At 40.4% G+C, this 213,011-nt stretch overlaps 1 protein-coding gene and 1 long non-coding RNA gene across 7 annotated transcripts; one reads left to right on the top strand and one right to left on the bottom strand.

Moving 5' to 3' along the window:
• Positions 1–7,501: 7,501 nt before the first annotated feature.
• VLDLR (very low density lipoprotein receptor) lies at positions 7,502–38,747 on the bottom strand. Of its 2 annotated transcripts, XM_012737349.3 has the most exons (19): positions 38,506–38,715; positions 26,234–26,353; positions 21,750–21,872; positions 20,239–20,361; positions 18,063–18,434; positions 17,836–17,958; positions 17,626–17,748; positions 17,083–17,202; positions 16,852–16,977; positions 16,195–16,366; positions 15,462–15,680; positions 14,494–14,612; positions 13,750–13,889; positions 13,271–13,412; positions 11,061–11,207; positions 10,180–10,263; positions 9,774–9,854; positions 8,870–9,039; positions 7,502–8,159 (listed from the first exon to the last, which is right to left on the bottom strand). In XM_012737349.3, the coding sequence occupies exons 1-19, from the start codon at positions 38,585–38,587 to the stop codon at positions 8,124–8,126; spliced, it is 2,622 nt and encodes an 873-aa protein (XP_012592803.1). In that variant the 5' UTR covers positions 38,588–38,715; the 3' UTR covers positions 7,502–8,123. The 2 variants fall into 2 exon arrangements, with proteins under 2 accessions (XP_012592803.1, XP_012592781.1); XM_012737327.3 differs by lacking the exon at positions 10,180–10,263 and having other exon boundaries at positions 38,506–38,747.
• Positions 38,742–170,962, top strand: LOC105856005 (uncharacterized). Of its 5 annotated transcripts, XR_012922091.1 has the most exons (8): positions 38,742–38,962; positions 86,177–86,260; positions 105,327–105,756; positions 106,058–106,197; positions 106,655–106,855; positions 108,427–108,522; positions 108,867–109,053; positions 153,302–170,962. It is a non-coding gene; the product is annotated as an uncharacterized LOC105856005 (long non-coding RNA). The 5 variants fall into 5 exon arrangements; XR_012922093.1 differs by lacking the exon at positions 106,058–106,197; XR_012922094.1 differs by having other exon boundaries at positions 105,327–106,197; positions 106,655–106,827.
• The last annotated feature ends 42,049 nt before the right edge of the window (positions 170,963–213,011 follow it).

Here is a 213,011-nt window from a genome sequence, read left to right as displayed (position 1 = left end):
TTCTAAACAAAGCAGCCAGTGTGAGCCTTTTAAAATCAGAGGTCATTCCATTGCCCCAAGCCCTCTAAAATTGTCCCATCATGAAAAAGAAAATCCTGAGCCCCAACATGGCCCGTGAAATCTACATCACTCATCCTTGCTCCCTTCTCTCCTCCTATTCTGCCTCTGCTACCAGCTAGGAGGCCTCCTTGCTTTTCCTTAGATCAGAGGTCCTCAATCTACGCACGGCCTGTGGGCCACTTGCGGCCCGCCAGGTGTTTTTGCCCCTGTCCTGCTTAGCAGCCGACTCATCCGGGGCCCACACTGCGCATGTGTGGAATGTGCACCGCACTCTCCAACGGCCCTCCAACGGTCTGAGGGACAGTGAACTGGCCCCATGTTTAAAAAGTTTGAGGACCCCTGCCTTAGATGAATCAAGCACACGCCTGCCTTAGAACTCATGTCTTGGCTGTGCCCCCAGTGATTCCTCCAGGGCTTCTGCCTCATCTAAAATAGCACATGCTATTGTCCTCTGTTCCTTGTCCTATCTATCGTCACAGCTTGTATCACTGCCTGACTCCTGGCTAGGATGAGCACGGTGAAGGATGGGGCCTTGGCCAGCCATGTTCTCACTGGCTCCACAGACTCCAGGACCGTGTCTGGCTCACAGGAGGTGCTGACCGAGTGAGTGAAGTGAAGACCCACAGAGCGCGTGGGTCTGTGTGGAGAGAGGCCTTCTGACGGGGCGAATCCACATGATCTTCCTCAGTTTCATTACAAATTCAAGAAATGTTTGCCCTTCCCCCTAGCTAATGTTCAACCTAGGATGTGTCAATTATAGAACTGTTCTGGAACCTTTCAGAAACTGGTTACTTGTGAGTCCCCTGCAGTCCGAGGAGGAATGCCAATTGCTCTCTGGTTATCTAAAACCATCCTCCAGCATTTAAAAATCCTTTTTAGGCAACCACGGGGCTATGTGTTTGGGGTGAGGCCAAAAGGCAAATTTGCCTTCAACTTTAAAGAACTAATCCTCAGTAAATCTTGCGTGTAGATGGGAAAATTTAAGAAAACATAAACGACGACTAAAGGTTTAAAATGTACTCTCTGCCCTCAGCTAGTAGGCAAGAACTGTGTTTGGACACTCTAGCATTAAATGTTCAGACTTGAAATTTAGCATTCTCCAACATTTCCTAGATGACAGGCCAATGACATTTGCTGAGCCTGATAAATCCGAACAGTGTGCTGTGCTTTGTTGAGGGGTGTAAAGTTTACCTGTCTTCTCCCGCTGATTAAAAAGACTTTTCTGAATAATTGGTCACCTGTGCTCTCTAATCAGCAGAGGGTCACACATGATGTTCTCTGCAAAGCTAACAGGTGCAGGACCATTAATCTTCTTGACTTTTTTGGAATAAAAAAAAAAATCTTCAAATGCTAGCTTTTTAAAGGGACATTTAACAAGAACACTTGCAAGTGAGACTTTAATACAACAGTGCAGATAAAAAATCAGATCCCAAATGGACATAAAGGATTTTAACTTTTTAAAAAATATATAAATTGTCATTTTTTTTGGTGCGAGTATATATGTTGCCTTTCTTACGAAAACCCTATGAAGGTAGGTGGTGTGATTTTTCAGGAGAGGAAAGAAACTGGCTTGGATTGTAAGCAACGTGCCAGTGGCCATAGCTGATTAAGTAGTGGAAGAACATGCAAACTTCTGTCTCACTGCAAAGCTGGTGAGATTGACATCTCTAGCAAAACACAGTATCTCACTCATTAAGGATTCACTGTTGAAGATTTTTGACAGTTTCTCTTTCAATTTACTTATTTTACTTTTTTCTCCCACTATTCTTTTAGATCCTCCAAGTCAATTTCAAGGTTTAGCACCCAATGTAAGTCAAACAACTGGGGGGTGGGGCACTGCTTGGGAAAGTTTCAGTTGGAATATTTCTAAGGCTTACAAAGATTATTAGCCTTACCCCAAGTGAATTTCAACACAGCCCATGTAAGATCTGATGAAGGAATAGCATAAAAATGATTTTACCTGCTTGTCAAGGCCTGTCTTGGACTGCCACCCTGGGGCACCCTCCTTGTAGCCAGATAGTGCCTGTTCTCAGTCACCCACAGGGAAGGAGCTCTGGGCTAACCTAACATTCCTGGGTAATAGCAGCTTTGACTTTTGCTCCTTTCATGGGCAGGTTAGAAAGGGACAGTTTGAGAAGGTGACATACTATGTGCCTATGGTGAGGCACTAATTGTCCTTCTAAGAATGGCAGGAAAGGAGATATCTCTCTTACAGCCTGAAGAGTCCAGACCTCAGTGGCCCTTATGTTTCTCAGAAAGGGGTGACAGTCACCTTCAATGAGTCAGTTGAGAGAAGGAGAAAAATTTGAGTAAAAGCTTTTAAACATCTCTAGAAAAAGGAAAGACCCACAATAATTATCTCAAAAATAAACTTTTATTTAAGTTCAATGTACAGTTCATTAATAAAAGAAAAATGTTTATCTACAGGTCAGCAGGACTAGATGTGTCCCAACATGTGCCTTTAGAATTTTCAAGATGCCGAGCATAATTTGGTTGTACGCACTGGACTCCCAAGGTATTACATGTTCTTAAATCACACTTTAGTATCAAGTGACATTTAAAGGGGGCAATATAGTTTTGTCAAAGCCAGTCGTGTTGTTTAAAAATTCATTTCCCCTTGTGCATGTGTATAAGTTGAGAAATATGCAGGTTTCAGGCACAGATTCCAGAATACCTAAGATCCAATCCTAGAGTTACAGCACCCTCATTCAATGGGCAAGCCACAGTTCTTCCTATCGTCTTGGCCATGTCTCTCCCTATATGAGAGCCTTGAAACCTAAGATTTATTATGTTACAGCTTATTTACCCCCCCCCCCATATCTTATACACAGGAATGATGTTGCCTGTCTATAAGTTCTTTTAGGGAATCTTTATCTTTGCAGTTGAATAAGCTACTGCTACTTCACTTGGATGGCCAAGAAAAATAATTTTGGAATGTCTAGCATCGTGAAGGCATGACACATAAGTAGCAGTTATTCTGTGCTGCCCCGATGTAGCAGTGCTAGAGGTATACTTCCCGCACACAGCCATAATGGGCATCTGAGACACCTGAGAAACTGCCAAAGCGTCCTAAAATTGGTAGTAAAGGGAACTCTGGCAAAGATGCAACATGACATCCCGCTTAAGCTTTATACAGTCCTGCATCCTCTTCTGAGAGGAGATGGCAGTAAGCACAGAGCATTTGGAATCGCACATTGTTTGCAGCCTCAGATTTTACACGTGTAAAATGGAGATAATACTTACCTATTAGGGTTGTTGTGAAGATCAAATTAAAGATTTGAGAGCACTTATTTAGCACAAAAGCAAGCATATGGTTAAGTACTTAAGGAAGATTTAAAGTGCTTTGGCAGCCGTCCAAAGACTATGTAGGCCCCCAAATATTTGTTTCCATGTCCTAGGCAGTAAAGTCAAAAGATTGAGGCAGAAACATACCAGCTGTGTTTCTAAGGTTTAAACCCTGTAATCCCTTAAGCCTCCTTAACTATATAAGGTGCTATCATGTCCTAAATTTCAGACTTAGATCTCATTAGACAGGTGTAGTGAACACTTTGGTCAGGATCTAACCCATGTTATGGGGAGCAAAGGTACCCATAACTCTCACCGACAAAGTCACTTACCAGATCCTAGACTGTGCTACAACAAACAGAGACCTAGCACTGACAGTGACATTCAGTAGTGACGTCTGCCGTGCGCCCACCAATTGCCACTGTGCCGAGCTCTTGGTGTGCGTTTCACTGGACACTCACCATGTCCCAGTGAGACAGGCCCTATCACCTCCACTTTACAGAGGCAATTAGTAACTTGCCTGGGGTCCCACATATAAGACTGACACTGTGCTGTCAACTCCACTGCTTCTGAACAGAACCACCTTGCCACTCATGACTTTTCCTTAAGCACAGTTAAGGGAAAAAATACATCTTTGATATGTCACAGGGTAACTTGCAGAGCACAAACTCCCTACCCTCAGCCTGTCTTACTCCTGCCTCAGTGTCTATGGATGGAGGGAGATTTATAGGAGGACTCTGGTGGTCCCACTTCATTCCTGTTTCTCAGACCAGGCTCAAAAATGCTAAGCAGATGCTGGAGACACGATAGAGAGATGGGACACTACTTTTATCAGTTTGTTACTAGCTTATCTATAGATCTCCAAATTTCTGGGACCTTGCTGCTAACTTGTATTCAGCTTTTCATGTGTGACAGTAGATATGCATGAGATATATACAGAGATGACTGATTATGCTTCACATGTAACTATTCTGAACTGAAAATCTCCCATGATGGATTTGAGAAAAATAAGTCCAAAAATGCCATTGTTTCATCTTCAAATTGATTCCCTCTACATTTAAAGTAGTACCCTGAAGATTTTTTTCTCTACTTTTATGTATTCCTGAACTCTCGCAGTTTAGGTCCATGATATGGCTGAAACATGGACAGTCTCAACTGTCGCAAAGAATCAGGCTAAAACCATTATAAAACTGAAGGGCTCGAATTTAGGGATCAAGATTAGCAGATTGTATTCTTTGTTCTTGGACTTAGGTCAGAAAAAATGTACCTGCTGTTTTCAAGTCTCATCGCCATTAAAAGCTAGGAGTGTAGCTTTTGTTTGGGTTCAAAATTAATAAACTGTGTCACTAGGTAAGAATTCTAAGAAATTATTCCAGTTAGACTGTAAGAGTAAGCCTATATATAGAATCTTTTGGTTTGGGGTGAAGATAATTGGAAGGTAGACTTTAAGCAGGTCTCTCATCTCTATAGTGCTCTTAACTGAAGAGTTAGTGCTTTAAATGCACTTATATACTATAGTTTTGCTATTTAAAGCCCAGCTTCTCATTTTTGAGGAGAAGGGCTGACTTCTAAGGATATAAGCAAGTACCAAAGTTGAAGCCTCGATTTTTTGCCTTGTGTTCATCAAGAACCAAAGACTCAGAAACACCACCAAGGCTTTGGAATATATGTAAGAATGTTTTAAGGGAGCTGGTTGAACTTTTTTACCTTTGCCAAATACATACCTTGTAGAAGCCACTTAAATATTTGAACTCAGGGACTTGGCTGGATTTCTTTACCAGACACCACAAATCTGTTTATTCATGTAGCATCAATCCTTGTGGCAATTCCTAAAGTCTCTGGAGGGGCCACTTTGTCACTTTGTGTGACAGGCTCATCTAAGTCCAAACATACTCCTTTAGTATTTGATAAGCTTCACATTTTACCTCTTAATTAATTCTCTCCTCCTACATTAAACTCTAGAGACAGCAAACACACCAACACGTTTCACGTAGGATTCTTTAAGTCCTTGTTTGGATGATAAAGCCGAGGGCTCTAGTCCCTCATGAGCTGTAATTACATGCTAAATTGACGAGCAGTCACTTACCGTGTAACTATTCTGATCTCAATAGAAATACTTTTCTTCAAATGCGTTCATACCTCTTAACTACAGCAAGTTGTACCACGGTTTTTACTAGAGATGACAAGGTAAAAAAAAAATGAGATGCTTTAGATTCTTTTTTTTTTTTTTTGAGACAGAGTCTCACTTTGTTGCCCAGGCTAGAGTGAGTGCCATGGCGTCAGCCTGGCTCACAGCAACCTCAAACTCCTGGGCTCAAGCAATCCTTCTGCCTCAGCCTCCCAAGTAGCTGGGACTACAGGCATGCGCCACCATGCCTGGCTAATTTTTTCTATATATATTAGTTGGCCAATTAATTTCTTTCTATTTATAGTAGAGACGAGGTCTCGCTCTTGCTCAGGTTGGTTTCGAACTCCTGAGCTCAAACAATCCGCCCGCCTCGGCCTCCCAGAGAGCTAGGATTACAGGCGTGAGCCACCGCGCCCAGCCTGCTTTAGATTCTTTGAGGGTTGGAAACTGGTACCCAGAATCTGAAAAGAACACTCTCAGGACTGCAAAAAGATGGAGGAGAATAATGCTTTATTGTAAAAACTGACTTTGGGCCTTATAGTTGATTAATACTGTATAATCCTTGCAATGGGAAAAAAACACTGATATCAAACTTTAAGCTTCTAAATGAGCATTTGGTATTAATTTTTTAAAAAATTATTTTTTTTTTTGTCCCAGAGCAGGGTCAAAGCACCAGCCAAACAAATGGCCTTCCGAGTTTGATGATTACTAACCTACTTACCGAATAGGCCCCTGGCCGCATCCTGTTCAGTGTGCAGACCGCGTACAGGAAGACAGCTGGAGGGCAGACAGCCCACCTTAACGCCGGCAGCCTTTTCCTTCCCCAGGCTTAACCCCATGCCTCCCATCGAGAAAAAGGTCCAAGCCTCTCTCTTCTGTTTCACTCATTTGACCAAAATCACAAAGAGGGGAAGGTCCATTAAACAAGATGATAGAATCAACTTCCCCTTCATCTGGATTAGTGGTTTCCTTGCCTAAGCCACAAGCAAGATGTTAACTGCCTTATATTCCATATGCAAGTGAAACGAGTCAGCCACTGGTCCATGCAGCTGCTCAAAAACATCTCTTCATCCTCTTGCTGCTGTGTCGGTGAGTTATTTAAGCCCAGAGGAATCGCTGTACCTTCTGCAGTGAATGCCCCGCGCCTCACTTTGGACATAGAACACGCACTCATTGCTTCAAGCCTTGTGTCTCCCTTTGCTTCCAGGCTTCCTGAGACTTTACAGAAAGAAAGGGCCACCTAGTAGAAAACTGACCCAACTCCTCGTGCTACTTTTTATTCTACACAAAATCCTTATCTGTTCTTTATACCATACGTTCCCCAAATCATCCATTGTTAAGAATCTGTCCTATCCCTGCCAGACTAAAAATTCGGGAGATGTTATAATTCTCCATAAAGTCACATTAGAACAGTGGCTTTAAAATTTTAGTTTACATCAGTATCAGCTGAAGGGCTTAAGAAAACAGATTCCTCAGCCTCTCTGCTCCCGGGGTTTCTGATTCAGTAGGTCTAGGTTGGGACCTGAGAACTTGCATGTCTAATAAGTTCCCAGGTGAAGTGGATGCTGCTGTTCCTGGGACCACAGTGAGAACTCTGCCTTAGAATGCTCAAGAACGGCATCGCTCATCCTCACGGTAAGACAGTCTAGGCCTTTATAAGAAGCAAGCCCTTTCCTACGCCTTAGAAGGCACTTGACCTATACAGAATGACAAAACATGGAAAACAGACTTAAATATGAAGCAGAATTCATAGAAATCTTAGCACATACCTCTAAGATCAGGAAACAAGTTAACGAGAAAAGGGACTATCCTCTAAGCAAGAGGAATTCTAGGTATAGACTAAGCTAGCTTCTTTTACAAAATGAGAAATATTGGGGAAACAAATGTTAAATGGGACTTCATTTTTTTAGTAAGAGAAACTAGCCCAATTATAGGTGTATCAAGAACTGTAGGTCACATATATAGTTAGAACACTTGATACTATCCAGGCTGTTTATGGGAGTTCATCCTAGAGGAATAGGCACAAACCATGGTTAAGCTGCTTGGTTTAATTTTTTAGCACTTGGAAAAAAAAATGTACAGTAGTTTGAACACTCAGTCTTTGCAAACCTCCATTGAGGTCAAAGATTTCATTTATAAGTACAAAATTAGTTTACAAATTTTTTTTTTTGGCAATTTCATCTTAGTAACCCGTTTTATCCTATTGCCATTGTCCCAACTATTGAAAAAGTTTACAATAATTTACATAGAAATATTTCAAAGTGCTTAAGAATAGTGATTGTTCTCTGGGATATTTACAGAGGGCCTATACAATGTATGTACAGGTGGTATACACTATAGCACAAGTTTTGTTGCTGGAATATGGCTTTCTAGGGAAAGTGCATATTTGGCCAGAGGTGGCAATACTGTTTAAAAATTCAAGGGTTATAGATACTTGGTAACCACATCCAAAGCTGAAGTAGAATGTGGACAAGAATATTTACAAAAGTAACATAAAAACAGTCAAGTACACAAGCTTGATCCACGCAAAGATTTCTTGATGTTCTTCCAGACGGGAGGAAGAAAGACTTCAGCTGCTGGTTCGGTTACCATTCTGACAATGGGGTATATTATGGATTTAGACCTCAAAGGTCGAGACTTGTCTCAGAAGTCAAGCTAGATCATCATCTGTGCTTACAACTGATATCTGTGGAAAGGAAAAATATGAAATGAGCTTGGCGATCACTCATTGGTGGCAACTCTAGTCTCTAAGATGGACCTTGCATTTTAGTTGGCATTCAAAGACCCTAATGCACGCATAAGGAAAGTCAGATACAAAACAATATTAAGTTCATGCATTTAACTTGAATTCAACTATACCTGCTTGGTAGAGAGAGAAAACAGTGTGACTAATTCCGTCTAAGACTTATGATCATTAAGTAGAATAGAGAAAAACATGAAAGATACAAGTGTACCCTGGATTGCCCACTATTCCATGCTTTTCCAGAGAGCTTGAAAGGTGGGATGAGATGTTTTTCTTCATTTAGGGACTCTTACTAAATACACTGACTTTAAGCCAACTCCCCTGTATGTGATTCCCTACTTATAATATAATTTCATTTTTAGTATCCAGTAGGCAATGGATTTAACAGTTCAAAAGGAAGCTACTTGGTTCATGGTAATATTTACATGTCATTTCCATGACCCATTTGCCATTCTGTCTGATGCTGAGCAAATGACTGATTTATATTCTAACAGGCTAGACTATTTAATGTCCAGGTAGTAGATGAAGTGTTTGGTGACCCCATGATCCTAATGGCTCTTCCTAGCCCAGGTAGCTCTACCTCCAGTTAGTGGTCTCCTTTCCAGAAAGTCTCACTCCAGGTCACGGTGCGCAAAGACACAAAGCGGACTTACTGCTGGGTATGTGTGTCCGACAGAAGCACTGTGTCTGCCGATGTCTATTGAGAGGTCCTCTTCAGTGGTTTTCAAGTACACAGGATTGTCAAAGTTCATGCTTTTCATGTTCTTGTGTTGCCAATTCCGCCACATCAAGTAGCCACCGACTGCTGCCATCACTAAGAGCACTGAGAAAAGTTAGAGGGTAAGTGACATAGGTCTAGTAAAAGGTGATGATCAGGATTCCATGGTAATTGACACTAATAAAAATTTCATGTTCTATCATCCTATGCATGGGAGCTGGGCTAGCCACAGCCATCCAGGCAAGTGTAGAGTCCTGGGCCCCACCCCAGGCCCACTGAATTAAAATTTCAGAAATTTCTGGTGAGCCACTCAGGTGGTCCTAGTGTGTTAGCTAAGCTTGAAATCTAACTTAAGACAGAAGCCATTACAGCAAAGTCCCTCAGAATTTGGATGTCTGATAATAGCTTTAAAGGAACTTTCCCCTAGGTTTAAAGAATCTTAACTACTTTTAATCTATTCTCTGCAAATCCTACAACTCTTCAGGAAAGCATTTAAGCATCTCCTCTGTATGAAGCCATTACACATATTTCAAAAGGGAATAGACCAGTACACTAAAGGGACTCTTTATTGGTTTTGACTTGGCTTTATTAGCCTGACTTATTCCCTTTTATAAACACCTTTCATGTAATTGAAGCTTTATCACTGCCAGTTATTGTGCGAAGGATACATCCAAAGAGGAAAGCATACACGTTAACTTAGTGCGCTGTGTAGGGGATGAAAAGAATGTAATTCAGACTCTCAAGTGCTATGACAGTGTAAGGGGTGGCTGGTGAACAAGAATTGCCCATCTGGCATCTAAGAAGTTTATCAAATCGAGATGTGTAGGGAATCTACTTACAGAGAGGAAGAATGGCCCAGGCAGCAGAAGTCCCCTTTGGGGGAACGCTGACCTCGGATACTGCTGTGGTCACGTTGATCCCTACAGAGGAATAAAAAGATCTGAATTCACCCAGCAGGTGGAGAACTTCACACCTTTGCACCCAATATTGATGTTCAGGATGCACTACAATTGTATACCAAAAACAACTGTGGCTTAGAAGTATTTGAGTCACATGCTAAAATAGTCATGTCACTGACAGGTTTCTAACAGAAACCTTAATAGGTCAGGCTAAGACTTTCAGGTTACCCATCAGGGGCAGAACTAATAATAGCTGAAGGCTGCATTAATTATTATATTTAAGCAGTAGATACAAAAAGTGTGGCTGTTAGTTGAGATTAACCGTTTGCAGTACTGAACCCAATACCTCCAGGAGCTAGTCCACTAGTTGGTGAAATTTCTGTTGTGTTGGTATCTTTTGTCTCACTGTAAGTCACAGTAGTTGCAGTACCTGAATTATAAAAACCAAGCACCTGGTTAATCCCAACCTTCCAGAGTGGCTGTTTAGTCCAGACAAACCACTGCTGAACTAAGTTGTATGGCTGACATTTATTGAAACCTTAAAATCTGTACCCCCATAATATGCTGGGGAAAAAAAAAAACAGCAGTCTTCATACAAAAATAGAGATAACGTAAAACTCGGGCCAGAACAGATGGACAGCCAACTTAATGACCCCTCTAAACAATATCCCAGTCTCCTGGGAGCCATAAGAAATGTTCTCAAGATGTTCTGGGACATATGGTTCCAGACTGTCTTGCAACTACTTTCTCAATAAACTGAGCTGGTCCCTGCCATGACCCAAATTAAGCTAATAAAAGCCATATGAGTTCCTAGATCACAACAAGCAAGTTTAATTTGCTACTTAATCAAAAGCTAAGGACAGAAGGCTAAAATGCAAATTTGGTTCAACTGTGAGCTCAAATTAGTGTCTTCAGCTGAGGTTTCCCATAGCCGTGGCCTGCCTTAAGCATGATTTCAGTTTTTCCTTGGAGGAAAACATGAAGACTTTGTGGTGTTATGGGACTAATTGGTAATGAGGTATTTGGACACTTAAGTCAACTATAAACTATATACAATGTTTAAATAGGTTAAAAGTCACTTCTGAAGAACTAACACGAACACCTGGCATGCAGCAGGTATGTTCACAGATGTATTCAAAGGATTAGTTAAAAGCCAGGCCAGTTTTTGTAGCTAATGTCTTATATCATATTGCCTGTTGCATGTGGGTGAAATGCAAAAAGCCTTACTTTGGCACTCTCGGCCGTTTTCCTCGAGATTGTACCCATTGGGACAGGAACAGGTATATTTTGGAGAGTGGTCGTTAATCTGTGGTGCCGGCAGGCATAGGTATTCACATCCTCCATTCTCCATGTCTTCTTCACACCAATTTTTACCTAGTCAGGGAAAAAAAAGTCCTTTAAAATAGGTATTCCAGAGCCCCCTGCTACGAGCCCTCATCTCCAAGGAGCTTAAACTTCTGTCAAATCTTCAAGTGAGAGCAATATCCGTGAAGAACAGGTATGGGCCACGTGCTCTAAGGATACCAGATTCGAAGGGGCTTTTTAGAGGTAGAACATAAAAGTTCTATCTTCGACAGAAGGGTGCCAAAGGAGGAAGTGGGGGAGGGAGGTGAGGAACCAGGATTGGCTCTCACTATGGTCCAAGGCTCAGAGGAAGGAGAACCAAGCATGTTCTGGCTTTGTCTTGACTTGTTCCTATAAAGTAGAAGGGAACTCGGCTATAGGGAGGTTTGAAGGTTGCACTTAAGCAGGACCAGCCAGGTGTTTTGAGCAGTAGGCAATATAACCAGATGTGTCAGAGGGGAAGGTGGGCATTATGATAGACAACTACAAGCCAACAAGAGATGCCTGAAACGGCTCTGAGGAGTAGGATGGAAGGCTCTAACACCTTGACTTTGGACTTTCAGCCTCCAGAACTGTGAAACAATAAATTTCTGTTGTTTAAGGTACTCAGTTTGTGGTACTTTGCTAGGGCAACTCTAGCAAACTAACAGTAGAGAAAGTTTGTGGAACAGAAGTTGCTTTGGGAGCTAGTGCAAATAGTCTTAGCAAGAGACTAAGGGGGCATAGAAGAAACAGAAATGAAAGCTGACACTGGGGGTTGGGGAAAGGTAGGAACTGAGGTTATGGAGCTAATTCACTAAGATGCCAGAAATAAGAGATGAAACACCAAATATGAAGTGTTTGAGGTAAGGTACCCGAGGGCAAAAGTTCCATTCTAAAGAAAGCTGAGTTGCCAAAGAGCCACTGCCACTCAACAGGCTCTGTGTCACGCTGCTTCCCTTAGAAGTGGGGGTTAACTAAGGAGTGCAACTATTAGAATTCTAGAGGAAAACATTGGAAATACCCTTCTAGACACTGCCCTAGGCAAAGAATTTATGAAGACCCCCAAGGCAGTCACAGCATCAACAAAAATAAATAAATGGGACCTGATCAAATTTAAAAGCTTCTGCACAGCCAAAGAAACTGTCACAAGAGCAAACAGACAACTTACAGAATGGGAGAAAATTTTCGCAAGCTACACATCTGATAAAGGGCTGATAACAATCTATTTAGAACTCAGGAAAATCAGCAAGAAAAAAACAACCCTATCAAAAAGTGGGTGACAGAATAATGGCCAACAAACATGAAAAAATGCTCAACATCTCTAATCATCAGGGAAATGCAAATCAAAACCATAATGAGATATCACTTATCTCCAGTGAGAATGGCCTTTATCAAAAATTCCCAAAATAATGTTGGTGTGGATGCAGAGAAATACGAACACTCCTACACTGCTGGTGGGACTGCAATCTAGTGCAACCTCTGTGCAAAGCAATATGGAGATACCTTAAAGAGCTACAAGTTGATTTACCATTTGATCCAGCAATCCCATTACTGGGCATCTACCCAAAAGAACAAAAGACATTCTATAAAAAAGACATCTGCACTTGAATGTTTATGGCAGCACAATTCACAATTGCAAAGATGTGGAAACAACCCAAATGCCCATCAATACATGAGTGGATTAATAAAACGTCGTATATGTATACCATGGGGTACTACTCAGCTATAAGAAACAATGGTGATATAGCACCTCTTGTATTTTCCTGGATAGAGATGGAACCCATTCTACTGAGTGAAGCACAAGAATAGAAAAATAAGCACCACATGTACTCACCAGCAAATTGGTTTCACTGATCAACACTTCAGTGGACATATAGGAATAACTTTTATCAGGCGTCGGGCAGATGGGAGGCGGGGAGGGGATGGATATATACATACATACTGAGAGCAATGCGCACCATCTAGGGGATGGACACGCTTGAAGCTCTGACTCTGGGGGGAAGGCAACATACATAACCTAAACATTTGTACCCCCATAATATGCTGAAATAAAAAAGGAAAGAAAAAAAATAGAGAAGTGGGGATTAAGGACTGTACTTTCCCCACAGTACCTGATGGCTGTATAAGTTCATGATAGACGATGATGTCTTGAGCATCATTAAGGTTGTTGACCAGGGTGGCCAGCTCCGATCCAGTGAATTTATTGGCGCCATAGACTGCTTCATTTTCCCCATCTATCCAGTAGACACGATCCTAAAACAGAACCCCCCAGAGTCAGCATGTATGCCCAGGATTAACACAAGTCATTATCTAACTAAGGTCATCATTATTTATTGGCCACTTAATGGACCAAGTTTATTGAATGCTGATCTAGGAAGGACATCGGATATAAAACTACAAAAGAAGCAAGTTCAGGTTTTTTGAAGTGCTTTGAAGAATTAGTGTCTAATTTGTACCAGGTTTTAAGACAAAGCAGTTCCTCAAGTCATGCTCCTCTGTTCTTCCCTCCTTCTCTCTACACCTCGTTCTTTTCCCCAAAGTGCTGTGGTTACTCACAGGTATACACTTAGATGTGAGGCACACATCTTACCTCGAAAATTGTTAGTGCAAGAGGATGAGCTAGGAACTCCATAGACTTCAGTACTATCCTTCGATCTTGGCCATTCAGGTCCACGCTGGATAACATGTGCAGCTTAGAATCAAGCCAATAGAGACGGCTTTTTATAAGGTCTAGGTAGGAAAAGAACTGTCACTGTATGATAAGCCATTACTGCTCTGGCTTCCATTTAAAATATCTGATGAATTCAATATTCTAATTTCATGGTTCCTTTTCCAGAAGGGTTTCTTAACAGGGGTCCCACAAACCTTCTGAAGCAGCATGCAGAATCTGTACCTGCATTCATTTCTGGGGTCTAAAGGGGTGCCTAAGATTCTCATGGCAACTGACTGAAGAAATGTCCCTCACATTACAGAAAACATTAAAAGAGGCTACCATTTGTTGTTCTCCCCCAAAGAGCCAGAAGAAAACTCTTGTAAGCTTGCAATTCAGGAAATGCTAAGGCACCTGTGCTCAGAATATTTGGTCAGTATGGCAGTCCCCAAGATTCACTGAATTCATATCACATATTTCAGGTCCAATGGACAACAAACACATAATTGTGGAGCATGAAATTTAAGTCTACAATTCCACTTGTGTTATTCCATTCTCATCCCAAATTCCTCCCATAGAAGGAACCAGAGAATCATCTGCTGCAGCCCGGAATTAACTGTGGAGGTAAGTTACAACACTATGAAGACAGTCGCATTGGTAGTCGAGAAGGAAGGACATACATACCAAGTGTAATCCCATTAGGCCACTGGATGTCTACTGTCACCAGTGGACGTCTATCAAATCCATTCATTCCTGCTTTTTCTATTTTCGCTGGCTCACCCCAGTCGGACCAGTAAACAAAGCTGGAAAGAATTAAATCAGAAAAAATCCTTAAAGGTTTAGAAGGAATGCAACTTGTAGCTTGAAACAAATGTTTAAGGAGTGAACAGAAAACTCAAGAGATTTATTCTCTAGAGACAAATAGTAACACTGGAAGGTCTAAATTACGGGTAAATAAAATTTAACACTAAAACAATCTGCAAGCTCATTGTTGACTGTAATAATAATCTATATCCATCTGACATTTAAATTTTACTCACAAGGTTATATTTCTTTTTTAAAAGGCCAATTCTTTCTGAGGAGTGAAAGATGACTATCCCTTTAAATTTTATAGTAGGGGCTGGCTGATTGTGTTCTAACGAGGCTTCAATGGGGGCCAACTACGATCACTACAGCGTTAGTTAACTTCCTAAGCTGCCTGTTATTTGATGGCAATTGAGGGAAAACACCTCAGGTAAGTATTTCAACTGGACGTTCAGACAACTTGCACTTTTAGATGCAATGTGGTTACCAAAATCCCTGCAATGTTTGATCAGAGCTAACGCAGACAAAAATTAAAAATCACTTGCATATCACTGGCAAAAGGTTCAGATACAGCTTTTGGTATACACCAAATAAAAAATGTTATTTTGTGAATGTCACCCCGCAGTCAGCTGTACAGGAGTCAGGGGAGACCTGTCATATAGACGAGGCCATCCCAGGGTTGTTCAACAGTGGCCCCACTGACATCTTGAACCAGAAATTTCTTGGTAGTGGGGGGCTGATATATCTTGGGATTTTATTCAATAGTACCAATTCAGGTATGAGGAAAGTTCCTGACCTACGCCGATAACATACAAAAGGCTACGTGATGGAAAACAGAGAGTACAAACCCAGACAACGGGTCCACGGCTATGGAGGCAGGCTCACGCAAGTCAGAGTTAAACAGGAACTTCCTCTTGGTTCCGTCTAGGGTAGCTACTGAAATAGTCTTAGAAGCCGCATCAGTCCAGTAGATGGTCTTGTACACCCAATCAACAGCAATGGCTGCAGGATTATAGACATTGTCGATCATTTTAACATGTCTACCAACCTTGTCATCAATTGAGGCACTGAAACAGAATAGGTCACAAGAAATTTAAGAGGTTGACACCATTAATTAGAGCCTGGACAAGGGACTTTCTGCTTACTGATGATAATAATTGTGTAAGTTATCTAGTTGCTGATATGCTTTCTATACACAAGAACAATAAAATTCTAAGTGAAGCTGTTTGTTTCATTAGCCATCATCTGAGTTTCTATAGTTTGCATTAAGAAAAGGCTGCACTACCATTTCTATTTGTACCAACAATGTACAGCTCTCAGTTAACTATAGGGAAAGAAAATATTAGAAATTAAGATATCATATGATACAGTCTTACAGCTATAACCATCTATTACTTCATACACATTGTTAGTGTCTAATTAGGAATTGATAACAATTTAATAAAGAATTAGTGTTAGATTTAATGTTCCCAGGTAATTAGATGCCAGATGGGGGCTAGAGCCAGAAGCTCCTTCAAACCTTCCCACAGGCCCAGTGACAATGACTTATGTCAAGACACCAAGAATGGAACTGAAAGTTACCTGAAGATGGCCTTTTGGCTTAAATCAGCCCAGAAGAGTTTCTGAGCAGCAATGTCAGCATCGAGAGCCACGGTGTTTCTTAGCTGTTCAACTAGTTGGATATATTCTTTCCTCTCTAACCCAATCTTCCTGATGTCTCTTCGATTAGTGAAGATTAGACTGGGCTCTTTGCCTGCAAGACAGAAGTCGAGTTTACTTAGTTTTGCTGTAAGAAGGCAAGGTCCTTCTAAGTCACCTCCTCTGAACAGAGGAGCACTTAAACAGTAAAGGTACTGCTGAACACCTTAGTAGTACCTGTCCCGGAGTTCCTGCCCCTGGGACCTGTGAGCACCTCCCACCGTTTAGGGAGGCAGTCCTGGGGTTACAGCATTCAACGATAGGGCGGCTGACAAAGAAGTTAACTTATTTGAATTGCACTCAAGTTGTGGAAGCGGAAAGTAAGCAAACCTGGTCATGGTATCGTATGCAAAAGGAATGCCCAAGGCAGATGTTTAGGGGGAAGATTTGCTATTTAACCTACGCTACTGCACTGAGTTTAGTAGCATTGCTCTCAAGGACTACTTCCTATTTAGTTTGACTACTGTAGTCACTGGCTGTACCTTTCATAAGCACTTACTCATAAAGGTACCAGAGCAACACCAGTCCAAGTCCATTTACCTACTGCCTTGCACACGCCAGTGGCAAGATCCATTTGATAGCCACGACTACATTCACACTTGTAACCGCCTTTTAAGTTGATACAAATTTGGCTGCAGATTCCTGGATTTTGGCATTCGTCAATATCTAGGAGGGAAATTAGAATTAGTCTTGCTGTTCCTACACCTTACCAGATGTACACACTGCCCTCTCCCCTCACCCGCAGGGCCCCGGCTCTCTTCTTCCACTCACCTCCACAGGTTTTCCTATCTATCAGCTCAAACCCAGCTGCACAGTCGCACTCGTAGCCTATAACTAGGTCTTTGCAGATATGGGAACATCCACCGTTATTGACCAAGCATTCGTTTATATCTGGAATAAAAACGTAGCAAAGTCACTTGACAACCTATTCTCAATTGGTATTTGTCTTTCACATTTAAATCTCGGGCTTATTTGTGATAACTTATCTAGTTGGCCTGGTCAAACCCTGATTAGACCTAATCCTGTTTTATAGATCTGTGTTGGAAGGTAGATGGTCTCCTCGGCAAGTTACCAGTTGGCCACCAGCATGTAGTCAAGTTTCTCTCTTGTTGATCGGTTATCTTAAAAGAGCTTAAACCATGAACTCTTTTGTCACTGCCTGGGCTTTTACGTCATAAAATTTTTTTAATTCTGTAATTGAACTTCAGTTCATTAAAAAGTTTCACCAGGCAACATGCAGGGTCGGGATGGCACTAGCTACGTCGGATCGTGTGAACCTTCCCCGCTCTGTACTCAAGCAACCCCTTCACTTACGACACTCTTTCAGGGGCTCGTCGCTCCAGTCCCTGCAGTCCTGCTCCTGGTTGCATACTTTGCTGATATCTATACATTCCCCGCTTCTGCACTTGAACTTCCCAGGGCCTAGGCACTGGTTGACTACAAAGAGAAACACAGAAGAGAAGTTCCATTGGTGGGTTCTGACCCGGGCAACCTCTAGCCCGGCCACCCAGGAGAGCCCCTTACCGTTTTTGCAGTTGACTTCATCAGAACCATCCACACAGTCCCGGATGCCATTACACTGCCTGCTGCCGTGGATGCAGCTACCGTCCTCACATTCGAATTGGTCGGGTCGGCAGGTCCGAGACGCTACAAAGGGAGGGAACACCCCGTTGGAACGACGCCAGCCAAACTGTCCCCGCTGACCCGCGGAAGAGAGCTGGACATGCCACGCCGACCAGAGAGCTACTTACGACAGTTGACCTCATCGCTGCCGTCCTTGCAGTCGGGGTCCCCGTCGCATCGCCACTTCTTGTGGATGCACTCGCCAGAGCCGCACTGGATCTCGCTGGCGGGGCACCTGGTGTGTGTCACGGGCTGGCGGCCACACTGCTCCAGGGACTCATCCGACTGGTCTGAGCAGTCCGCGTCGTCGTCGCACACCCAGCTGATGGGGATGCAGGAGGACGTGCTGCACTGGAACTCGTGGGCACCGCAGGTGGGCGGGGCACAGTCCAGCTCGTCGCTGCCATCGCTGCAGTCATCCTGGCCATTGCACACGAAGTTCTTGGAGATGCAGCGGCCGCTGGAGCAAGTGAACTCATCAGGGCTACATGTTATGTTGCCTGGCGAGAGAGAGAGCATGCCCACTGAAAGTGCATCAGGACCGGCCCTTTTAAGACTGTTGTCCCAAAGTCTAATATGTGGATCTCTGATCATTAATCCCAGCTTCCTAGCTTAACTTAAAAGCTAACGTGGAGTTAAATCAAGAACAAGTTCCTGAAATATGAGGAAACAGTCTCGTCGTATAAAAACAATGCAGGCACACTATGAATAAGAACAGAAATAAAGGATCGAGAAAACAGCTGAAGACTAGAAATAAATTTGAGATGAGAATCACAATTGACTCTACAGGGACAGTGATCAATAAATGTAATAGGGGATGTCATTTTGGAAGGCAGAAGACTGAGTTATCCTTGAATCAACATACTGCTTGTCAGGCCAGATCGCACCACTGGCTGAGAATACCACGCAGTATGGAAACAGGCAAGGTCATGCTCACATCGAGCTTTAAGACATCACCACGAAGAAGTGAACCACATACCACCATACATGGTTCCTTCTCTTCTGGTCTTTTAAATGAGGATCAGGAATAACGCGTCTGCAACACTCAATTTTTAAAAGTCACTGCCAGGGCTAGAATCACGATAAGCTACTCATACTAGCCAGTTTGTATGTTGACTTAAATTCCTGCCAAACATATTAAGGTCACAATTTGGTGGTAATTAGAATAGAGACCACGACTCTCTTGGGAAGCCAAATCTAGATTTATGAGGGAAACACTTGGCAGCTCCGGGGCTTACCAATACATAAAGTTCAAATCTAGGATCGAACACTAAAACTCATTGGACTAGGTGCAGTGGTATTGACCTCAGAAGGTGACTTTTACACACAATACTAGTGTTTCAACTGTAAGTGCCCTGAGCTCCTTGTATACTACTACATTGCGAAGCTTGCACGTGTCAGACCAGGGAGCTGTAGGTTGTAGAGCAGGCGTCCTCAAACTACGGCGCGCGGCCCTCCCGGTGTTTTTGCTGCCGCTGCCTGTCCTGCTTAGCAGCCAACTCATCCTGGGACCACAGTGCACACTCTCCAGTGGTCTGAGGGACAGTGAACTGGCCCCCCGTTTAAAAAGTTTGAGGACCCCTGTTGTAGAGGCTCTATAAAAGGGGCGGTAGCTTGAAAGAAGATTCAAAGCAATGTTTGCTCAACCTAGAGATTTTCCCAGGGCCTCACCTTTGACATGTAGTATTTTATTATAGATTTTCCAAGACCAGAAACATGTAAGAATAGGAAATGGAGTTAGCTTTCAGAGATAAGAACCATAACGAGAGACAAAGGTATCACAAATTGGGTAGACTTTTCTTTGGGTATCTGCGAGCAAGACGTTAATTCGTGCTTCTGTGCCAGTGTAACTTTTGGAAAGGTTATGGGAGAATCTAATTTGGAAGCAAAGAAATGCTTGTATGATACTCAAGGAATTTATTCCAATAAGCCAATCTAGTTTAGACCCACGAACGTGTTCGAGAGCCTGCTCACCTTCCAGTTTTATTGAACCAAAGTGAGTAAAGGGCCTAACAAAGTCCACACGATTGCGGCTTCACTGAGCTACTTTTAAATAGAACGCCTCGAATGACTTACCTTATTTCTATTTGCCTAAAAGAAACACCAAGTGATGGCCAATTCCCACGTGAATGTCTTTCAGAGTTTTAGGGCAGTTAATGAAGGACAAGGAATTGAGCAGATAGTGAAGTCACTGAAAAGTGAGTCGATGTAAGTGCATCTTCATGCTTGGGTTAGCTTCCCCTACCCACCCTTCCTTGAGGAAAAGGGTCTTTGGGGTACGCCACTCAACACTGATCTTCTTACCACAGTTTTCTTCATCTTCTCCACTGTCACAATCATTTTCACCATCACATCTCCAGGACACTGGGATGCACTGAGTGGAACGGGCGCCACAGCTGATTTCATTTATGCGGCATGTTCTCATATCTGTTGGCGATATACAGTCTCAAAAGAGCCTCAAAACGGATCAACGCAAAGCTGCTGCTCCTGCGCTGGCTGCCTGGAGGTGGGAACACCTGCAACTCAGGGCCTGGCACACTGGTGACAGCGAACGTACTAGCTGAAGCCCGGGGAGTTTTTTCGCCAGCTCCACTCCTCAGAAGCCACGCCAGCCTCTGCTACACGGTGGCACATTTGAGGGCCTTGACCATGTCACTCTCTCAAGGTCCCAGGGTGTGCTTGGCTCTGGCTTTTGTTTTATTTGGCATGGTCAAGTTTACCGGCCAGCCCGCTCCTAGATCACTACTTATCTCTCGGATATCAGGTGGGCACGCTCACACAGCGCCACCTAATTCCAACTTCATTCAAGGCCAGATGGTCGAACACTTACGAAATCTTCCATTGCCTAGATTTCTTCACAAGCCTCCTTCACAATCTCCTCTAGATCTACATTTTGCAAAGTAGGGGCATACCCTGATTCTTTACCAGTTTGTCCTCCACCAAAACTTGGGGCTGAATCTTTATAGAATGTCTTTAATGTACTGGCCTTGACCAATAGTATAATTACTCCCCTCACTTCTTGTCCAGAAAATTGAAAGTAACACCCTTATCTTCCTTTCTGTTTGATTTTCTTTTATAATCACATTTCAGACCTAAACTTTGTTTACATTAGTCCTTTTTCAGTGTGTCAGCAGGCCTCCCTCAAAATGAACTCCAAGACTCTCTTTACCTGGACATTGAAATAATCTCAATTTATATGATCCAAAACCATTATCCTCTATGGTTGCAGACTTTTGCCCGAGTATCAGCCTAAGAACACAGGTATATATTTGCATACCTCAGAAGTTTCTCTTATTTAAAAACAAGCTGTAAGATCACTGCTTCAGTAACTATAGGTTGCGTGTTTGTTGAAAGTCACTATATCACCAAACACTAGCTACTTTACCCCTTCAGTAATAGATTTTTTAATAATACGAGAAGCTGTGCATCTAAAAGCTTCTACTTGGTCTATGGGGAACCTCACATCTTGACTTAGCTTCCAGGACCAATGTACCATCTGCTCAGATTCATTATTATCAAACATTTGAAATCTATGCACCTAGTCAAGGAGTTCTTAATCAAATCTGCTGGCTTCAGTGTTTTGTATTCAACAGTGAAGCTACCCAAGAGAATGTCAGTCTTGTTAGACCAGGGATTTTATTCTTTAAAGGAGACTGATCAACTGTTAATAACTTGACTGACCTTGGAGTCAATTGGCCTAAAACTTTAAGGCAGGCAAAGAAAAATGAACACCGAGTAGCAGGTTAAGCTGTACTTAGAATTATGAGACGCAGGACAGCCTGGAAAAGGTCAAGTCCAAAGCAAGTCACACTCACGGCACTGTTCTGGGCTTTCGTCGGAACCGTCTTCACAGTCAGGATCCCCATCACACTGCCATCGGTTGGGAACACACTGGCCGTTGTTGCACACGAAGTCAGACTCGGCACATGTCTTCTTCACTACAAAAGTGTATTCGAAGGGTTAAAGTTGAAGTCACTTACCCAAGAGCCCTATCTTCGCAGGAGGACTAAAGCTGCATTTTTGGCACGTGTGGCTCTAAAAATAAAGCTCGGTCACAGTTGGCGCTCAATCGCCAACGTCCAGGAGAACTTTACAAAAATCATTCTGTTTTTTAGAGGAGGAAGGTGCTCATTTGAGAGACGTGGAGAATACCGAAGTCAGGGTAAGACGAAGGTTGCCCATTATCTTACAACCCATAGATACACCTACCTTCCTGCCTGTGTTAGAACGTTGAGATGAAGTAACACTTGCATTCTCTTCATGTGTTATTTTCTAAGCCATTTAGCTACTTCATAAGTTTAACGACCGAACGTTCCGTTTTGTGACTGGATCATATAGTACAACTGTTTGCTATGGTCTGAATATTTGTGTCTCCCCAAAATTTGTGTCTCGCAATCCCAACCCCCAATGTGGATGGTATTAAGAGGTGGGGCCTTTGGGAGGTAATTACATCACAAGGGTGGAGCCCTCGTGAATGGGATTAGTGCCCTTATAAAAAAAAAAAAAGGAGAGCTTGCTTTCTGTCCTCTCTGTTCTCCACCACATGAGGACACAGTGAGCAGACGGCCCTCTGCAAACCAGAAAGAGAGCCCTCACCAGACATCATATCTACTGGCACCTTGATCTTAGACTTCCCAGCCTCCAGAACTATGAGAAATAAATTTCTGTTGTTTAAACCACCCAGTCTATGGTATTTTTGTTATAGCAGTCTGAACCAAGACACTGTTCTAGTGGCATGTCTTAGCAATATATGTAGATAGAAGGCCAAGCCCCAGTACCGAATATTGTCACCCCTACTCGTTTTCTGGGGCAAAGGAACTTATCTAGTAGGAAGGAGAGAAAACTCAAACAGTATATATAACAAGAGAGGTCATATTTAGAATTCAAGCAGCAAAAATTTTAGCCTTTCTAGCCAAGGGGTAGGCTAACATCAATCAGTTAAAAGTTATTGAAGCTGCCAGTGCTAATATCCATAACTTACTGCTAGTGTTAAAAAAGCCTAAGGCAAGGTATCTTCTCAGGGCAGGCCATCTCCCCTGTATTTAGGGTTACCATGCAATTTTTTGTCCAAATAGGGACAGTCTCAATAGAAAGGGGACACTGCTAATTATACAAAGATGATAAGCATAAATCAGGACTGTCCTAAGCAAACCAGAAGTTTGGTCACCTTACACCTAAAGGAATCTGAGAGTAGGAAAAGTCTTGATAAAATAGCCACATAGTATACCCTAGGTTTATCCTTGTCAGACTATATTCTTCCTATGTGCCTATACTTTCTACCTGAATTTCCATTTTAAAACATTCCTCTCTAACAATTATTCTGTGATGGAAAATCAGCTAAAAGTCTGCAATTTGCTGAAAATTTGAAAGGGACTTCATCAAGTCAAGGGTTTAAGCTTAGCCTAGCTAAAACTCTCAGAGGTTAGAGATTAACCTTGGACCACTCTGGTTTAGCCTTAGATATTTTAAAGTGGGGAGATAGTGATTATAGTTAATTTCTAGAACTCAAGATAGGTTGACAAATTATTATGATCCAAAAATGTTATTCATCTCCTTGAATTGAATAGCCGAGGAAACAAGAAAGGTCATGTCAGCTCTTAGATTCACACCTGTTTCTGAAATCACCAAAATACTCAAATCCCAGTGCTAATGAATTAAGTGCTATCTAAGGCCCATTCTCCTGAGCATGGAGGAAGAGGCCAGAGAATCTGCAAGGGGTTAATTCAATCTGTGATATTCTTCAGAAGTTACAACAAAAGGAGTAGGGAAATGGTTATAAAGAGACCAGATGATTTTAAGAAGAAAATGTCATGAGAATATGAAAGGCTGTCTGTAACAAAGCGAGCAAAAGATAAATAGGGACAAATTGCCATAGAGTTCTCTCTCTTCCCTCTGTTCAGACTAGGAGAGCAAAGAAAGGATATTTGAGATGAGGCCTGAGAGAGGGATAGATATTTAGATGTGACACAGAGGAAGAGAATTAGCAGTTACATACTTAGAGTATTTTAAGTTACTGATTAATCCTCTCGGACTGACAAAAAAGAATGCGTTAATGGGACCAATGGAATTACATCTAAGGCCACGCTGACTCAATATGCTACTAGTAGTTGGCATGTCTGAAATAAAGAGCGCTGCTGAAAATTATAGCCAGAGATTAGACAGGAAAAGTAGGAGGTGGCTTTGAAAATTTTAAGTAATTGGACAGCTTTTCTCTTCCATAAAGGAACATCTCCAAGTAATCGTTCAGAGCTTGCCTGAGTCAAGCTTCTACTTTCCTCCTCTACTTTCACACCTGGAAGGCAGAGACAAATTCCGGCTAAGAATATATTTAACTTTTCCCACCTCAAATAATCTCAATTAAATATACATCTACCTCCTTCCCTCTTCCAAACCCTCCTACCATGTGGCTAGTAGAGGGTATTTATAAAAGACTATTTTAGGAAAAGCCAGTGATTATGCCCTAAGATGACCCAGGTCAGTTCCTACTGATTTAGTCAGAGAGTAAAAGAAGACCTTAACAACATAAAGAGAACAATCATTTTTTAAGGAAAAGCAATGGGTTTTGCCAAATATGTGGTTCAGAATAGGGGAAAAATTGCTACTTACACCAAGAGAACAGTTGACAAGAGTGAGGACCTTCAAGGGAGATATTTAGTGAGGAAATTAAATTACCTAGGTAACCTAGAAATAGCATGGAACTCAATGTCTTGTGGCGTAGATTAACATCTTAGAGTTAAAATGCTGGAATGTTAAAATGTTGGAAAAATTTAACATTTAAAATGTTGGAAAAATTTAACATTATATAATGTTGGAAAAGTATTACACAAGACAACTCTTCTTGGTCCTCAGACTGGATATAAGTTTCTTCCCTGAGACTGCAGAATGGACTTTCTATACTTCCAAAGAGGCTATTGATCTGCATATTGGCATGAAAACACTTGTGACATTGCTCAGAGACATCAAGAATAGGACAATGTTTGCCATGATATTCACTCTATGGTATCTCAGTAATGATGCATGGAGAAGCAGTGAAGGCCATAACAAGATGGCAGTTGATGAAACCTACATTTAGCTTCTACTTTTCTTCTGTATTTCTAGTTTGCATAGTGAACATCTTCATATAGCATTTTTTTTTTTTTTGGAGATAAAGTCTCGCTCCGTTGCCCGGGCTAGAGTGCTGTGGCATTAGCCTAGCTCACAGCAACCTCAAACTCCTAGGCTGAAGCAATCCTTCTGCCTCAGCCTCCTGAGTAGCTGGGACTACAGGCATGTGCTACCATGCCTGACTAATTTTTTCTATATATTTTTAGTTGGCCAATTAATTTCTTTCTATTTTTTAGTAGAGACGGGGTCTTCTCTTGCTCAGGCTGGTCTCAAACTCTTGACCTCGAGTGATCCTCCTGTCTCAGCCTCCCCAGTGCTAGGATTACGGGCGTGAGCCACTGTGCCTGGCCCTTCATATAACATCTTTTAAAAGGTAAATAAAAACACTAGCACCAATAGTCACATACAACATTGTTTCAGGATTTTTACAACATCAAACAAAGGGACCATAAAGCAAAATACAGCATGTATTCAAGGTACCTAATGTGAGCTTGACATGTACTTCTCAGCTGTTCTGGCTTGACATGAGACATGCATACATAGGCATTTCTCACAATGATCTTTTCATAGATGCTGATTGATGGGTATGATGTTATATCCCCATTCTCTTGGGGAGAGAATGTCTTCCGCACTGCTAATGCTTTAGCATTAGCCACTATTGTAGGCAGAGAATTAAAAAAGAACCCTTATCTGATCTTTAATCTGTGCTGGCTTGTAGTTTCTATGTTAGGGGTTAATTAACCCCCTGAAACTTTATGGGATTTCCTCATGTCCATGACTTTTTCTTTCTTTTCTGGGATCAGAGCCATTTGAGAATTGGAAGAAAAAAAAAAAGTCGCTTCTAAGCAATCTTATATCTGCCTTTATTTTTGGTCCTCTTCTCCCTTCCCCCAGCCTCCTTATACCACGTTTGCCCGATCAAAGCTATACTGAGTCCTGTCATTTAAAAGGAAATCCACCCTGTCTTCAACACTCCATACTCAAGTTGATAACCCCATGTTAAATATTCAATTATATTCATTTAGACAGGGAAGTTCAGATTGTTTGGACTTTGGTTCAAAGCAATTGTTAGGAGTGGATTTTATTTTCAAAATCTCAATACATTTGTAGAAACTTAAGACAGCATCATCCGATTTTAATAAAATGCGTAAGTCCAAATGAGATGGCAAGTGGGATCATTGAACTCTTTACTTACCACAGTTCTTCTCGTCACTGCCATCAACACAGTCTTCGTCCCCATCACATTTCCACAACAGAGTAATACAGCGGCCGTTCGTGCACTGGAATTGGGAGGGTTCGCATTTGGCTTTTCTCCCTAGAATCAGAAGGGAACACTAAGCAAAACGATGACAGACGGGTGGTAAGTTAGAGATGCAAGTTACCCAAAACCCACGGACAGGGGCTCTCTGGGGATAGCTGCAGCCTCAGCAGGCTGCGACATGCTAGGGGCCAGAGCTGGGTGGGTCTGGGGCAGTGACTGACTTCTTGGCTGGGCGCATGCTGAGCCAAAACACTAGATCGCTCAGCCTCTCTTGCGGTGGGGCACAGCCAAGGGGCTAAGTTCTGGCTAACGAAACGGAAATGGTATATACGGCTTTTACGAAACATTAAAAGGACAGAGGATCCATTTTCCTTCCCTTTATTCCTTTCTGTTTCCTAAAAACTGGGCATGGGGGCTGGAAGAGTGATCTTGGGCAAATGGAGACAGACCAAAACAGAAGGAACCTGGATTGTCCAGACACCGCAAGGGACATCACATCTGCACCCTGGGCTCATTTCTCTCATTTGTGTAAGCCATTTGTGTGGCTACAGTCACACAGCCAAATCCTGATCCTTTAATGGCATTTCTTGCCCACATCCATACTATGATAATTCATGAATAATGTTCCTATTGTAGGCAAAGTAAAGGAGATTTAGAAAGGGCAGCAAGAAGAGGGTAAAAACAGAGGTTTAATATATGGTTCCTCATCTTAGAAATTGAGGTCTAATTGCAAAAAGCACATGTTTACAAAACAGCTCCAAGATAAGATAAAAGTAACAAGAAAGTATAGTTAAGAGGCAAAGGCAGAGCATTTCTCATTTAGTGATGAGAGAAAAGGAAAATGAGGTAGTGCCATAGACCTGGATTCTATTTCTCTGAACCTCATTTTTCCTATGCCGAATGTACCAATATTTAATTTACATAATGGCATGAACTAAGACTTGTTAAGTAAGGTACTTAGTTTTTTGCCTGGCATGGGACAACTAATATGCAGGTGATTCCTATCATTAGCAGTTCTGTCCTTTTGGAGGATGCACTCTCTAAAAAAGGTTACAGATCTGGTCACTTAAAGCAAATATGCTGCAAATATTTGAGAAAACCAGTGGAATCATATAGTCCATGCAAATTACTTAAGAGAGGTTTCCAAGCAGAAAGCCTTCCGATTTCCTGCCACCTTTCAGCATTTGCAGCTGTGGCATGCTGGCGTAAGAACTGATACTACAGCGACAAGCACAGACTGGAACGCTTGTGTTATGCACACAATACTCTAGTTGGTCTCCTTAGTGTCAGCTACTCCCTGCTGTCTGGGAGCATTCTGTGCTTTGTGACTAATTCGCTGGGCGATCAAAATTTGGCCCAAGTCAAGATTACGTATGGGTGTAGTTACATTCTTACATATTAAATATATTGTTTAAAAAAACTGTGTTCTTTAAAGACTCTGTTCTTAAGAGTCTAGTTAAAGCAGGACCCAGCTACAAAGCAGTATGGCTGAATGACACTTCTTACCTACATTTCATAATACTTATCCATTCCACTTACCAATATTTTATTGGTTGTATGATACTAGGGATTTAGAAGGGGAACAAGAGGAGGGAAGAGATTGTTGTCAGGAAGCATCACCTGTTCATTTTGATGCTGCTAAAGTCAGTACGAGGTACCTAGCTGCTTCCCCCCCACCCCCCACCCCATTACCACTGGATTCTCAATATAGTTTCTATATTCTCACTGCTAGGGGGACATGTTCTAGGGGCTATTTGCTGTAGTTTTATAACTTTACTACTTTTGAGGATGGTGAGAGTGGTAAGAATCTTCTTTTTGAGTACTTCACTAGAAAAAGAACAATTTGTAGTCAGAGAACATAGGTAGGTATAAATATACTTGGGGAAAAAGAGGTTTCAGTTAGGATACAGTAAAGGCTGAAAGGCTCTGAATTTTTTTTTTTTAATGTTTTAGTTACCAAAAGTTGTTAAGTCAAAACAAGATAAAAACATTGATATCTACAGAGTCAAAACAGGAAACTTGTAATCGGACTTGGATGGGGACCTAAACATAGATGTCCAAAGATGGTTTTTCACTTCAGGGTTAGGTACCCGAAAGAAGACCTCCTTCAAAATGAGTTTAGAAGCTGCAGATTTCATAAACATCCAAACTGGCCTGGGACGAAATACGGGCATACAGCTTCCTGAGGCTGATATTTAGTCCACTGTCACCTTGAAGAGGGTCTCTGGATTTAGCTGTAGCATACAAGCCATCCACAGTCATAAATTGTATTAAAATCCTGGCAACTCTGCCTCGAGAGTCCATACTGAGTAGGCTCAGGACAGATACAGCAATTTCTACTAAGAAAATATCCTAAGACAGGCCGGGCGCAGTGGCTCTCGCCTGTAATCCTAGCTCTCTGGGAGGCCGAGGCGGGAGGATTGCTCAAGGTCAGGAGTTCGAAACCAGCCTGAGCAAGAGTGAGACCCCATCTCTACTATAAATAGAAAGAAATTAATTGGCCAACTAATATATACAGAAAAAAATTAGCCGGGCATGGTGGCGCAAGCCTGTAGTCCCAGCTACTCAGGAGGCTGAGGCAGGAGGATTGCTTGAGCCCAGGAGTGTGAGGTTGCTGTGAGCTAGGCTGACGCCATGGCACTCACTCTAGCCTGGGCAACAAAGTGAGACTCTGTCTCAAAAAAAGAAAAAAAAAAAAAAAAAAAAAAAAAAAGAAAAAGAAAATATCCTAAGATAAAAAGGAGTTTCATTTTTACTTTTTCTTATCCCTGATATTTCCACCTCACCGAAGCTTCTGCCCGATTGTCATAAAGCTGTGTTTTGCCAGCACAGGCTCAGACACTCCATCAGAGAAGCCACTAGCGTTAGGAGTACAACGAACTGCTGAAACATCCCGCTTGCTGAAAAGAGCGAGATGGGGTGGGGGTGGGAAGGGAAGCTGGCTTTATAAAGGACCCTTTAAAGAGAGGCAAATAAAGACCTTAAGCTTTATGGCTATTCCTCTTAGTTTCCTAAGCACTTTGTTTTGAGAGATTGCTACTGGGCAGAACACGCTCCCTCGTTTTGTTTAATTCTCTGCTCTCTGCAAAGGAGAACTCAGACACTAAATCGAATGCTGAGCGCCCAGTCATCTGATCGCAACACTTTAAGTTTTCTGTTCAAGTTTTAAAAAGGTTCTGCCTTTCCACCTCTAGTGCTCAACCGGGACAGCTGCTATACACTGCTCCAGAACGGAGAGCACCAAATGAGTTAAGGAGCTTTTGGTTCCCGAAGCTCTGGGGATTACAGGATTGTGAACCTGTAGTCTATTTCCATCCATGAAAGTTAAGTCTCGGGTTTGGTATTATACTTTCATAAAGCGAACAAGTTGAGCTTGAAATCATCTACACCTGAGGTTCTTTTAATTCTTAGATTAAAGCTGAAGCCGATAACACCTCAAAAAATAACCTTGGAAGGAGAAGCGGTAGTTACTTATCCCAGGGTCTGCCTGCTCAGAAAGATGAGAAATTGGGGTAAAATGCAATTTTTAACAGGTAGCCTCAAAGCCATGGGATTTCACATGAATGGCTAATGGCCAGAGGGGTGGGTGAAGTGGGGGAAAAGGCCACAACAGCAGGGGCCCTGTGTGTTCTACCTGTCTCAACCAAGAAGGCTTTCTTTCGAACATTAGATTTCTGTGTAAGAATTAGAAAAGGGTTCTATTGCTTTAAAAGAAACGAAGCTGTCTAGCTTTCCTTCTAGCTGTGATATTTAGAATGAATACTTCTGCTCCTTTGGGTCAAGGGGTTGGAAGTCACTTGTGCCTACTCACTTATGTGGCTATATAAATTTGTAATGAACGAATTCCCAAAGTGTCGAAGAATTATTCGCTTTTACTGTCACTTATAGAGATGGAATCAGACTACGCAAACTTACGTCAAGGCGCCCATGTCCCAGGAGCCTTGCTTACCTAAATTGTTAACGTTGCTACCCAGACATGTTGGCAGTTCACTGGCTCCAAGAAACTCAGGGTTTTTAATGCATATGGAAGTCAGCCTGCTGTTGTCTAATTGTCCCTGCAAGGGTTAATACGGGAGAACAATACGTAAGCTTCAGTGAAAAAAACTGCACAGACCTTACAGCACATACCGAGCCTTCAAGATGGGCTACACATTTCCCTGCGGGGCTCTGAGCAGCGCCGTGGCAGGAGCGCTCCAACATGCATGCCCAGAAATAGAGAGACGGTGTCGCTGAGTATCAGGCTCAGAGTGTAAACTTCAACCTGCAGCACAGAGGGGCCCATGCTGCCACACTGCTGGGGCCACCAGGACCAAGCACTTACACCTCTCGTGCCCTTCCTCAACGCTTGAGCATACAGGTGCTATCATCTGCTGGAATTTCTTCCATCTGTTTGCTTTGGCACCTCTGGTGCCACCAAGGGCATTTATTTTTAGTCTAGTTCACTTCTACTGCCTGCCACTTTAATGCCTATCTTTCTATTCATAGGCTAAAACTCCTTTTAGGACAAGCAGATTTCTGAGTCAGCAAAGAAGTTTTCCTAGGAGGAAGGCGGTTCATAAGAGGCAAAGTACCGCAACGTAGGTGCCAAGGGAGAGGTTCTGAGCTGTCAAGCATAAAGGTTATGTTCTGGCCTTAAAGTCAGCCTCCGAAGCGCTGTAAGAACCAGTCTGGGGGCCACTAAATGCTGTTAAATAGGTAGGTTGATTCTTCTGATCACTGACATAAGTGCAGTTGACAACTGTCAGTTTTTCCCTTTATATTGGATTGAGACGATCTTAAAAATCATGGATAAATAAGTAGATGTTTTTTGTGGTTGGCCCAGCATTGTCCTAAGACTTCATGTCTCTTAACTTTTAAAATTCTCAATCCTCTATGGTTGGCACTATTATTCACCTTTTATGGATTAGGAAACCTGTTCAGAGAAGGGAAGTACAGTAACTTGCCCAAGATCATTACCCTGGGCAGAGCTAGGATTTGAACCCAGGCACTCTGGCTCCAGATACTGTGCTACTGAGCAATCAGATAAAGTAGAGGGCCCAACTCAGGACTATGTGTTTCTAGAATATTCTGTTGACTTTGAATTTAGGTAAGGAGCCAGCTTCAATTAATCCAATTAAGTAGGTGTTTTTATTTGTCAAGACAAACTCTCATAATACAGCCTTATTGTTGAGACAGAGCCTTGAGCTTCCCCCTTCCTCATTCTAATTAAAAAAAAAAAATGCTGCTGGGATTTCCTCAGTGGGTCTTCTTCCAGAAGGGCTATGGCTCTTAGTTTTCTTGTCTAGGGCACACTGGTCAAGTCAGAGCAAAGGCCCTCCACCTGATATACTTGGAAGTTGGCTTCTGTGGGTGGCAAACTAAGTCAGTTGTCCTCAAGTTCTAGGTATGCATCAGAATTCCCTCAAAGGCTTATTAAAACCCACCATGCTGGGGCCTGGCCCAGAGATACTGATTCAGTAAGTTTAGGGTGGGCCTAAGTTTGCATTTCTAAGGAGTTAATTTTGACACTGCTAGTTTTAGACCATACTTTGAGAATCACTGCACTAAGGTTAAGAATCCATAATTCTACCCATAATGGAAGTGGCTATTTTCAGAGTGTTACGACATACTATCAAACATTAACCTCCATGTGCCCTCATGCATATCCCTGGATGGGCATAGGAAATAAATGCCAATCTCTTACAACAGACATGATGGTGACAACCTGAGCAAAGCCCTTGAGCCCACTATGTAGGTAAAATTTATTTGGATGCCTATATAGGCATGTACGATAAAGAGGTTCTTCTAAATCTGTCTTCCCTTTCCTGTGTACTCTGTCTTTGACTGGTCCATCACTTACTCTAAATCAGTAGTCCAAAAGTGAGCCCAGAGTGGCCACTACCCTGACATTTGGCCATCAAGCTCCTCATTTGGCCATTCAAGTCCTCATCTTTCACTTACTCTAAATGTAAGTCTCTTGTTTATTTGCCTCCAGGCTGCCCCATTCTCTGCCCAAACCAAGATGGTGATTCATTCAAGCAACCTAGAATGGTCAGAATTGCCTAGGATGGGGTCACTTCCTGGTTTCCCACTGTCTCCAGGATTGAGTGTAAATTCCCTACCAATTTTCCTTAGACTTCTCCCTGTCTGCGGCCACCACCATCTACTCAGGTTATACTGGCTTAGATAACAACTCCAACGGGACGCCCTCACCTCCCTCCCCATGCCTTTGCCCTCCTGTGTGGCTGCTTCGTCTGGGGGTTTGCTCATGTTACCCCTGTTCACTTACCCAACAGGAGGACCTCGGTGCCTTTTTTGGCAGAGGTAGGCATGGTCTGGCTACTTTCTCCTTGTCCCTGTCACACAGCCATTATGCACTGTAATGCATTTAGCTACCGGTTTCCACCTTGAGACACAGAGATCCCCTAAGGCAAGGCTGCAATTTATTCTTTGTCATTCAGGACCTGGGGACTGACCTCCAAAGATTCTCTGAGCACTAGTTAGTAGTCTTGCATGTATGAGTTGCTGTATTGGTTCACTAATAAAGCTGATCTGAACTAGAGACTTTTGTCAAAACATTCTTCCCAGCTTTTCTGAAATTGAAACTAAGTGTGACCAGTTGTTTTACTAGCTAGAACACTTTGAAAGACTGTAAAAGGCTCTTGTTCCCTATGCCTATGGGGGTATGTTCACCTCATATTTATAGCACTTTTTCATTTAAAAACAGCGCGTCTTTCCACTCTTGTCCATCAGAATGAGTGTGTCAGTGTGGGTATGTTGGCCTCATTTCCATGTCAGTAGAGCAGTTCTGACAGCAGCGGCTAACTGGTAAGGTTAAGAGTTTGATACGTCAGACCCAGATTTCACTTCTGACATGTTTTAATGCTCTTTGGTAATGTTGGCAGCAACCCATGGTTGCTTGAATCACATCACTTTTGTAAGATCATCTGCAGAGATGGAAATAGTTTCTGGCTTTGCCATATGAAAGTCTAAATTCTTGGTGATTTTAGGAAAGCTTCATAAGCTATAACCCATGTTGCAAGTGAGAACTCCAGCAATCTTCAGCTGCTATCTGCCTCCTTTATGATTAAGTCTTAAACACTAGATCTGCTCACTCCTGCTCAGAGCTTCTATTCCAGGCTGTCTTTGGATTATTGATTTCCCAGTTTGGCTGCCCCACTAGATTAAATGCCATGAAGGAAGGGACCAATGCTATGGTCACTGTGTCCCTCATGCCTGGTGCCATATGGTAGGTGCTCAGGAGAGGTACTTTAAGTGGTTTCAAGCAGATGTACAAAGATGACTGGCTGCAATCTGCAACCTACATAGTTAACCTATGGATCCATTCGTAACTCAGATCTTGGGAAGGCTTTCTTAAGAAAATGAAAGATAAGAGGCAGTCTAAAATAGGAACCCTGTTTACTCACAGTATTTGGGGGTAATACTGAGTTATAACAAGTGAAGTAACTTGCAAACACTGTCTATTAACAAGGCTTTATCTCATCTCCCTTACCTGGCTACTAGCCAGCGGCTCCCACCCAGATACCCTGAGGTGGCAAAATCAGCCACAACCCAGAAGGCCTTTTTTTTTTTTTTGAGACAGAGTCTCCCTCTGTTGCTCAAGCTAGAGTGAGTGCCGTGGCGTCTGCCTAGCTCACAGCAACCTCAAACTCCTGGGCTCAAGCGATCCTCCTGTCTCAGCCTCCCAAGTAGCTGGGACTACAGGCATGCACCACCATTTCTATAATTACTCTCACAGCACCTAGCAGCCACTGTTTTTCTTAATTTACAGCCTCAAAAATAACTAATAGGCCCAAGTTTTCATAGGAGCTTCATGCAAAGGGACAAGTGCTAAACTTAAGGCATGGGTTGAATATTATTAATGCAAAAATCCAAAATGAAATTTTAATGAAAATTTCCAAAATACAAAACTTTTTGAATGCTGACATGACGACACAAGTAGAACATTCCACATTTGAGCTCATGTGGTGGGTCACAGTCAAAATGCAATCAAAACATAGTCAAAACTTTGTTTCATGCATAAAATTATTACAAATATTGTATAAAATTACCTTCATGCTATGTTTATAAAGTATATGTGAAATATAAATAAATATCAAATATTGTATAAAATTACCTTCATGCTATGTTTATAAAGTATATGTGAAATATAAATAAATATCATGTTTAGACTTGGATCCCATCCCCAAGATACTGCATTATGTATATGTAAGTATTCCAAACCTGAAAAAAAATCCCAAATCCACAAAACATGTCTGGATCAATAATTTTGGATAAGGGATACTCAACCTATATCTCCTGCCATCTCGTTTGGTTCCTGTAGTACAGTTAGCATGTCTAAGTGGTATTTACAATGTTTAGAGTTTATGTTGCAAGACAACGAAGAACTTAGCGAAGAGACGCTGATGTAGATTGGAAAGTGCACAGAGTAAAATTGAGTTGATTTTCACTTACAAAGTCAGATGCTTTTCAACCTTGTCATATTCTGCCCCTTGTCCTTAGAAAAGCCATCAGTCCTCAGATGTGGACTAAATGTGGACTTCCTGTTAAGTCTTAGCCAAAAACTCTTCAGCTAGGGGAAACATTATCCCTGGACCACTTACTTCTGCTCAGCAAGTACATCTTACCCACAGCCTCAGCAGAAGGTATTTTTGGACTGTTTGCTTTGAAAGTAGTCTGTCATGCTGTGGTGTCACTATTTTCTTGAGATTAATTTATAAGGGAAAAAGCTAAGCAATTTTGAATGTATCAACTAACCATGTGGAGGGCAGCTGTGTCAGCCCACCATGAGCAGCTCTCCTAAGGCAGGCACCTTTACGATGAGCATCATTATAGACCTTATCATAGCCTTTTAACACACTGAATCTCTTACAGGCTAGTATGTGAAGCTGGCTTTCCAAAGGAAGGTCAGTATCCAAGGTGAATGTAACCATGACTTGAAGTCATGTAGGCAACTGCCTCAATTTAATCACTATGCGCTCTACTGAAAAGAAAAACTTTACATTCTGTGGGAAATAGAAAATGGTCTGGATATTTAATCTGAATTATCTGTATTCTTAGGCTGTGTGCCAAGTCTTCTGGATTTTGGATCAAAACCTGAAGCCATATGGCTGGCTACTAACTGTTCCCTTGACCTTATGGCCATGTTTTATTCTAGGAGTTCCTGTTAAGTCTTAGTTTGATATCCCCCCTGGAACAGAAGGGGCTTGTAACTACTTTTCACCTCTTCCAGAATTGTAATAAAACTACTCAAGTGAAGACAAGCTTATGATTACTCAATTTCACAAAAAGTAGAAACACCTGGATCAGGTCTTCACTTCTTCTGAGCATGGAGGCTGTCACCTTTGCTAGCAATGTTTAGCATTTGAATATACAGTTTGTACTGAAATTTTAACATGTTTCAGCTCTATCGAACTTGACCTTTGTACATGCTTTAGGTACCTGGGGATGCAGGTAATAAAAGCAAAGAATCAAAAGGCCACATGAAATGGGCAAGAGGGTGATTTAGGGAACAAAAGCCCTCCAACACTTCAAGAAGCTGCCATTGCCAATGAGGGCTTGTCTGGTGACCTTCCTTTAAAGGGTTCTTGTTAACATGCTCAGTTTTTGATAAGGATTACCATCATCATCCCTTCCTTTGGTGTTATCTGGATAAGTCAGGTTTATTTTCCCCTTGTCTTCCAGTTTCCTACCTCCAGATCTATTGGTACTACCGCTAACGCCAACCCACTCCCAACAGGACAAGTTTCTTTCTACTCTTTTGCTAGTTGCTAGCTATATCTGATTAGCTCTCACAAAACCCTAGTTCTTCTAGACTCTGACATTAAAGGATATATGGCAGCCCAGATCTTAATCTCGACTACCTAGGCTGGAGGAAAATGTCCAAGAACCCTCAGGTCTTTTACAATCAGGTATACTAACTCCTCTTGTTAGCCTTAAGTTCCTTGTCAGAGTCTGGGTGCACACTTGCTCTATCTTACAGTTTTGGACCAGCACCATGTGAGGGTGGAAAGAGTAAGTGTAAAAGTTCCGGGCCAGAAAGTCAGTCCACATGCCCTGTGACTCTGAACGTAAGACAGAAGCCAGGCTTAAGAGAGCAGCCAGGCTCAGTTGGCTTAGAGTTAATATCTGCTTCAGCCAACTCCACATTTCCTCCAGTTCCTAAAGAACTGCCTCCTTGCCTTTGAAGAATCTGCATGGGCTTCTCTGTCTTCCACTGTTCAGGGCACGTCACATATTTCACACGTGACAAAGGGGAGCAAACAAAGAAGATCCTCACCTGCCTGATACAAGCTGAACACAGGGCTTTGGCTAACTCATCTCAACAGTTTAGGTGCATTCCTAGCATTCTACAGGGTAAAGTTAACCTCGAATGGAAAGTTATTATACCTTGAATTCCAAGACTATGAAAGGACATGCAGCAAAAATGAAACTTTTCTCCCACCTCGCTAGATAATCATCAGTTTATGATCTGCCTCTGTTTTGCAAATGTCCCAAAAAGCATAATGCGAGTCACGGCACTGTCTGGACAAATCGCTTACTAAGTTAGTATTACTCGTGTCCATTAATGATTAATGCTAGCGTCTGAAAACTCTTGTAAAGCAGGGCTTTCCTAGCCTCTCGGGCTTGTTCAACATCGGATCCCGTCTTCACTGCACACGCTCGTCTTCTCCCAAGAGCCCAGGCAGGAGAAGGCATTTTAGACAACAGCCCGTTGGAGCCTGTCGGGTCTTTTACTTTCCCTTGAAGATAACACTTCTCAGGCTGCTAAACGACGAGCCCGCGGGGCCACGTGACCGAGCTGGACGTGATCGGACCGCCAGCCAATCGCAGAGGGCAGAAAGGCCAGTCCCAGCTTCGCACGCTCCGGACGGTCGGAACTAAAGGGCAGGGAGCACTGCACTCGCAGGCTTAAAAAGCCCAAGTATTGCCCGAGAGGCTTCTTGACCACATACTTGAAAGTTTGCTCTCTCCCGAGGAGACACGTGACTGGAGGCAGGCGGGCCTCCCGAGCCACCGGGCGACAGGAGCTGGGGACTGTCGGAGTATTTAGGGCTGGGGCAGCCTCCCGTCCCAGGTCCCTCGAGCTGGCAAGCGAGCCCCTAGGTGTCACGTCTTGAGATCACTTTTGGGACCCGCCAGCATTCTGAGCGAACCCTCTTAGCAGGGCTTCCAGCCGCCAGCCTGGGAAAGTTCCGGGCTCGCAGCGGGAGAGTGGCTGCAGACGGGTCGGGCCCCCAGGCCCAGCGCGGCGCGCCCCGGGGCCTCGACCAGCGTCCCCGCCGCCCTCCCCGGCGAGACCCAGCCGCGCGCCCGCTCTCGCGCTGCTCCTTTGATCTATTGTTTAGAATGAAGGCTAATTACACTCGCTAGATTAGGACTCAGTTCCTCCCGAGGAAACGTCACGGGGACAGGGATCGGCAAACTAACCTGGTTAAGTCTGCGTTCCGCTCCCCTCCCGGTTCAGCCACGCGGGAGACCCGAGCGGTGTCCGAGTGTGGCCGGGGGTGGGAAAGAGCGGGGGGGGGGAGAAGCGCTCAGGAGGGGAGTCCCGTTTAAAGCCACACTCCTCCCCTCACCTGCACGCCGGACAGACAGGCCGGCGCCCCGGGAGTCGCAGTCCGGGAGCGCAGGCTGCGCACTTCTCCCGGCTCCGCGGAGCCTCCCGGCTGCCGCCCACCGAACGTGCGCCCGCTCACGGCCGCGGGAGGACCGCCCGCCCCGGCCCGCACCTGGCGCCCCGCGTCCCCGAGGCGCCCACCGTCCGCTCCCAGCCTCCCCGAGACCCGAGGGGCGCGCCCCGGGCCGCCGCGCACGTCTCGGCCCTCTGCCTGCTTCCCAACGCTCCGCCCGGCAGAGGCGGCAGAACCATTGTTCCACGGCTCGGAGCTCACATTCCCCAGTCACTGTCAACGGGGAGAAAGAACGAGGCAAAGCAGTGGCTTTGGGGGAAGGGGTGTGAGGGAATGAAGACTAGTTCAGGTGAGGCTTTAGGACACCCCGAACCTCACTGTCCCCCAAGCCCGCTCCCTTTAGCCTCGGCGCTGACAGCTCAGAGGCGCCACCAGGGTGGGGAGGGGAAGGCGGCGAGGAGAGCGGAGAGGCGCCTTCGAGGAGGGGGGTGGGCAAAAGGAGACCCGCGCCTCGGGTCCCCGGTAGCCCCGGCTGGGCCCGGGTGCCCCGCGGAGGGGCGCGTCCTCACTCACCGGTTCCGGTGGCGCCGCTCTCCCGGGGCGCCCAGCACAGCGCGAGCAGCAGCCAGAGCGCCCAGCGCGCGGACGTGCCCATGGTGCCCGCCTGGATGGTGCCGCCGCCGCTCGCTCCGCACAACAAGTTACCAGCCCTTCGGAAAGGAGGAAGGAGGTGGGGGCGGGGAGGGGGAAGGGGGAGAAGGAGGGGGAAGGAGTCGGGGGGGAAGGGAGCGGGGAAGAAGAGAGCACCCCCTCCCCTACAACTTGCTCAATCTCCTCCCCACCAGCCAACCCACCACCCACCACCCCGGGCTGCAGCAGCGGTGCAAGCCGAGCCTGCGGGCAGAAAATAATGCAGGCGCTGCAGAGGAGAGGAGAGGAGAGGGGGGGTGGGGAGCGAGAGCAGAGGAGAAGACAGAAGCGAGAGGAGCCGGCTGCGGAGCACCCAGACTGGCGGCGGCTGGAGCTCGGGGTGAGCAGCCGGGAGGGGGAAGGAGGGGGAGTGGTCAGCTGGGGGGTGGGGGGAGCGCGGCGGCTCCAGCCCTCCTTCCCCTCTACGCGCTCTTCTTTCTCGCGCCGGGCAGCCTGGTGCCTGCGCCGGGGGTGTGCGAGTGTGAGCGTGCGTGAGTGGCAGTGGCCGTCGCCGTCGCCGCCACCCGGACTGCTCCAGGGGCCCGGCAGCTCCGCGCGTCCGCCCGAGGCGCACGGGGGCCCGGGGCGGCCGCTGGTTGGCTCACGCACCGCCCTCGCCTCCAATCCCCGGTGCCTGTCCTAATTTCCTGATCCAGGGAACCTGCCGCCGCGGCAGCTGTGCGCTCCCTACAGTCATTACTGTACCCTCCCGGCAGCGCCAACAGTAAATGCAGCCGCAGCAGTTAGCGCTGATGCAACTATCGCGGCTGTTGCCACCGCCTCCCCACTAACGGGGCTCGCAGCTGGGGGGCACTTGCAGCTCCCGGGCAACAAGCATCTCTCTACCACCCTCTCCTGCGCCCCTAAGAGAGGCTGGTAGGTAGCATCTTCCTCGGGCCTCCTTGCTCCACCCAGAAAGTGATGAAGAGGAGGGGATACAAACGTTTGGGCTGCTCTGATGTGGGGTTCGGGATGCCTGTCTCAATCGCACGCTGAGATGCCATTTTGCTAAAAATTAAATGTGTCTTTAAGTGAAAGAGAGTGTGTGTGTGTGTGTGAGAGAGAGAAAGAGAGAGAGAGAGAGAGAGAGAGAACCGTGGTTGTGGCTTGTCCTCTTAATAGAACAAGACTAAAATAACCCAGTCTGGGATGAGGAGTAGGGAAATTGCTAGCGCAGCTTTGCATTTTCTCATCAACGATTATAGTTAATTGCTAATTGCACAAAATGATAGTTTGAGGGCCTGTAATTAAAAGCTTAACCTTTTCTTGTTTGGGAGTGGGGAACCCGGTAAGTTGATTTTCCTTGATATACTTTGTAACGTTCAATTACAAGACTTAAAGTAAAAAGGAAGCAAAGGCAAGACTCCTAGAAAGGGTTGGTCTTGTCTTGTGCCTGACAGTTCCTGAGCCTATAATTTGCTTTGTATGGACTTCAGTTTTCTTGCACACTTAGCCCGGGTGGAAGTGCATTGTCTGCTGTGGTCTGTTGAGCATCTAACCAGAGTGGGAGGGTACACTGAGCTATTTCACATTATTAAAGGATATTATATATATATAATATATAAGTTTTTATCTTGAATGAGTCACACTTGCCATATTTCAACAGTATCGTGTTCTGACTCTATTGGTGATCTGAGGAGTGGTGGGCACTGCCAAGCTACATCCTCCTGGGCATTTGTCAAGGCTAGCCATCAGATGGGATGTTTTTTAGGAACTTACTATACCCGGGAGAGAGGAGAGAGAATTCTGAGTCAGCATACATTGTGGTGGGGCCAGAGGATATCCAGATTGTGACTGCTAAATGTGAAGGGGCTTAACCCTTAAGCATGGATGGGGGTTCTGAGTGCTATTATGTGGGTGATACAAACTGCAGCAGACACACACATACAGTGAAACAACTGCAATTTGTTTTATGACACTTAGTAGTGAAGATGCATGCCGGTGTTAGTCACCTAATAGTCATTGAGAGGTGATGGTAAAAGATGCACGATCATCAATGTTCTTGGGGTTCTGAAAGTACATCCGATGAGCTGTGTCATTTTACAGAAGAAGGGGATGGATGGAATTAGTATGTAAAGGTATAGCAGCAATAAACAGCTATGTGGCTAGATTTTAATATTTTACTCAGAGATAAATGTACACTACAAGCTAAACATTGATATGGTATAATAAGACTTATCTTTGGCAAACATGTGTTGTGATTTCTGTTTCTCCTCCAAAGGATATAAATAAACTGTTAGTGAACTTAGCTGCAGCTCAGTGTTCAATCCTGTAGTTTTTTTGTTGAATCTGAAGGAAGCATAACTTTTGGTTCCACCTCTGATTGGCTGTTAACTTGGGAAAAATCACTGTGCCTCTCTGTGCCTGCCTTCTGACCTATACAATAAACACAAAACCAACCTATGTAATGTCAGATTGCTCTGTGGCCTCAAGGACTAGTTAGCTCTCTGCAACGTGTTGATTATTAGAAGAAACAGATCAAAAGGAAGAGTATATTTGATTAAGATAGAAAGTAACCAATAGCTAAAAAGATTCATTGATCATAAGTGGATATCGATGTGGCTGAATTAACTGGGCTCTGAGAGGTTGACACAACTGGATCCCAGATGCCTTCAGGTAAAGGCATACATGGTCTCATTCGCTCCCACAGCCCACTACATTCATGTATGTGTTGAAGCAACACTCGTTGAGCATCTCTGGGTAGCAGGCATTGTGCAAGGTGGTAGGCACGTAGAGCCGAGGAAGCCCAGCCTCTGGTGGCGGGGACAGATAAGTGGGCAATTACAGTACCCCATATACAGCACTGATCAAAAGTTGCCCAAGATGCTGTAAGATTATAGACAAGGAGCAGCTAATTTGGCTATGAGATAAGGGTATCAGCAATGGCTTGCCAGAGAGTTTGTGTCAGAGCTGAATACACTCATCAGTTTTACCAACTAATCTGAATTCTTCCTTCTTCTGGGCCTATGGTAGGATTGCACTTCCTGGCCCCCTTATCGTTGGGTGGGGTTGAAAGACTAACCTTGGCTAATTGTTTGTGAGCCTAAGATACAGGGTGCCACTTCCAGACTGAAGTATTTAATTGCAAGTGTGAGACCCTCTCTTTTTTGTGTGCATGGTGATAAGAAATGTTCGAGAGGTGGCTGCTTCATCAGCCCAGGTCTCTGAACGACTAGATTCTTTCAGAGCTGTTCGTCTGAGTAGTTCCCTGCTGCCTACGTGTCTCTGGCAACAGTCCAGTAGAGTAGAGATAACAAACTATGGTCCACAGGCCAAATCTAGCCAGTAGCCTGCAAATAGGAATGGTTTTTCTATTTTTAAAGGGTTATATATAAAATACAAAGAAGGGATCATGCAACAGAGACTAGATGCTGCTCACAAAGGCTAAAATATTTACCATCTGGCCCTTTTAAGAAAAAACTTGCCAACCCCTGATTTAAGCAAATGAGAAATAAATCTCTGTTGTCTTCATCTACTGAGGTTTTGTTACCTCAGCATAACCTGGTATTAACCTGACTGATATACTGGGTGAAGAGGGCAGGGGGACCATGGTGAACAGAGGCAAAGGAGCGGCATGTGTTCAAGGTATCGCAAAGGGTTCAGGATGGTTCAAGGGTGGAATTCAGGTGAACTAATGGTGGGAAGGAAGGCTGAAGAAGAAAGGCAGGTGTCCCTACAACATGTAGATTGATGAACTAATATAATTTGGGGAAGAATGATCTACTAGCTTACTCCAAAATCATTTCACCGATCCTCTCTTGCTCAACATTTTTATCAATAATTTGCCTGACAAATAAAAAAAAACACAAGTTATCAAATTTTCAAATAACCAAACAAAATTATTTTGTAACTGTCTGGAGGTCATTTGCCAAAATATGTCAATGCCTTTTACAATTTTATTCTTTCACTCACGGTTTCACTTCCTCAGAAAATAATCTTGAATGCTTGCAAAGACCTAACTACATACATGTTAATTCTAACAAAATATTTAGGAAAATGTGAATGTCGAACAATAGAAGACCATTAAATAAACTGTGGTACATTTGCATTTGATCACTGTATCTCCAGTGGCTAGCACAGTGCTATGCACTTTGTGGGTGTTTAAAAAAAACCTCAAAATTTGAATGAAGTAAGGAAAAAAATCAAACTAAAGAATAAAAAAAGGCAGGCAAGGACTTGGTTAAGTGGAGCCTTGGCTGTCATGCTAACACTGCTTTGGATTTTGTCCTATGAACCATGGCGAGCACTTGTGACAGATTTTGATCTGAGGCCTGACATTCAGTTTCTTTTAGAAAGATCATTCTGACAATGGTATGAAAAGTGGCTTATTTGGGAGGGGGTGGGGTAGACTAAGACTACAGAAAGAAAAAATTAGTTAGATGCCGTGGTAGTGAGGGAGTACATTAAAGAAAGGAGAGAAGCTACTAATTGCATAGCCAGAAACATTCATATAATTCTTTCGTGAGATTTCTCTCCTCAGTCCTTTGGCTTTATCTCTTTGAACAGTGTTTTCCAAACATGCATAATCTACATGAGTCGCTGGTGATGTCTGCTGAAAGTACAGATTCCCCGGACCCTCCCTTGGGGATCCTGATGCAGTAGGTCTAGGGTAGAGCCCAGGAATCTGCATGTAACCCTATTTCACTTGATTATTAAGATCAGTTATGATTATGAAACTGTTTTGGAGAATGCCTTCTTTAAGGAGGTGTTAATTGCGAAGCTGTTTTTCTTCTGTCAAATGTATGTAAATGTATTTATCCAATTTCTCCTAAGGGAGTAGGTTAGGGCCCCTAGAAAATGCTAAGGTTGATGCTTGCTATTTTCTTCTTTCTGAAAGAAAATTTATTTAGAGCAAGGGTCCTCAAACTTTTTAAACAGGGGCCAGTTCACTGTCCCTCAGACCGTTGGAGGGCTGTTGGAGAGTGCAGTGCATATTCCACACATGCGCACTGTGGGCCGGGGACCAGTCGGCTGCTAAGCAGGACAGGCACCCGGCTGGGGGGATAAATAAATGTCCTCAGTGGGCCACATGTGGCCTGTGGGCCGTAGTTTGAGGACGCCTGATTTAGGCTAATAAGTAGGGGCATCAGAAGTAATCTGCAAACCGCTTGCGAGTTGCACTGATCATTGTGTGTTCTACCCAACAGCCTCAGCATAGAAAAGTGAGACGTGAAATGAGCTATCCCCCTCTGGAGCGTTTTGATGGTAACCTCCCAGGCCTCCATTCCTTCATTTTCTAATTGTGTGACAGCTCAGAGGAATGAATAGGATCCACCCCCTTCTAGGCTCCATAGGGAAGACCTGATGTTGTAAATTAGTCGGTCTTACATTTTAGCTTCTATCAGAATCATCTGGAAAGCTTGTTAAAGCACAGATTGCTGGACCCCACCCCTAGAGTTTCTGATTCAGTAGGTCTGGGGTTTCTGATTCAGTAAGGCCTGAGAGTTTGCATTTTTAACAAGTTCCAGGTGATGTTGATGCCACTGGTCAGGGAACACACTTTGAGAACCACTGTTCTAAAACTACTGGCATAACTCTTCTCCTCAACCACTATGATTGGTTGAGGGGCCTCCACCTGTCAATGTATGGCTGCCTTCTGGCCACTCCAACTGGTGCTAGGCACGTGTCTCAAGCTAGTCCAGTTGTAGTGAGGCTCAGGACTTTTGCTTAGAGCTTGTGCTTGGTTAGAAAGGTCCTGTCTTCTAAGTAATGTGATAAGTGGACACTAGGCCAGACCGCTCTTGCCATTTTACCTCCATGAAGGAAGCCAACGTGAAGAGGAAACCAACTCATGGGGAAGAGGAGACTGAAGGAATTGGAAACAGCACCCAGACTTGTGAGCCCAATCCCAGGTCAGCTTGTCCTGAAAGCTGCTATTCTATGGGACTTCTCACTTCTCTGAGCCAATAAATTCCCTTTGTTGCTTAAGTCAGTTTAGATTGAGCTTTCTTTTACTTGCTACCTAACTGATAGAGGCGCTTACTGCAAAGCAATGGGCAACTCTCCACGTGTGGCCACTAGTGGAGAACACGTGCCCAAGCCCTCCTGAAGGGTATTAGCAGAGGAATACAGGCATTAATTATTAGGGAGGCCTGTCCTCAACAACTGCTTTCTTGTGCGTCCTGGCCAAATCAACTCCCCACCCCCACCTCAACCTCAAATCAAATGTCGAGTGTAGGCTTATTATAAATGAACCCTGATTACCATCTAGTAAGAACAAAGTTTTTGAAATGCAAAGGCCAAAGATGATTTTGCAGACTGCTTTTGAATAATTTCATAAAGTAAAACAATGGCCATATGTGGTCAAAATGGCATATGGCTGGAGAGAACTCCTAAATGGATCGAGTATGAAACCGGACTTGTGGTTGGTTCTCAACTGGGAGCAATTTTGCTGCACCCTCCAACCCCCCCAGTGCACATTTGCCAATGTCTTGAGACATTTCTAATCGCCATGCCTGGGGGGGAAGTATTACACCACTGGCATTTAGTGGGTAGAGGCCAGGGGTGCTGCTGAACATCCTCCAGGGAACGGGACAGTCTCTGCAACCATGAGTCATCCAGTCCAAAATGCCAGTGGTGCCACAGCTGAGACGTCCTGGGCTAGACTTATGAGAAGTTAGATGACTCTGTAATGCATGAGCTTTTTATATGGGGCAAGGTAGAGAGACATTATTTAGAACTTGGGTGGCCTAATAGAAAGTTGTCCATCTCAGTACAAAGAAAGGACAAACTAGGTTTTGTTTAGTCAATGACAGATGTGAATGCCCTGTCAAAGGAGGCCATGGGTAGATTTACAGAGCTGGGAGAGATGTAAAGTAAATCACAAGTACTTTACATTTTAAGTTGAAGTAGGTAAATATAGGATGATATAGGGCTGTATTGTGAGCTCATTAGTGTCCTTTATTTTGCAAAGTGTTGGGTTTTGTTTGTTTTTTTGTTTTGTTCATGTGGGAATGAGGTGCTGGGCCACTTACTTTCTGGAAACTGACAATTAATTCTTATGATTCTGGCTCCAAATTTGATTGTTCTCATTTGTCATAAATGCAATTTACAGGAGGTTTTTGGAATATAGTGCATAGCATTTAAAACACTCTTACAATGGGAGTTTCTATAGAAATGAGGGAATTGTGGCTCCTACTGAGCTAGCTAAGCATAGATTACTCATTAGGACATAAGAATTTTAATCTGCAAATTATGAGTCATGCAGCAAGTTCTTTAAGTGTGTACTATTTCACCATGATAATTCCATTTTTGAATTTTTAGGAATTTTGTAGAAGTGGATAGTTGACGTAGCTAACGTTTTCTTACTTGATCATGTGTGAGATTTAAATTTATATTATCCTGCTGCTCATGCTCCTTGAAGGGCTGTGGTTTCTGAATAAATATGCCTCCTTCCAGGCTAGCTCTCTGGGAGGGTTTTGTCCTAACATCTCATTGTTTTAGAAACACATCTATGAGGAGTTCTAATGCTGATAACAGCCCTGTTTGCAGAGTGGAGGGAAGGCCTGGTTTTGAGCCTGCTGTTAGTGTCACATGGTAGATTTTAAAACTGCAAGTAATTCAGAATTGTTGGAGGACAGAATGGCTTACAGTGGGAGGAGATGCCAGAGAGGTACGCAAGTTCTGTTAAGGAAGGTATTTGTATATTTGAATTTTTATCCCAAAAGCATTTAGCAAGCCATTGAAGTTTTGTTCTTTTTCTTTTTCTTTCTTTTTTTTTTAGACACAGGGTCTTGCTCTGTTGCCCACACTGGAGTGCAGTGACCTGTTCATAGCATATCATAACCTCAAATTACTGGGCTCAAGCCCTCAGCTTCCCAGGTAGCTGGGATTATAGGCGCATGCCACCACACCTGGCTGTTTTAATAATATTTCTTATTTTTTGTAGAGATGAGGTCCCGCTATGCTGCCCAGGCTGGCTGTGAACTGCTGACCTCAGGTGATCCTCTTGCCTTGGCCTCCCAAAGGGCAGGAATTACAAGCATAGGCCACCACACCTGAACCACTGAAGGATATTGATCAAGAGATGACGGGAGTAGATATGGGCATTTACAAATATGACTATCCTGAGAAGGTGGTTGGATCCAGAGGGTACCCATGTGTTACCCGAAAGCCTTTGTGCAATGAATAAATGCATTCAGGCAGTGTTGGTTAATGGTTAGGAGAGTGGGTGCTGGAGCCAGCCTTCCTGGGTTCAAAGCTTAGCTCTGGCACTTGCTAGCCATAAAACCCCAGGCAAATTATTTAACCTATCTTTATACCTCTGCTTTTTCACCTGAAAAATAGGGATAACAAAAGCTCCCACTTATGAGGATTCAATGTATTCACACAAATAGAGGACTTAGAACAGTGCCTGGCATGTAATACATACATGCTCAGTAATTGTTCCCTGCTATTGTTGATGATAATGACATTTATCATTGTTGTGATGATGATGATCAGTAGCTCCAATTTAAAAGAGGCAAAAACATTTCAGGTGTGGGCCCAGGATTTAAGCGATGTAAGGCTGTGTTTCTCTACCCTAACTACACACTAAAACCTGGAGAGCTTTGAAGATTATCAACCCCAGAACTGCTCCACTCCAGGCCAATTGAATAACAGTGTCCAGGAGTGGAGTCTGGGTGTGAGCATTTTTAATCATCCCTGGTGAGTCTGATGTGCATTCTGATAGTCAATCACTTGTTGTCAAGCCTGAAGCTCTGGACCCCAGATAGTGTAGAAGGAAAGCCCTGTAGTAAGGTCTGAATGAGTCTGCACCCTTAGGGGACAGGGACGTTGTGGTGGCTGTTGCAGAAGAAACGAATGCAATTCCTCTGCTTGTGTTCTGGAACAGACTCCCAGTCCTCGCTTTGCACATCCTGCTCCTGGCCCAGTATCTCACATGCAGCTAGATTTTTCAGCTGTAAGAGAGCCAAGGACCATGGGAGGTCAGAAGCTGGGCACAGCCAGACCAATCTCATGCCCTTACAAATCAATCTAGCAACAAGGTCTTGTTGAGCACCTTCTGTGGGACCAGCAGCATGCCAAGTGACTGGAGGGCAGCAACCAGATAGTGATGTGGCTGCTCTTGGGGAGTGAGTCCTTATTGTTTTGTTTGCCTTTTCTGCGGGAGCCAAAACTTAGGCTTGTTTAAGTGGTAATTGACAGTCCTTTCTTCTAAGGAAGTTACTCTTGGATTTGCTGCCAATAGGAAGTGTATTATTTCTTAGAGCACTATAGCATTCATTTATCGAGTGCCCACTCAATTATGAGGCATGACAGAGTTTGCCATCTAAAAGAGGAAAGACCACTTAATGATTCCTAGAGTCAGAAGTCTGGAATAAATGGATAGACAGATCAAAGAGTTAAGGAGCTTCCATTGTAATTGGAGAAGCTCTTTTAGCAGGAGCTGGGTCTTCCACTGCTGAAATCTTAAAGGAGCCCTGAATGAGTTGTGTGGGAGAGAAAATATGTTTTTGAACATAAAGGAGTAGTGATTTTCAGCTGTTCGTCTCATAGGATAACAAGGTGCAGGCTGTGGTTGTTTTGCTAAACCACGGTGGGAGCAGATTTAAGACCTGGTAGATTCTAATACTATTTCCCTCCACCCCAGGAGAAATTGAACTCTCTTAGAAGGCATGTTTATGACAGTAATTTTTAGGTCTCATTGTTTTTATGAATGACAATCCTTGCATGTGAGGGAAATAAAAAGCTTCACCCTCTGGGAGAGGTTTCCTTGTAAATTTGAAAGATGGTTCATGGTTATTGAACCCAAATTGAAAGACAATTGATGGTTAATGATCCCAATGAGACCTCGTTCAAAAATTGACTTGGATTTGCTTTGGGAAGAAGATAATGGGAGGCCATTTGGAAGAACAGATCAGAGATCTCACTGTCGATAGAGATGGAAGGGGGAATATTGGGATTGGGATGGGGAATCTTGGGGAATGAGACATACCTGAGACTGTTACTGACTCTAATATTTGCCTTTTACATTCTTAGCCATAACACCACAATATCACCAATATCCTTCTTTGCAATCAAAACTTACGTCTTTCCTTCTAAAAGAAGTATCTAGAAAGCAAAAATTATGGTTGAAATACTTGTAGGGCCTACTGTGTTTGTGGAATTGAATTGGAATATGCGAAGAGATCTTTTAATCAGTTCCCTGGGTGAACTCCAAGAGAATACCTTCCAGGGAATACTCATTCCAAGGAGTGTGGATCACTGTTTAGTTTTCTTTCTTTACATTTCTTCCTTCCTCCCTTTGTCAGGAACTTCCAGAAACAACAGAGAGGAGATGGAGAGAAAGTTGGCTGGCATAAAGACTGCTCAGATACTCAACAAAAAAATCTATGAAGGTCATAGAAGATCTCTTCTTCCCTTTGTAGTGACTTCATAGACCTTGCCTGGCTAGAGAGGCAGATTTCTAAATGTGATACAACAACAACAAAAAAATGATCGCTATGTCTTACATAGTGTGAGAAGAATGCCTTTCTTCTGAGTAGGTTCAAAGAACTCTGCAAACATGACATCAGTGCTCCCTGGGAGGAGGCTGTGGACTGAATCTGAGGAGAATGATCCCTTTCAGCAGTTTGGAGAAACTCAAGCACAGATCAGTGTCCCCACTGAGTTTATGTGAAGTGTCCCTTGATTGAGTTCTAAGCCTCACATGCAGAACAATGGCATTAATACTTACTGTAGCTAGATGAAGTCTAAGTGAGAGCTCTTGATGAATGCTATGTCTCATGCTTTAAAAAGGCACACTGTACATTTTTACAATTTCTTATTCTTTTCTCTCAAATGGCTACTTTTAGAATTGGCCTTCATCTAGCATCTGTTTGTGGAGCAAGGCAAAAATAAAATGAGAACAAAACAAGAGATACCAAGTAGTGTCTGTGTTATCATGACTTAGCACCAAATTGGATCATCAAAACTTGGAGTCTTAGAGGATTCCATGAAAGGGGAAATAAAAACATCCTTTTCCTCTCTGTTGTTTTGATTAGGATCTTGTAGCAAGTGCAGTGGTTAGAAATTCTAATCACTTGAAAGAAGTTTTAATAAATTGAAGGAAAAATGAAGCAATAGTTATAATGTACAATAGTTATAACTCCTTAGAAAGTCTTTGCAAAGACATTTTAATCACATCCACTAAAGTTGCTTATTTTCTCCTATTTTAATTCCTACCCCCTCCACCAAGTCCTGCCCTGCCTTCTCTTTGGTTTTCTTAAAGACTCTCAAGAGGCCTTGCCCATGGAAGAAAGTTTATAGGATAAAAAGAGAAATAGAACTGTGCCTTGTATACCTAATATCATTTCCTCAAATCAAGTTCATTTCAGGAGACAATTCGCTGGAGGAATTATCGGAAATATTGCAACAAGGATTATTTGGAAATTGAAGGTGAAAACAGGAACTATTTATCAGCTCAAATTGTCTTCCCATTTCCTCTGCTTTATGAACTGTCTTCAGTTTATTTCTACTAATAGATGTAATATGCTGCAAGATAGAGTAGCTCCTTTATTGAAATCTTTTTCTTCTTTTTCCATAATTTTTCTTTTATTTTAAACTTTATTGTTAATATTTTTGACTGACAAATCATAATTATATACATTGATGGAGCACAAGGTGATGTTTTGATATATGTACATAATGTGGCATGTTTAAATAAAGGTAATTAATATATCTATCACCTTACCTATCATGTTTTATGGTGAGACATTTAAAATTTACTGTTAGTTATTTTGAAATATACAGTACATTATTATTGACTGTGGTCACCCTGTTGTGCATGGATCTCAAAACCTATTCCTCCTGTCTATCTGAAACTTTGTTCCCTTTGCTCAGTAACTCCCTGTTATCTCCCTTGCTACCTCCCCCAGCCTCTGGTAATCATCAGAATCTTTATTTTCTTAATCACCAAAGTATCTCTGGTAGGAAATGTTACTGGCTATTAAAACCTTGCTCAGCTATAAACACTTGTCGTGTCTCTAGACTTGGCAGTGTGCACGTTTGAGATTACAACCAAAGCAGCAAGTTGACTGTGGCTCTCATGTGGGCTATCAGGATTTGGGGAGGGCTCTTTGTATTTTTCTCCCCAAATAATTCCCTAGTTAATTTTTTTAAAAAAATCTTCTTGGGGGTATGGTGGAAATCTTTGATTTATTTGAATTAAGTAAGAGACTGTGATGTTTTGTGGCATCTATTTAAAATTTCACTGCCAAATTCATCTTCTCAGCTTTTCTTGTTGTACACATTATTCTTGCTGAGAAATTTTCAGTGTCTTTCCTTCTGGAAGCTAAATAAATTTCTTAGTGTGGGCACTTGGAACCCCCTGCCCTTACCTATCTCTGTGAGCTTATCTCTTTTCCTGCCCAGAAATGCCTGCTGCAGTTGTATGTTTTCTTAAACTTACCTTTGATCTTGAACTCTAGTATCAGGGGGGAGTGGGTCTGTGAAATTTTTGTCACTGTATGCATGTAATCATATTCAGTAAGGTTGGGGATTACAGAAACTTTACTATTTATTTGCCATATAACTTTGCCTTGCTTTCATTATTTTTAAGGTTTCCTTCAACTGCATTGACATTCCTGTGATGTTTGAGAGCACAACCATGGAGCCCCACAGCGTGCACACACCTAAAGGGCCTTTTAAGTGACTAATGAGGGTAATCTGCACCCAGCCTGTACTTACTGTGCCTTCTATAACCCACTGAAATTCCTGCTGGAGCCAGAACTCACACCTGAAATGTTTAAAGCCTTGATAAAGTTGTGTCCTTTGGACCACATAGCAGGAACCTCTCATAGAAGTGACACTTTCTACTGGCATCCCCTAACAGAGAGTCTTGGGTCAGGTATAGGAGGCACCTATCTTGTACTAAAGTTGTTTCATGGAAAGAAGTTAACAGGAAGGTTCCACTGTGTGTAATTTTAACCACTGAATGTGATTCCGTGGTACTTGTTCATTGGTATGGATAATGGAGAACAGGCACCAGTCTTACCAGATGAACTCTAATGGGTAAGTGTGTGGTGCACCATGTCTGTCCCATGCGTGCAGCCTGGAGATGCTCCCCATGGAAGTAGCATGGGCCAGGGCTCCAGGCCTCAGAAGCCCAAAGCCACTCTCCCTTACAGAGCTGCATGTGGCTCTCAGATCTGGATCGGGGTTAGCTCTGAGAGGTGCTCAAGAGGGCTATTTTGCCAGAGCTGCCCTCAGAGGGGTTCTGAGCCACCTTCAGAGGAGACTGACGAGATGCCCAGTGTCTGATAAGGGAAAGGAAGCATGGTCCTTGTCAAAGCAACATGGGATTCCTGAGCTCAAAGAGACCTTAGCTCTCCTATTGTGATGAGGAAGACATACTGAACAGTGGTGCTCTTGAGATTTCTGGCTTTTCCCCAGGCTCTGTAGGACCTTGGAGTTCAGGACTGAAGGGGCTAATAAGCTTGTGGCGGTTGATAATTCCAACATGAAATTTGTAGCCCCCTAGATAAGATTTTAAATTGCCCAGGCATTCCCATTAATAAGCAGCTGAGCAAGTGTTTTAATAACAGGTGGGATTTTGTGTGTGAGTGTGTGTGAGTTGTGTATGTATGGTAGAAGGATTTCTGGCTATAATGGTTATAAAATGCTATCTTAATCATAAGCAATATCCTCTCTGCTTGTCTAGAGGGTGACTCTAGTTACCTTGCTTAACAAAGAAAATGTAGATCTTCTAAGTGGTGTAGTAGAAGGGGCTTGTTTGACTCAGAGATGGGTTTGCAAAATTTTGCATCTCATTACTTTAATATGGTATGAACTGTGCTGGCATTCAGATTCAAAAGCTGAGGTTTTTCATCCAGACTCTGCCATTCACAAGCTCTGTATCCTTGATAGAGTCCCTTACCCCTCTGAACCTCACTTTCTTCAACTGAGGAAAGGAGGTAATCCTTGCCCTACCTCTTGCCTCTACAGCATTTCTTTTGGCTCCAAATAGAGAATGGATATATAAGCAATTGTCAATGGTTTTGGGAGAGTGTCCAGTGATGTTTTTGCTATGACAACATGTTGAGATTCAGAATTTACAATTGTAGCAAACAGATGGGGATAGAGGTAAATACATTTGCATAAGTACTCCAGTGGCCCTCCTGGGAAGGAAGGGACCAAAAATCTTTCCATCCCTCTCCTTATAATTTCAGGTTACAGAAACCTTCAGGGTGGGCTGGGTGATCCAGTACCTTAGGAGTATAAAAATGTCTCTGTATTATAATACAGAGCACGGGGATAGAAAGAGTGGGGCTGGGTGTTAGCAATGGCATTTGATCTTGCCTTATTCCAAAAAGCAAAGGATTCTGCCTTGAACAGATGGCTCGGGCATGTGAATCTAAGAAGATGGCAGGTGGGAGCCCAAGTCACTTGGCATGGGGCACCCTCTGCTTAGATAACACTGAGCGGAGAACCCTTCTCCTTTTTACCTGAAGATCCGTGTCACCTAGTTAGGGGTTTGCAGTCTGTTTGGTGGGAAAATAGAGTGATTCTCAACACTATGTTGCCTCTTCTTATAAGAAATATCTTGAAATGCCTTTTCCCTGTTCTGAAATGAAAATCAAACATAAGCTGTACATATATATATATATATATATATATCTTTACCAAAAAATAAAAATAATGTCCTGAATATAATATAAAGGAAACATGAATGAAAAATAATTTGTAATAAAGAAATATGACCCAATCATACCAGAAGACGACATACAGGAGTAAGATATTGCACACGTATTAATGGAATATCTGTGAATGTGGCAGTCCCACATGCCAAATGATACAGGCGTCGTGAATTGCAGACTGTCATGTCACAAGTAGTGTAGCTGTTGATGACATGATTTTCTGAATTGGTAAGCTACAGTTGGTTATGTTCCAAGGAAAATAAATAATAATCATCCCTTTACTGGACATAATAGTTATCTTCCTGGTAAATTCAGTTATATTAAAACTGTAAAAAGTAATTTGTGCTCATATATGAAACAAAATCAGGACCTTCGCTCAGATAATTATAAATAGGGGGGATACCCTTAATGCCTAGTGGAACATCTTTGCATATGAGTCATGTAGACCATTTCTCTTGATGTGTAGGATGTGTCACCTGCTTTGCAGGATGTCTAGAATCCTGGCTCTGCCCACTAAAAGCCAGCAACACACCTTCAGTCATTGTGACAACTAAGCTGTGCCTTCCTGTTTCCAAGACACGCTCTGGGGGTACTAACATGGTCATTAAGAAATACTGGGGTAGAGGCTCAGTCTCACCCAAACTGTTCTGGACGTAGCTGGAGGTGACCATGCCTTCCAGTGAAGGAAGCCAATGGAAAACCTTTTTGAACATCATGGGACGCTAGATTTCTGGCCTAATTTTGTTTTCTAAAGCAACTATCTTCTGTTGGAAGCTATTATGGTTGTCTGGGCATGTCTGAGCTCCGGCTCCAGGGTCTAACTGGGAGAAAGCAGGACTTACAGACCCTTTGCCCATGAGAAAGTACCTGAGACTTCTTAGATCTATTGGAGTGGCCAAGCCTTGGAAAGAGAATTGAAACTTTTTGCTTTTCTGGACAAATAGAGTCCCAATCATGTGATGTTTAAGAGTATATATTTGGAAGCTGGATAGATCTGGGTTTCTGTTGTCTACACCATTCTGGAGCTGGGAAGGGCAAGATCAAGGCACCAGCAGATTCAGTGTCCGGTGAGGGCCTGTTTCTCATAGATTGTGTCCTCTGTGTGTCCTCTGTGTGTCCTCACATGGCAGAAGGAGCAGATAAGCTCCCTTGGGCCCTAATCTGGATGGCCACCTTCTAATGTCATCACTTTGGTGATTAGGGTTCAGCATATGAATTTTGGGGGATACAAGCATTCACACCACAGCACCTACCTTGAAGGCTGGTGGTATAGGATAATGAGATCTTTCGTAAAGAGCTTTATATGGTTTCAAGCACATGGTAAGGACTTACTCCATTTAATTGTTGTCACTTACTGGAATACAGTCATCTGAGGATACACAGAACAACCCTGTGACAAGGTACAGCTCTAGTTCAGCAAAAAAGGATGGGAGTTTTTCTAGAAAGTAATTTGGGGAGAAAATAAGCCAGCTGTGGGTCATATTGCATGGGATGTTTTAAACATGAAAGCAAACATCTTCTCTCTGACCGTTAATGCTTAAGAGTATTTGCTCTTAATACTTTATATGGAGGTCCAGGGGATCTCCAGCTTAGGCAGTACGATGATCACACAACAACCTTTATACAAAAGGAGGTCTATGCAAGCTCTGCCATGGAACTACAAATTCGCTGTGTCATGTTGACTTGTCCCCAGCTAAGCAGAGTTAGAACCTACTACTGCTCTGTGTGGAAGGGCCCTGGAATAAAAATCCATTTGATTCTTCTTGGTCTCCATTCATTTCCTAAAAGATGACTAGGAATGTGTCCTTATGCTGATGCAAAACAAGCCACTAGGCACTCTCATGCACACACATTTTCCTGGGACAAACCATAGAGGAAAAACTGTATGAATGTATTTAATGAAAACAGTTTGCCAGCTTAGAACTTCTTAAAAAGATCCAGTTTTCTTATGGAAAACAGCCCAGGATTCTTAGAGAAAATACTGAGGGTTGGAGAAGTAACTTTCTTTTCCTTTATCAGTGCAATTTTGCCAAAGAAGGTGCTGTGCTGGGTGTTGTTTTCATTGAACATTGAAAGGAAGTTCTTATCATACACCTCCATCATTCCATGGGCAATTATAAAACACTGTTTCCTTTATAACAGTAAGGCAAGTGCTTTTCTTATGACTGTCTTATTTCATAAATGTGTTAAGACAATTAAAAAAATAAGAATGCAAAATAAATGACCAAGGGGAAAGAGAAATATGGCAACATTAGGTATAGAATATGCGTGCCTGTGTAATAAAAATTTGGCTCTGGGCTTCCCAGTGACCAGGGCAAAGAGGAAAATTCCATTTGGTTACATGATTTGAAGAAATCAAGTTTCTTAGGAGGAGCTCAATTGTCCCTGGCACTGAGAACAGAAGTATGTTTTCTCACAGTTACTCATAAAAAGGATACTTTGAGCTCTGATGACCAAGTTCCTCAATGCCCCACCGTGACTAGCACTGAATTGTGCAGGACAGCTTTGGATAGCGTCCCTCATTGTGGGCATTTTGCCAAAGTATAATTCTATGAAGGAAAAGAAATAACCTCCAGGCAATCTTCCATTTACGTGATTCGTTTTCAACTGAACTTTTGTAAACTATTGAGCCACTCAGAGTTAGAGGTCATCTCCGATGAGCACCTGGAATGTAGTTCTTCTCAGCAGATTCGAGAGTGTACAGCCACAGGCTTGAAACGTCCGCTGAGCTGGGCAGAGATGGAATTCCATTATAAATGTAAAAAGGGAGCCCACAGGTGCGGGGGCCTGAAGAGAAGGCCACCCACCTCTACACGTAGAGAGGCAAGTGCCTCAAAGAGAATGTAGAAAACTTGGGGGGGAAGAGAGAATAAAAAAAAATGAATCTTAATTTTATCACCTTAAGATGACTGCTATTCAGTTTTGTATATTTCCTTTTTTTTACTCCTTATAGGTAATGTTAACACAATCAGAATATGCATACAATTTTATATCATTTCTCCCTCTACTAAGCAACATATAGTAAGTTATTATGTTTTATATTATTGGGGTGTGTGAGGTGCTGTGATATAATTCTAATTGAGGCTTCAGGCCTTCCATACAGTGCGTTACATACCCTCATGCCATGAGTAAGTGACGCTTTAGGAAAATTAGGAAAAGAGACTGTTTCAATGGATCAGGACTCAATAAAAGGAACAGAGGGGTTTTGGGAGGTGAGACCTGAGTGTGGGGAGAACTTGAGAAGGGGAAATGACTATGAAAATGTAACCGCCTCTTGGGGCGCCCCATTGAATGTGGGATTGGGGATTTGATTTCATGTGAATTCAAGATGGAACAAATACGCCTCCTGCAATTTTTAAAAAATATAATATGTGTGAGGTCTGCCCTTTCATAAAAAGAGGAAAAACTAGAGCACTAATTGGGTCACCATGATATGGTGGTACTATTTGGCAAATTTTTTCTCTTTTAAAAGTAACTTTCCAGAAATCACTTTGTTTCTATGGTCAAGAACTTTCTTTTTTCCCCCAGGGGGAGGAGAGGAGCATAAGTAATCTATTATTTGTAGAGGGAAACACAAGTGTTTATATTCAAATTAGTCCCTACATACAAACACTTCTTAAAAATCTACTGCTGTCTTTGTTAAATGTTGTATTCCTCCCTCCCAGAAATAAAATGTTTCTGATGCTTCAATACAACCACAAATTCACTGAAGGCATGTCTTGAATGACCTCTAGGTTCTGATATTCCTTTTTTTTTTTTTTTTTTGACCTTTTATCGATTTGTTTGTCCCTTTATTGTATTGCTTTGAAATGTGTCACTTGTTCCTTTGTTACTTTGAATTATCTTCTGTTCCAGAAGGGATGGGTAGATGCATTTTCTCAAATCGTGGTAGTTTTCTGCCGGCCAGGTGCTATGGTAAAACTCTACCTTCTCCGGGGACTGAAGTGTGTCTGTCACATGAGGAGGCTAATCTTTTTTCTCTTTTGTCATATGTGGCTTATAGAAGCCAGCCCCACTGTGTATGATGGCTTTGTTCTGTGACAGCCTTGGAAAGTATTGCGAGGGAACCTGTCAGTAGGTTGTCTCAGACGATCCCTTTCTGTAGTAAGAGATTATTTCTTTGGAAAAACGTAACCAAATGCAACTTTAACCATCTGAAATCTTCCCTTCCCTATAAACAAATGTAAGTATCTGAAAAGACACAATGAAATTAGAAACTTCCAAATGATTTAATTAAACAGCTGGGATTAATGAGAGGATGTCTTCTGCCGGCAGTTGTGAAGCCTCCTTTATTACCCAGTATTCAGTTAATGAAAGGAAACAATCAATACATATTTGGAATTTTTTCTTCTTCTGTCCAACACTGCAGATTTTATAAGCTGCTAGTTTTACTACTGGATGTTAAAGTCTTATAAGGAGTAAAAAAAAAAAAAACCCTTTCTTTCTCATGTCAAAAGGGAATGGATTTTTGTGTTTCTGGCATGACAGGTAGGCCACCACCAGGTGGTATGTTCGTTTACTGCCCTTACTTGGATTTCAGAAAATGCAAATGCAGTATATGTATCCCATCATATGAAAAAAGTCAATTTCCTACCAGAATTTAACTGAAAAGTGAATTATTTTTTGCCCCCATTGGCTTCTAGTTTGAAGCCAGAGAAACACTTCCATGGTGGGCTATGTGAAGAATTTCAGGTGTCTGATGGGAGGTTAGATGGGGACCAGGGGTTCAAGATGCTGAAGGTCCCTGGAATTTGGGGAACATCAGTGGAATTTACCTGCTGACTATAATTCTTTTATCTCCTTCGGAGACTCTGGGTAGTGCTATTTCTAGAAGGACTTCTCTAGGCCTTTCCCTGGATCCTAAGGATTTCTGTGTCTGTATTTATAGCTTCTAGAACTTTGTCTTCACTCATCCCTTAGTGTGGGCACTTACGGGCTCTGAGAGAGCTGGGTTTCTGTGTCACTTTACTGTGGGGATCACTAATAGCCTCAGAGGGCCTTTCAACATGGAAGTTCCCTCCCTCCCTCCCTCTCATTTTCCCCCTATTCCTACCCTTCTCTCTTCCATCCTCCCTCATTCTCCCTCAGTCTCATCATTTTTCTTGTTTTTATTTTGATATGTTAAAACAATATAGCAAAACCATGCAAAATTTGTAATTAACATTTTAACCCCCTACTTAATTTTTTTAAATAAAACATAACAAACACAATTAAAATCCTTTTTGATGTTCAGGCCCCATTCTTTTCCTCTTGCTCTTTTTAGAAGTAACCCCTATCAAGTGGCTCATGAGGCTAAAAAAGCCACCTGGTGGCCCCTCTCTGTCTGCCCAACTGTGTCACCGGGAGCTTCCCAGAAGGCTGTCCCGTGGCTTTGTTGGGTCATTAGTTCATTAAGTGTTGAGGGGAGCTGTGTGCTAAATGGGGGTTGTGGATTGCCCAGAAACTAATTTAATAAGCATCCACTCTCACCCAAGTTGTATGGAAATATAAGCAGATTCGTTTTGCCATGGGGTAAACTTGTAAGGCAGAATCAAATATTGGAGACTTTAGCATATTAGTGACTGCTCCTAATTCTCCTTTCCCTTCCAAGAAATCTGATTTGGGTCTTCAACATTTCTGTTCTCATTCTTTATTGTTCTCTTTGTTTTTTATGTATATCCATGTCTACATTTCTAGCCCTGCCCTCAGGGTTGTTTGTTGATTCTCTGGCTGTGTGATGGTTTGACTTTGTTGCTCTTAAATCCACACCATCCCCAAGCTCTGCTTCATTTAGTTAAAGGAACTAATCAATGAGCTCTAATATAGTCTCCTCATCCTAACTCATCAGGGCAAGATGGAAGGTAGATAGGGGCTGGTTAGCCACCGGGATAAAATTTGACTTTACCTCTAGATCGTCATAGCTTTATTCCATTACTGACAATTCTCAGGTCCTTGGGGGTAAGCTTAGGGCACCCAGGAAACAAGACACCAAATCTTAGCAGTGCCAGGGAGTCTGAAGCCTGAGATGTCAACATCAACTCTAATGGGTGACCTATTGCCTACCACGACAGATCTTAGCAGGAGTGATGTTGAAATTGGCCACAGTTCCAAGGTCTCTCCTTCCAAGGTCTTTTCTTGATGTTGAGCCTGGGACCTGAAGTTCTTGCTTTCCACGGCTCCAGGAATCATTGACAGTGACTCCGAGAATGAGGCTGATGATGCTGGCTGTATGTGGGGTACCCCCTCTAGTCCTGGCTAGACTGGCTCCACCACCTTCATTATATGTGCAGTGGTTAATTTCAAGCTTCTTTATGAACTGCTTGTTGTTTTGCTGCATCTAGCCTTTCTTCCTTCAGCTTCTTTCCATTATTTTTTTCTTCTCTCTTTGCCTTAACTTACAGATCTGCCTGACTTTCTCTCCTATGCTATATCCCGTTAACTTGTCCTCTTAGCTAGTGAGTTGTAGTGACACATAAATGGGGAAATGGAAAATATTGATCAGTCTTGTTTAAAGCCTGACAAAATTTTCATCATCCCCTCTCACTTTCATCAAATATCACGGAAATAATATGGTGGGTAATAGACTTCAACAGGCATCTGAAATTCAGGACTTACGCTGTAGATGGTATTTGCTCTGGGGGAAAAAAATCTTGATTCAGGGTATAAGAAGATGATACTACTAAAGAACAACCCTCTATTTTTACATATTCCATTTGTAGCTGTCATTGGTCTTATAACCCCCCTAGTGATTAAACTTGTGGTCTGGGAGGAAGAGTTGTTGGCCCACTGTTTGTGCTGTTTGAGCCATCTCTATTCAAGGTTAAGTCACACTGTTTGAAGACCCTCTTACCTGTCCCTTTTTCATGACTTTTAAGGAAATCAAACTTAAAACATGAAACAAAGCAAGATCAAAATGAAAATGTTCCTCATCCTCCTAGAATCTAGAAGATGCTCAAAGTCTAGATTTCCAGCCAGACTGCTCAGTGCGTGCCTCTTCCTGGCAGCAGCAAGAATATTGGGTCAGATGTCACTGGAGCATCTGTCTGGATGCTAATGCTAGCTCCAGCGTTCATCAGCTGGGGGACCTTTGGTAAGTCATTTAATCCCTTTGGTCCTCAGGGTTTTTGTGTGTGTGTAAAATAGGGATTGATGAAACAAACCAATCTTAGGTTGTTGTGGTAGGCAGAGGTAGTATGTGAAAAATGCTTAGCAAAGAGGTTGGCATAGATTTGGCGTTCAGGTGTGGCTGACTCACAATTAATGTTCTAACACTACCTCCTCTCCTTCTCCCCCTTACCTTCCTCCTCCTCCTTTCTGACAAAGCCCTGTTACCCAGCTTCCTGGGTTTGATCTTAGCTTCACCCATTCTTGCTGTGTCACTTAAGACAAAACCTTCCATCTTGCCGAGGTTGTTTCTGCATCTGGGAATTGATGACGATGCTAATGATATACCCAAGTTCATTTACAGTTGTAACACAGTGCCTGAAGCATAGTGAAATATTCAATAATAAATATTGAATAATTGTTTATTATAACATGATCATCACTGTTTTCTCAAGGATCAAAGTCTTGAATCCCTGCTAAATTTCTGGGGTGCTGGCAGAGTTGAGATGGAGGCAGGGTAAACTATTTATAGTTTAGATGATCAGTCAGTGGCTTTTCTGGGAAGACAGTATTGTCTTGATTTGGTCATTTTAATTTAAGTGAAATTGCAGGTCATCTCTAGGTCCCTTTCATTCTAGCGCAGTCCCCATCTGCCCCCTACTGCCCTGGGATGATGACGGTATGATGAGAGGCCCCTTCATGGGAGCTGCTTTTGAATGGGCTGTGGGGAGGGGAGCTGCTGGGTGGCCTGCAAGGTGGCCAGTGGGTTCTCTTTCTGGACTCCTTCCCCTCCCCCACTCCTCTCCCTCCAACATGTAAACAGACCAGAGGGGGAATGGCCTCTTGGGGTGTTGCCAGCCAGCCCCTTTGCTAATTTAGTGGGAATTAACTGATGATTGTTTGAAAGCAAAAGCAGAATCTGGGGTTGCCGCTGGGGAAAAGCCAGCAGGGAGAGCAGGTGAGAGGTGCCCAGAGACAAACTGCCTGTCTTATAGGTTTTACGGAGCTCATTTACATTTAGCTCCTTTACTAGGCCTCCTTGGGATACAATCTACAGCCCGTTGTCTTTGCCCTTAACAATTGTAGACTCTCTAATCACACTGGCTCTTAGTCTGGCTCCTTTCATGCACTAATTAGGCTGAGCCTGATCCATACAAGCTGTAGTATTTCTCTGTGTGTCCGTTGGTAACTACCCACCCCTTCCCTCTAGCGTATTCAAGCTTCATGACTTGAATAGTCCTTCCAAAAGGCTGATAAGCGAATAGCAGGAGGCTGTCACCCTACCGAGAAGGCAGCCTGGTCAGGTCTGTTTCCTAACTGCTACCTAAGCCAACTTATCATGGAAGTGGAGGCTTTCCTCTTCCATCTTTTTCTGTAGCATAGTGACTCAAACTGGACTCTTGTCCATTCCCAACAGAGTCCATGTACATTTTGCTGAGATGCTTTAAATTAGAGGGTTATATAAGTCATTACCTCAAGTCATCAAAACAGCAATTAACTCAATAACCATGACATGAAGCCAGCTGTTTCCCCAGGGAATGTAAAATTGGAAACCAGTGCTGCAGTGTGCTTGGCTCAGCCAGGAGCTTGCATGAAGCAAAACTAAATATTGCAAGTGTAAATGCTGTAATTATTACAGTTCAGAGGGGAAATAAACTAGCTCTCTTTTTGGGGGGAAGATTACTGGGCCAAATGGAAATGAAAGAGGAGAGAAAGAAGAAAGTATGCAGGTCTGGGAGAATATCTTTACAAAAGAATATCTACAACTTTCCAATATTGTTTATTATATCATGGATTATTTAGTATATTTAACATATTAAGAAACATTTTTGGTTAAATTTCTCCTAGAAGGTTAACATCTTTGATAGCAATAACAATGAAAATTGGATTAATTTTGTTATATACTGACCGTGGACAATTGTATTCTTTTGAAAATACATTTTTGGAGACAAAATTATATTTTACATAAAATAAAAGAGCTAATTTCATAAAGGAGCTATGGAAGCTTTAAAAAAATATATTTTGAGTACTTCCTCCCTAACTGACTAACCTGATCATTTAATAATAAAAACCTACATTTTTCTTCAAACTGGAAGTCCTTATCCTGAGTTAACATGGCAGCAATCAGACTAGGGTTTTCTAAATAAGTGGGGGACCCACAAATGCTACAACCAAAGGCTTTGGAAATAAACATTTGTTTTCTGATTGTGAAATTGACATGTGTGTATAGATTATTTGAAAATTATATAAAAGTATAAAAATGGATATTACCAATATGTAATTCTACTGTGAGACTGCTGTTAATACTTTGCTGTTAATGTACTTTAATGTACTTGCTTTTTTTTTGTATGTGTATTTTTTTTTTTGAGACAGAGTCTCGCTCTGTTGCTAAGGCTAGAGTGTCATGTCATCAGCCTAACTTACAGCAACCTCAAACTCCTGGGCTCAAGCAATCCTTCTGACTCAGCCTCCCGAGTAGCTGGGACTACAGGTATGCGCCACCATGCCCGGCTAATTTTTTCTATATATTTTAGTTGGCCAATTAATTTCTTTCTATTTATAGTAGAGACAGTGTCTTGCTCTTGCTCAGGCTGGTTTCGAACTCCTGACCTTGAGTAATCTGCCCACCTCGGCCTCCCAGAGTGCTAGGATTACAGGCGTGAGCCACTGTGCCTGGCTGTATGTGTATATTTTTCATATAATTTGAATCATACCATAATATATTCACATGTATCCTTATTTTATATAAACTTCATTAGTGGCTCCTCATTTTTGAATTTTTTTGAAACTATTTTACACAAATACATCAGGCTATTTAATTGTACTGTTGTTATTGGATATTTGTACTAATAAGTGATGTTGAAGTGAGTGTTTCAGAATCTTAATCAGTGATTCTCTGCCCATTTCCTTAGAATATAGTCTTAGAAAGGGAATCAATTTGTTTAGGCATATGAGATAGTGCCAAATGCCATTTTAGACAGGTGATGCTACTTTTCACTCATTAGTGTTTATGTGTGCTCCAATGTCACTGCATCTTCAATGCCATTGGCTGTTATTTTTTCATCCAGTGGTTCTCACCTCTGGCTTTGCTTTGGAATCAACACAGGAGCAGCAAACAAATAAACAAGCCTATGCCTAGGCTCTACCCCAAATCAGTTAAATCAGATTTTCTGAGGAGTTGGGGGACCAAGGCATTTGTAACTTGGAAGGCTCCCAAATAAGTCTAATTGATAGAAAAGGGTCAGAACTACTTTGCTAATTAATTAGGTCAATGAAAAATATTCTACTTCAATACCCTTTTGGTACCAAAACAACTGGATTTTCATAACTCTTGGAAAAAAAATGAGACCATTCCTGAACCCAAATAGAATTCCCCCACACCTTATCATCTTACCAACTAGTTTTTAGAAAAGCTTTGCAGAACCTTTTCTACTTCTTTTGTATTTCCTCTAAGTTTTTATATCTGAAATTCTTTGGGAAGTAGTGAATTTCAGTTTTCTTGCCTTTCTCATCACTATTCAATTGATTATCAAATATTTCATTTATTTAGGCATTTTCAACACGAGACCATGCATTGTCAAATGCAAGGGTTTCTTCTGTGTCTTAGTTGGCATTATTTTCCCCACATCTTATTTGTTGTTTGGTAGATCAAAATACTAAAGAAGACTATAAAAGGATGCAACTTTGGCCTGCCAGTTTTGATGAAGGTTCCAGTGAAGTTCCAGGCTTGTTCCCCGTCCTGTTTTTGATTGAGTTAGTCCAGGGAGGTTCCTTCTGCTCATCCGTTTTGTGTAAGATGATGTATATTGTTCTGCTCTTTCTTGAAATATTTTCCTGTGTGTGTCAAATAAGGAACAGGACTGTTTCCTTCTCTCCTCTCGTGATATGACCTCACAATCTGTGCCAGATATTCACTATGAGATCTCCCTAAAGGTTCTCATGTCTTCACTTCTATCTTGCCCTTAGGCCCACACCTTACTCTTCCCAAGAGGGAGGAGAACTCCCTTGGCAACTCTCCAAATCCTCCCCATACTCTCTGGCAGCCAAGAGGCATGATATGACAAAAATCTGTCCAATTAAATGTAAACTGAATTCTGCTGAGGGCTTTGGGGAACAGGTTCGTGTTCTAAATAAAGGCACAGTCATATGGGAACCCCCTTCTCTAACTTCTAGTCTTGAATTCAAGTGTGATACCTGAACTTTGGTAGTCATCTTGCAACCATGAGGCGACAGAGTTGAGAGAAAGATGAAGAGAATGGTGGAGACCCAGGCTCTCCCATCTTTGAGCCGCTGAACTAACACCATTACCCACATGTAGACTTCTTACATGTAGAAAGCACACCCTTGAGTCAGTGTTAGATGGGTTTTCTGTTTCTTCCAGCTGAAAGCATTCCTGTTTCACTCGAATATTAGTCAGTATCACATTTAGACATTGTGTGTCGCTTGCTGTTTCCTATTTGTTCCATGTAAATGCTGAATTATGAACACCAGGACTGCTCCTAAATGGGATGAGGGCCAGCCACTTTATCTTCTTTGTCTTTTCCCTGTGTCAGTGGTCAGACTTGGACCAGAACTGGGCTAACAACTGGGGAAAGCCATTGCTTCTTGTTGTCTGTCTCTGATTATGTTTCTGCCTTACTATGTTAGTAGGTCAACGTGCTTCAGCCTAAAGATATTTAGGCTTAATTCAAATAGAAGCAAGTGGGGGAGGGGCGATTGTCTATCACAACTTCTCTAAGCTTTGCATGGGGGGCCCCCAAACACACATAGGTATGGTTATTTTCTTCCTGTCTGCCACTGTTTCTTATGGATTTATTTCCTTTAAATCTTGGGAAGGTAGGGAGATTGGTATCTAAGGCAGTCTTTCAGGATCTCTTGCCATCTAAATACCATTATACTACTCTGATTTTGACACAATTTCTCTCACCTGTAATGATTGAAACAGTTTCGGTAATGAATATAATTTGAGGTTACATATATTTATTCTGTGCTGCCAACTGTTATGCCAGTGTCTTAATTGGCTTTGTTACAGTGAGCTTGAAGACTTGGGTATATAAAACAATTAAAATCTTTTGCCATTTTGCATCAATCACTGAAGCATCATAAATTTTTGATAGGCTATGTGATGCACATATTTACTGAACACAAGTAGTTAGATTTATGTGCATTCGACTGAGGGTTGGCCAAGAAAATGCAAATATGTTAGAGGCTAACGAGAAATGTATCAAATGTTCAGTCATTGCTACCATAGCTAAGTGTCGAATCAAATTGGAAAATAAAGGTAAATGTAACGTCTTACCTCTGTATAATCATCACAAGCTTTACCTATTTCAAAGGTTTAGCTGAAAGATTTTTAGAGGTTTTTTTTTTATTTCAGCATATTATGGGGGAACAAATGTTTAGGTTATGTGTGTTGCCTTTCCCCCCTTCCTCCTGTGAGTCAGAGCTTCAAGCGTGTCCGTCCCCCATATGGTGTGCATCACACTCATTATGTATGTATATACCCATCCCCTTCCCCCTCCCATCTGCCCGACACCCGATAAATGTTGTTCCTATATGTGCACTTAGGTATTGATCAGTGAAACCAATTTGCTGGTGAGTACATGTGGTGCTTATTTTTCCATTCTTGGGATACTTCACTTAGTAGAATGGGTTCCAGCTCTATTCAGGAAAATACAAGAGGTGCTATATCACCATTGTTTCTTATAGCTATACCACATTTATTAATCCACTCATGTATTGATAGGCACTTGGGTTGTTTCATATTGTTTTTTAGATGTTCACTATTTGTTTCTTTTAAGATATGTAAGAATTTATAGAACTTCATCAGTATTTTGCCACTACATATTGCTTTAGTCATCTTAAATATGTGGAAGTATAAGGAAAAAATGTGTAATTACAATTCAGGGCTTGAACAAAAATGCTGAAATAAAGACATGGTTTATTTGTAACCAAGAATCACCAAGTTCATCTTCTTTTTTTCAGATGTAGCATGTACTGGACCATGAAAGCAGTTATGAAAAAGAGCTTTCTTTGGAGCCTAACTCATATTATTTGCTCACTGGAGCATACTCTTTATATAGTTTTGTCACCATGATTCTAGCTCCCTCTTACTGGAACAGAGCTTGATCATGAAAAGAATGGAGCCATAAAGAATGCTATTTCCTAGCAGAGTGCCCAGGAAAAGGTTGGAAAGGAAAACTCAGGTAGATCCTTTGCAAACTGACACATGAGATCACATAGTAAACTTTTCCAAAGACGGCTCTTACTAATAAAGGTCTTTACTTTTAATTCACGTATTCACTGTCAGTTTCTTTTGTGGCCAGATAACTGGGTGTAAACTTCAGCCTAACACCTTGATTTTAACACGTTGACTGCCATGTGAGTTGTATTTAACTCACACTAGTTTTGAGCCTGGTGCCTCGTGAAGCAAAACCCTGCAGTTGGTTCATGAAAATCTTACTTGTTGATGTTCTTATTGTTACAATTAATACTGGCAATTTAATTCTAAAAACGTGGATTGTGTTGCATATAACTCACACACAGAAAACAATAAAAATAACAAATTAGAAAGGATCGTTTTGTTTTCATAAAACAAAATGGCCCCAGGGAAAAAAATTTGTTTCTAGTTTGGCAGTCAATATGTTAAATATATCAGCGATATTTGGGGTCTACCCTGGTCCCCAGGCCTATTAGTATGTTCTAGGCATGTTTCCAGGTGGGAACTGGATCAGTTCTCTGCAAGATCAGGGTGCGAGTAAAGGATGATATGTTGCTTTCATGACTCTTCACATCCTTCTAGAGATGTTTTGACTTCTTCATATCACTCAGAGGCATAGCCATAAAAAAAAATCAGACATCATTCTAGAAACCAGGTGCCAAATCTTGAGATCCCCCAACCTTAAGCTGGGCAGCAGCAATGCTCACCTGTAGAGGGATGGTGTTCTTTCCTGCTGACACCATCATCATTGACGAGTCTTCTCCATGCTCTTGGGAAGTAGACAAGTAATAGTTATCTTACTTTTTTACAGATGAAGGAACTGGCAAGGGAATTAAATTTCTCCATTTTGGCAGCTGTTTTCGTTAGACCCCGTCCTGTGTTTTCATTCAGGCTCCGGGTCTTTGCTCTGTTGTTGGCTCAACCAGCCCCATCACCTGGTTGAGCTGTGAGCTCAAGCCCTCTCTTCCCAGCCTCTCCTTGTTAATTACCAGCACAGACAACCTCCAGCGTGGTAAGACTCAATAAAACCCTCACAGGCCTCAAGCAATGAGGAAAAGAAGTAAAAAAAAAAAAAAAAAAAGTCTGCCATGGAAGCTAATTGTGTGCTTTTAATTAATTGCTCCAATTAGTCTTCCTCTTTTCAGTTATGCTACTCTATAACAATGTCAGCTGGGATGCTTCTGGAAGTGGAAATTGCTGTAATGGTCAGGTACTTGTCAATTAAAACTCTTACTGTGTGCAGTTAGCCTCTCTTCCTGTTTTCATGGCAACCCTGGAGAGTGTGACAAGTGGCGCGGATACGGCCTTACCACTACTGCAGTGAATGGTGCCAGTCCATTTCCACTCATGTAATTTTGAGAGCATACAAATTTGATTATAGAGAACAGCAAATTATCTAAGATAGTGCGATTAATGGTCCTTTACATTTGGGATAATGTTAAAAGAGCTAGTCTTTTCCCTTTGTTTATTAAATTTTGACAAATGAATAATACAAAGAGTGGATGGTGGGTACTTAAGGGCTTGGAGAAAAATGGCTTTCAGACATCTCAGTTAAACACTTTAGAAGCATGTTTAACATATTATTGATATGATTTTTTGTGGTTAGCATATTATCCATTCATTACAGCCAGGCTTCATTAGGATCATAAATAAGAAGGTGAAGTTAGGCTAGCTTTAATTACAAACCTGGGATTCCTGAAACTTCTTTTCTTCAAATATTCAGATTTTTCCTTCTGTAGTCTAAAATTTTTGCAATACAATAAAGCTTGCTTTCAAATAGAGCTAGGGCAGTATGAGAGATAGGTACGATTATTGAATAATCAGAATTCTTTCTACCACAATCTGTTTTTTAAAGTTGTGAATTATTATAAACATACAGAATAGTACATAAAACATATAAATATCTAGTTCAATAAGTTACTGCAAAATCAACTCCAGGTCAAGAAGGAAAACATTGACAGCATCCCAGAAGTCCTTCTTTTATATCTTCCCAATCACTCCTTCCTCTTCTGAAAAGGCAAATACTTTAAAGAAATCATTCCATTAACATCTGGCTTTTATTTTTATGTTTTGAGAAGATGACTGTTGGTATCATTGCTTCTTTGGAAGCAATTTAATTAATTAAATAGATAATTTAAACATATCTTTAAAGTTATTCCTTATTGTGGTTGGAGTTCACAGAATTTCTTGAACCCAAGATTTGTTGTTTTCCATTACATTGAAAAATTTTCAGCTATTGTTTCTTCAACTGTTCCTTTAGTCTCATTCTTTCTCTCTTTTCTCTCTTGGATTTCGTAAGTACCTTAGATCTTCTCATTATTTTCTCTATCCTCTCACCCTCTTTTAAAAATATTTTACAACTTTTTGTCTCTTTATGCTTCAATTTGAGGGTTTTTTTTTTCTGATCTTGTCTACTAGTTCTAGTTTATTAAATCTCTCTTCAGCTGTATGTAAATTGCTCTAAACTGATGTATTGATGTCTTAATTTTGTTTATTGTATTTTTTAATTGTAGAATTTTGACTTAGTCCTTTTCTTTATTTTTTTTTTTTGTTTTTTTTGTTTTTTTTTACTTCTAAGTTCAGGTGAATTAGTCCTTTTCTAATCTGATATGTTCTTTAAAAATTATTTCTATTTTGAGCTGGATTTCTTTTATTTCCTTGGAAGAGTATACATAGTTTTGTTTTCATGTTGTCTAGGTTTCATTGCTATTCATGCCATTCCAATGATGTCAGAGAGATGATATGGTATTTCTCCAGGCAATGCTATTCAGTGTGTTCTTTATGAGACAATAAAAAAAGAGCCAACTAAGATTGTCTTTGGATTGGTTCAGAGACTTTTTTCTTTTTTCTTATGCAAAGGCAATATATGCAACCTTAACATTTGTACCCCCATAATATGCTGGCAAAAAATAAATAATAATAATTTAAAAAATTATGACATATACTGAAGTATAGAGAAAAGTATATGAACCCACAAAAGCCCCATCACCCAGTTTCGACAATTATCAATATTTAGCAACCATAGTTATTTTAAAGCCCATGCCAGATAAGTCCAATATCTGGATCCACTGTGGGTCTATTTCCATTATATGTTGTTTCTGTTGTCTCTTATTCTTGTCTTCTTGCTATTCATTTATTAAATTTTGGAAATTGTATTGAAAAATCATTTGTATAATTTGTTGCCTGTGATTATTTCTTCCTACAGGGAAGATTTATGTCTTCTCCTCAGTGTCCATCAGCTCTTGCCTCTGAAATCACCATAATCCAATTTCAGGGATGAAGATGATTCAAAGCTGAGCTGAAATTCCTGCAAGAGCCAGTCTACTTCTGGTTCTCCACTGTAGGGTGCTTCTTACCAAGCCCAAGAATCCAACATTTGTGACTTTATCCCTGTAAGACTGCCAAAAGTGCTACTTACCCTTTTGGCTGCCTCTTCCTGAATTGGTAATTGACCCCATAGGAAAAACTCAAAACATTGGATCTTTACTATCATGCCAGCTCACCAATGCCATGGAGCAGAATGTGTGTGTGTGTGTGTGTGTGTGTATGTGTGAGTGTACATGTGTGTATTTTAGCTTCAGCAAGAGAATTGGTTCAAATCTCCTGATCTACAATTGCTAGGACCAAAAGCCTATTATACACATTTCTGAAATAGTTTCTCATTCTTCAGTCTTTAATACCAATTTTAAAGGGAAAGTCGAATTTTAATATACAATGATTATATGGAGGTTCATTGATTCCTGTGTCTACCAGTGAGAATTTATTGACCACCATTTCTGTAAACTGCTTGTTTATTTTCATATCTATCCCTTGTTCCTTTTCTTCTCTGATGTATATCACCAATAGAGGCTTTCTTGCTCTTTGGTTTCCAAAAGGAAGCACTAGTAGAAAGTTGTAGGGCAAGAGTAGGGAAGAGAAGTCAAGGTATTCTCACCTCTATTGTGACCATGACAGTAGCTCTATCTCCTGTGTGACCCCGATTCTCACCGGAAGGCCCTGCCTTCTGAGTTGTGGTGACCCCATTCTTCCCATTATCTTCCTCACCCCTAAGAGTGAAAGAGGCTTTCTACTGTTGCTGACTTATGGATTGCTGTGCTCCATTTGGCTTCTCAACTCTTCTATCAGTGTGGAATACTTTCCTTCTAAATTCTCACTATTTTAGAGACCTAATACAGTTACTTTGTCTATAGGGTTTTGGTATAGTATGAAGTGTCCAATACATAGTCTTCATCCTCAGGGAGGGTACTATCATGATGAGAAATAAAAGGCATCTGTGTATGAAGAAATTACAGGTGACTACATGTTAAGTGTCAAACTTAATTATTTAAATGAGAAGGTTAAAATAACTGCATAAAGGGAGTTACTGAAATCCCCATGACCTTTTGGTGGAGGTCAGCTGCTATAAAGAATGTTTGGGGCCGGGCGCGGTGGCTCACGCCTGTAATCCTAGCACTTTGGGAGGCCGAGGCGGGCGGATTGCTCAAGGTCAGGAGTTCGAAACCAGCCTGAGCGAGACCCCGTCTCTACCAAAAATAGAAATAAATTAATTGACCAACTAAAAATATATATACAAAAAATTAGCCGGGCATGGTGGCGCATGCCTGTAGTCCCAGCTACTCGGGAGGCTGAGGCAGTAGGATCGCTGAGCCCCGGAGATTGAGGTTGCTGTGAGCCAGGCTGATGCCACGGCACTCACTCTAGCCTGGGCAACAAAGTGAGACTCTGTCTCAAAAAAAAAAAAAAAAAAAAAAAAAAGAATGTTTGGTAGAACAGAATAGAAAATACTCCAGGTAGAAGATAGGATCAAAGAATTGAAATAAGAAATTTCTGGACTTTTGTTCAGAATCTCCATGTAAAAGTAGCCTTTTAAATTATTTCTAATTTAAATTACTGGCATAGATGAGAGTAACTTGGTGATTCCTACACATGCTTTGGAAAATCTTTAAACTTTTAAAAACCTTTAAAATTGTTTGATGTGGTGGCATTTTCAATCTGACTCAACACATTTGGTCTTTCTGGGCCATAAGCTTGAGCTTCACTAGAAATTACCCTGTCATTCATTGTAAACAAGCTGTTTTTAGGTGCTGCTCACAGACAACTGTGCAATGAATAAGTACCTGTTTTTCCAGTGAATAAGGGTGTGTGATGGGGGGTGTATGATGAGATGTTCTTTCTAAGCTAAGATGTCACTATTCTTTTGGTTGGACTGAGGTATCTGCAATAAGTTAGGAAATAGAAAATATACGGTGATATCAATAACTTGGATGTAGATTGTTACTCTGAAGCTAATTTTTATTGTGTTGCCAAGCCGTGCTCAAGCCCAAGGCTATAGGATCAGTATGCCTCTCAGTTTGGTATATGTTGTCTTCATACAGTCAGTGGAAAGAGCATTGAATTTGGAGACAGATCTGAGTTGGAGACCTCTCTGTGATCCTTTTTAGCTGTTTGATCTTGAGCAAAGAAGAGTTTTGCCTTCCTCATCTATAAATTAGGAAGAATACTACAATTTCTCTTAGAAGGCTATTGTATTAAGAATAACTTAGGTGAGAGTGCTTAGTAAACTGTCTCACAAATGCAGCTATTTCTTGCACAGATATCTGTTAGCTGCCCTGCTGTGTCTAAGCTACTATGCTTGGCCAGGTTATAAAATTTGCTGGAGGGAGGGACAGTAGACACCTAACTGCACTACATAGGAACCTTGTGCTTATAAGACAGATACAGGAGAGTCATTTCTTTCTTGCTTTTTATTTATTTATTTTTTTTTTATTTTTGATTGCCACTCCTAAAGCTCTGGCACCAGGCCCATAGATTATTTGTATTCATTATATATATTACCCACATGACGTGCTTGGCTCTGCTCCAAAGGTGGAAGTTGAAATCAGTAAATGGTCTCTTTATTTGCTTTATAACTAAGCTCCATTTCCTCTCCTCTTTCACATCCTGGAATACTCATAATATATACGTGGCATAAAATGTACATGAAATAAGTCATTACTCACAAAGTACATTTTCTTTTGTCTCTTCAGGGCCCTATTAGCAATTGATAATCTTAAAATTTCATCTCCTAAGCAGGCTTCCCATCAGGTATTCTTTGACCCCATTCTATTAAGCATCCTACTCACTCATTGTTAAGTTATCTTCTAAAAATCATAGCAAAAGAGCTCTGGTAGATCCCCACAAGCTTCTAGCTTTCCCTACCTAGGATAAATATTAAAACCGGTCAGGAGTTACATTATTTACTCTAAGAACAATAGTCTTTTGCAGTTTATGCTTATCTTGTCACCCCAGCACAGTAATAATATGTTTGGTGTGAACTGCATACTAATTACTTTTATTATTCTAGAGGTTTCATTAGCAACTGTCCTCCCTTGCTCCCAAATACACTCAAACTCTGAGGAAGGGCTAGCATTTAAAAATACCACCTTAACTCTATCCGTGAAGACAAAATAAATGCTAGCACCTGCATTTTCTGTTTGTTTTCCTCCCCCAATCTTTCAACTATTCACAAGAAAAATGCTAAAAGTCAGAATATCATCATGATTTCTCAAAGGGAATTCTTTTCTCTTTGAATTGGAAAAGGCTTTAAGATTCTTCTTTGAACTCAGATGTGAGGGATAATTGAATGCTTTTCCCTTTTTCCTTAAATTCAAAAACTAACCCCCCCCCCCAAAAAAAACCAATTATGGCTTGCATTGTTAATTTTGTTAAACAGTTTTTAGTTATTAGCAGCCTAGAAAACAAATGTAAATACTGAACTTACAATCGCCAAAATTTAACTTGGAGTTTGAAAGTAGGTGATGAAGATACCTGAGCAGTCAAAATAAATGAAATAGCACCCATGGATCACATTCAGATGTTCAAACAAAATTCGATCGAGCAGTTCACAGGAGATTAGAAGCGATGAATCAGAAATGGAAATATGGTTGCCCTGTGTCTAGTCAGCTCAGGCTGCTATAACAAAATATTGTAGACTGGGTGACTTAAATGACAGAAATTTATTTCTCACAGTTCTGGAGGTTAGAAGTCCAAGATCAAGGTGCTGGTCTATTCAGGTTCCTGGTGAGGGCTCTCTTCTCATCTTGCAGATGGCCCCCTTCTTGAATGGTCTTTCCTCAGTGTGTGCACATGGAGAGAGAGCAAGAGCAAGCTCTCGCATGTCTCTTCCTATAAGGGCACTAATCCCATCATGAGGGCCTCACCCTCATGACCTCATCTAACCCTGATTGTCCTCCAAAAGCCCCACTTCCAAATACCAGCACATTGGGTTAGGGTTTCAGCATATGAATTTTGGGGGGGGGGGACACACAGTTCTGCCCATAGCACTTCACAAAGTCAGATATACCAACAGCAGTCAAAAGGGAGAGTAGGCTGGGTGCAGTGGCTCATGGCTGTAATCCTAGCACTCTGGGAGGCCAAGGCGGGCGGATCATTTGAGCTCTAGGAGTTTGAGACCAGCCTGAGCAAGAATAAGACCCCATCTTTACTAAAAATAGAAAGAAATTAGCTGGCTAACTAAAAATATATAGAAAAATTAGCCAGGCATGGTGGTATATGCCTGTAGTCCCAGCTTACTCGGGGAAGCTGAGGCAGAAAGATTGCTTGAACCTAGGAGTTGGAGGTTGCTGTGAGGTAGGCTAATGCCATGGCACTCTAGCTGGGGCAACAGAGCAAGAGTCTGTCTCAAAAAAAAGGGAGGTGGGTAGAGTAGTTGCTTACTATGGAGGGACTAAAGAAAAACTATCATATTTTGTCATGGAGAGTGGCCATTTAGTTCAGGGACATGTCCCTCCATGAAAGTCAGTGGTTCCTGAGGGCATCATGATTACTGATGTTCATAGTCATGGTTCTGAGTCACTAGGAGCTATCTTCAGAGTCCTTTGCTTAAGAGGGCAAGGAAGAGTGTGATCTATTTTAGAATTATTTTTGTCAATGTACCTAAAGTAGTGGCAAAACTGCACGTTGCAATCATTTGAAATATCCATTTGAACGGTTCCAAAACTTGATAAATTTTATGCATTAACAAGCAATAAGTATTTTCTATGATCAGTCAACAGGATACCATTTTCAAAGAACAATTTTCTTTTCAACTGAATTACACAAAGGCTAACAAAATTTAATGTTGGCATTTCAGTCATTGAAAACAATCCATTAAGTTCTTCACTACCTAGCCCTAAGGTTGAAAAAATTTATTATAGTGTTTTCTTATCCAAACACATCTATGCATGACAAGTGTTATTGCCCTTTAATTTAAAGGTGATAAGTAATACAGAGCAGGCTTCAGTAGAAGAGAGGACCTATGTTTGATCACAATTCTTTCACCTGAGCCAAGGAACAATGATTTCTCAATTTGTTGACTTCCCTCTTGTTAATAGCCATTTGCTGGACTCTTGTGATGGCAATAGCCAGATTTCCTTTATTACTGCCTGCCATGCTTACCAAACAATCAGCATCCATCTCCACAATAAGGCTTATCTTGCCAAGGGTCCAGAATACTTGAAGTCAATTGGCTGTAATTCCCTAAATCAATCCCTACAATAGAGACAGCCCTGCCAATGGAGCCATAATAATTGAAATCGCTTGGCAAACACTCCCATACTCTGGATGGCATTTGGAAAGGTGCAGTCAGCTTCTGCCTCTATAATTTTCTTTTCATGTTATGTTTCTGCATCTAGGAAACCCCCATTTGGCTGACATATCCCCTCTGTAGCTATGTTAAAACTTTTGAGGCCTCATTTCATCTTGTTGGCAGTGCTACCAGGCTGTTTTAGTAAGGCGACACTGCAGATCTTGGTTATGAGCCATTGTGTCCCGGTTTTAGAGTTTATGCCTGGGTGTAATCTGACTTCTTTAGTTCTGAGGTAGGACTCCCAGATCAACATGTACTGAGTAACACTATGTACCATGTGCTTTATCTCATATCTGCATCTAATCTATTAGCAAATTCTAGTGGCTCCACCTAAAAAATAAATCCTGACCCCATCTGCTTCTCTCTACCACATGTGGCCTTTTGGAACCTTGAGTGTGGCCTTTTGGCTGAATCCAAACTTCACAGATTGGATTTGGTTGAGGGGCCGCACTTGGGTATCTGGAGGGCCACATGTGGCCTCGAAGCTGCAGGTTCCCCACCCCTGAATGGGGAACCACCTTGCTGGGCTCCCTACTTCCAGTCTTGTCTATTGGTCTTTTTCAACAGAGCAGCCAGAGTGCTCCCCTAAAACTCACATATGCTCATATCACTCTTCTGCTCAAATCATCCAACTACTTCCTATGAGAGAATAAAATCCAAATGTCCGTTCCTTAGCTACAAAGCCCTGAGGGATATATATATATATAGGGCCACGTGATTGACCTCATCTCCCTTTGCCCTCCTCATTTATTTGATCATTCATTTATTGTCCATCCTCCCTACCCCCACTAACATGTAAGTCCCACCAGTGATGTTCACAGCTATATTCCTAGATCCTAGAACTGTGCCTGGCACTTAATATGCCCTTAATAAATATGTGTTGACTAATGGTTGGAATTAATCTTTATTTAATCCTCATAGCACTTCTTTAAGGCTGTGGTCCCCAAACCCTGGGCTTGGGACCAGTACTGGTCCGTGGCCTGTTAGAAACCGGACTGCACAGCAGGAGTGAGCAGCAGGAGAGTGAGTGAAGCTTACTCTGTATTTAGAGCCACTCCCCATCACTCACAGCACTGCCTGCGCTGCGCCTCCTGTTAGATCAGTGGTGGCATTAGATTCTCATTGGAGTGTGAACCCTACTGTAAACTGTTTTGATTTGATAAACTGAAAAAGCAGTAACTTGCTTGGGGGATGCAGCTACTGTGGAGCTGAGATTCGAACTTTGGTCCTTATGATCTGAAGTTCAGTGTACATCATATCACACTTTTAACTCCATCTAACGGCATGGAGCTGTAGGGCAATGTTAGTGAGTGCTTGGGGGTGGCACTCTAGGACTTGCCCATTGATGTTCAAAAACAGGACAGAATTATTAGGTTATAGCTGATTTGAAAGCTGATAATGAAATTTATCAAGAAGCTAAGCTGTGGCCCATCCACGTATCAACCAATCAAGATTCCTCAGTCTCAGCCAGGTGCGGTGGCTCATACCTATAATCCTAGCGCTCTGGGAGGCTGAGGCAGTAGAATTGCTTGAGCTCAGGAGTTTGAGACCAGCCTCAGCATGAGTAAGACCCCCGTCTCTACCAAAAAATAGAAAAAAATGAACTGGGTGTGGTGGCGCGAGCCTGTAGTCCCAGCTGCTGGGGAGGCTGAGGCAGGAGGATCGCTTGAGCCCAGGAGTTTGAGGTTGCAGTGAGCTGTGATGATGCTACTGTACTCTAGCCAAGGTGACAGAGCAAGAGTAATACTCAATCTAAAAAATAAAAAGATTATTCAGTCTCAATGTGTAGGATAAGTTTCTGTTTTCTTTACGTTCTGTTCTGAATGAATAGGTAGGAAGCTTGCTGATTCGTCACTGTGCTGTAGTTGTTATTGCTTGTTTCCCACCCCGTTCCAGATAAGTAACCAGGTCATAAGAAGGACTAGAGTATATGTAGTCTGGGCCCAGGGCCAGAAGGCAGGAAGTTAACCAAATCAGAACCATGCATTCAAGGATCAGAGTTAAATATCAGCCACAGGTCAGATACAGACTGCTAGACATTACATTTTCAAGATTTTCAGCAACAGGTTCTTCTTATCAGTGGATTACTGGCTCATCACAGGAACGCCTGGATGGTATTAGACAAGAAGAACACTGAAGATTAACCAAGTTTTATTTTTGCCTCTTACTGCTGCCTCTTTGGCCAGGGCAAAGGCAGGGTTGGATGCCAGGCTGTGTGGCTGGTGTGCGTGACTCCTGAACACACTTTCCCAGCAATGGGGCGTCAAGACGGCTCCGTGAGTCACTGCTAGTGTATGTTCCAGTGGAGTTCATCCCTGAAGGGACAGTGTCATCTCGCAGGTCGATGCCATTTGGCTTTTGTTTGTGTGTAGATAATATTCTACAGACTTCTCTTATTTTAACTGAAATGGCTGCAAGTGCAAATCTGTTGACACACCAGGAATAACTAGTTCTACATAAATATGTTTTTAAAAGTTAAAGGTGCAATGGGCCCGACATAAGTCAGCATATGGTAATACTGCATAGGGGTCAAATATGATTCTGGAACATGAATATAGGAAGCTGGCATGAGGTGCTTTGTCCTGCATATATCATTTTAGCCATATATCTTTAAAACAACCATTATAAGCCAGGTAACGTAGCACCTGCTGGCAATACCCAGATTCAAGACCCAGCCAGTTCTCGAGGAGCTCAGGATCTAACAGCTTTTCTTAGGCCACTGTTAGGTTCTTGTTTTCCTGTATCTTTTAGCTTTGAAGAATTCTAAAAGGGGATATAAAATTTGGGGATAAAGGAAAATTTATCTCAAGAAAATTGAGAACTGAGAATGAAAATTAATTAGTCTGAAGGTAGCTTATGTATTAGTTAGAGGAAAGATAGAACACGTCTCATAGTTTGTCTTCTTTCACACGTGAAGAGGGGTCCTAAGTATGCAGTCAGAGAAAGGAATCAAGATAGAACAGATGCAAAGATATGCCCTTTCTGACCTTAAAGCTGTGAAAATATTTACATATATGTTGTGTATATCTTACATGTGTATGCATGTGTATTTGTGTTCCCCCAAAATTTGTATGTTGAATTTGTAAGTCCTAGTACCTTAGAATGTGACTATATTTGGAGGACAGGACCTTTAAAGAGATAATTAAATTAAATGAGGTCATTAAGGGAGGCCCTAATCCAATAGGATTGGTGTCCTTTTAAGAATATGAGATCAGGACACAGATACAAAGGGGAAACCGTGAGAAGACAGAGAAGATGGCCATCTATAAGCCAAAGACAGAGGCCTCAGAAGAAACCAGCCCCCATAATACCTTGACCAAAGACTTCTAGCCACCAGGGCTGTGAGAAAATAAATTTCTCTTGTTTAAAGCCACCTAGCCTATGGTACTTTGTTATGGCAACCATAGCAAACTAATATATACGCACATACATAATTATAAAGACTCTTGTCTAAAAGATTTTAAGAACCCAGAAACTGCACATTTGTGTTACGGCTAGTTTAGAAAGAAATATCCTCAGGTGCTGGGTCATGCTGTGCTTGCTAAGCTCAATGATAGGAAGAAGAAATATTCTGGCTGAATGCTCTCGCTACATATCTGTGAAGAGCTTTATGTACCTACTAGTTTATTCACTCAGTGAACATTTTTTAAGTTCCTGCTATGTACTAGGTATTGAATCGATGCAGGAGAGACAAGAATGATTAGCACAAGAATTTGTCCTTAAGAAACGAGCTATAAATGGCGACTGCTACAGTGTGAAAAGTCTGACACATGTGAATAGAGTGCCTAACCTAGCAGGACGGTTGTTCCAGGTTTGTATTTCCACCATCACTGGACTATACTCGGTCGTTGCCTTGTTTATTTCCTCTATTTTAAAGTCCTCTTTATTATTATTGACCTTCTTCAGTTCTTTCCTCTTTTTCTAAATGACTAACCGTTGGATATCAACACAGGATTTGTAGTAGCTCAGTTAGGCTCCCAGGAAGTCATTCAGAGAACACGTTGCAGTAAATAAGACTTTGTCTTAACTCTGACCTGGAGTGTTATCATCTGTCTGACTCAATTCCAGAAGAGAGAACCACCTCCCGTGACCTCTTTCCCTGTGTTTCAGGCCATAAATAGGTGCTGGGTGCCTGCCAAGCTGGGTTACTGTGGTTCACGAGGGACTGTCAGTTCCTTACAAACATTACACAGCTGCGAAATTACTATGCCACCCAAGGTGACTCATAAATCTGCCCCTCTTAAAACAGGAACATTAGAAATGTCACCTGCGAGCTATCACCGTAATGCAATTAGGAGCTCTAGCTCTCAGCTGACTGCCCAGAAGAGTCCTTAGAGGAGCTGAACGGGAAATCTGGGGAACCTAACACTGTAATTTACACTAGGCAAGTACTGGGAAGCAGAGTAGGACTTTTGGATATTTTTAATCTAGGATTGTGATGAAATATAAATGATGATTAGGATCTATGTGTTATTATTTAGGGTTTCCCCAGAGAAGCAGAACCAATGGGATAGCTATACATCTATATCTATACACACAGAGAGAGTTATTTGAGCTAAAGAATCTGCTCACATGATTATGGGGCCTGGCAAGTCCAAAATGTGCAGGCCAGGCCAGCAGACTGGAAGCTAAGGCAGGGTTTCTATGTTGCAGTCTCAAAGCAGAATTCCTTCTTCTGTGGGAAACCTGAGTCTTGGCTCTTACTGCCCTCAACTGACTGAATAAGACCCCCCCACATTATGGAGAGTAATCTGCTTTACTTAAAATCTATGCTTTACTTAAAATCTTAATTGCACCTACAAAATAACTTCTCAGCAATATCTAGACTGGTGTTTAACCAAACAATGGGGAACTGTAGCCTGGCCAAATGGACATATAAAATTAACTATCATGCTACTTATAACTAGAAGAAGTAATCTGAATTCTTTGTCATGTTATTGGGAGATAAGAATTAGTGAGGGTAATCTGTCACCACAAAAATCTTCTAAATCTCATATTCCTCTCTTTGAATGTCTTAGTCTTGGGGTTGGGGTCTCTGCTTCACAAGGCCAGCAAGTCCATTTTGGGTAGTTCTCATAGTTGACAAATTCTTGCTTGAATTTATTTAACCTCAATCCTTCTCCCTACAACGTTCATACCTTAAGTGTAGTTCTACCTTCTGGGGCAACAATGGAGCAGGGCGAAGATCAGTTCATCTTAAATAATGTCCCGAAGTATGTTCTGTGGGATATAGATTTGTGTGATTTTCAGCTTGGGCGTGGGGGATAGAGAAAGTTCTGTGGTCAAATAAATGTGAGAAACATTGCTTTCAAGCTCTTGCTTTGGAAGATTTATCAGAATTCATATTAGAGTCTTTGAAATCTTACAGCAAAGAAACCAACTAAACTAAACTTTAACTTAGCATCTCTCAGACATCAGACCTTGGAAAATCCCTTTTCTTCTTTTCAATATCATCCTACAGAATAGAAATAAAAAATTTCTGCCCAAGACTCTCTGAAACCATCAATGCCCAGCCTTTAGTGTAGATGCTCTGTTCCTCTGGTCCCTTTGCACCTTGGATGTTGTAGCCGTTATCTGTATTGTAGGAAAAACCACCCCAGTCTTCAATAGCTTAAAATAATAGTCATTTATTATTTCCCCCAAGTCTACTATTCACTGGGTGATTCTGCTGTCTGGAATGGTCTTGATTGATCTTAGCTGGGCTTATTTATGCAACTGCTGTCAGCTGGTGAGTAGGCTGGGGGCTGGCTGGCTGTGCCTGGCCTTAGCTGGCATGACTCGGCCTGATTCTATATGCCTCTCACATTCTTCTAGCAGGCTAGCCTAGAATATTCTCAGTGTGGTGGCAGGGATCGAGGGAGAAAATGGAAACATGCAGGCAAGCACGTTTCCAAGTTTCTGCTTGCATCAAGTTTGCTAAAATTTTGTAGGCAAAAGCAAGTTACTTGGGCAAGCTCGGAGTTGGGAGTGGTGTGTCACTACAAAGTTATAGGGCAAAGGGAGAGGAAATGGGGGTGGCTATTAATTGAGGCCATTGGTTATTGTCATCTAATACAGTTGTCAAATGCAAATTTGAGAAGTGGTGCCAGAATGGCTGCATCAGAATTAACAGAGCAAGCATAGTAAAATGCAGGTCCTTAGCTCTCCACCCCTCAGAGATGCTCAAGGTAGGGTCGGTTACCCACAGATGAGGAGCCAGGTGTAGAAACCCTTATCTCTTCTGTTAAACACTGCTAATTAATCTCTTACTATGATAAATTCCACAAAAGATATAGAAAGAGGTTTAAGATGAAGGTGTTGGTTCTGCTTCCCATGGAGTTTCCAGTCTCAGGCAAATAAGGCTGATGTGTGATACGATAAATGGCAACGGGTCAGCTCTTAATCCCATCGCTGCCTGACTCTTCCCTGGCCTAAAATCTTCCCTGGCTCATGGGATCCCTGCAGTTAGATCATTTTCTCAAACTGTGACTGACACATTTTATTCTGGGCGAGCCATGCCCTCTGTCAAGGTAGGCAGCCATGGAAGAGGGACAGAGCCCAAGATAGTGCTAATTTACCCAGAATTAAAAGGGGCTGGAATAGATGATTCCCACCACAAAGAGCCAGGATGCCAGAGGCTGATGGAGTAACTGTTGTAAAGGGGGTTGACTGTCAAGACTTACTAGTACCAAGCCCTATCTGCAATTATATAAAATCATATTTCCCAAATATGTATACAACTTTTTTCTCCAAAGATATTTATATATTGTTATGATTAGTAACATACAAGTATACTGAATTCACCACATCTAATTATTTGTGTGTATATGTGTATTTATGTATAATCCTAGGCAACAGTTAGTGAATGTACCACTAATAGCTTGTGGAAGTTCATAATTTTTACATTCAAAGATTGGGCACTGTGTTAGTATGCTCTGGCTACAAAATACCATAGACTGGGTGGCTTAAACAAAAAAACTCTTTTATTTTCTCACAGTTCTGGAGGCTGGAAGTCCAAGATCAATGTGCCAGGAAGGTTGATTTCTGGTGAGGTCCCTCTTCCTGGCTTGCAGATGGCTGCATTTTCCCTGGGTGTGCACAGGGAAAGAGTTCTTAGAAGGGCACCAGTCATATGGGATTCAAGCTCCGACCTGATGGTTTCATTGAACTTTAATTATCTCCTTGAAGGCCATATCTCCCAATATAGTCACCTGGGGGTTAGGACTTCAACATATGAATTTGGGGAGAACATAGTTCAGTCCTTAATAGGAATGATTGTGTTGGACTGTTGCTGAATATAAAATGCCCTCGTTCCTTGCCCCTGCCATCTGGGACCTCCTGGATTTGATCAGGCCCCAGAAGCTTCCCTCACTCATTCCTTTGATGTCTCTCAAACATTTTTGGACTGTAGCCATCCCAGGTGGCTGAGAAGATCCCTTGGCCTCCCTACTGGATGTGTTCCAATGAGATTATATAAAGCATGGGGACCCAAAATATGTGGATTGTACACTTACTTTAAAATAATAATCTTATGCATCGATTTTACATCCTAGAACACTGCAATATAAATTATTGTACAATCAAATATTATGTTCATTATTCAATATTATTGAATAATTTCAATATTCAATATTATTGTATTATGTTCATCTTAATCACATGTTGCAACTGAGAAAAGAGCAAGCAAAATTTCCTCACATCATTAATGAATGTAATGCTGCACAGGCATATGTCTTATATCTTCCTTACCAATGAGGACAAAGATGATTAATATCCAAATCGCAATGCCTTTGTGCTTCATTATAGCTATTGGAGCATTTTAGTCTCCCAAGTCTGTGTATATGTTTCACTGGAAGCTAAGAGGGCACATGTTAATGGCATAGTGGTTAAGAGTAAGGGCTCTAAAGCAGGAGTCAGCAAACTGTGGCCCATAGGCTAAATTCTGCCTAGTGCCTGTTTTTGTAAATAAAGTTTTATTGGAACATAGCCATGCCCATTTGATTATGTGGTGTCTATGGCTGCTTTGGGGCTACAACAACAGAGTTGGGTCCCTATGGCCAAGAATATTTAGTATCTGGCTCTTTACAGAAATTACTTGCTGACCTATGATCTACAGAGAAGATATATAAGTTCAAGTCCTGGCTCTGCAGTTTCCAGCTGTATGATCTTAGGCAAGCTATCTAGTTTCTCTATGCCTTAATGAGGATGATACCATTATCTGTCTGAAAGGGGTGTTAAGAGCAACAAATGAGCATGTAAAGATCTCAGCCTAGGGCTGGAACTAAACTAAACCTTCAAACAGTAGTTGTTATTAACCGAACAACCCACCACAAACTAAATCCATAATGAAGATGCTAAACTAAGGGGAATTTATAATTAAAAAGGAAAATTAACAGTAATTAAAAAATTGACCAACTCAGGCCAGCTGCAGTGGCTCATGCCTGTAAATCCAAGCATTCTGAGAGGCCAAGGCAGGAGGATCACTTGAGCTCAGGAGTTTGAGACCAGCCTGAGCAAGAGCGAGACCCCATCTCTCTTAAAAATAGAAAAATTAGCCAGGTGTAGTGGCATGTGCCTGTAGTCCAGCTACTTGAGAGACTGAGGCAGGAGGATCACTTGAGCCCAGGAGTTGGAGGTTGCAGTGAGCTATGATGATGCCACTGCACTCTAGCCTGGGTGACAGAGCAAGACTGTCAGAAAAAAAAAACAACAAAAAAACAAAAACAAACTTGACCAACTGAAATCAGTTGTGAGGTTCCTTTCTAACTACCCTTTCTAACAATTTGTAGGAATTCTATATTTATATTTGGGGCTGCCCAGTGGGAGCTTTTGAACATTGGCAAGCATTGCTTGGCACTAAGCTATATTAGGAAAATATAGAAAAAAAATCCTTATTAAAATCTGGTCATATACTAAGTTTAGATTATTAAAAATATGTTTAGTAACCCTTCATAATTCACTTAGGACTAACCAGTAAATAGCCCTTAGCTATTCCTAAAAATAGAATTAATGGAATTAAACTATATTTTAAATTCTGTTCACAGACTACCAGATTATACTTTGCAACTGTCAAATGTTTTCCTGTCTACCTATTGGGTAGGCATCTGGTTCATGGATTCACAAGAACAAATCATGGATTCAATCCATAGTTATATTGTAAACTTGATTCTGTCCTGTGGCCACTGCTATCCCTTTTACCATGGTCAGCTATGGCAGATAGGCTCCTGAAGAAGCTTAAGCAGCAGTATAAGTAGTTGGGTAAGCATGAAAATATATCCCAGTGATGAGTGGCAGGTCAGTAGCATCATGTTTTGTTAAGGGAAGTTCATAATCCAAGAGAGAAGGGCAGTGGAGGTTGCTTTTCAGCCTTCCTAGGGGTTATATGAGGTCACTGGCAATTATTTACATGAGGGTTTAGTTTTGCAATTGCTTGGGTAATACCAGAAATAGCAGTCTAAAAGAATAAACTAGATGTTTAATTAGGAGTGGGAAGTTCCTTGTCTGATCCATTGGTGGTTTGGATCCTTATCACTGTCTTCACCAGGCTCTTCAAAAAATTGTGAAATGAAATACAAATAGTCACCAACCTGTGAGCACGGCTGGAGAAGAGCCGTCAAGAATGATTTCTCAGCAGCATAGCAAGACTCACTCACTACAGTGTGCTCTAATTATGTTTTCTTTTTTAGATATTCGATAGATTTTTTTAATAGTTTTTTGGGGAGCAAGTTTCACATTCACAGCAAAATTGATGGAAGGCATGGAGATTTCTGATATGTCTTTATCCCCACACATGGATACCCTCTTCCATTAGCAACATCCTCCACCAGAGCGTCCATTTGTTATAGCCGGTGGGCCTACATTGATACACCCTGATCACCCAGAGTCCATAGGTCTCACTCTTGGGGTTCTGTGGGTTTGGAAAAATGTATAGTAACATTGTATGCACCATTATAATATTATACGGAGTAGTTTAACTGTCTTAAAAATCCTCTATGCTCCACCTATTCATCCCGCCCTCTCCCCTAACTCTTGGAAACCACTGATCTTTTTACTATCTCTATAGTTTCATATTTTCCAGAATGTCATATAGTTGGAATCACAAAGCATTAATAAGTAGTCTGTGCAGACTGGCTTCTTTTACTTAGTAATATGCATTTAAAGTTTCCTCCATGTCATTTCATGGCTTGATAGCTCATTTCTTGTTAGTGCTGAATAATATTCCATTGTACCACAGTTTATTTATCCATTCACCTACTAAGGGATATCTTTGTAGCTTCCAAGGTTGGACTGTTGTAAATAAAGCTACTATAAACATCCATGTGCATGTTTTTACGTGGACACACATTTTCAGTTCCTTTGGGTAAATGCCAAGGAGTACAATTGCTGGATCTCATGGTAAAAATATGTTTAATTTTGTAAGAAACTGCCAAACTGTCTTCCAAAGTGGCTGCACCATTTTGCATTTCCACCAGCAATGAATGAGAGAGTTCCTGTTGCTCCACATCCTTGCCCATATTTGGTGGTGTCAGTGTTCTGGATATTGGTCATTCTGTTAAGTGTGTGTATATCTTTTTGTTATTTTAATTTGCATTTCTCTGATGACATGGAATATTGAGCATCATTTCATATGCTTATTTGCCATTTGTTTATCTTCTTGGGTGAAATATTTGTTAAGGTCTTTAGAACATTTTTAAAATCAGGTACTTTTCTCTTCTTTTTGTAGATAGGGTCTTGCTCTGTTGCCCAGGCTAGAGTGCAGTGGCGTCATCACAGCTCACTGTATGATGCTGACAAACAGTGGTGAGAAAGGACATCTTACCTTGTTCCCGATCCTAGTGGGAAAGCTTCTAATTTATCACCATTAAGTATGATGTTAGCTGCAGATTTTCTGTAGATATTCTTTTTCAAGTTGAAGAAGTTCTTCTTTATTCCTAATTTACTGAGAGTTTTTATCCTGAATGGGTGTTGAATTTTGTCAAATGCTTTATCTGCATCTATTAATATTATCATGTGATTTTCCTTCCTTAGCTTCTTGATATGATGGATTACAATAACTGATTTTGGAATGTTAAACCAGCCTTGCATACCTGGGATCACTCCCGCTTGGTCATGGTGAGTAATTCTTTTTATACATTAGTGGATTTGATTTGCTAATATTTTATTGAGAATTTTTGCATTTATGTTCATGAGAGATGTTGGTCTATAGTTTTCTTGTAATGGTTTTGTCTGGTTTTTGTATTAAGGTGATACTGGCCTCAAAGAATGAGTTAGGAAGTGTTTCATCGGCTTCTGTCTTCTGAAAGAGATTATAGAGTATTGGTATATCTTCCTTAAATGTTTGGTAAAGTTCACTTGTGAATCCATCTGGGTCTGGGCTTTCTTTTTTGAAAGGTTACTAATTATTGATTCAATTTCCTTAATAGATATGGGCCTAATCAGCTTGTATGTTTCTTTTTTTTACAGATTGTGTCTTTCAAGGAATTGGTCTATTTCACCTGGGTTACAAAATTTGTGGGTGTAGAGTTATTCATAGTAGTCTCTTATGATCTTTTAAATGTTCATGATCTCATTAGTGATATCCTTTCTTTTATTTATTATATTAATTATTTGTATCCTCTTTTATTTTTCCTTAGGCTGGCTAGAGACTTATTGATCTTATTTATCTTTTTAGAGAACCAGCTTTTGGTTCTGTTGATTTTCTTTATTGGTTTTCTGAATTTTTGCTTTAATTTTTATTATTTCTTTTCTTCCACTTCCTTTGGATTTAATTTGAACTTCTTTTTCTAGTTTCCTTAGGTGAAAACTTAGATGATTGATTTTTGGGACTTTTCTAATATGTGCATGCAGTGCTATAAATTTCCTCCTAAAAACTACTTTCACTGCATCTCAATAAATGATAAATTGTGTTTTAATTTTTATTTAGGTCAAATATTTAAAATTTTTCTTGTGATCACTTTTTTGATCTTAGTGTTATTTAGAAGTATGTTGTTTAATCTCCAAGTATTTGGAGGATTTTCCAGCTATCTTTCTGCTATTGATTTCTAGTTTAATTTTATCATGGTCTGAGAGGAGACATCGTATGACTTCTGTTCTTTTAAATTTATTGAACTGTGTTTTATGGCCTAGAATGTGGTCTATCTTAGCAAATGTTCCATGTGAGATTGACAGGAGTGTACATTCTGCTGTCGCTGGATGAAGTAGTCTATAGATGCCCATTATATCCAGTTAATTGACGGTATTGTTGAGTTCAACTACACCCTTACTGATTTTGTTCCTGTTGGATCTTTCCCTTTCTGCTATAGTGGCATTGAAGTCTTCAACTATAATAATGAATTTTTCTATTTCTCCTTGAAATTTCATCAGTTTTTGTCTCACATATTTTGGCACTCTGTTGTTAGGTGCTGCATACACTTAAGGATTGATATGTCCTTTTGGAGAATTGACCTCTTTATCATTATGTAATGCCCTCTTTATCCTTAATAGCATTCTTTGTTCTGAAGTCTGCTCTGTCTGAAATTGATATAGTTAATATTGCTTTCTTTTGGTTAGCGTTTGCATGTTATATCTTTCTCTGTCCATTTACTTAATTACTTTAATCTATATATGTCTTTATATTTAAAGTGAGATCTTTTTGTAGAAAACACATTGTTGGTCCTTGTTTTTCAATCCACTCTGATAATCTTTGTCTTTCAGTTGGTACATTTAGACCATAAACATTCAAAGTGATTATTAATGGGTGTAAAAATATAGTTAGATAATTAGATAGAATAACAATATTTGATAGCACAACAAAGTGACTATACTCAACAATAAGTTAGGGTATACTTTAAAATAACTAAAAGAGTGGAATTGGAATGTTCCTAACACAAAGAAATGACAAATGCCTTAGGTGATAGATTACCCTAATTTGATTAATTTATACTGTATGCCTGTATCAAAACATCACATATATTATATAAAAATATACAACTATTATGTACCCATAATAATTTAAAAAAATAAAAAAATCCCTCCAAAGCAAACAAAAGACAGTGATTATTGACATATTGATAGTTGTATTAATATCTACAATTTATTACTATTTTTTATTTTTCTCCTTATCTTTATTCCTAGTTTTATCTTCCATACTTTTTCTGCCTTTTGTGGGTTTTAATTGAGCATTTTAAGTGATTCCATATTCTCTCCTTTCTTAGCATATCAGTTACAGTTCTTTTTTTTAAGTTTTTTTTTTAACGATTACCCTAGATTTGCTAAATGCATTGACAAACAGTCCAGGTCTACTTTCAAATAACACTATACTGCCTAATCGTAGTCTGAGTGAGTACCTTATAATAAATAATCCTACTTCTTCTCATCCATCCATTGTATCATTGGTGTCATTCATTTCACTTATACTTAAGTATATATAAGTTCATGTGTGTTTGTGTATATACACACATAAGCATAAATAAATACTCTATTGCTATTATTTTGAACAAACTATTAGCTGTTAGATCAATTGAAGATAAGAAGAAGAAGTTTTTATTTTACCTTTACTTATTCTTTCTCTGATGCTGTTCATTTCTTTATGTAGATCTAAGTTTCAAAGTATGTCAATCTCCTTCTTTCTAAAGAAGTTATTTATTTTTTTTGAGGCACCTCCATACTGTTTTCCAAAATGGCTGTACTAATTTATATTCCCACCAACAGTGTACCAGACTATCCTTGAAAATAGAATTACTGTATGATGCAGTAATCTCACTTCTGGGTTTATATCCAAAGGAATTGAAAGAGGTATTTCTGCACTCCCATGTTCATTTCAGCATTATTCACAACAGCCAAGATATGGAAGTAGCCTAAGTGTCCATCAACAGATGAATGGATTAAAAAATGTGGTATATACAGACAATAGAATACTACACAGCTTTTAAAAAGAAGGAAATTCTGTCATTTACAAAACGTGGATGGAACCTGGAGGATGTTATCCTAACTGAAATAAGCCAGGCACAGAAAGACAAATAACTACATGATCTCACTTGTATGTGAAATATAAAACAATTGCTGTGGTAGAAGCAGACAGTAAAAAAGTGATTTCCAGAGGCTGAGGGGAGTGGGAAGGATGGGAAAGGGACGATGTTGATTAAAGTGTTACAAGGTCTCAGTTAGATTGGAGGAATAAGTTCCTATTGCACTGCATGGTGATCACAGTTAGTAATAATGGATTGTGTATTTCAAAAATTGCAAAACAAATTTTTAACAGTCTCACCACACAAAAAAATGATAAGTTGGTGAGGCAATGGATACATTAACTAGCTTGACTGAATCTTTCTATGATGTATACATAGATCAAAACATTACATTTCATTTCATAAATGCATACAATTATTTGTGGATTAAAAATACATTTTTTAAAATAATTTTTTAAAAATTTTAAAAAGAACTTATTTGAACATTTCTTGCAAGGCCAGTATACTGGCAACAGATTCCCTCAATTTTTGTTTGAGAAAGTATTTATATCTCCTTCACTTTTGAAGTATAATCCCACAGGGTACAGAATTCTAGATTGGTGTCTTTTCTCTTAACAACTGAAATATTTCACTCTACTTTCTTCTTGTTTGCATGGTTTCAAAGAAAAGTCAGATGTAATTCTTACCTTTGCTTTCCTCTATAGGAAATGTCACTCTTCTCCCCCAACTTTGGCTTCTTTCAGAATTTTTTCTTGATCTTTGATTTTCTGTGATTTGAAAGTAATATGCCTACCTTAAATTTTTTTTTTTTTTTGCATTTATCCTACTTGGTGTTTTCTGAGTTTCCTAGATTTGTGGTTTGGTACTTGATATTAATTTGGGGGAAATTCTCAGTCATTATTGCTTCAAATATATTTTTTATATTCTTTTCTTTGTTCTCCATCTGGTATTCTTTTTATGTGTATGTTCCACATTATGTAGTTGTCCTGCATTTCTTGGATATTCTGTTTTTATTTTTTCCTGTCTTTTTTCTCTTTGCTTTTCAGTTTTGGAGGTTTCTGTTGAGATATCCGTATGCTCAGAGATTCTTTCTTCAGGTGTGTTGTTTACTAATGAGCCCATCAAAGATATTCTTCATTTCTGTTATGCTGTTTTTGGTCTCTAACATCTTTGTATTTCTTTCTTAGGATGTTCATCTCTCTGCTTATATTGGTCATCTATTCTTGCATGCTATCTACTTTACCATCAAAGCCCTTAGTTGTTTCAAATACTCAGTCTGATAATTTCAACATTCCTGCTGTATCTGAGTCTGATTCTGATGCTAGCCCTGTCACTTCAATTTGTGTTTTTTTGCCTTTTAGTATGCCTTGTAATTTTTTTTTTTTCTGATAGCTAGACATGGTATTCTGGATAAAATGCTATATACAGGCCTCTAGTCATGGGGGAAGGGGGAGCATTGTATAGTTCTGTGATTAGGTTTCCCCTTCTCAATGAGTCCATGTCTCTGGCCTGTGAACTTTACAAGTGCTTCTCTGACCTCCCCCCACCCCCAGCTTAGGTGAGACAGGGTGGTTGAAGAGACTGAAATCCAGTATTTCTTTTCCCTCAGGTCAGTTAGGCTCTGGTTAAATAGTTTCTCCTGATATTCCTAAGTGGTTCCTTTTCCCTTCCTCTTGCTGGAAGCATGATCGCATTTTCCTCTGATATTCACTGTGAGAACCTGGTAGAGCTCCAGGAGGTGAAACCATAAAAGTGTGGGACATCCCCCCTTCGTGGGTGTCCCTGGAGTTGTTAACTCTCACACTTATCCACACTGAGCCTCCAGCAATTCGTCAATTACAGTTTGGGTTTCCTCCTCTAGCACTGGTCCCTGTGGAGGTGTCTGCTCCTGAGTCCCTGCTCTGGCAAGTGGTGTTCTCTGTATCCAATTTTGGGGGCAGCAATTTGCCCTGTGATCTCACTTCTCTCACAGATTTAAGAAGAGTTGCTCGTTTTTCAGTTTGTTCAGCTTTCTGGTTGCTCGGTAGGAGTAGCAACTGCTAAGCTCCGTATATGTGGGGCCAGAGTCCAAAAGTCTCTGGTAGATTTTTAAAGATTATTATGGATGGTTCTTGCACAAAACACTCCACAGTAAAATCTGTTCTTTTCTTTCTTCTGATGCTTTGTTGGCAACCCCGCTTTGGCCTATGAGGATTTTGGCAGTGCTCCCTCACTTAGTTCTTCCTTTCCTGTTTCTTTATTTCTCTGGCTCTGCTTCTGCCTGGAGATCTCTCACCTTTGCTGTTCACCCTCCCTCCATTAATTTTTTTATTATTCTTCATGTCCATGAAGACACCTTGCAAACCCACCCTCGCTTCTATCAAGACCCAGTGAGAATGAGCTGTCCATACCCATCTTATTCTCTGGGTCAGAAATGACTCTAGATAAGGTATTATTGAAAAGAAAATAAGATATAAAAGAATGTATTTGCCAGTTTACAGTTCTTGTTTATCTTGTTTGGTTTATCAAACAACATATGATTTTTTGTTAGAAAAGAAATGTCTGTCTATTGTAGGAAGTTTGGCAAAAGAAAGGAATCTAATAAATAAAAACATAATTACTATAATCCCACTACTCATGGGTTACCCCTGTTAATATGTTGCTGTATTTTTTCTGTCTTTTTCATACATTTATTAAGTACACATACACTTGTACACAATTAATTTATCTATTAAAAATTTATACTAACAGTCCATACATACAGAGCATTTACTAGATACTATGCCAAGCATTTCAGGCACATTGTTTCATTTAATCTTCTCTATAGCCTTATTTGGTATGACCTATGTTTTTCCCATGCTAGAGGTGATAAAATGGGGCCCAGAGAATGAAGTTGCTTTACCAAAATAAGTAAGGATAAAAATCCAAGCAGACGAGAGTCCACAGTATTAATCCTATGCTAATTTGATCACCATATTGTTTTTATTAATATTGAGTTTTACTACTTAAATTGAATATATTAGTGATTAGAGGATCAATTCTTTAAAACCTAATGAATTATTAGCTTTTGAACAAATAATTTAATGTATATTAATTATGATTCAAAATATTTTAATTTCTTTACAGAGGACCTTTCTTGCCTACATTAAATGGGGCAGAGAATTATTACCCATGAGAAACACCAAAAACTAAACTTTGTCCTTGTTATTATCCTTGTTTCTCATTCCTTCTTTACTGGTCAAAAAAAAAATCTGATGAATTTTTCATGTGAGAAAGGAAGTAGGAGAAATCTCATGAACCCACAAAGGATTCATGTGCAATACATGAGTGGATTAATAAAATGTGGTGTATATATATATATATAGATATATAGAGATATATATCATGGAGTACTACTCAGCCACATAAAACAATGGTCATCTAGCACCTATTGTTTTATCCTGGATGGAGCTACAGCCCATTCTACTAAGTGAAAAATCACAAGAATGGAAAAACAAGCACCGCATGTGCTCACCATCAAATTGGTACTAATTGATCAACACTTATGTGTACATATGGAAGTAACATTCACTGGGGACAGGTCAGGTGGGAGAGACGAGGAGAGGATGGGCAGATCATACCTAATGGGCGTGGTACACATGATCTGGAAGGGACATGCTTATAGCTCTGACTTGGGCAGTACAAATGCAATATGTTTGTATCAAACATATTTTTTTGTTTGTACCAAACATATTTTTTATTTGTACCAAATGTTTGTACCCCCTAAAAGATTTGTAATAAAAGAAAAATTCTCCCTTCGCTGCCTCCTTCTGACACTCTGGCAGAGTAATCTTCGCACACTAATGGATACTAAATCCATTGCTTGCTTTCTCATTCTACTCTCCTAATTTCCTTCCAATGGCATTAATCATGAAATGGGCAGAAGTTATAGTTCTCAGCCAATTTAGCAATATTTGACGAAATTATAATTTCCCTTGTAGTTCAGGGAGGATTAAATATGTAAAAACATATTATTGTTTGTTCTGCATGCCACATGTTCTCAGTAGATAGTGTATATTTTTGTAATATCAGTGACTTATGTCTCTTAAAATAATACTCTACCAGAGTATTATCAGAGGTTCTACCACATCCCCATCTAAAAATATTTTTTGTGAGAAAATGTTTATCTGTGATCATTATACATGTACACTTTTATAATCTGCTTTTCCATGTAATGTTTTAGTGACTTATACATTTTAAAGAGCTGCATAATTCTTGATATCTTAGCTATATTTACATTGTTTATGAGCATATAATTTGCATCTATCTTGTGGATGAGCTGCAGAGGGAACTGTTCCAGAATTTCTTCAAACTACTGTGATTTGTTTCCTGGATTTCCTGTAAAATGTCAACACTGCTGCTTTTTACTAAGAAAGTAGAGTAAATAAGGATCCCAAAGGGTATTTTTGCAGAGCCTGATTTCAAATGCTGAATAGCAAGTTTTAATTTAGAAGCATAAGATTTTATACTGTAAGGGATATGAGATATTAAGGTAAAATTATTCATTTCAACCCCTACATTTTATGGATGAGGCAACTAAGATTATGGTTTGCCCAAGGTCCCCATGTAGAAGTGAAGTGTCCTGCCTATGAACAACCAAGTCGTCTATAATATCTTAGAGCAGAGGGCATTGATTTACTGTACTATTCCTCACAGTTTTTTGGATTTAGAGAAACTCTATGGAAGATTGAATACTAATCTATATCCATAGTCTCTGAAATGGAGTTTCTCACCTCCTCTTCCCTCCCACCTTCCACAACTTTTACAACCAGGAGTATGTAAGACCACCCAATAGTCAAAATTTTGAACTACTTTTAGACTTACAAAAAAATTGCAAAAATAATACAGAGTTTCAAATATGTCCCTGTCCCAGGATACTCCACTGTTAACATCTTACATACCATAGTATAAATATCACAACCGGGAAATTAATTGGTACAGTACAAGAAACTAAAGACTCCATTTGAACTTCACTTCGAAGCATCTCATTCATGTCTCTTTGTTCTTGTTGTTGGTCCCACTATTCCATTCAGGGTTCCATATTGCAGTTAGTTGTCATTTGTCTCTGGTCTCCTGCCATCTGCAACAGCTCCTCAGTCTTTCCTTGTGTTTCATGACTTTGACACCCTGAACAGTACTGATCCATTATTTTGCTACACATTTCTTAATTCAGGCCTATCTGGAATCTTCCCATGACCAGACTGAGGTTATACATCCCCATCAAGAGCACCACAGAATGGTGCCTCATCCTTTCAGGTGCATCAAATCATGGCATTGATGATGTCAACATGTATTATTATTGGTGATGTTGGTGTGGATCACCTGGCCAAAAAGGTCACCACTAGACTTTTCCATTATACAGTTATTTTCTTAATGGCCAAAGATGGAACAATCTGAGCAATAGAATATATAATAGTAGTACTGGATTGTAACCCATAAAATAATATAAATGTCCATGAATTCATAGTAATATAAATACATAATTCGGTTAAATAGGTATAGTCGATTCTCATTATTCATGATAGTTACATTCTATAAAGTCACTGTGAATACCGAATCAGCAAATACTGAACCATTTCTCCTAGTGGAAATACAGGTTGATGTTTCTGTGAGCCACTGGTTAACGAATCAAGACATAATCTTGCTTCATGCGTATCTCTACTTAAAAATGCATTTTGTTGATTCATTAACACTGAACTCACAGACAACATCACCATAACTCATGCCTGAGTATAGCTTTTCTAACACATATTTTCTCTGTAAGACACATCACAGCTTTATTGCATTTAGGAACACTAGACAGAACTTCAGTGTGATGCTTGGGACCATTTTAAACAGCAAAATGACTAACAAAAGGCACAAAAAATGTGAAAAATATGGCACTAGCTAGACAACAAAAAGGACACTTGTTTATAGGATGAAAGCTGAAACAAGAAGGTAGAGTGTGACCTTATTCAACCTCAGCTGGGACATGCACATTGGGTACTCAGATTTTTTTGCTGCCTGTACATATCCATGAATGACCAAGAAAGTGCCATGATTATTGATTGGGCAGTTACAAATAAATTTTAGCAAACAGGTGAATTCTCAAATACGTAATCCATGAAAATGAAGATCAATTGTTTATGGAGAAGTGGCAGCTTTTTTTTTTTTTTTGCAGTAGAATTTCAATTACTAAATGTGAAAAGAATGAGAGACATAGAAAGTTGACACCAGGCACCCTCCACAGAGATCACTGTTGCAGATGGAGCCCCCAAAGAATTCTAGACACAGTGGGCAAAGGTTTCAGGAACAAAGAGATTTGCATGGTTTCAAAGTATCTTCCCCTAAGGTATTTCTTGACTACAGGGAGAAAGATAGTAAATTTATGTTTATTTTAAATTTACAAATGCACAACTTTTTTTTTTTTTTTTTTTTTAGTATTTATCATTAGAAAATGTTGACTAACAAATAGAGATAAATAGGTAGCATATGCTCAAACTCTTGATAATAAGGGGCCTCCCTGTATTTTTTATTGCATTTTCTTATCTGGATAATTAGCTAGTGTTCAGTCAAAGCTGTTAATTTATGTGTAATGGGAGAAAAGACAAGCCACTACTTCATCAAGGGTAGACTTGGGACTCTTAAGGACCACTGCCTCTGTGAGATCATCGCAGGCAGGGGTAAGAGAGGTAAGCACTTGTTCTTTTTTATTTTTTTTTATTTCAGCATATTATGGGGGTACAGATTTTAAGGTTTCAATAAATGCACATTTCCCCCCTCCCCCCAAAAGTCTGAGTCTCCATCATGACCATCCCCCAGATGGTGCACATCTCACTCATTATGTATGTATATACCCGCCCCCCTCCCCCATCCCACCTGCCCAATACCCTATTACTGTAGCACCTATGTGTCCACTTAGGTGCTACTCAGTTAATACCAGTTTGCTGGAGAATGTATCTGGTGCTTGTTTTTCTTACCTGTTCCACTATGGCTATTTGAATAGACTATCTGTTATCTTCATATCTCCAATGACAAACACATTGACTCACACATAGTGGGCACTCAGTAAACATTAATTAGAAATAGAATGGCAGGAGATGGAATAGGACAGGATCCAAGATAAATACCCTGGGACTGTTAGGCAACCCCTGTCCATAGTTTTTCACAGATGAGTTTTTGTTCTTGCCATATTTCTGGATGCTAATGTTTATCTCCTGCCCATGATGAAAACAAGCATGTCCTTTGTGATGTTAAAAGGTACATGGAAATGAAGACAGGGCTTTTTAAGTACATTTGGTTCAAAGGACTTTTCTTATTCCACATGTCTTAGTTCAGATGTGAACTTAAGTGCCTTATTCGCGTACGTGCGTGCCTTTATCCTGATAATGGTAGTACTGTTGTCGCTAGAGGCAAAACAGATTTATGGCAGCATTTGTAGGAAATTTTATGAAGCAACTTGTCTGAAAAAGCTTCCAGTGCCAGGGTTGGTTCTGAGCATTTGTGGTTTCAGGTTGAACCCAATGTATTAGTCAGGGTAGCTAACTGATGTAACAAGAAGTTCCCGAATTCCAGAGGCTTAACATGATACTCATTTTCTTGCTCATGAACAGTGCAATGCAGGTGTTCCTGGTCCAGCATATTTCACCTGGCCAGTGTTTCAGGGTTCGGGCATCTTCCATTTAGTGGCTCTATCTTCTGCCAGGTGCTCAGAGTCCTCTCCCTTCAGCTGGTAGCTTTTTAATTAATTAATTTATTTATTATGTTAGGGTATTACGGGGGTACAAGTGTTAAGGTTACATATATTGCCCATGCCCCCACTCCCCCCTCAAGTAAGAGCTTCAAGCACGCCAGGTTCCAGAAGTGGTTTTTTGCCTTCTGCCCACACTCTCTTGGATGTAAATGGATCCCATTTCCACACCCAAATGCAAGGCATAGTGGGAACTGTTGTCCTATGTTGTGTGCCCAGGAGACAAAAAGAGACATTGTTTGGTGAACAACTAGCCAGTCTCTGTCTCCCCAACTCAGCCTGGCATCTCTCCTCTGAACTCTCATGCCAGTTGTTTTTCTTATTCTTCTTAAAAACATTTAACACTTTCTTCATTGTATTCATTCATTAAAAGCCATAAATACTATAATAGGCTCCCACAACAAACCAGTTGATGGGAATTGTAGAGAAAAATCAGGTGCAGGGCCCACACTGGAATACAATCTAGTTAAACCTTGTTTAGCTGTCATGGTATTTGGAAGTCATGAAATACTTACTTTTAATTCTATCATCCAAACAGAAAATAATATTATTGCATGACTCCTATCCCACAAAATAAGTTCTTAAGCTACTCAGGTGCCCAAGATTTTTCCCAAATAATTATTTGCTGCTCATTCAGTTATTCATATTTTGCCTTTTTATAGTCTTGCTGGAAATAAGCAGAGGCAGATATCCAAGATTTTTTAAAAATGCATAAAGAAAAAACTTTAAATTGTCTCCCTAAATTTACTATCCTTGAACATTTGGAGAAGGTTATTTATTCAGTCTTGTTAGAAAATTAGAGAATTGAGAACCACTGGTTTTGTTTTCACTTATTTATAGACATGGTCCTCCTTTCTGTTAGTGTGGAAGCAATTCAAATTTAGGGACTTTGTCCAACAAAATATTTTTTCTACTTCCTTCCACACTCAATCCTTATTCACCTAACTCACCAAATCATCTTTTACAGAAAATATTTTTAAATCTATTTATTGTGGAATATGTTGAAAATATGGGAAAAAATTAGAAATGTTCACGATCCTACTTCCCATAGATAAATCTTATTAAGATGATATATGCATTTTCAGTCTTTCTCTGTGTGTGTGACTACAGTATATGTAACCTTTTATAAAAAAGGGATCATATTAAACATACAGTTATAAATTTAAAAAATTCATTTATTAACATATCCATTCTTATATTGGTCTTTTTACTAGCATTCCATTTTGAGCTTATTAGGAATAAATAAATCAATAGATTAAAAAGCAGTGCCTATAAGAAATTGACATTTGTATATAAAATGGGATAACAGAGGAAATAATGTAGAATTGAGGAGAGTAGCTAAGGGCATTTTGGTTCTGAAACAGAGGATAGCATGGTGAGGCAGTGCTCAGACCTGGGTTTAAATTCAAAGTCAACATAACAATCATAATCATGATGTAGATTATTTTGTATGAACAAAATAGTTATATTTGGGTCAACAGTTCAAATGGACAGCAATGCTCATTCAAAGGAATGGAGATTTAGTGAACTCTAAAAATGCATTTATGTCACTTCTTTGTGATGCAAATGCAACATCAATACCCATATATCCCGGATTTACAACTTACTAACTTCAACCCATATGGCCTAGGTTTCCTTATTTGTAAATGGGCACAATACTAGTATCCACCCCATAGGGTTGTTGGGAGAATTAAATGAATTAATACATATAAAGTACCTGGTATATAATAAATGCTCGATAACTGTTAGCTATTATGAAACTGTGTATGAATTGAAAAACAGTAGCTACCATTCTCTCTATCTAAGTAGGCTTTACATCAGTAGTTCTCAACTGGGAGTGATTTCCTGCCCTAGCCCGTAGGGGACATTTGGCAATGTCAGAAGGGACATTTTTGGTTGTCCCAATGGGTGGTGATAGGGAGTTGCCACTAGCATCTCCTGGATAGAGGCCAGGGGTGCTGCTGAACATCCTATGATGCACAGGACAGCTCTCCCCTCAACACAGAATTATCCTGCCCCAAATACCAATAGCGCTGAGGACCCCTGCTTTAAAGGAATGTGTATTCTGTTGCTGTCATAGATGGAGGGGGGAATTGCTATCAAAGTCATAATTAGGAAGCAACCTCTCTGATCATCAATCTACATGTCTGAGAAAGAGGTTAATAGTACCCAATTTACCTGGTTTTTGTAGAGATTAAATGAAAGATTGTATTTATCTGTTTTGTAAACATTATGTACTGTGCAAGTATAGGTTTGTTCTAAATCTGTTTTCTTCAATCCTTTAATTTTTTTTTCATTATTGCTCCACTAAGCAGACTTTTTAGACTTTTTTTTAAATGCCTTCTCCCGTGAAATGTTAATATCACAGGTATGCTACATATCTCTTTGTGCAGTTGGATAGGTTGAGGTTTGGAGGGCCACAAATCACTGTGATAGCTAAGATATTTTTTTTTTTACTTCCCCAGAAACAATTTTTGCACCTTTGAGGAAATATTGTCACTGTTGAGAATGCACATTCTAAATAAAAGGGAGTGAATTCTAATAGTAAAAAGTGGTTTTTAAAATAATGCTTAAATTACCTATTAAACTAAATGTAGCTTAATATCCCACGTTCTGCATTGGGGATCATATGAGCAATAGCAAACAGAAATGATGCTATTGATTTAAAGTGCTACAGGCATTTAAAATGGACAGCAATGCTCATTCAAAGGAATGGAGATTTATTGAACCCTAAAAATGCAAAAATAAAGTCTGGTGGAGGCCAAAAATTGAAAGGGAGACAAAAGCGTTCTAGAGAGGCAGCTAATCTGAATGTAAGCTTATCATAAAAAGGAAACAAAAGTTTGAGGGGATAAAAGATGGAAGGGCAATTGTGCTGGATAAGGCAGCTGAAGGGAATAATGAACTTTTCTTTTTTGTAGGTCAAAGTTACTACATTAACTAGGTATCTTTTTATTGCTTTGTTTGAAAAGGAAAGATTAAACAGAACTAAATCTGCAAAGCGAGAGGCATGTCACGCACTGGAGAAAATTGGGACTGTGCAGCCTGCAGGTTAACTACCTGGTAAACAAGCCACAGTCTGGAAGGGAGCTTTGTGTTGCTGGCCTGTTTGTATCTGTTGCCTTTGTTTTTGTCCCTTACTCCTCCCAGCTTGGGTTTATAAATCCTCCGCTGAAGGCTCCTGTCTGAGTTTTCAGCCTCATCTGTTATCACAGCCTCTGCAGACACTGTTCTCATGCCAGCTCAACCTCCCGACCTCTCAGCGGTTCTTGCCAGTTCCCACTTTTTTACTTTCGCTCATAACCAATACTTCTATTTGGACTAACTTCTCAGACCTTCATTTGCTACCTTGATACCCTTTATTCCTTTTGATTCCAACTTCCCCACACTGACAATGAGGAGGTAAGAAGGAGCCTCACTTTACAGGTGCGTTTACAGTCACTGCTGGGTTTTACTTTCCTTGCAGGTAGAATTCTTTGCACTTACTTTTGTATCAAGGAGCCAAGGCTGGCCCTAGAGCATGGTTGGTGCTTACTACACCTGCAGTAAAGCAAAGGAGGTATTGTTTCCCTCCTTCTCCTTGTGGGGTGCCTGCCAGATTCACAACAATTCTCCCTTCTCTGGAAACTCAGAATTGATGTTGGCTAGTTCTTCCTTGAAATGTCACACCTGTCCACCCCAGCTATAGTTGACTATAGCTAGTAGGCTAAATCCCCATCCTTGAGACACTGAGGCACTCAGGGTCGGTCTTTGTGGCTAAACTCAGGGCATATAAACACAGGAGCTGTCATCGTGCCATCTTATGGATTGAAGACTGGAGAAAGCCAGCCTTCCAGGATGAGACTATAGCCACCATACAGAGAAGAGCAGACAGAACACGGAGAGAGAATCCTGAGGGATTCCAACCTATTCCTAAGTCTTGGTTGCATTTCTGCATTTGACTCCACGAGATAGCCTAATATGCTCATAATAAAATCCCTTTAGTGGTAAAATTGGTTCAAGTTGGTTTCAGTGATTCATAACTAAAAATCTTCCATCACTACATCAAACTTTCAGATTTCCCATTTCAGGAAAATGATGCTAGGCAGAAAAAATATGTAAGAGGGAGAGATCAAACTGACTTTAAAAATTATAAACAGAAATCAATTGGGAATCTTACAGTATTAAAAATAGATTTGGGGGGATTGATGGAGTAATGAGGAGGGGCTCTGTGCATTGTTAGTTCTGAAGAAACAGGGCATTTTTCCTTCAAGATGAAGTAGCAAAATATTATGAAGAGAGCAAAATATTAATAACAAGTGCCTAAGAACCATAGACAACAACCAACGAAAAAGCATAGGAACTCGTTAAAATGGGATACATAAGAAACGTAGAGTCATTTATTCCTCAATACTTCCTGTGGCCAGAGCCTGTGTGTTTCCCACCTGCTGGGCTCTCTGGTCTGTCTTCGTCCACCCCCACCTCAGCTGCCATGGTTTCTCCCGAGAGCTCCGGCAGTGGCCTTCCGGAAGCAGACTGCTGTCCTTGCCGTGCTGTAACTACCGTAATTTTCTAAAATTCTTAACTGATCCCGTTACCCTTTCCAGGTAAAACTTTTAGTGGCTTCCTTCACTCTTCCCTAGAATGGCCCCCAAAATGCAGCCCTTTTCCAGCTGTCTAGCCTCATCTTGTACCCCATGCCCCTCCCTGTGTTCCTAACAAGGGCTTCTCCTTGGGCCTTGCCTGGCCATGCTCGCTCTGCTGTGGGTCTTTTACACACATCGTCCCTCTCCTGGAACATTCGTTTCTGCTTCCTTTACCCAGCTTTCCTTGGCCTCTCAGACTGGACCAATAACTCCTGGTACTGCCTCTGTTCCCATCCTTTTGACCATTTGTTATTGTAGCAGCTTTGCTTTTACTCCCCCGCCCCTTGGTATTTGCTCCTCTTGTCTATTCTTCTAGAATGTGAGCTCCACAGGGCAGGAAATCTCTGCTTCAGCCTATTGTTTCTGGTCATAGCACCTAACAGAATGCCTAGCAGGGCATCCACAGATACTTGTTGAATGGATAAATGTGGGGAAAGATAACAGAAGTAAAAAGCAAGCAAACAAACGGAAAATAAGCAGCCTCCAACTTTCATATACTTTTTCAAAGATAGGGTGTATAATTCAGCTGTTTGTAGCTCATGGTTTCTCTTAGGTACCAGGCTCCTCATGAACAATACTATTAATAATGCTAAAATCCCTTTTACAAATAGGGGTATATGGTTATTGGTAAATAAAATATAATTAGTGTTAGTAGTACTCCTAGGCCAGCCCACAAAGGCCTGGTTAACCCATAGTGTCTCTAAAAAAGGGGTTTTAAGCTCTAGAAATCTACTAAGCCACTATGAGCCTTGAGAAGGACTTGGGGGATATAGAGGGAAAGAGGCTTGCGGTGACTAGCAGCTCTCAGAGCTCCACAGATGTGAGCGTCAGAGGCATGTTCTAAGGTCTGCAATTCTGGTAGTGAGCATGGGACAGGGCAGAGTGACGGTGATGAGGGGGGAGACTTGAGGACCACTTGGAGGAGCAAGGTGCTCCTGAGCCAGGTGCTATGGCTGGCAGGGGGAAGACCTTTTCCTTCTCCTCTGCCTATGTCCCTTTGAAGGTACATGCACTGAAGTAGAAAACACAACCTGCCTTGCTGGAGAAAGACCTTTCTTTCATCTCCAGGGGTCCTCGAACTTTTTAAGCACGGGGCCAGTTCACTGTCCCTCAGACCGTTGGAGAGGGCGCACTGTGGGCCCGAGATGAGTCGGCTGCTAAGCAGGACAGGCAGCTGCGGCAAAAACACCCGGTGGGCCGGATAAATGTCCTAGGTGGGACATGTGGCCCGCCGGCCATAGTTTGAGGATGCCTGAATTCTAGACTATAGAGGTAGCTCTGCCGTGGTGCAAAAATTTCTGTATAAACATCCCATGCCAAGAGGAAAAAGAAGAAAGAAAATTCCAAAAGCAGAAGGATTAGTAGAGAAGCCCCCCTGTAGCAAGAGAGGAAAAGCCTTTTGTGGAGATGGTGCCACACATTGATCACTGGAGAGACGGGTGTCTGGCCCTTAGAGCATGAAAAGGAAGGAAGGGAGAAAAGAGACAATGCAGGCTGCTTGCCTCAGTGAGGGACACAATCAGTTCTGCTATCAGTGACTCAGTTTTCTCACAAATATTCCCAGAGCATACCTCTCGAAGGGCCAGTTGCTTCTGTTAAAACTTTATAGAGAACATCAGTTTTATTTTTTATTTTTATTGAGTCAGAGTCTCGCTTTGTTGCCCAGGCTAGAGTGAGTGCCGTGGTGTCAGCCTAGCTCACAGCAACCTCAAACTCCTGGGCTCAAGCAATCCTACTGCCTCAGCCTCCCGAGTAGCTGGGACTACAGGCATGCGCCACCATGCCCGGCTAATTTTTTCTATATATATTAGTTGGCCAATTAATTTCTTTCTATTTATAGTAGAGACAGGGTCTCGCTCTTGCTCAGGCTGGTTTTGAACTCCTGACCTGGAGCAACCCACCTGCCTCGGCCTCCCAGAGAGCTAGGATTATAGGCATGAGCCACCACGCCCGGCCCAGAACATCAGTTTTATTTTAGAGAGAATAGTCTGGCTGTAAAATTAAGTAAAATGTAATATCCAACATCAACAATTCTGTTGCCATGAGTTGTTTTCATGAAATGAGAGAGTACAGAGTACTCTGAAAAAAACTTTGTTTAAAATTCCAACAGATGATTATAAATGATTATAAAAAGAGCAGATCCTGAAGTCATGCTCATGACATCAACTTTGTATAAGCAACTTAATAATACTTGAGAATGTAACCTGTTTATTGTATTTTAAAGTGAAACTGAGTATGAGGTAATTTTTTTTTCCATAATTGGATTCTTTAGGAGCATTTAGCATTCAGGCATAAGGCAAAAAACATTTCAAGAAGCAACTTCTGCCTCTGTCTCCTGGTTCCTGCCCCCACCCATACCCCTGGAATAAACATATTCTGGTATTCTGAGCACTAGATCAGTATTTCTTCACTTGAATAGTCCTATATATATATATTTTTTTTTCTTTTAGGTATACTCTATAAAGTATAATAGAAGTCTGTTATTTTTAGAGATGTTTTTGTAAAAGCATTTCAGCCACTCTCATTTTACTCTGAAAGTGATCACCTGTGTATAGTACAGTTAAGATAAGAAAATTAAAGTTATTTTTCTCAAGTGAAAAAAAGAATCCAACAAAGAGGATTGCTCGAAATTAAATTCAGCGTTCTTTCCAAAGAGTTTGGCAAATACCATCCATATAGTGAGAAGCGTAGGAATTCTGATAACACATTTTTCAAGAATTCATCTCCACCTTCCCTTTCACTCAGGAGGGGGCCTCTTAGTGTGACTATTGGATGTAACCAGTGAACCGAACACTTGAAACCAATTTGCTGGCTTGAGAAGAGGTTATTGATTCTCACAGCATGTACATACTTGGAAAATTTCATTGTTTAACTCCACATGGATGGTTCTTGCCTCGCACTACTTTAAGTTGGGCAGACCGAGTGAGGTGTGTGGACCCTCCTTGCTTTATTGAAGTCTTCAAAGGAGGTAAAAATGTTTAACAGGTCTGGATGTTGCCTTGTGTGAAAAATTCTGTATGTGCTTCTCAGAAAGTCTGGTTAGGTGAGGAATTTTATTTTATTTTTTTTAAGCATGCACTTTATTTTGAGGGAGGATGTTGAGAGAGAAATTCCCGTGCATTTTGTAGAGTACCAAGAAGACAATGGTAGTAATGGATAAAACACTACATCTTGTGCATTTGTATTATTTCTTTTTACTAAATAGTAAAAGTTCAACTGAATGATTAATATTTAACTCTTTGGGAGGGTGAAAATGAACAAAAATTCAACACATTAGAGGTCAAAATCGTTTCTGGGTGTTGTTTAAGAATATATGTAAGGTCGTGACTATTTCTCTTCAGCTGCTGGAAATGTGGACCCCACCCCACTCTGACCCCTCACCTCTCCACTTTATCTCTGTGAATATTACTATTGGCCAAAGGAAGGTTCCTTTCAGCAGAAAGTCTGCCATTTTGAACTGATTCGAGCAGCCTTGTTAACAGGCGGACATGATTCATTTTTCCTAATCACCATTCATAAGACGATCATTATGATCAAGTCTGCTGATAAATCCATAGCCACAGGGGAGGGCTTTAGTTTGTGACAAGGAAAGTTTCTCACTGCTTAATGTGGAGAAACATCTCTGCCCCTTACCTGTGCAGGTTTATGGTGGGAGACAGGCCCTATGGGCATTTATTGACTTGAACTGAAGGGTCTTTCTAATACAGAGAGTTATGTTTTAGAAATGAAAACTGCTTAGGATCTCCCCTGGGATGGGTAATTCATGGAGGAAGGAATCAAGTTAATATTTTTCTCAAACATCTGCATCTTTGGCTTTGATTTTTTTTCTTCTAAACTGACAAGTTTTCTCTCTGTTTCAGGCCCCCTGGTTGATACAGAAGACTATCATAGGAATCACAGAGGGCAACCGAAACCAAAGAAATGACTCCAGCATTTAGTCAAAGGCATGCCTGCCTCAAGGGACAAGGAGGAACAGGAACCTCAACAAACAGGGCAAGAGAGAAGCCACAAGAGGACAGGTGGCAGCATGAGAAATGTTTCATTCCCTGTTGTGGTCATTAGCATGTGGGGCTTGTGACACACAGAGCCCCAATTTAAGGATCTTGTGTTATAATTTTTCAAAGACTGTGCAGCAGGTGTACCAGCCATAGAACTAACACAAATACATTGTGATTTCTAAAGTATTATATACTTTGGAGATTAGAGGCTTGGGGATCCTTCTGCTGAGTTTCTTGAGGAAACATTCCCGAGAGTCAGCAGCAACGCTAAGGCTGAGGCAGCCTGCAAGAGGTAAGATTCGTCATCTTTGGGTAGCAGGGTCACCTTGAGATTTAGCCTCCGGCCCAGTCTAGAGCAGATCACCTGGAACTGAAATTTTTAAACACAAGAATAGGGAGTATAGTAATTACCATGAAGGACAATGTGGACTAATGTCTCTCTTTGCTCAAGAGATGAAGTGAATTTAAAGGGGTGGGGAGAACACTGTGGCTGGATGATATTTTCAATATATCGATTGACTTTCCCCCTCTGGCAGCTCCTGTTGCCTCTACCTCTCCCCCTCACTCCATTCAGGCATACTTTGTTGTATTAGGAAAAAAGAAGTTTCACCAGAGGGCAAGAAGAAAAGGCTTTTGATTTTCACAAGTCAAGACTCGGAGGGCACTTGGCATGGAAACCCTAGCCTGAGTTGGAGCAAGCTTGTAGCCCCTGGTGGGACCTGAAGTTTTCCAGGTGTGTCTGTGGGGCAGGGAAGGAAGGGAGCTGTTATATGCCTGTTAGGAGCTGAGGAGGAGGGGAGGGAAGGGGGAGGAGAGGGATGCAGAGAGAGCTCTTAGGCAGGGGTAGCCCCTCTGTCCTGTGAGAGAGGGACTCCACACCCTGGTCCCCAGAAGTAAAGGCGGTGGATGGCAGAAGCTGAAGATGGGCTGGGGTTGCTGTCACTTCCAAGTAGAGCCCAAGGAGACTGCAAAATCCCGGAACAGAAATGGTTGAGTGGTGTCCAGGGGACAGATGAGCCAGCCTCGAGGACTTGAGTGCACCCCAGCACCACTTGTAAGTGTTAGAAGGATTCTTCTGTGCTCGAAAGTGCCACCCCAGTAGTAACAACAACAAAAAATAAAAACCCACAGAATTTTCTGGTGCTCCTGTGGCCTGACAGCAGTCTAATAAAGTCTCTTATGTTAACAAGGGGCTTGGCAACGGCTGAGAGGAAGTGTGCCACACCTGAAGGAGTCTTGTGTTGGGGAACAGCTGGACAGCAAAGACCCATGAGGAACAAGAACATCTCAGCCAAGAGTGGTGCAGACACAACATCACACAGAGAATGGGATGACCTCCCGAGCCCTGTTGCCCTGCTACAATGTGAGCCGCCTGGAACCCAGAGGAAAGAGTAAGGATGCAGAATTGAGTGGAATTAAGGCTCTAACACTGAAGATAGGCTCAATATAGGCAAGTCATTATGGACATTATGGAAAAAGAATTATATTTCTTATATAATTAACCTAGTTGATTGAAATCTGAACTCAAAAGTAAAATCATTCACTCACTCAATCAGTAAATTAAAAAAAAAAAAAAATCAGGCCTACCTGACAAAACTATTTAGCTCCACCTTGCTGGAATTTAGGAGAATTTCATACATCCTAATACCAATCTTGACCATTGCTAGGTAGCTAGATTATGTGCAGCCTCTCAGGTTCACATGTGTAGCTCAGTGTTGCTTAATAAGTGCCAACTATGTGGCTGGCACTATCCTAGGAATATTAACCATTTTAACTCAATCCTTGAAACAACATCTGTGAGAATAGATATTCTTTCCATTTTCCTGGTAAGTAAGTTAAGGCTCAACAAAGTGAAATCTAAGAGAATCCTAAGCATTTCCTTCATGAAGGTTGCTTCCCCATTTTGGTGAATAATGCCCTACTCTTCCTTCCTTCTTCTCCCAACAGTCTCTTCCTTTTCTCTGTGTGTTCCTACACTGTCCCACCCCTATGCCTTTCTTTGTCCTACTGCCACTACTCTGGATTCCACTCCTCTTCCCTGTCTTCTGACATCTCCCCCAGGTTCCAAGGCACAATTCAAATCTCACCTGTTCCCAGACACTTTGCAACCTCTCAGCTATTGTTATCCCGTCCATCTTCATGTTCCTTTAGCACCTCACACATTCATTGCAGACCTTTATCAAAGTCAGTATTGCAGGACTTTGGTTACAGTAGTGTCAGCTGCTGGGTTGGAAACCCCAGAAGAGTTCCTTCTTGTGCATCCCCAGTACCTACCATGAATTTAGCATCCTGGGCTGCCAGGTATTTTGGTGGCTACTATATAATAAAACCTTAACACATATTTGTCAAACTTAATTAAAATTCTTGAACACATAGTGAAATGTGAGACAGATGCTTAAAAGAATGTTTAATTGCCCATGTCTTTGATTCCCTTACTTTTCTTCTTTTTCCCCAATTTATTTCAAATTATTTTCAAATATACCAAACAGTTTAAAGAATTGTTCAGTGAGCACTGTATAACCACAACCACCTAGCTTCTATTATATCCTTTCTATTATATTTATGTTATTATATCTGTCCCTCTATCCATCCCTTTATCCATCCATCCATCAACACATAATATTTTTTCCTCAGTGCCTTTCGAATATGTCCAATGTTTGAGAGACCTTTGACTTTGGCATCAGATCTGAGATTAATTCCTTGACTTAGCCCCTATTCGCTGTGTGTTCTGGAGGGTGTTGTTTTTCAACTGAGTCTGTTTTCCCTTTATAAAATGTGGGTGGACAATGTTGTCTACTTTAAAAGTCATGGTGGGGATTAAATGTGATAATGTATGTAAAGGGTCTGGCACATAATGTGTGTTCAACACACGGTAGCAAGACAAAAAGGAGAGCATAAATATTTATTTCAGTCATCAGCACTGATTTGCAATTACTTATGCTTCTGGTGTTCTTTCTTTCAGCCTCTTCTTTAGGCCCAGAAGGAAAAGAAATTCACAGGAGACAATCAGTCTTAGACTCTTCCTTGGTTATGAACAAGAGGCTCCTAGATCTAAGAGGTGAGCAAGAGGTGATCTGGGTTTTGGTGTGGGTACTGCATTCTGAATTCCCTTGACCAATTTAAAGGCCATAGAGCTAACAGTAGAATCACCAATTATCTGCTTTCACCCAGACAACATGGGGGATTTTAATGTTTATCTAAAATTCAGAAGAATCTTTGCTAAAAATGGACATGATTAGGAGAGAATGTCAGAGCTCTACCACAGCCATAAAACCATGTCCTGAGCACTTTGGTGTAGGGATTTGCATATTTTCTGAGTGTAAGCCCTCATTTGTACCACCCTGCACTCTAAGGCTGTAGAATGTCCTCAATTCATAGAACCAGCTCTTAATTCTCCTCCAGATCATCTTGCCCCTGAAATGGCCCCAGAAAGCTATGGCCAGAGAATAGAGAAGGGGATCTTTCTCGTGGCCTCAGACCAGGCACTATTTCGGACATTGGAATGTTGGAAAAGGAAAATCTCAGCCTTTGTTTCCTGCCTGTGCTCTCACCGTGCCTAGTCACCATGATGTCCTTCACATGAATCATGGTGAGTATAGGACAGTATGAATATCATGGTGTGAGTATCATGAATTCATGGTGTGAATATTCATAGTGTAAATATCATGGTTTAAATACAATTGCGTGGTGCATCCATGTGAATTGTTTTCTCCAACACACTCAGAGTTAAGACTCTTAATTTCAGATTTGTATTAGCATGTGCCCATAGACTTGTCCCTAGAAGAACCGGAAAACGCTTAATGTCCTTCTCTTCCTGATGGTTTGCAATTTAGATGACATGTCACATTTATCAGTAGAACTTTTTGAAAAATACAAGTGACTGCTGCCCCCCATGCCTCACTCCTCATCCTGAGCGTCTGAATCAGCAGGTAATGAGATAGCCCACTGGAATCGACATTTTAGAAATCTCAACAAATTATCCTACTTCACTGCTATGGCTAAGAAGTGCCTCTTTACCGTAAAGATGTATAACTCTTCTTAATAAAGACAATGAAAGATGGTGTGTCTCATTTTGAGATGCAAAATCTTTGTTGACCTTTTCGTCTTTGCTTTGTTTCCTATCAGTTGATGTCTTTAAAATGGAAAACTGGCTGGAATGGGGAAATTACAAATATTTCCAAAGTAGAGTAGGTTGGGTGTACAATAGCAATAAGGACAGCCCAGTAGGGCACTTGAGGAGCCTCTCAGCTAATGTAAGGTAGAGCTAATCAAGTCAGCCGACGAACATAGTACTGAGATTATCAGGTAAGGGTGTAGCCTAGGACAAGAAGGCAGATATGCAAAAGTAGATACTGTATTTTATCAATTCTAATACATCAGTATTTGTTAGCCTGGTGCCACTGGGACATAGTGTCATTGCCTGTGCAGTAAAAATGTTGTTGTTATTCCTGGTGGCATAACTGGACAACTTCAACCCCCCAAAGTTTCAGTCAACAAACTAAGAAAAATTAAATCCTGGTTGTCACTTGAGAACATACAGTTGTCTGCTGCTGGTTAGATAAAAAAAAAAAAAGTAACAACATCAAAGCTTTTAGATTGAGTGTAAGTCACTTGGAAGAAAATTCAAAGATAATAGTGGAATGCTTTTTAAATAAATGCTGCATTCTCCACCATGCTTTTAATGACATAGATACCCATATCTATGAAAGGTGGGACCAGATATACCAATTCTGAGTTGAAAAGTGATCAGGAGAGTTGGACTCTAAATATGAAAACGTTTGGGGTATAGGTTAATTGGCAGCATTTTTTTCTGTCTTAGTGGCACATAATAGTAATGCATCTTATAACTGATGGTGTCTTAGATTGAGTATAGTATATGATATTTGTGTTGGTCTTTATGGAGGAGAATATTGAAGCAGATTCTCAACCCCAAGTAGTCCCCTGAATAAGGCAAAGGGGCCCCAGTGAATCACAGACCTGAGTCTGTCTAATGTCCGTAAAGGCCAGCTACTAAGATCTGAAAAAAGAGAGAAGAACCACCATATATTTAAACAATAATAACTTTTTAAAAGAAAATCGCTAGGTTTCATTAAGAAGGCATTATTCCTATTTTATTGTCATTTTTTGAAGAACTAAGTAGTCATGTGAACAGGAACTGATGGATGTACCCAGGTGGACTTTCAAAAAAATCTTTCAAAGGACAATTAGAACACAAAAGAATCGCCATGGAATTGGAATTGAGTGGGGGAAGTTTGGCGGTTTGGTGTGTTTTAAGTGCCCCAAATTTGTTTTATAGAATGGTAACATCTAGGGTTGGAGGTCAGCTTTGCATTCTCTTCCTCTTGGGCTAGAGCGACCCTGAGAGGCAGTCATTTTCTTTACACTCAGATACCTTGTTGTAGAATCCCTCAAGACCCATACTTCACAAGTTCCATTCCTCTTCCACATGCTACTTTTGAATATCTCAAAAAAAAAAAAAAAAAGCTTTCATATAAACCTCAGGCTAAACATCCTTTTCTTCAAAAACTTACCACAATCTATTTCTTTCAGGCCCTTCCCTTCCCTGAGTCTCTACTCTGAATACCCCCCAATTTGTCGACATCCTTTATTAACTAAGCTAACAAAGGTCCAATTTGTCCGGGAGTCTTAGTTTGTGCCTATTTCCATGCTTAATTATCACTAGCAATCCTTTCCTTTTCATAGTGTCCTGATTCAAACAATATCATATGTGGCCAATCTCCTTACAACTGAATGAAGTGGGGTATCTAATGGTGGGCTGACTACGACAATAAGGGCAAAGCTTTCACCATTTTAAGTCTCGGTTCTCTACAAGTGCTTTAGTAACTTGGACCATATATCACACCATTGTCTCATGTTAAGCTTCCGGCTAATTACAGTCCCTAAATATTTTCCACACTTAATTCCAGGAAGCCACATCTTCCCCAGGTAGTATTTGTGCTGGTGGTTCTTTAGCTTTTGCTCCTACTAAACTTCATGATGTTAGGATTCAACTCATTGTCTAGTCTGTCAAGAACTTTGTCATCCAAAATGCTGGCTTATCCTTTCCAACTTCCTGTTATAAGAAGATAAATATTGCTTTTCTGTTTCCTTATCCAAATTCTTGATTTGAAATATCACATAGAACAGTCTTGGGGCACTTTGCCTCTTTCCAGTTTGTCTTCCATTCACATCTTGGGAGTCATTTAACATCACAAACTCACTTAATTGTAGTGCCATTAAGTCCATATATTTCTGGCTTTTATCCGAAAATATCTATGAGAACTTAGCAAATGTCCTTCAGAACTTCAGATGTATAATGCAGAATGCTTTTCCTAATCTATGCATCTAGATCCTGGACCTAAATAAATAAATATTTAAACAAAATAAATAAATAATGAAAGAAAGAAAAGAAAAAAGAAATTTAAAAAACTGAGTTAACTCTGATACGACTTTTTAGTGAGTGCACTTCTTTTTTTTAGCCCCCATGGGGCCTGGGAAGCATAATACCTGGCACGTAGAATAGGTCAGTGCTGAATGAATATTTGTTGATCCAAGCACGGTTTTTTCATTGAAAAATGAGCAGAAGAACTTGCCTATGGCTCTTGCTGTGAAAAAAAGCCTATTTCTTCACACCTGTCAAGGACATCTGCTTTGGGAAGTCCCCCACACAGCTTCAGTCCACACCGGAGTATAAATTGACTATTTGCTAATCATGTAAATATTATTGCTGAAATGAAAACATGATTGAGGCTGGAAGTGTGAACCGAATGCAGAAAGTGCCAGCTCTTTAATGTAAGCAATTAATTAGGCATCATCTTTAAGTCTGGTGATAGGTCCCAGGGTGTTAATCAAATCAAATATCACCAGCTGCTGAGAGAACGGGCTCTTTCAGGACGCCGCAGTCCCCATACCGAAGGGGAAAGAGAGATGGCACTGAAATGGATTTACTTAGGCTCCAATAGCTAAAGACACCTAAAGAGGAACTGTGGGAAACTGTTATGTAGACATATCCATAACAGATCAAATACTATCAAGTCAGCTGAAATGGTGGAAAAAGCCTAGATTTGTATGCTGGACAGAACTGTGCTCAACTCCTGATTTTGCTTTCTCTAGCCTTGGAAATTCACATGGTCTGTCTGAACCTTACTTTCTTTTCTTTATATTATATTTTTTATTTCAAAATATTGGGGGGACACAAATGTTTTAGGTTATATGGATCATTTTTGTAATGCTTGAGTCCTAGATATCAGTGTGACCATCACCCAAATAGTGTTCATAGTACCCATTAGGTTGCTTTATTCCCCTCCCCTCCTCCCCCCAGCCCCTAGTTGCTCTCCACTGAGTTTTACTCCCCTCTCTGCACTTGTGTGCTCATCGGTAAGTTCCAATTTAATAGTGAATACATGTGATGTTTGTTTTTCTATTCTTATGATACTTAGGAGAATGGTCTCCAGTTCCATCCAGATTGTTGCAAAAGATATCAATCCATCCTGTGCTATGGCTGAGTAGTATTCCATGGTGTACGTATACCATATTTTATTAATCCACTCATGAATTGATGGGAACTTGGGTCGATTCCATATCTTTGCTATTATCAGTTGTGCCTCAATAAGCATTCAAGTGCAGGTGTCTTTTTGATAAAATGGGCTTTTTTTCCTTTGGGTAAGTACCCAGTAGTGGGATTGCTGGATCAAATGGTAGTTCTACTTTTAGTTCTTTCAGGAATCTCCATACTGTTTTCCATAGAGGTTGAACTAATTTGCAGTCTCACCAACAGTATATAAGCGTTCCTTTCTCTCTGCATCCACGCCAGCATCTATCGTTTTTGGCCTTTTTAATAAAAGCCATTCTAACTGGGGTAAGGTGATATCTCATTGTGGCTTTCATTTGCATTTCTCTAATGATTAGTGACATTGAACAGTTTTCATATGTTTATTGGCCGTCTGTCTTTCTTCTTTTGAGAAGCACCTGTTCATGTCTTTTTAATAGGTTTTTTTTTTCTTGCTGATTTGCTTGAGTTCTTTGTAATTCTGGTTATTAGCCCATTGTTGGATGTGTAGCTTGTGAGTATGTTCTCCCATTCCATAGGTTGTCTATTTGCTCTATTGATTGTTTTCTTAGCTTTGCAGAAGGTTTTTAGTTTAATCAAATCCCATTTATTTATTTTTCTTGTTGCCACAATTGCCATTGGGGTCTTTTTCATAAATTCTTTGCCTAAGCCAATAACTAGAAGAGTTTTTCTTACATTTTGCTCTAGAATTCTTATGGCTCCATGCCTTCTATCTAAGTCTTTTATCCATCTTGCTAATTTTTGGGAGTGGTGAGGTGTAGGGGTCCTGTTTCATTCTGCATGTGGCTATCCAATTTTCCCAGCACCATTTATTGAATAGGGATTCTTTCCCCCAGTGTACATTGTTGTCTGCTTTGTCAAAGATTAGTTAGTTGTAGGTAGATGGTTTTATGTCTGAGTTTTCTGTTCTGTTCCATTGGTCTATGTGTCTATTTTTGTATCAATACCATGCTATTTTGGTTACTATAGCCTGATTCTGTAGTTTGAAATCTGGTAATGTGATGCCTCCAGTTTTGTTCTTTTTGCTTAAGATTCCTTTGGCTCTTCAGGCTCTTATTTTGGTTCTAAATGAAGTATAGAATTATTTTTTCTAGATCTGTGAAGTATGACTTTGGTAACTTGATGGGGATTGCCTTGAATTTGTAAATCATTCTGGGTAGTATGGACATTTTAACAATGTTGAGTCTACCTATCCATGAACATGATATGTTTTTCCATTTGTTTGTATCCTCTGTGATTTCTTTCCTCAGAGTTTCATAGTACTCCTTGTAGAGATCTTTCATCTCCATGGTTAAATATATTCCTAAGTATTTTATTTCCTCTGTAGCTACTGTGAATGGTATTGAGTTTTTGATTTGACTCTTGGCTTGATTGGTATTAGTATTTAGGAATGCTACTGATTTATGTGCATTGATTTTATATCCTGAGACTTTGCTGAATGTACTTATCAATTCCAGGAGACTCTTGGTGAAATCTTTGGGGTTTTCTAGATACAAGATCATATTGTGAGCAAAGAGTGATAGTTTGACGTCCTCTCTCCCAGTTTGGAAACCATTAATATTCTTCTCTTGCCTGATTGTCCTGGCTAGGGCTTCCAGCATTATGTTGATTAGGAGTGGTGATAATGGGCATCCTTGTCTTGCTCCAGCTGTTAGAGGGAATGCTTTCAACTTTTCCCCATTCAGTATGATGTTGGCTGTGGGTTTGTCATACGTGGCTTTTATAATCTTGCATTATGTTCATTCTATGTCTAGTTTGTTCAGCATTTTAATCACAAAAGGGTACTGAATTTTCTGCATCTATTGAGATGATTATTTGGTCTTTGTTTTTGCTTTTGTTTATGCGGTGAATCACATTTATTGATTTATGTATGTTGAACCGTCCTTGTATCCCTGGGATGAAGCCGAATTGGTCCTGTTGGATTATATATATGTATTTTTGATCTGCTGTTAAATTTAGTTTTCTAGTATTTTATTGAGGATTTTTGCATCTATATTCATAAGAGATATTGTTCTGTAGTTTTCTCTTTGTGTTGTGTCCTTACCTGGCTTTCTTATCAAGGTGATACTGGCTTCATAGAATGAGTTGGAGAGGTTTCCCTCCTTCTCAATATTATGGAATAATTTCTGTATTATGGGTACCAGGTCTTCTTTGCAGGTATGATAGAATTTGGCTGTTAATCCATCTGGTCCAGGGCTTTTTTTGGTATGTGTGTGTGTGTGGGGGGGGTTGTTACTGATTCAATCTCACTGATCATTATTGGTCTGTTCAGGAGTTCCATTTCTTCCTAGTTGTGTGTTTCCAGGAACTTATCCATTTCCTCTACATTCTCTAGTTTATGTGTGTAGAGATTTACTTAGAATCCATAGATGATGTTTTGTATTTCTGCAGTATGAGCTGTAATGTAATCTTTTTCATTTCTGATTGAGATTAATTGAGTCCTTTCTCTTCTGTTCTTGGTTAATCTAGCAAGAGATTGGTCAATTTTGTTTATCTTTTCAAACCAACTTTTTGTTTAGTTAATCCTTTGTATTATTATTATTATTATTTTTGGTCTCCAGTTTATTTAGTTCTGTTCTGAACTTTGTTATTTCTTTTCTTCTGTTGGCTTTGAGTTTGGCTTGTTCTTCCTTTTCTAGTCCTTTGAGGTGTGACATTAGGTTATCAATTTGTGATCTTTCTTTTTGATGTAGGCATTTAAGGCTATGAATTTTCCCCTGAGGAATGGTTTTGCTGTGTTCCAAATATTTTGATAGCTTGTGTCCCCTTTGTCATTCAGCTCAAAGAATTTTTAAATTTCTATCTTAATTTCATTCTTGACTCAATAGTCATTCAGCAAGAAGTTGTTTAATTTCTATGACTGTGTAGGAGTGAGTGTTTCTCTTGTGATTGATTTCTAATTTTATTCTGGTGTGGTCTGAGAAGGTACATGGTATGATTTTGAATTTTTTGAATTTGTTGAGACCAGTTTTGTGGCCTGAGATATGGTCAATCTTTGAGAATGCTCTATGGGCTACTGAGAAGAATGTGTATGGGTAGAATGTTCTGTAAGTATCTGTTAGGTCCTTTTGATTTAGAGTTTGGTTTAAGTCCATTGTTTCTTTATTTTCTTCTTAGATGATTTATCAAGCTCTGACAGTGGAGTGTGGAGGTCCCTGGCGATTATGATGGCACTGTTTATGTCTTTGCTTAGATCTAGTAAGATTTACTTTATGTATCTGGGAGCTTTTGTGTTGGGTGCATATATATTTATGATTGTTATGTCTTCTTTTTGGTTAATTCCCTTTACCATTATATAATGATTCTCTCTCTTTGTCTTTCTTTACTTTTGTTGGCTTAAAGTCAATATCTGATATGTGAATGGCTGCCCCTGCTCTCTTTTGATTTCCATTTGCATGGAATATTTTTTTCCCATCGTTTCATGATGAGTCTGTGTGCATCCTTGTGGTTTAGGTGTGTTTCCTGGAGACAGAAGATACTTGCATAGTGTTTTTTCATCCATTCAGTCAACGTATGTCTTTTGAGAAGAGCATTCAGTCTAATTGATAGCATTGATATGTGGGATGTTGGTCTATTCATCCTGTTGGATTGTTCGTTGTTGCTTTGTTTTACCTCTTGTTTTATTGTTTTATAGGAGTTGTTAGTTTGGGGTTCTTTTAGGTGAATTTATACTGGTGGGTATCTGTTGTGCTAATTTGCTATAGTGCTGTTCTGAGTATTTCATGAAAAGCAGGTCTGGTCATAACAAATTCCCTCAGTGTGTGCTCATCTGGAAAGGATTTAATTTCTCCTTCTATTGTGAAACTTAGTTTTGCAGAATACAAAATTCTAGGCTGGCAGTTATTTAGTTTAATTTGATTAAAAGTGGAGTCCCTTCTGGCTTGTAAGGTTTCTGAGAATTTGCAGGTAGCTTGATGGATTTTCCTTTGTAGGTTATATTGTTATGGCAAGGTGTACAGCTAGTGTTATGGCTCCTGTTACAGTGCTTGACCAGGCAAAGAACCGAGTGGCACACGGAGAGTCAGAGAACAGTCTTTATTCCTCCAGCAGGCTCAGCCAACTTCTGACTTTTGACTTCTGAACACCCCCTTCCTTGCTCTCCTCCAGTTTTTATACCCCTGGTAGGACTCAAAAAGCATCCAATCAACAACAAGCTTTAACATCCAATCAGCATCAAGTTTTAACATCCAATTAGCATCAAGCTTTAACATCCAATCAGCAACAAGCTTTAACATCCTATCAACAACAGTTGGATTCAAAAAGTACCCAATCAGGATCACGCAAGCAGCCTGGCTGGAGGACAGGAGCAGGTGCCAAGCACCAAGCCCAGGCCTGGACTGGCACATGAGGCCCAGCCCCAGCAGTGTGCATCCTCTATGACCTCCAGCTGGCCCCACACAGCACCGGCCCGTGGGGGATGCAGAGCAGCGGGGAGGTGGAGGCGGTGAGTGGCGGCGTCACAGTGCCTGACGGGTTTCCCTGTCAATATGATACTTTCATTTTGCTGCTTGCAGAATTTTCTCCTTCATTTTGACTTTGATGAGGTTGATTACTGTGTGTCTTAGAGATGACCTATTTGCTATGACCATTCCCAGTGTTTGATGTCCATCTTGTATCTAAGTCTGAATTTCTGGTGATGTCTGAGAAATTTTTCTCAATAATTTCCTCAAATAGGTTTTCCATATTTTTAGCTCTTTCTTCTTCACCTTCAGGGACAAATAATTCAAATATTAGTATGCTTCATATAGTCCCATATCTCTCTCAGTGATTGCTTGGACCTTTTTATTTATACTCTTCTCTGCCTCTTTGAATGATTGGGTTATCTTGAGAGCCTTGTCTTCAAGATCTGAGATTCCTTCTTCTCCTTGTTTAGCCTGTTGTTAAAGCTTTCAACTGCATTTTAAAATTCCCTGAATGACTCTTTAATTTTTTAAAGTTCTATTATGTCCTTTCTTATGTTGTCCTGCTTTCTAGTGACTTTTTCATTTTTTGCATTGATTTCATGAAATATTTTGGGGGGCTTCTATTTGTTGGCTTTCAACTTTCTCTTCAATACAATCATTTTATTTGCTATCCATATTCTGAATTCCATTTCTGTCGTTTCAGCAATGTCCTTGTGGGTGGAGTCCACTATTGTAGCTCCATTGTGTTCTCTTGGGGATGTCAAACTAGTTTGTTTTTTCATGTTGCTGAGGTTCTTTTGCTAGCTTCTTCTCATCTGGCTTCTCTTCTCTTATCTCTGGGTTAATAGGATTACAGGGCAATTGTTCTCCTTTGCTGGAAACTCTCTTGAACCAAGTGCAAGAGTGATGGCTGCTCCGGGATAGGGAGTCCTGAGTTAAGTGTTGGACCTCAAGGAGGCTCTGCCAACCCAGTAGTAGTGGTGGGGACTCAGTTATGGGGTATTAGAGTCCAGGCACAACTCTGGAGTCTCAAGGGTAAAGTTGTTGGCCCAGTGTGGGCCCCGGAGCTACAGGGGCAGAGCCTTGGACTCAGGCACACTGAGAGCTTCATATCTGGCTCTGGGGATTTCAAAGGCAGATCTGACCATACTGGGGGTGTTCTACCAGTATGGGGACTGCTGATGCCTAGTCATGCAGGCAGGGGTTTCTCTCAGCAACCTGGGTTCTACATAGGTGGGCTGGAGCTACTAGTCAGCCATGGTTCTGCCCTCCAGACCTAGGACCCCTTGATGCAGTTGCCTGAGACTTCCCAAATGTTGCCTGTGGTGTCTGAGGTCCCCCCTGTGTTTAGCTTCCATGCCAAAGAAGAGGTGTGCTCAACCCCCAGTCATAGGGCTCAACAGGGCGGAGCATCTGTTCCCTCCCTGGCCCAGCAGAGGTGATGCTAAGGTTAATGCTGGATGTCTGAGTCCTAAGCAGACCTGGCTGTGTGCACCAGCATGATCAGGATGTTGTCAGTTGCAGGAGCCTGGTATTGTCAGGCACCAGATCTCTGGTGCACCTGCTCTCCAGTGGAATGTACCTGCACAGACTTTGAGCAGCTCCCCACTCAGCCCAGAGGTCTGCAGTAGAAGAGGGAGATCCCTCACGGATTGAGCTGCCCTTAACTTTTGTTTCTCTCCTAATAAACAGTGTCCACTTGGGTTGCCTCTATCGTGTTGTCTTCACTTCTTCCCTGCAGTGTGAATTGCATTGGGTCCCCAGGCTTAATCTCTGAGATTGGGGATGGTACTTGTGAGGAAGAATCAGCCACACCCTGTTTAACTGAGTTGGTAGATGCTGTGATGAGCTATAGAGTTGTTTGGTTGATGCTTGCATGAAAGAACCAACTGCTGAGATGTTCTTTAGTGTCTGTGGTAAACTCTAGTTCCTAAGGTGGAGCACTTCAGTGCCTTAGGCTTTGAGAGTGGCCTTGTGGCTCCCAGGGGGTGCCTGATTTCCACCACAGCAGAGGTAGGTGGAGGAGCAAGTGAGGCAGAGCGTGGTTTGGTAGCTCAAGCCTGGAAAGCTTTGCAAAGCCTTGGCAGGGCTCAAAGTTTGCTTTCCCAGCTGCTAGGGGGAGCCACTGGGAGGAAAGTCAGGGCAGGCTCTCCAGACCAGAGGGCTGTCTGTGGGGGAGGGGCTTAACCTTTTGTTGCTAAAACACCAGGCTGGGACCTTCCCTGCTAGAGGCCCCACCATAATCCCATAGTGCAGTTTCCTGCGGTGAGGGGTGGATGTTCTCCACAGTATTCACCTATCAGTTCTGTCTATGTGGGCTCCCTCGCCACCTAAGTCCAGCTCTCAAACGTCCCCTTGGCCTGCATGTCTGACCTGCTGTGTGCTTCTCGGGGAAACACCACCAGGCAGGGAGCTCCTGACTGGGCATACTGGGTCCACTGCAAGTTCTCAAGGGAAGAGGTGCGGACTCTGCTCTCTTTGGAGACCTCAGCTTGGAGTACACACTTGCTGGAGAGAGATTTTTGCTTGCCACATTCTCTGCTCAAGCTGCTTAAATGGTTGCAATGGTCAGGGAGGGGCCACAGTTCCTGGTCAGCCTGAGTGCCTGAATGTGGCACACTTGGTTGCTATGGCTCCCAGGGCTGGGCTCTTCCTCACGGGAGGACCCACCCTAATCTATCAGGGAGCTCTCCCAGCTTGCAGTGTCTCGGAACCCCACAGTATCTTCCCATCAGTCTGTCCCCATGGGCTCCCTCACCACCCAAGTCCAGCTCCTAGACCTCCCTTCTGCATCCCCCAGCAAGCCCCTCAAGTTCAGGGGGCACGGGGTCCAGTCTGCTCATCTGACCTGCTGGAGTATGATGCTGTGTATTGCCGGTGGGCAGGGAGCTCCCAGAACGGCCACCTTGGGTGCACTACAGGTCCCCAAGAGGAAAGACATGGGTCCCACTCTCTATAGAAACCTCAGCCTGCAGCAGTGCCTGCTGGGGAGAGGCAGCGCTCATCAAATTCTTGGCTTAAACTGCTTTCCTGGTTGCAGTGGTTGGGGGAGGGGCAGGAGGACTAAGAATCTGAATGGAAGAAAGCCAGCTCTCCAGCCTGTCCGGTCACTCTCCCTGGAGGGGAACCTTGCATGGAATGTCTAAGCTCTGGGATCATGCAAGTTCTCCCCCCCCCCCCACTGTTCCATGTTTGCTTCCGTGCCTGGGATCATGGGGGTAGAAAACCCTCCAAAGAACTTGGTAGCCCACTGGTCACCAAAGGCGTGTGGTAGGGAGAGAGGGATGCCCTCTTACTCTTTCACTGGGCCCCGAGACTCTGGGTTTGATCCTCACCGATATCTTTTTTTTTCTTTATTTTCTTCCTTCTCTGCTTTGCAGTTTTCCTCTGTGAGGTCCCTGGCAGAGCCTTGCTTTCTTTAGCTTTAAAATGGAGGTGACAGCACCTACCTTGTAGTGGTTTGTAGGGATTAGATATGACGTGGCTGTACCCAGGGCAAAGCTCAGCCTTTGGGAAGGAGTCTGTGTGGCGGTCGGAGAGGTAGTGAGGGTGGCGGTTGTCAGAGATTGACTGGGTTCCCCACTCTGCTGCTGATTTGCCCACTTTAACCTTGGACATACCCTTAACCTTCAGAGCTTGCTCTTCTCTATCCTATCTCTGAACAAACACGGACTGTGGTGCTCCAGGGCTGACTGCCCATCACTCTGTGATGAGGATGAGAATTCAGGCGATTTTGTGATTAGTGGAGTGAGACACGGAGAAAGTCCACTGATACGTGGGAGGGCGGTGTAGATACCAAGGGCGATGTCCTGCAGGGAGTTCATTTCCCCACCCGAATCCTGTCCTCCCCCCAGGGCAGGCTGGAGGCCACCTGAACTGAGTGTCCTGTCCTGTCCTCACCACCACACCTGCCTGGCTGTCATCACAGGTGAACAGGTGGCCTGAGCAAACATGCTCTAGGTAGATGATGTTTGTTCAGGACAGGGGACACTCAGCACCATGACAAGGCACTTTGAAGGAATAAGTCAATTTTGAAAGATAGGAAGTGCCTGTCTCGAACTATTGGGATATTTAAAATGACATTTATGTATCTTTTTTATTGCAACTTAATACATGGTTGATTCAGAGAGCTATGAGCATAGCTTAAAGGCTACCACCATTAACAATCTATGTATGTCCTTCCAAGCATTTAGATATAAGACAGAAATGACCTCACACTACCATCCTATCTCATAGCATACTTTTCTGGGTATTTTTTCCCTCCTTTGTCATCAATGCTCTGTAAGTTTTTGTGATTTCAAATAATAAAATAACCTTTGTTACTCAGCAGAGGTGTCCAGAATGGGATGCTTGCCGCTAGGAGCAAATGCAAGGGATGTTAGGGAACAGGAAGAATATTTTATGTTTATATTTTACCTCCTTTAAAAAAAAAATTATATGTGTACATGCGTGCAAGTGTGTGTGTGTGTGTTTATATATTTCATGACATAAAAATATATCTGGAGGTAGAGAGTCCAGAGCTGGGACAGTGGCTCAAGAAACTAAAGCTCTTCTGACATTTTGCTTTTCCACCCCGGAGCACAGCCTCAGCCTCAGGCTCGTGGCCTCATGCTTCAAGACAGCCGCCACTTATACACATCGCACATTAATGTTTCAGGCAAGAATGATGGGAAAAAATGAAGAGCAAATGGTTTTTTCCTAGTGAGGTTTTGCTTTTTAGTCAAGAAGGGGGGATACCTTCTTCCTCATTGGTCAAATCAAGGGAAGGAGGAAAATTGAAAGATTTTAGCTTTTCAGCCTCTGTGGCAAGGGAAGGCAAAGGCATATGGAATTGTGACTTGTTTGGGAGTAGACAGACAATCCATAGGGTTTGCCACAGTCCTTTCCCCAGAAAAATGCACACACTTGTGCACACGCACCCCACTCATATCCAACTGCTAGGCAACGTCAGGGTTTTCTCCTTCTAATTGGGGGTGGAGGGGGAGCCACCGCATAGGGCCAAATCGAGAACCACCCCTGGAATGGATGCTGTGTTCAGCCCAAAGCCAGGGAGCATGAGAGGAGCAACGGGGGAAAGGGAGAGAAGAGAACAAGAAATTATAATAAATCGGAGAGGCAGATAGAGAAAGCAGAGTGGGCATGAGGTTGTAAGTAGCAGCTTTCTTAATAACAGTTAAAAAGAACTACAATGGCAAAGGGGTGGGAGAATGAAGCAGTACTCCAATGGGGAAAAGACAAACAATCATTTTGGTATCCGAAGCTTAAGAGAGTATGCTCCATGAAAGACCAGAAGTGAGCTCTCCAGGGGATACAAGGGGGTAGGGTGGGCACAGGTGGTGGTGGAGAAAAACCCCATATAGTGAAAAGCTGGGCCAGGTCCTCTTCCCTTGTGCAGAGTTGCACAGCATTCATTAGGCATCCAAAGGGCTTCTCTAGAAGGTTTGGCAACATGGAGATTTGAGGTCTGATCGAGACCAGCCACACAAGACAAAAGCTCATTCCTGTGGAATACTGCAGCATGGTATTAAATTAGGTATTGTAATTAATTTCTAGTGGAATTTACCATGGAAACTTGCAGTTAGCTCACTACCCGTTCGTAGGAACTGATCGCAATGTTTGGGAGTTTATGAGTTGCCGATGACATGCAGCAGAACAATTAGCACGGTCCCCAAAACTATCCTACAGGATCTATGACAAACTGTCCCAGTTGGAAAAATCACAGATTCCTCCCAGCATCTTTGGTCCATTGTTAATTGCAGACGCAAAAGGTTTATAAGAGCAACACAGGTGTTTAAGCTATGTGTATTTTCCTCAAGGAAACTTGGTGATATCAGAGGATGTCATCATACTGGACAATACATTTTTTAAAAAAGTGGAAATCATGAAGCTGCAGAAGAATTCAGTGACTTTTCCAGGGGAAGAAATAACCTGATTTCTGAACACAGTCTGTATCCTGATCTATTTTATAGAAATGACACGACATTGATTTTTATAAAGTATTCCAAGTGTCACACAGCAAGTTTTGATGTCTCCAAGTGCCCAAAAGAGGTATGCAATTAGAGTGAATTTAAGATTTTTATCTGTATCTAAACGAGTAAACCTAAATTAAAGCTTTGTAAATTTTGTGTAAAGAGTAATGGAGTAGATTTAAGACTTGGATTCTAGAATCAGACCACCTAGGTTGAGATCCTGGCTCCACCATTCATTAGTTGTATGATTTGGAGCAAGTTATTTCCCTTCTCTGCCTTTATTTCTCATCCATTTAATAGGGCTAACCACTTCATAGGGTGGTTTTGAGGATTAAATGAGATAATTTTGTACATCTTATCACAGGGAATAGCATAATAAACATTCTGAATGCTCCAGAAACACATGGATGGATAAGCAACACTTTTTCTGATTATTCTGCATATTTTCTTTTTAATTTCCATACTAGTATCATGAGCTTTCCTAGAAATTGGAAACCATTTTTAATGGTAGCTCACTCTTGAGCACCACAAAAGTCTTGTGATTAAAAAAAAAAAAAAATGGTAGCTCACACTGACAAACAGCATTAATTCCTGATAAGGTGTTAACCATCTTTTTTGCAGGCATTAAGTTATGTAATATTTCAGAGTGATGATTACAGTGTCAAACTTCTGGGTTTGAATTCTTACTAATTGGCTATGAAGCTTTGAGAAGTTGTTTATTAACTCTTTGGGCCTTTTCTGTAAAATGGGTATTCTGTGTAGTTTAAATGAGTTAATAGGCATAAATTGCTCATATCAGTGTTGGGCACATAGAAAGTGCTTAACACAGCAGAACATGGTCACGTGCACTGGTAGTGGCAGCTACTCTGGAAGCTGAGGTGGGAGGATCCCTTGAGCCCAGGAGTTTGAGGTTCTAGTGAGCTATGATCTTGTCCCTGCATCCAAGCCTAGGGCAATAGAGTGAGACTCCATCTAAAAAAAAACCAAAAAAACCAAAAATCAAAAAGGAAAAGAGAATGCTCAATGCTATATGGTCATTGACTTACACTATTAAGCATTTTTTTTTTTAGAAAAGACAGTTAAAAGGTGATATCATGAAGCATTTTTATTCATTTTATAAATGATATACTGAAATTCCAATCTCTTACCATTCAAGATGAAATTTTGAAGGATGCTGTTTCATAGTCAAACATTAAAGACAGAGTGAGGGTCTATAATAGGTAGAGATGGCAAACACATGGCACATCCATACCCCACACCACAACTGTGGCCGACATTATTAACCCATCATGGCATTTTTACCTACTGAGTTCATACTCAGCCTCCAAATTTTTTTTGACATGATGCTTCAGACAACCATTTAGATGGGTGTTATGTGAAATAAAACTTAATTTCCATCCTTGCTCCAGTATCAGGTCTTGAGCAAGTGTTGTTTTCCCTAGCAGATAAAGAATTTGTAAATTTTCAAGTAAATGCCTTCTATTGAAATTCCAATCAAACTCTTAACAAGGAGAGATACCTGAATAGGCAGGGTCAGTTATATAAAAGTGAGAGAAAGTTGGCTGACATTACTCATGATCTATTGTTTGTACTTCTTTGGAAGATACTGCTAAGACTGATGATACTGATAGCTGAATTTTTTTTTTTTTTTTTTTTTTGATACAGAGTCTGACTCTGTTGCCCAGGCTAGAGTGCCAGGGCATCAGCCTAGTTCACAGCAGCTTCAAACTCCTGGGATCAAGCGATCCTTCTGCCTCAGCCTCCCCAGTAACTGGGACTACAGCCATGTGCCACCATGCCCAGCTAATTTATTCCATATATTTTTAGTTAGCTAATTAATTTTTTTCTATTTTTAATAGAGACGGGGTCTTGCTTTTGCTCAGGCTGGTTTTGAACTCCTGACCTTGAGCGATCCTCTCGCCTCAGCCTCCCAGAGTGCTAGGATTACAGGTGTGAGCCACCTCGCCTGGCTGATAGCTGAAATTTTAAAAAAAGATTTTCTAGAGTCTGAGGAAATCATTTGGGATCTGGCCTCTTTAGCCATTGACCCAGGAGTAGTTTTCTGGAGAGACAGCCAGGTTATGCTGTCTAGTACCTCATACAGATGGGCATCTTTCACTTTCTCTTAAGAGAAAGATGCAAATGGCTAAATGTGAAGATTGTTCCTAGATGTTGACTGTTTGGTACGCATTTAACTCTAGATTTCAAAGCACCTTTTATCCACAGCATTCTTACTTATACTCATCATTCAACTTAGTTCTGCAGGAAAGGATAGTCATGCTCATCATGCACTATTTAAGACATATGTAACCTTAACACTTGTACCCCCATAATATGCTAAAATAAAAAAAATAAGACAAGGATATATGTATTCACTATAGAAAAATATCTTCTGCTGCAAGTTGATAAAAAAAAAGACAGAATACCTCAATGTAAAATGGGCAAAGATATGAAGAGTTAAACTTCAGAGAAGAGAAAATACAAAAAGCTAACAAGACTATGAAGAGATTCTCGAACTTATTAGCTGACGGAAAAATGCAAAATAAATTCACAATCAGATATCACTTTACAGATGTTAGACTGGCAAAAATTAAGTTGGATAATGTCAAGTGTTGGCAGGGAGTTGGCACCATAGAAACCCTCATGCACCGCTGATGAGATTATAGATTGGTGGAGAAATACTGCAGAGGACTCTAGTGGTAATAGCAAATTTGATCTATTCATACTTTCTGATCCAGCAAGCCAAATCCATTCCTGGGTATGTATGTCACAAAGGAATTCTCAAAGAGTTCACAGGAGTACTAGATCGATAGAGTGAAATGGTATCCTGTCTTGCCTGGGAACAGCTGCTGTCCTGGTGTGACTATTAATAGCACCCTTTCATTCTCAAAAGTGTTCACCGTGTGTCTGAGTCTGATCATCACAGCTCATCCCTTGTGGTGGGGAGTTGGAGGCAGTTTGGGGAGTAGAGAGACAAAATGTGTTGGATTCATGCATTTCAGCAGACTCTATAGATGTACCCATAGCAAGATATATTGGTCTTAAAAACACTGCTAGATGAAAAAAGGAACAAATTGATGCTTATAACAATAATATTCACAAATAGGTAAGGCCCACGCATATATAAAACTATATGTTTTATATGAACACTTATTAACAAAAGGACATGGTTGCCTTGGGGCAGTAGAGAACTAGGAGTGGGATAAAAGGGAAAAGAGGGTAACGAACCATTGAAAAGTGTGACTGACTCAGCCTTACCATCCAAAATCAAAAAGTAAGAGTTCTATCAAACTAGATGAAAGTGGGAAATTTTTAAAGAAATGTTCAAAAAATTAAACCACACAGCTTTCTTGAGAAATTCTTATTTATTTATTCTCCTTGAGTTTCCAAACAGCACTTAAGGCTGCTCAAATAAGTATCTTAAATAGAACAGAATAAATATAAAAATATTTGAGTGAAGAAGCATAACAGAATGTATGTAGAACTAAGAAAGAGAAGGCAAAGCCGGTGTGAGGTTAACATCTAAAATTCACACCAAAAGGACCTGCAGATCTGCTAGAGGTCTAGATTTGGTGCTAAATTGTCCAGCAGGCAATGCAAAGAAGGAGATGCCCTCACGTACGTGCTCCTCATTATCTGTAACAAAAAGCCTGCACAAAACCACTCCGAGTACTAGAAAGCAGCACGCATTTCCCGTTCTGAGATCAGAGAGAAATTTTTCCCTTGGGCTCTTATAAGGAGGGCACTGTGTAATGAAATAGCGACCTAGAAAACTAATTTCTACAGAAAGACTCATCCCAAAGCCACGGAAAACCAAAACGTTAATTTACTCTGACAGAGTTTGGGCTCCTTGAATTTCCACAAAATAGCCAGGTCTCAGTTTCAGATTAGTTCAGGAAAGGTTCCTAGAATGCGATAAACCTGTGGCCCAAAGATATTGGACTCTTCCACTTCATTATGAACCACAGGGCCAGAAATATCTGGTCATTATAGCAATAGCTAATGAAAGACAAAAAAAAAAAAAAAAAAAAAAAAAAAAAAAGGAGAGAATGTTTTCCTCTTCCAGAAACAATTTCAGCAGCAATTAAATTTTTATTGACCTAAAAACTAAACACAGTCATTGTTGTAGAGATCACAGAAAGTAAGTCTACTATGTGGAAACAAGCGTCACCCTAAAAGTGAAACTGGCAAAAAGCAATGCATAATAGAAGAGTTTAGTGGCAAGCATCTGCAGCAGAAATCCACCCTAAGAGATTATCTCCAAATAAATATTGGGGGGGGGGGTGTATGCGTGCGTGTGTACATGCATGAGAGAGAGAGAGAGAGATTATCTGGTATTCTGGTATATTCTGGTTTTGAAGCAAGGGTAGTTCATCAAGTTCTTTTGAAGACAGTTGAAATAACCCTTAAGCACCATGCAGTTATATTTTGTTTTGTATTCATCAAGCAACCTCTGCTTATTAATTCAATTTCCAAGAGCCTGAGTAAGGAAAGTGTGGTAGATTGATGCCAAAATAGCTGTAACTATTTCCTTCCCTGTACCCAGGGCCCATGCAATGTGACTTTGCACTTCATCCCATTAATGAGTGGAAACTCTTTCTCACCCATTGAACCTGGCCTTCTAATTTGTTTTGGCCAGTAGAAAGTGGTGGAAGTGATGGTGTGCCACTTCTAAGCCTAGGTCTCAGGGGGACTTGAATGCTTCTCTCTCTTTCTCTCTTTATTTCTCTCTCTCTCTCTCTGTGCACCCTGCACATTCACCATGAGAACATACTCAGGCCAGTCTGTTCAGTGATGACAAGCAAGGCCCATTTACTGCTGTTCCCCTGGCTGGTTGCCAGACAGCATCAGACATGTGTGCGAGGGCTCTCAGACCAGCCAGCCGCAGCCCAACCACTGGATGACCAGGAGAGCCTGAGAGAGCCCAGGAGAGATCAGCTGGGCCTGGCCCAGAACAGCTCATCATGTTAGATATGTGAGAAAAAACAAAGGCTCGCTTGCTGTAGGTCTTTGAATTTTGGCATGGTTGCTATACGGCCATAGCTAACTGCTATAGGAGGATCTTCTAGTGTGAGCATTGTGGCTCATTGAAAATTCTGTCCAGTGTTATTATAAGAATACAAACAACAAATATTATAAATTAAACACAAAAGCGTTGGCATTTTAGCTTGTGTTTTAGTGTCTTATAAGTCAGCAGGGAATCTCCTGAGAACTTGAGTAGCTCTGAACGGGTGGACAAGGCTGAATTTCTGGATTGCTAAGATGGAGGATGAGACCCTAGACACAAATGATTTTCCAAACACTCCCACCTGGGCCCCCCCTCTCCACCCCCTCCCCCCATGCATGTGACGGGACAGCCACATGGCTCTCTTGTGAATAAAATGTCTTAAAATGTAAGGCACCAATTCCCCATTTCCTCCTAGTTTACAATACAGAGGAGTGTTTTCTCTTAGAGTATCTTTACTCCTGAGTTGCTTTGCACCCGATAGCTGCTGTGAGTCTTTTAATACTGTGGTTACCAACACGTGGCCTGTTAGGAACTGGGCTGCACAGCAGGAGGTCAGCGGAGGGTGGTTGGTGAAGCTTGTCTGTATTTACAGCTGCTCCTCATCGCTCACATCACCGCATAAGCTCCGCCTCCTGCCAGATCAGCCACGTGCATCAGAGTCCCATAGGAGCAGGAACCCTACTGTACACTGCGCATGCGAGGGATCTAGGTTGCGGGCTCCTTATGAGAATCTAATGCCTGATGAGCTGAGGTGCAGCTGAGGCGGTGATGCTAGTGCTGGGGAGCAGCTGCAAATGCAGATCATCATTAGCAGAGAGGTCTGACTGCACAATACATGTAATGCATTCGAATCGTCCCCACCCTCCCCGCCCCCATGGAAAAATTGTCTTCCATGAAACCCGTCCCTGGTGCCAGAACGGGTGGGGACCGCTGCTTTAACAGCTCCTCTCTTAGAGTGGTGTTTTCCGCTGGGTCGTTCTGGGTTGCGTCACCTCTGCTCAGGGAAATGACGGGAAGCTGTGCACAAACGCACCTGTCATAAGGGAAGCTGGGAAATACCAACTTTTAATTGGGCTCTTCAGGGGTTTCTGTGACCAGTTCTGACCTCCTGGTATTTTCATTTCTTTGAGTTCTGTTATCAATTTTTTTTTTTGGGGGGGGGGTTGGTTGGGCTCAACGTTTGTGGCTGGCGGAGAGGGACGGCTGGGCCTTGCCCTGTCTCCTGTGCGCCTTGCTGCGCAGCTGAGTCTGACGGTTGCCGTTGCTGCTGGGCTGGCTGGTTGCGTGAGAGCAGGAACGGAGGCCTCTGGGACTCGCTAACGATGACGCGCGGGGAGATGCAACAGAGTGTTGCTGTCCTGGGAACGCCTTTGTGAAAAGGTGTCCGTGTTCTGCAAGAAATCAAGCATTTCTTTCCTTTCGCAAATGAATGCTAAAGGAGTGGGAGCAGAATTCTTGGGGAATCCATGCAGGAAAATAAGCAGGATTTAGAATTCAGTTTCTAAAATAGCTATGAACTTTGAAGATATTTTTGTGGGATTAAACATTTCCCACAATCTTTCTCCTTTTCAGAAACGAAAGAGTCAGAGCATGATAGCAGAGTAAGAATGGACTGAGAATGGAGTGCCTGGATTTGAGGCACAATTGGGAAGCATCCTGGCTCTGCCATGTTAACTGCATGTCTCCTGGCAAGTCACCTCGCTTTCCTGAGACTTTGCAAAGCGAGAATGGTACTATATTTGTCACAGGATTAAGTAATTTAAATGTGTATAATTCCTGGCATAGAACCTGGAGCAACTAACCTGATAAATGTTAGTTCTCTTTTCATCTTTTCTGATCTTTGGTTTTATTGCTGTTTGCTTGCTTGCTTGTATGTGTATTTTTCACTCTGTGGAATGATGAGTTTTTAGAAAGCAAGATGGCATTTATTCAAAAATCTTTAAACTATACTTTTTACGTAATAATTTCACTTATGTAAAAGTTTACCAAAACAATGGTCCAAAAAAAAGTGCAAGTTATAGTTATAACAAGATCCATCATTACTTCAAAAATGTTCTCTCTGGTCATTTTCATATTTATCTTATTTTAAAAAGCACTTAATTTCTTCACTCTTATTTTTTAAAAGTCATTTGTGTTATTTGTTTCTTATTCTCTCACTAATGTTTCCATATAGTTGGTAAATCCTCATCCCCTCCCCAAGTCATTAAAAAAATAGACCAGTATGAGTTTTCCATGGGTTTAATTAGAATCACTCTCTTCTAAAAAGATTGTCAAGCAGCCTGTTTCTTACGTCTAAGCAGCTATTTTCCAGGAGAAGTAAAACTCTGGATTGTAACCCATCTTGTGTGTTCAGGCATTTATTAGGAGATATTTCATAGTGATAACTATGTCAATACTTCATAATATTGGTCAAAGCAGAGTACACTTAAGAAAACAGCCAAGAAAGCATTCAAAGTAGATGAAAGGGAACTTGTCTCGATTGGCCAATTGCTACATGCTCATCCTCATGCTGGGTTTTTCCCAGATGTTGATCTCACAACCCACTCCCCCTCCCCAAGTAAGCATTTTAATCTCCCACATTCTGAACAGAAAACTGAAGCCCCAAGATTTCAAATGGCTTGCCTACAGACCATGAATTTGAACAAAGGGCTGCTTGACTTTACAATCCATGTTCTTGTTTCTATTCCCAGCTGCCTCCAAGGCAGTGATTCTTACCCTTGGCTATACATTGGAGTCATTTGGGAAGCTTTAAAAAAAAATAACAATGCCCAACACAATACTAAGGAAGGAGAACAAAGTTGGAGGAGTCACATTACCCAATTTCAAGACTTACTGTAGGGCTTTAGTGATTGAAACAGTATTGCATTGGTGAAAACATAGACACATAGATCAGTGGAACAGAATAGAGAACCCAGAGATAGACCCATGCAAATATGTTCAACTGATGTTTGACAAAGGAGCAAAAGTAATCCAATGGAGAAAGGATGAGCTTTTCTACACGTGGTGCTGGGACAAGTGAAAGTCCATATGTTAAAAAAAATGAACCTAGACCCAGACCCTACACTTTCACAAAAATTAACTCAAAATGGATCATAGATCTAAATGTAGTATACAAAACTATCAAACTGTTAGAAGAAAACATAGAAGAAAAGCTATGTGGCCTTGGTTTGATGAGTTTTTGGATATGACTAAAAGCATGATTTATAAAAGAAAGTTATGTTAAGTTGTACTTTATTAAAATTAAAAACTCCTGCTAAAGACACTGTTATAAGAATCAAAAGACCAGCCATGGAGTAGGAGAAAATATTTGCAAAGCACATATCGATAAATGACTTGTATCTAAAATTTACAAAGAACTCTTAAAATTCAACTGTAAGAAAACAATCAAATTTTAAAATGGTCAAAGATCTGAACAGACACCTCACCACAAAAGATACACAGATGGAAAATTAGCATGTACAAAGATATTCAGCATCATTTGTTATTAGGGAATTGCAAATTACATTAATGAGATACCACCACTTCAAATGGCTAAAATAAAAAAAGTAAAACCTGGCAATATCAATTGCTAACTAGGATGTGGAGCAACAGGAAGTCCCATTCATTGCTGGTGGGAATGGAAACTAGTACAGCCACTTTGGAAGACAGTTGTGCAATTTTTTATAAAGTTTACATATTATCTAGTGATCAAACATATTTACTGATTTGAAAACTTCAGTTAATGACTTGAAACTGTATGTCCATATAAAAATCTGCATGTGAACGGTTATAGCAGCTTTAATTCATAGTTGCCTAAACTGAAAGTAACCAAGATGCCCTTCAATAGGTGAATGAACAAACTGTGTTATATCCAGACAATGAAATATTGTTCAGCAATAAAAATAAATGAACTATCAAGCTGCAAAAAAAGGTATGAATCTTAAATGCATATTGCTAAGTGAAAGAAGCCAGTATGAAAAGCCTACATATTATATGATTCAAATTATATGACATTGTGGAAAAGGACTATAGAGATGGTTAAAAGATTAGTGGTTTCCAGGGAGGCAGAGTAAGGGGGAGAAGGTTGAATAAGTGAATTGCAGGGGATTATTTAGGACAGTGAAACTATTCTCTATGATACTGTAATCATGGTTACATAACTTTATGCCTTTGACAAAACCCATAGAACTTTATAGCACAAAGTGTGAACCTTAATGTATGCAAATCTTTAAAAAATCATTTAGGAGATTGGAAGATCCCAGGATGAAATGCCAAATTGTGACAAAATAATCTAACTGTATTACAAATATATTAAACAACCTCACTGAAGAGTGTAAAAAAAAAAAAAAAAAACGGTACTGACCTAAACAGCTTTAGAACTGAATGGAGGCTGTAAAGTGAAAGGCGAAAGTAGCTGCACATTAACATTCTACTCTAGTTGATAAAGTTGCTTCCCAAGGGAGCTCAGAGTAGCAATGCTGATGCTGCTATCCATGCACACTGGAATCCAACAATTAAGTAAATGGATGAACAATGGTGGAAGCCATGTTTCTTACTGTTGGTGTGGGAGGTTACAGACTAGCAGAATAAGGAGGCTGGAATCAGCCATGTGGTGTGATGGATCAGAGTTGGAGACGTGAATATGAACTCCTGTTAGCTTAATATAGACACCAGTGATAGCAATACTTATAGATATGTGTATATACATGTGTTAGTATATACACACATATATTTCCTTGCTTTGCCAGCTGAGAGGGCTTAGAAATAATGATACCCCCAGAGCAATGAGCACATCTAACACCAAGATCTTGGTTTCTAATATCATTCTATAACAAAAGGAACCATGGCTTGGATAAATGGCTGATATTAGGTCCAGAGTAAAAAATATACAAGTTGGGCATGGAACGTCGTCTTATAGTGCCAAAAAGTAAGGAAGTGCTGGAAAACACACACACACACACAAAAAAAAAAAAAAAAAAAATGGGGATATGTCAGAAGGGCAAAGAACCAACTCAGAGAACTCTCAATGGACAAAGGTGGAACATTTGAGCAACAAAATAAAGTAGTACTGTATTGAAACCCAAAGCATAAAGTTAGCACATATGGGTCTATACTGATATGAGTAAATTATTGAATAAATAAATATAGTAGAATAGGCAAATTTCCTGTGCTAAAGAATATTAATGATTTATGTAGGCCCTCTGCCCTCAACAAAGTGGAACATAACTCCCCATATTTTCAGTGTAGGTTGAACACAGTCACTTCCTTCCAAAGGGTACAATCTGCAAAGGGGAAAAAAGAGTAACTTGCTACTGGAGAAACCTGACATGCATTCTGCCAGATGACCAAGGTCAACATCAGTAGTGATAATACAGATTGTTAGTGTATGCCTTTGATCTGACAAGAATGGCACTTTACTTTCAGGGTCTTCTTCCTCAAAGCAAACAATCCCAATTTAATCATGAGAAAAACATCAGACAAACCCCAAACGAGGAACATTCTACAAAATATCTGACCGGTACTTCTCAAAGAAGTCAAGGTCATCAAAAACAAGGAAAATATGAGAACTGTTGCAGCTAAGAACAGCCTAAGGAGACATGATGACTAAATGCAATGGGGTATCCTAGACCAACTCCTGGAAAAGAAAAAAAGGGCATAAGGGAAAATCTGAGGATATATGAGTAAAGTATAGACTTTAGTTAATAATGTATCAGTATTGGATCATTAATTGCAACAGATGTTATGTTATGAATAGGGGAAACTAGGTGTGAGGTATATGGGAACCTTCTGCACTATCTTTGCAATTTTTCTGTAAACCTAAAAGTGTTCTAAAATAAAGCATTTATTTTTTAAAAAATTATAATGCCTGGAAACCACCCGGAGATTCTGATTTAATTTGGTCCAGAGTGTGGCCTGACCCTGGGGACTTTTAAAAGTTCCCCAGGTGATCCTGATTTGTCTCCAGCAAACCACTGCTCTAAGGAAAGTGATAGTTTCTACAAACAAGTTGCTCTTTCTTCCTTTTACCTTTTTTGTTTGATTATAATAAATGTCCTGACATTATCCCTGATAAAATAACAGTGTGACTTAATGATTTTGGTTGTTTGAATGCAACAGTTCTTTAAATGTACAGCCAGCAATATGGAACTTAGAGAATGGTATTTTCCATTGAAAAAAAAATCTTCTCTAAGAAGCTTGAAATACCATAAAGAGTTTAGGGAAAGAGATAGTAAAGGGCAGATTATGCTAAATGTATTGTGAGTTTAAACCTGTACTTGGAGAGAATGCCTTTATTTCCCCTCTACTGTGCTATTCTATATGTACTTGGAGTTGAGTTATCCCCTACATTTTAGGTGCAAAGAGTTTAGCTTTAATTAGATAGTAGATTTATTCTCTGGGGTTTGATTGTGACAAATGAGATAAAAGCATTACCTGCTGGCAAATGCAGCTTCAAGGGTCAGGAACTAGGAACTGAACCAAGAGGTACATTTCTCTTGTGCAGTCTCCTATTTTCCCATGGCAGCCCAAGCTCCTGGGATCTCCTCTGGTCCTGGCGATGGCTGGGGTTGACTGGCTCCAGCAGTCAGTGAGGAAGGGATCCTGCAGACCGCCAGCACCCATGAGCTTTGGTGAAGAAAGGACGAGAGACGTTAAGGAGCCTGCTGCCTCACTCGCAGACAATTAGGGCACTTTGTTTGGAAATGGTGAGACTGTATTTGTAGATTGACACTATTTGCTTAAAATCCCAACAGGTTCGGGAGATTGCTTCTTACAAATTAAGGTATGCAAAAGATTTATTTTCCCTATCCTTTTTCTTCCTCAGATAGTCATTGGTAGAAATTCTTGCTTTTTGTTAAAACCTGTAAGAACACTAACCAGCCAGAAAGCATTTGCTGATTGGGTCTTCCACTGTGTTAGGCACTGAAGGAGCTATTTTAAAAGTTTAAAGTGATGGTCACCCTTTGTTCATTCATCCCAGCAATATTTGACTGTATGTCACGTACCAGGCATCTGCTAGGTTACTGGAGATTAAAAAATAATAACAAGCAAAAAAACTAAGCAAGATTTGGTCTCCTTTCTTAAGTTTCCAACAGTCTAAGTTTCTAACAGTCCATCCCTTCTCAATAGGGGTGACTTTTGCCAATCAGGGGACATCTGTCAATGTCTGGAGAAATACTCAGTTATTACTGCTGGGAAGGGTGGGAGATGCTATGGCATCTAATGGGTAGAGGCCAGGGATGCTGCTAAACATCCTACAATATACAACTGAGCCCCCCACAACAAAGGGTTATCAGACCCAAAATTTGAGTAGTGCTGAGGTTGAGAAACCCTGCAAACTCACTGGGCTCTTCCTTAAGCAGAGAACATACTCTACAAGTGTGTTCTTGCTTGGCTTACACCAAGCAAGCTTTAAAGCCACCTCCTGACCTCCCTTTAGCAGGTGGGATTGGAACAGCAGAAGATCCTTAGTCGAGGGGAGTACAAAAGTTCCCCCCACCACCCCTGCCACTTGGGTGAGGTATGGTGGCAGCACTGTTCAGAGGAAGGTCAGCAATTCTGTCACCAGATCCCCTAATTCCAGCTGCAATAGCCCAGAGGCATGTCTAGTTAAATCAGGATGCCCCAAAGAGAAGTCCTGAGACTTCTTTTTTTTTTAATGGGAGCGACCGAGCTTCTTCAGTCCTTTCAAATAACATTACTAAGAGCCAATGATACTTTTACCATTTTAAACATAGCATTTGCACCTAAATTGAAACCACCATAAAAATTTTATATTGTTTTACTTATGTATGAGTATTAACTACAAAGTTTAAAAGAAAAAAGTAGCCTTAACAACTGTGCTGTTCAATGTAGATACCAGACACATGTGGCTGTTTAAATTTAAATTAGCTGACATTAAGTTTAAAATCCATTTCTCAGCTGCACTAGCCACATTTTTAAATACTTCCTGACCACATGTGGCTACTGTCTGCTGAATTGGATAGTGTGGATAGAGGATGTCCCTATCATCACAGGAAGTTCTATTGGACAACACTGTCTTACACGACTTCATTCCTAAGGATCCTTGTCAATATGCACAGTTATTTCTAAAAAAAAAAAAAAAAAAAGGCTTGTTTCCTAGCAGCTGAGGCACTGGGGCAATGCTTTGCATTATCTCATTGCGATTGTCTGGTAGAAGCACACAGACATATTCTGCTGGGGGGATCATCTCTTTTCTGACATGGAATTTTGTGAAGAGTTTATGTAATGGGTGTCAGGTAACGTATCAGATGATTGAAACTGTGATTTTCCAGAAGGGGTAACAATGGAAAAGTCAAGTAGCTAACTCCTGTAAGGCATTTCTAATCTAAGTCAAGTGTGTATTGTTAAATATTAATTCCATTAAGATATGTCGGCAGGGAATTAAGATATGTGACCCAAATATATTTCTTTTTAGTAACTGAGTGTAATAGAGAACTAGCACTCGGTGGATCTCAACTGGAGGTAGGGTGGAATGATGGGACAAGGGGAAGATCAGAAGTTTGAAAAAATTCATTATGCTATTCTAATGTTCCCAGTCCAGGTAAGTATAGTTTAGAGATATAGAAAGGATCATTAGTGTGCCTTTTGCCATTGTATGCTGGGGGAAGGGTATGGCTTGACAAAAGACCTCACCTCTAGAAATTCTGATTCATTACACCTTGGGTGGGACATAGTGTCCCGGCCCGCGGGACCTTCTGTTACTCGTGGGGTCAAGGGGGACCATGCCTGAAAGAGATGGGCGAGAGAAAGGAACGAGACCAAGCCAAGGGTTGTCAAGGTCTACTTTACTTGGATTCTTAGTAGGTTTTATAAGCATACAGAAACAAGGAAGTAGAAACAGAAAAATAGAGTGGGGTGATGATGAGTCTTGGGTCTGGGGCAATCAGCCCCAATCAGCGTCTTATCGGTATCCTGTTTGTGACTGATTACTCAACCCCAACCTGGCAGGTGGTCGAGAACAATTGCAGTCAGCACTCCCTGGAGCACCCCGTGGTCAGCTCGTCATGGAATGCATTCTTCACGGAGCTATAGCTGGAATTTTCCAGGGCGAAGCCCGTGTGTAGGACGAGTCATAGGGGAGTTGAGGGTCTTTGAGGGTCCTTGACTCTAACAACATAGATATCCACTCCATTCTCTCTTGCTTTCTTTCTTTCAAATGAGCCTCCTGGCTACCCTCCTCATAGTATGATCAACTGGGTTTAGAAAGATGGCCTTAGGCAATTTTTTTTCCATTATTAGGTGTCTCTAGCAAATTTTGTAAGCTGTGTATCACATTCTGTTCTTGGATGCATTTTCTGATCAGTAACTGAAGTGACAGTATTGTGTGCTGTTGATCAAAGGGGATGTCACATGCACAGAGGGTGCATTACCCAGAGATGACCCTCAGCTGGGGAAATTCAGGGATCCACTTTGTATTTTGGTTCAGGCCAAAAGGCACCCCATTGCCACAGAAAGGTGGGCCAGGAGTGTGTGAGCAGGGCTAAAAGTGCTCTCCAAAAGGACCTGTCCACACCCTTGGATACCAGAGTTTGATGATCATAGAGCTTTGTCCATTTTTGTTACTATTGGGAGGCTATGACTGGCCATAGAGAAGCCCATCAGTTCATCAGAATGGCCTACCTCTGCTGATCTTACAAAATTTCAACACTCTTCCCCCCAGTCCATAATTAAATCCTGGAATTTCACACCATATTTTCAAGGCATATTACCTCTGAATGGGCCTATGTTTGTTTTTCACTTTCATTTTCTCAAGTTGATTTAGAATAGTCTTCCACATTCTGTGTTTTCCTCATCCCTGGCTTCAGATTTTCTCCTGGTAGAAATTCAGTTTTCCCCATGATATGCAAAATGTTGATCACTTGGGGTTTTAAAAAGAATAAGGTGGAACTCATATCACTGGAGAAACATCCAGAATATAAATTCCTTTTGGTGGCATGATGTACAACATATGACATTAGAAAAACGGACCCTCTCCCCACCAGAAAATGTCCAACCCTAGCTTTCTCTTCCTTGTAAGGACATCAGAATCTGATGGTTAACAGTGAAAGAAAGGGATAAAACCATGAAAAGTAGAGAAGCTCGTCCATCAATAGTTAAGGTTCCAGCTCTAAAAGTTCTTGGTGAACATTTCTCTTTTGAGTCTGCCTGCTCCTGGGATGTCAGAGATGTGAAATGCCCTAAAATCCTGGGAGGATTTGTCTTCTCTAGATTGGGCAGCTAAACAGGGAGGAGGATCTTAAAGCCACTTAGAATTTAGGCTTAAAAGATTTACTAGCACCTTCAAAGGAAGGAAGAAAAGAAGGAAGAAAGAACTTTAGAGTGGCCTGCTGAAGACTGTCATTCATTAGCAAATACTGAGTGTCAGTAGTTACGTGCCAGGCAAGATGGTACAATGTGCTGGGGTGGCGTGAGAAAAAAAATATATTTGGTCTTTGTCCCAGATTCTGACACAGAGCTCCTAAAATGCTTGGAAATTCCTGAGGGGTAGGAGTGTCTTTTATATGCTAATGCGGTGATCAAAGAGAGCAGTGCTTAAGATAACTTCAGGATAGGGGCTGGTCAGCCAAGCACCTGATTAGGGGGTTAGAGCCATCAGCTCTGCACTGCCCTCCCCCAACCTCCACAAAGGGGAGAGGGGCTGGAGATTGAGCTCAATCACCAATGGCCAGTGATATGGGAAATCATGCCTATGTTGGAAAGATGCTTCTAGAAAAACTCTGAAACAATGAGGCTGAGGGAGCTTCCTGGTTGATGAACTCATTGCTATGCTGGGGAGGTGGCTTGCCCAGAGAGGGTGTGGAAGCTTTGTGCCTCCCTCACACCCTGCCCTGCACACCCTGCCCCATGCATCTCTTTCATTTGGCTGTTTCTGAATTATATCCTTATAATAAAACTGTAATCAGGAGTAGAGAGCTGTCCTGGGTTCTCTGAGTCATTCTAGCAAATGATTGAACCTGGGAAGTGGTTGTGGGAACTCCTGAATTTGTGGTAGGCCAGACAGACATGCAGGTAGCCTGGGGACTGTATAAAGTGAGGGCATCTTTTGGAAGCAAGCTCTTAACTTGTAGGGTGCTTACTTTTAACCATGTTAACTCTGGGTAGTTAGTGTCCAAAAGGAATTGGCTTGTTGGCCACCCAGTTGGTGTCAGAAAAGCAGAACTAGTTGGTGTTGGAATGGCATAGCTGATAAAATGGTGAAGAGGAATAGATATTTTTATGCTCTCAAAACTTATAAATAGTATCCCAATGCATTTGTTGGGGTTATTTAGCACTATGCTGTATGTCCTCCAGTTGCCCCTCCACCCTTTAAAGGCTGACCCTTATGGACCACATCAATGGGCACTTTTCTTTCTGTCTCTAGTTGGGCATGACCAATGGGGCACCTGGCAGGGAATTGAAGGGAGGCAGGTGAATGGAGTCAGGGTATGATTCCCTTCACACCCACTTTGGGAGCCCAGCTTGGGCCATGTCTCCATTCTAGGCAATCTTTTCCGCATGGTTTTCCTCTTCCTGGTTCTGGTAACTACTCTTCTTTCTTATTTCCTTGTGCTTTAAGATGGTAACAGCATTTCAGCTTCTGACCTTGAATTACTGCCTGCAAATCCTTGTGGTTCTATTATATACCCTGTATATGCCCTTGTAAAAAGTTCTTTAGTAAATAAAACTTTTTTTGAATTCTCCTAATATAAATGTTCCATCTCACTGGGACCCTGGCTGAGATAAGCACTGTCCATTTAAATGTTGGATTTATGTTTGCCAACTATGTTGATTTGTGTTTTAGTACAGTTGATGCTAAGCCAGCTGTTCAGCTGCTTAAGAAGGTCACCCCAGTTTGCAATGATAAAATCATATTGGAGTAGAATGTTTCTCTTCTATTTCCTTTGGCAGGAAAGTATATATTCAATGAGGTACAGAGAAGGGGAGCTAGAACATTAGTTCTGTTTTATAGCCTTTAGAATTGCAATTTCCATTGCCAAAATGTTCCTCTTACCCATTAAGATTCTGGCATTAATACTATATTCCAGGCTTTGAAGATGCATTAATAGTCTGGGAATTTACCAAGATGATACATGCTGATGAGAGGTTGATAAATGTTGCAAAAAGTCATTGTTATTAACTGTTTTATTGGTGTGATAGAACAGGATAGTAACACTCAGAAGTTTAATAGTTGTGCCTGAAACATGTTTCCTTTCATGATAAACATTTGAGTGGGGGAGAGCGAGCCCAGGAATAGGTTGTGAAGAGAGTCACACAATGTGTGCTTTCATTGTTTACTTGACAGAGGTTCTGCCATGGAGAACCATGTCATGAAATTTACATTTGTTATTGATCTTTCTTTCTGAGCTTTACCTAGCACCTTCATTAGAATCTATTAGAAGCCAGTTTTGCCAAATGATGAATGTCTTGTAAAAAGATATGAACTTATAAGTCTGTGGCCCTTCATAAGAATCATTTTGAGCCTCCTTTCCTTCTTATTTTGCTTCTTAAAGTCATTACTGAAATATAAATTAAGATAACCGGACAGGATAATCAAAGATGGTTTTAACCGTCTGTAATCCATTGATCTGTAGATAAGAGGGAAAGCTTTTCTCAGAAGATGATGCACGATAGTGCATGTTCACATCTCAGGAGAATTGGTGAGAGGCCACCTGCATCCTTGATCACTAGAGATACAAGCAATTTCAAAGGTCATTTACCCCCTAATGCTATAGATGAGGAAATTGGGACCCAGGGATATTAAAAGACTTACCCAAGAACAGAGCCACATTAGTGTGTCAGGATTGCCATAATGATGTATCACAAACTGGGTGGCTTAAAAGACAGAAATGTACTGTATCACAGTTCTGGAGACCGGACATCCAAAATCAAGGTGTTGGCAGGGTTGGTTCCTTCTGAGGGCTGTGAGGGGAGGATTGGTTTCAGGCTGCTCCCTTTGGCTTGTGGATGGCTGTCTTCTCCCTGTGTCTATTCACATTATCTTCCCTTTATGCATGTTTGTGTCCAAATTTCCTCTTCTATAAGGACACCAGCCATATTGGATTAGGGTCCCCCCACCCCCATGACCTCATTTTAACTTGATTACATTTGCAAAGACCCAGTTCCAAATAAAGTCAATATCTGATGTACTGGTGGTTAGGACTTCAACTATGAATTTTGTGGCAGACAACCCACAACATCAGCTGTCTAAAAACTGACCAGGATCTTGGTCTTCTGATGCCATTGTTAGTTATTTTCCTATATCATACTACTGTGTCTTTTAATATTCTTATTCCCATTGCTACAGAGAACAGAGAAGACCATTCCCTTTTTCACAGAGGTAGGATACGAGGTTGTGGTTAGAACCTCAAATTTCTCAGACACTTCAAATAAGTCAATGCAGGGAAATACAGGCCCAAGTAAACTTAGGGGAGTTTTCATCCTTATTAATATATCTTGAACATACTCATCTTGGGTATATAGATAAACAATGAGGTTTGATAATCACAAGGCTGATAATGTTTAAACCTTTGGAGTTAGACTTGAAATTTTGCTATACTTATTTCATGAACCATAGTTTACATATATGTATATATATTAGGATTAAAATTAATAAACCATTTAATTTTATTAAGAACAAATTAAATTTTTTTCTTTTTTTTATTTCAGCAAATTATGGGGGTACAAATGTTTAGGTTATGTGTGTTGCCTTTCCCCTCCCCCCACCCCAGAGTTAGAGCTTCAAGCATGTCCATCCTCCAGACAGTGCTCATCATACTCATTATGTATGTATATACCCATCCCCTTCTTCCCCCTCCTACCTGCCCAACACCCGATAAATGTTATTCCTATATGTCCACTTAGGTGTTGATCAGTTAATACCAATTTGCTGGTGAGTACATGTGGTGCTTATTTTTCCACCCAACTGCCCATCAATACATGAGTGGATTAATAAAATGTGGTATATGTATACCATGGAGTACTATTCAGCTATACGAAACAACGGTGATATAGCACCTCTTGCATTTTCCTGGATAGAACTGGAATTCATAGTTTACATTTTTAAATTGTGGCAATAAATGAGTCTGTTCAGTTATTTTCCTCTTTGACTTAAGTTTCTCCACCCCTGGGAGAAACTGTCCAGGGAAGCAAGCTTTCTTTCTAGATGTCTTATGGATGAAGCTTTGGCAGAACCATTGCCAATCCAGGCAGCGAATCTCCTAAAATCATTCCATTAGTTCAGGGATGCTTAAAGCATATAATGCTTAGGAGGCAGCCAAATCAGTGCCAGATATTTAGGGACATGTTTGCAGGTTGGTAGGCAGGATATTTTTGGTATGTTATACCAAGTACTCTTTTCTGGAAGGTGGATCTAAAACAAAACAAATAAACTTTTAGTTCATGAACTAGGTCATTGAGGTCAATGTGGGTTGGTCATCTTCCATTAACCAAAAGTACTTTGATTAAAGCTTGGAGCAGAAGAAAAACAATAGTGTGTTAAGTGCTCCAGCAGTGACTCCATTCTTCCTATTGTCACTTGGCCTAACATGCTTATTTTGAGGGAGGGGAACCCAATGACGAGGGAAAAAACATGATTAGTCTAAAACATAATATATCCCTCCTAGACCAATGTGCTTCCATCCAGGCTGGCAGGGCACCGTGGGCTAGGGGCAGTCCTAACTATCTAGCAAGATTCACTAGAAACACATATAAGTCTGGACATGGCCTATTAAACCAAATCACCGAATATGTCTCTTGGTTCTTCAAAGAGTTATTCTAATAGGTTTTGGGGTGTGCCCCTACAGTCCTCCCCACCAGCAGTGTTTCCCAAAGCCTATCTCTTAGATCATCAATCTTTCAACACAAACCAAGGAAAAAATTTCAGTGATTAAACCAATTTGGAAAATGCCACATACTGCATCCCTCTGTTAGATATTCATCATGCATATTGGAATATTGCAGGCTTTGCCATGTCTGACAGTGGAAGAAGCCATTTAACTCTCTTTAAGCAGGTGTTTCCAAAAGTTATCTAATCATGAAAACATTTGTGCACTTAAAACCTGTAAGTTGCAAGCAACATGTTTGTGAGAAATCCTGTCTAAAATTTGCATACGTTGAAGGAAGATATACCTTGAAAAAGAATTTAGATCAAGTTCGTAAATGATGAAGCAAGAGCTTTACAGGGATATCCATATAGAACGTGTGAGTGATAATCCTTATGTAGAATCTGCCACAAAGGATTCCTTGTGGCTGGTAGCAGGGATGGAATCCCACTCTCATGTCCCTTAATAGTGGGCATGTGAAAGACTGTGTAAGAATATGAGTGTGTCTGACCTGGATAATCAGGCTGAAAAAAGAAAAAGAGCACTGGACTAATGACCAGTTTTTGGCCCTTACCATGGATTTGTGATGAGACTGACTAGCTCCACCAGTTGGTGTGGGTGCGGTTGTGCTGTGTACCACTCAGGTCGTTAGAGCCCAGAGGCCTCTCTGCACCTGTGGCACCTCAGCAAGCACTGTCTGGAGGTGGAGAGGAGGAAGAGGATGTTGTCAGGCTGATGACATAATGTCTACAGTGTTTGGGTCACCTCCGAAGGAACAGAGGGTTTGCTACAGAGGGCTGTGTGGTTCCCCAGGGAGGTGTGAATAACTGTCTGACACCCTATGGAAACCACACGGCATGTTGGTAGCTAAATGCTCCTGTAACAAAGATTCTTTGGTTTAAAACAACAGAAACTACCTTGAACTAGCTAAGAAAATGAGACACTTTGGGGGGAAGATATGTATGCATATCATGGGATTTAAAGAATTTAAACATCCAAGGCTTAAGAAGGCTCAGAAACATGACAGCTCAAGGGATCTGCCTTTAACTATCAGTTTCTGTGTGTCTCTGCTGTAATTCTTGAAAACGAGAATTTTGTAGGCCCAATTTGGGGTCAAATGTCCACCCTAGTCCATTTAGTTATGGCATAGCCAACAGCCACTCTCTTCTTTCCTATTTGAATCCCATTTTGTTCAGGAGAGTGTGACAATAGCTTGATCTCAGGGAAGGTAGGTCCTAGCTCCTGTCCCAGGGGATGAATTATGTGAATTATGACAATCTAAACCAGTGAGAGTAGACCTATTCCCGTTTGTCAGCAATTGGTCTGGGGTGGCCATGTGACCCAGTTCGAACATGGGAGATAGAAGTTGGCTGGATATAATCATGGGAAAGCTTTTGTTTTCTTTATAAAAAGGAGCAACAGGCTGGGTGCGGTGACTCACGCCTGTAATCCTAGCACTCTGGGAGGCCGAGGCAGGCGGATCACTCAAGGTCAGGAGTTCAAAACCAGCCTAAGCAAGAGTGAGACCCTATCTCTACTAAAAATAGAAACAAATTAATTGGCCAACTAAAAATATATGGAAAAAATTAGCCAGGCATGGTGGCGCATGCCTGTGGTCCCAGCTACTTGAGAGGCTGAGGCAGAGGATTGCTTGAGCCCAAGAGTTTAAGGTTGCTGTGAGCTAGGCTGATGCCACAGCACTCTAGCCTGGGCAAGAGAGTGAGACTCTGTCTCAACAAAAATAAAGGGAGGGGGGCAACAAATTTAGCTGGCACAACTCTTTCTGCCATTACTTTTCCCCTTATTCTCTGGAATGCAGACATGATGCCTGGTGGGGCAGCAGCCATTGTGTGACCATGATGTGACAAGCACAAAAGGATAGCTATGTGCTAAGGACAGAGAGCACAAAGGAGAAAGAGCCAAGGCCCCTGTATGGTTGAGCTGTCACACTGATGACTGACTGTGGACCCCCTGATTTGTTCTTATTTGAGAAAAATAACAACCTATTTGTTGAAATAACAGTGACTTTAACAGGTTATTGTCATTGCCGTTCTTACTTGCAACCCAAAGCATTCCTAAGTGAAAAAGTTATGTAGTAAAAACAAAGGTGTCAGGAGCCAACTCCTATGGCTCAGAGAGTGAGTCTCAGATCTTTAATAGGATAGAGGAAGGGGAGATGGTTCCCAAAATGGTGAGATGGTCAAAAGTGACCGCCAGTGCCACCTGAGAGCCTTGAAATCTCACCACTGCTGCAGAGCACAGAGGGGGAAACCCTGTTTGTGCCACTACACACCTGTCCTAGTAGCATTCATTAAGTAATTAATTTTACTGATATTGATTGGTCCGTCATCATCTGCTTGACAATTTTTCTTGGTGCTAGGGATACATTGATGATGACAGAATCTTGGCTCTCACTGAGCTAACATTCTAGAAGGAAAAATCAACAATAAACATGAAGAAGAAATGCACAGGATCTCTTCAGATACTGAGAAGCTCTATGAGAAACACAAAATAGGGTGTTGCAATAGAGGGCGGAGGGAGGCTGTGTCCATGGAAGGCCTAAGAAAGTGATATTGGAAAGGAAACTTCGGTTAGAAGGGAGCCCGCTGCGTGAGCCTGAGGGCCAAGCCTTTCAGGAGGGAACAGCCGGTGCGGGCGCCTTGAGGCAGGCATGAGCTCGGCCTGCTGAGGACACAGAATGAACTGTTAGCGAGTGTCACCTGCACAGGTTTGGGGAGGCCACCCACGCTCATCTCATTGTAAGATGGTGGGTCTTGGGGCTTGTGACTGGGCTCTGCATTGCACAGGTGAGTTCTCTTATCATCTGCTTCAGGCTTTCAGAGCCCAGGGGACAGGGCTGCCAAGGATGATCTAGGGAGCGGACTCTGACCGAGTGACTGATCCCCTTCTGTTCTTTCCCTTTGAGAATGGATCTAGCATTCCCAGCCCCAGCACCTTGGCTCCCAGAGGACTGGCTTCCCCCACAGCTGTCAGGGCTAGCTTCCCTGGGAATGGGGTCAGCCCTGTTCTGGAGGGAACTAGCAGAGCATTCAGCCGGCACACAGCTGCTTCAGGACTGCGCTCTAGTCACCCACTCAAATTATAGCTGCCATGGTTGATGCATCTAGTGCTTGAGAGCTCATCACCCATGGAGAGGCCCATGCAGAGAGGCAGGAACCCTGTGAGGGCTGTGGCTCCCAGCCTGCCGAGGCTGGTCTCACCCGGCATCATTTTCAAGTGATACTTATCAGTGAAGCAGTCACATGGAGATCACAGGGCTAAAAGCTCCCTCAAAGGTCATCCTGTCCTGCATTCCTCATGTGTCTGGCATTACCCAGAACAAGTGTTGGAATGCTACCACCCCCACTTCTAGCAGGTTGCCTGCTAAACTGGATATCCACCCAGCTCTTCTGGTGGAGAATCTGGTTCTCTCTTCTCTACCACTTGAACTTGGGGCCAGTTGGGACCACTATGATTGCGGTAGATGTTGGATTTCATTTGGGGGTCCTGTGTGATGGGTGGGATGTCTGGAATGTGATTGTTCACATTAGGAGAGTCAGGTTGCCTGGAAGTGGCCAACCCACCATTTAGAAAACCTGGGTTTGGTTCTCCTAGACCTGGGAAACAAAAACACAAAATAAGAAAGTTGATAGGGACCATAGTGATTGATACACCCTCTCTTACACATAGTGGGGGGAAAAAGAAAAATGACCTGACCAAGGTTAACAGTAATACTATGTAAGAAGGCTCTTTGGGGTTCACATGTGTCTGTCATAGATGTTTATAGCATTTTGCTGTAATGTGCTCTTTGATTTATGGAACAAAGAAAAAAGAAATCCTCGTGTGTCAGCAACGTGTACCATCAAAATTCTGTGCCTCTATCTAATTTGACTCTTATCACTCTATGGACTAAGCATTATTTTTCTGATTATACCCAAGAGGAAAATGAGCCCTGGAAAATCTAAATCCATTTAGGCACTAAATGGTAATACTGGAGTCAAGTTTCAGACTTCTGACTTTTATCCCATATCCTTTCCAAGTGCATCTCCACTTTTATTTTCTGGCAGTTAAGGGCATAGCGGAAATGAGCCATAACTTAGGTAGGGCAAGATACATAGGCACTATGAAAAGTCTCTACTGCACCCAAGAAGCAGGTATTCTGGGTTGCTGGAAACTCTAAGGATTTTGATTTTTAGGGAAGCACCTCACCTTCATCGGTGTGAGAGAAATGTGAATACTTTCCTCTTAGAGCCCCTGTAGCTGAAGCAAGGGCCCCGTGTCTGCTAATATAAGTTGGTACTTTCTGCTCAGTTGCTGCCTCTACTTGTTTTAAATACCACCTCCTGGAAATTGTGTGGCACTTAAAAGCCCAAGCTGTTACAATCAGCTGGCTAGTCCAAATTCTGGTTCTACCACTTATTCTGGGTGACCTGAGGTGTTTACTTAACCCTCCTGTGTCTCAGTTTTTTTCATCTGTAAAATGGGTCTAGTAATACCTTCCTGGGAAGGTGGTGAAGACAAAATAAGATAAAGCACTTAGAAGAGCAAGCACTCAATAAAATGTTAGTTGTTGCTGTATTTGGTCTTCATACAACTGAAGGAATTCTGTCGGAAAGCTGAGTTTTCCCCAGCAGAGATCATGAACACAGGTGGGCACGCCAGGGTGAGAAGTTCTTTGCTCTGGGGAATGATCTGCTCTGGGTCCTGTACTACAAGGGTTATCTTCATTTTCTGCCAGCATCACTCCCTCCAAATCAGAAGGCTTTTGCTCGCCCACCTGAAAAGCTAAAGCTGACACCTGGAGGGTATGATTATGTATTTAGTTTGTAAGAAGAAACGGAAGAGCCTCTTACATAACTCGGAGAATGTAAAGGAGCCAATGATTAAAACCACTGCCCTGAACTTTTCCAAAGCACCATAAATCTCGCTGTGTTATGATTCTGCAGCCGTTGCCAAGGCATCATTTGTCTTGTTGTTTTTGTCTTAAGATAGACTTAAAAAAAAAAAAGTAACGAACACCCTCATGTTAGATTATGTATTTGTGATCATAAGCTATAAAAATGCTACTATTTCAAGTTATTCCCATCATCCAAAATACACCCCATGCTTGTTTTATGGTTTCTTAGCAATATTCTGACTTTATGTGATCGCCTTTTATCTTTGTCTATTTCCTCATTTAAGGCTGGTTTTCCTTCCTTTCCCTCCCCCTTTGTGTGTGTATGTGTGGGTTTTTTTTTTTGCTTATATTTTTTGCATATTTAGATCAAGTCTCTACTGACCTTTCAATGGCTTGGCATTTTGTTGCAAATACACGGGTGAAGTTGGAAACCAGAGCCAAGTGACAACCTGAAGTAACAGCTCAGCCTTCACAAAAGCAAATGTGCTTTGTGCTATTTCTGGCCAGAGCAGATGTGGTCTGGGTGGACTGTGGGAAACAGTATGTTTCAGGTGAAAATAAATTACTAAGACTGAGGCTAAAATGATGCAAACGCTTCGATTTGCAAACTGATCATCAACAGGGAGCGGACTAGGAATCAATTAGGATCTGCCCCTGGGTTTAGTCCAGAATATGCACCAATCAACTGTTTGGCGTCAGGATAGTACCTGTGACCAAAAAACCCCATTTATTTAATAATAATAATAAAAAAGAATAAAATAACAAAACTCTGTGTGCCACCTATCCAGTTTGAGGCAATTGTGTAATAAGAGTTTGATGAGTTTACTTAGGACGTAGTTGAAGTTCTTTGTGGACTTCTTAATCCCATTTCCCCTTTCCCTGCCCCAGAGATAAGCACTGTCTTGCATTTGCATGCTTTTAGACTTTCTCTGAGGACATGTGCATATTTCAACAATATGTACTTGTTGTTTTGCATCTTTTAAAACTTTAAATAAATGGAAACACAGTGTACATATCATTCTGCAACTTGCTTTTTTTTTTTTAATTCAGCAATAGATTTCAGCAAGTTAGCTCTAGTTCATTCCCTTGAACTGCTCTGTGGTATAATGTTTCATGAGCAGACCACTATATATTTATTCTTTCTCCTGTTTACGAGTGCTTAAATTGCTTCTAATTTTGCACTATTATAAACAGTGCTTCAGTGAGTGTTTCTGTACGTGTCCTTGTCCTAACATACAAAAGCTTCTCTGAGATAGTATTCTTTCAAAATGTTTTGTCTGGATGCACAAAGAAACACTTTGCATGGAAACCCAGCACATATATGTACTGTATTTATGTGTATGTGTGCACATATACTGTTCCAGCAGGTGTGAACAGCTCTTGGCCGAAGAAAAACCCGAGCGGCACACGGAGAGTGGGACAGTCAGCTTTATTTCGCCGGTGGGCTCAGAGAGGCCTATCTGCCACCAAACTCTGAGCACCCCTTTTCCATTTTCTTTTAGTTTTATACCTTTTAGGGGGTTACAGTTAGCCAATGGCAAGTTTTCACAAGTCACTTCATTTACATAGTAGTCAGCCAATCAGAAGCATGTCCCAAAAGTTACTTCATTTACATGGTAGTCAGCCAATCAAAAGTATGACCCAAAATCACCCCATCAGCTGTGAGTATTAGTAGCTGCTCAATTTAGGAGCAGGAGAAGTGAAACAGGCGGGTTTTGGTGGAAGGCCCTGCTAATACATGGAACAAAAGTCTCTCAAAATAATACTTAACTTTATTTTCTATTTAATTCTAATCCAGTTTAGTCTAGTTTATTTCACATACTTATGTGTGTGTGTACGTGTGTGTGTGTATGATGATTGCAATTTATGAAAGTGATTCCACTACCCAATGACGCATCTTCACTGCTGATTTGAAAAGCACTGTTATGGGACACATACCTGGACATGGACTTATGGGGTTATTAGCTGTGCCCGTTTTCAAACTGGTGACTTTGTGAGTTCATTTTGTGCAGTTAAGTGGATAATTGTATTTAGCTAGTATTCTACTACGTATTTCTAGATGGGGGGTCTCCAAGTTATTTAGTAACCAGGTTATATGGCTGCAAATGCAAGTCCTGTGTTAAGCTTTCTGAACTTCAGTATTTTCATCTGTCACAAGAAGGCACACACATACTAGTAGACTCTTCGGTACTTGCAAACTCTTTTCTCTGCAGGCCCACGGTCCCAGGGAGTGTGTCAGGGTCTGCCCCAGTATGTGTAAGTTGGGGGGTGGCAGTGGGGACTGGGACCAGGAGAGAATGAGTAGGTGGAGTTCTGGGCCTTTTACTCTGGTTCACTCCAAGGAGCCCCATGTTAATATTGATCCATTGTATTTCATCAGATTTAACTGGCAAAAGTGTTGTGCAACTGAAAAATATTCTTAAACTATGGATTTCGAAATGTTCTCCAAGGCTCTTTCCAGATCTGAACTTGAATGAAAATCATTTTTAAGTCTCTGGACCATTTAAAATTGCAGCCAGAATTAAAGAACATGATGGTTTATGGTATGGGATTTCCTGAATTGGGGCCAGGCAAATGGTGTCAGTTAATTCAAGAGTCGGCCTGCACCTCCTGCCGTTTTAGAACTTGCCTTGGATGGGATGTATTTAGAATACATTTAGAATCCCTGTAGGGTGATGAGTTAGGGGCACTCCAGGGCTGGAGCTGTCCTTTGAGGGCAGCCATTTCTATTCTGTCACATGACCTTCATCTGCAAGAAGCTGCTTTAAGAATTATTTTGTGTTCATTGTGTTAGTTTATTCTGTGAATAAAGGCCCAATATAAATTTTTCTAAAATCCATTTCTGCCCAACAAACTGTTCCACATGCTTACGATAAAGCTCATTTGCTCAGCAGGGAACTCAGTTAAACCTTTATATTCACAGAGATGAAATTTCATTATCATTTTAATGAAAATATCTGGCTCCTCATGGTTTTATTTTTGCCTTCTCAAATATAGTAAAAGCACAAATTAAAAAAAAAAAAAAAAAAAAGGAAACCACCAAAAACCTGGGTAGTAACTTGGTAGTAAAGCGAATTAGGGGTGTGCATATGTTAATTAAGTTGTACAGGATCCTGGACCTCTTTGCTAATAAATACCCTTGCTCTCGCCCCCTCCCTGGGGCCCGGATTATTGCTTCCTCTCAGATCCTAGCCTCTCCCTTCAATTTGTCCTGCTTGTATTTCATCTTCTTTAATCACTGTTTTCATCACATCACTCCCATGCTCAGAAACCCTCAAGGGATCTTTATTTCCCACCACATCAAATCTAAACTCAGCCGCCTGTTTTCCAGGCTTCTCCTAATCTATTCTTTCCTTACATCTCCAGCTTTATTTCCCTTGCCAGATGTGGTTCTGGTTCCTGTGGTTTAGAGATAATGGAATTTTTGTACACCAAAAAAAAAAAAAAATTAAAATCCACATCATTTTTTTTTTTTTGAGGCACATTCAGCCCAGTTCCATTAAACAAAAGCACGAGCCAACAATTATTGCTTTCCTCCCTCACAGGCCCTGTGAGCAAGATGGCCGGGGGTGGGTATCCTCCAGGGCTGGCAGGGGTGGGAAGCAGTTTATGCACTGCTCTTTCTCAATATTCTGGGAGAGGATGAGGCACTGAGAAAAGTGACTATTTACTGGAGTGGCTTCTGAACCGCGCTGCCATTTTGACAAGACAGGCAGAATCGAAGGGCATAGAAGGTGAGTATGAAAGATGTCAAATATGAAGCCAGGAATGGCTGGCTCAGAAATTTGTAAACAGATATGCTCTGCATAAGGGAGAGCCCAGCAGAGGACCAATCTCTGTACAAGATGCCACAAGGGTTGGTGAATGAGATCCAGGCGAAGGCTTACCTATTGGAGGAAGCTTTTAATATCTGTGAATATGGTTTATTTTCAACTTTTTGTGTAGGAGGTGAATGTGTGTATGTAATTAATGCTATTTACTTTGTTTTTCGCAATTTCAATAAGTCCTGCCTCTTACACTTAGTAGCTATATGATTTGGGGAAAGTGTCTTTATCCATAAAATGGAGGTAGTAATGGTATGCATATAGAGTCATTATGAGCATAGAAAATGGTTTAAGAAAAAAAAATGCTAATATTAGTTATTATTTTTATCACCATAGTTACTGTAAGTATGCATAAACTGCTCTTCATTTGAGCACTGGCTAAAATTTCACCTTTCTCTCAAAATACCTCCAGGTCAGTTCAGTTCAGCAAGCATTTAGTGAGGACTTAATATCCGCCAGGCACCGAGGAGACGCTGATCATACTGCAGATATAACATTAACCTTGCCCTTGAGCAGCATACCTTGTAGTAGGGAAGGAAAACCCATAAGTTGATTATTTAACTGTAAGGCTGTGTTGTCCAATATAGTCACCACCATCCACATGTGGCTATTGAGCACTGAGAAATGTGGCTAGTCTGGATTGAGATGGGTTCTATGTGTAAAACACACAGTGGATTTTGAAGAGTTGGCATTATAAAAGAATGTAAAATATCTAATTAATAGTTTTTAACATGGTCTTGATTGCCTGTTGAAATGAGAATATTTTAGATACGTGAGGTTAAATAAAATACATACTTAAAATTAATTTCACCTGTTTCTTTTTCATTTTTTAAAAAATCTGGCTGCTAGAAAATTTAAATTATTGTGGCTTCTGTTATATTTCTATTGGATGGCTCTGGTCTCCTGCAATACAATGGAGGTTAAAACAGGTCATGCAACCAGTGTTGAGGGAAGGATGCCTGGACAAGCAGGTGAAGCCTGTGCTGAGTGTTAAAGGATGAGCAGAGGTTGTCCAGGCAGAGACAAGTCTAAAGGGTATTACCCCACATGAAGGTAACAGAAAAGTTGTGGAGGTCGTGACAGGAAGTGTTTGGTTGTTCCACAGCATGAAAAGCATTGGTGAGCTGGGGACTGGCAGGAGATGAAGCTACAAGGGAAGTGAAGCCTGGTTTTCCCATCCTTTAATGTCCAGTTGCCATTAAATACTCCGGTCTTTGTCTCATGCATGAGGTCTGGTTGTGATTCCACTCTTGGTTTCTTTGAAGTTTTGGACTATTAGCTGTTGAAGGTTGGAAGTTTATGTCTATACAAGGATAAACTCTCCTGGAGTATGGAACTGATGAATGCATATGTGCTGCTTGGCAGGCAAAATGCCATTTCTCCTCTGCAGGTAGTCCTAAAGAGTGGATGATCCGCCTAAAATTGCTCTCTAGAGGACAGGACCAATGAATGAGAATCACAGAGGAACATGATCTGATTCATCAAGCCCAAGGAGTGTATATGTGGCTGCATTCAAACTCATTTACCTGTCAATGGACTTCAGGTAAGGTCCATTTGGGATAGGAAAGATTCCACTGAATCTTTCAGTGGAATCTTTCCTATCCCAAATTCTAACTATAAGGAATTATATTAATTCAGAAGCTCATTATACCCATTGTATCACACACCACCCTCAGGTCTTCTGCCTTTAATGACTAATAATTAAGTGGATATTTAGTAGGTCGTGCAAGATTAGGTGAAAGAGGAGTAACATCAGGAGACCCCAAGAACCCAAGTGGACAGAGAGGCTACTGAGTCCAAGGGCATCTTCCACATCTGCTTTCCACTTTTTAATGTGCTATGAATTGCATGGAGATCTTGAGAAATGCAGACTCTGATTCATTAGGTCTGGGAGTGGGGGCAACAGTCTGTGTTTTTATCAAGCTCCTAGGTGATGTCAGTGCCTCTAGTCATGGACCACACTTTGATCTGCAAAGTCTTAGGGTCTATATATATTGGACAACCGTTTAGGAAGGGTGGATTCTACATGAAAACAGCCCTGATGAGTCATTAGAAGCCTCTGCTGGAAGACTTCTGTTGTGCCTCATCTCCTCCTCCTTTGTGGAATGAGTCTCATTTTTGTCCCTACATGCTATCTGGGCAATTTCTGTGCATTGGTCCTTGCTCTATTTTTGGAACCACTAAGCATGAGCCTAATCTTTCTTTCTTATGAAAAGCCATTTGGAAATTTGAAGAGCATTTTTATATTGCCCTTAATACTTCTTTTCAGTGCATTAAATCTCCTCATCTCCTTTAGCTGTTAATCATAGAACACGCTGGACTCTCCCAGGAATCAGTGTCCCCTAAGTGTACCTCTCCAAACTGAGCACAATGTTCCAAGCTTTGTCCAAACATCAAAAAATAAAATGGGCCTGTTACTGACCTAGCTTTGGATTCCCTACTCCTGCCAGAGAATCCTCCATCATCTTGGTTGTTTGGCAGCCACATCAGACTTTAGTCTCAGAAGTGACTTGGTTGATAAGAAAAAAAACTGTTTTTTCTCACTCATTGTTATTGACTTATCTAGCACTTGTAGAGATGATTTAAAAAAAAAAAACAAGAAGCTGTGGTATTGTCTTTTCTGATTATGAAATAAATATTTGGAAAATGTGAATAAGCAAAATGACCATTAATAGGTTGATATATATAAACCATTTTTTTCTATGCATAGGGATGCATATGTATTATTAATTGCATTTTGCAATGTCTTTGGACAAATCCTTTGTGAACACGTTTCATACAACATCATTTTATTAGCTACATAGTATCTAATCATATTGAAGTTTTGTAATTTATTGTATCAGTCCTCCATTGTTAGATATTTAGGTTGTTTGTTTTTTCTCACAAATTAATGTGTTAATATACATCCATGACATAAATTTATATATATTGTTTTAAAGGATAAGTTCCCGGAAGTGAAATTACTAAGTCAAAAAGTAGCGTATTTAAGGTTTTTAAGCTTATTATAATATTATAATATGTTTTGTTGTATTGTCCTATAGGAAAGTTGTATAAATAGTGTGCATTACCACCAACAGTAATTTAAGAGTACCAGTTTTTCTGCACACTTGCATCCATGTTCATTTAAAAAAGTTTTTGATACTTTGAACAAAAATAAATGGAATTCCATTGTTTTATTTTGCATTTTAATGACTAGTGAGATTGAACTTTTAAAATTTGTCTGTTGCCATTTTAATTTCTTCTTTGGGGGAATTAACTTATTAGGGCATTTTTATTTTTCTTAATGGCTTATAGTAGATATTTAAGTACAAAGCATATTTATCCCAAATAATTTTCCTAGTTTGTTATTTGATTTTTAGTTTTGTATTTCATTACTACTGGAATGTATTCTGGATTGTGTTTTCTATCAGATTATTTTTGATTTATAGGATATTTAGTAGGACATGCAAGATTAGGTAAAAGAGGAGTAACAACAGGAGACCCCATTTATGTGTATTTTTGTGTATGTATTGTTTAACTGGTGAGTTTGCTAAACATTCATATTTATTTGAATAGCTTTTAAAGTTAATATTTGAATCTCATCTCTTTCTTGTCTTGTTGTATTAGCTAGAAATTCTAGAACAATGCTAAATAACAGTAGTGCTAATGGGCATCCTTGTTTTGTTCCTGTTTAATTATTAAGCATGATACCAGTTTTTGGTTTAAGATATTTATCAAACCAAACATATATTTGTTAAGGAAATATCCATGTATACAGATATTTTCATAATTTAAAAAATAAGCAGCAGATGTTGATTTTATAAAAAAATCTTTCAGCATTTGTTTATGTGAATGTGGTATCTCTCAAGAATTTTAAACTTAGAGAAAAGTTCTGAGTATAGCACAAGAAAACTATTTTTCATGAACCATTTCTGATATGTTGCAGACATCATGCCCCATCAACCCTGAGTACTTTAGTGTATATTTTCTGTAAACAAGAAATATTCACCTACATTACCAAAGTCAACCATCAGAACCTAGAAATAAACACTGATAGATACGTTATCACATCATCTTTAGATTCCATTCAAGTCCTGCCAGTTGTCCCAGTCACTTCCCAGTAGTATCCAACTCAGAGTTACATGCTGACCATACAAAAATTATATGCAAAATGTTCATAGCAGCATTATTCATAACAGTCAAAAGTACAAATAACCTAAATGTCTCTCAGTTGATGACCACATAAACAAAATGTGGTATATCCATACAATTGAATATTACTCAGATATAAAAAGGAAAGATGTATTGATACATGCTAAAACATAGATGAACCTTGAAAGCATCATAGTTAGTGAAAGAAGCCAGTCATAAAAGACCACATATTACACATATTATATGATTCTACTTAAATGAAATGCCCAGAATAGGCATTTCATAGATTTTCTAAAGTTCCAGAAAGACTAGAAGCAGATCATTACCTAGGGATTGGAGGCGTTTAGAGAAGGAATGAGGAGAGACTGCTATTGGATACAGGGTTTCTTTCGGGAGTGATGAAAATGTTTTAAAATTGGATGGTGTGGATGTTTACAAATCTCTCTGAATATACTAAGAAATTTTGTATAATTTGAAAGGGTAAATTTTATGAGATATGAATTATGTCTCAGTAAATCTTTTATTCAAAAAGATGAATTGTATGTTGCATTTAGTTTTCATGTTTCTTTAGTCTCTTTTAATATGGAACAATTGCCTAGTCTTTTATTGACTTTATTAACCTGACTCTTTTGAAAATTACATGCCAGGTCTTTTGTAGATTGTTCCTCAATTTTAGTTTGCTAATGTTTTCTAATTATTAGATTCAGGTTATGCACTTTGGCCAAAAATATCACACAATAGCACTGTGTGCTAGTTGTATCTTATCAAGTGGTACATGATTTTGGTTTGTCTCATTACTGGTGATGTTCAAGTAGATCACTTGATTAAGGTGTTATCTGTCAGGTTTCTCACCTATATATTCTTTTTTTATTAGAAGAAATTTTGTTTTGTGGAAAGCCACTTTGAGACTATATAAATGTCCAATTTTCACACATATTTTTATTTATTTATATCAGTATAAACTCATGCTTTCATATTTGAGTTATGATCCATTACTAAAATTATCCATTACTAAAATTATTTGAAAACTATTTCAGCTTTCAAATTATCCCAGATTTGGCCAGTGGGAACTCCTTCATACTGTCTTCTGTGTCCTCGTGGCATGTCCCTTTCATCCTTTAAGCGTGTCCTTATTTTCTGGTAAAAGAAGATGCTCTAGTTTCATCTTATAGAGCATGATGAAGCCCTAGACTGCCTGACCCAGTCCTAGAATTATCCATTTTTTAAAGAAGCATTTGTCCTTTTAGGGGAGAATGATATTTAGAAACCACAATTTGGTATACTCTCTAAGGTATACTCACTACTCTTTGAGTGTCACTGCTTCCAGGCCCCTTCTAGTGGACTGAGCTAGGAATAGAAATATGTGTCGGTGTGTACACATGCATCGATCTTACACATGTCTAAGTGATTTTCTATATTATGTATCTAACCATCTATCTATCTCTCTGTCTACCCATCCTTTCATAAGCAGAAAACCATGAGTTTACATTGATACGTTGGTACAACTCCATAGGTTTATTCTAATTTTCTCCCTTCTCACATTTGTAACTCCCTTCTCTGAGAGTAAGAAATCCAAATTCCATTATCCATCCTTTAGATAGGTACTTACATAATCAAATCCTTGTATAAAACCAACCTTCATCTACCACCGATGCACCAATGCCCCTCCCCTGTGTGTGCCTTTCTCACACCAGTCAAGTCCCAACATGCCCCTCCCCACTGATTCCTTCTCAGACTCAACTAATGGCTTTTGAGCTGAATTGTTTTGGAAGGGAAGCCGGGTAGGAAGAGAAAGCTGTTTTTCTCTTTTGATGTATAATTTAATGGATACTAATAGGTTTTTCTTATATTGACTCCTCCTCAGGATTTTACAATATGCTGTGCTTTGATTTTTCTACTCTTTTATTTAAAATTTCTTGATAAATTAATTAATTTTGCTGACCTGAAAAAGCTTTGGAATGCCAGAAATTTTCCTTAATTTCATTCTCTTTGATTTCTACAGGAGGAATACAAGGCTTCTCTTGACTTCTTTGCATTTTCCTAGAGCCTTTGATTTTGGAAATGCCATCAGAATGATGGTTACATTTTCGGTGGTAGAAATTATTGATGTGTCTCAGAAACAAGGAATCACAGAATATCTACTTTCCAGCAGTGATGTATGACTATTGCAAAGGCCACATCATTATTTATAATATCCTAAGGATATTTTTATGCAAACAGATACTTCTAACATTTTCTGCAATTTCAAAAAAAAAATAAATAAAGAAAAAAGAATTTAAGCAAATACCCATCTGTTAGTCCAGTGTTGGAAGTGACCAGCCTTAAAGTATAATTGGAGAATCAGCCGATACCAATACTGCTATTCCTCATCTCCTTGTGTCCAGCCTGACCCAACAGAATTTCTTGGACTCCACAAAAGGTTAATTGAAAAGATAAATCTGCTTTGAAAACCATTTGTATTTTAAGCAGAGATGGAATTTGGGGAAGTGCCATGTAGCCATCTATTATTCTATAAATTGTGATTATTGTCAGTGACCTGAAACCTGGAGCAGATTATAATGATTAAATAACATCCACAGTTTTGCTCTTCAGGACTTCCTGTGACCCTCACCTGATCATCCCCACACTGCCTGGCCCCTTTAAGCCTAAGTTGCTCTTATTTATCTGGGTAGGTGGTTAATTTTGGAGGCAACCATCTTGCAGGTATTATTTTCTTCCTCGGCAGACTACAAAGCATAGATGGCTGTCCTTTTTCTAAAAAGGAATGAGGGGGAGAAAAATGATACTTTTTTGGTTATAGGGTTTAAATATATTGTTAGCATGATCAGTTGACCATTGGAGAACTGTGCCTCCCAGTGAATTGCATGTCTATAAACAAAGATACAATAGCTGCATTTTGGAAGCATGCACATTCATAAAACTGGTAGGTCACATTCATTGCAAGAGTGCATCAGCTGGAATACTGTCTGAGCCTGTGATTAGGACATTTATTTATTTCACAAATGTTTATTGAAAGCCTTCCAGGTACTGTGCATGGTGTTAGGTGCTGGAGATGTGTTACTAAGCAAGGCAAACATGCTTCTTGCTGCTAAATGTTTCACAACTGGCTTTCCAGAAACGAAAACTCTGATTTTTAGTATTTGCCAATTTCTGTGGTGTAAATTCTCCCACCAGAGCCAATTGCAAGCCATCAGTGTTATCCAGTGTGAGGAGGTATGGGCACAATCGGCAACTGTGAGCCAGTGTGAGCTGGCTTTGGCACACCACTGGTCCTTGCTGGCCAAGAGCTTATAGTCAAGTTGGGGACACATACATTTAAAATATTATAACCTCAAACTGTGATAAGGGCTGTGAAGAAGGGGAATATCTCATCATGATAGAATATAATAAAGGAATTATAAGCTATATTGCAGCATTACTGGAAGTACTCCCAAGGAACTGATACTTAAGCTGAGAGCTAAAAGTGCAAAAGGAGATTACTAAATTAAAAGGAGAGCATTTCAGACAGATGTTATAGCTCATTGCAAGGGCTTTATGGTGGGAGGGAACTTGCTGTTTTTGAAGAAAGTAAGAGAAGGCTTTGTGGCTAAAAAGTGAGAGGAAGAAGAACATGTGATGAGTTTGAAGTGGTAGGATGAACCATGGTTGGCTTATAAACTATGATAAGAATGTGGATCTTTATCTTAAAGGCAGGGGTTATCCATTGAAGAGTTTTAAGCCTGGGATGGAATGCCTTTGGGAAAGATCACTCTAGCTATAGCACAGAGAATGGATTGGACTTGACCTGGATGGAATGCTGGGAGGCAATCAGGAGTCTATTACCTAGTCCATGGAAGAGATGCTCGTAAATTGAACTAGGGTGTTGGCAGTAAAAGTGGAAAGAAGTGGAGAGAGTCCAGAGATATTTATGGCTATGAATTGAGGTGAGTTAATAAGGGTTAGTGCCCAATATATTACCAGGTCTGTCTGGGGTTTGAACAACTGGTGCAAACAGTGGTGTCTCACTTTCTCTGAGAGTGGTATCATAGAAAAAAGTATGAGAACACCATTTTGTATATCTGTGTGTGCACACAGGCAAAGAGGAATCATAAATCTTGGGCATGATGAGTTTGAAGCATCTTTGAGACATCTCAACAGATGTGTCAAGTTGGTTGGGCCTAGAACTCAGAATGAAGGTTTGGCATAAACTCTGCATTCTTGAGTGATTTGCATATGGATGGATTTTGAGGAATCTTGTGTCATTAACCCTGCTCTTTAGGTAGCAGACATCTTTTTCTCACTTATTGGACCATTTAAACTGTCTTTTCTGTGGGTCTTTTTCATTTGTATAAGGGGATAGTAATGCGTCTTGCCATCTTCAACAACATTTGGGGAGTATTGAATTTATTTTCTGAGTTATTTTTCCTTAAATATTTGTATGCACTTTAATAGGCAGTGTATTAAATGAAATAACACATGTAAAGTGGTTAACATAGTGCCTGGCACATAGTAAGAACTCAGAAAATGGCACTTTTATCATTATTATCATCATCTTCATGTTTTGATCACAGTTCCCTAATTTTCATTATCAATAGGCTTGCTTTAACAACATATTGGAAAGGGACTCATGATCTTTAGGGGAAGATGTCTAAGGTATGTAGACATCAGGAGGAGTGTGTGTGTGTATGTATGTATGCATGTGTGTATGTGTGTAAAGGTGTAGGGAAGTAGAGAAGGTTCTGAAAGGAGAAGATACACCAGCTTTGATACAGTTACTTCTGAAATATGTGAGATTAGGGGGGAGTTAGGCAACAAACAAGAGGTTTTTTTTCACTAAAAATATGTAAAATTTGAATTTTGATGACCATGTATTTCTTTTATAATTTTTAAAAAAGGATTCACCTTGCCAAAGTTTAAAAAGCATATTTTTCACATGACAATGGCCAAACAGTGACCAAATGTATAATGGATACAAAGCAGTTATTATGAGAGAGTCAGATACTGTAATATATGAATCATTGCAGAGGGAATCACTGCTAAATGGTTGTTAAATTGTTTTCCTGGCTAAAAGCAACTACAATGGTTGACAGAATCAAGGCACTGTATTCCAGTTGCTACATAACAAACCACCCAAAACAGTAGCTTAAAATAACCAGAGCATTTACTTTGCTCATAGACTTGCAATTTGGCTGGGGCATGATGGGGACATTTTGCCTCTGCCCTATGTTACATCAGGTGGGGTGACCATCTGCAGGAGCAGTCACGTGTCTGGCGGTTGATGCTGGCTGGACCCCATGGAGCTGTGGCTGGAACATCTACATGTGGCCCTTCCACGGCTGCTGGTCTTCCTCACACTCACCTCATACATGTGGCTGGGTTCCAAAGGCAGCTGTCCCAAGAGGGAGCCAGGTGGAAGTTGTATCAACTTTTATGACTTATTCTTGGAAGTCACACAATATCGCTTCCTCTATATTCTCTTAGTAAAAGGTAGTCACAATGCATCACCTACGTTCAAGGAGAGAAAAATAGATTCTACCTCTTGAAGGGTGAGTAACAAATTCTACAAGAGCATGTGGGATCGGAAATATTAATGTGGCCATTTTTGGAAAATACGACTTCCCACAGTAAGTCCCCTCCTTTCCAATGTCACCTGTGCCACAAATCTGCAGTGCACATATGGAAAATTAGCCAGAGTCTCTCAGTTGCCACAGCTGGACGTGAGAATTGCAACTCTATTCCAAAACCACAATCGTGCATGTGAGAGCTATATTTTGACATGAGAAACCAAAGACTTTTAGTATTGCAGTGTTGTCTTTCCCATGCTTAGCAAAAGTATGAGTTTTAAATTAATTTTCCAGTGTACAGTCAGATTTATCTTGACCTAAAAGACAAATTGACACATTCTAGGGATGGTGAAAATCCACCTTAGCTTGGTCTGACCCAAGAAGCTAGTGGGTTTATATTATTTGTTTTTGTTTCTAAACTGACTCCTGAAATGCAACAAGAGATAGAGCACAGAAAGGAAATTCATGAAAATGAATGTTTGCAATAAAATTTCAAGTAGTTCTCTTCAGTGCACATCAGTATCCTTCTTATCTACCAGCCACACGTTATACCAGGCTGTGCGAAACTTATGTGTTATTTGAGAGTGGGATGCATTTCTCATATTATTTATTTATTAGAGTTTGAGTCAATTCATTCATCTCTATCCCCAATGCCCTTGGTTTCAACTGGGGCATGTGTGCATAGACCGCTATTAACAGGAGACTAATCACCCTGTATTTATCGATTACCCATAGAGTAGTGCTTAAAGGATTGTCAGAAAAATCCAATTAATTGAGTCCACTAGATTAGAATTTCCTTTTCTTTTATGATGTGAATTGTTAGCCCCAAACAAGCTGTAAATTGCATTTGCAAAGATTCTATTTTTTAAATTTTTATTTCTTTACTTTTTTAGAGACAGAGTCTTGTTCTGTCACCCAGGCTGGATGGAGTACCATGGCCTGATCATAGCTTGCTGTAAACTTGAATTCCTGGGCTCAAGAAATCCTCCTGCCTTAGCCTCCCAAGTAACTGGAACTACAGGTATGCACCACCATACCTGGCTAATTAAAAAAAAATTTTTTTTTTAGGGACAGGGTGTTGCTATGTTGCCTAGGCTGGTGGCTGGTCTCGAACTTCTGGGATCACTCAAGTGATCCTCCCACCTTGGCCTCCTGAAGTGCTGGGATCACAAGCATGAGCCACTGTGCCCAGTCAAGATTCTAATTTTTAAAAACACTGTTATTATAAATATTGATTTTTACAATATATCCAAGTTCTTTCTTCACTTAAGAAGTTAAGGTCATCATGTAACAGAAGTCTTAAAAACTTAGCATCTTTTGATAATTGACATGTAAAACAAAACAAAAAACAAACAAAAAACCCCAGACTTTCACATTGTCTTTTTTTTTTTTTTTTTTTTTAGACAGAGTCTTGCTCTGTTGCCTGGGCTAGAGTGCAATGGCGTCAGCCTAGTTCATAGCAACCTCAAACTCCTGGGCTCAAGCAATCCTCCTGCCTCAGCCTCTGAGTAGCTGGGACTACAGGCATGCGCCACCATGCCCGGCTAATTTTTTCTATATATATTAGTTGGCCAATTAATTTCTTTCTATTTATAGTAGAGACGGGGTCTCGCTCTTGCTCAGGCTGGTTTCGAACTCCTGACCTTGAACAATCCGCCCGCCTCGGCCTTCCAGAGTGCTAGGATTACAGGCGTGAGCCACCACACCCGGCCATTGACTCACTTTATAGTAGAAGCTCAGCTTTATTAAAAAAAAAAAAAACATAAATCTCATCATTTCCCTCTTTAGTTTTGTATTTTGACTGAAGTATATTTTATACATAAATATGGTATGAATAATGATGATGATGATTATCGTTATTAGGTCAGAGTTTTTCTTTTAGATCATCCAAGTCCCTGTCATTGGAACTCATGGAGTAAATGAGCAACTCCAAACAATTCATTATGGTTAGAGGAAATGCATGAGGCAGACTTCACAAAAGTAGAAATTGTTGTATGGGGTCACAGAAAGTTAGTAAGATTTCCACAGGTTGGGGAGTAGATAAAAGACATTTCTAGGTAGAGGAAACAGAATAAACAAAGGCACAGGTGCTTGAAGTTGCATAGTACATTCAGAGCCAGGTGGGTAGCTCAGGGTAGCCAGGGTACAGTGTATGTGGAAGACATCCGTGGCTTGAAATAGTCAATCTTCAGTGATGGGAGCAAGAATTCTATCTTGGTTGCATGGCCAATCATCTAGAGTGGCTTTTTGAAGAAATGTGTCGAGATAGATTCTGAGGATGCACCTGTCTGGGGCTGATCAGGGCTTAGCTGTGGTACAAGACTGAACAACAGGGTATCAGTGTCAAAGTATTTTCTATCCCTAATCTACATGATGAAAATTTTTTTGTATGTATTCTGGATCTTAAGAGTTTTCTCACACACCTTCCCTTATCTTGATATCCAATATCTTTGTCCTTCTCTTCATTTCTCATTGTGATATCTTGAATTATATATTGAGATCCTCGAGGGATTCATGAAACGCTGATTCTTTAACAAAAGGGTTGTTTTGCCATCGGCTGTTCTTTTAATCCTGATGGTGAGCTCCGAGGCAGGGCTCTGCTGGAAAGTAGTGAAGTGGCAAAAACCAGATGAAATACAACCCAGGGTCCACTTTTGAGTTTCTGAATCAGTGATCAAGTCAAAAGGATGACTGGTTAGCTGTTAATCTGATTTGCTGCATTTATGGATTTCTTTTTGAACACGGATGGGGCACAGACATATTTTTCTCCAGAAGAAAAAGAGCTAAAATAGAAATTAGATCCCACTTTAGTTTTTGCCGAGAAAGCTTACACTGATTATCAAAGCACCCACCTTGTTATACGTGTGTATATTAATTGGTCTAGTGATTTTTCAATTTATTAGTTTCTGAAATAAATCTATGTAAGTGCTTTAAGGAAATTTAAAAATACATTTTCACCTACTCAAAAATATGATTTACGTGAAACCTTTTGTCATTTCCACCAATTTTTAGTCATGTGTAGAAATAATCATTGGGACAAAATATATAGGCTCTTCCTGAATACCATTTGAAGATTTGATTTTTAATTAGCATATTTTTTTTAATTCTAAGGCTTTCTTAGGGGGCCACATGTTAGCATTCTGAAATCAGAATGTGTACACTGTGATTTCTGTGAACACTTCATGGAGTGTTTCCTGTCTGTTCTACCTCCTGTCTCCCCACCACCCCATGCCCAGTCCCAGTACCCAAAGGCTGTTAGTAAATCTATTCTGCTTCTTGGCCATTTTAGAATTGAGGAAATGTGGGAAGTGCATGCATAGAGGATGGATGGTGCTCATTGACTTTTCAAAAATGAAGGAGTGAGTATATTGTCTGGATTAATAAGGCAGAGAAAGAATTTCTTTAACAATTTCCAAGCCATCGTCTTCCTTGTCCCCTTTATTTTGAACGTGGCTCTGAGTACATCTGACAACTGGGAGTTTTGAGAAGACTTTTCCACAGTATCTAAAGGAGTATGAAAAGCCTTATCAGGTGCCTTAAAATCACTTGATCTCCAATATTTTTATATTATTTTAGTAAGCTGATGAGGTCAGTTAGGTATTGGTGCTAAGGGGGAACAATTTTCCTTTTGCCTAGAGATTAGGTCAAAAACCTTAGGATCTTAGAATATTAAATTAAGGGAGAATTTTTAATGCTGTCCATCCCAGCCAAAGTTTGGGTATGGGGTCTTGTCCTCTAAGAATCTTCTTCTAGCTTTAGATCTAGAGTTCTATTTGGTAATTCCTCACCCTGATGATTATGAGAAGTTCTTAGACTTCCTGCCCATTCCTTTTGACCTTAAAATAGCTGCATTTAATCCAACTTAAATTTTCTGGTTGCTTTAGATGAATAAGTAGCTTAACTCTCAGCAAAGTATAGGAGATATTGGCGGGTCAGACAAACTGCAGTTCAAACCTCAGTTCTACTACTTCCTACCTTTGTGACTGGCCTTTTGACCTTAACATCTCTGAGCCTCATTCATTTGTTCAAGTCATTCAAAAAGTGATTGGTGCAAATGAGGTTTGTGCATCTAGAACAGGGCAGCACCGTCCTGGAGGCTGAGCATACAGTGCTAAGCCACACAGACACAGTTCCTGCTCTCACAGAGCTCAGCTCCTGAGGATACATGAGCATGAGTTGCCAATTACTAAACAGAGGATAAGTTCTAGAGAAAACCCCAGCTTGCAGATGGGGACACACGGCACAGGCAATCCTTTCCATGAGGTTATGTCAAAACTGAGATAGGAAGAAGGATGAGTATTAAGGCAGTTAGGAGCAATTAGGAGTGCCTTAACTTCCTCCCCTGTAAAATGGGGACACAACTACCTTGTTGGGTTATAGTAAGAAATAGACAATACATGTAATACATCAGGGCTGTGCCTGACAGTTCAGTGTAGGGCCAGAAAACGTGTTGAATAAGTACCACCCCAGTCAATGGGACTCAGAAATGCATAGGATGCTGTCTCCATCCTCCTGGGTAGTAGAGGCCAGAAGTCTGGCTCTAGCAGCCTGTGCTGCCTCTGTTATTGCTCTTGTTCCACTGTATTTGCCTGTTCATGCACCTAAATCTCAAGACCCCAGCCTAGTGAGGCCAGCGCGTCTCTCTTGCTCACTGTTGAATCTTCCAAGCTCAGCAGCTTGTGGACCTTTATCAGTCATGTTAGCTCCTGTCCAGATGTGGCTTGCATCCTGCCTCATCTGCTTTCCCTTACCTTTTCAGCTCACACCCACCCAACTTTCACCGGCCAGCACCTATATTTACTCGCCTGAAAGTTTCCTCTGGCTGCTAAAGGCCAGTCAGCTCACACAAGAGGGAGGGAGGCTGGCAGTGCAGGGGAATTAAGCTGTAAGCCTGTCCCCTAGGTGCTTTCCACAGTGCTGGATGATGAGTGGTGGATAAATACCCCAGCTCCTTGGCCCCTTGGGTGGGGCAGCTCTTAGGTATGTATCCTACTCCAGCTCCCAGAGTCTCCCCAGTAGTCACGCATAGTGAAACCTTGGTCGATAATTTACCTTCCATTGGCTGATTTTCCTTCTTTTCTTACTTTTCCTGCTTCCTTACCAATGATTCCTGGGATTACCCCTCCTCCCAGACAAACCACTTACGCTCAAGTCCTTGTCTCAGCGTCTGCTCAAATGAAAATGTCCACTCAGCACCTAAACCACTGTCCTGTACTTAGGGAATGTTGCAACGTAACAACAACCCATTCCCATGACGGGAACTGAAAATGTCAGAGACACGTTCATTCCCAGCTGTCCTTACAGCCAGGGTTAGGCACGTGACCTCTACTTTGCCAATCAGATGTAACTGCCCCCAGTCTCTCAATTGGAAGCTGACGTCATGAAGAGTAGAAAATGCCCAGAATTAATTCTGCTGACAGATGGTGGCAGAGACAACAATTTGAATGGTAGATTCCAGAATCCAGTGTTGGGGACATATGGTGCAACCAAGACTTCAAGAGTGGCAGTAATGGTGTCGTCACCAAACACTTCTGCTTTGAGAGTTTTGGACACTGCTCCTTCCTTCGTAGTCTCCAAGCCTGGTTCTTTGCTCCTCTCAGGGATTCTCTGAGCTCTCCGGTATCTTTTGTAATAAGTTCCTTCCCTGCCAAAATGTCAGGGTTGGTTTCTGTAGCTGGTAACTAAGAATGCTATGTGCCTGTGTCCATCAGGACCCAGCCAGAAAAAATAACCCTCTAGATCCTTCATACAAATGGGATTTAATACAGACAGTTGGTTAAAAGGGTGATGGTGAGGCTGAGAAGCCAGACAGGGAGCAATGAGGCAACCCAGAGGTTAGTACCTGCTGGAAGCTGCTATGGCCCCAGGGCCAGAGAGACATATGGAGTAGGGTGTTATCAGACCATCCTCTGGCAGGAGGGGCTGCCCGGAAGGGCTGATCACTGGGGTTGCAAGTAATCAGAAGCTGGAGGATAATACAGAGCAGAGCACGGGAAGAGCCAGAAATAGACAGGAAAGCCAACAGGCCATTGACATGCACACGCAGTAGGAGCTTGGGTACCTTTTGGTTGAATGAATGAAGGGAATAATCAGGGAGAGAGCTGGGCCCATCACCTTATGTTGTACCAACTCTTAAAGGATAGGGGAATAAGAAGATTCCCTCTAAAAAGAAGCATTCAGAGAGCTAGGAGGAAAACAGGAAAGGATAGTGTCCTGGAAGCCGTAGCTCGGAAACAGTCAAATCTGCCAGACTCTTAACTGGATTTCCACTTAATAGACCTCTGAATTGTTCGCTGGGTCTAGAGTACTTACCATGAGCCTTGGGTAGCATAGCTTCTAATCCGGGCTATTCCCTGGGTGACTACAGTTATTTTATTTTATTTTTTTTGAGACAGAGTCTCACTCTGTTGCCTGGGCTAGAGTGCCATGGCATCAGCCTAGCTCACAGCAACCTCAAACTCCTGGCTCAAGCAATCCTGCTGCCTCAGCCTCCCGAGTAGCTGGGACTACAGGCATGCGCCACCATGCCCGGCTAAATTTTTGTATGTATATTTTTAGCTGTTCAATTAATTTCTTTATATTTTTAGTAGAGACAGGGTCTCACTCTTGCTCAGGCTGGTTTCAAATTCCTGACTTTGAGCGATCCGTCTGCCTCGGCCTCCCAGAGTGCTAGGATTACAGGCGTGAGCCACCTCGCCCGGCCAACTTGGGTTATTAAGTGAGGATAACAGTGCTTGCCAACTTTAGTTGGGCAAGGTGAGAAGCAATGAATAAGGAAGATTTTTAAATACTTGGCAAAATAGAGAAATGCATCACAGCAGGAATCTTAATTGATAAAGTAGAGGTAAGTGCATTGACTCTCACAGTTTGAATTTATCGACTATCCTATATGGCTTATGTGATTAAGTGAATGTGTCATTTTTGTTAATGGCAACACTGCCTCACTGCATAAGAGAAAGCAAAGATCTGTGTTTGGAATTTATGAGAAGAAACATAGGAGAAAGGGGAAAGGATAGGTTTTTTTTTTTCTTTCTTTATTTCTACCTCTTTTATTATTATTATTATTTTAAAATTGACAAATGATTGTGTATATTTATGACATATAACATGATGCTTTGAAATATATGTAAATTGTGGAATGGTTAAATCAAGCTAATTAACACATGCATTACCTCACATAGCATTTTTTTTGGTGGTGAGAACACTTAAAATCTACTCTCGTAGCCATTTTCAAGTATATAATGCATTGTTATTAACAATAGACAGCGTGTTACACAATGGACCTCTTGAACTTATTCCTCCTGTCTAAAACTTTGTACCCCTGGATCAACATCTCCCCAACACCTCCCTCCCCTGGCCCCTGGTAACCACCATTCTATTCTGCTTTTATGGGTTTGACTTTTTTAGATTCCACTTAAAAGTGAGTTTGTCTTTCTGTGCCTGGCTTAATTTCACTTAACATATTTTCCAGGTTCATCCATATTGTGACAAAAGAAGGATTTCCTTCCTTTGCAAGGCTGAATAGTATTTCATTGCATATATATAGATATACATATACCAAATGTGTGTGTGTATATCTATATATACACATATGCCATATATATATATATATATATACACATTTGCCATATATATACACGTATGCCATGTGTGTGTGTGTGTGTGTGTTATGTTTTCTTTATCCATTCATCCATTAATGAACACTTAGGTTCCCTCCGTATCTTGGCTATTGTGAATAATGCTGCAATGAACACAAGAATGCAGATACTAGAAAGAGCATACTTTTAAGATTCAGACAGACCTTGTCTTATAATCTCAGCTCTGTTACTCATTTAAGACATATTTTAAATTGGGTTTCAGTTTCTTCATGTTTTAAATGGGTATCATGATCATAATTCCTGGCTTAGAATTATGAGAATTTTAATGATTGTGTGGGCAAATTTTCTAGTGCGATGCCCAATACAGGATGGGCACTTCATATTTTCCCTTCCTGAATTTCCCTTCTTTTTAACCATTGTTCTAACCTAGGGGGAAAAAGCGAGAAAGTAAACTGAAATACTTTTTCTAGAAAAAATGGCTAGCATGAATTGGTTTTATAGAGAAATGCTTAAAGGAATTAAATCCCCAAACTCCATGTTGCTGCTCATTGTTGAAAGCACCAAAATCCATGGGAATTATAAATCCAAGGCCATTTGCTCAGAATTTCAGATGTTAAGAAAATATTCATCTGTGTTTATTTTGCTGCTTATAAAACACTTACTTCCCATTGCTGCTATAAAATGTCCCCTCACTTGTATTTTGTGTGGGATTTCATTCTCAGGTGGTGCCTTGATGTTTCCGTGACCCAGGCAGGAGTCCCCATGACTGTATCACACTGTTTCTGACACAGCTGGAAATATGATCGCCTCGAGGCCGGTCACAAAGGACCTGGACCTCTGCCATGGGCAGCAGCAAGGAGTGTTGCCAAGATACAGTGCAGAACACAGGACCTTTCCGTCTCCCTCTGGGTTTTTGGAGCAGCTGTCTCTAGCTCAGCTGTTGAAATTTCAGCTCCTTCATTGAAATCCAAACACATCTGTCCCCCAGACAGGAAAATGCCTAATAAAGTACCTTCCTCCATACTGGCTTGTGGTTTTAATCAGCTCGTCAAGACAGCATGAGCGCTGAGAACCTCCACGGGGCCTGCCCAGTGAAGGAGACACACCCCAGTGATGGGTCACTGGCAGAGAAAAGTGTCCTGACACAGGGATGGCCACAGACATTAGAATGTTCTAGAATGTTAGCTTGGCTTGGCTTTCAAACATCGTGTGGAGCTCAGATAAAACTGGGTCTCACTTAAGTGTTATCCTTGTATGGGCAACTTGTGCGGCTGTGCCCTCATCCTCCAGTTGTACTTTGGCATAATCCCTTTTTATCCATTTAATTTCAGAGTTCAACAGGGATACATATCCCTTTATTTTTATGTCCGCAACCTGCCTTGAGATGTCAACTTTGTATTGGGACTTGCTGTTTTAAAAAATTTCACTTCAAGTCCAAATTTATTCTTTTGTTTTTAAAGGAGTGGTTGTAATGTCAAGCCAAATTTAAATCATGTTCTAGGTGGCAGAGGTCAATAAAAGAAAAAAATAAAGTTTTCCTTTCCTCATAATGAAGTCAGGGAAAAAACAAAACAAAACAAAATCTCCAGGGTAATGGAGACCCATGTGTGTGTCTGTGGAATGGAATGCTGTCCCCTTCCTGGGATTGTTCCCTAGCGGTGCTAATTCCGTGGTGGGCAGTTCTACCAACCCCTCACCTAGAGACCTCTCTTAGAACTTGGTGCTGTGAATTACTGCAACAGCACCTGGTCTACCTATAGTCCTATAGTCTTTGTTCATTATATATATATATATATATATATATATATATATATATATATATATGTATATTTTGGTAATGAAATGGCCATAGTTAACCAAGTCCTGTTCTTTCAAGATTATTTCAAACATATCTAGCCATTCATTTTAATATTTAATTCCATGCTCTAAATATAGTGCTACCTCTACTTACTTCCTGTTATGGTAGTTAAAGATTTCTCTTACACCCCTTTACCCTTCCTCCATCCTGCCTGCTTGCCATTATAATCTCAGTATTTGCATTATTCTGACAATGGAAATATTTACTGCTCAGCCAAGGAGCATACTATCATCACTATTCCTTTCTTGTGCACTTATTATTTTTATTAGAGCTGATAATTTGCTCATTTAAGAAAAAATTACCTCATTTTCTCTGTGCATGTTAAGTCTTCTCTACCCCATAATGGCCTGTAATGGTCAAGGCTTGGTTTTCAACACATTAAATATAGAACCATATTTAATTTTTACAGTAACTCTGCGAGGTAGGTAACTATGATCCTTGTTTTCATAGATGGGAAGCATGAAGCACAGAGAGGTTACTTGGCTCACATGAGATGGTAAGTGAAGGAGCCAGGACTTCAACCCTGGTAGCCTGGCTCCCGCATTTAAGCTGAAGCAGTGCAATATCTGGAGATACAACTACCTACACCGGCAACTCTACCAGCTAAACCAATTAGTTGAATTATTTTTTATAGAGCTCTTTCTCCTGTGTGTCTCTGGTCTCTACTTGCATCTGGATTGCTCATTCTCTAAACCTATGCACACTTGTCATACTAAGACTTATTTTCATTATTGTCCAGGGAATTTCTTTCATCTTCCTCTTCTTTCTTGGCTTACCTTACTGCTTACTTTGGTCGGGGGAGGGCATCTTTTAGAAGAATTCTTAAGAAAGAGTACAAAGGTGGTAAAGTTTTCTTAGATCTTAAATATCAGAAAGTGTTTGTATTCTCCCTTGATAAGACTTAGTATGCTATTCACTGCCATTCTTATTCCTGATGATTTATATGTGAATTGTTATTTCCTTTCCTGAAATTTTTACTGTCTTACGGGTGTACTGAAATTTTACAACATTTATTGTGTTACGTGCTCTCTAGGCCTTTTCAGTCTGGAGCCTTATCGTGTTCGGGTCCAGAAAATGTTCCCATAATCTTTCTCTTGATATTCTTCTTTTTCTGGATCCTGGATGTCGGGCCTTCTGCATTGGCCCCCTAGTTTCATCTCTCTTCTATTTTTTAAAATAAGATTTTGAGATATTTTCTTAGCTTTATTTTCCAAATCTCTCTCTCTCACACACATGCACATATATATATATTTTAGCTATCATATCTAAATTCTAAGAACCTTTTCTTTTTCTAATAATAATCTCCACTTATCCTTTCTCAATAGCATCATTACCTTGTTTTAAGGATGAATAGCTTCTGAGGTCATTAAATACAGTTTTATTAAAGTTTTCTTCTATTTAGTGCATTGTCTATTTCTTTTGCATTTCCTTTCTTCCTTTCTTTTGCTTTGATATCTTTATCTTTTATGCTGGAGGCTTTCTTCAAATGTCAGGTAGTCCTTGGCTATCTGTTCCTATTTTAAAGTTAGGTAAAAAAAAAAAAATGCTGTTAGGAAGTTCTGTGCACTTGGACTTGGCTTGTTGACTGTGAGGTACAATGTGGAATAATTGGGTAAATAAATTGGCTTTTTAATTGTGAGATTCCTAAATGTCAGTACCTGTGGCTCTTCATTATTAAAAACAAGCCTCAAAAAATAAAAATGGAAAATTAAACTTCCATGGACGACCTAGTGTTTTTGTATAAGTCTGTCTATGTGGTCAACTTAAATTTCTGGAAGTGGAGAGCTGTTGAACGTGTACACTAAACTTATTGAATGATACCACCAAATTGCCTTACACAGTGAATAATAATTTTCATCTGGAGTCTACGAACCACCAGAATCACTGAGAGGACCTGTTAATTCCATATGCCTTTGGGGTTTTTTTGCTCTAATTTTTTTTTTAATCTGATTGCTCTGCTGTCCGACAAGGAATTTTACCACGTGGCAAAGACATTTTGGGAAAGGTCCTCTGCTCCTATGAGGTATACCTCTGCTCCTGCTGGGGTCAGCAGGCACTCAGTGACCTCTCTACTTGTGTTGCTGGGTACGCTGAGGCTCTGGCAGAATCACCGTGAGCCTGTTCACCTTGGCTCAGCCTGAGATCTACTCTGACAGATTTATTGGCTCTTAAATATTTATCCAAGCAGAACGTCTAAAGCAATATAAGGTTTGACTCATTTGCACTCCAGGCAGAGAGAAAGAGATGAGAACCGTGAGGGGTGAAACTCCACAGAGATGTTAACTCCACCCCCCACCCCATCCTTACAAATTTCTTTAGCAATGGAATTCATCATGTCTTTCCAATTTAAGGTCTCTTTTTTAATCAGGGTTTTTCTCAGTCCTTTGGTATGAGAAAAGTACATTGACAGAAGGAAATTAACAAGATCACTCAATCAATCATTGCTTTATTCATTCACAAAGTATTTGTTTTGTAAGAGAATATATTACATAAGCCATGGTACCTGTGTCCAAGAAACTTGCAGTATTCTCTAGCTTTTCTAGGAATGAAGGCTAAAGAAAATGGCTTGAATTTAAGTAAAAAGGGAATTTAGAACAATAAGGAAGAAAATATAAGGAATATCACTCTGAATATTATCTGTATTTTACTAATGAGGAAAATATAGCTTAGAGGGGTTAAATGACTAGGAATAGTTTGCTCACATGGTAAATGGTGAAGTCACAGCTCCAATTCAGGTTCTAGTTTCAAAGGTCAGTCTACAATCCTGACTGATGCAGTTTTCTAGCTCCATCTACTTAGCATATTGACATCCTTCTCTGTACTAGGGGCACGGAGAAATGCTGCACAAAACAAAACCACTTTGCATACATAGCTGAGAGAGAGAGAGAGAGAGAGAGAGAGAGAGAGAGAGAGAGAGAGAAAAGTAGATAGAAAGAAGAAAGGAAATTTCCATGTGCCAAAGATAAATAAGAACTTCATAGCCAATGTGGTAAATGCACAAGCTTCAATGCCAGAACAGCCCAGAGGATATCAGACATGGCTGTGTATAGGACCTAACAGCTATAGGTTGGGGATTTAACACACATCTAGAATGAAAGACTTGACCTAGTGCCTGTGAAAGGTAAGGAATTGGAACTGAAATTCACATATAAAGCCAGGACAAAGGAAGAGCTGCTCCTATCATATAAGGGGACTGTAAAACACCTTGTTCATGTACCACACAGCAACTGGTAAATTCTCACCGATTAGATATCTGGATGGGAAAAAGATCCCCACAATATATGGAAATTAAAAAATCTGTACCATGCATAGGTATAGAATTCAAAATTTACACTATTTGCATGGTACAGGAATCCCAAATGAATATATTAATGTAAATACTTGACCAGTGAAACTCCTGGAGTTTACAGAAGAATCAAATGTAAAACTTGTCTGAAGGGTTATTACACCATGTTAAAGTACACAGGAATTCCACAGGGAAAAAATATCCTAGCTGACAATATGTTCACAGTGAAAAATTACAAACTAAGCAAAGAAATAGTCTACAATATGGGAGAGTCAGCAAATATATGTGGAAGAAATGGTACCCCAAGAACCTGAGATAATATAACAATCTAAAACCATCTAGAAATTAAGTATATTTACAGTCATTGAAGAGATAAAGAGACAACTAAAAACCCCCATGAAAGAACAGGGTACTAAAAAAGAACAGGGAGATATGAAAAACAACCTAATAGGACAATTCAAAATGAAAAATTGTTAGTAAAATTAAACATAGCCTACTTTAAGAGCATATTAGACACAGTTGAAGAGAGAGTTAGTGATATGAACGATATATATGAGGAAATTACCCAGAGTGCTGCAGAGAAAAAGAGGCATAAAATCCAAAGGAGAGGTTAAGAGATAGGGAAGATTAAATTAGAAGTTTCAATTTAGGCCTAATGGGAATTTCAAAAGGAGAAAATGTAGAGGAGGGAATATTTTAAGTGAAAATGGCTGTGAATTTTCCAGAACTAATAAAAGACATGAAATATCAGATTGAAGAAGCACACTGAGTCCTGTGCATAATATACGTATAATGTATTAATATCTATTGCTAGATTCATCATATGAAGGGCAGAACACTGAAGATAAGAGAACTCTAGTTGAAAGCAATAGAGAGAACAGACAAACATACAAAGAATCAATGATTAGATTAACAGGGACTTTAGCAAAATAGAAACCAGAAGACAGATCTGATCAATCATCAGAATTACCCAAGGAGCATATTAAAATATAATATTCTAACTGAGATGCTATGGTGGGTTTAAAAATATACATCTAACAGAAACTTTTCAAAAGAAGACAGAATAATGGCCAGCAAATATATAAAAAATGCTCAATATCTCTAATCATTAGAGAAATGCAAATCAAAATCACAGTGAAATATCACCTACCCTCAGTGAGATTGGACTCTATCAAAAAATCTCAAAACAACAAATGCTGGCGAGGATGTGGAGAGACAGGAACACTCTTACATTGCTGGTGGGACTGCAAATTAGTGCAACCTCTGTGGAGAAGAATCTGTAGATACCTCAAAGAGCTAAAAATAGAAATACCATTCAATCCAGCAATAGCACTATTAGGCATCTACCCAAAAGAGCAAAAGACATTCTATAACAAAGAAATCTGCACCTGAATGTTTATGGCAGCACAATTCACTATTGCAAGGATGTGGAAACAACCCAAGTGCCCATCAATTCATGAGTGGATTATTAAAATATGGTATATGTATACAATGGAATATTACTCAATTATAAGAAATAACAGTGGTCTAGCACTTTTTATATTTTCCTGGATAGAGCTTGATCCCATTCTCCAAAGTGAGGTATCACAATATCGGAAGAATAGGCTCCACATGTACTCGCCATCAAATTGGCACTAACTGATCAACACTATGGTGTTCACGAGGTAGTAATAATATTCTCCAAGGATTAGGGGGGTGGGGGGCAGTAAACTCACAACTAACGGATGTGGTGAGCATTGTAGAGGGGAAGAGCATGCATCTAATCTCCACTTGGGTGAGGCAAAGTCATAAAATGCAACCAAAATATTTGTACCCTCATAATATCCTGAAATAAAAAAATATGCATCTTACAAAAGCTTTTTGGGTCATCAAGTAGATTTAAAAATGGTTTTATTCCTTAGCGCCACTTGCATGAGCATGTATCTATATAATACATACATGTAATCACACACCGATCACAAGGCTTTAGTTGTATTTACCTCCAGCTTCTCCCACACAGTAAAAAATAACCAAAACAAACAAAAAAAAAATTGGAGACGTTGGAACCATAACCAAGGATGCTTGCCTGCCTGCCTGCCTTCCTTCCTTCCTTCCTTCTTCCTTTCTTTCTTTCTTCTTTCTTTCTTGTAATAATCTCTAGAGGGTGCATGCTAAATAGTGCCAGAGGATAATCCTCAAAGAATGAGGAGGAATTAGATCAAGCATCTTGACCTCTTAGTTCCATTTCTGTTTCCATCTTCACTAATAATATGCATGATTAGGGTTAGAGGACACATTGCTTTGGCTAACACGGCCAGAATCCTATGTATTTGTATGATGAGATGAATGAATGACCCTATATTTGCAGAGCATTTGGCAAAATATGCTTTCTATCTTACATAATATTTCATATCAAATACAAAAAGCCACCTTAACCTGTCACTATCAGAAATTTAGTCTGCTTTGTTTTTATGGACATCTGTTCTCAGCTTAATAGTTGTTTATTTAATTACTATAATAAAGACTAATTCTACACTAAAGTAATACTGGTTATAATTAGAATATTTATAATAGCTATACTTTTTGAATTAGTAGCACCACTTCTAGAAATATATCTTAAATACCCCAAACACACACACACACAGACACACACACACACACACACACACTCCTTTATATTCAGAGATATTCATTCCAACATTATATACCTATAGGTGAAAGTGTAGAAGTTTCCAGAAGGGATGGAGGGGAGTAAGATATTGGCATCACTGTTCCAGATACCTATAGTATTGCATTTGCTTTTTGGCTTGAACTCCTTACATATATACTTAATTTTTCCTATTTCTGTAGAGAATGCTTAAATAATATCCACATGACAGAACTATGCCAGAGTAAAAGTTATGCTTTGGAAAGGAAATTTACAAAAGAAGAAATAAAAATGTACCATGTACATATAAATAAATATTTAACCTCATTAGTAATAAAGAATGTAATAAAATTTAAATTTAATCCAACAGATTAACACAGTTTTTAAAAAATGATTAATAATATCCAGTGTTTGTGAAGTTGTGGAGAAATGGCCACCACTTTGTTGTTGGTAGTATAAATTGGTATATACCATCTAAATAAAAATTGGGCAAAATGTAACCAAGGACTTAAAAATTCACAAATTTATTTTTACTTAGCAATTCCATGGGAAGTTTATGTAATTTTTTTAATTTGGACAAGTGTAGCATTTTTTTATATTATGAAAAACTGGGATACCTTAAATGTTCAAAAATAGGAATTATTTAAATAAAATATGATGCTATACAATGTGATAGAGTTAGGATAGAAATTCACAAAATATAAATAAAAATTACAAAGTAGCATGTAAAAAACCAATAATTTTGTTAAATTATAGATAAGAACACAGAAAATGTCAAGAAAGAGATGTACTAAGAATTGATAATGATTATATCTGGATGGTGGGGACTTATAGGTGGTTTTTATTTTCTTTGCTTTTTGCATAGTATTTTCTCTAAATTTTGCAACGAAATTTTAATATTTTAACAAAAAATGCAATATAAACTTATGGTCATAAAAAGTTTTAAACAATGTGAGATAATACCAATTACGGCAAAAAATGAAGTTTGCCATATGAATACAACTCTGTAGAAATTACAACTATGTAGAATTTTTTTCATTAAAAGAAAGAAGGTAAGGGAAGTAAAGGAGGGAGGGAGAGAGGGAGGGAGGAGGGATCTCTTCTAATAGTAGTTTTCTTTGGCCAGTGGAATTTGGGGCAAATATTTTCTACTTTTATGAACTTTCATACTTTATAATATGTTACAAATTTTATACTTAGAAAAACTAGAAGGAAATTTATTTTTAAAATATAAAATTGAACATAAAGTCATTAGCATCTTTCTGTTACATTTTATTTTACACACCTCTCTGCTGTATCAAGTCTCCATACTGAGTCCTAACATAAGTTTCTGGGCTCCAACCAAGCCACCACATTAGAGAAATTTACATAAAATATTCCTACTGAATTTACGATTTCAGTCGGTGACAACACGACTTTTCTAGAATCCTCTTGTGAGTCCAGCTGGGAGCTGGCTGGGACTAGACCTTGCGCGTCTCCACTCGGCATTCCATTTCGGTCTCCAGAGGGGACAGGGAGCTGCTAGCAGATCTTGGCACCACTTTCCAGACCCATGTTGTAGAGCATTTGCTTTTTGGCTTGAACTCCTCACACATATGCTTTGCCTTTCCGCTTTCAAGCAGAGGGCTCCTTGCCTGCACCAGTCTGGATGTCAGCAGGTGGCCTGCTGGCCCCAAAAGCTTTCTGCATGAATTACTGTGTGTGGTTTCTGCACATTGAAACTTGGCACCCACACACACACTTCCCTTGCTCCCCCCCCCCCCCCCCCGCTCTTATTCCATTAGAAGCTGTCCAGATTCTTGGCTTCGATATTGGGCCAAAGCCAGGCTTTCCTCAAAGAATCACCTAGTTTCCATTTGCTAAAATACCATATTCCATTCCCCTTTCCAGATAAAACGTGCTCTAGTCACTTTCCAGCTTCGAGGCTCTACTCCAGTCCTGACTCCACATAGCCACCCAAATGAGCTGATCTTATCATTCCACGGCCCTAGAATCTTCTGTAGCTCCCATCACATTCCGGATAATGTAAGTATTCCTTAGATGGCAAGCCAGGTCCTTCATGAGAGGACCCCAACTTATCTACCCAGCCGTCACCTTCACCGTACATTTCCCGCCTTCCTGTATGGCATAACACGGGTTTCTGGTCTAGACTCACCTCTGCTTTTCCACGTGCTGTTCCCTCTGCCTTCCCCACTTTGTCTCCTGGATATAGCATCTCTTCATTCTGCAAAAGCCTACTTGAGTGTCACCTCTCCTGGGAAGCCCATCCTGATTTTATGCCCTCCATTGTCCTTCCATCCAGCCAAGGCACTCTCCCACATACTCCTCCAAACATTGAATGGTATTTGCTGGCCCATCACTGTCCTTCACTGGATCCCGAGGTCCTTGCCAGCAGGAACTGGGCCTTTCCATGGTTTATTTCAGTGCATAGCCTAGTTTCCTACATTCTGGTAAACTGCAAGCACTCAAAAATATATCCAGCTATTCTACTCATGGGTTTAATCCCAACATTTGCAAGACACGTACAAGAATGTGCACAGCAGCATGATTTGCATTAGTCCCAAACTGGAAATAACCTAAATGTCTATTACCATAGAATGGATAGCAAATCATAGCATTTTAAATATATTCTATACAACAATGAAAATGAATGAATTACAACTACATACAACAACTTGAGTGAATCTCAAAAACATAATGTCGAGCGAAAGAAACCAGACACAAAAGAGTTGATGATGTATAATTCCATTCATACAAGCTCAAAAATGGTGAAGAGTCATCCATGGTGTCAGAAGGCATAAGAGTTGTGACCTTGAAGGTATAGAGTAATGATAAGGGGCAACTGTGACCCCCCCCCCCCAGTCATGTTCTTTTTCTTGATCTGGGTGCTGGATACATGGACATTTTTACACTTTGAAAATTCATCCAGTTGTACATTTATGATATGTGCACATAGCTATATCTTATACTTCAGTAAGGATTTTATTTTATTTTTAGAAGTATCAAATAACATTTATTTAGTAATTATCAGGCATTTTCTTCAGTCTAAAATTCTTTTTATTTTATTTATTTTTTATTTATCTTATTTTTAAATTTTTTTAATTTAATTTTTTTCATTTCAGCATATTATGGCAGTACAAATGTTTAGGTTATATATATTGCCTTTGCCCCACCCGAGTCAGAGCATCAAGCATGTTGATCCCCCAGATGGTGCACACCACACCCATTAGGTGTGAATATAAGCATTCCCTTTCCCCCCCTCCCACCTGCCTGACACCCAATGAATGTTACTACTTTATGTGCACGTAAGTGTTGATCACTTAATACCAATTTGATGGTGACTATGTGTGGTGCTTGTTTTTCCATTCTTGTGATGCCTCACTTAGTAGAATGGGTTCCAGCTCAATTCAGGATAATACAAGAGGTGATAGCTCACCAATGTTTTTTGTGGCTGAGGAGTACTCCATGGTATATATATAGCACATTTTATTAATCCACTCATGTATTGATGGGCACTTGGGTTGTTTCCACATTTTTGCAGTTGTGAATTGTGCTGCTATAAACATTCTAGTGCAGATATCTTTTTTATAGAATATCTTTTTTCCTTTGGGTAGATGCCCAGTAATGGGATTGCTAGATCAAATGGTAGTTCTACTTGTAGCTCTTTAAGATATCTCTATATTAATTTCCACAGAGTTTGTACTAGTTTGCAGTCCCACCAGCAATGAATGAGTGTTCCTATCTCTTTGCATCCATGCCAACATTTATTATTTTGGGACCTTTTGATAAAGGTCATTCTCACTGGAGATAAGTGATATCTCATTGTGGTTTTGATTTGTATTTCCCTGATGATTAGAGATGTTGAGTAGTTTTTCATATGTTTGTCTGCAATTAGTCTGTCTTCTTTTGAAAAGTTTCTGTTAGTTTCCTTTGCCCACTTTTTGATAGGGTTGTTTGATTTTTTTTTTCTTGCTAATTTTCCTGAGTTCTATATAGATTCTAGCTATCAGCCCTATATCATATTTGTAGCAAGCAAATATTTTCTCCCATTCTAGATGTTGTCTGTTTGCTCTCATGATAGTTTTCTTGGCTGTGCAGAAGATTTTAATTTGATCAGGTCCCATTTATTTATTTTCATTATTTTGTGATTGCCTTTGGGGCCTTTTCCATAAATTCTTTGCCAAGGCCAATGTCTGTAAGAGTTTTTTCAACATTTTCTTCTAGAATTCTTATAGTTTCATGCCTTATTAAGTCAGTTATCCACCGTGAGTTGATTTTTTATGAGACATGAAAAGTGCGGATCCTCTTTCAGTCTTCTACATGTGGATATCCAGTTTTCCCAGCCCCATTTATTGAATAAGGATTCTTTTTCCCAGTGTATGTTTTTGTCTGCTTTGTCAATGATGAGATAGCTATATGAGAATGGTTTTATATCTGGGTTCTCAGTCCTGTTCCATTGGTCTATGTCTCTTTTTTTGTGCCAGTTCCATGCTGTTTTGGTCACTATAGCCTTGTAGTATAGCTTGAAGTCTGGTAAACTGATGCCTCCCAATTTGTTCTTTTGGCTTCAGATTGTTTTTGCTATATGGGGTCTTCTATGGTTCTATATGAAGCATAGAATTATTTTTTTCTAGATCTGCAACAAATGATGTTGGCATTTTAATAGGGATTGCATTGAACCTGTAGATCACTTTGGGTAGTATAGACATTTTAACAATTTGATTCTGCCAACCCATGAGCATGGTATGGTTTTCTACCTGTTTACATCCTTTGCTATGTCCTTCCTCAGTGTTTCATAGTTCCCCCCGTAGAGGTCTTTTACCTCCTTAGTTAAATATATTCCAAGCTACTTTATTTTCTTTGTTGCTATTGTGAAGGGTATTGAGTCAATAAAGGATTTAATTTAGGGAAGTTCCCTTTGTGAAACACATTTCTCTGTGGAGTTTAGGACACTGATGAAAACAAGGAGGTTTGATCCAAGTGAATTGCCAGCTTGATAGGTGCTCTTTTTCCCACCCAGAATGGTGTTGCACAACAGAAACAGAAAACAATCTCCCTATACAGAGTTTAGCATTTGCTTTGAGATACGTGATGTTCAATTGTGTCAGCAGGTATTCTTCGGATAGTTTGACTTCTCACCTTGAATTTTGTCAGGCTCAAATAGTTTTGGAATAAGTCAGGGTATAAATAAACAAATTAGAATTTTCCTCTTTGCTTGTTATCTTCCACCTTCAGCTTTTAAGGCTTCTGTCATCAATGGGCATAAGCTTCTGGGCCTGCACACATCAATCAAATCTTCCACAGACTTCACTGATTCCCATTTCACCACTGCAATTTAAAATTGGTTTTTCTTGGTACAAGGATTGTGCTTAATTATCTAAATTAACATCTTTGAGCTGGTAGGTTTTTTCCCCCCTCCAAATTTTAAAAGGTCTAGAAGTACCAGACTAGAGGACATTTTAAAAAATACATTTTCTTCTCTTTAAACAAACAGGTAAATGTGGAAAGTGAGCCTGGAACCCTTGCCTTTGAAACAGCTTCAGCCATCTTGGCTGCCATCTTGGCTGCCGCCTTCCTGCAGCCTGCACCCTGGAGCCACTCCAACCAGCGCCGCAACAACTCACTGGATTTCTCTCGCACGTTCCATAATGAAGGGCTTTCAGTGTCTGCACAGATGGGAATTCTGCTGCCACCTTCTCATTCCACATTTCCTGCACTTTCTTTCCAAAGCACTTGACTGCCCAAAATAGAATCATAGTGTTTTGAGTCCGTGTGTAGGAATTTAGTGGGAGAATGGACAGGGTGTCTGTAGTTGCCTATAATTACCATAGCCCGAGGTGATTTTCTTATTGACTATAAGGTAGATAAAGGATGCAGAGCAGTGCTTAGAGGTCTCTCAGGAACAGCTGGATTTTCTTTCAGGGGATGGTTGGGAAGGAGCCACCATGAGGCAGAACGTTGGTGCTGACGTGTGAGCAATGAGGAAAGAGGGGACGAGAGCCTTTGCCTGGCTTGCCACTCACTAGCCAGTCCACTTTATGAATCCTCTACCCTCGTGAGGACTCTTCCTCAGGCGATAGCCCCCTCCTCTCTGCATATTTTTATTGGACTTCCTCAAGGATAAATCTCCATGTTCCTCTCTGCCTAGTTGAATTCTCTCCATCCTTCAAGATCTACCTCAAATCTACCTCCTCTGGGAAGCCTTCCTGGATGGCTTGAACTGGAAGTGATTTCCTCCTTGTCTGAATATTTATAGCCCCTGATAACTACACATTCTTGTGGTGGCCCCATATAAAGGTAATTTACAGTAATAATAGCCAACTAGATAACTGATTAACTGAGTACTTATTATGTGCCAGGCACTATTCTTGGCACTTTACATGTATAAAGTCAGAATCTTTACAGATCTTTACATGTATAAAAGTCAGAATCCATGTGATAGGTTGTATTATTATTCCCATTTTACAGATGGATCCTGAGGCCCATAGTGATATCTTATCTCTCTAATCTGATTAGAAGCTCCACTTATCATCTCTTTGACTTATTGACTTGTCTCTTTCATGACACAAGGCTCAGGACCATGCAATCAGTAATTACTCAACTAATATTCATCCATTTAATCATGTGCTAATTGGAACTTAAGACCATGAATATAGAATTTAAAAAACATTTCTGACAGATATGCAACCTTTCTACTTCTGTCAACGTGGGGACTGTGCAGTGGAGTGGGTGGGGTTGATCAAAACCACAGTAACAAAAACAAATTTTTAGTTGGTATGTACTGTATGCAAGACACTATGGTAAGTGATGTATGTTCATTATGTCTCTTAATCTCAGTTCCTCCCTGGCCCCACACAGGATCAGAGAGAGGTTGCAAAATGTTTGCAATAGGATCAAATAAATAGAAGGCATTGTAGCAAAGGAAATACGAATCTAGTAAGTCAGACAAAACCCTGGATTTAGTTACTACCCAAGAATGCAAAGGATCCTCCTTTGGAGGTAAGCCAAAAATTCAGCTCTAAGCTTCCTAGTGTTTACAGTGAAAATAGACACACAATCAGTTACAGCATTGACATGCTTTAAGATAAAGACTAACCGGCTATTCAGATGAAGCACACATAAATGTTGCATCAAACCACTTCCCGTTACAATTCTCAGTGTAGGCCAATCTCATCTTGCTGAACAGCGGAATGATAAAATCCATTCTAGGAGGAGGCAGACGATTGGATCTAGGCATGCAGTTGAGTTTGGCTTGACTTCATCTAGGGCATAGATGGTATAGACTAAACACATTTCAGGAAATTCTCTATGAATGTTATTTCTCACAACCACTGCTCCATGCTATCTGTGTCAGACAATTATCCAGACAATTAAAAGCTGCGTAGGTGTTTTGGTATAATGCCTATTAACATACTATGGAACTAGCAGGCCCAAGAACAGCCTTTAGAAAACTCAGTCCTATAGGCAATATAGAGCTTTAAAAATTGAATTTTCAGTGGGGAAAATGAAATCCAAACTGCTTTGCATGATTTGTGGTGCTTTTCACAGCCCAACCTCAACCTGCTTTTCCAGACCTAATTTATTGCCCCCCCCCCCCCCCCCCCCGCTTCAGCATCTTCATGCTTCATTCAACCCAAAATTTATAGAATTCCATGAATATATTCAGTGCTTTCACTCGTTGAGACCTCATATACACTTTCTGGATTTCCCTCTCCTTTCTCCCTTCTCCCCTAGCTTCTCTATCTAGTGGGTCTTGAAGGATGTGACCCTTCCTGTGAACCCTTCCCGATTCCACCTGACAATTAATCTTACCCTTTACTAGGTTCCCATAGTATCTTACGTCCTATTTTATTATCCCCTTTAGTTAGCTGCACTGATTTTTCTGCCAAACTGTGAGCTCCTTGAGGGTGGAACGTATCTTATTTACCTTTGTATCCCAGCACTGGGGACATAGTATGACCTGGATTTATTTCACCAAATATTTATTGAGTGCTTCCTGTACTGAAAAAGCAAACTGGTACAATTCCCATCCTGTGATGCAAGGCAAAAACACATGAGTTACTCCACAGGTGATCCAAATATGTCTCCACTGTTCTCCAAAGCCAACCAGTGCTATGAAAATAGACTATTCAATATGGCTTGGTATAGAAAAGGATGACCCAATAAACAGTTTAAATAAACCACACACTAATTCCACTGAACCCTTTTTTCCATAACGGTATTTCCCACATTTGAAAACCTCCAAAGGCAGCTGCTCATGTATGTTACCATTTATTCCAAGTGTCTTCTCTTGTTTGTGTAACATCTGTGGTGCCAAAGAGCTTTGCAAAATTATATTTGGCATGTGGATGCATCACTTCATCCACCAGTAAAATGTACAGCCCTTGCAAATAAAACAGAGCAACTACCCCAGGAGACCTTGATAATATTGCAACAGAGCTGAGAGGAGGGTCAGAATGAAAAAAAAAAATTACCTATTCCTCCTTCATGGCCTGACATGAATAGGACATTTAAGAGCTAAATTACCAAATTTTACTGTCATTGAAAGGACCTATTTGGGTGGAGTACACAGTAAGTATTGTACAAATCTGATCTTATTTCTGGACTTCCAGATCTTTTAATCAGCCATCCATCACAAAAAGTCATATTATAGACACTCAGAACTACATAAGCACTGCATAAATATGAGAACGTTTCCATAAATGGTGTTTCAAAAATGTGTTGAGCAATGCAAGCATTTGAGATGCAGAAATTGGAAACAGTATTTGAAAAGTTACTTTGCATCCAATTGTTTATGGTTAACATTGGCTCGTCACAGTTAATGTCATGCGGGGAGGAGGGAAAATATTAAGGAAGGAATATTATCATCTTGCAAGGCATCTGTCTCAAGGGATGCCTGTGTAATATTTTTAGGCAAGGAATAATGGACCACTTCTTACAGATCCAGAGAGTTCAAGGCTTCTGAGGACTCAGGGCTCTCAAATTCCTCCATCTAGATATCCCCATCTTTTGTCCCGGGTTCCCATTCTTTCTCTACCGAGGCCCTGACTTTACAAAATGAGATTCAGCGGAGCCTCAAATTAAGCCTTCTCTGCAATTAGACTCTCATAAGTAGGTCCTGGGCCTGATTTTCAGGCCAACCTGCCTTTTGCCTACCTAGGCATCTATTTAAGTGCTGTCAGAGAGGCCTTTTGGTGTGGGTTATGTTATGTCCTGAATTAGTGGTTAATTAGGTTGAGTCTGCCAACTCCACAACCCTTATGATTACCACGGCTATCATATCTCTCAAGTGTTGGTAAGTTTGTGAATGCCAGCATCCCATTCCCCTGGGCCGCAGGTAAGTTTGTTAGCATGATGTTCTAGAATTTCAAGTGATAGCACTCTCCACTTCCCTCCTAGAATGGTGTTCTTTTCTGGTTAGTTCAATATCCAATAACTGAAGCATTTGCTACATATTAAAATAATTTTACTTCATAGTCAAGACAAAATACCAAGGGATGTAGAAGCCAGAATCCTAGATATATGTCAATTTGCTTGTGTTTGACAAACTAAATACGTTCAGTGACTAAAGAAATTCCCAACAGTTTCTAGCATGCAATGACGTGGAAGAAGCTCTTGAAGCAGTATGGTTATTACAGTGTTGTGTTCTGCCTTTGCCTTCCTTGCAGTGATTTTTATTCTTTTAAGAATGTTCATCTCTATTTTGATTTGCCACCATTTGTTCTTTCATTTTTATTGTTCTAGAACTTTGTTTTCCAGTACATTTTGGATAAATGAACTGATATGAAAGAATATAACAAACCCACGTGTGGCATTACTGCAAGTATCAAGAAAAATGTATCAGGAAAAATGCCTTTTGCATTATCTGTCCATTTCTTCCCTCATTTCTCTGTTCTTAAAATAGTGAAACAGGCCCAGGATTTCAATTAGAAAACCAGAATTCCGTGCCCAGGCTTGTTATTTATTGCTCCTGTATGTCTCAACAATGACTCTCTGAGCCTCCATTCTTTTGCATCTTAAATCGGGATGATCAGAAAATACACTTGGTATCATTCTTCTAACCCTCCTCCTTGCTCCTGCTTCTGTAGTCACATTATGTTTAGTTCCCACAGCATGCCAAACTCTTTTTTTTTTTTTTTTTGCCACGATTTTATGCTTGATTCTCCTCTGCCTGAAATACTCTCCCTGGTCCTCTTCAAATGGCTGGCCTCTTATTCTTCTCAACTTAAATGTGAATTAACTCCTAAGGAGTCCTTCCTTCTCTGCTCTATCCAAAGTAGATCACCTCATAAACTTTACCACCCCTGCACACTATTTCCCTTATAACACACATAGCAATCTGTAATTATTGTATGCGTGTATATAAAATTTTTTGTCTATATATCTAGGTAGAATGAGACCTATTAAAATTCAGTGCTAGTTCAGGTGTTAGCACAAAATATACTCTTAATAAATATCTGTTAGTTAAACATCTGAATTTACTTCACTGAGCTTGAATATATCAATCATATATGTGGATATGTGACAAACATTTAATTGTATTATTATCTGTACCAAAGTCTAGATGCAAATAATCTTTCATAATCTTCAAAAATATTCCTTATCAGATCAATGATTTGATCCTGTACTAAAAATATCAGTATTTCTATAAACCTTACTGATTTCTCTTATATAATGATGCTTCAAATGCTCACATCCAATATTTTCTTGAAATGTGTCAGTTACTTTATCTTTAGTAAATTAATTATGTGCAAAATTTGAGCTATGAAAGAATGACACATTTTTACAGGCTCTAAGTGTGTAAATGATTATACAAACAGTGAGGAATAGCCTTCCCCTTCGCCTACCAGCCAAATTGTTCAAATTCCTTTGATTAAGTGAGAAAGGCAGTGTAGTACTAAAACAAATGTGCCTCTGAAATGCCAATCACAGAAGTGCCCATCAGCTTTGAGCCCTGCCTTAATTGAACATTGGATATGCATGAGAATGAACTACTTGCCACTGTCATATGATTTGTATTGATAATCAGAAAAATGGGAGGCCTAAAGTTCAGGTGCAGATTGACATTCTCTTAGCCTACTGAAGGAAGTGGATCATGACTTTTCAAAGCCATGAGCAATCACTTTAAGTCCATTTTTTTTTTCAGCCACCTGGAACATCTAGTCAAGAAGCATCTTTGAAAGGCTCAGATTTTGAATTGCAAAGTGATACGCAAAACATCTAGCTATTATGCATAGAGTTGGGGCAAGAGGAAATTAACCAAGCAGTGGTTTTTTAACAGAGAAATTTGTCTTGCATCTTTTATACATGAAGTAAAGGAAACTTATGTTGAAAACCTTTTCCAGAAACAAAATCTTTTAGGACTATAGTTCTTTCACCAGTGTAATAATAATGTGTCCTGGAATTATCACTGGAAATACATAGAATGGGAATGCTAGTCTCTGGAGCTCATGAAATTGCTATGATCAGTTGCAAGTCAATCTCCATCTAATAGTGTGTTGGCGGCTCTCACAAGCACAGAGCCTGCCTCCAGGAGTTTATTTAACAATTTTCCCAGACTACATTCCCCTAGATAATTTCTATAGAGATCCAAGAAGTAGAATATAATTCAAAGACTCAATAATTTGTTAGAGGCCTTGGAGTTTCGTCACTTTCTATTTCATGTGGGGTCCAGATAGGAAGGAGTACCATTGGCTGTTATATTTTGAGTACTTGCAATGTGCCAGGGTCTACTGCATATATTATTTCCCCTCATTCAGCCCTCTCTGTAACACCTCATTCTTTCTTTAAAAACGTTGATTACAAGGAAACTGAGACAGATCACCAGTGGGCACAAACTAGTAAGTGGCAAAGCAGGGATGCAAACCCATCTCGAGCAGGCTCCAAGATTCATGCTTTCGCCACCAAACTATCTGCTTTTCGTTTGAAGTTACTTAACCACTTCGGCACGACGCTCACCAGCCGGGAAACCTTGCCCACGGCCGGCACTCATAGTCCCCACAATAGTCTGTGCTGTGCACTGACGACAAATCCGTTTTGCTCTTGTGTGATGAGGAAAGCTTTAAAGCACTGAAAGCTTGTTTTACTTTACAGGCAGCTTTACTTGTAATATAAATCAGAATAGGTAACATATACATATATGTCTTTATTATGTTATTTTTAAATGTTCACAATTTTATTTTGATAAATGAAAAATTAGAAAAGTCATGTCACGGCTGTCAGCTAAAGTCGACGCTGGGCCGTGCACCTTCATATCACGGCTGTGGGCTAAAGTCGCTGTGAGCGTTCATCTGTGGCTATCGACTATAGTTGACACTCGTGCTGAAGTGGTTAAATGTCAGTCTACTCTTCGCATGTTAAGGGAATGTTAATGATAAGGCCAATGCTCCCTAGGAGGGAAGGTTGGGCCATCTTCCAAAGAATGTCTCCAATTTTTTAATCTAAATTCAGCTTCTCAGAGAGTTTCTTTTCAGGGGTTCACAGTGGTGGTCCCTGTTGACATTTCCAGCCAAGGTGGCAGCATCCAGCCTTGCTTCTGTTAACATTGATGGTCAGGAGCTGAAGCTGGTTCCCGTTGGAGGCTACACCCTGGAGCTTTCTGCAGGAGGAAGTCTCTTCAGTAGTGGTTGCTCTCAGAAGTGGTGGCTGTCACCTAAATCACCTTCATGCCATCCCTTGCCTTGTCTCCTACCAATACAGACCCCTTGGCAGCAAATGATTCTTCTAACCACTAGTAGCCAAATCATCAGCATAGTCCTCTATGGGCTCTCCAGTTTACGTTGCTTTGGCTACTCAATAGGTGATTATAAATAAAGCCACAAGCTCTTTTGGAGGAAATTACTGCAATTCCTATGTGAATTTTCACTCAGCACCACCATTTTGGCTGCCCCCTCAGCTCTGTTTTGCTTTGCTTGAAGCCAAGAAGTACTCAGCCTTCTCTTAATCTCAAAGGGGGATTACTCCCCAAGTAGACCAGAATAGGAAACTACTTACCCTCTTCTGGAAGTATCTGGATTCAGGTAATATAAAGATGGGATGATGTAAAATCTCAGACTCTCCCTTCATGGTACACAGAAGCATTTAAACAAATAAAGACTAAAGGAGTATCCAAGAGATTCTCTAGTAATTCTAAATAGTTATATGAGTGAGCTGCATCATAAACAAATTCTCCAGTCTTCATTAATCATCATCCAACAGCCACCAAACCCTAGCTTACACCATGCGGAACAGAGACAAGCCTTCTCTACTGAGCTATGCCCAAATTAAAGATGAGAAAAAGAAAGAAAGAAAGAAAAAGATTGTCTGAAGCCAATGATTTAACAGAAAAATTCTTCAACCCCTAAAGGCCTAACTCTCCTCTAAATATGTCTGTATCACTCATATGTTATTTAACTATTCTGTCTTAGAAATTATTTTTTACTGTATTTAGAAAATATATTGCCAGTTCAAGGATTAGCTTCTTGGAGACAAGTATTTTGTACTACATTTGTTGAGCTATCTATATTTTCTAGCACAGTGAATTTCTAGTCATTAGGCACTCTATAAATATTTCTTGGTTAATTAAACCAGAAGCTACATGTTCTATAAAATAAAAGAATTTCTTATTGTGCTAGTTCTACAAACATAAGATATAGTATGGGGCAGACATATTCAAACCTATCCAAACACTGGGTATATAAGCAGACTGACATTTATGATATTAAAGTATTTGCATTATAGAACTGCATATAATCACCAATTCTTCATTCCCCTGAAGTGTTTATTTAATGCTCCACTGGAATTTGATATCCAAATCATGAAATTTATTTAAAAAGTCAAACCACATTAGAAACCCATCACTCAACATAATTTTCTGATTAATGACTTACAGCATAAATGAAGCAAGTTTGCAGTTAATGAACTACAAATAAATCTATCTGTAAATAATAATTACCTATAATAACCAAATTATTACAGTTAGACTTTAGGTTTATTCTCTTTGTATTTACATTAATTTAACTCCTTTACCCTAATCAGTTAAGATTCATCTAAAGATAATTAGAGAGACATGACTCCCAGATAGCAATATGAGGAGCTATACAGACCTGCTTCCCTACAAAACAACTTTAACTGGTGAAAATTATTTTTAAAAACAAGCAACCATTTAAAGTCTCTGTAAATTTCCTAAGAGTGTGCAGCAAATGAAGAAACATTTATTCAAGAACATTTATGGTCAACCAATCTCTGTCAAAAGTACCAAGAATACACAATGGGGAAAGGAAAGTCTCTTCAATAAATGGTCTTGGTAAGACTGAATAGCCACATGCAAAAAAAAAAAAAATAGACCCTTGTCTTAAAAATTTACAAAAATTAAAATAGATTAAAGATTTGAACATGAGATCTGGAGATCTGAAATTGTGAAACTCCTAGAAGAAAACATAGGGAAAAACTGCTTGACTTTGGCCTTGGTAATGATTTTTTAGATAGCACACCAAAAGCACAGGTAACAAAAGCAAAAATAAACAAGTGGGACTACATTAAACTAAAATGCTTCTGCACAGCAAAGGAAACAATCAACAAAATGAAAAGGCAGTCTACAGAATGGGAAAAAATATTTGCAAACCATATATCTGATAAGGAGTTAACACTCAAAATATATAAGAAATTCACACAATTCAATAGAAAAAAATTAAGAAGCCAATCAAAAAATGGGCAAAGGACCTAAATAAACAGTTTTTTTCCCAATGAAGATATACTAATGACCAACAGATAGTTCAAAAAATGCTCAGCATCACTAATCACCAGAGAAATGCAAATTAAAATCAAAATGAGATATCACCTTACACCTGTTAGAATGGCTATAATCAAAATGCAAAATATAGCAAGTATTGGAGAGGATGCAGAGAAAAGAGAACGCTTGCATACTGTTGGTAGGAGTGTAAAATAGTACAGTCATTATGGAAAACAGTATGGAGGCTTCTTAAAAAATTAAAAATAGAAGTACCATATGATCCAGCAATCCCACTACTAGTTACATATCCATATAAAATGAAATCAGTTTGTCACAGAGATATTTGCACTCCCATGTTCACTGCAACGTAGCCAAGATACAGAAATAAGCCAAGTGTCCACTGACAGATGAATGGATAAAAAAAGTGATACTTATACACACAATAGAACATAATTCAGCCATAAAATAGAAGGAAATCCTGCCATTTTATACAACATGGATGAACCTGGAGGACATTATACTAAGTGGAATAAGCCAGACACAGAAAGACAAATACTTTATGATATTATTTATATGTGGAATCTAAAAGAGTTAAAATCATAGAAACAGAGGACAGAATAGTGGTTGCCAGGGACTGGGAGTGGGGAAAAAGGGGAGATGTTGATCAAAAGGTGCAGACTTTCAGTTATAAGATGAATAAGGTCTGGTGATCTACTGTACAGCATGGGTGGTGATGGATATGTTGATTAATTTGATTGTCATCATTATACATTGTATATGAATATCAAATCATCATATTGTATACCTTGATTACATATAATCTATATTTGTCAATTACATATTTTAAAATTTGAAAAAAGAAGAAAAAAGATAATCTACTAAATCTTGGTAATAATAGTGAGGGCCTATGTCTTATGCCATGATCAACTCCCCACTTTACATTTATCCCTCAGTTCAGTATGATCAATCCTCCAGTCTAGAGTGGATTTCTTCTTCTCTAAGCTGCCAGTGAAGTGGGACAGTATTTCCCTGTGTTGGGCAGGCTACCAGCATTTTTCATCCCCTCCTGGCTACATGCAAAGGTTAATTTCCAGCCAAAGGTGGCCAAGACGTCAGGGTCTCCTTTCCTCCACCCAGCCCTATTTAACCCCATTAGTTTTACCACAGATTCAGAAGGTTGATAATCCTAAAACCCAAGTGTCTTCATCCCAGTTTGCTCAGAGGGAGGATGTTCCCTACTGGGAGAGGCAAACTAAGAAGATCACAGGCTTCTGTTCCTGCCCATTGCTCACCTCAGAAAACATGGTATTCCAAGATAAGTGGGTCAGCTCCAGAGAAGTGGCTCACAGATTTTTCCAGACAGAGAGAAAATTCAAAATAACATACGATGTATAAGCTCTCCTCAAAGAAACTGAATTTATTTGGAACAGAGTATAGGGAAGTGCAATTAATTGTAAGGGAACTCTCAAAGAACAATGGAGATTTTGTTGATAAGCAATAAGAGGAGGCTGGTAGCTCCATGAGAATAACAAGCAGAACAATAAGCCAGCTAGATTACCAGAGAGAACCAGGTAAAGAGATAATTGCTAAGATGAGACCTTCTGGGGTCAGAATGAACCTCAAAGCTTGGCCCAGCCAGGGGGCCCAAATTTAATTGTGTCAGATTGTGGAGCAATTTATGCACCAGAACATTACTTTAAAAAATTATGGGTGTGATACCAACAGAGACAGACAGTTTAACAGTGAGATAAGGAAAAGAAACAAAGAAAGCCCTGCTAAAACCAGTCATCCCAGAGTAACTGTGCCCACACACAAATCTGAACCCTCTCAAGAATGACATTGGAGGCTTCATACTGCATGGGAAATATATTTTATTAAAACACTCCAGCAAAAATACTAAATAAATAAGCAAATAACAAGAACAGGCATGGAAGGAGAAAAATCAGTATCCAAAGTTGCTATAATAGAGTATCAAAAATGTCCAGTTTTCAACGATGTAAAAATTATGAAACATTCAAAAACACAGGGCAGTATATCAATACATAGGGGATGGAAAATCAGGTAACAGAAATGGTCTCTAAGAGGACCTAGATGTCAGACTTAACAGACTTCATAGCAGTCACTATAACATGTTCAAAGAACTAAAGGAAACCATATTTAGAGAAGTAAAGGAAGGTATGATGACAATGTCTCCTCAAATAGAGAATAAAAATAAAGATATTAAAGTTATAAAAATGAACTAAATGAAAATTCTACAGTTGAAAATACAACTGAAATGAAAAATTCACTGAAGGGACTGAACAGTATGTTTGAACTGGCAGAAGAATAAGTCAATGACCTTGAAGATAGATCAATGCAGGTATGCTATTTAAAATAACAGATCAAACAATGAAGAAAAATGAACAGCACTTCAGAGAAATGTGGGATACCACACAATGGAAGTACCAGAGGGAGAAAAGAGAGAGAAAGAAGTAGAAAAAATATTCAATAGAATCATGGCTGAAAACTTTTAAAATCTGATGAGATACAATAGTCTACACATCCAAGAAGTTCAACATATTCCAAGTAGGATAAAATCAAAGAGATCTACAGCCAGATACACCATAATTGAAATGTTAAATGACAAAGAGAAATTCTTGAAAACAGCAAGAGTAAAAATGACTCAACATGTACAAGGGAACCCCCACCACCAAATTAATAGCTGACTTCTCATCAAAAACAATGAAACAAAAAGGGAGTGGGATGACATATTAGAAGGGGTGAAAGAAAAAACTGTCAACCAAGAAATTTATATCGACCACACAATCTTTAAATAATGAAGGCAAGATTATGACATTCCCAGGTAAATAAAACTGAGAGAATGTGTTGCTATTAGAATGCCTTATCAGAAATAACACAGATAGTTTTTCAGACCAAAAGCCAGTGACCACAGCAGTAATTTAAATCCACATTAAAAATAAGTACTAATAGAGGTGATTATTAATTATAAAGACAGTATAAATGCATATTTATTTCTTCTCCTTTCTCTTAATTTACAAAGCAACTGCATAAAGAAATATGTATGTAATTTATATTTGGGGGCCTATAACATATATAAATGTAATATTTGATCACAGGAGCAAATAGGAAAGCAGGTGGAACAAAGCTGTATTGTAGTAAGGAAATGATATCATATGCCCACTCAAAACTATAGGAACAGATGAAGAGAACCAGAAATGTCAAAGAAGCTAATTAGTATAACAACTTTATAAAATATATGTGCTTTCTTTTCTTCTCTCAACCCCTTAAAAGATATAAAATTATATTAAGTAATAATTATGGCAATGTATAGTTAGGTTTCTCATACACACACGCACACACAATGTATAATAGTAATACAATGAAAAGGGGAAAGAGGCAATAGAACTATACAAGAGTAACTTTTTAAAAATATTTCCCTGAAACTGAGTTAGTAGAATCTTAAAAATTAATATGTATATGGCAATCCCTATAACGACTGCTAAGAAAATAACTCAAAAAACATATAGTGAAATGTTACATTAGAAAAATTTATTAATAAAAAATTTATTAATAAAAATTTATTAATGCAAAAGAAAGTAGTAAAAGAAGAATAAAGCAACAAAAAAGACATAAAACATATCATTATGAGTTGAATTTTGTCTCCTCAAAATTCATGTATCAATGTTCTAACTCCCAGTACCTCAGAATGTGACTATATGGAATTATGGTATTTACAGACATAATCAAGTTAAAATGAAGTCCTCAGGGCATCCCCGAATCTAGTATAACTAGTGTCCTTATAAGAAGGAGAAATTTGAACACAGACATAGCAGAGAGGTGATATGAATAGACACAGGGCAATGGCCATTTACAACCCAAGGAGGGAGTCCTGGGTCAGATCCTTCTCTCACTAGCTCTTAGAAGTAACCAATCCTACTGACACCTTGATTTTGGATATCTAGCCTCCAGAACTGTGAGACAACAAATTTCTGTAGGCACCTGGTTTGTGGCATTTTGTTATGGCATCCCTACAAACTAATACACATAGAGAAAACAAAAAGTAAAATGGTAGATTTAAATCTAACTTTATCAATAATAGCATTAAGTGTGAGTGTATTAAATGCTTTTATCAAAAGCCAGAGATTATCGGACTGAACAAAAAGACAAGACCCAACTATATGCTGCCTGTAAGAGATATGCTTTGGATTTAAAGATATAAATAGATTTAAAGTAAAATGATTGAAAAAGACATATCTTGCAAACAGTAACCATTAGAAAGCTGTAGTGACTACACTAATATCAGATATATACTTTAAAATATATCTTAATATATTTTAATATATACTTTAAAATTAAAAATCTTATCAAAGATAAAGAGAGATATTTTATTATGATAAAAAGGTTAATCCATCAGGAAGCTATAACAATTATAAACATATATGAACCTAAAAACAGAGCCAAAATACATGAAGCAAAAACTTACAGAAATGAAGGAAGAAATAGACAATTCAACAATAATAATTGGAGGTTTTAATACCTCAATTTCAATAATGGATATAACAACTAAGCAGAAGGTGAAAAAACAAATAAATGAGTTATACAATACTATAAACCAATTAGACCTAACAGACATCTACAGACCACTCTACCTGACGACCTGACAACTATAGAGTATACATTCTTCATGAGCGCACACGGGACATTTTCCAGGACAATAGAATGAGGCTCAATAAATTTAAAAGGATTTAAATCATATAAAGAACATTCTCCACCCACAATGGAATGAAATTAGAAATCAATAATAGAAATAAAATTTGGAAACTCACAGATGTATCGATGTTAAATAATAACTTCTAAATACCCAATAGGTCAAAGAAGAATCCACAAGGAAAATTAGAAAATACTTTGAAATGATGAAAATTAAGACACAATATAGCAAAACGTATGGGATGCAAGCAAAGTAGTGCTTAGAAGAAAATTTATAACAATAGTAGAAAGAAAAATCTCAAATCAATAACCTAACCTTGCCCTGTAAGACACTGGAAGAAAAAGAGCACAATAACCATAAAACAAGCAGAAAAAAGGAAATAATAAAGATTACAGTAGACATTAATCAAATATAGATTAATAGAAAAATAGATTATAGATTAATAGATAAATTATAGATTAATCTAATAGATTATAGATTAATAGAAAAATAGAGAAAATCAACAAAAGCAAAATGTTCTTAAAAGATTAACAAAATCTCTAGCTAAACTTACTACCAAAAAACAGAGAGAAGACTCATCTTACTAAAGGCAGGAATAACTAGCAACCTTTCAGAAATAAAAAGAATGTAAGAAAATACTACGAACAATTCAATAATCTAAATGAAATGAAAAAATTCCTAGAAAGACGCAAACTACCAAAAGTGGATAAAGAAGCAATAGAAAATCTGAATAAACCTATAAAAAGTAAAGAGATTAATTAGTAATAATAATTTTAAAAAGCTATGCAAAAAGAAAAGCCCAAGACCAGATGGCTTCAGTGGTGAATTCTATTGAACATTTAAAGAAGAGTTAGTACTGATACTGTTACAGCAAACAGGACTGGGGAAACAAACCGGAGAGCCACCCAAGAGTGCTACAAAAGAGGCTTTTTATTACGTGCAGGCTTAGAGGGGTCTTGCCTCCAAAATCTGAGCAAATGGGGTTAAAAATATGCTGGCTTTTATATGCTTTGTTATGAGGAAGTTGGTGGTTACAGAAGGAAAAAAATGGTTATAAGCCTTGCATGCGATAAGGGTTACAAAAGTTGCTTAACCATGCCATTTTGCAGTTCTACTATTATAAGATAGAAGTTACAAAGTGTGTATTAGGCCGAGGTTTAGTCAGGTGCTTCTCTATAGTTGTATGACTATGCTATTATTAGGAGGGGAGTGCAAAATTTTTCCCTTACAATACTTCACAAACTCTTCCCAAAAATAGAAGGGGAGAGAATAATTCTCAACTCATTTTATGAAATTAGTATAACACTGATACCAAAACTGGACAAAGACATCACAAGAAAAGAAAACTACAGGCCAATATCTCTCATGAATGTAGACACAGATATCTTCAACAAAATTTAGCAAACCTAATTAAGCAACATGTAAAAAAGCTAACACGTCATGACCAAGATACACAAATGATTGTACAACATGACCAAGTGGGATTTAACCCAGGAATGAAAGATTAATTCAACATCCCCAAATAAATTAATATAATATACATATTAACAGAATAAATGTTTTTAAAAACACATGATCATCTCAATAGTCACTGAAAAAGCATTTAATAAAATAAAATTTTCTTTCATGATAAAAAAAATATATAACAAGGCATAGAAGAGAACATCCTCAATCTGAAAAAGGATGTTTATGAAAAACCCATCATCCTTCAAAGGGAAAATCTAAATGTTTTCTCCCCTAAAATCAGGAATAAGACAAAAGTGACTGACTGTCTTATTCTCACCACTTCTGCTTGGTATTGTACTGGAAGTTCTAGCCAGGGCAATTAAATAAGAAAATGAAACAAAAGGCATCAGATTATAAAAGAAGTAAAACTATCTGTTTGCAGATGCTGTGATCATATGTATAGAAAATCCAAAAGAATCTTCTAAAAACTATTAGAACAAATAAATTAGTTCAGCAAGGTTGCAGGGTATAAAGTCAACATACAAAAATCAACTGTATTTCTCTGCAATAGCAATGAATAATCCAAAAAATAAAAGTAAAATAATAATTCCAAATAAAAGGATATCAAAAAGAATAAAATACTTAGAAATAAATTTCACAAAATAAGTATAAAATTTATACTCTGAAAATGACAAAACACTGCTGAAAGAAATTAAATAATACCTAATTAGATGGAAAGACATTTTGTGTTCATGCATTGGAAGAATTAAGATGGCAACACTCTGTAAATTAATATATTGATTCAACACAATCCCTATCAAATTCAAACTGACTACTTCACAGAAATAGAAACGCTGATCCTGAAATTCATAATAAATTTAAGGGACCTAGAATAGCCAAAACAATCTTGAAAAAGAAGAAAAAAATTGGAAGACTCTCACTTTCCAATTTTAAAAGTTACTGCAAAACTACAGTATTCAAGACAGTGTGATACTATCATAAGGATAGACATAAATCTACACTTCTGTCTGTGAATAGAATTTAGAGTCAAGATTTTACCCTTACATTTATGGTCAACTGATTTTCAACAAGAGTGACAAGACAATTTAATGGAGGAAAGAATACTCTTTTTGACAAATGGTTCTGGGACAACTGGGTATCCATGCAAAAGAATGAAATGAAATCCCTACCTCACATCATGTATAAAAATTAACTCAAAGTGGATCAACAGACTAAATGTAAGAGCTAAAAGTAGAAAACACTTAGAAGAAATTATAGGCATAAATCATCATGACCTTGAATTAGACAATGATTTCTTAGATATAACACCAAAAGCCCAAGCAAAGAGAGGGAAAAAATAGATAAATTGGACTTTACCAAAATCAGAAGTTTTTGTGCTACCAAGAATACCATTAATAAAGTTAAAAGACAATCCACTAAATAGCAGAAAATGTTTTGCAAATCATATATCTGGTAAGAGATAAAGAGCTCTTAATGACTCAATAATAAAATAAAAATAACCCATTGAAAAATGGGCAAAGGATTTGAATAGATATTTTTCCTAAGAAGACATACAAGAGGCCTATAAGCACATGAAAATATACTTGACACCATTTGTCATCGGAGAAATACAAATCAAAACTATAATGAGATACCACTTCACACCTGCTAGAATGGTTATAATTAAAAAGACATTTTAAAAAGTGTTGATGCAGTTAGAACCCTAATACACTGCTGATAGGAGTATAACATGGTAAGTCCATTTTGGCAAACAGTCTGGCAGTTTCTAAAAAGGTTAAACATGGAGTTATAATAGTACCCAGCAGTTTGACTCCTAGGTATATATCCACGAGAAATGAAAATATATTTTTACACAATCACTTGTACGTGAATGTTCATAGCAGCATTATTCATGATAGTCAAAAAGTGCAAATAACCCAAATGTCCATCAACTGATGAATGAATGAATGAATAAAATGTGGTATACTTATACAGTGGAATACTATTCAGCCATAAACAGGAATGGAATACTACATATGCTACAACATGGGTGAACCTTGAAAACATCATGTTAAGTGAAAGAAGCCAATCACAAAGGACCACATGTTGTATGATTTTATTTATATGAAATGTCCAGATTAGGCAAATCTATGGAGACAGAAATCTGGGAAACTTGGAAATAAATGGAGAGTGACTGCAAATGGGTATGGGTTTGTTTTCTGTTTTCGGAAGTAATAAAAATGACCTAAAATTGATTGTGGTGAGGGTTGTACAACTCTGTGAACATACTAAAAAATCATTGACTTCTATTCTTTAAATAGGTGAACTGTATGGTATATGAATTATACAAATAAAATTGTTAAAGCTCAATGTAGCTGTTATATATAAAAATAAAAGATAATTGGGACATGTTTCATTTGTGTAAAATATGTGCATTCCTGCTTTGAAGTTATTAAAATGTCCCAGAAACCAGCTCACTATTCCCTACTGCTCTGGGCTTCTCTGGAAAAATGGTTCATGACAGTAAAGACTATTTTTAGCCTTAAGTAAGTAATTAGAAGAGGAACTAAAATCAGACCGTGGTCCAGTCTCTCACTTTTGGTCAAATGGGGACAGGCACAAGGTCGGCCACTGAGAGTGAGCATTGAATTTTAGAGCAAGAGGGAACTTTAGAGACTACCTAAGGAGTGCCACATAGAAGATTTTTTTGTGTCAGTGTGGGTTCTCTCATAGCAGACTTTGATACACAGACTTGGGTTCAGGTAGTTTACTTGGGTGGTTATCCCAGAAAACACGAGTGAGAAGTAGGGAAGCAAGACACAGAAAGGAGAAAATGCAATAAAACATGGATTACAATATAGACGATTGCAGCTCGATTCTGCTGAAGATGCTTTGAAAAGACATCTAGAACACAGCTCAGAATTGCCCACAGTAGAGAGACTGAGGCATGTATTCACCAGCTTGCATCTCCCCCTGGCTGGGGACTGCCTCTGGAGTCATTAACTCTCCCACACTTCTGGGGTGTGCCTACTAGCCATAGAACAAGCTTCCAGTGAAGAACTCCTGCAGGCTTAGAAAGAGAGATGCAGATGGCTGAGGGAGAAGCTGGCAGCTTTCTGGGACTGGCACTACAACTGCAAATGAGCAGAGGTGGGCTGTGGGAATACAGGATGGAGAAGCAACATCTACTACAATGTCTTATATGGCTTGATAGACAGAAACAGGGGTGGGATCGCTACCATTTCCTTGGCTCAGAAGGCAATTTCCTACTGGCCTTACCTGCCCTGCCTTGTTCTGAGAGCAAATTTCCCTTCATTATCATACCCTCCCCCAAAGTGACCAAGTCCCTTTGTGTTCTGTGAGGCTTATGAATGTCTGGGATCTTTACACTAGCAGCTTGTCTACAGGAGATGGGTCCATCTGGAACAGCGGAGGGGTTTAGGCAGAATCTCATGGACAACAACAAACATCACTTCTAACCAGATGTTCGATGTCCCATGGGTTAGTCACAGGAAGCTTGTAGGACACACACACAAGAGAGGGACATACTAGCTTGGTGCAAAGTCATCTTTCTCATAGCTTCTTGATGCCTTAAAGGTACCTTCTTCCCCAGCCTAGCTCTCAGTTTCTCCCTCTTTTTACCTTACTGTGAATCTTAGTTACTCAGAGAACTCATTCTTCTCCCTGAAATCCAAGTATCTCTGTACCATACGCCCATTTGTTAGTGGCAAAACAGTTTAATAACATAGATTCATACTTGAATATATAAATTTTGCCTGTCAAGATTAGAAAATGTCAGATGAAAGAAAGTCAAATAGATTACCTTAGAATAGGACTTTTCTGAGCATTTAATATGCTTATGGGCTTGACTATCTTCAAGGAGATGTTTAATGTTCACAGTATTTCCTGCATCTACTTGACCAGAGAAGTTTTCAATGGAGCAGCTCATGGAACGAATGTTCTACAGAACATACTTGGAGAAACATTGGTGTAGCCCACTCCATTCATTTTATTAATGAGAAAATCGAGGTGTGGAGACATGAAGTGCCTTGCTCAGTCTTGCTGTACGTTATTGATGGAGCCAGAATTCGAGGCCACATCTCCTGCCTCTCAGGTGCCCTTTGCTCAGCTGCAGCAAACAATCATGGGTTTGCCTTGTGATGGGTAGCTTGTGAATTGTCCTTTCTGTTGCTTGTACATTGGAGGAGTGTCATCCTCCATCCATATCAAAACCAGATAAATGAAAATGTTTATAAACATTCCAGTGCCAGCTAGTAGGAGAAGCAGCTAAGTAAAGACAAGGGGGAAATGACTTAAAACCCAGGCATGTTGGGTGTGACAGAGGCGGCCAGCTTTCTAGCAAAACTTCATGCTCCCCCACCTCACGTACGTAGGCAGGAATGTGACTGTGCAGCCAGGCAGGGCCACGTGGCAAGTTCTTGCTAACGAATGTGCAGCTGGGGTTTTTGAGCAATAAGGTTACTTTCTCCACTCTCTCTTGCCCCTTCTACCAGATGATACCGAAAACTCTGAGGCCCTGGGGAATAGCAAAGCCACGCAACAGAAGGAGGCCTGCTTTCTGGACCCATGTGTGGAGGAAGGCCAATGCCCTAGCCAGGGAGGATTCTTACCTGAGCAAGAAATAAGCTTGAAATAAGCAAGAAACAAACCACTGAAAGTTCTGGGTTTGAGAACAACAGTTCACACTTCCCTCGTTAGGGTACTGGGAGGTGGAAGAGAAAATGGGGTATAAGAAGAGATGAGGGATGTCAAAAAGTACGTATGGGTTGCTGGATTAAAAGTTTGGGGGACACAGAGCTGTGCCACCTGAACCGGGAAAGAACCTGGAACAAAAGAGATCGGCCGTTACTCTCAGGGACTGTGGGGCCCTGCAGACATAGCATCCCTGACACCATGCCCTCCCTCACTCCCACCTCCATCCGATTGCTACATCACGCTGCCTCACCGTACTAAGCATTCGACCTAGTATCTATTAATACTTCTCTCTGTTCCCACTGCCAGGCCCCCAGGCTGAGTCATCTTCATCTTTTGGCTGGATTACTCCAAATGCTCTAATGAGTCCTATAACTCTGTTAGCCACCCCCCTCCCTGGCCCCTCACAGATCCATTCTCTACCCTGTGGCCAGAATCCTCTTTGTAACACACACTCGTCTTCATGACCCCCTCCCCCACCCCTGGGTTGAACCCCTTCAACTAATTCTCTGTGTGATTACAACAGAGTCCAAGCTCCTTTGTAGGACACACATGGCCCTCCCTGTGGGACACGGCCTCTGTCTCAGCTCTCCCCTCTCCTGTCCTGAGACTCTATACTTCAGCCGGAAGTTAGTACTCTCTCGGCTCCCTGCGTGGGTCACACCTCTCTTTCCTCTTATCCATCACATAAGACACTCCTACCTCTTGAAGTGTCCTTCCTCCCTCTCTCCCCCTCTCCACGTCCTTGTCCCCTCCCTTCCAACAGTTCGACTCCCACCCGACCTAGCTGGCATCCTTTCTGGGAAGCTTTGTTTGACTCCCTCAGACTAGATTAGCTTATTTTCTGTCTGTCCTTAGCACCCTGTTCATGTCCCCATCAAAGGACTTTCATACTCTCCTCTCCCATTGTCTGTCTCTCAGTATCTTCTATCAGACTGATGCTTGGGGGCGGAAACACCTCATTCACCACTGAATCTGAGCATTTCACGGTGGTGGGCACAGAACAGGTGCTCAGTACATTTTTTTCTTTTTGCCCTGGGTGAATGGTTGGGATGGATACCTATTTGGTCCAGGCCTGAAAAAAAAAAAAAAAAAAGAAAAGAAAAAGTTGTACATTGAGTAATAAACAATGTAAGCTAACTATTAGTGAAAATAGGATCACATCGAGCCAGGCATGGTGGCTCACGCCTGTAATCCTAGCACTCTGGGAGGCCGAGGCGGGCAGATTGCTCGAGGTCAGGAGTTCGAAACCAGCCTGAGCAAGAGCGAGACCCCATCTCTACTATAAATAGAAAGAAATTAATTGGCCATATAATATATATATATATATGTATATATATATAAAATGAGCCAGGCATGGTGGCGCATGCCTGTAGTCCCAGCCGTTCGGGAGGCTGAGGCAGCAGGCCTGCTTGAGCCCAGGAGTTTGAGGTTGCTGTGAGTTAGGCTGACACCACAGCACTCACTCTAGCCTGAGAAACAGTGAAACTATGTATCAAAAAAAAAAAAAAAAAGAAAGAAAGAAAAAAGAAAATAGGATCGCATTTTTTGCATACACTGATTTATTTAACTCTGCTCCATAAATGTTATTTAACATGGTTTTCCAAAATTGCTGTGTTTGGCTTAAAGGATTTGATTCACCAATTGCTTAATTGTTTATTTATTAATATGTGAGTAGACAAACCAGTACATCTCACTGTCGTTCTCTGCAAGCCAGCACTTGAAGAAACCTGATTGTTTGGTCAGGAGGAATGAAGCACACACAGGGTTAAGAGCTTGGCTCTAGCGTCAAAGATGTCTGGGTTGAATCTGGCCATAAGATTTACTAGCCATGTGATTGCGGGCAATGAAATAATGTTTCCAAAGTCTTTAGCAGAATGCCTGGTACATAGTAAGAGCTCAACAGCAGTAATGATTAATGTTATATCCTCCACAAAAAATTAATATTAATTCTATCATTGTCCTGCCCTAAATTGTTGTTAGACCATGACTAAGGCATCACCAGGAGGTTTGTACACTGTGTGCAGGAAAAGTAACCAAGAAAGACCAGCCTGATGAGGTCATCAGGGAAAACCTAATGCTTCTCATTGGACAGCCAAGAAAAACCCACATTCAGCAAGGTTAGGAGACCTGCTCCTAGTCACGTAGCTAGAAAGGGCAGAGCTGGGACTTAAACCAGAACTTCTGATTCCAAAGCCAGTTCTCTTTCCACTGTACTGCATGGCCTCTGGGCATTAGCATTTCCAGGTCCCACAGGCTTCCAAATTTGTAAGATCAAATGTGCACATGGGGACTGCCTGTTCCCCAGTCTCCGTTCCTAGGTGTTTAGGATGGTCGGCCCATGGGGCATTCTGCATAGCTTCAGAGCTCTGGGATGTGGCTCCCCTCTCCAAGCTGTCCTCTCTGCCCAGGGCACAGCCTGGATCTGTGGGGCCAAAGTATCCTTTCACAGAATTATCTTTGCGTCTCCCCCCAGGACTGGGCTGGGATTGCTAGCTACCCTTTACCCTCCAGAAGCCCAGAGACCCCAGGGTTGTTATGCTTGGTAGACATGTACTGTGGAAGCCGAATACACTCACCACTTGAATGAACATCAGGGTGTGCTAAATATCTAAGTATGGTTCTCAGGGAAAACTGCAAAAGTAGATAACACTCACAGTACTTAGAAAGTCATAGACTGTCCAAGCTCCATAGGACCTGAGGCCTCATGTAGTCTTTTTTTTTTTTTTTTTTGAGACAGAGTCTCACTCTGTTGCCTGGGCTAGAGTGCCGTGGCATCAGCCTAGCTCACAGCAACCTCAAACTCCTGGGCTCAAGCGATCCTCCTGCCTCAGCCTCCTGAATGGCTGGGACTATAGGCATATGCCACCATGCTCAGCTAATTTTTTCTATATATCTTTAGTTGGCCAATTAATTTCTTTCTATTTTTAGTAGAGACAGGGTCTTGCTCTTGCTCAGGCTGGTTTTGAACTCCTGACCTCCAGCAATCCGCCCGCCTCAGCCTCCTAGAGTGCTAGGATTACAGGCGTGAGCCACCATGCCCAGCCTAGTCTTAACTATTTATTTTGCAGAGGAGGAAATCTGGGCATAGAAATGGGCAGGAACAAATATCCTGGCTTTGATGGCAGTGGTTGTGGGGTATGTCCTGGGTCCCATTCCACCCACCTTTCCATCATATCCATGTACATCTTTCCAGAACATTTTCATACTTGGATACCTCGTACAGAGGAGACCAACTGCCCCAGACATGGAAATCTGCTTAGGACATTTCACATCACCCTGGGGAGCCATTTGACACAGGCCATTGTGAGTAACCAGAGACATCTTCTAAAGCAGGGATGGTTTGGTGGGAGAAGACGGGGGACTCCCAACCCTTGGAGACTTTGTGTAATAGGAGCCTTAAGAGAGGCCATATAGGAATGTGGACAATTCTAGGTCTGTCTCAAGAATGGTGCTTATCATTGGTTCTCCAGTGTATGGGGAAATGTGCTGGAGAGGTGAGACATTCATTAAGGACCTTGAGGTGAGCCAAAATGCCAGAATCAGGAGAATGGCTCAGACATCCAGTTGCAGGGGTAGCTCTTGAGTGGGATTGGAGAGTGAATGTTGCCCAGGCACTAGCCTTAGCCTAGTGCTTCTCTGTAGGTGAGAGGGGAATCTTAAATGGATCAAGCTGGGTCGATCAGTTCCTGGAAACTTTGATGTCTTCAAAATCTTACAGCATATTGAAGTCTCAGAACCTCCCAGGGGGTTTCTGAACCAGGATTTGCTCTAGTCAGACAGACAGGGAACATATCAATGTTCTCTATTCTCCACCTCCACCCCATCTTCTGGCCCTCTACTCCCAGTCCTAAGTCAGGGAGAGGCACTTGCAGTGTGGAAATGCAGTATGGCAACGTCAGTGCCATGCCTGAGGGCTAAAGGAGGTCTTTCCATAGCAAAGGGCAACTCACAGACAGCGGAGGGCTGAAAGTGGACCAAATGGGGAAAATTGCCTATCAGCATGCTAAGTTCCACCCCATTTAAGGCAGGAGCCAGTGTCTCTTTATTCTTAAGCCTCCATTATCCCCCTTGGCATCCAGGACATGGAAGAGACCCAATAAACATCTGACGACTGACTAGGTAAATGAATGAGTGAAAGAATAAAGTGAGTGTTCGATTTAACGAGTAGATGAGTGAACTATCTAGGCTACAGAATGACTACTGAAAAACACAAGGGAATTGCAAAACCTTGATAATGCACGCATAAATTTGCATGAATTCTATGACGGAGAAAGAAGTTCATCTGTTTATATAATTCCTGTCTATACAGCATTTCTTGTCTGCTCTTTTCTGAAATCTGTAAAACAAGAAACCTTTAAATTAACTATTTTGTTCTCTGAATGTTTAAAATAACTTTCTAATGTTACTCCTTTCATTTCTCTAGCTAGTTGAATATTTATTCCAAATGAGTTATTTTTCACTTACACTCTCTCAGTGCCCTGTGGTGTAGTCCCTGCCTGGCCTTGTCACCACCATAGTCATTAACACCCTGGTATGAAAGAGGCAAATGGAAATGAGACAGTAAAGTGGCAAAGAGAGGGTTCTGGAGGCGGGCACCCCTGTTATCCTGGGGCCTGAGTCCACCACTTAACAGAGTGACTTTGCACAAGTTACTTAGCCTCTGGATCATAATGAAATTTACTTGTCAGTATGATCATGTGTAATCCTGTAAGGAAAGCACTTTGCGTTGTGTTTAGCACAGAGTGAATGCTCAATAGGTTGTAGTTATTGATACTGTTATATTGTATTGTTATACCATTGCATTACATTACATCATATAACATCATATCATTATCAATCGTATCTTATCTTACGTAGTAGTATGATGCCGATTGTGACCTTGTAAAACCAGCGTTTATGGATGTGTGGGCCAAAGTCACATTCTCCATAGAGATCTCCAAACACCTTCTTAACTTTCTTCTCCTAACTCAGGTCACCCTTTATCACTCTCTTATGCACATCCTGAAAGGAGAGCCCAGTGTTCTTTATGGAGAAAAATCAACTTGCTCTTCCTCTGAAATAACATTCAGCTACATCCGTGGCCGGGCTGTCCTGGCTTTCCTGAAACGTGTCCCCCTTCTTCCCATGCACGAAGGCCATCTGGGTGCAGAGTCCTGATGTGAGGCTTGTGTTTGAGGAAGGAAAAACCACTTCAGATCTCATTTGTTGACCTGACTTTCACCCTTCCTCTCCAGCATTCCACACTCCCACTCAAAAAAACAAGCTGAATTTTAAAGTTGGTTGGAATTGTGAAAGCTTAAGGTTATTAGAGCTCAAGGGTAGGGCCAGGGCTGGGTCTGACGGCTCATTTTACTCTTTGCACGGAGGCAGTCAAGGCCACGGCAGTGTCAGGGAAAGGCCAGAGTTTTCTAGTAGCCTTGGCTGTTGGCCTTATGCTAGGGAGGGGATGTGGAGAAGACGTGGCACTGATATGGAAAATGCCACCTCCCCGCCACTCCGAGGGCCAGCACCATGCATAGCCAGTTGGAGGGCGAGCTGTTGGTGTGGCCCCGAGGCAGAGAGACGCCTGGGGCCCTGCTTTCCGGAATGCCGCTGCCTGTTTCCGGCCACACTGCTTGCGTGATCCTGATTGGGTAATTTTTGAATCCTACTGTTTTTGATTGGATGTTAAAGCTTATTGTTGATTGGATGTTAGAGCTTGTTGCTGATTGGATGCTTTTTGAGCCCTACCAAGGGTATAAAAGCAGGAGGAGCACAAGGAAGGGGGAGCGGAAGGGTCAGAATATCGGAAGACGCTAAGAGAGCTGTAGCACTAGGTGTGCTGAGCCTGCTGTGGAAGAATAAAAGCTGTTCTCCGACTCTTCGGTAATTTCCCCGGTCAAGAGCTGTAACACTAGCTGTACACATTGCCACAACAGCACCAAGCTGGAGAAAATAAGGTACATTGACTCACACATCTCCACACTTAACCCGGTGGCAAATACTTTTGTTTAACTTCTCCTCTTCTCTTTCTTTCATCTTTTTCTTTAGGTTATAGGATCCTAATTTTTTAGGAGGTGGCAACATGCTCAAAGAAGATGAAGCCCTTCCGCTAGCCTAAGAGGATGAAGCATGACTGGCTTATGCCAAGCATAAGAATCCCATTCCCCTTATCCCAGGACTGATTCTGGAGTGGACAACTGACCCAGTCCTGACTAATGAGAACAAAGGGGTGATCTCTGGGTCAGTTCTTCTCAGAAGATTTTTGTTTTCTGCTGTGAAGAGAAACAGCAAGTTTCTTCCTACCTGACTTAAATGCAATGGCATGAAAATATGGTGCTTGGAGCTACAGCAGCCATTTTGTGACCAGGAGGCAACAAGCCTAGGGCAAAGGAAGCATAGTGAAAAGACAGAGTGTAGAGTATTATCATTGAACTGCTGGACCGATCTGGAATCATCTGCTTGTAGACGTTCATGAATAGTGAGCTGATTAAAACTTTCTATTGTTTCAAACATTATTTCTTTTCTGTTACTTGCAACCAAAGATGTGATACAAACTCTATCCAACTTGTGTTGTAATTTTATCTATTTTCATGTCTTTATGTTCTATCGTACTGATTTTTGTATTCCTGGCACTGAATATAAATCTAGAACTTAATAAGACTTCAACACATGCCTGTTTAAAATGGTGTTATGTGATAAAAACTTCTGAAGTTGCTGAAATATGAAGATCAGGATCTAATTTTAGGCTCTGTAAAATTCTTCCTTCCCTCACTGCCAGGGAATTCCTTATTTCGGCCTGATCCTACGTTTACTGGAACAAAAGAATGATTGAGAAGGCCTATGAGAAATGACTGGGATAGTGACGATTGCTAAGAAATAGCTCTTAAGAATTCCCAGAAATTCCCATCAGGCACATTTAGACCTTATTCTCTGACTGTTTCTAAGTCCAAATCAGTGTACAGAATCAATGAAATATTTAAAGTGGCATTGTCCTAGAATATCTAGGACGTGCGTTTTGTACATTTAGTAAGCATTTATTTAACATCTCTTATTTACCAGGCACTTATTATTCGTTGGGGATGGAAGATGAATAACCACACAGCCTTTATCCTTGAAAAGCTCACAGTGACAAAACAGGGTTAGTGGCCTAAGTAGAGGTACTTACAAGTCTTAAACCCAGTCCTCTTAGCGTAGCATGGTGCCACCACTGAGTTAATTAAGAAAACCAGATTCCTACATCTATATCTTTGTTGGAAATGCTGTCCCTGAAAACTTCTCGAGCTTGGTCCTCCCCAGCTGAGTTTGTTGTGGGAGGTGATTTTCTGCTGCCATCACTCAGGGTCCCAAATACTTGCCCCATATTTTCCATATGTACCCACGTTCAGAGTACTCCCTCTGCATGGTTTACTTAGAACAGCTATGTCAAGGGGAAAACAAGTTGGATAATTGGATGAAGATTTGGGGGATCGCTTTTTTGTGGGGGAGGATTATGAGTGGTGCCTTGCTTTCCTGTGCATCAACAGTTAAAAAGAAGGAGAACCCATTGTCCTTCTTAGCTCGCTATGACTTCTGAACAAGGGCAGAGCTCTTGTGCTCAGCATCTCTGGTGCATCAGCCTCTAGGGTGTATCTCAGTTGCGCATGACATACAAGTGCACAAAGGTGCCAAAATTAAGAATTATTAATTTCCCCACTGGTCTGCCTTTTGCAGAAATTTCCACGACTGATTTTGCTATCCCTCCTTCCTAACATCTAAGCCTTCCTGCCCTCCCTGACTCATCTTTCCCCCCCAACCTTCTGCTCTCTGGTCATCAAGCTAGTTGCCCCAGTTGTATTTTTTCCCTGGAGATGCATGGATTCCAGAGCCTGACAGTTTGGGAATGAATCTCAGTTCCTCCACTTAGCTGTGGGATTCAAGTTACTCCCTGTGGCTCAGTGTCTCCACGTGCAAGATGGAGATTTACCACCTTTGCTACCAGAATTATCATCGCGGGCTTTCCGCCTAGCAGCTTGCATCACTCACACCCCCTTAGCTCGCCTCCTGCTGTAATTGTTCACCATGCAGACTCACCTTTGTGGAACCACAGTATTTAAGACTCATTCTGCTTCTGGGTTTATGTACTTCTCAAAAAGTCATCAAGCTGTGTACTTACTATTGGTGTCCTTTTTTGGCTTATTTTTTGTACTTCAATAAAATATTTACTTAAAATTTTTACATTTATGTTAAACCCACTGAGCCAGACAGGGCTTAGTTTCTCACTCTGTTCTTTTGTAATCCTCTCTCTAATCCAAAGCATTATACATGCATGTATACTTATTTTAGAAAGATTCCATAGAACAGCAACATCTAAAAATCAAAAACGATCCATTCTCGGCACTCAGAGACAATTACTGCTAAAATTTTGAAGGTGCATATCATTTTTTTACAGTAAAAATGAAATCATGTATTAATAATCTTTTATAACCTTTTTGATGTACTCTACTTGTAAATTCAAGAATATTATTCTTAAAGGCTGCATTATATTCCATGGAATGGCCATAGCACACTTAATGAACCAATCCCTATTTTGGGAGACATAGATGGTTCCAGAATTTAGCAATGCTGCTATGAGCAGCTTTGGAGCTAAATCATTGCATTGTGCTGGGGTTTCAGTCAACTCACATTTCAATTATTCTCACCACTCCTTCCAGCCTCCTTTAGGGTTCTTGGTCTTGAGGGAATTCAGGATTGCTTTATTATGCACTACATCTTCTGGACTTTTCTTCTGAAAGATTTATGTTCCACTGAAACAAATAATGGGCTTGATAGAGCTATTTTCAATGATATGAGGGGAAGGGACAGAGGCACTTTGAGTCACAAAACCCAGTCGCTGGAGTGGGTGGGCACAGGGGACCTGGGGCTCTCAGACCTCTGCCACACGGGAGCCCCGCTGCGACTCACAGCTGGCGCTTGCTTCCTGAGTGTTACTTGCAGTGTTTCTACGGTGCTAATGACTGCAAATTGCTAATGGCTGTGAAAAGCTAATTGTTGTGCAAGGTGTTTCTCTCCCCATTGCCAGGGGAGTGCACAGTCATGGCTAAACAGAGACTCATTAGCGCCCCTGACACAGTCATCTGGGGAATCCTCCCAGCAACCTGGCAAATAACCAAGCCTCCCCCGACCCACAGCCAGGAGAAGGCTTTGTGCCTGGCCAGCAACAAGGAAAAAAAAAAAAAAAAAAAACAAGGGAGGCAGGATCTAGAAAGCACTTCCCAGGAGAAAACAAAGGAAGCAGGACGCTGTGTGCTGCGTTTCACTTGGAGAACCGAAGAAGTGGAAAGGACACGGGCTTTGTAGGCAAGCCTCCTAATATCACACCAATGCAGTGGCTGAAATGTGCTCCGCACTGTGCAGGGAGCTTCCCGGCTTTTTCTGTCTTAATCGCCCCCATTTTTCAGAGGAGAACATTGAGGCTCAGGGAATGACCAATTTTCCCCAAATCCATTTCACTCCAGAGGCCAGATTCTTAAGCACCACGTAATAGTACTTCTTGAAAACTAGTGGGCCATCCTCCAGGCCTTGCTGGGGTGTCTGTGTGTGTTTGTGTGCACAGACACATGAGGACAGAAAAATATTAGAAGGCTAAATTTAATTCATTATGTTCCATGATTATCTCATGAAAGGTGGGCTGGTTAAAAAACAAACCACCACCAAGCCCATGTTGGCTAGTGAATGTTCCTTTCTTCTGGATTCCTTTCAATAAGGTGCAATGCCTCCCTCTGCTTCCACTGCCGTCCTGTATTCTAAGACATGCACTCAAAAAAGTCTGTTTGGTTGATGACCTATTGTATACCTGTCGTTTGACTTGAATCTAACAATTTATCCTATAAGGCAAACTTAGGCACAGTAATGCTTGTTTGAATTCATAGTGCTGCGAGTTTTTCCGACTTCTTTATGGACTCATTAGAATTATTCAGCTGGAGGTATGAGTTTCAGAACCACCTCCTCCCTTCCCACCCCACATTCTTTCAATGTGCCTTTCAACCTATGCCTTCTTTTCCCCCGGGCACTACAATCATCTGTTGCTTTGTGCTAGTAATTTCACACACAGAATTGTGTTTCCAATTCTGTATGGCTTTCTCAAAAAGAAATTGAATCGACAGCAATAGAAAGGGATGGAGAAGCTATGTCTGGCATTGACATGAGACTGTTTGCTCGAGTTCATCCTACACACTCCTTGAAAAACAAAGCGGAGGGCCCAGTCCTTTGGGAATGGCAGTCTGCTAATGCAGGACAGAGAAAAGGAAAACACTGCCATTTACAGTTGCAGGAAAAGTTGCCTGGGCAACGCAGAGACTCAGGGGATGAAGAACTGGCCTCACCTGCCATCCTTCCTGTTCTTTCCCCTGCCTCATTAGCTTAACAGAGATAGCAGCTGCCTTTATTGGCTTGACAATTAACAGGGCAAAGAACTGGCATTAAAGTTAATGTT

The sequence above is a fragment of the Microcebus murinus genome, chromosome 12 (genome assembly GCF_040939455.1).
Source record: "Microcebus murinus isolate Inina chromosome 12, M.murinus_Inina_mat1.0, whole genome shotgun sequence".
Classification (NCBI taxonomy): Eukaryota; Metazoa; Chordata; class Mammalia; order Primates; family Cheirogaleidae; genus Microcebus; species Microcebus murinus.
This window is presented reverse-complemented; position numbering and strand designations above follow the sequence as displayed.

What these genes read in the sequence shown, in the direction of transcription:
- VLDLR (XM_012737349.3), bottom strand. Translation starts at nt 38,587, where the DNA reads ATGGGCACGTCCGCGCGCTGGGCGCTCTGGCTGCTGCTCGCGCTGTGC. An exon ending in AGATAGGAAAACCTGTGGAG is followed by an intron (nt 16,978 to 17,082) that starts GTGAGTGGAAGA and finishes TTTCCCTCCTAG; the next exon opens with ATATTGACGAATGCCAAAAT. An exon ending in AGCCAAAAGGCCATCTTCAG is followed by an intron (nt 15,681 to 16,194) that starts GTAACTTTCAGT and finishes ATTCTGTTTCAG; the next exon opens with TGCCTCAATTGATGACAAGG.